The sequence below is a fragment of the Camelus dromedarius genome, chromosome 33, assembly GCF_036321535.1.
Source record: "Camelus dromedarius isolate mCamDro1 chromosome 33, mCamDro1.pat, whole genome shotgun sequence".
Classification (NCBI taxonomy): domain Eukaryota; kingdom Metazoa; phylum Chordata; class Mammalia; order Artiodactyla; family Camelidae; genus Camelus; species Camelus dromedarius.
In genome coordinates this window covers 10,686,867-10,934,182 of record NC_087468.1, presented here as the reverse complement: position 1 = coordinate 10,934,182, position 247,316 = coordinate 10,686,867, and the positions used below count along the sequence as shown (strand labels likewise).

At 42.9% G+C, this 247,316-nt stretch overlaps 3 protein-coding genes across 6 annotated transcripts; 2 read left to right on the top strand and 1 right to left on the bottom strand.

Moving 5' to 3' along the window:
- Positions 1 to 4,963: 4,963 nt before the first annotated feature.
- Positions 4,964 to 29,130, top strand: C33H2orf92 (chromosome 33 C2orf92 homolog). The gene is made up of 5 exons (XM_064481705.1): positions 4,964 to 5,030; positions 17,723 to 17,806; positions 25,586 to 25,699; positions 27,094 to 27,244; positions 28,713 to 29,130. Exons 1-5 carry the CDS (start codon positions 4,964 to 4,966, stop codon positions 28,843 to 28,845), a joined length of 549 nt encoding a protein of 182 aa, XP_064337775.1. The 3' UTR covers positions 28,846 to 29,130.
- Positions 29,131 to 36,538: 7,408 nt separating this feature from the next.
- Positions 36,539 to 56,870, top strand: LOC105099801 (tyrosine-protein kinase ZAP-70). 2 transcript variants are annotated; one of them, XM_031441149.2, is made up of 14 exons: positions 36,544 to 36,689; positions 36,945 to 37,020; positions 45,329 to 45,778; positions 46,517 to 46,677; positions 50,722 to 50,860; positions 50,960 to 51,041; positions 51,125 to 51,171; positions 51,398 to 51,449; positions 52,091 to 52,283; positions 52,757 to 52,963; positions 54,597 to 54,789; positions 54,882 to 55,022; positions 55,119 to 55,231; positions 56,458 to 56,870. In XM_031441149.2, the coding sequence occupies exons 3-14, from the start codon at positions 45,377 to 45,379 to the stop codon at positions 56,579 to 56,581; spliced, it is 1,854 nt and encodes a 617-aa protein (XP_031297009.1). In that variant the 5' UTR covers positions 36,544 to 36,689; positions 36,945 to 37,020; positions 45,329 to 45,376; the 3' UTR covers positions 56,582 to 56,870. The 2 variants fall into 2 exon arrangements, with proteins under 2 accessions (XP_031297008.1, XP_031297009.1); XM_031441148.2 differs by lacking the exon at positions 36,945 to 37,020 and having other exon boundaries at positions 36,539 to 36,689.
- Positions 56,871 to 67,318: 10,448 nt separating this feature from the next.
- Positions 67,319 to 205,722, bottom strand: TMEM131 (transmembrane protein 131). 3 transcript variants are annotated; one of them, XM_064481886.1, is made up of 41 exons: positions 205,056 to 205,722; positions 167,540 to 167,601; positions 154,292 to 154,332; positions 151,034 to 151,102; positions 138,296 to 138,419; positions 131,849 to 131,965; positions 129,417 to 129,539; positions 124,210 to 124,290; positions 121,656 to 121,806; positions 121,501 to 121,557; positions 120,519 to 120,580; positions 112,977 to 113,085; positions 109,977 to 110,085; positions 108,986 to 109,139; positions 108,724 to 108,894; positions 107,562 to 107,672; positions 107,338 to 107,472; positions 104,772 to 104,876; positions 103,391 to 103,477; positions 99,911 to 100,063; positions 99,735 to 99,810; positions 99,413 to 99,530; positions 97,400 to 97,538; positions 97,177 to 97,286; positions 96,665 to 96,731; positions 91,836 to 91,987; positions 91,295 to 91,437; positions 90,671 to 90,857; positions 89,365 to 89,550; positions 88,415 to 88,573; positions 87,447 to 88,027; positions 78,411 to 78,586; positions 75,456 to 75,583; positions 72,826 to 72,950; positions 72,455 to 72,604; positions 71,772 to 71,937; positions 70,575 to 70,696; positions 70,377 to 70,473; positions 69,509 to 69,606; positions 68,623 to 68,780; positions 67,319 to 67,636 (listed from the first exon to the last, which is right to left on the bottom strand). In XM_064481886.1, the coding sequence occupies exons 1-41, from the start codon at positions 205,234 to 205,236 to the stop codon at positions 67,352 to 67,354; spliced, it is 5,625 nt and encodes a 1,874-aa protein (XP_064337956.1). In that variant the 5' UTR covers positions 205,237 to 205,722; the 3' UTR covers positions 67,319 to 67,351. The 3 variants fall into 3 exon arrangements, with proteins under 3 accessions (XP_064337956.1, XP_064337957.1, XP_031297007.2); XM_064481887.1 differs by having other exon boundaries at positions 68,623 to 68,783; positions 71,772 to 71,892; XM_031441147.2 differs by having other exon boundaries at positions 68,623 to 68,783; positions 205,056 to 205,719.
- Between the last annotated feature and the right edge of the window lie 41,594 nt (positions 205,723 to 247,316).

Genomic DNA, 247,316 nt, shown 5'->3' with positions numbered 1-247,316 from the left:
ATCAGGAAATATGGCAAAGAAAGTCAGACACAGTATCCATAATGTTATATGTATGAATGTTTCTGAAGAGTGTATGAGGCACCTTTAAGACTCTTTAATATGGGAAAGGGACCACTGGTAAATGTGGAGGAATGAAAGGAGAATTCTTTTTACAATATAAACTTTTTGATTTAATAGTTTTTAACTTGTTCATGTATATGCTCCTTTTTTCTTTTTTTTTTATTGTGGTTAAATCCATATAATATACAATTTACCATTTTAACCCATTTTAAGTGTACAGATCAATGGTATTAAATACATTCATAATGTTGTACAGCTATTACCAACTATTACCAGAACTTTTTTCATATTAAAAAACTGAAACTCTGTACACATTAAACAGTAACTCCCCATTCCCCATATGACAAGATTTCCTTCCTTTTTAAGGCTGAATTATATCCCATTGTATGTATAGACCACACTTTGCTTACCCATTCATCTATTGATGGGTTCTTGTGTTGCTTCCACATTTTAATCTATCGTGAATAATACTGCTATGAACATTGTTGTATAAATACCTCTTTGAGATTCTGCTTTCAATTCTCTGGGCTGTGTAACCAGATAAGGGGCTGCTGGACCATATTCTAATTCTATTTTTAATTATTTGAAGAACAGCCATACTGTTTTCCATGGTGAATGCATCATTTTTCATTCCCAGCAACAGTGCACAATTTCTCCACAGCCTCATCACACTTACTATTTTCTGTTTTTGTTTTGGATAGTACTCATCCTAACGTGTATGAGGTGATATCTCATTAGAGTTTTGATTTGCATTTCTCTTAACGATTCGTGATGTTATCTTTTCATTTCCTTATTGGCCATTTGTATATCTTCTTTCAGTGAATGTCTACTCACTCAAGTTCTTCACACATTTTCGAACTGAGTTTTTTGTAGTTGAGTTTTAAGAATTTTCTATATTCTCAATATTAATCCCTTATTAGATACGTGATTTGCAAATATTTCTATGGGTTGCCTTTTTACTCTGTTAATAGTGTCTTTTGATGCATAAAACTTAAATTTTCATGAAGTCTAATTTGTCTATTTTTTCTTTTGTTGCAGGTGCCATTGGTATCATGTCTGAGTTATCATCACCAAATTCAATGTCCTGTGAACAAAAAAATACTGCAAACCAAATCAGTAAACAAAGAATGCTGAAGCCATCAAGTCATCAGCTGCTGTTGCCAACCCCAAGTAAAGACAAGCCTGCAACCTGGCCTCTGCAGCTACTCACAATGGTGCACTCCAAGGGGACGCAGAATAAGAAAGGACAGGATACTGGCCCCTGATAGCTAGATGCTTGTCAAAGGAATGATTTCAATGAGTCCAAATGTTTACTCCCTCCCATACATAGAAAAGCGCTGAATTCTGTAACTCGAGATATCTGGTTTTCTTTAGTTAGCAAGTAATCTTTTAATGTTCCAACTACCTGGTCTTTGTTGTAAAACTCCTATATATCCTGGTTCCTCCCTTACCTCTTCGGAGCAGTCCCTCAGAGCGATCTGAGAAGCTGTCATCCCAGGCTCACTTCCTCAGAATTGTCCACTGAATAAAACATAAGTCTCAACTTTTATGTTGTGCATTTATTTCAGTCGACAGTCCTGAAGCTTTGCCCTGTGTTTTACTCTCAGGGTTTTTAGTTTTAGCTTTTATATTTAGGTTTTTGACCTGTTTTGAGTTAAATTTTGTATATGGTGTTAGGTAAGAGTCTGATTTCATTCTTTTGCATGTGGATATCCAGTATTCCCAGCACTACCTGTTGAAAAGACTGACCTTTCCCCATGGAATGGTTTCGGCATTCTTGTCGAAAATCACTTGACCATTGATGTGAGGGCTTATTTCTGGGCTCTCTATTCTATTCCATTGGTCTATATGTCTGTCTTTATGATATATTACTTTTTAAATAAAATATAAAACTGAAATGAAAAGATACCTGCCTGACAAACACCTGGAGCATTTTAAAAAGAAGTGCCAGGGTCCTGTTTGTGAAGAAACTCCATGAACACTGGGCGGCAGGCAACAGTGTCGGGGGAGGCAGGTCGTGGCTTAGAAAGGGCACCCAAAGTCCATTTTGTTGAAGGCCATTTGACACCTTTGTTAGTTGTCAGTCGACCTCATGTATGTGACTGTATTTCTGTTCCATTGATTTATATGCCAATACCACATGGTCTTGTTCATTGTAGTTTCAGATGTCTTAAAAATCAGGTCATGTAAGTCCTCTCTTCTTTTTTTTTAAGTAGTTTTGGATACCTTAGGTCCTTTGACTTCCATACAGTTTTGGGATAGGCTCTTCCATTTCTGCAAGGAAGCCTTCTGGGATTTTGATTGGTTTTGTATTGAATCTATAGATCGATTTGAGAAGAATTAACATGTTAACAACATAGTGTCTTCTGATTCACAAGCATGCCTTTGCCTGTGTTAGGTCTTTAAAAACTTACTATTTTTAAAAGTTTTTGGTGTATAGGTCTTAGAGTCTCCCATAAGGTTTATCCCTAAATATTTCATATTTTTGATGCTATTATCAATAGTATTGCTCTTTAAGTAACTTTTTGCTTTGATTGTTATGTCTTTGGTGGGGTAAATAATTAGGCTTATTTATTTATTTAAGTGAAGGTACTGGGAATTGAACCCAGGATCTCATGCATGCTAAGCATGCACTCTACCACTGAGTTATACCCCCCCCCAATAGTATTGTTTTTATAATTTCAGTTTCTAATTGTTCAATATCAGTAGATAGAAATACAATTAATTTTTTTAAAAATTAATAGATTTTCTTTTTAGAGCAGTTTCAGGTTTACAGAAAAATTGTGCAGAAAGTGCAAAGTTCCCATATACCTCCACATTGCCCACCCTCCCTTGCCAGGATTTCCTCTATTATTAACATCTTGCATTAGTGTATACATTTGTTACAACTGATCAACCAATATCAATACATTATTATTAACTAAGGGCTATAGGTTACATATGGGTTTTGACAAAGAAATAATGTCTTGTATCCACCATTATAGTATCATGCAGAATAGTTTCATGGCCTTAAAAATAATTCCCCTTCTCCTGCCATATATCCAGAGGGAACTCTAATTTAAAACGAGATGTGCATCCCAATGTTCACAGCAGCACTATTTACAATAGCAAAGCCATGGAAACAACCTAAGTGACCATCGACAGATGAATGGATAAAGAAGTTGTGGTATATATGTATATACACACATACACACAATGGAATACTACTCAGCTATAAAAAAAAGAATAAAATAATGCCATTTGTAGCAACATGGATGGACCTGGAGATCGTCATTCTCAGTGAAGTAAGCCAGAAGGAGAAAGAAAAATACCATATGATATCACTTCTATGCAGAATCCAAAAAAAAAAAAGACAAAAAAAAGACAAAAAAGAACTTATTTACAAAACAGAAACAGACTCACAGACATCGAACTTATGGTTACCAGGGGGAAAGGGGGTGGGAAAGGATAAATTGGGAGTTCGAGATTTGCAGATACTAACTACTACATATAAAATAGATAAACAACAAGTTTATACTGTACAGCACAGGGAACTATAGCCAATATTTTGTAGTAACCTATGATGAAAAAGAATTTGAAAAGGAATATATGTCTGTATATGTATGATTGAAACATTATGTTGTACACCAGAAATTGACACATTGTACACTGAGTATACTTCAATTTTAAAAAGTCCCCTGTGTTTCCTCTATTCATTCCTGAACCTCTGTCAACTACTGATCTTTTTACTGTCTCTATGGCTTCGCCTTCTACAGAATGCCATACAGTTGGAATCACACAGTATGTAGCCTTTTCAGATTGGCTTCTCTCACTTAGTATTATGCATTTAAGTTTCCTCCATGTCTTTTTGTGACTTGATAGCTCATTTCTTCTTGTTGATTAATCATATTCTATTGTCTGGATGTACCACACTTTGTTTATCCATTCACCTAATGAAGGACATCTCAATTGTTTTTAATTTTTGGCAATTATGAATAAAGCTTCTGTAAACAACTATGTGCAGTTTTTTGTGTGGGCATCCAATTTCAACTCATTTGGGTAACTTGGAGTATGATTGCTGGATGGTAAACCTATATTTAGCTTTGTAAAAAAACTGCTAAACTTTGCTTCACAGTGGCCGTGCCATGTTGCATTCCCACCAGCAATAAATGAGAGTTCCAGTTGCTTCACATCCTCAACATTTGTTGTCGAGACGGGGGAAAGTGGCAGGAGTGGGCAGTGGGGATTCAAAGATGGATGGTTGTACATCTTGAGTTTGAAGCTAACTTATCTGTCATTGCTTTGGTTTTATTAACCCTCAGCTTTGTGTGAAATCTCCTTGGTAACGGGCACCCCAAGGACTCTATTTCCACCCCATGCCCAGCCCATGTTCTGCCCCTTCCAGGGTCTTGATTGAAGCCTCCCCAATCTCTTGTCCAGATCTTTTCCACCTCTGGGTATTTGTTCTGCTCTCCCAGGACACATTTGTAACATTTGTACCTTAGGGTGAGTTTTCTCTTTTTACAGGAGATTTTAGGCCACTTTGGGCCATTGTGTTTCCTCTCTGCCAGGGCAAGTGGCAGAAGCAGGTGAGTCAGTGACTGGGGTGAGGGCTGATTTTTATATTTACTAGTAATTTGAAGACATTTTCTGTCTACTGGCCATGCTGAAGCAGTGAGTTCCGTGTTATTTTATATGTTTTCTTTGTTCTGCTTTTGTTTGTTTGAAGATATTTTAGAGAAATAAAATTTTCACTGCTGTGATTATCTAATGTTATGGGTTGAACTGTGTACCCTTCCAAATTTATATGTTGATATCCTAACCCCCAGTACCTCAGATTGTGGGTTTTTTTTTTTTTTTTTGAGTGTCTTTATAGAGGTAATCAAGTTAAAATGAGGTCCATTAGGGTAGGCTGTAATACAGTATGACTGATGTCCTTATAAGAAGAGGAAGTTTCGACACAGATGCCTATGGAGTGAAGATGTGTGAAGGTACAGGGAGAAGACAGCCACCTACAAGCTGGGGAGAGAGACCTCAGAAAGAACCAACTCCCATCTCGGAATTCTAGTTTTCAGAACTGTAAGATAATAGATTTCTGTTGTTTAAGCCAACCATTTTGTGGTGCTTTGTTATGGCAACCCCAGCAATCCAGTACCTCTGAGCTACTTAGAATTCCACTACATAAATTTTTCCCCCCCGCAGATCTCTTCCATCCCACCACCGCATATGAAGCAGGGCTGGCTACATAACTTGTGGGACTCAATGCATAATGAAAATGCAGCAGTAAAAAGTATAGTTAAAGGTGCTAAAATATAAAGAACTTTTTTCTTTGAAAATAGTTTAATACTTATTAAATGTAACAGTGTAACCACGGAGGACCCTGTGGGACCTCCCAGGGTCAGACCTCTCCCCTATATCCTCTGCTGTAGTTCCTCTCTGAAGTACACACATAATAGTATCTCATGTTTATTTCCTGAGTTTTTCAGATGCCAAAAACCACCACCAAAGGGAAGAAATTAACTGCTTGATGATTGAGAGCCCATAGCCCCCAGACCTTCTGGCACCTAGGGGTTGATGGTGTTGACCGCCCTGTTCCCTCAAACAATTAGAGAACTGTGCATGAACAGATCACGTACCCTGTGACCCCCCACCCCCACCCCCTTACCTGGCCCTTAAGTAAGCTTTGCTGAAATCCTTTGAGGAGTTCAGGGTTTTCTTGGGCACAAGCTACCCCATCTTCCTTGCTCCGCCCTGCAATAAACCTTCCTCTGCTGCAAACTCCGACATTTCAGTTTGGCCTCACCATGCAGCGGGCACACGGACTTGCATTCCTTAACAATAGGGAAATTCTGATACATGAATGACAACATCAACTTATATTTTTCTTTACAACACTTTTGGTGTTATAATTTTATGTTACACAATAAATAACAATATCTTCGTAAGGGGATATCTTGATTTGCCATAAAATTTTTCTGGCTACTCTAGCTACTTGCAATTCATTTAAGCTGATTTAGTTGAGTTTCTGGGACTCAAAACTTGAGAGTTCTGACTGATATCCTACCGCCTTCCGTGCGCAGGGCATGCGGGGTGGAGGAAGGCGCTGCAGAGCCGGAAGAAGTGCGCAGACAGGCTGTTACCTCAGGGTCGCCAGCCGCCCCGCCCCTCCCTGTCCACAGGCCCCGCCCCCCGGGACGCCTCGCTTCCGCTTCCGGTGTGACGTCACAGACTGGCGATTCCGAAGTGTCCAGGAGTTCAAGGCTGTCACGTCTGAAGGAATTTAGGAGCTTTGCTTCTCTCTCGTGGTACACAGACTATATGGCAAAGAAGAGAGGAGCGGAGACCCTCTTCTTTGTTCTCTTCCTGGATTATTGGCAAAGTGCAGGGCTCCACCCTTTCCACCTGATCCAAGGTACCGTCACAGGTGTATTGTGGCCGCTAGCGACGTGGGAGGCTTGCCATGAACCTGAATCAGGCCGGAGCCGGTGTTCTCCTCCTCATACAGACTGGGAGGAAACCAGCGTTGCCACTGGCTTTGAGTTAAATGTTCAGATTCTTGAAGACACTTCATGAATGCTCTGTGGCACTCAGAATAGATGGGAGCTGTGGCCTAAAACTCCTTCATTAGTGGGTTTGTCCACTCCTCACTGGCCAGAGAAAAGGGCTGGCCCTGACCTTGAATCAGGAAAATGTGTCTGATCATAGTATCATGACATCAAAAAAGAAAAGCACAATAATATAGCTCAAAATCCTCACAGGTTGCTAGTCTTTTAGCACAATTAATTCACATCCTTGATGTGGCCAGGTGAGGGTCAGCAGCAGAAGTCTTAATGTCCATCCACAACATCCTAGGGGAGATTGCTGATGTGGTCCATCTCTGTTTGCATCTTCATTTTCTCATTCCTCAGTGACAACATCAGGAACTCCATGTGCTTATCCAAGAGGTCAAGTCAGGGTGACCTCAGGCCCCTGAGCCCCTCCCAAATATAGATCCATAGTATGGATTAGGGCAGAGATGCAGTAGTAGTGTTCCCTGTCCTCCAACACAAGAGAGCATCACGTTTCCAGAATGGTTGGTCACTGCTCGTTGGCCTCATTGCCTGTGGAGGAGAGAGTGTTTGTTGAAAGGACCCTGAGTTGTGTGTTCATCTGTCTCTGTTCCTCCCACAGCTGAGCTCTGAGCATGACCTTGCTTGGAACCGGCACCGTTACTGCCGTTCATCACAGACAGTAGCACTGAGCCCGGAAGAGGGGAGAGTGCTTTCAGTCTGCAGGTTGCATCATTGAACTTAACCGTTCTCCTCACAGATCTCCAGTGGTTGGGCATCTTTCCCTCCAGCCTTAGATGAGAAAACCAAGCCCCACAGAGCGTTACTGCCCAGGATCACGCAGTGTTCAAATGTACCAGAACCCAAGCCCAGCGCTCTCCCCTGGAGCAAACCAACTGTGTGATGGTCCTCTCAAAATACTACACCTGAGTGTGTGGATTTAAAGAGGATTACTTGCAGATCCAGTGAAAGACAGACTCACAGCTAAGGTTTCTTTTCCCTACAGGTTCAAATACTGAATTTTCATCAAGTTCAAACAATTTGGACAAAGGTTTGGCTAAATTATTTGGTAAGTACCCTTCTCATGTGAAACAGTCAGGCAGTATTTGAAGAGTCTTGTGCTTGTCCGTGGAGGTCTCCCATGTAACCTGTTCCTGCTGCTCTGATGGGAAGGAAAGTGCTTTACCTTGATGCTAGAATGAGTTCTCTAAGTGTCTGTTTCAGGGAATTAAGCAAAATTAGAAGCTAAACTGTTTCTGCTCCTTCAAGTGGGGTCCAGGTAGACCAGTAGTGCTTCCACCTGGGAGCCACTGGAACTGCAATGTCAGACCCCACCCTGGACCAGCTGCATCACATCTGCCTTGATGAGGTTCCCAGGTGATTTCTGCACAGGGTAGAGATGAGTGAGGGCCCGAGGCTGAGACAGACCCTCTCCCAGGTCCTAACTGAACATGAGAATCCTATGGGGAGATTGTGTAAAGTCCAGACCCATCCTCAGTGATCAGATTCTTTGGTGTGGGGTACACAAGTAGTTTCCAAAGCCCTCTAGGGGAGTCTATGCTGGGACTCATGCATCTACTCCAAGATTTGAGAAATATTGAGAAAAACTAAGGCCCAGGGAATTCCTCTTTAGCAGAGAGCTAAGACTGATGGAAAACTTTTGAAAACATTTCAGCTGTCTGCTGAAGGAAGCCATTCAGATTGTAGAGAGATCTTTTTCTCTCTGGTGTCTGTGTGGTCAGGAGTGGACACTGAGGGCCATCTCTGGTCTGGGAAAGAGCTCCCAGCTGTAAGTGCTAATGGTTCCCTGTAGATTGGGAGCTGATAGATGTTCTGATCACAGAGTGATGCGTGCCATTCCTGCTTGGAAGGGGGACGTCTGTCTACACGGGAAGTGGATTGTTTGGCTGTCTCAGGTCAGGAATTCTGGGTTTGCCCTTCTTCTATGTGTGCTGTTAAAGAGGCTTCAGTAAACCTACACTACGTGTCTTGCTGACTGAGTGATGGGAGGTTACCGTGACGAAACGAACGATGGATGCAGACAGCAACTGTAGTTCTATCCATGCTTGCAGGAAGTCCTATCAAGGAAGGAGAAGACTTTTCTCTTGGCAGGTGCTGAGTGTCTCTGAATCCAGCCCCACATGTGTGAAAGGGGAGTGAGTGCATGTGAAGATGGGTGTCTGGTGCAGGGTTTGGAAGGATCCCATCCCCCCAAAGCCCTATTGACCAGCCCAGTGCCAGGCCAGTGTTGGCCTTGCCATTGGTGGACCACTGATAAACTAGCCAGGTTTTCTTTGAGCAACAGTTCAGGAACTTGTAGGTCAATGCATTTAACAAGGAAGGAGTTGTGAGAACTCATCACTTTACTAGCAATTCTGACAGTTACTTTTTTGGTGTCACTGTCATAAACACCTATTCCATCAAGTGAGTAGACCACCCTGCAAAGTACAACAGCCTTTGAAAAAGAACTCAGAGCAAATACCAAATCATTTGAACTTGTGATGGTCATTTCCTGTGGCTTAGCAAGTGAACCTGCAAAGGGAAAACAAAACTGTTCCCCCCCAGGGACAGATAGAAACCAGAATGTTTTGAAAGGGAAGGAGATCCCCTACTCCTAATTTATTCCTCCCTCAAACCTTCCCCTTTGGTAACCGTAAGTTTGTTTTCTGTGTCTGTGAGTCTGTTTATGTTTTGTAAATAAATTCACTTGTATTAATTTTTAGATTCCATATATAAGTGATATCATATATTTGTCTTTCTCTGACTTACTTCACTTAGTATAATATTCTCTATAGGTCCATCCATGTTGCCGCAAATGGCCATATTTCATTCTTTTTTATGGCTAAGTAATATTCCATTATATATATATATATTTATGGTATACATATATATGTATATACACATATGTATATACATCATATATATATATATATATACACACACACACACACCATAAATTAGGAGTATGGAATTTAGATACACACTATTATAAATAAAATAGATAAACAACAAGGATTTACTGTATAGCAGAGGAAACTATATTCAATATCTTGTGATAATCTATAATGGAAAAGAATCTGAAAAATGTATATATAACTGAATCACTTTGCTATACACCTAAAACTAATACAATATTGTAAATCAACTATTCTTCAATTAAAAAATTAATTAAAAAGGGAAGGCAAAATTAACATATTTCAAGAAATGTAACTATGAAAAATTACTACCAATTTTATAAAGTTTTCTGAGCTTATAAAATTTGTTATTCTTCTCCACCCCCCACCCCAGCCTCCACCAGTTTTCACATATAACATTCATAAGTGAATTCTGAACACCATTTGTTGAAATGACCGTCTTTTCCTCATTGAATATTCTTGGCTCCCTTGTCAAATATGAGTTGATTATATAATATGCTAGGGTTTATTTTTGGCTCTTGATTCTGTTCCATTGGTCTATAGGTCAGTTTTTATGCTAGTAACATGTTGTTTTGATGCTGTAGCTTTATAGTATAGTTTGAAATCAGGAAGTGTGATGCCTCTAGCTTTGTTCTTGTTTCTCAGGATTGTTTTGGGTATTTGAGATTTGTGGTTCCAAATGAATTTTAAGATTTTTTTTTCTATTTCTGTGAAAAATGCCATTTGGAATTTTGATAGGGATTGCATTGACTCTATAAATGGTTTAGGGTTGTATGGACATTTTAACAATGTTAATTCTTACCCATGAACATGGGATATATTTCAATTTGTTTCTGTCTTTGTCAGTTTATTTCGTCAAAGTCTTATAGTTTTCACTGTATAGATCTTTCACCTCTTTGGCTAATTTATTCCTAAACATTTTATTGTTTTTGGTGCTATTGTGAATGAGATTGTTTTCTTTCTTTCTCAGATGTTTCATTATTAGTGTATAGAATTGCAACAAAATGTTGATTTTGTATCCTGCAGTTTTACTGAATTCATTGATTAGTTCTAACGTTTTTGTTGGTTTGTTTGTTTTTCAATGGAGTCTTTAGAATTTTCTCTATGTAAGATCATGTCAACTGCAAAGACAATTTTACTTTTTCTTTTTTGATTTGGATGCCTTTTCTTTCTTTTTCTTGCCTGATTGTTCTGGTTAGATTTCCAGTACTGTATTGAATAGGAGTGATGAGAGTGAGCACCCTTATCTTGTTCTTGATCTTAGAGGAAAAACTTTCAACTTTTCACAGTTGAGTATGGTGTTAGCTATGGGTTTGTCATACACGGCTTTTACTGAGGTATGTTCCTTTCATACCCAATTTGTTGATTATTTTTATTGTGAAAGGATGTTTGTTGTATTTTGTCAAATGCTATTCCTGCATCTATTGAGATGATCATATGATTTTTATCTTTCATTCTGTTAATGAAGTGTATCACATTTATTGATTTGCATATGTTGAACCATCTTTGCATTTCAGGGGTAAATCCCACTTAATCAAGGTGAACAATTCTTTTAGTGTGCTGTTGAATTCAGTTTGTTGAGAATTTTACATTTGTATTCATCAAGGATACTGGTCTATAGTTTTCTTTTCTTGTAGTATTATCTGGCTTTGGTATCAGGGTAATGTTGGTCTCCTAAAATGATTTTGGGAAGGTTCCTGCCTCTTAAATTTTCTGGAATAGTTTGAGAAATATTGACATTAATTCTTACTTAAGTGTTCGGTAGAATTCAACAGTGAAGTCACCTGGTCCGGGGCTTTTCTTTGTTGGAAAGTTTTTGATTACTGATTCAATCTCCTTATTCATCATTTACACTGTTCAGATTTTCCGTTTTTTCATAATTCAATTTGGTAAGTTATATGTTTCTAGGAATTTATCCATATTTACTATATGGCATATAATTGGTGTACAATTCTTCATAGCTGTTTCTTACGATCTTTTGTATTTTCTGTGGTATTAATTGTAATGTCTCCTCTCTCATTCATGATTTTGAGTCTTCTCTCTGTTTTTCTTAGTTGGCTTAGCTAAAGTTTTGTCAGTTTTGTTTATCTTTTCAATAAACCAACTTTTAGTTTTGTTAGTCTTTTCTATTATTTTTTCTGGTGTCTATTTCACTTGTTTCTGCTCTAAACTTTATTTCCTTCCTGCTACTAACTTTGGGCTTAGTGTGTATTTCTTTTTCTAGTTCCTTGAGGTATAAAGTTAGATTGTTTATTTTGTTTTATTTCCACTTTTATGGATATAAGTGACATACAGCACTGCAGAAATTTAAAGTATGCAGTATAATTATTTGATTTACATACATCATGAAGTGATTATCACAGTAAGTTTAGTGTTATTCCTTTATCTCATATGAATACAAAAGTAAAGAAATAGAAGCAATTTTTTCTCTTGTGATGAGAACTCAGGATTTGCTCTCATAACTCTCATATATAACATATAGAAGTGTTAATTATATTTATCATGTTGTACATTATGTTCCTAGTAATTTATTTTCTATCTTATTTATCTTATAACTAGTATCTTATAACTAGCTCTTATTTATCTTATAACTACTTATTTATCTTATAACTAGTTTATATCTTTTGACTGCCTAGATCCAATTCCACCTTCCTCCACTCTCAACCTCTGGTAACCACAAATCTGATGTCTTTTTCTATAAGTTTGTTTGTTTTGATGTATAATTGTCCTACAACACCGTGTTAGTTCCTGTTACACAACATAGTGACTCAATATTTCTATACATTTGAGACTGATGACCATGGTAAGTCTAGTTATGATATGTCGCCATACAAAGATATTACATGGTTATTGACTATATTCCCCACACTGTACATTTCATACTGGGACTCATTTATTTTGCAACAGGAAGTTTGTACCTCTTAATTTCTCTCATTTATTTTTTTCCCACACTTCTTCCCCTCTTGCACCCCATTGTTTGTTTTCTGTATCTTTAACTCTGTTTCTATTTTATTATGATTATTCATTTGTTTTTTATTATTCGTTTCCACATACAAGTGAAATTATACAGTGTTTGTCTTTCTCTTTCTCTGACTTATTTCAGTTAGCATAATACACTCTAGGTCCATAATCCATGTTGTTGTAAATGGCAATATTTCACTCTTTGTCATGGATGAGTAATATTCCATTGGGATATATACCACATCTTTTTTATCCATTCATCTATTGATGAGCACTTAGGTTGCTTCCACATCTTGACTATTGTAGATAATGCTGCAATGAACATGGGGAGGGGGAATATATCTTTTCTAATTAGTGTCATTAGTTTCTTCAGATAAATACCCAAGAGTGGAGTTGCTGGATCATATGGTAGTTCTATTTTTAATTTTTTGAGGAATCTCCATACTGTTTTCCATAGTGGCTGTACCAATTCACATTTCCACCAACAGTGCACGAGGGGCCTTTTCTCCACATCATTGTCAATACTTGTTATTTGTTGTCTTTTGATAATAGCTATTCTGTGAAGTGATATCTCATTATAGTTTTGATTTATTTTTGCCTGGTGATTAGTGATGTTGAGATCTTTTCATGCATCTGTTGGCTGTCTATGTGTGTCCTTGGAAAAATGTCTATTCAGATCCTCTGCCTATTTTTAAACCTTTTTTTTTTTTGATGTTGAGTTGTATGAGTTATTTGTATAATTTGGTTATTAACACCTTATTGGATATCATTTGCAAATATCTTCTCCCATTCAGTAGGTGGCCTTTTCATTTTGTTGATAAGTTTCCTTCACTGTGCAAAAGCTTTTTAGTTTGATCATTTATTTATTTTTCCTTTTGCTTCCCTTGTCTGAGGAGACATATTGCTAAGAGTGATGTCACAGAACATACTGCCTATGTTTTCTTCTAGGATTTTTATGATTTCAGATCTTATATTTAAGTCTTTAATTCATTTTGAGAGTATTTTTGTATATGGTTTGAGAAAGTAGTCCAGTTGGATTCTTTTGCATGTAGCTGTCCAGTTTTCTCAACACCATTTATTGTATATTCTTACCTCCTTTGTCATAGATTAATTGCTAGTATAAGTATGAGTTCATTTCTGCACTCTCTATTCAAGTGAGCAAGATCATCTCAGTGAGGGATGTCCAGGTGTTGCCTTAGTCATTATGCCAGTTAATAAAGCACGTGGCTGCAGTTACCAGAAGACTTTAGTTAGTGGCATAAACACGGATTAGTTTATTTTCCTTCTGTTTCAAGCAGTATGAGGGAGACAGCTGTAGCTCTGGTGCAGTGCTCAGTGACTTAGGTCAGGGCCTATTTCTCTGAGATCATCAGAGCCTTTCCTTATGTCTTATGTGCTTTTATCTTATGTACTTATGTCTCATGGTCATAAGATGGTTTCTGCAGCTCCAGACATCACATCTGCTCTCAAGGCAGGAGGTAAAGGGGTGTGGAAGTGCAGCCCCAGCACTACTTTCTCTTCCATCTGGAGGGGCAAGAGTCTTCCAGGGTCCCAGGAGTCTTTGGAGGAGATTTGCAAGTCCCTCAGCCCTCCCACCTACCAGGGAGGGTGGAAAGGAAGTGTTTTTCTGAGGGCTGGTCCCTGAGGCTCTAATCACAGTTAGGTACAGAAGGGGGCAAAGATGGCTGGTGATGGAATGCCATAGCTTCTGTGGCAGAAATCTCTTTTTTCTGTTACATATTAATGACATCTTTGTTTCCTTTGTGTTTTATGTCTTTTTTCCTTACTTACCCACATATCATTCCACCTGTGCAGGGTTCCAACGAGCAGAAAACAAGCAGTAATTACTAGCTTATCTAGGGGTTATTATAAATAAGATGGTGACTAGCAGTTTCCAAACACTTAGCCTTTGCATGATCCTCAGGGTGGCACTGTGTTAAGTGCTTTTACATACATTGTTTTATTCAATTTTCACAGAATTTCTATGAGTTAAATGCTCGTATCCCCAGCCTACCAGTGAAGGAACTGAAGCTCACAGAGGTGGAGTTATTTGCCCAAGATCACATTGGCTAAACAATAAAATCAGGATTTGCGTCTAGGTGTGTCTGCCACAAAAGCAGAATCTCACTGTGAGAAGCTTCCTAGGAGAGGCAGTAAGTCTTCATGGCAGAAAATGATGTGCATCGTGTAGAAACAGGAAGGAGGTTTGCTCATACAGAGGGACAGGTTGGGGACACTCTCAGAACTGGGGAGAAAGACAGCAGGAGCAAGAAGAAAAATTATGACATTAGATATCCTGAGATTTGGGGCAGATTATCTAGCTGCAGATCTATAGAGGGCAGTGTTTCCTGTCTGGGACAGCGAGTGAAATCAAAATTATTCAGAAATGATTTAGAGAGACCAACTTCCCCTTTTTAAGACAAGGCATTTTACAGCATAACATTATCTAGCCATTGCCTTTGTATCATTTATTCACTGTATTTGTAGGCTACTTTCGGTACTAAGAGCAGAATATGTTAATCCTGGATTGCTGATATTAACATGCCTTTCTTTGCTTCACTTGAGATGAAATTCTGCTGCAAGTGTTTTCCAAAGTTCCATCTGATGAAACAAGAAGAACAGCAGATAAATCAGTTACAAAGAGAGACGTGAAAGAAAGCAAGTATATGTCTTTAAAACTCTTAAGTGCACATTTTGGAAGGTCTTTGCGCAGTCAGACCTCGTTTACTGCTCTCCGCTTTATTGCTCGTTGTGGACATTGTGCTTTTTACTGAAGGTTTGTGAGAACCCTACACTGAGCACGTCTTTTGGCACCATTTTCCCAATGGCATTGCTCACTTCTTGTCTCTGTGTCACATTCTGGTAATTCTCACACTATTTCAAACATTTCCATTACAATTATATTTGTTACGGTGACCTGTGAGCAGTGACCTTTGATATTATTACTATGACTCACCAAAGGCTCAGATGGTGGTTAGCATTTTTTAACAATAAAGTATTTTAATAAAGGTATTTTTTTTAAGACCTAATGCTGTTACACACTTAACAGACTACAGTATAGTGGAGACATAACTTTTGTATGCACTGGGAAACCAAAATTTCATGTGACTCACTTTTGTGCTATTCACTTTATTGTGGTAAGCTACAACTCGCCCTGCAATATCGAGGTGTGCCTGTATTGTATTGTTTGTACTGCCCTGTCATTTTAGCATTCTTTAAACCAGATAGGTGTGGGGCAAAACCAAACTGAGATGTGGAAGAAAGAATTGCCCAAAATATTCTCTATAACCTTCTAGAGATTATGGAAGTCTATAGTCCAGAGGTTGAATATCCCAGTATTTTGGGGGTGATCTCTGAAATTCAAGGGTCAGGCAGGTTCTCTCACCTTGAAGGGTGTTCAGAGGACAGGAACCAGGTTTGTAAGTGGTGTTCACTGTTCCTGGTAACACTTGATGTGAGTAGTGTAGTAACTGTATTCAGCACACTTCGTAGTTCAATGTACATGTGTCCTAGTCACTGACTTGGGAGAGTGGAGCCTCCTACACTCCTCCCCATCACCTCCCCCTCCCCCAGCCTCTGGAAAGTATTTGCAGTGAGTAGCAGAGCTGATTTCTCCCTTTGTACTGATGCTCAAATGAGAAAGCTAAGGGGAAGGAGCTGACCCCCTATGCCAAAAACATGTACATCAGCCCAAATCACACAAGTGACAGAGAAATCCTTTAAGGTGGACACAGTGTGCATTAGGAAAATCTTACAACTGGGTAATTATTTGCCAGAATAAACCAGGCATGTGTGCCATGTTGAAATTATAAAACTACTAGCAAACCAATTTTATAACTAACAGACTCCTAATGGAGTTTATGAACCATGTGATTAAAACTGAATATTTTACTGCGTAATCATGATGGTGTGTCCTGCACAGTGTTTCTTTATGCTCCACTGGCTGATGCAATATGATGAACACATTTTTAGCAAAGTGCTTGCGTGATTGTCTATTCCTAACAATTCACCAATGTCTCACTAACAGAGAAACATACATTTGTTATTTATTGGATCAGAGTAGTCATACTTGAAATCATTCGGCATGCACCAGGTAGGCCTTCCTACCAATTTTTTTGTTGTTATAGAATTGAAAGCTGCCATGTGCACAGATTACTCAATGGCTATGCAGACTGTCTACGAGAAAACCGTGTGATAATTGGTATTGTCACTGGTTCTTAGTTAAAAGTTCAGATTCTTGCAGACACTTCATGAATGTGCTGTGCCTCTCAGAATAGGCAGGTGCTGTGGCCTGAAACTCCTTCATTAGGGGACAAGTTTCTCCTCCTGGGATGGGGTTGCCCACCCCTCAGGGGCCAGAGAAAAGGGCTGACCTTGACCTTGAATCAGGAAAGTGTGTGTGGACACAGACATCATAACCTCAAAAAAGAAAAGCCTGAAAATACAGCTCAAAATCTTCACAGGTTGCTAGTCTTTTAGCACAATTAATTCACATCCTTGATGTGGCCAGGTGAGGGTCAGCAGAAGTCTTAATGTCCAACCACAACATCCTAGGGGAGATTGCTGATGTGGTCCATCTCTGTTTGCATCTTCATTTTCTCATTCCTCAGTGACAACATCAGGAATTCCTTGTGCTTATCCAAGAGGTCAAGTCAGGGTGACCTCAGGCCCCTGAGCCCCTCCCAAATACAGACCCATAGTGTGGATTAGTGCAGAGTATACAGTAGCACTGTTCCCTGTCCTCCAACACAAGAGAGCATCACGTTTCCAGAATGGTTGGTCACTGCTCGTTGGCCTCATTGCCTGTGGAGGGGAGAGTGTTTGTTGAAAGGACCCTGAGATGTGTGTTCATCTGTCTCTGTGCCTCCCACAGCTGAGCTCTGAGCATGACCTTGCTTGGAACTGGCACCGTTACTGCCGTTCATCACAGACAGTAGCGCGGAGCCCGGAAGAGGGGAGAGCGCTTTCAGTCTGCAGGTCGCGTCAGTGAATTTTATCCCCTCTCCTCACAGATCTCCAGTGGTTGGACATCTTTCCCTCCAGCCTCAGATGAGAAAACCAAACTCCATGAGCTTTACTGCCTAAGATCATGCAGTGTTCAAATGTTGTACCGGAGCCCAAGCCCAGGGCTCTCCCCTGGAGCAGGCCAACTGCATGGTGGTTCTCTCAAAATACTACACCTGAGTGTGTGGATTTAAAGAGAATTACATGCAGAGCCAATGAAAGACTGTCTCACAGCTGAGGTTTATTTTCCCATAGATTATCCTCAACAAAAGAGCTTGAGAGATGCCGAGTTTGCATCAGGTTCAAATAAGCGAGAAGAACATTTGGCTCGACTGTTTGGTAAGTAATCTGCTCACGTGAAACTGTCAGGCTGTATTTGAAGAGTCTTGTGCTTGTCCGTGGTGGTGTCTCAGGTAACCTGCTCCTGCTGCTCTGATGAGAAGAAAGGTGCGTTGCCTTGAGGCTAGAAGCAGTTTTCTAAATGTTAGAGTCTCAAGAAATTAAGCAAAATTAGAAGATAAAGAGTTGGAAAGAGTTCTGTTCTTCAAAGAGGGATCCAGGTAGCAGCGGCAGGGCCACCATCTAGGAGTCATTGGAACCACAGTGTCAGACCCCACCCTGGACCAGCTGCATCACTTCTGGATGAGATGCCCAGGTGATTTCTGCACCTGTTGGAGATGGATGAGGCCCCAAGACTGAGATAGACCTTCTCCCACATCCTTAGCCCTGAGGATGAGAATCCCCTGAGAGATTGTTAAAAAGAGACACATGATCAGATTTCCTGGCATGGCATGAGAACTTTGAATCAGTAGTTTTTAAAGCTCTCCAGTTGATTCTAGGCTGGGACTCACTGATCTCTTCCAAGCTTCCCATGTAACATTTGAGAAAAACCAAGGCCTAGATGGAAGATGGTGATGGAGGAAACTTCAGGAGTACATCTCTTCACCAAAGCTATAACTCAGCTGGCGAGTACTATCTTAAGCAACTATTTTGGAACATTGGATTTCATTTGAATACTTGCATCATCCTGGAAAGAGCTTGATGAAGAGTCTGGTAAATGTTAGTGAATTTCAGTATTTCATGTAGATCCTGCCATTCTCCATCCCCCAGGCCCATGGCAGGAAACCAAGTGGTTGGCAGCCCACATTCTCAGTGTGACTTGCTGGTGTCAGAATGGGCAATAGGGACCATGTCCTTCAAAAATTTGGGTGTGTATTGATCACTGCCTTTAATCACCAAGGGCCGGCACTAAGGGTGGCCATTATCTTCAGACTCTCATGGTCTGAAGAGTCTTCCAAGAAACCTTGTTAAGGACATTAAAGAAACAGTATTTTTTGTTTTTCTCTTTTTGAAATATAGACACTTAAAGAAACCTTTGTCAGGCCACTGAGTGACCACAGAGATAACAAACTGGAAATTCAGCACCCATACACAACAAGGCATACACATTTTGCCAAAATAGTTTGAAAAAGTCACAAATGCATGGTTCTAGGCCTCAACAAGCAGAAATTGGTCATCTATGAGGAATGGGAGAATTAGATTTCCAAAGTTATCAAAATATAAAACTTGGAATGTTTAGCTCTCAACAAAAAAAATTACAAAACATACAAAGAAACAAGATAGTATGGCCTATTAATAGGAAAATAAAAAAGAATTGGACAGAACCCATTCCTGAGGAAACCTAGAAATTGGAATTATTCATCAAAGGTATTAAATCAACTGTCTTCAGTATGTTCAATGAGTAGAGGAAATGACAGACAAAGAACTTAAGGAAATCAGGAAAACAGTGTTTGAACAAAATGAGAATCTCAATAGATAAATAGAAATTATAAAAAGGAGCCAAAGAGAAATTCTAAAGTTGAAAAATACAGTAACTGAAATGAAAAATTCACTAGAGGGATTTGGCAGCAGATTTGAACAGGCAGAATTAAGGATCCTTAACTTTGACTTTGGACAATTGAAAGTATCCAATCTGAGGAAGAGAAAAGAAAAACTGAAAAAAAATAAACAGCACGAGGGACTGTGAGACACCATCAAGAGTAGCAACATACATAGTTTAAAAGTCCCAGAATGAGAAGAAGGAAAGGGATGGAGAAAATATTTGAGGGAATCATGCTCCAAAACATCCCAAATCTGATGATTATACACATCCAAGAAGCTCTACAAACTCCAGGCAGGATAAATAGAAGAGATCCACACTAAAGACATTGTAGTCAAATTGTTGAAACCAGAAGACAGAGAATCTTGTAAACATCCAAAGAGAAGAGACTCACTATGTACAAGGGATCCTCAATAAGATTAATGGCTGATCGCAACACAAAAATCATTGAGGCCACAAGCAGTGAAATGACGTATTTGAAGTCTTGAATGAAAAGTACTGTCAACCAAGAATTCTATACCTGACAAAACTATTCTTTGATCAGGGAGGAGAAATGAAGACATTTCCAGATAAATGTAACCTAAGAGATCTGCCCTGTAGAAATACTAAAGAGAGTACTTCAGACTGAAATGAAAGAATACTAGATAGAAATTCAAAGCCAAAAGAAAAAAAATTAAATAATGGTGGTAAAGGTGACTACATGGGTGAATATAAAAGCCAATGTTATTGTCATTTTGGTTTGGTTTGTAACTTATCTCTTTTTCTAATATGATTTAGAAGGCATGTACATAAAACAATCATTGTAAATCTATGTTAATGGGCATACAGTGTACAAAGATGTAATCTAAGACAATAACAACATAAAAGGGGAGGGATGGAGATATATATGAGCAGAGTATTTGCATGCTATTAAAACTAAATTGATACTATTCAAACTAGGTTGTTATAAGTTTAAAATGTTAATGAAAAAATAACAAAATTTGTTAAGACATGAAACCAAATAGCTAAATGGCATTAGTAAATTCTTCCTGATCAGTAATCACATTAAATGTAAATGAGTTAAATGCTTATTAAAGGACACAGATTAGCAAATGGGTAGAAAAAACCAGATCTATCTACTTGTCTATGATAGACTTGGTAAAACGACATAAAAAGGTAATAAAATGATGGGAAAAGGCATGCAAATAGCAACGAGAAGAGAGCTGGAGTGGCTGTATTATTTTCCAACAAAATAGATTTCAAATAAAAAAAAATTTACAAGAGACAAAGAAGGACATTATATATTGATAAGAATTTCAATATACATAATTATAAACATATGCACATAGCAGCAGAACCCCTATATGAACCAATAATGGACAGAACTGAATGGAGAAATAGTTCTACAATAATAACCGGAGACTCCAGTACCCCACTTTCAGTAGTAGACAGGACTAGATGAACAATCAACAGGGAAATAGAAGACGTGACCAACACTATAAACCAATTAGACCTAATAAACTTACACAGAACATGCCACCCAACAACCGCAGAAAACACATTCTTTCCAGATGCATATAGAACATTCTCCAGGATAGACCATCTGTGGGCCACAAAACAACTCTGAGTAAACTGAAAAAGATTAAAGTCATGTAAAGTATTTTTTCCTTCACAATGAAATGAGATGGGAAATCTACAGCAGTGGAAACACTGGAAAATTCACAAATATGTGGAAATAAAGCAACACACTCTTAAATAACCAATAAGAAATTAGAAATTGCCTTGAGATGAATGAAAGTCAAACACAACATACCAAAATCCCTGCAGCAAAAACAATGCTAAGAAGGAAATTTATAACTATAAATGCATACATTAAAACAGAAGAAATGTCTCAAATAAATAACCTATCTGTATACTTTGATAAACTATAAGAAGAATAGCCAACTATATTCAAAACTAGTAGAAGGAAGGAAGTAATAAAGAATCGAGTGGAAATAAATGAAATAGAGAATAGAAAAACAATAGAAAAAAATATATGAAACCAAAACTTGGTTCCTTGAAAAGGTAAAACTGACAAATTTTTAGCTAGATTGAATGAGGAAAAAGAGGGAAGACTCAATTAGTAGTTAAGAAATGTGAGGTTACTACTAATTGCAGAAATAAAAATGATTAAAAGAGAATACTATGAACAATTGTATGCTGACAAATTAGATAACTTAGAAAAAATGAACACAGTCCTAGAAACAAACTACCAAAACTGACTCAGAAGAAACAAAATTGGAATAGACTTGTAATGAATAAGAAGACTGAATCAGTAATCAAACCCTCCCAACAAGGAAAAGCCCAGGCTCAGGTTGCTTCACATTCACATCCAGGTGAATACTACCAAGCCTGTAAATAAGAGCTGACACTAATGCTTCTCTAAGTCTTCCGAAAAATTGAAGGGGAAGAAACACTTCTTAACTCATTCTAAGAGGCCAGTATTACCCTGATACCAAAGCCAGACAAAGACAGTATAAGAAAACTATGGAGAAATATCACTTATAAATATAAATGCAAAGTCCCTCAACAAAATACTAGAAAACTGAATTAAGCATCATATTAAAAGGATTATATACCAGACCAAGTGGGATTTATTCCTGGAATGCAAGCATGATTCAACACAGGAAAATCAGTTATTGTAATAGACCACATTAACAGTGAAGTACAAAACCACATGATTATCTCAGTTGAAGCAGAAAAGGCATTTCAGGAATTCTGGGTTTGCCCTTCTTCCATGTGTGCTGTTAAAGAAGCTTCAATAAATCTGTACTACCTGGCCGAGTGATTTTGGTAGGTTGCCATGACTGAATGAATGCATGGCTGCACATAGTTTTTGCAGTCCCACTCTCCACGCTTCCAGGAGTTCCTACATAGGAATGGGAAGGCTTTTCTCTTCTTGGCAGGTGCCCTGTGTCTCTGAATCCAGCTCCACATGTGTGGAAGGGGAGTAAGTGCATCTGAAGATGAGTGTCAAATTCAGGGTTTGGAAGGATCAGTGCCATGCCAGTGTTGGCCTTGGCATTGGTGGTCCACTGGTAAACTTGCCAGGTTCCTTCTGAACAACAGTTCAGGAACTTGTAGGTCAATGCATTCATCAAGAAAGAGGATGGTGAGAACTCATCATTTTAAATGAGTCCCTGTGATGGTTAACCTTTTCGTGTCCTTATTGTAAGCGTTTATTCCATCGGGTGAGTAGACCACCCACCAATGTACTAATAGCCCTTGAAAAAGGACTCAGGATATATACAAAATGAATGGAATTTGTGGTGATTATTTTCTGTGGCTTTGCAAAGTAAACCTAGAAGGAAAAAATAAAACTGCTGGCCCGAGGAAAAAAAGTAGAATACTGAAAACTTTAAAAGGGAAGGAGAAATAAATATATTTCAGAAAAATCATAACCATGAAAAATTAGGAACAGCTTGTAAATTAAGAGCTTTCTGACTTTTAAAAATCTTTTCTGCTTTATTTTTACCCCATTTTTATGGGCCCTCTTGGGGAAAGTCTCAGAGGTGAGTCAGAATGACAGCAGGAATAAGAAGGAAAATTATGACACTACATACCATGAGATCTGGGACAAAGTTTCTAGCCACGTATCTTTAGAGGTCAGTGTTTACTGCCCAGGACATGTAGTGGAATCACAATTTTTCAGAAATGATCTATGTGATTAGAATCTCCCTTCCTAAGAGAAGGTATTTTCGAGTATAATTTCACCTATCCATTGAGTTTGTAGCATTTATTCACTGTATTTATTTATTTTTATTTTTATTTATTTTTTGACTTAAAAACAACAGAAATTTATTCTCTCTCAGTTTTGGAGGCCACAAGTTCAAGATCAAGGTGTTGGCAGGACCACGCTCCCTCTGCAGGCTCTAGGGGAGAGTCCTTCATGCCTCTCCCAGCTCCTGGAGGCTCCTAGAGCTCCTTGGCTTAGGGCTGCCTCATTCCAGTCTCTGCCTCTGCCTTCAGATGACCTTCTCATCTCCCAGAACTTACTGTATTTGTAGACTGCTTTGGGTACTTACAGAGAATATATGTCAGCCTTCCACTGCTGGTATTAACATGCCTTTATTTACTTCACTTGAGATGAAATTCTACTGCAAGGGTTTTCCAAAGTTCCGTATGATGCACCGTTTGATGAAACAAAGACAGCAGACGAATCAATTACAGAGAGAGACGTGAAAGAAAGCAAGTATTGTCTTTCAATCTCTAAGGGCACGTTTTCCTATAGGCTGACGGGCTGTATTATATGTGACATGCTATCACTTTACCATTCTTTAAAACAGCTACTTGTGCAGCAAAGACAGATTGAGATGTGAAGGAAAGAATTGTCTGAAATCCTATCACTTCCAAGATAAAAGTGTGACTATCCCTCTACTTTGGGGAGATCCCTCAAGTTCATGTGTCAGGCAGGTCCTTACCTTCTGAAGGCTATTCAGAGGATGGGAACTAGAATTCCAAGCGGTGTTCACCGTTCTTGACACCAGGAGCCCTGACTGGTGTAATAACTCCCGCTGGACACTCTTACACTTCCACGTGTATGACCTGGTTTGAGGCTAATCTCAGCTCTGGGTGAGAGCCGGTGCAGTCATTAGTACCTCATTCCATGGATAAGAACAAGACCCCCCCCCCCCCAAAAAAAACCCACTTGTCCTGGGCACACCTGTTGAAATAACAAAAGTGCTGAATATACTTTTCCTTTTAAAGCAGCTTCATATTATTTTTTTTTTAAGTAACACTTTGAGGATAAAGACAGGTATTTGATCCAAGGTCATAAGGATAGAATTGTGTATCAGAAATTTCCAGCAGTGCACGGAAGTGCCCTGTGTTGGAAATTTGCATACAAATGTGAATTTCCATTCCTTTCCCACAGCCTCTGCCTGGGCTCCAGCCTCTGTAATCAGCCATCAGCTGGTGCCACTCTCTACAATGACATACAAACTTTCAAATACACATTTCCAAGTACAAGCTGAATTCTATATTAGCATTTAACCACTTTAAAAAATAGACCCAAGGTGCTTGTGTGTACTGATAAAAACTTTTTCGTTATTTTTATGTGTTTCATCATCAAAGAAGCTGATTTTGATGGAAATTCTCCTGAATCAGAATTTTCCCTTGGCAGCGTGGACAGAATTTCCAACAATGGTAAATGCAAATGGATAAAATTGGAGTTGAGGGTCAACATGTAATACCTCTTCTTCCTCTTGCCTGAGTTCTGGACCAAATGGGAGTCTAAGCTAAGGGTCCAGCAGGTGGGGCTCAGACAGTCTTCTCCAGGAATACTGGGCTGGCTAATGTGGGTGCTCAACGAATGAGGAAGAGTGCTCTAGACGCTGGAAAGGTTTAGGATACCCATGACTTCTCCAAACCCCCACCGTGAGAGAGCTTGCTTTTGTAAAATTTCACAGCATAAAGAAGCAGATCAGGATGCTTGTTCTCTGCAGAGAGACAGAGAGATGGAGGGAGGGAGAGACCTCTACAGTTGTGATTATCCTGCTGTTTGTGGGTTCCATTGACTGGGGTGTGGGCCTTGACTATACACCATCTTGCTGTGGTTCCTTCTTTATATCTTTAGTTGTGGGACGTCTTTTCTACAAGTCTTCAGGTCATTGTCACAGATAGCCGTTCCGTAGAGTTGTGGCTTTGGTGTGCCCATGGGAAGAAGTGAGCTCAGGGTCTTCCTGCTCTGCCATCTTGGCCACACACTTCAAGAAACATTTTTTTGGTAATACTTTGTGGTTTATAAGTTGTTTTCATGGACATTATGCTGTGAGATAGGTCTTATTACTCTGTTTTATACTAGTGGAGCCTGGGGTCATAGAGGCTCAGTGGCTGGTTGAAAGTTTCTTGCTAAGTCCTGTAAGTGTGGTCCCTGACCGGCAGCCAGCCTCATTCGGGGTCTCTGAGAAATGCACATTCTCAGGTCCCCCACCCTACTGATTCAGAAACCCTGGGGTGGGGCCCAGAGATCTGCGTTTTAACAAGGCCTCCTGGTGATTCTGATGCACACTCAAGCGTGAGAACCACGGCCTTGGTCTACCCAGTAACCTGTTAGATTTAAAAAATCAACAAACTTAACACTGATGTAGTTTGGACTCTTCTCCAAAATCCTAGCTCCTCCCTTTGACTCTAGAGGTAATTACTTGCATCATGAAAACAGAACTAATCACAAGCTGATGGTTGTTTTTTGATGAACACATTTTGTTTTTTGTCTTTTGTAGGTCACAGTGCAGAGGAGAAGAGGGATAAAGAATCTTCTCTGTTCAACAGGGATGCAAGTGACAAGCAGTTAACCACCGTAGGTCAAGGAACACTTCAAGAAGCAATCAGTCCAGGTAATAATCCACACAGCATACGCTAAATAAGAACCTAAGTATGGATGACTTCAGAATGCATCTGTTTGCCTTTCATGGTATTTTAATGGACTAGATGTCAGCACACCTTTAATTTACCCACAAAAGCAATGACCTGCAGTTAAAATTACGAATTAAACTAACTCCAGGAATTTGCCCACCCCCACCTCCTCCACCTTTCAAAAAGATGCTTCTTTGCTGTTGCATCTACACAGCATGGGTCCTTCATCTCATGGGTGTCCTCATAGTCCCTACAGCACTGCACACGGATGCATTCCCACAATCCGGAGGGTTATATCCCAAAGGTTAACCTAGTCCCTGATCTTCACCCTCGGACTACCTGAGCCTGGGCCCATCCATGGTGGGTGGAAACTTGTCCATCATGGCCACATGCTGGTACCAAGCCCAGTACAATCCTTCCATGTAGCCACTCGCTATCACAATTATACCTGGTTGTCACCTCCTCTCTTTAAGAAATTAAATGCTGAATTATTCCAGTAGAGCCCTTAGAGTTGCTTGATGTGGTTGCCCCTTGACACAGGATTGATGAAGGTGGGTTGTCAGACATGCCCTGTTTTCTCCGCATTACCCCAGAAGGCACCTGGCCAGCATTCTCCTGCCTGCATCTCTGGTCTCCCTCAGCAGCTTCTCCACATCTGCTTCCTGTCATTGGACCTCTGTGCCCCATTTCCCTTTTCTTTTTTGGTCACATTACAAATGGGGTGACAGAAGCTCTGAGTCCCCATTGTCACCTGGGGTCTCCTTCCTTTGAAATTTAGTGAAGATTGCCTTGTACTCCCAAGCCCACATGCAGTGGCATTCCAGATCTACCCTCAAAATTTCCACATGAGCTCAGAATCATCTTGGCATCATGTTGCCTCATTTCCTGAAATTCCCCCAAGCCTGCACACACGAGGCAGGTTTCGTGTAGGGCAGAATTTCCTGAAGCTAGGGGTGGGGTGAGGGATGGAGGGATGGGGGCAGCAGAGGGGAGATCATGTCACTGCCCTGTGAAAAGCTTCAGACCAAATACCTGAGTCCATTTTTCCTAAAAGCCACCACAGCAGGGCTTTCCCACCTCCTGTGGTGGCCCTGCCTCTTCCGTCCATCCTCTCTTCCTCTCCTCACCTCCTGCAAACTCCGGTTGCTTTGCTGCTCGCCGGCTGATACCCTCAGCACCTCACCTCCACTACCAAACAGGTTATGAATGTATTTTCCTAAACATAGCCAGTTTCTTCCCCAAGAGGACTTCCAGAGCCAGCTGCTAAGATGCTAAGGTTTTCAATTCAGCTGTAAGCAGAACTAACAGGCTGTCCCTGCAGATCTGTATGGGGTCATCCCTCTCTGTTTACTTGGCCACGTGTCTTCTCACTTAGCTGTTCCAAATAGGAGTGTGCCCTGCGTGCAGCTTCTGCATTTCCTCCAGCGGAACATCATCATTGCCGCGGTCTCGGTGGCGGGAATCCTCGTGGCCACAGTGTTGCTGCTGTTGGTGTTGATCACATACATCAGGAGGAAGCAGCCATTGTGAGTGGCTCTCAGCACCACCTCCCTTCCCAGAGCTCACAGGGGTTTGTACTAGCATTGTCCCAGAGCTTCCTACTGACTGGGGATTTAGGAGGAGGGCAGGGACCGCCAAGCCTGCTGGTGCAGCAGCATCACCTGCGTGCTTTGTGGTGCAGATAACCCAGCTGGCTGGTTTTGAGCACTGCCTTGTGGTCTTAATGCACAGCTGGGTTTTGGGTTTCCTGGCTTGGGCCGTGCTTGCCTCTGGAAAACCCTGCAGATCAGGTCACACCTCTTCCCACACTGAGGGCTACTGAGAGAGGAGATGGTACACCTTCTGGCTGAAAGATTGGAAAATAGGAACATGGACATAGAACAGAAAGAAAAAGTACAGCTCCAGGAGTGTGGGGAGGGGTGAGGCTCTGGAGGAGGTGAGAAGGGGCTGGTGTTCAGCTCATTCACGCCGGTACTGCAGCACTGGTTGTTGGAATATTGAGAGATGCCTGTATTTGTTGGTAAATGGCTCCTTCCCAGAGCCTCCCCAGACTTCCCTGTCTTCCCCATGATCCAGCAAATGAAGGGTTAATGCCTGGAGCAGCGGTGGCCATTTTGATTAGTCACTGCCTGTCTGCACCAGTTGTTAAATATTTCAGTTATCCCCTGGATGAGAGACTGAAGCACAAAGGCTGTAACCAGGAGCAGGCACAAGAAAGCAGAGTTTAGAAGATTATGCATTTGTAGTAATTGCACCTTGAAATGATGTGCTTTGATCTGCATCCCTTGAGACAAACCCTCCTGAGCGGAAGAGCAGCTCCCCAAAGCCCCTCAGGTCCTGCGCAACCCTGTGCTGAGTACGCAGCTTGTCCACAGAGAAACGGGCTGTGGTGGTGTTGAGAGGGGGAGGTGTCCACCCCCCACCCCACCCACCCCACTCTGAGACTGCAGTATTGAAATCTCCCCACGAGAGTGCATTGCTTTCCCTAAAGGTGTCCTTGAAAATGCCAAGGCTCCCAGGACTGGCAACCCATTCAGGCCAGTCACCACCACCTCACATCAGCTTTCTCCCTTGAAACCGCAGTGGGTCCCCTGAAGTGAAAGGAGAGCCTTAAAGGTGGCAGACATGAGAGAAGACTAGAGTTCCTGGAAATAACCAGACCCACCTCACAGCTCTGGTGGGGCTTGTCCCTCAGACTCACCATCTCCCCTCCGTGTCTCTTAGAGGCAAAGACTGGCTCCACCCAACAGAGACTAAGCAAAACCGTGGGGAGCCTGCCTTCGTGATGAGAAAGTAGGGGGAAAGGACTTTCCCAGAGGCTCTGCGGTGCCCAGAGGCAAAAGGAATTTCGCAGACGACAAACCCTCCTGGTGGGAAGTCCGTAGACTCCTGCCCCCCCAAGAAGGTGCAGCCTCTGCTGCCTCCCGAGGAGCAGACAGGAGGAACCCCTCCGCGTGTAGCTGCGCGGTACAGTTCCTGTGTGTTTCCTTTCAGATACCCTCCGGCAAACACGACCTATAATATTTTTATAATGAATGGAAAGACTTGGTGGCAGACGTCTCAAGAAAAGAACGCCAGAAAACATTCCAGAAAACAGAAACCGCTGAAGGATAATTCCAGTGTCTAGGCCAGGTGGTGGGGCCAGCCAGCCAGCACCACAAGCTGTGATGTGAGGCGATTCTCCATCCAAATGCTGTGCAGAGGCAACTGGATTTCTAGCTGTGAGGTGCACCCTACAAAACGCGTACCTTTTCCTCTCAATTTTGAATGGACCAAGGAAACAGTGTTTGACCACAGCATGCTCATGGTGGTCATGGCATTAAGGACTAGTGCAGGAGACTTAGCACATTTCCTCAGAGACTGACCTGACTAACCGTGGATTTATTTATTTATTAAAGCATTGATTCGTTTTTTTACAGCCATTCAATGAAAAGGTATTAATTGAACACTTACTATATCAAAATACAGGAGGCAACCAAAGATACTGGAATCAGGCATGATCCTGGCACATTTCTGAGGACATGGGAGACAGCTGGCTGAAGCTCTTTGGTAGAGGGCTTATGACTCTATGTCCCCATTACTAAAGGGGCCAAGGGGCCGAGGCTTGGGGCCTACAGGGGAAAAGAGGGGAGGCGGGAACTCATGTCAGTGCTGCGGAGCCAGCCAGCGAGCAGCAGCTGTTATAGTTCAGGGAATTCTTGTCCCTGCTTTGAAAGGTGGGGTCCAGAGAGGGGGGTCCTGGTCCTGTCTCCAGGGATGGGGAGATCCTGAGGTCTGTTTTGGGGCTGTCTCAGTAGTGGCTGGAGGAAGACATGCCACCACCGCGTGTCCACAGTGGCCCCTCTGGTCCATGAGCTCGGGTCCAATCCATGCCTTCTGGCCCATGACCCGAAGGGGAGACACACCCTTCTGTGGCCCCAGCCAGGGGAAGCAGAAGGAGCAGCGGTGGAGTCCAGCCACGTGCATCCTCGCGGGGGTCTCAGCAGCTCTTCGAAGGATGAGGATAGGAGCAAGATCTGAGGCAGAGGTCAGAGGTTCAAGGAAAGTGTGTGGCTTAAGCAAAGGGTTCTAATCAAGGGGTGGGGGCTGGGGGACTTGGCTCAGGACACCTGTGAGGGGCATGCCCTGAGGGCCCAAGTGCAGGGGCTAGGGTATGTTAGCTAGGGAAGGAACAGGCATTAATGACTAGTGCAGGAGACTTAGCATTAGGAACTGGCTATTAGAGACTCTAGGGAGCGGTGGCCTCAGGAGGGGCAGGGCCACACCAGGGCAAACCTGCGGACAAAAGGCAGACTGGGGCAGAGGGAAAACCAGGGGAGGGGCACGTCAGGGTGGGCGTGGTCCAAGGACCAGAGGCGTGGCTGAGATAAGGGCGTGGCCAGTGTTCACCCCTCCTGGGTGTAGAACGCCCTCCGTGCAGGGATGCCCTTGCTCCTGGTCTTGTTATAGGAAACATCTGCAGTTTCCCCAGGTGCAGATCTCCTACAGGCTGAGGCCCCCTGCCCAGGCTCATCCTCCCTCTGGCTGGAGAGGACCCAGGCCTCCTGCCAGCCTCCACACTCCTTTCCTGAGTCTCGAGAAGTCTCTCTCTCTCGTGTCACCCGTAGGTTTTAGCTTGGGACCCATCCACCACCGTAATAAGCTACACTTACTGAGAATCCATTGTGTGTGTAAACTCTTTTAACTTGACAATACTCAACTTATTTGGAGAAAAGGAAGGCTCAGACATGTAAGGTCATTAGCTAGAGGTCACATAGCTAAGTGGGCAGCCTGGCCTCTAATCCAGATCCAGGGTCTGTGCTGTACCTGTTGCGTAGCCCAGCCCCTGCCACCTGAGTCTCCAGGACTCTCGGGCCTGCTGAGTAATGAGTAGGAAGATTCTGGTCTCCCTTTTTGGGAGGTAGAGTGAGTGAAGCAGCCCCAGGGGAATAGAGGTGCTTCTGACCGATCGGGCCTGATGGATGGCTCAGATCAGGAGTTCCATCGCTAGCTTCCCCAGCTCTGGGGTCTTCCTTGTGTACCCTCCCAAACTGGGGAAGCCCCCAGAGCTTTAGCTGTGAGGAACTGGAGGAGGGGTCAGGGCCAGGGTGGGTCTGAGTAGGACATTTCTCGGCTCCTCTCTCCCCACAATTAAAAATCAGCCCACTTACTTCTTGTCTGAATCTTACTGCAGCTGTCTGGGCCCTGGCCTGGAGGGTGGACCAGCCCGAGAGAGTCATGATGGCCCTTTAGGTCCAGGTTAATACCCCTGAATGAGCTCCACTGGCTTTAGCTCTGGGAGGACTCCTTGGACTCTCTGGCCTACATCCCACTCCAGTTCCAAGGGACTTCCCTTTGGAAAGTGGGGTCCTCTGTCTTCTCAGAAAAAGATAAAAAAACGAAAACAAAAAGGAAGTGTGCAGGCGTGGGTAGGGGTGGGGCAGACCCTGTGGCTGTGGCTAGCAGGTCTGCAGTGTCCTGGGGACAGCTGGTGGGGGTGGGGGGCTCTGGAACCCCTGCAGCCCTGTCCTTGCTGGCCTGGGCAGCATCACTCACCCGTCCCCCAACAGTGTCACCACTGGGGAGGGAGGGACCCCAGAGGAGGGGAAGTCACTTCCTGTGAGCACGAGCCTGCCAGGGTTATGTAAAACCCCTGCCAGCTGGGGCTAGTGCCCAGGGGGTGGGGTGGGGTGAGAGAATAAGGTGAGGGAAGGGGAGGATGGAGGAGTGAGGAAGGGCTGGGCTAAGTGCTGGGGAGGGTGAGGGAAGAATAGTGCGGGAGGGTAGGGAAGAGGAGGAAAAACCAGAGGGAGGATGGGGTGGGGGAGGAGGGAGGAGGAATGGGGCACAGATGGGAGAGGAGAGAAATGGCACGGTGGAGGGGGAGGATCTGAATGGAGGAGGGGTTGGAGCAAGTAAGGTAGGAGGGGACAGGGAAGAAGAACTGGGGGGGCTGGGTGAGTGCAGCAGGGGGCAAGGGGAGGGGCTCTCCCTCAGCAGCGTCAGCAGCAGCATTATTTACTGAGCTCTAGTCCTCACTCAGGCACGTGTTTAGCCAGCACTGCCCTGTGCCAGACATGGTGCCCAGGCGGCCATCCTGGCTCACCTGCCCTCCCAGAGCTCTCACTGGGAGATGCCGTGGGCCTGGCCTTGGCCTCTGTGATCGAACCCCTTCATCAGAGGGTGGGCGTGATCGTTCCCATTTCACAGACAAGGATGCTGAGGCCAGAGAGGTGAAGAGTGAACATTTCATGAGAGTGGGACTCCAGTTACTCCAGGTAGGTGGCTGCCCTCCAGGTCTCTGGATGCCTGGCCAGCCAGTTCCACCCGAGATCTAGCTGCCCCAGACCTCACAGCTCCGGCATTTCCCAGGCATGCTCCTCTGGGAGCTGGGTGCAACTGAACCGCAATACTGGTCATGCTTTGATCTTCTCTGAGCCTCAGTTTAAACAGGGGTAGGAATTTATCTTCTTTACAGGGCCATTGGGAGGTTCATTCTGCAGCAAACATTTATTGAGCTCCTGCTGTGTGTAGGCACTGAGCTGGGCTGGGTGCGGGGGACACTATGGAGAGCAGGTGGGTCTGCCTTCCTGAAGTAGGCTGCTGGTGTCCTCCTGAGCTTGGAAGGAGATGTGGCTGTCAGGGCTCAGGTATACAGCAGGCACACCATAAATACTAGCTCCTTTCTTGAGCTCCTGGCAGGTTGCACCCTGACCCGCATCCCATCCTCATCCTGACTTCTCAGGACCTCTGACATGGGAGGCAGCCCACCCTCCCACTGGCCTCCTACCCCTACCTCAGGCTTCTGTCTGAGGGACAAGCTGGGGTCAGCCGCCTCTAGGTTCTGCCGGCAGCGGCCTCCCCATCCCTGTGGGCCCACTGGGAGCCTGCCCTGAGTGGTCCCTCATTTCCTTCTTTCTCTGTCAGAGGTGGCTCCCTTGGTGTTCTCGGTGTGCTCTTGTGCTAAGGACTTCCGCCTCCAGCTCAGTGGTTGGTGCAGCCAGCCTGTGCCTGGCTTGGTGAGGGGTGGCCAGCAGACAGCACAGGGAATTTCAGGGTTGAGTCTTGTGGAGACTCTGGGCTCCCTTTGAGCCAGGAGATCTCAGGCTCTGCCACTTTCCAGCTGTAAAAGCTCAAGCCTCAGTTTCCTTTTGGCCTCAGTTTCTATATCTATAAAATGGGGCTAAGCTATTTCATGGGGCTATTGTGAGCATTAAATTCACCTTAGCTGGGGCCAGCACTCAGTAGTGCTTAATATAAATGAATAAATAAATCTTAACTGTTATGATTATTCTGTAAAACCTTGACTCATTGCCTGTCCAGCATCCTTCTACCATAGCCTGGTTTCAGGGACTGGTCAGGAGATGGACAGGTGATCCACTCAGCCAAGGAGTTGGGGCCTTTGCTGGGAATACTGGGAAATAGATTTTTCTCTTGAGTGGGATTTGAAGGTGAATTGCTGTCTTGGGCCACAGGGTGAAAAGTTGTCTGAGAATAAAGCTAACAGGTGGAGAAGGTAACAACCCTGACGCCATCATTTGAGCAACTTGTTCTTGAAGCTCTTACCTGGGCTTTTCATCTATCCATGCTATGTTTGTTAAACTCTATTATGTGCCAGCTGCCACTCTAGTTGCTAGAGATGCATCCAGGAACAAGCTCCAGTCCTGCCCCAGGGCCTTTGTACTTGTTCCCTGTACCTGGAATGCTCTTCCCTCAATATCACCATGGCTCCCTGCTGTACCTCCTTCAAGTCTGGACTCACAGGTTATCCCCTCAGTGAGACCTGCCCTGACCCCTCTGTTCAAAATCACACACACCTCTTCTACCCTTTCCCGATGTATTTTACTCCTCAGCACTTGGAACCACCTGAGAGATTCTATAGAATATTTGATGATTTTTTAACTTCTCTAGCTCCTCCACTAGAATGTTAACTCCACAAGGGAAGGGATTTTTCATCTGTGTTTTTCACAGCTGCTCCATAGGGCAGAGAGCAGAGAATGTAGAGCAGGTACTCAGTGTTGAATAAAAAGGGAGCCCCCAAAGGACTCTGAAGAGATGACGTTGTCATTGCGGTTTGGACATTTAAGAAGCAGCCGTCCACTGGATGACCCTCAGAGGAGGGCACAGTGTACGGCTGCTGGTAGGAAGTCAGTTCTCCTCTCACTTAAGCCAGATTGGATTAATTTTTTTTGTGGGGATTGGGGGATGTCACTTTCAACCCTTAGAATCCTGAGTTGCTCTTGGAAGGATGCTGTACTCAAGAGCTGCCCCTGGGGGGCGCGAGGAAATTCCATTCCTGCCCTTGGACATGCAATCACTAGCACACTGGAGAAATTGGGGAAATTGAGAGATGATGGTGATGATGATGATGGCAGTAATGGAGTATCTGCTTTAATGAGGTAGGTATCAGTATCATCCCCATTTCCTAAATAAGGAAATTAAAGCACAGAGAGGTCAAGTAGCTTGCTCAAGGTTCCTCAGCTATAAGTGGAAGAAAGGAGATGAAAGTCACGTTGTCTGACCACCCAGAGGAGAGGCAGATGCTGTAGGGCTGAAGACACCCAGGTGGGAGGGAATTTAGGAGGGGCCCTGGGGGGGGTCATTGCGCTGGAGGTGTGAGCCCTCTCAGCAGGCTGGAGCCCCCAACCTGCAGCCCACCCACAGGATGTTTCCCCAGCAGTGGCCTGAAGTGCTTTTAACTGTGGAATCGAATCTGGCTGGCACCAGGGCAGGTGAAATCAGCACCACTCTGCGCAGTCTGAGGACCGGAAGGCTTCCTGGAGGAAGCTGCATTTAATCAGAGACCTGGAAGAGAAGGAGGAGTCAGCTGGTTGAAGAGAAGGGGAAGAGCATTCAGGCTGGGGCACAGCTGGGCAAAGGCTGGGGGTGTGTGAAAGTGAGTGATCGATTTCTTCCGAGGTTCTTTGCGTGTCTAGACTGAATATTTACCCAAACCCACACTGGCAATTTCACCGCAACTTTCCCAGCCCATGTTTCCATCCGTTTCCTCTTTCCTCTGCTTGGTCAGAAGATAAGCTGCATCTACCTCCCTCTACTTCGGCAGAACACACGGCCTTATCTGCAGGCCCATCTCAGAACTGAGTCTGAGCGCCCGGCTGGCCTGCACCTCTCAGGACGCGGTCTCTGGGACGGAAAGGGGTTAGAGGGTTGCTAAGCCAGTGCCTTGCAGAGGCTAGGAGCCTTTCTCAGGTCTGAAGACCTCGGAGACAAGAAGCCCCCAGTGCTGCTGCCCCTCGGGCGCCCCACAGGCAGCCTGTGCACCTCCTAGTCTCCAGGAGGCTGGCCCCACAGGGAGCTACTTTGGAACCAAGCTTTCCTCCTCCTCTGTCCACCATCACCTGGACTATGCTCCTACCACACTGCTCTTGCTCCTACTGCACCTGGCCACTTGGTTAAATCTGTTATTTAACCTGTCTGGCCTTTACTTACCTTATCTGGAAAATGGATTCAGTGGGTTAAATTGTAAACCACTTACGTTGTGTGGCACCTCGTAAGTATGTGATTGTGATTTCCCCTCTCTTCAGTCTGCTGGGCCATCCTTCTCTCATTCCCCCAGGGAAGGAGTATCCAGTATGGAAATGATTTTTTTTTTGCATCCTGAATTTCACCATGTCTGGGGAAAGGAAAGATGTCTAACAAAAAACAGTTTTTGGGGAAATTGATGTAGGAGAAAAGAATCCCAGCCTGGAGCTTAGAAAAAAGATTTCCTGAGTAGGGAAGCGGGTTCAGGGAACTGGGAGGCAGTAGAGAGCAGGGGAGAGGGTTCCAGGAAAGGGGATCTGGGGTAAAGCATGGAGGAAACAGCGGGCCGGCTGGGGAGCTGAGCCCACTTCCCCCAGGGCAGAGACCCCAGAGGAGAGGTTCTTGTGGTCTCAAGAGTAGGCCAAGGACAGCCCCACGCAGGTCCCTGGGGCTCCTTAGGTGGCAAGCCACTGAAGAGGTGCCCACGTGTCTAAGAGAGCAAGGAAATGGGGGTGAGAGAGCCCCTGAGGCCTGGGGGGAGATGGGGCGGGGTGGACGCCAGGACAGGGGCCGGCCTGCAACAGCTCTGTGGGGCGCTGAGGGAGCAGATGTGAGGTGTGGTCGATGGTCAGAGGGTGGGCGAGTGTGAGGAGGAAAAAAGGATGAGGAAGAGGCCGTGAGCAGCACAGGAGGTGGTGAGCAGCCAGATGCAGGGTGGGAGGCCGGGCTGGGCTGGGTGCTGGGGGACACACTGTCTCCATGTCTTGATGATATGACCGACCCCCTTTAGAGTCCTCCCGACACCCCCAGGCTCCTCTGTGTAGATGGTGTCCAGGCTGCGGCCCTCCCAGCCCTGGTCTTCCTGGTGGCTCAGCTGCTCCCTCATCTAGCCTGTGAACCATTCGAGGGCAGGGACAGGGCTGTCGCTGTTGTCCTGATGTCTGGCACACAGTAGGTGCTCTGAACCCTTGCGGTGTGGACCTGCATGTAGGTTTCTTCTCTTGCCAGCTTTCACCTGCCTGTGGAATAAATAAGTCACTCATATGAGCAGTTTAGCCAGGGACAGGCCCGGGGTCCATCCCTCCTTGGAGGGGGAAAGAGGGGCATTCCAGTTTCCAGTGAGTCCGGGGGATCCCCCTCCCACCGCCACTTCCCCACCCCGATTCCGGCACACAGCTCTCCCTTCTCCCCAGGTTTGGGGGAAGCTGTTGGAATCATCATTCTTGCACCACCCCTGCGGGCAGCTAGCCTCAGTTCCCCCCACTGCTGGGGCAGGCTCTGCTTGGCCCCGGAAACGCCCTCTGCCCTCCCCAGAGCACGTGGCCTGCGATTTTCCTTGAACACAGCACTTTGTGACTTTGACGTCAACTTCAAACACAGCCCCCTTTCCTGTCTTCGCATCAAGGAAATAGACTGAGTTTCAGAGAAACCCGCCGTGAAGAACACATCAGGCCTTCGGGGCCAGGTCCCTGCCCAGCTAGGACCCCCGTGCTCTGCTGGTGTGTTCAGGTGAGTGGCCGTCCTCCAGCCTTCTGCCTCTGTCTGGCCAGCACGGCCACCGCAGGGGCTTCCGGGGCAGCTGGCAGAGGGTGAATCAAATTCCCCTCCCCACCCCAACTCTGAGTGAGAAACCTGGTGGAGTGTGACCTCCTTACACCTTGCTGGGGTGTATGAGGGGGTGGTTAGCCAGTGGGGGCCTCAGGCTGGGGGCTCAGGCTGCAGAGAAACCCACGTTGGTTTCTTGGGCTCCAATTCTTCATCTAGAACCAGCTGTCTTTTGGCTTTGGGACCAGAGACCTTGCAGGTGGCTCGTGCCTCAAAACCCATCAGCACGTCCCAGGTAAGTCCTGCCTGAGGGAGCAGTTCTGGGCTGCTGTCTGCAGGGGTGGCCTGGGTCTGGTGGAGGAGGACAGAGTCAGGAGGACACTGAGGGGACCAGAAGGGCTGTAGGGCTGTGGTGGGTGGTGTCCAGCTGGAGGAGGAAACAGACATGGCTTGTGGCCACCCTGAAGGAAGCAGGTCTCCCTTTAGAGGGTCAGCCGAGTGGTAGTGGACACAAATATCCAGGGGCCAAAGAGATGACTGCTCAGTCCCTGGCCTCCCGCTGGGCCCCATCAGGGCAGCAACCTTGGCTCCAGGAAGCAGAGAAACCTTCAGAGAAAGCAATGTGTGCTCTGGCCCCCAGGCCTGTGAGTATGAGGGTGGTTCAACAGGGCCGTGAACTTGAACATCAAAATGCGGTTGATTGCCATCAGGGTACCCAGGGCAGGCTCTAGCCACTTGTAGAGGAGCTCAGGTTAAAGAGGAAGCCGGAGAGGTGGAGGAGCAAACAGCTCGAATCCTGCTCAATTGCTGTGTATCCTTGGCAAGTTTCTTGGCCTCTCTGAACCTCAATTTGCGGATCTGTTAAAAGCAGATGCAAATACTGGCACCTAGTAGGTCCTTGTCTCCTAACTGTTGGGTGAAATGTTGGGAGATATCCTAGGCAGTAAATGGTCTCAGCAGGAAGGAACAGGCGTTCATGTGGTGAACGGCTCAAGACCAACTTCTCTCCACTTGACCCAGCCAGGGCAGCAAGCACACAGTAGGTGCTTATAAAGCTCTGACTCTTTGAATAAAGATTAGAGTCAGGGACTCCTTGAGCGGAAAGTCCATGGGCATCACCTGTGAGGGCCCTTCTCCTGCCAATACAGAGCTGCTTTTCCCTGTTTTCGCCAGTCCTTCAGCCTCACCACTCAGCCCTGGCGGGGACGTGGGGCAGGCAGGCAGCCTGGGTGGTGCTTCAGTGTACACTCTGGAGCTAGGAAGCCGAATCGAGTCCTGGCTCGGCTACCTCCTGGTTGTGCTTTGTGACTTTGGGCAAGTCCCTCCTGCTCTTTGTCCTCATGTCCCAAATCCACAAATCTGCCACTCACAGGGTTGTCTGGTGGGGATTAGGCGGGTGAATTGATCTAGAGTGCCTGGCACCACACGGTGGGTGCAGTACAAGCATAGCGCTGCAGTCCTAATGAGCATCACTAGCTCTGGGTGGTCTCCTAGCTCCCCAAGACTCTCTGGGGGGGGGGGGCTATAGCAACCAGACCTCTCCACGCTGGCCACTCCCTGCCTCACCTCAAAGCCTAGGGTTAAGGAAGTACTTCTCAGCCGGAGTCAGTTTTGCCTTCCCTGCTCCACTGAGGACATTTGATAATGTCTGGAGACATTTCTGGTCACGATTCAGGGAGCGTTACTGACATCTAGTGAAATGGAGACCAGGGATGCCGCTGAACACCCTGCAATGTGCGGATAGCACCATGCTGTCCCCACTGTCGGGCTCTGTCTTCCCCACTCATCCCACCTTTTCCGTCCCCTAAGCCATTTCCCATCTCCCTTTTACAGTCACAGAGCCTGACACCCAGAGAGGGATAGCTCCTTGCTGAGGTCACACAGCCCTAGAACCCCAGCAGCAGAGGTTGGGGTTGGGGGTGGGGACTGGTCTTGTGGCATTGTTTGGCCAACAGAGTCTGCTGGATCTGAGGACCAGCCTCTTACCTGCCAACAGCCCAGCACTCTGTGCCCTGACAGTTGAGGGCAGCTCAAAGTGCGGTGACACCTGGGCCAGGCTAGGGTGGGAGCCCTGGGGACCCAGCACAGAGCCGTGGATTCTGCTCTCCTAATGGACATTTACTAGAGTGATTAGTGCTGGCTTCTGGGCCAGAGAGACCTGGGTTCACATCCTGACTGCCACTTGCAGGCCACATGATTCTGAACTTAATGTCAACCTTTCTGAGCCTCAGTTTCTTTAGCTGAGGAATGGGGATAGCAGTTCCCATTCAGTGGAGTTGATGTGAGGGTTAATGCTCGGCAGAGGTGTAGAAAAGCCTCTGGCACAGAGGCTATTGTTGCTGTTGTCTGTTTGGCAAATACTTGTTTGGGGGAAGCAGGGGCTGCAGTGAAAACAAGACAGGCAAGGCTCTGCCCTGGGGAGCTCAGCCTGGTCAGAGACAGAAGAGCAAACAGTGCCCATACTTGGCCATCGGGGCTGTGATGTGGGAGGATGGTCTCTGGGAGAACTGAGGAGGTGCCTGACCCAGCTGTGCAGGGAGGGGTGGAAATTACAGAACACTTCTGGGTGGAGGGGACAGCTAAGGGGACCTAAAGCATGTGGCCAGAAGGGTGTAGGTGCTGTTCCAGGCAGAGGGAACAGACTGTGCAAAGTCTCCTCCCCTCTGCCACCACTGGTTAGTGGAGGAAGCCTCTAGGTCACCATTCACTCTTCTTTCCCAAGGAAGCCCCCACAGTCCCTCAACCCTCATCAGGCGGCCAAATTCCAAGGCCCCGCAGAGGTGCCTCCACCCATCACAGCAGCTACATACCTTCTCAGGTACCCAGTACTGCTAGCCTCTGGCACACCTTGTATGTTTACTGGGCACCTACTATGTGCCTGGCTGGTATAGGCAGGTGAACAAGACAATCTCCACTCTCACCGAGCTTACATTTTAGCAGAGGACACAGGTCCTATGTCAACAAGTATCATCACATTTTCGGTGGTGAAGAATAACACTGGGTCAGGGATCTAGAGAGGAGGGGAGGCAATTTTAGAGAGGGAGGTCAGGGAAGGCCTCGTGGAGGAGGTGACATTTACACAGAGACTCGAATGAAGTGAGGGATGTTGGGGGAAGAGTGTTTAGGCAGAGGGAACAGCCAGTGCAAAGGCCCTGAGGTTGGACTGGGCCTGATTTGTTCCAGTGCCCTGAACAAGAAACATAAGGAGGCCCGAGGGGCTGGTGGGGAGTGAGTCAGGGCAAGGAGGTGAGGGAGCAGGTTGTGCAAGGCCTTGGGGGCCGCTGTGGGACCTGGGCTTTAACCCTGAGTGAGGTGGGAGTCCCAGAGGACTGTGAGCAAAGGAGGACATGACAGGACAAGGGCAGGCCAGACCCCATGCTAAGCGCTTGGTGAGACTTATCTCACGGAACCCCTGCAACCCCCCAGTGTTGGGCACCTTCGGTGGCCCCACTTTCCAGGTGTGGTCTGGTGAGCTCAGTTCCCTGCTCAGGACCACGCTGCTGCCGCCCAGTAGATCCATGATCAAATCTGGTGCCCTGGTGTCCGGAGAAAGATAAGAAGGCGCCTGTCGCCATCCATGGCACAGTGCTAACTGCTGTCACCGTGACTCGGACTGTAACCAAGGTGGCATTTTGTTGGCTGACAAATGTCTGTGCTGCCTCTGTTGTTGGCTGGTGGGCTGAAGAGCAGGAAATGTGGCTTTTGCAGCGAACTGGGGGGTCTCAGGCAGAGGACTGGGGGTCAGTGAGAGGAGGGGCGGTAAGGGCCTGTGGCCCTATTCCAGCAGTGCCTTGGGTGGGGGCGCTTTGGGGGTCTGGCTGAGGGTGGCACACGGGACCTCCAGGCCTGGCTGCTGCCACTCCCGCCTCCCACCTCACCACCACCGCATCTAGTTGGATCAGCTCATTCTCTTGGTAGCTGGACTGCCTCAGTCTCCCCTCTGGTCTCTCACGGTAGATATTTAACTGGGGCTTTTGATGCTCAGAGTATATTCTGTGGAACAGGAGAGCTTCAAGGCCCTGCTACACAGGTATGGGGATTAAACAAGTGTGGGATTAAACAAGTGTGGGATTAAACAAAGCCAGAAAGGGTCCTTCCGTGCACACCTTCTCAGAGCCTTAAATATGCTAATATGCTTTCCACAGCTTTAGAAAACATACTTGATCACTTGGCTCTGTTTTTCTTTGAAGTATGTTTGGGGCACTATGTGTGTCTAGACCAGATATAACTCAACCCTGCCTTTCCCCCAAAAGGACGCTTGAAACGTGGAATTTCAGGCCGAGCTGTCTGGCCAAGGATCAAAGTTTTCTTCCCTCCTCCCAAGGCCTGGGCTGTGAGAATGAGGCCAGGCCCGTGGTCTCCCGGGGAGCTGTGAGCTCTGGGGAGGCCGGGTGAGGATCTCTGAACTCATGAGGAGCTTGCAAGCTCAGGGCGAGCGGAGGGGGTCAGTCCAGGGGTCGGATGTCTCGTGGTGAACACTTCTGGGAAAGCCATACAGTCTGCGGGTACACGGCTCAGGATAGACATCTGACCCTCCCGGAGGCTGTGGGCGGCCAGGGTCCTCTGAAAGCCGTTGTTACTGTTGTCAGCAGTGAGACAGGGAGGTGGGGCTAAAGCTACGAAAGCTCCTGCCTCTGGGACACCTTGGTCTCAGGTCCAAGGTCGCCAGTCTTGGCTTCTGGCTCTGGACTGGATCCCAAAGGCCAGCCTCTCCCCATTCCTGCTTCTGCACTAACCTGCCTCTGGCCACCCAGGCTGCACCTGCGGCCACCGGGGCGGAGCTTCTCAAACTGTGTTGTCGGTAGTTTCCTGCCACAGTTTCCTGCCCCAGAGACCGGTTTCACTACCCCCACCCTCCCCGTGGCCCCTGGACAGACATGCACTTTGCTGCCTTATCTGTGTCCTGATGCTCTGCGGGGAGCGGAGCTGTGAGTCTGTGAGGCAGGGCTGGCTGGATTGGAGAGGCGGAGAGGAGTGAGGAGGGCATAGCATGGATACAAGTATGGAAGCAGACTTGAAGGAAGGCAGCGTGGCTGGAGCAGAGGGAGGGCTGAGGAATTTAGTTAGATTCAATGATGTAGGCAGGAGGGAGCCACAGTAGTTTCTTGAGTAAGGGAGGCCTTGGGGAAGAATTGCCTAAAAGCAACTTGCAGACCCCAGAGCTCAGCTCAAGCGGGAAGTAGACTGTGGGGTTCAGCCGACCACAGGCATCATGTGAGTTAGATATGGATCTCCGGTTTTATTAATAGAAACAGCTGATGGAGATCAAAGGAGGTGATGGCAGCACAAACTGCCCTCAGGAGAGAGATCTGGACTACATGAGTGGGAGTGGCAGCATGAGTAGCCACAGACAGGATGGCCCAAGCTGGGGACAGGGGCTGAGGAAGGAGAGAGAGCAGGAACCACAGGAGAGGGAGGCGGCAAGTCAGGGCGTTCATGAAGGACCTGAGAGCCATGATGTTCAAGCGGGGGGAGGGGGTCACGGTGTCCATCACTCAGGTGACCCAGCCTCGCTAAGTGCTTGCCTGGTGCCCATCTGGTGGTGACATCAGTGCTGCCCACAGCTGGAGAGCAGCCTGGTGGGGGTGAGGGGAACAGATTGTGAGGCTGGATGAGACAGAGGGAATGGAGGAAGAGAGGCAGGCGTGTAGACAAGCCCTCTCTCCTTTTTCAGTTATTATTTTTAGTGCTTGGTGTGTCTATACCTTCCAGCTCCCTTTTCCCCCTTTAATTAAAAAAAATTAAGGTGTCATTTACATACAGTAAAATTCACCCTTTTTAGTGAAAAATATTGTGAGGTTTGATAAATGTCTACAGCCGGGGAACTACCATCTTAATCAAGATATAGACGAGTCCCCTGTATTCCTTCATGCCCCTTTGTAGTCAGTCCACACCCCCGCCCCTCCCTCCCCACCAGGCCTGCGGGCCTCCGGCAGCCACTCTGTGTTCGACAGTTTTGAATGGGATCAGATGGTTTGTAGCCTTTTGAGCCTGGCTCCTTTCACTAAGCATGAAACCTCTGAGATTCACTCATGTTGTGTTTATCAGCACTTCCTTCCATTTGACGGCTGAATCGTGTCCCACTGGAGGGACCATTCATCTGTTGAGAAACATTTGATCTGTTCCCAAATTTTGGCAATTGTGAATAGAGCTGCCATAAACATTCCTGTGCAGGTTTTTGTATGAACATGTTTCTCTAGGATGAATACCTAGGAGCCCTCATGACTGTTTAAACACTCTTATGAAATAGTGACCTGCATCTCCAGGTGGGGCACAGAGGCAGTCCCTGCTTAACTACCTGCCTGTAACTACTGGGACATCCAGGACCCCCCGCCCCAACGCTGGCCCTCCCAACCCTGGTGTCTGGTTAGAATGCAGATTCTATCCCCTCCTTCAGCTGCCCTGGTTCAGACCTCACCTGATTCCCACTCTAGTATCTTCTGCTCAGCAGCAGTGCCCATCCTTGCATGTCCCTGAACACCCAGGGAGAGGCAGCCTTTCTCTATCCACAAAAGCTTTCTTTGCATCCCCTGCTTACAATTGTTTAACTAAGAAGGGTACTCCAGGACCCTTTCTTGAACACACGTCTATGCCTGGGTGGCCTTGCTGAGCCCATTTTAGTAGAGAAAGGACCAGAAACTGTTATGGGGAGATCATTTTTTTCAACATTATATACAAACTTACACATATACAGAAAATGGGAAAAATTAGTTGTACAAATTATCCACCCCTTAGATTCTACAATTGACATTTTGCTATATTTGCATTATCACGTACAGCTGATATGCATTATTATCAGGATTCCGTATCTGCCAATTGCCTACTTGCTAAAATTTATTTGTAACTCTAAAACTAATGCTCACTGCACATTCACAGTCATTTGAGGGTGTGTGCAGAGTGGTGAGAAATTTGAGTCAACAGACCTGCTGGTTCCTGCTGAGGTTGAACAAGGCGATGCTCTGCCTTCTGGTTTCAGCTCACACTGTAAACAAGTATCTTGCTCACAGTCTATTCAGTGTCACATTTTTGTGCTTTTTGTTGGTGATTTTACTGTTTAAATGACCCCCCAGGGGCAGTGCTGAGGTGTTGTCTAGTGTCCTAAGTGCAAGAAGGCTGTGCTGTGCCTCACAGAAAAAGTACGTGTTGGATAAGCTTAAAGTTAGGGTGTTAACCAAGAGTTCAGTGTTAATGAATCAACAATATAATTGAACAAGGTGTCTCTAAACAGAAGTACACATAAAATAAGGTCATGTGCCAATCTGTTGATGAAAATGTTGTGACCAGAGGCTTGAAGGAACCTAACTCCAGATTTCTTCTAGAAGCAATCACACAGTACTTACTAATTCAGTGTTTACAGGAATTTTATAGAAATATTGTGAGTAACAAGACTCAGTTGTACCAATCTACTTACCCATCCATCCATCCATGTCATTTTTTGGATGCCTTTCAAAGTAAATTACAGTCATCAGTACCCATCACACCTAAATATTTCTGCATGCAGATCACTGACTAGGGTTCAATATTTTATGCTTCTTTTTAAATTGAGGGGCCCAAATACAATGAAATGAACAAACCTTAAGTTGGTACATTCTCTGAATTTTGAGCAATTCAGACACCTGTGTAGCCCAATGCTTATCGAGACATGGGACATCACCATCACCCCAGAAAGTTGCCTCACCAGATACCTATTTATCTAAAGGTCCTTAATTCCTTTGCCCCACATAGGGTCATACTTTCCCATCACACACTTCATTTTGTTTAGTGGCTGTATCAAAGTTCACATTGGAGTAAAATCCTAATATGTTCAACCAGTCCTCCACTAATGGATATTCAGATTAGTTTATGCTTTCTAGAAACTGGGTCATGAAGGCAGAGGGAGCAGGGAAAGGGGAAATTTCTAAGGCTGTGGGGAAAGGGTCAGTGGGAAAAGAGAGGGGAAGGCTAACAGAGTCAATTCCTTTGATTAGCAAAGGTTGTTCCAGCTTCAGGGATCTTCGAACTTGCTGTTCCCTCCGCCTGACGTGCTCTTCCATGCTCTTTGAGAAGTGGGTCGGATCTCAGGTCAAATGCTACCTCCGCAAAGAATGTGACCATCCCAGCTACAGTAGTCTCTTCCCAATCAGTCTCACACGACTTATTTCCTTTAAAATACCTCAGTCTGTAATGATTATTTTGGCTCTTTCCTTTTATGTTTACTGCATCCCCCCCACCCCCCACCCCGCTCTCAGACTGCTACCTGAAGGAGGGTAGGGACCGTGTCTGTCTTATTCACGCATATCTCCAGTACTAGCCTGAAACACAGAATTCAACATGCGTTTGGTAGATGAATGAATGGTTCCAGGTGCTGGTGTGCTGGGGCCAGTGCGGGTGTCCGGGCGCTCCACACTAGGTCTGAAAAGTCAAAGGGTGGTTTGCGACCCCCCATTCTGAGTCCAGCAGGGCGGGGCTCCTCTCTAAATTGACTTTGGCACAAATTCCGCTCTGAACGCTAAGCAGGCCAAGCTCTGCCGCACGGGTGCCCTTCAACGCGTGGGCCTAATGGTCGGGTTCAGGAAGGGAAACCGAGGCCGTGATGTATCCCCAACCCCGCTCTTAACCCACAGGGTCTGGAGAGGCGCAGGAGCGCGCCACCGCGCAGGGCGGCGGCGGCGATGCCGGACCCCGCAGCGCACCTGCCCTTCTTCTACGGCAGTATCTCGCGCGCCGAGGCCGAGGATCACCTGAAGCTGGCGGGCATGGCCGACGGGCTCTTCCTGCTGCGCCAGTGTCTGCGCTCGCTGGGCGGCTATGTGCTCTCGCTCGTGCACGACGTGCGCTTCCACCACTTCCCCATCGAGCGCCAGCTCAATGGCACCTACGCCATTGCGGGCGGAAAGGCGCACTGCGGCCCCGCCGAGCTCTGCGAATTCTACTCGCGCGACCCCGACGGGCTGCCCTGCAACCTGCGCAAGCCGTGCAACCGGCCGTCGGGGCTCGAGCCGCAGCCCGGGGTCTTCGATAGCCTGCGGGATGCCATGGTGCGCGACTACGTGCGTCAGACTTGGAAGCTGGAGGTAAGAGCGCGCTGACCCAGGGGCGAGCCTTGGGAGGGCGTGGCCGGAGGGGGCGGCTCTTTGGAGGGCGGGGCTGGAGGGAGGGTCTTGGGACGGCGGGGTCGAGGAGGGCGGGCCCTGGTGGCCGGCAGAGCAATGGGAAAGCGGTCGTCCTCGCCAGTTTGCGTTTTGCGGTGCTGCGCCCGATTTGGATGCTGGAGGGGTGGGGCCTGGTTGCGGGCGGGACTTGGGAGGAGGCCTCGAAGCAGGGGCTTGAGCGATGCTCTGGTGCTTGTCCAAGCCAGATGTGAAGATCTAGGTCGAGGAAGGTGGAGGTCGCGCTGAGTCCGGAGGGGGCGAGGCTTGGGCTGGAAGCGGGGCCTGAGAGGATGGTGGGGGTGGTGCCCTGGGGTAGGTCGGTGGAAGGGCGGTGGGTTGTGGTCTTTGGCACTCTGTACTACACCACTGTGGGGGATTACCAGTGTTAGATTTTCAAGCAGGAGATGAATTTAGGGCCGGCTAGAAGGCAGGGCCTGGGCCGCGGCCCTGGATGGGCCGGGCCTGGACGGATTGGTGCAGGACCGTGGAGATGGGCAGGGGCTGTCTATCCTCAACCACCTAAACGACTCACCTAGGTGCTCCAGGGTGAGTGGAGTGTCTCATGGGGACGAGGCAATTGGGAGGGTACAGGAGATGGAAGAGGGTTCCTGTGGCTGCGCACCTGGCGACACTTACAAGTCTTCACCCTTCCTTCCCTAGGGCGATGCCCTGGAGCAGGCCATCATCAACCAGGCCCCCCAGGTGGAAAAGCTCATTGCCACCACGGCTCACGAGCGGATGCCCTGGTACCATAGCAGCCTGACGCGCGAGGAGGCTGAGCGCAAACTCTATTCAGGCTCGCAGACCGACGGCAAGTTCCTGTATGTGAGGCTTGGGGCCTGGAGCTTTGGGGAATTGGGACTGGGGCTTGTTGCCCGTAACCCTGGAGGCTGGGGCAGATCTCAGTGTGCCGGTGGGCGGTGAGGGGTGTGTCTGTGCTCACAAGTGCGTGTGGGTAGTGCTTTTCTGAGTGTGCAAAGGGACATGGCTGGGGAAAGAGGAGCAGTGGTGAGTACTCCAGGGCTGGATGGCCGGGATCGGAATCCAGCCTCTACTGCTTACCAGCTGGGGACGCTGGGCAAGTTTCCAATATCCCTGCTTGGTTTTCCTCTCGCGCAGTCAGCAGATATTTACTGAATAGCTGCTGTGTGCCAGGCAGTGTTTCAGGCTCTGAGGACGTGGCAGTGAACAAAACAGACACAAATTCCTGTCTTTTTGGAGCTGGTAGACCAAAAAACGATGGTGAATCGATAAAATATAGAGTATGTCAGATGGCGGTGAATGCCGAGTAGGGAGGGGGTTGGTTGTAAGGTGCGCTTAGGTGACCAGAAAAGGCCTCTCTGATCAGGTGGCTTTTCATTAAAGAATGGGACAGGGGGAGGAGTGAGCTGTGAGCGCTCTGGGAGAAGCTGTTCCTGACAAGTACATAGACCAGGAGGCAGGTCCTTGGCGTGTTCGAGAAGCAACAAGGAGGCCAGTGTGCTTGGAGTCGAGTAAGTGAAGGCTGGGGTGGGAGGAGGTGAGGGCAGGGAGGTGACTTTGGCTTTGACCCTGAGTGAGGTAGGAGCCCGGGGAGAGTGAGAAGCATCTCCCTCTACCCACCCTGTGGATAATGGTAGCACCTGTCTTGGGGTCTGTCACAGGATTACACGAATTAAAATGTGTAAAGCAATAGTATAGTGTACTGAAAATGCACTAAATGTTAGCTCCGATTATACGTGGGTGAATGTATGTATTTCTGCCTGAGCCGCAGCTGAAGCATATGGCCGTCTGTGAGTTTGTTATTATGGAATAATCTCTGTAAAGCTGCTTTAAAAACCCTGCTTGGTTCTGGCTGGGGCTGCTGCTTTCTGGTCTGGACATGGGTTCCTTTGCATAACAGATGTCAGCTGTGGCCACTCAGGCCCTGACATATAGAGAAGTGTGGTGCCTGCCTCTTTCCTGTGACCTCAGGAAGTCCAGCATCTTCCCCAAGAGGCTGTGAATGATGGAGGGCCTCCCTTCTCATGGCCTGAGAACTTGCCTGGCCGAATCTTTGCTCTCACTCACCTTCCCCAGAGCTGTTTCCTTTCCTGGGGCCAGCCCACTTGGAGGAACTGACCCTTTCCCTTGATTCCCTGACCCACGTGAGGCCTGAGATTCTGCTTCCTCATCTGCAAAGTGTGGATAATGATGGTACCTACCTCCTGGGGAGGGCTGTGAAGAGTAATTGACAAATCTGAAGAATTTAGCACTCGTTTCATAATTAATAGTAGCTCTTATTTTTATCACCATCGTCAGGTTCTATATGTTATTTCAAAAGTAGAGACACAACTTGATTTCTTAGCTGGTGAGGCTATAGCTTAAGTCCAAGTTTGAATTGTAGGGACAAAGGGCTGCCACGATCTGGTGGTTTTCTGGTAAATAAAGTGGAATTTGTGGCATTGAAATATATATGGTGACCACACCAATGTCTTTGCCTGTGTGGTTCTTACTTGGGAATTGGCGGTTGCTCTTTTATGAACTCACATGTCTTTTTCCAAAGACAGTGTATCAGCCTCTGTTGTGTAACGAACCACCCTAAACTGTTGTGGCTTAAAACAACAGTCATCTATCCACGCTTGATTCAGTGGGTTGGCAATTTGGGCTTAGATCGGTGGGATGGTTCTTCAGCTGGTTTCTTTGCAGCTCACTCGTGCGGCTGCAGTCAGCTGGAGGGTTGACTGGGGCTGGATGCTCTAGGATGGCCTCCTTCACATGACTGGCAGTTGGCAGGCAAGGGTTCCGTGGTTCTCCTTTGTGTGGCTTCTCCAACAGGCTAGTGTGGGCTCATTCCCAAGGTGGTTGCTGGGTTGCCAGGAAAAGCAAGCAAGGGCAGGCAAGCCCCACTGCTCAACTGCTTTCCAAGCTCTCCCTGTGTCCTATTTGCTAATGTCATTGGCCAAAGCAAGTCCTACTGTCCAGCCCTGATTCAAGAGATACAGAACTAGACTCCATCCACTGAGGGGGAGAAATGCCTCATGTTGTGGCTGTTATTTTCCAGTATTCCATACAAGTTTGCTGGTGAGCAGCTGAGCATTTAATTTTTGTTGTTAGTTGAAAACTTAAGGTTTTGACTTTAAGAGGTATTTTTTACTTCCCAGAAGACGAGAACTAGTAATTGGAGATGATAACCTCCAGGCCAGCCTGCTGGTCTGGTTATGGAAGTACTTCCTTTCGTGGGACATTGGCGTTTCTTAGTTTGTTGTGGCATTCTCTTCTTTGCCTTTGGCTCTCCCCCGCCGCCCCCCGCCCCACACCCTATCTGGAGAGATGTTTCCTGTCTCTCCAGGTGTCCCTGACTGCTGGGGCTAGGCTGGGAACTGTGTCAGCCCTCGCTGCATTGTTCTTCGGGGAACTTGCTGTCTGGGATGGGATGGGACATTCACAGCCGCCCCTCCATCCTTCACTCAGGTGTTGCCATGGAGATTGAAGGGATATTTCTGTCCCTTTGGCCTAAGGAAGGGCTGCAAGGTGGGCACACATCTGTCTTGTTCGCCACTATGTCCCTGTGCTTAGAACAGTGCCTGGCACATGGTCAGCATTTGGTGTTTGTCCAGTGAATGATTCCTCATGGGCAGGGCCCAGGGCCTGAGAGTTGATGCTCTGAGGGGGCCCAGCTGTGGGTCATCCATGGCTACTTCCTGCTGTGCACTGCCAGCCAGCTCTTCCATAACTCAGCTCAATCTCTTAGATTATTGGTCAGCTGCCTGCAACTTCCATGGGGCCTGAGATCCCCAGGACCAGCTGCCCCCATCTTCTGTTGGAAATTTATCCTTAACCCTGGAATAGAACCTTGTGCCAGGAACTCAAGACAAAACGTTTTGCGGGAGATGCTGACTGCTCTCACCATGGGATGGGAGGATGCAGGCGTCTGGCTCTAACTGGCCCGCATGTGCATGTGTGTACTTGGGGCTGGTGGGGGTATGTGGTCGGGTTGGTTTGTGTGCAGACAGCTGTGTGTGGCTGGGCAGGTTCTTACTGCACGAAGGCACCACCTTTATTATTGTTGTTGTTATTGGGGGAAGTATTTTTATTTAGTTATTTATGTTTAATGGAGGGACTGGGGAATTGAACTCAGGACCTCCTGCATGCTGAGCATGTGCTCTACCTGTGAGCTCTACCCTCCCCCCCCGCTATGAAGGCACCATCTTTGAGGAGCTCCATTCCCAGTCATGGACATGGGAGATTTGTTTGTTTATTTTGGCAAAGTTACAGAAGAGGACAATCAAGGGGCTCGTTCTGTTAAAGGTCATCTGGTCCCATAACTGGTGGGTCTGTTGTGATGACGAGGTGTCCTGTGAGCGAGCCGCGGACTTGTGCTCCCCTTCACTGCTCTATGTGTAGAATCAGCTTTGTCTACCCAAGAGAATGGTCTTAAGTCTGAAGGCTGTGTGTCTCCCATGAGTGGCTCTGTGTCCATCATAGATAGAAAAATATCCTTCCATGAATGGCCAGGTGTCTCCCTGCCCTAAAACACACTTATGGCCAAGTATCCAGCCAAGGGGGACTAGATGTCCCCCAAGGGATGGCCAAGTGTCCAGCTGTGGGTGGCTGAGCGTCTACCGTGGGTGGCCCAGTATTCCCCTGTGGATGGCCACATGCCTGTCCTTGGACCACTGGCAACACTGCCATTCTCCTCTCTGCTCCTCACCCCCTCCCACCCCAGCCCCACGCACGGCCTGTTACCAGTAGGTCTGGAGGTTGAGTGGGGCCTGACCTTGGCTGCCGCAGTCCCTGCCGCTTTTCTGTGAGGCTGAGGGGTGGAGAGCTCATAGGGTATGTGTGTGTGTGGGACCTGGGGCCCAGGTGGTTGTCGGGGTGACATCCCCTCCTTGCCCCGCCAGGCTGAGACCCCGGAAGGAGAAGGGCACGTACGCGCTGTCGCTGATCTACGGGAAGACCGTGTACCACTACCTCATCAGCCAGGACAAGGCGGGCAAGTACTGCATTCCCGAGGGGACCAAGTTTGACACACTCTGGCAGGTAAGCCCCCGCCCACCCTGTTGTGGGGGAGACGTTGTGGCCGGGAGCTCGGCCCCTGGGGAGGAGGGGACCCCCGGCCCTGACCTGCCCTCTGCACAGCTAGTGGAGTACCTGAAGCTGAAGGCGGATGGGCTCATCTACTGCCTGAAGGAGGCCTGTCCCAACGACAGTGCCAGCTCAGGTGAGTGGCACAGCAGGGGGCGGAGGGGCGGGGGAGCGGGAGGCCCCAGCCCCACACCCTCACTGCCCCTTCTGCTCCCCCAGAGGCCGCTGCTCCCACACTGCCAGCCCACCCGTCCACGTTCACCCACGTGAGTCAGCAGCATCGCAGAGTTGGGGCCTCAGGGGTGGAGCTTGGTGGGCAGTGGGTCCTGTTCCCAGGGTGGGGCTGGGAGCGGGGAGGGCAGGGCTGCCGTGGAAGAGAACAGGGTCCCCCAGCACTGTCCCTGGGAGTCCCCAGAGGAAGTGGGTCTTCTGAGGGGGGCTGTGTGCCCCGAGCTCAGGGCTTGCTGTCCTTTGCTGACCCATGACCTTTAGCCTCAGAGACGGATCGACACTCTCAACTCAGATGGATACACCCCCGAACCAGGTGAGGCGGCAGAGGTGGAGGTGTGAGGGGTCCATGTCAGGCCCAGAGCAGTGTCCTGGCCAGGCCCTGGGTGTGCTGGGGGAGGGGAAGGATGTGGGCCAGGCCTGACCTGCAGCGGTGGGCCTGGTTGCTCTGTGCAAACAGTGAGCCTGCAGACGTCCACATGGGCACACGCATCACGCCCACCTCTGTGTATGTGCATAGGGGTGTGCTGACAAGCACGGTAGTATACCCGGCCATGCCTGGCCACCCTGGGTACAGACACGCATCTGTTAAGCACCTACTATGTGCCGGTTATGCTCCAAGCTCATCACGTGTCTGAACTTGCCGAGATGCATATGGCGTGACCACGCAGGGGCACACATGCTTACATGTGCACACAGAGGCACATGCCTTTAGAGTCCTCTTGGACGTGGCTTCCCAGTTCACTCGCAAATGGACCAGGGGAACACACGAATGTGCACACCCACAGGAACACACACGTGTACCATCCATGTGCCGAGCACGCTCTGGATGGTGCACCCCTGCACCTTGTGGTGCTCATGCCTTGTGGCTGCCGAGGATGCCCCGCCCTCCTTGGCCCCCTGTCCCCCTCCCTGCTCCTGACTTGGGAGCTCACGCCCGTATGTGTGTGTGCCCAGCACGCCTAGCGTCCTCGGAGAAGCCGCGAACGATGCCCATGGACACAAGTGTGTATGAGAGCCCCTACAGCGACCCCGAGGAGCTCAAGAATAAGAAGCTGTTCCTGAAGCGTGAGAACCTCCTCATGGCCGACATCGAGCTCGGCTGCGGCAACTTTGGCTCAGTGCGCCAGGGCGTCTACCGCATGCGCAAGTGCGTGCTCGGGCAGCCGCCGTGTGGGGGCAGAGCAGGGAGTGGCCTCTCCAGGCCACTCACCGTGACTTCAGTTTGCCTGGGAAACAGACGCTGGGACAGGAGATTGCATGCTGGGAGATTCCCTTGGGGAGCTCAGGGGAGCAGGTCGGGGGTGGGGAGAGGTTGGGCTGAGCTGCAGAGGGTCCCCCGTTGTCCCCTGTGTTGACTGGTCATTGGATACAGGCTGCCCCCGCAGAGGGTGGCACTTTGAGCCTGTTCTTTCCAGTGAGGGGCAGTTCCAGATGAGGGACTTGGCTGTGAGCTGTTCCTAGCCCGCACTCCTGGCGGCTCAGGGCCTACAGCGAGGTCTGGGAGGCAAACCACAGCATCCACCTCACAAGTCCAGGGAGAAGAGAGGCAGGTTAGGGGGAATGAGGGGGTCGGGCGGGCCCCATGATGGCTCATGTGTGCCCCTCTGTGCATTGTGGCAGGAAGCAGATCGACGTGGCCATCAAAGTGCTCAAACACAGCACGGAGAAGACAGACAAGGATGAGATGATGCGGGAGGCGCAGATCATGCACCAGCTGGACAACCCCTACATTGTGCGGCTCATCGGCGTCTGCCAGGCCGAGGCCCTCATGCTGGTCATGGAGATGGCGGGCGGGGGACCCCTGCACAAGTTCCTGTTGGGGAAGAAGTGAGCCCCTGGGGCAGCAGCCGGGTGTTTGGGGCTGGGGGCCGGGAGGCTGATCCTGTCCACCCACAGGTATGGTCCACACTATTTCCCCGTGTTCAGAGACACACTCACACCCGCCCCCTGCACCCCCTGCCATCCACACTTACACCTATGAGAGTCTGACCCTAGGTTTGACTCTCAGCTCTGCCACGGACTAGTGTGACCCCAGGTGAGTCTCTTAATTCTCCTGTGCCCCAGTTTCCTCATTTGTACCACCCTGGTGTCCCAGTATTTACCTCCGGGGGCTCTTGTGAGGATCAAATGAATTGATGTTTATTAAGTGCTCACAACAGTGCCTGGCACTGCTTGTAAGAGCTTTGTAAGTATTAGCTCTGTCGCTGTTGCTACCCCAGCTCCCTGGGCCAATTCACAGCCTACATGAAATTGCCAATGGTTGATTGACTTTGACTTAAAGCAAAGCCAGGAACGTCAGCCAGGCTGGTTTTGTATTGCCTGGTTTTGCATTTTTAAAGGTAAAAACCTGAAACAAAGACGACTATGCGGCAGAGACCATATGTGGCCTGTAAAGGCTAAATTACTTATTCTCTGGCCCTTTATAGAAAAAAATTGGCTGACCTCTAATCCAAAGAAATTACAGTTTCATTTGTCTTCCCTCTCGCCTCAAACCCTACCCTCATGACACTCATGGGGGCTCGTGACCGTGAACCTGTGCTCTCGCTGGAACACATGCCTTCCCAGCCCCTGCTCGTATACTCAGTCATTTCTCAGTGTTTTTTGGGCAATTTCTCTGGGCCAAGAACCATCATGGGCACTTGGGATTCATCAGCAAAGAGAGACAAAGCTTTCTGCCCTGAATTCTGCTTGGGGAAGAGGCTTTACATAATAATAATTAGAAGACAATGAAGTATAGAATGTGTTGGAAGATAAGTACTATGGAAAAGGGGGTTGGGAGTATCAAGGTGGGAGGTGAGAAATGAGAAGGTAAGGTTTCTGTAGACTGGGGAAGGCAGCCAGGTGCAGCTCTAGGGAAGAGCAGTCCAGGCAGAGGGCACAGCCAGTGCAAAGGCCCTGAGGTGCCTGGTGTGGTAGAAGAATCGTGAGTAGGGCCCCTTGGCTAAAGCAGAGGGAACGCAGTGGGGAGGGGGTGCTGAGGTGGGCAGGGAGGTGATGGGGCAGATGGTGCCAGGCCTTTTGGGCCATGGGGAGGACTTGGACATTTACTCTGAGTGAGATGAGAGCCCTTGGGGGTCGTAAGCAGAGAAGGGGCAGGACCTGACTCCAGTGTGGGAAGGACAGACCATGGTGGGGGTGCGGGTGAAGGCAGAGATGGCTGTTCTGGTCCAGGCTAGTGATGATGGGGGCTGGTCCAGGATGGCGGAAGCAGACGTGGAGAGGCATGAGTAAGTCTGGGAATCATAACGTATGGGGGAAATGTAAAGCGTTCTGACTGGATGAGGGCAGAGGTGTGTGCCTTTTGTTCACACTGTGTCCCCAGCCCCAGGCCTGGTACACAGCAGCTGCTCAATAAGCATCTGTTGAACACAGGCTCAGCTGGTCAGAGAAGTGGGCTCTGCCTCCCTGGGGACTTGGGCTGTCCCCTCCCAGCTGTCCCCGCCTTCCCCTGCACCCCCAGGGAGGAGATCCCTGTCAGCAACGTGGCGGAGCTGCTGCACCAGGTGTCCATGGGGATGAAGTACCTGGAGGAGAAGAACTTCGTGCACCGCGACCTGGCGGCCCGCAACGTCCTGCTGGTCAACCGGCACTACGCCAAGATCAGCGACTTTGGTCTCTCCAAGGCGCTCGGTGCTGACGACAGCTACTACACCGTGAGCCCCCTGGCCCTGGGGTGCCCTGGTGGATGAGGTCAGTGGGTGGAGGGTCCGCAAGCCCTGTCCCAGCAGCATCTCCCACCCCCCAGGCCCGCTCGGCGGGGAAGTGGCCCCTCAAGTGGTATGCGCCCGAGTGCATCAACTTCCGCAAGTTCTCCAGCCGCAGTGACGTCTGGAGCTACGGGGTCACCATGTGGGAGGCCTTCTCCTATGGCCAGAAGCCCTACAAGGCAGGCGTGGGCAGAGGCGGGCAGATGGCTGGGGGCAGGGGTGTGGGGGAGGGGGCCCTGGTGACTCACACGTTCACTTGGCTCTGGCTTGAGCAGAAGATGAAGGGCCCTGAGGTCATGGCCTACATCGAGCAGGGGAAGCGGATGGAGTGCCCGCCAGAGTGTCCACCCGAAATGTACACACTCATGAGCGACTGCTGGACCTACAAGTGAGTGCCGGTGGGTGGGAGGGTCCCTGGTCTGGGGCAGGAGGTCATGGTACCCAATAGTCGTACATAAAAGACTCTCAGTTCATGGCCTTTCCATCACCCGATACCTTTAGTCCCCCTGTATCTATGCTCAGCTCTCTGACACACTGACCGTACAGTGCCCCAGTGGCCCAGCACCCCAGCACCCTATTTGTGGAGGCCCAGTGCTCCAGCATCCTAAACCTCAACCCTCCACCAGCCAACACTGAACCCGATGATCCTGCAATTCTCAAAGAAGTTATTCCTCTTACCCAAAATATGATACCAATACTCAGGGGATGGCATAATACTCCACTGTATAATTCCTGTTTCCCACCAGCCAACATTCGACACTTAATTACCCAGACAGGCCAACACCGAAGCACCAGAATACTCAGTACCCCTGACCTCTGTCTGCTTGAACACCCCAAATCCTACACCATCAATATCTCCACTTCCCATCAGACAACAGGCAACATACACCCAAACAAGCTGTTTCTCTACACTGATCATGCCTTGCCTGGGCATTCCAATTATTTGATACCTTTCCTGCCCTAATATCCATTATTCCACTGGCCAACATCTTTCACACTGATACCCAAACACCCAAGCAGTCCAATAAATAGACATCCTATTTATGATAAATGGATTATAAATGATCAGCCCCTCACGACTCCAGTGTGTATTAAGCCAGCCTCCATCAGGAAACACGCAATACACCACTACCCCAGGGGGCTAGCATCTAACACCCCAATGCAACACGCGGCCATCCCACACACAGTACTATTAATGCCCCAACTCTCCACTAGCTGCAGCCATCCTCAGTACCCAGGTACGGGCAGCATACTTACACCTGTGTGAGCCCGCACCTAGCACCCAAATACCCTGGCCAAAGAAACATGCTCGGCACTTTGAAATTCACTGTTCCAGCTCCCCGTGGTCAACAGTTGTTACCCCAACATTGAGTGAGTTCCCTTCCCTAAGTCTTCACCAGTTAACACTCAGTATGTGGTCCCCCACATCCTGATATCAGCCCTTCTATTAGAAAGTACTCTCACCCCACAGAGGCGGCTCCAGTACCCAATACCCCACCACCCCGACAGCCCCACAGACTTCGACTTCCCGAGCCCCATGCCTGTCCACCCACCAGCTGACGTTGGGTTCTGGGGGTGTGGTCAGCGGCCTTGATCTCCCCCACGCCCCCGCAGGTGGGAGGACCGTCCAGACTTCCAGACCGTGGAGCAGCGCATGCGCACCTACTACTACAGCTTGGCAAGCAAGGTGGAGGAGCCCGGGGGATCTGGGAAGGGGGCGGAGGCTGCCAGTGCCTGAGCCCCAGCCTGCCTAGGACCTGCAGTCTGGCTGGGCCCAGCTCACTTCCTCACCTCCTCTCCCCCACCAACTGGGCTCCGCCAAGGGGGCAGCTGAGGTCCTAGGCCCACACTGTCACCCGTCCCCTCTGGCTGGGGCAGGAGGGAAGACCCGGGCAGGGTGGGCCTGAGCTGAGACGTGTTACTTACAACAAGGACCCTCCTTCCTCTGGGCCCTGAAGGGCAGACTCTAGGAGTCCTCCGGTGGCAAGAAGACCTCAGCCATTGTAATAAACTCAGCTTCTCTCTTGTTTGAGAGTCCCTCATCTTTCTGGGCTGAGGGTGGGATTAGGGAAGGGGCTGGGTTCTCACAAAGGATCCTTGAGAAGTGCCTGGAAGCAGCTTTTCTAGTGTGGGTCTGGGGCCTGGTTTTTCCATTTCTCTCCCTGGAACTTCTTCATGTGAGGGAGGGGCTGTGGCCGGTGAGCCTGCGGGCCGAGCTGAGGGGCTGCGTGCACTGCTGGCCTCAGCTTCCCGACCCTTGTGGACCGGGTGAGACACGTGCGGTCCGGGCCCACGGCATGTTAGCATCACCTGAGGAGATTCGAACACGCGCCGCCCCGCCCCCACCCACGCCCCAGCCCTGGTGCCTTTCCAAGTCTCCTCAGGTGATTCTATCATTCAGGCCCCACCCTCCTCAGCAAGATTTTCATCACCGGGTGCTCTTAGGGAAGAGGTCAGTCCTGCTCAGGAGAAGACCTGCCCGCATGCTCTTGCTGCCTCAGTGTCTCCACATGGAAGTGGGGTGTGGGAGCACAGAACCCAACAGGTCGGGGGAAACGGAGCCAGGTCCCTGAATTTCTTTTCTCGACTTGCTCCCCCCTCCTCACCCGCAGTTGGCCCCTCTTCCCTGGTACCTAGCAGGGCCTCCTCCTCCTGGCCAGGCCCTGGGGAGTCACTGGCTCTAGGGCGGCCATGCATCCCACCCGGAGCCTGGGAGAGGCGCGGAGATTTTCTGCAGCTTCTGGGAGGGCAAATTTTCTTTTCTTCTTTAAAATTCGTGGAGGTCTAGGATGCCTGGGGCTGTTTTGTGGGACTGTAGGGGATTGGGGCTTTCTCTGCTGCATGGAGCCGGGAGTCCGAGGCCTACCCACCCGAGGTGGGTGATGCTCAAGAGGAGACCCAGGAACCTCGGTGAAACGTAAGTACATCGTCAAAACCAGGCCCTTGACATTGGGATTATCAACTTCCGTACAGACCTTAACTCTGATTTTACCATTTACTGAATTTGAATAGTTTCCATGTAAGTTTCATGTTCGTAGTGTCAATGAACTTTGTGTTCTGCCTGAAAGTTAATTCGGAGACCCCCGTTATAAAGTCAACTCCAGACACACGAAGACCTAGGCTATGTGTTTGTTTGGAGAGTAAATCTGTAATGGTTTGGGGTTGTTCCAGGCTCTCCAAGCCCTGCCAGACCGTATCTTCCTGCTTTTAGATTCAAAACAGGCAAGGGGAGCCTTTGAAAAGCAATTGAAAAGATAAAGCTGCAAACTCAAATTACTTCCATTTTGTCATTCTGTGTCACCATATGGAGATTTTATTTGTGTTTGAATTTTAAAATAGTGAAGCCTTGAAAGCCATGTGATACAATATTTTTAGTTGGTAAGAGCACATTTTAGTTCATAAGCTAACTGTATTACTGAATTTGAATAACACCATTAAACGCAAGCATTGTTTTTTAATTTATGGCTTTAAAACTAATGAATGGATCAAGAAAAAGATATTACATCAATGGTACAATTTTTTGGCTTCCAGAATTGTACTGCTTGCCGACATTTCAGTTTCATTAAAATTCACTTGTTAGTTACTGGAAAATTATTTACATTGTTAATATGGAGTATTCTATCAGAAGGGAAATACATTTTCACAGCATTTATTTTATGGTCATCATTATTATTTCATGTTATGATTATTGCTGGAAATAATTTATTAAAAGGGATCTCTTCTGGGTGTCATACTGGGAACCCTTGGGCGCGAATAGGTGACTATTAACTGATCACTGAAAGAGGGTGCAGTTCTGTATATGTACCACCAGATGGCGTTGTTCCCCAAGCCAAGATCGCTCAGTTCCCCAACTCTGGCTTTTGCCTCCTGCCCTGTTTCATGGACGTTCTCTGCATGGAGCAGACCGCAGCCTCCTTCCGGGTCTCCCAGGCCCCTAGTCCTGTCCCTTGAATCCGTTCACTCCAGAACCACTTGAAAGATCTTTCCTACCAGCAGCTCTGACTGATTTCCTGCATTATCTTCAGGGTTCCCCAAGCATATCTTATGTTGCAAACCTCTGGGCTTTTGCATTTACTGTTCCCTCTGCCTGGAATTATTTCCATCCCCATTTTACTAATGTCCACGAGGAAAACTTAAACTTTACTTAAAGTATGAGTAAGTTACTCGGGGAAAGTGACTTAATCTCTCTGTGCTTCAGTTTCTTTGGATGGGTTGGCCAGAAAGAGAGGGTAAATCCAGGATAGGGAATTAGAAAACCTGGAAGGCAATGAGGAGCCATAGAGGACGTTTGAGCAGGGGAGTGTCGTCGGCGGAGAGAGAAAGGCCTCCCCTTCCTCCTGCCCCAACCCCCCCCCCCGCCGCCGTGGGTCGCTCTGGTTTTGGTCAACCCAAGCCTCCTTGATGGGTCCCCAGTGGCTGGACCAGAGGGTCTTCCCGCTCTCTGTACCCTCCCAGGGGGTCTGGTTGCACTCTGGGGACCTCCCCTGAGCCTGAGCCAGTCCCTGGGACCTGGTCCCTGGGAAGACACCCGTGTGTGTGTGTGTCTGTGTGTGTGTTGGGGGTGGGGTCAGACCTCGTGGGGAAGCTATGAGCTGCAGGTGGGGCCAGGGCGTCACCTTTATGGAAGTGCTGGCGACTCCCTCCGACACTGAGGCTGACGAGGCTCATGCGCAGGACTCACTGGGACACAGCGGGAGGGACGCCCTGTGTGCAGTGGGACCTGGCTGAGCCCGCTGGCATTCAGGGGGCTGTGGGGGTCCTTGGGGTGGTGTCCAGTATTGTCACCCCTACCCATTTCAGCCTCGCATCCCAAATCTGTCTCCCCGTGTCTCTGTCCTCCCCACTGTGCCTTCCCCTCTCTGCTCCAACTCTGTTTCTCTGTGATCTTAAGTCCCTTACTTACAGCTTCTCCCTCATTTCTTCCTTTCTCTCTCTCTCTCCTGTCTCTGCCCACATCTCTATCCGCTGTTGTCTCTGTTGCCCCTTTTGGCCCCCACCCTCGGGCTTCCCAACCCTGAGGTCCCTCCCCCCTCCTCCTCTCTGGGCTTCTATGTCCTCTGATACCAGTGCCCTGAGAGGGAGAAGGAGGGTCTGCCCAGGGAAGGGGAGGGGACAGGGCCCCCATGAAGCATCAGACCCCAGTGCTCCATTGTGGAAGGGCCTTCCCAGGCCCACCTGCTCCCCGTGGGTCCCCTCTTCCCTCTTCTTTCCCTTTCTCGTCACCAGCCTCTGACCTCTTTCCTGTTTCCTTGCTGCTTCTCTGGGTGTCGCTCCACACCCCCCCACCGCCCACGGCTCCGTCACCTACGTGGTGCAGCTGCTGATGCTGCGTGTCGCCTGCCCACCGTGGCCTTGACACTAACTGAACGCCAACCCAGGCTCCTGCTCCCCTGGAAAGGCTCTGTTATCACTGGTCCTTATACAACCATTGCTGGGGGTGGGAGGTGTGGTGTGGCTGGGCCGGGGCTGCGCTCCGGGACTCGGAAGACAGTGCTTTGGAGGCCAGGGAGGGTGCGGGCGTTGTGTGGCGCTGGGGGTAGTTCTTGGGCTGGGCTGTCGGGGAGGGTGGGGGCTGGTTACGGAGGGGTCCAGCTTTGCTGTGGGGAAGCGGCTGTCGTAAAGATCCGGGGTAGCTGTGCTGGTACGAGGCTCTGGCTGCTGGGCCCCTGTGGGGTGGTTCCCGGCGCTGGTGCCATGTGTTCTGGGCTGGGGAGTCCTAGTGTTTCAGTTTGTCCTTAGCTCTGGGGAGGTCAGTGGTTGTCCTTGGCTGTTGAGGTCATGGTGTCCTTGGCTTTGGGAGGTCACTGGTTGTCCTTGGCTGTTGAGGTCAGTGGTGTCCTTGGCTTTGGGAGGTCACTGTTTGTCCTTGGCTTGGGAGTCTGGTTGCTGTGGGTCTTTGTTCCCCACAGTGGACGACTGGGGCCTGGGGATGGCAACTGGGGAGTTCCAGCTGCGAGTTAGTGGAGTGTGTGTGTGTTGCAGGTGGTTAGTGCTTACAGACCTCGGCTGTTATCTGCTGGAGTCTGGGTGTTGTGTGTGGGGTGTAATTAGTGGAGAAGTTCTGCCCATCTTTCCTTCTTCCTGTGTTTCTTGCTCTCTCTGTCCACATTTCTCTGTTCATCTGCACTTCTCACTTTCGTTCAAACATATGTTGAGCACTTACTGTATGTGTTTATCAGCTGTAGCAGGTGCCTGGGGCTCTGGGCCTGGCTCATAGAGGAAGAGATGGGATTCCTTCCCCTGAAGATTGGCCCTGGGGCTGGAATCATCGGTTCATGTGGGCAGAAGGGCTGGATGCTGTATGTCAGAGGCCCCTTGATCAGGCTCCTTCCCTTAAACTTTAATGCCAAGTCGAGGGGGCTCGGACAGGCCTGGGTATGGGGGTCAGGGAGGTCTCAGCCACAGACTGGGCAGGTACAGGGACTCTCCCCTGGGGACAGAGAGGGTTGTGGGCATCAGGAAAGGAATCAGCCATGCTGATATCTCAGGGGAGGGGGTTTTAGGCAGAGGGAAAAGCCCGTGCAAAGGCCCTGAGGTGGGGTCGTGCCCGGTGTCCAAGGTGCAACAAGGAGGCCAGTGTGGCTAAGCAGAGAGAGTGAGCGAGGGTGGGAGAGGAGGGGAGAGGCAGGGCAGAGCGGGATTTGGCTTCACTCCAAGTGAACCACCAGGGGGGGGAACACACAAGGCTCTGTGCACAGACCAGCCCTGCCGCACACATGGCCCAGTGTGACGCCTGCTGTCATGGTGGATGTGGCCCTGGCTGAGCCCAGGTGAGACCCTTTCTAAGGCATTCATGTGCCAGGAGCCTTCTCAGAGTGACAGTCAGGGCCCCGAGGCCTCCTGAGGAATGAGCTGGGCTGCCCACTGCTGTGGGAACAGCCCCTGTTGTCCCCCTCTCCCTGTCCCCCTGGGTAGTCTTCTGAGCAAGAGGAGGGAACATGAGGCACATGGAGCAGCTTGGGGTAGATAGCGCCAGACTGAGGCCTAGTGGGAGGGCTGGCCTTGGCCTGGGCTCCCTGAGTGTGAGGAGAGCAGCTGACGGAAGCAGTTTCTTACATCTCCTTGCATAACTTCCTGTGATGAGCAGCTCATTACCTACCAAGGCAACCCAGGCTGGTTTGTGAGCTAAAATTCTTAGAACGTTTTTTCAAATGCTGACCTCAACCTGGACCTCCAGCTTCTCTCCATGGTCCCAAGACCACACAGAACTCACCTCTTCCTCCAAGCATCTCCCTCCTCCTCTGTTTCTCATGTGCTTATTCTGGAGATGCGTGTCATGGGGAACACAGACTCAGAGTAATCTCTCCTGTGATGGTGGAAGCCCACGGGGCCCTGGCAGTCCAGAAGGGGCTCCTGACCTAGCTTAGAGGGGGTCAATCTGGTGGGCTTCCTGTAGGAAGTAACATCTAAGCTGAGTCCTCCACAGGATGAGTAAGATTTGGCCATGGAAGAGGTGAGGAAGGAACATTCCATGCAGAAGGAACAGCATGTGGACGTGAGAGAACATCCTTTTGGAAATCAAAAGAAGTTTTGAGGGGCTGGAACATTGTGTTTGTGGGGGGCTCCTGAAGCCAGCGAAGGGATAATGGGAATCCTGGAGTGGTGGCCCTTGTGTGGGACAAGTGGACTTTTCTTCTGTATTTCCTGGTTGCTCTGCTAGGAAGCAACTCACTGGCCCCCCACCCCTCCCATGGCTGCATCCTTCCTAGCATGGGTTTTATAATTTTTAATTTTTTTTAATTAAAGTGTAGTTGACATACATTATATAAGTTATAGGTGTACAATATAGTGGTTCACAATTTTTAAAGTTAATATTTTATATTTGTAAAATACTCCCCAAGGGGCAGCTGCAGCTACGGTCCCTGTAATTCCCGCTAGTACCTGACCAAAGGCCCTTTTTGCCTCACGTGGGTCACACTGAGGATGGTTATTTGGGCTGGAGCCACAGTTCCCCGGGTGCGGCCCCCGGAGTGACATGTGCTGTCTAGATGTGAGAGGGCAATGGCTTTGGTCATTGCGAGGTAGTTATCTGGGGCCCCACAGAGCCATGATAATCCAGGTGGTGCTGGTTAAACTGTGTGGTTGGCTTGGTTATACAGCTGGAAGAAAGTTTTGGGAGGTGGGAGATGGTTGCGGAGAGGTCCCATCTGAATTTTGGGTTTGGTTTCTGGTTTGGAGTATCCAGGAGGGGTCTGTCGTCAGGCAGGGTCACAGCAAGCGGGTATCTGATATGATATCTGGCGCAGGAAGTTCTGCTGGCATTAGTTAGTGAATTGTCATAGCACACGTGTGTGTTCTTAGGGGTGCAGGCTGATGTGTAAAGAAGCTGGCCCACTTTATCCCTCCAATTTATAGGTGCAGATACCCAGGGGCAGCCTTAGGTTTCTGTTAGAACCTCGAGGACTGGAAAGCGGTCTGTATTCCCCTTGTGGGCATCACTGTAACGGGGGTGCAGCCTAGAGTCTGATTGCAGATAGGGGAGGTTTTGGTGACATTTATAGCCTTTAAGTAGGGAGGTGTGATGTGGTAACAGAGCAGAGGGGGCCTCTCCCATGTTACAATTAAAGAAAAATCTTGTCTAGAGTAATTAACAGATTGGTTAAAATCCAAGTCGAGTGTCCCGGTTGGTGCCTGGGTGGCCTGGAGGGCGGGGCTTACGTCTCCTGGGGTGGTGGGTTGGGGATGGCCAGTCCAGCAGAGAGAGGTTTTCTCCTTTAGCAATATTTCAAGAATTAGTGACTGTTATGTTCTCTTTCCATGTTAAGTCTTGAGACCAAAGAGATTGGATAAATAAGACAAGAATAAGTAAGGGTGGAGGTAGGGTCCGTAGCATCCTTTGGGAGGAGAGGGAAAAAAAAAGAGAGAATAGAGGCTGGGTGTATCTTTTAGATTTTGAGCGGGTCCTGTTAAACCCAGCACGGACAGAGGGGTTCCCTTTCCAGTGTGGGTGCAGGGTTAAAGCAGCACTCAGAAAAGATCGTGAGAGCGAGCAGGATGGCAAGGAGGACAGCGAGTACCCAGATCCACCAGAGCGTGTTAGGGGGTGTGGGTGGACGAGGGTAACGGCAGGCGCAAGGGGAGATAGTGGCTGTTGGCACTCAGCCTGGGATCTGCGAGGTGCCTTTGTCCTTCTTGAATAAGAGATTCAGATCTTGAAGAGGCTTGCTCGACCACCAGGGCTCCTCTGGCTGTCCAAGGTCCTCTGTCTCCCGTGAAGACTCAGGGGGAGGGGGAGGTTTAATTCTAGAAAGAGCCACCCATTTAGTGATCCCCTGTAACTTTGCTGCAGTAGGAGGGCTGAGAAGGACCTGGTAAGACCCCTTTCACTTGGGCAATTGTCGGTCAGAGGGAGACCCTTCTCTCCATGTTTTTAGGACGGTGAAGTCTCCCAGTTGAACTTGAATGGAACCTGTTTCCTGACCATGGCTTGGTAAAACCTGACTTCCCTATTCTGTAATCGCCTTTTGAATTTGTCCCAGATTAGATATTTAACAAGTTCAGTGGTTTCAGAGTCCACCAATATATCAGAGAATAAAAAGGGTCTACCCATAAGTCGTTTCAAGGGGGCTGAGCCTTAGCCCCGTTTTAGGTGCCACCCTGATTCTCAGGAGGGCTGTGGGTACAAGCTTTGTCCAGGGTTCTGATGTTTCTTGACAAAGCTTAGCCAGGATTCTTTTTAAGGTTTGATTTGCCCTTTCTACTTCCCCTGATGATTGAGGCCTCCAGGCAGCGTGGAGATGGGAACAGATACCTAGGGCAGTAGAAATGTGTTGAATAATCCTAGCCACAAAAGAGTGTAAATTTCCTGTCTAATCTAGAGGTTCCGTGTCTGGTCCCTTCAAGGCTTCATACAGTGGTTTTGCCAAGACCAAATCCAGGGACCCAAATCCTACAAAACCCAGCCAGTCCTAAGAAGGTTCTAAGCTGTTTTATTTTTCCTTTTTTAAAATCTTCATTCTTTTTTATTTTATATATATATAAATTGAAGTACCATCAGTTATAATGTGTCAGTTTCTGGCATTCAGCACAATGTCCCAGTCATGCATGTGCATAACATATTCATTTTCATATTTTTTCATTAAAGGTTATTACAAGATACTGAATATAGTATAGTGTCTAACATTTGTAAATCTCAAACTTCCAAATTTACCCCTTCCCACCCCCTTTCCCTGGCAACCACGATTGTTTACTATGTCTTTGAGTGTTTGTTTTGTAGATGAGTTCATAGTGTCCTTTTTTCTTTTAGATTCCACATATGAGTGGTATCATATGGTATTTTTCTCTTTCTGGCTTGCTTCACTTAGAATAATGATCTCTAGGTCCATCCATGTTGCTGCAAATGGCATTATTTTATTCTTTTTTATGGCTCAGTAGTATTCCATTGTATAAATATACCACCACTTCTTTATCCAGTCATCTGTCGATGGACATTTGGGTTGTTTCCATGTCTTGGCTGTTGTACATAGTGCTGCTGTGAACACTGGGGTGCATGTATCTTTTCGAATTGGAGCTCCCGCCAGATATAGGCCCAGGAGTGAGATTCCTGAATCATATGGCTAAGTATTTTTTATATAACTTTTGAATTCAACCTTGGCCTAGTATAAAGCAAACTATTCTGCTAACCAGTGTTTCACTGTGAAGTGTTCGGTTGAAGCCCATCAAGGCTTGGGTTTGGTTGGTGAGGATGTTGCTTCCGAAATACCCACCCTAAGAATCATCTGGAAAACCCAGGTGACAGCAGAAGCCCATTTGTATTTTTCCCTCTTTTCAAGTGTATGGTGTTTCTCAAGCCCGTGTATGAGGGTCCCATGGAGTGAAAGTAGGAAGGCGTTTGGGAATTTCAGGTGATTCTTATGAAGGAGCAAGTGTAGGATCCCTGAGACACCCTTACTGGGGTAGAGTTTGCCAAGAAAACCTCTTCTTTTGTTAACGAGGGTAGGTATGAACCTCAGCTGTTCAATAGCTTTGTAACACCTTAGTAATTACTTTGGTGTAGAAAGCGAATCCCAAGCCTTAAATACGTCTCAGTTTTGCAGCTGCACCCAGGAGACCCAGCTAATGAGACCACACGCGGTCCGGGTCTGCCATGAGGCCAGAGCACCAGAGCTCTGACTGGACAGGAAGCTGGGGTCCCACGTGTCAGAGCATCACTGGGACAGCGATGGGGCCAGTTCTGCTGAGCTTGGTACAAAGCAAACAGGTCAGACTCAAAATCACTCCGTGTGATGCTTAACTAAACCACTCTGACCTTTGTGGATATGGCTTCGTGATGTAACTGGCCCCAAACAGAACATTTATGTTTAGTGTCTCTGGTTACCCAGCAAAGGCTGGCTTTAAAATAGGCTGGAAAAAGGTGGATGAGAAAAGCAAGCTGGGGCAGGCAGTACTTTCTGAAAGATTCCGCAGTGAAGCATCCGGGCCCATGGAACTCGCCTGGTATCTCTGCGGCTCTACAGGCACCATTTGCCGGAGTTGTGGGGGTTTTAAAACTGGAAAAGGGTCAACACACATCTTTTTAAAAGGAAAAATAAATTTCAGATGTGTGAACTTTTTTTAAGGGCCCTTAGTGACTACTATGGAAACACCCAGAATTTAATGAGACTGCAGGGGTTCCAGCCACAAGTCAAACTCCACAGAGTCAGGCAACGATAGAGTGGCTCACTTTGGTGTGGGAGACTCCTCACGTGCATTTTGTATGTAAAAGAGAAAAAAAAGACACGTAACAATTCAAGGCTTTTGAAAAAAGCATCATTTATTTCAAAGTACAACACAAAGTTGTATTTTTAAGAAATACACATTCAATCTTGTATCTCAAGACTTGGTTATGTGCATTTCAGTTTATCTTTAAAATAAATTCAGGTATACAAATGATACATACCTCAAATACAAACAGCACAGAAAATGCATGTGGTCTCAACCGAATGTTTGCACATTCATTCACTGGTCTTAAAGTTGACTTACATTTCTGTAATCTGCTTTTAAACCAAGACAGCCTTATTTTAAAAAAATACTCTGTATTTTTCAGCACAAAGTCCTCATACTTCTTTAAAATTAGATCTTGGCGCTTAATATTGCGAAATTATTAAAACCCAAACTTGGTAATTTAATAAAATTGTCACATGCCAGGACTTCTGAATCAACTCAAGTTACTTCCTTAGCTGTAATGTCAAATTTGTGTTCATACAGATAAATAAAGAATGGAAGAAGACAGGTGGTGGAAACTTGGTAACAGTTAAGGTTTTCAGATGTACAGGTCTTACTGGAGTTTGTGGCTGAGTCCAGACTTTTCTCTAAAAGCACAACAGCAAATCTCATATTATCATAATTGCAAGAAAGATCTGAAAGAAGCGAGTGGTACAAGCCTGCCCTGCTTGAGCCTGTTCTGCAAAGATGGGGGGGGGGGAGTGGGCGTCTACGGCGGCAAGAGCCTTAAAAAGATGATGTCTCAGAAACTGGCGTATCATGATCTGGACAAGGGGCCCCCACTTTTTTTTTTTTTGGCCTAATTTCAATTCTCATGAGGGAAGTGCGAATTTGACCAAGGGTCGGAGCTTCTCCTTCCGATGGTGGGGCCCCAGATCCGCCACGGGTTGTAGGTCTGCCCCAGGTCGGCAGTGGCACTGGGGACGGCGGCTGTGTGCGGGGCAGAGGGGCTCTCGGGGCCCGGGAGGCCGATGCTGGTCAGCGAGGTGGTCGGGCTGGGGAAGGAAAGGGTGCTGTTCAGGTTGCTGGACCAGATGGAGCTGCTGAAGGGTGTGGTGGACCACAGGCCGCTGGTGTTGCCAAGGATGGACTGACGGAACAGAAAACACACAACGTGGGGCGTCACGGGTGAGAGGCAGGCAGATGGTAAGTGGGGAAGGTTACATTAGAAACGGGCTGGACCATAGACTTCTTTCACTTTATTTAATTTAAAAAATATTTCATTCACATAGCCCCCTCGGTCTGAGCAGATGGGTCTGACATTCTAAATCCAGCCCTGCTTCTGTAAGTCCAGGTTTGCTGTTACCAGAGCTGTTACTCTGCTCCCCGCACACCACACGGCGCAGCTGAACAGGCTGCCCCGGAAATAAACGGCCCGCAAAGCCTAAGGCAGTCACTGACCGCTGTTTTAAAGAATGGTTAGGACGCTTGTCAGACTGAAGCCAGAATGAAGACAAGTGAAAGCAAACTTTGGAATCTATTATGTTAAAATATCTGTCATGACACCTTGGATGTCTAATCTGGTTTTCCTGAGAATGAAGACGTAATCACAGTGGGATCATATTTTTCTGTCATAATTCTGTAAAAGCTGAAAACAGTAATCATTTTCTGCAATAAGAATACGTTTTTTGGAGCAGATCTTTGCAGAAAAATTCAGCTGAGAAGGAAACAAGTGCACACCAGGAAAGCTCCAGCTGAGACCCGGGGGCTTCTCAGAAACCAGGAAAACGTTGCCCTCAGTCACTGTCTGACCCGGGAGGTGGAGGGACCGGACATTGGCCCCCAGCCACTTCGTGGTCTAATTTATAGGTCGGGAGGCCAAGTAAGCGAGAATTCAGAGGCCAACCTCCTGCTGCTGTTATTCCTCCTACAATTTCTTGACCGTCCTGTCCCATCGCAGCTCTGGAGAGGACTGATGGTCATTTTGGCAGAGTATGAAGATGCGGCAATGGAGACGCGGGCTGCACTACCCCACCCCCTCCATGTGGAGGTCTGTCCTTTACAACCGTCAGCACCACCCCAGGGACAGCGACAGCAGTGACAGTGAGCAGGCGGGGCCCAAGCCAGAGCACTCACTGTGGCCGTGTGGGTCGGGGAACCGGAACTGGTTGGCCAGGAAGGGCTGGGGTCTGTGGCTGGAGAGTCCCAAAGGTACGAGGGCCCACTGCTAAGCTCGTTCCAGCTCCTCTGGGAGGCCTGATTGCAGGATCGAGACAACCCGAGCTTGCTGAAAACTTCTGGAAGTGAAGAAGCGAAGGCAAGTCTGTGCTGGGGGTGGGCGTGTGCCCCAGGGCAGGCATCCCACCCTCACGCCCCCTCCGTCAGCTCCCACCACACTTGGGGACAATGGGGATGCAGGGGCACGTCCCCCAGACCGCCAGCACAGGATCTGAACACCTCACCCACACCTATCACTGGACGATTGAGTGTAAGATCCCCCAATTCTAACGCCATGATCATTACTGACGTAAAACTCACATCGTTGTCCCTAACTCTGGATAGCAAGAGAAAATAGGGAGCCCCAGGAGAGCCAGGAGTCACACCTCAGACACAGAATCCTTGCTCAAAGCTCTTTCATTACCGCAGCGGAACACAAACCAGCTGGGATGCACGCAGCACTGAGTGGGGCCTGGTGCGCCTTCGGGCTGGGGCGCGAGGGTAAGGAACCCTTGTCCGGGAGGCTGTGCCAGGCCCCGTGCACAGACACCGTTGAGGGCTGAGTGGGCCGGAGCTCCCCGGGAGGGCACCATCAGACCCACTTCCCTACAGTCAGCCCGTTTGTCTGACGTCTGTCAGCGCCTGACTGCACTGATGCAGAGAAACGCATCTTCTAAAAATGTCCATGAAATGACCCTCGTCCTTCCCTGTTTCCGTGTGCTTCTCCACACGTGAAACGAGACCTCCCCCGCCCCCCTAGTCCCGTCCCACAGGCTCCTCTCACAGGTGACTGCTAGACACTCACCACCAGTTAGGTTAAAAGAATTTCCAAAGGCCGAGAATGAATTGAGGGGCGTGAAGTCAGGGCTGCTGGGGTTGCTGACGGGACTCCAGAAGCCTGGGCTGGACGTGACAAGAGGAAACACACAAACGCAGGACGGTTAGTGGAACCGGGCGCGTCACCCGCAGGGCCACGGTAGGGGCCCTGCCTCGCGGGGCGCTTGGCGACTGCGCACAAAGGGGCCTGGAAACAGCTCCTTCACCACAAGGGATGCCGCCCAGAGAGCCTTGGAGCTCACACCACCCTGTCCTGAGCTGAGGGCCTGCTTCCCAGCCAGTGTTTTACAGAGAAAAGAGGTGTTTTTCCCTTAGGTTCACCTTTTGGAAAGGGAAGACTTATTAAAAACCTGTTTCAAATCTGTGATGAATCTAGGATTCATATGCCTTCAGTGTCAAGCAGGGAAAGCTGGGACTCTCCGTACTGACAGTCTTTATGACTTTACTGTCGTGGTTATTTATTGGGACAATGGCCCGAGGCAGTCACGGCCAGGCCACCGTGCTTGCTTTGGGTCAAAAAAGTGGCATGTCCAATAACTGACCATGAATTGCCTAGTATTTGTTCCAGTTTCCTTCCTCTCAAATACACCTCTGTTCCTCTCTTTCTAGTGATCAGATCACAGCCCTTTCACAACGACCATAACGGAGAAGGATGAGAAGAGACTCGGAACGCGAGCACACGTCTCCCTCTGCCTTCCCTCTGGCAGCGTTGCCGCTGGCCCCACACGTGGGCGTCTGCTCCCACCGGACAAGCGCCTCCAAGCGCAGCCTGGACAGAAGGGGGCTAACCTGGCCTGAGAAGCCCGCCGTCCACAGAAAAGACCAGCCAGCCATACCTGTCTGAGCCATCGCTGTCAACAGGAGTGTGTGAAATGCCAAGGCTGCTGGAAAAATCTGTTTTGCTTGAAGAAACTTTAGCAAAGCCATTCCCACCTGTAACGATGGGCCCTGAGTCAGTCGTGGGCGCGCGGGCCGCAGGCACCCACCGTGCCGAGGCCCAGCTGGGACGCGGCTCCTGACGCCAAGCCACTCACCCGGGCTCTTGTCGTAGCCAGCCGTGACCGCAGCAAAGGTGGGGTTGCCGTTCTTGCCGGGGAGCGAGGCTGCCTTTGTCAGTTTGTGTTTGCTTCCACTTGGCTGCTTCATTTTAGGGTCACTTAAAGGAAGAAGCAAGGAGAGAACAGCTCAGTCCCCTCGGAGGCACGTGTCCCCAGGACTGAGCCCTGCAGGGCCTGGGCTATGGCCCAACCCAGGGTTCAAGACGGGTCCAGGAACAACTCAGGGCAGCCCACAGGGCACGACCTTGCCCACGTCAACACTCTGGGGACTGAGACTGTGTAGTCAGGTGGAAAATAAGGGATCTAGGGTAAGGGAAAAAAATTCTAGGTTGCCGGGGAAGGAGATAATTCTATTTTAGAGAGAACACTTAAAAGGGAGCCCCTAGGCTGACAAACAAGGAGCATAATGTGAGACAGGGGATGACCACGACTGTGCCTGCAAAGTCACCTTCGCCATTAGCAGGTCAGGAGCTCCCTGCACGAGGCCCCCAAGCAGGGCCGCCCACACCAGGCCTCAGTGCTTCCGGCCTCTTTGGGCAGCAGTGAACCTCAGGGCAGGCTCGCTGGAGGTTCAGCTGGGCACCTCCTCGTGTGGAAGGCAGGGGTGGTGAGGGGACCTGACTCGGCTGGCTAGGGGACGCAACATGGTGACAGCTGCCCAGTGTGGGAACGGTGCAGGTGCTCAAGGCGAGCTCGGTCCCTGACTATCACCACTGAGGGCACTGTTACACTAATGAGTAGAGGACAACATGTGCTCCACGCCTCCCGTAGGGTGTCCCGTGTGCCTGGTGGGGGGTGGCCTCCCATGCCTGCTCCGGGTCCTGCCCTTCCCTTTAGCTGCTAAGCTAACCCTCTATGAGGTCAAGTAAGTGACCCACAAACCCATTTCCTCAACTCAGGATCTCCGGTAGGTCTCCGCTTAGTGGCTCCTGAACTAGAACATGATTCTGGTAAGCCACCTGGTGCACTTCTCGGTCCTCAGGGATGGGTGGGACGGGGCACCACTGGGGCAGTGGGAAGAGGGGCTAAGCCCAGGCAAGGGGTGAGTCAGCCGCAAACAGCAGATGTGGGAGGCGAGCCAGGACCTCCGTCTGTGGCCACTGAGTTTTTCCACTTGTGGGGCGGGCCGCGGGGTTGGGGAGAGCTGAGCACGAGGCCCAGGCTGAGGCCCACCTGCCGGGGCTGCTATTGACGACGCTGCTGTAGCTGCCCCGGGATGCGAACGGGCAGGGCGCGGCAGGGGGAGACGGGGAGGCGGGTGGCGGCGAGGTCTGGCGCTGTTTCAGGAAGATGTCTGCGTTGAGCGTTTGCAGAGAAAGTTTATAAAGACTATCGGTAGCTGGAAATTAAAAACAAAGTCTCAATGTGACATTTTGAGTTATGCTCTCCAAAATCAGTTACTTTCACTGTTCTGCCTGATTCTACGCAGAACCCTGAAAGAAAAACCTACAGCTTTGGTATGTGTTCTGTTTAATGTCTGCATTCTGGGCCCTTCCCGGAATCACCAGCCCCCGGCCGCGTTCTGCAGGCCCTCCTGGATGGTGTGGGCACCCCCCTTCTCCAACCTCAGGCTGGGACGAGGCCTTTCTACGCCCTTCAGGGGCGGGCAGGTGAAGTCACTGCTTGGGAGACTTAGTATAAACACTCCCACCTCGGCCGACTAAGCTACAGCAGTTTAGCAACAGGTAGACTATTTAACAGTGGCTTTCGCTGGCTGCTCCAAGCCAGCTCCAGCACACCAGACGCTGGGGCTCCTGCAGCAAAAGCCCCCACCCCCGCAGAGTTTACAGGCCCAGAGCGGGGTGGGCTGGGGGCGACGGGGCACGAGATTCCTCCGCCACTGTCACTGTACTTACAGCTGCCGGGCTTGTGAACGGGCACGGAGTCCCACTCTGGTGGTGGAGAGTCTTTTTCACCTTCTGAGCTACTGGTGTTGCCTAGTTCTTGACTATTTGGGAGGAATTTTGTTAGGGCAGGTGGCCTGTTATCCACTAATTTATTTGTACCTGCATAAAATTCAGAAAAAGAAAGTTATTATGGAGGATAATTCCTTTCTTCCAGGTCTGTTTCAAAGACCTTCTCATGAGGATGAGAACACAGCTGTAGCCTTTCTACGACTGACAACTGCCAAGTGATTCCTGGGAATCACAACTAACACTACTCATATAACGAAGCATTCAAGCCTCTGTGACCAAATCGTTCATCTGTGTGACCAAAATGAAAGTACCTTTTGTTTTCTGGGAGTTTCGTGGTTTGGATCCACTTGTCAGTGTCGTTGGAAGAGGAATCTTGGTTGGGAGAGTTCTACGTTGTTTACTTTCCAAGGGGGCTGTACATGGTAGCTCTAAGGAACTGAAAGACAGTCACGAATGGAAAGACGGTCAAATACATCCCTTTGCTTCAGAGCGGAGAGAAGTCGCTGATCCGTCTACAGTTTTAACTGTTCGCGTCCTCATGCGCCTTCCTGAGGTATTATTATCTACCCACGGTCCTCACCGGCTGCTCTCCAAGCACCCTGAATATTGTGCAGGAGACACCTGCACCTGCAGATTTATCCTCTGCTCTCCTGAGTGCGGACGAGGAACCGAGGGCCATTACTTAATACCATGTAATGGGGGGCGGGGGGCACCTGCCTCAGATACCGTGAAGAAGCCGCTGGCACAACAAGCTGCCAAGTGCAGTCATTCCGCTCGAGTGAGTCTCACCCAGCATCCAGACTGCCTGTGGGGTTCCTGAATGTAGAGGTTCTGAGAGCTCTGGGACTTAGAAATATCAAAGGTTCTGCTATTCAAAGCTTTAAAAGTGTTCTCAGAGACACTGTGAAATGAGCTGGGGCTACGTTCCTGGGCTACCTACGAGCTCCCCAGAGCCCAGGGCAGAGCAGTGGGACTAGGCCACGCGGGTGAGATGAACTTTCTTCTTTAATCTTGAACTCAGGGCTAATCCTAGGCAAAAACTTAAATATTATTTTTATCATTTATTTAGAGTATATTCCCTCTAAACTATTCAGAGGGAAGCTTAACACATTAAACACATATAAACAGGACAGTTAATTGGCTCTGAACGTCCTGTGAGCCAAGGCAAATGGGAAGCGAGCTGGGCTATTTTAAGATTCCACAGCCCATGGAAGAGAACACTCACACTTGCCGAGAGAGAAGCAATTTGCAGGAGAAGTGAACTGGGCGGATGGCTCATACAAAGTAGCCCAGTGAACAATGTGAATCTATGGACCAGAAAATCATTCTCTACAGAGCCGCCTCTGTACTGCCCCAAAGATCAAGTCACAGGCTGGGGTGGGGGTGGGGCTCTAACAGGAGCTAAGCTGTCGTGGTCCAAAAATGATGTTTTCCAGTGAAGGCTGACTTGGCTGAGAGAACCCGGTGGCCCTTTCCGAGAACTGATCCAGAATTCACCAGTGGTCTCCACCGTGCTCCTGGTCATGGCTCAGTTCAGGGCCGAGCTGACAGCTTGCTTTTCATTAAAAAAAAAAAATCTTACAAAGTTTACCAGTTGACACAGATGTTCTTAAAATGGATACGTCTCTGGCATTTCTCACTTCAGTGTACTTTCTGTCCCCAGCCCATGGGCTGTGATCCCCACACATCCCCGCCCCCCATGCCCTCCGGGCACCACACCCTCCTCCTTCCCCTGCCACCCAAGCTCTGGGACAGGGACAGTCCACCGTGCTATTCACACCAGACTGCAAAAGGCAGAATGGTTCCCACTTTCCAGGTCCAGTGGCACCACAGCACCCCCCACCCAAAGGTAAGCAGATGACAGAACACTATATAAAGTGTGATTTCATAAATAATATATTTTAACAGAGGCTATTTACAAACATTTTATAAGGTCTGTAAGGTCAAAAAGGTCATTTTATTTTCATTTTTTTTGTTTATATTTCACAAATTTTCTCTAATGAATTGTTGTGACATTTGGAATTAGTATCAGTAACCAAAAATCCAAAGGGCATAGTTAAGCCAAGTAAGGAGAACTTCAGGTGGGATGACAGGCTGACATGCAAAACCCCACTGTTTCTGGGCTACTTCCGTAAATCTCCTGTCCTTCTACTTCCGACTGACAGGGTTATTGAAAAACTCCACCTTTTAGAAAACAAAGGCTCTCCCGACAGGGCCACGCAGACCTCTGGTGGTGGAGGTGGAGGTGGAGGTGGAGGTGGGTGTGAACTGTTTTTAAGTAAGTCGTTAGTAAATGTGGGGGTGGGGACGGTCTACACAAAGCTCAGCTCTGTGCCTCTGTAGAGTTAGTTGGTTTTTAGGAAAAAGGGTGCCAGACAACTATTTTAATTCTGCTGACTCATCCCTTCCTAAATTAAACCAGATGATCTGTATCAAGAAGCTCTGAGTAAAATGTGTAAGTGCCAATTTAATTTAAGTGAGTCTTGCTTAAAGGGAAAAACAGAAAGGTGGTTCAGGTGCCAGGCTTTGTTTCTGCCCGTGTAATACTCTGCATGTGCCCCTGTCCGGGGGAGGAAGAGGCAGAGAGCTGAGGGCAAGGCGCGTTATGCTCACACTCGTGGCTGGACCATCAAGCCCATCTCTGTGCAGAGGGGGAAAGGCTCTCTGCCTGGGAACAAATCACCAACCTACGTTTTCCTCCTCCATTTTTACGGATTCTTAGCTCTGCCTTTTGTATGTCTGATGTCAGAAGCATGTGACCGTCCCTCATCAAGACAGTGACCACTGAGGCATTAGAAAAAACCCAAGAGGGATGTAATGAGATACGTGGCTTTTGTTGCAAACCCCCCCTAAAAAACCTACCAAGCAAACAAAAACATTAGCTAGTTTTCACCAGTAACTTCTTTTGCATACCTCATGTCTCTGAACTCATTTTTCTTACCTGGGTTTCACATCTGTTGGGATTTCTTTCTTAACATTTAGGACTTTTTTGCTTTTTTGTTTCACTTGAGACATTTCATTTTCATGTTTTTCAGGCATGGCTTGTTTTCCCTTTTGCTTTTCTGTATCCTGTAAAAAAAAAAAGTACACTTAATTGCTGAGAAGGATTAATAAAAATGACTGACACAGTCGTGTTTGAAGGCAAAGACACAGAACCAAAGATGTAGTGCACACACACATCACATGTATAAAAACGATAAACTCCTTTTTTCAACTCTCTCTCTAACCACTGTGGCTCTGTCAATTTTTGAGCCTTTGATTTATTATGTTTTGGTGAGTGTGAGCTATAAGGAACGTCACTTTAATTCACACTCACACCCTAACTGCAGGTGACAATGGTACCAACAAATTGGTAGCTTGTTTTTAAGCATGGGTGAGCAAAACCTCACTTTTTTCACAAGAAAAGTGAGGACTACAGTATAAGGAAGTTCTGCACTCGTGGCAATGTTCCTAATCCTGTGCACAAGGAAGATGTGGGTAAGGAGGCAGCGCGGGCAGCACTGAGTGTCTGCGCTGGTTCACTAAGTGCTCACGAGTGACGCGGGTGCGTCAACGGTGCTGGGGCAGGTGGGACCCTACCTACTCACCCTCCCCAGGAGGGGCTGAGCTATGCATTCACTCATTCGGCAAACTTTCACTGGTCACCCACTTGGTGCCAGACAATGGGGTTACAAGAGGGTCCAGTCCCTTCCCAGGGATGGTAAAGTCTAGCAGGAGGGCAACACACATGATGGTTAGAGACCAACTTATGTCGTCATGTGGAAATGTCCACTGGCCATGACTGGAGCCCTGAAGAGCTGTCCTGCGGGCTCGGACTGAGAAGGCCACACCCAAGCTGCATCTTAGAGCTGCGTGACCCGGCTGGCCCAGCCACGCTGCTTCTGTGTCCGCGACCAGCAGGGCACAGAGCCCGCACCATGCGCTCTAGAGTCAGCTCGTGGTGATGCATCCACGCATGAGCTCGGCGGGCTAGTCTCCGGGACAGGCAGGTACCATTCGGGTGCCGGTGACCTCACAGGGCAGCTGCATGTGGAGTGGGTGTGCACCGTGCGTGTGCACAAGGACCACATATAGGACAGACTGGAAATAAGAACTCAAAACCTGGTTCTTCATCAGAGAGTCTGAGCCGCGCTGGGTGCACCGAGGCTAACCAGGGGAAGACACACTTGCAGAAGGGAAGCGCGGAGGTGTGCGGAGAGCTACAGGGTCCATCCGGCCTCACAGCTTGCAGTTGGAAAGGCATCCTGGCTTTTAATAGTCACACAGGCCTATCTATTTAACCGCAGAGGAAGGGTAACACCCTCCTGCCCAGACACCTTCTGAGACTACTCTGAGTTACTCAGTAAGTATTTCTGGAGCACCTGACTCGTCAAGAACTTTGCAGACTGCGGGCCCCTTGAGGACAGGAGCCTGGTCTTTTCATCCACTGCTGTTTCTCAAGCGCCCAGCACTCAGGTACCTGACACACATCTGAATGAATGGGGAACAGGGTTGGAAAAGACACGTACAAGAGAAGATGAGCTGCCGCATTTGCAATCTGGTTGGGAAGAGAATGCACGCAACTGACGAATAGATCAGTCAGAAAAAGAAAAGCACATGAACTCCACAAAAGAGCTGGTCAGCAGGGGAGAAGGACTGGCTCAGAGGCTGGGGTTCCGAGCTGAGTCTAAGGAAGTGAGTGACGGGGAAGGAGATGGGAAAACATGAGGAGACGAATGGCAGAGAGGTGAGATTACGCCAGTGGGTACAGCCGATGGGGTCAGTGGAGAGGGGCCGCTGAGGAGAGGGGAGGAAAAAGCTGGAAAGGCAGAAGGGAAGCGGGCGGCAGAGCTGTGGAGAAAGTCTGTGCTGAAAATGCTTTCCAAGTGCCTGTTCCCATCAGAGAGCACCGGGACCCCGCGCCGGGATCAGCTGCACGCATTCTGCTCCTCGGTGGGAGAAATGCGCCACTGAGGTGACACAGCACAGAAGCCGGGTCCGAGCTGCGGACTGGACTGAGGGGCCACAGCGCACCCGTCCAAAGTGAGGGATGCAAAGGGGAGGGCAGCTGACAAGGAAGTGTCACGTCCAGATTTTACTTTAAAAATTAATAAACGCGGATGACACTGGTGGGGATCTTTAAGAAATGATTCCTTCAGCCACTAGATTAAGACTGAGGAAGAAATTCTGCTTTCCAATATTAAAGGCTATATTTGGCTCATTTTAAATATAGTTAGTTAAAAATAAAAATGCCAAGAAGAATTACGCCCCCACTTCTCTGCAGACCATTTATAGCTCATACTCTCAGACACGTTCACCGCAGGGACAGAGCCCTCAGCTGAGCCGACGGCCACGGGGCCAGGCACCTGCACTGCTACCCCTGACGCCTGTGACCACTCGGGAGCTGAGGACCAGGAGCGAGGCACCTTCTTGATGTGCTGAGGTGCGCTGGGTGGCTGCCCCGTGCCGGGTGACCACGGACGCCTGGGTCACGGTCACTGTGTGGGGAGTGGCTGCTCCTGGAGCCCCTGCACCAGCGGTGATGCGACAGGACCGGTCCAACAGAATCAGTCAGAGTGCTGTAATTCCTCCTCATCCTCTTGTGACATTCAGAATTTGAAACAATTTTCAGGAGTCAGAGTAGTTACTATTCCAGGGGGTCTAACTTTCAAGCCGTGTTTTGCATTTCTATCTATTTTACCGGATTAACAGGCTTCCAAGTTTGCTCCCTGGGAAGAGCAGACCATCCCCTGCAGAGCCTCAGCGGCCACCGCAGGAGGGAGACCGTCTGGGCATCTCTGTGCTCTGAGCACTGACCCTCAGAACACGCGCTCATGGCACTCGGAACACGTTCACTCTGGGCTGGAGCCCGACCTAGGAGATGCGGGTCACAGGCGTGCGGGCCGAGCGGCCGTACCTCCTTGAGGAGCGGCTCCGTGTCGGGGTTGGAGGTCTCCGTGGTGGTGGAGGAGCTGTCGTCGTCAGCCAAGGAGTCCTTCAGCTCGTCTTCCTGGGCTTTGCCTTTTCCCTTCTTCTCCTTCTCCTCCTGCTTCTTAGGAGCTTTAACCTTGCGCTGAAGAGGCTTTCCTTTCCCTGGGGATAAAAATCCAAGTGAAATACACTTGATTTCTAAATAGCTTAGAAAACAGCCATTAATTCTTTTTTTTTTTTTTTTTTAAGATGCTGGACTCTTTCTGGTTAGTAAAGGTCTCTTCCTCTTTCTTCTCTAATTAAAGCTTTTCAAATCATGTTTGACCTTTTCATTACAATATTTAAAAAAAATCAACTTTTTTGAGGCATAATTTAGGTACAATTAAGACATGCCCACTTAAGTGTGCAGTTCAATGCGTTCTAGCGAACTCACCAATTCTGACAACTCTGTGTGTCTCTCAGGATACAGCAGCCCCGTGAACAACGGAGGCTAATCTGTGTGTGACTCACACTCAGCCCCCCACACCTGCGGTTCCTGCCACCCACGGGCCGTGCAGCACTGTGGTCTTTACCACTGGAGAAAAACCCACGCTAAGTGGACCATGCCGTTCAAACCCTCGCTGTTCAAGGGTCACCTGTACTTTTTTATATCTCAGAAGGTGACAGAGCTTTGAAAAGTCACAGAAGTGACAACCAGAGATCCTTTCAAATCTGTTTAGAGCCTGATGTGACCAGGATGAGAGGCCACGTGTGTCACTTAGGGGGTTCTAAGAACTCCGGGGGGCGGGGTCCAAATCCCGGCTCTCCCTTAACCAGCCACGTGACCTTGGCCTCTCGTCTGCAGGCTGCGGGAGACGACCTCACAGTGCTGTGATGTGGAACTAAACGGCGTCCTCGGAACAGGGCCCGGCACATAAATACCACATAAGTCATATATGGACAGAGACTGAAACAGCGCTACAAAAAGCCTATTATTGTAAAAGATGTGGGTGCTCCAAAGACAAGCATCTGAGTGCCGGCTATTTCCCAGGCAGAGCTCCATGTCCCGGGGACACAGCAGTGACCACCAATAACACAATTCCTGCCCCCGAGAAGCTTACGTCCCAGCCAGACAGGAGAGCAGCGGCGATGTCCCCGGATGCCAGCCCCCTGCCCCGATGCACCAGTGAGATCGCCCAGGTAGGTAGACTGGTAAAGCTGCAGGAGCCACGTATGCCACCATTGAACCCATTCTGTCTACGCCATTAACAAAACGTATTTATTTATTTATGTATTTATTTATTTATGTGGGGGAGTGGAATTAGATTTACTTATTTATTTTTATTTAATTTTTAATGGAGGTGCTGGGGATTGAACCCAGGGCCTCATGCATGCTAAGCACGTGCTCTACCATTGAGCTATACCCTCCCCTCCATGTCTTTTTAAATATACCTTTTTGATAACGGTGACTTGACACAACTCATTTAAAACCCTAATGTTTTATGCTCACTGTTACTGGGCACCAGAGACTCATCCTTTGGCATCTACAACAGGAGGTGGCAAACTGTGGCCCACGGGCCAGACCTGACCTGTGGCCTGTTTTTACGGCTTGTGGGCTGAGAATGATTTTTCTCATTTTTAAGTGACTGAAAAAAGAAACAAAGACGAACAGGTGATGGAAACAGTCTGTGGCACACTGACCCTCAAATATTCACTCTCTGGCCCTTCACAGAAAGTTTGCCGAGCCTGGTCCAGAAAAAGAGTAAGCACAGCTCTGACTGGTTTTTAGGGATGCCATCTCATCATTTACTTTCACACCAATTCCAGGAGGTGTGAGATTTGAAACCATAGCTCAAAGAGTAAGCCTTGAAAATTGAGACGCCTTTGTTTTAGCCGGAGATTGGCCGTTGGTTTTACAGCAGCCCTGACCCACCCCGAACGCCCAGAGCTCCACTCCACCAGGGCAGACGGACAGGAACCCGTCCTGCTCGGGGCCCACAAGCCCTCGGGTTCCAGGGGTTCAACAGTTCGTGCTGAGTGCACTTCAGATATTCCTGCATGGCCAACACGAATCCCCTGTGCAGGACATTTCTCACCTGAAATTACACATTTTCATCATGCTCAGGTTCACTGGGTGAGAGGCATTACCTGTATAAATGATCTGTATTTACAATAACCCGAGGCCTCCTTAATAAATAGGAAATGGCTGGAAGTGATTAAAAAAAACAAAAACAAAAAAACTAGACTCAAAATTTGAAGCCACAGATGTACAAATAAAAGAGAAAAAACACGTAACAAACCAGGAGTTAAGCTGAAAGCTTGGCTAAAAAAAAGCTTATTTCATAAAAGAATGGTTTATACTTTTACCTCCAAATCCTCATCTTTTATTAACTTCTTAATATGCTGTACTGGACACATCTGTCTCCAGCACCTTAAAGAATGTGATTTTGACAACAACCCCTTTAACTGTCAATGCTGGTGACCCAAGCACTCCTCATTCTACAAGCCCTCTCAGTTCCACTGGACACCGTGCAACACTCCTCTCCCCGCCCCGCTGGACCCCGGCATCATCACCCTCTTCTGGGACTGTGATTCTTCTGAAAACTGGCTTCACCTTTGCTGTTTTTCCCTAGAGGTCTGCCCTTGGAACATCTCTTTCCCTTTATAGTCTCCCTGGGGGCTCAACTTTAATTAATTTGACATAAGCAATTCAAACCTAAAATGTCCCAATCTGAGTTAAATATCCTAGCAACATCTTTTGGGTTCTCCGTCTGTAATAACGGTTCTTGCACTTTAGAATAACCTAGGAAGCTTTTAACAAAAGCTGCTGTGGGCTCCACCCTGAGAGATTCCAGTGAAGTGGCTCTCGGTGGGACCCAGGTGTGGGTATCTTTTTAACAAGCTCCTCTGGCGGTTTGACTGTGCGGCCAGGCTGAGAATCACTGCTCTACAGTATCGACATCAACCCACTCACCCAGGCTCTGAGCAACCTCACTGTCACATGCTGTTTCTTCTGCTGCTTCTGTTCCTAAGTTCAAAAGTCGGCGGGAGAGGAGAGTGCACTTTCCCCTGAGAAAGGGCTACTCATCTGGCGAGAACAGACTGCGGAAGACAGGGCCCGTGCCCCCTGGGAGGCTGCACACTCTGCGGTGGCCCCTGCCTCCCTCTTGGCACTGGGAGGGGGGCTGATGTAAGAAAGTGACTTCTCAGGCAAGCTTGTTCCCAAGGGTCTCTTCTCTTCCTCATAAGCTGGTTTCCAGTAGGAAGACTGGGCTTTTGGGAAACAAGAGACCCTTTAAATTTTTTTGTTAGATCAGCAGTTCTCAAAGTGTTCTCCCAGACCAGCAGGGACCTCATTAGAAATGCAAATTCTAAGGCCCCACTCTAGACGTACTAAACCAGAACTTGGGGGGGAGGGGGGCAGCAATTGGTCTCAACAAGCCCTCTGGGTGGCTGTAACGTATGCAAACCCTTGGCTTAGGCTGGAAATCCCACATAGATTTATGAGAGCGTTATGTTGGGCGCCACAGGTACAAGATCTGCTGACAGTGACGCCGCTTCGTTTCCCATCTCTCACGGCCTCTGTGCATGCACATCCTGTGGGAGTCTCAGGAGGAAAAGGTACCTGAAATATAGAATCGAACTGGGGCAGTTCTGAGTCACCTGGATGAAATGATCTGTTTCACCATCAATCAATCAAATGGATTCTATCTCTGAAATCTCTAATACCTTTCTGACCTCAGCCCCACTGCCACGTCTCCACCCAGACTGCACCTGCTGCCAGGCCCACTGTACCGGCCCCTCTTCCTAAACCCTCCACACTGCCAACGGCACTGCTTTCTTTTTGAAACACTTTTTAAAAATAAGAATTTGATCCTATCTGTTTCCTACAGGATAAGGTTCAAACTCCTTTACCGTCCATCTGTCTTTCCAGGTCTGCTTGTCTGACCACGTCCTTATGCCCGACCCTGACCCCTTGGGGAACACTCAGTTTGCACAGCACCAGTTCCCACCTCCACGCTGTTGCCAGGACACAGAAGAAAGAGTGGGACCCCGAGGAGTAGGAATCAGAATTCAGAGGGAGACAGCCCTCTCAGAGATAAACTAACTCATTGGAGGAGACCGAAGTTCTCCTAGCTGGATGGGAACCATGACTTAACTAGTGCATAATCAGTAATAAAAACAAACCTATCCAAATAAGGACAGTACAACTGCAGGGAGAAGCTTAGTAAAACTCAGAGTTATGTGTCCAGCCGTGATCAAAGGCGGAGTACACCCAGCATGGGTGACAGGTTCCTCAGGCATCACACCACTGCCTGATGGACTGTCCTCAAGGCCACTCGCCTCTGTCTGCCCACGCCCACTACCATCCAGCAGACTCCCGGCTGAGGATGCGAGCTGACTGTGGTCACCACGTGCCCCCTTGGCTCCACCCCTCATACAGTCTTAGCAGCCAAAGGGTGGAGATCAGGCCTCGCTGAGCTCTCCAGCCTCAGTGCCTGCCGTGCCCAGCACAGGCCAGAGCTCAGCCAGTGTCTGCTGAGCTCCAGAAGTGAGTTTTGTGCCTTTGTGAAGAGTGAAATACACCAACAACGTGACCTGCTCTGAGATTTGCTGCCCCAAGTCCAGAAACGGGCTGGACCATAGACTTCTTTCACTTTATTTAAAAAATATTTCATTCACATAGCCCCCTCGGTCTGAGCAGATGGGTCTGACATTCTAAATCCAGTCCTGTTTCTGTGAGTCCAGGTTTGCCGGGACGCAGCCCCCTGCTCTGTTACTCTGCTCCCTGCACACCACACGGCGCAGCTGAACAGGCTACCCCGGAAATAAACGGCCCGCAAAGCCTAAGGCAGTCACTGACCGCTGTTTTAAAGAATGGTTAGGACGCTTGTCAGACTGAAGCCGGAATGAAGACAAGTGAAAGCAAACTTTGGAATCTATTATGTTAAAATATCTATCATGACACCTTGGTCGTATAATCTGGTTTTCCTGAGAATGAAGACGTAATCACAGTGGGATCATATTTTTCTGTCATAATTTTGTAAAACCTAAAACATAACAGAAAATGTACATGAAGAAAACTCTTCAGGAGTTCAAGCTGAAGTAAATATTGCTTTCAAAAATGCATAGCAAGCATTATGTTGTGTTATTAATACTGTGCTTATTAGATCGTGAAGATACAGTCTGCTAGAAGGTAGAAAAGAATTTATTTAAACTTAAATGAAAAAAGCTTCACATTTATCCCAGGAAGGTGTTAATAATGAATCTCTGAGCAGACCCGCGCTCTCCTTTGTCCTAGTTTTTCCTGGTATCCCTGGATGGCTGTATGTACCATTTGTAGCACCAAGCAGAACCAGCAAGGTACACAGGACTAAGAAAAAAGGCTGCACGGCTGAAACTCTACATAGCGTACAGAGTGCAATCATTTAGGGTTTTCATAAAAGTATCACATTCAATCAGATTTTGGATTTGTTTATTCTAGAAATAAAATATCATGGGTATTCAAAAGCAAACCTACTGCAACTCAGCAGACGCCCTGGAGGGAAGAGCGTTTAGGGTGGACTTTTAATTCCAGCTCTGCATCTAGTCTGTCTGTTCCCCTGGCAGGCGGCCCAGAAGGCAGGAGGGGTGACTGATCAGATCTAGGCCCCTGGGACCCTCGACACACACACCGCAGGCCCACGTGCTCTGCCCGACCTCAGCAGCGCAGCCTGCAGAGTCCCAGTCTTCCTGGGGGGGGCCCAGCACCAACTCACGGACGCCCTTGAACTCTCAACCTCCCATCACCCGGGCCCAGGCCTGGTGCAGGTCAGGTGGACAATCTCTTACCAATCACTCTGAAATCCAAAAAGCTTTCAAGCTTTTTTCTCCCTGACTCGTCTGGAAACAAAACTTGACGAGGAAACTTCAGGTGGCACACCTGAAACTGACCACATGCGAGATGCTGACAAATCACAGGGCATACGCCTCTCTACCTCCCTGAACACCTGCAGTCTAACACCCGCAGTTCCCGAGGGTTCTATGAGAGGCCGTGAGCTCCCAGGTCTCTCTGCTTATCCCATTTCTCACTCCCAGACCAAGCTCCAAGCAGGCCTCTCTGCCGGGACGTTCCACAGCCACCTTCAACTCAGTTGGCTAACGACAGCAAGCACCATTTCCTGCCCAAAAAATCACAGTAGTGCCCACACCCTACCAAGTGAGAAACAGCTATTCTCTCCCCTTTAAAGATAACAAACAAAGGCTCAGAGAAGTAAGTGTCTCCAGATCACACAGTTAGAAAGTGGTAGAGCCAGGATCTGACCTGGGTCTGCCCGAAGATAGAGCCCGGCCTTGTGACCCCCTCCCCTAGAGACAGCTGCGCCTCCGACTGCCAAGGGCAGAGACAGGGCGGGCGGCAGAGTCCACGTTTCTGCAGTTAATGCAGACACTGAGAACGGCGGCACCATGCTCAAAGCTTTCCGGGTTTTAACCCTCAGCCCAGCCATCACCTCTGTCCAGTCCCCAGGGCTCACGTGTGATGGGAGGAGAAACCACAAAACTAGAGAATCTAATGACTGTCCAGCTGCAAAGGCCCTGCTCAGGCCAGCCACGACCAGAGGGCACTTCTGGGTGCCATCTTCCGTGAGGAACAGTGACCGGAGGGATGACTAGCCATGTGAGCGGACCGCCTGCAGAGCGCAAGGCCTACGGAGAGCACATTCATTTGAAGAGAGGTCCTTCTGAATAGTCTCCAAAAGCTAGACATTACTGAAGCTCATCACAAAGGAAGACTTCTTTACATGTGAAATACTGGGGGTGGGGGAGAGAACAGGGTGCTTCTGCAAAGGTTTATATTCAGTGTAACCATGACTATTTCAGCAGGGGTGTGGGGGGAAGCTTTAGAGAGATCATAAAAGCTCTCCCCAGCTAAAAGCCTAAGCTTTTATGATATACCAGTATTTTGTAACCCCAAGATTAATGCCCATCTTTTAAAGTTCATTTAAAAGACTGGTTTTCTTTATATATGTTATACTTCAATAAAAACACTTTTTGAAGAAAAAATAAAAAGATCTGGCTTCTTCCTTGTTTCCAAACAGCAGCGGTGGGAAGGGTAACAAGTGGGGTGGCTGCTCATGTGACACTTGTGATCACTGTCTCCTCGTGGGCTCAAGAATCACTGATAACGTGGTACCCAAGCTCCATCATTAAACATCTTTTGGTAGGTCGACTCTAGGACTACTGTGAAAATTAAAATACATTTAAAAAGTTTTAAATTTATGTTGCAGATGAATGACCTTGAAAATAAAAACGGCCCCATTGCACTGATGTTGGAAGACTATCTTAGATGCAAACAACGAGGTTTTCACCTTGACTGCCAAGGCGTCTCCTTGCGGTAAGAAAGGATAATAATGCTTATTTTACTCATGCTCTCAGTAAGGGAAAAACACACTATATAACCTGATCTAATTAAAAAAGGAACTTTAAGCATTCATTTAAATTATTATAAAAATTACTCTAAAACATGTAACCTCTATTAATAATGAGATAACAACAACAAAAAAGATTTCTGTGGAAGAAGTTAAATAACATTCAAGACATTTTACTGTTCTACAAATCCAGAAGCACGTAATTCTAAGAGGGCTCTACAAGACGAGTCTTCACATCACTGGGACTAAGAAATTCTCTGAGAACTCGGACTTTGGAACGTCAGGCTTCTTCTGGCCTCTCGGGGCTGCCGCGTTCCCTGTTCCCTGTGTAAACCAAAGACAAAAGCTCCTTTGTCCGTCAGTGAGGGAGGCACCTGAATAGGCTCAGGTGATGTGCATTAGCGCAGCTGCCACCGGAGAGGAAGGAAGATGCAAAGAAGCTCAGGCTGTACAGGAATGAAAATGCAATACAGCCAGAGGCCATTTACTGTCTTTCATATCTTGACTTTGGAAGTTAAAGGAGCCTGCCTACGCACATACGGTGCGCAGACTTCTAAGACGCCTCGCACAGGTCCCCACCGTACGCTCGCATGGGATTCTCTCTCCTGGAGTGTGGCTGGACCACACTTCTAATGAGAACACTGCAAAAGTGATGGGAGGTCACTTCCAAGAGTAGGTCACAGAAGACTGTGACTTCCGTCCTGTCAGCCTGTTCTCTCTCCTGTCTTCTTGCTTGCTGGCTCTGGTAAAGCCAACCGCTTTGAGCTGCCCCGTGCAGAGGACCCAGCAGACTGCTGGCCACAGTCGGCAAGGAACTGAGAGCCTCAGTGGGACAGGCTGTGCGGAACTGAATCCTGACATCAACTGCCTGAGTGAGCCTGGAGCAGATCCACCTTCAGCTGAACCTGAAGGAGACTTCAGCCCGGCCAGCGCCCTGACTGCAGGCTTGTGGGAGCCTGAGAGCCTGGCTAAGCTGCACCCAGACGCTGACCCCTGAAACTCTGGGGTAAGTGGTGGGGTCTGAAGCCACTAGGTTTCAGGGTAATCTTTTTTTGGAGAAACAGATAACTAACATAGTATGAAGAGCTCTGAAGTGGGGGTCAGCAAACTCTCTGTAAAGGGCTAGGCGGTAAATATTTTCAGGTTTGTGGACCTTAGGGTCCCTGCTGCCGCTGCTCAAAAGCAGCCAGAAGCAACGTGGAAGTGAACGAGCACGGCTGGGGCACCAGACGTGACCTGGCCCACCCGCTGCAGCTTGCCAACGCCTGCTGTAAAGCACAGGTGTGCAGGAATCCTAGTTTTGAGTTAAAAGGCAGATGATCTCCATTTTTACCACTACGTCAAAAATCTTAACAATTAAAAAAAAAGCTCAACCTGCCACCACACAATAATCACAGGCAGCTGACAAGGACAATGGGACAAGTCCAATCAATTTCTGAATCTGGTAAGCAACCTAAGGAACAAAAATACCTTTTATGACAGACGGGTACCTCTATTTGTGTCTTCAGACAGACAAGCTGAAGTCTAACAGCAGAGACATATTTGAGCCAGAAGAACGTACATTAATTGTTTATCACAATGACAATCACGAAAGCCCCTTAATTACGTACTGGCTTTCGGGAATGGGTGATTACCTTTGCTTTTTGACAGTGGCGATGGCGGCTGCTCTGTAAACACTTCGAGGGGCGGGGAGTCGTGGTGGTCGAAGTCTTTGTCCATGGCTTCTATGAGACTGGTGATGTCCGAGTCCTCGGAGCTGTGCCTCGTGCTGCTGGCGTGTTCTGGATGGGGAGGGTGCGCGAGGGGTGCGGGCGACAGTCTCTCGGGCTGGGGGTCCTGGTGCGGAGGCCCTGGTGGTGGCGGTGGTGGGGACTGCTGCTCCAGCGCGCTGTGGCCATGGTGCTGGCCGCTGTGCTGGCTCTGCCTGGCCCCTCTGGACTTCCTGCCGGCCACGTGCCCCTGGGCCACTGCATTTGAATCTAAGACTAGGGGGCTGGCTTTGCTGGCTGACTGGGCGTTAGTCCTGCTAGAGGTACTTGTGCTGTTTTTGGCTCTGACGTTTTCCACGTCAGCTGAGTTTCTATTGCTGTGGCCGCTGTGTGGGTGGACGGACGGGCCACACTGCTTGTGACTCCCTGCACCAGGTCGGGACGCCGTGCCTCCTGCCCCACAGAAACCCCTGCCGTGACCAGGGTCACAGCTGAGTGTGTTCAAGCTGAAAAAAGGACCAACTGCACATCAGTAATAGCAACTTACAACATCTAAGGTTAAAAAAAATTATTTCACTAGTATAGCCACCACCAATGTGAACTTCCCTGAGGAAACAACAGCGAGTAACAGAATACGTTTCACAATTCTTTTGGGTCTGCTCTATCTGAAAACTGAGGAATTGAGTCATTGATCTAACTAAGAATACTTTAACCATCATCACTATAATAAAAACATGGTATTTGCTGTGAGTCCTTAGTAACTGAGAACTACACACAGGGTCTTATTAAGATCCCCCATTCCAGCACAGATGAAAAGAAAAAACTTATTTCTTTTAATTACACTGGCCAAATCTATGCATATTAGGGAATTTATTTCCAGCAGGTGAACATACTTTCCTTCAGATGAAATACCAACGATTCTCCTGAGATCAAACGGTCTTCCCACATCAAAGGGCGGGTTCGAGGCCTCGAAGGATAATCGCCTTCGAAATGGCTCCCAAATTCCTTGAGCTTCTAAATAGGCTGTTCCAATTACCAAAAGAAACAGTGCACTGCAGGGGTACACAAGGTGGAGAATCGGGGTTCACTTGTTAGTGCAAGAGTAACAAAATATGATGTTAAAGGCAGAGTTTCTTGGCAAAGTACAATATGATACAAAAAACAAGATGCCTGTGACAAGACAAGGAAGCATTACAAATGGAAGTTTGCACACTGACTTTTGTCAAATGCCAACTCACACGGAGGCTAATGGAGGAAGTAATTACGTGTATCACAACAGACACCGGAGGATACTTTTCCTTTTACCAAGAAGCAGCTCTTATCTTTTTTAGTTCTAACTCTCTAGGTCAACTCTTTTCCCTTAAAGGTTGTACAGGGTAACCTATGTCAAGTAATTCAGAGGTGAGTTTATCTCATTCTCAAAGCACATACATAAATATACTGAAAAAAGATGAGGATGCTGAAGGTTTTTAAGATATTTTCACATTTTCAGTTTCATGTTGCTTAGGTATAATTCAAGAAGAACAAAGCATTATGTTGAGTAAATTATATATGCCCAGATCAAATTATGGCCTGGTAAACTATGAGTGCTTTTTTAAAGAAATTGACCTGTACTTAATTTGTATAACAAATTTCAAAGGCAGAAAAGACTTTGGTTTATTGTATTTGCCACCCATGAAGTTCAGTTCTGACTGCTCCCACGGCTGTGTGTAAGCTTGACTAAGGCAGAGAGGTCTGTCTGTGCTGCGCGTTGGTGGAACCCAGCTCTCAGAACACTGCCTGGCGAGCGATGAACAGTGTCAAGTGATGCCTAAGTGCCGGCCTGGGAAGAAGACACAAGTACCTCATTATCCCTGAGATGATGATGTAGAGAGCCAGCTCCCAGTTGGGCCTGGGTAGGGCCTCCGCACAGGCGGCCAGCATGTGGTACGGAAGGGACGCGTTCAGCACAAACACAAACTCAGAGCCACTGGTTGTGATAAACTTCAGTTCACGGATAACTCTAGAAGCTGTGAAGTCAGGAGTAAACCTGAAACAGAACGACTGGCAGTAAGACTACGTTTTAAAAATAGACCGCAGGCAGTTTAAACATAATGGCTTTGAAACATAACACAGAATTTCAGAGTTGCATACTTTTTATTCGACTTTCTCATTTTAAGATGGACAAGATCTTGTGCTATGTGGTTAATAATAAAAGCAACTATATCCTAATTGGCTAGTTGGAGAAATTACATAAAAAAGAAGAATAATCAACTTCCCACAATTATTATTTCAGAAAGTAGTCTCCGAGCTTCTTTCCCTCTACCCCCTTTATATAATCCACACTCTCCCCCCATGATACATCCCTAACAATGCCTTTTTTCCCTTTTTTTAAGAAAACCATCCCAGCCCTGCTGACATTCATCTCCTGCAGTACTGCTTCCTGCCCGTTGTTTTATGTTGACTTCTGCTTTGTGAACTGTAAGCCCTACACCGCGGGATCTGCGCCTTGAGGAAAGGTGCCTTACGCCTCACTGTGCCTCCAGGTGCCAAGCATTACTTCCTACATGGAGTAACGTGGTCACTGATTAAGCAAATGTCCACTGAAGATCACAAAATTACCGTTCAGTTAAGGGGACAGAGGTTACATTTTATTACATAAACTTTATAACAAGTTGTCAGCTGTTACAACAGGCTGCAACTATTGCCGATGCAGGTAATAAAGCTGTCTTCTGACCAAAGTTTGGAGAAAGGTCTTTATCCACAGATGTTTTCATTTGATTTTTTTTCACTTTATCTTTGGTTATTTCTTCATATCTTTGTTTTCAAAATTGTGAAACTCTATCTCCAGAGTGAATCAGATAGTCTTCAAAACCAGTTTCAGTTATTTTCAGGGTTGTGACTGACCGTGGGCTCAGTCACAGTGGCAGGGCAGACCCTGAGTCACACACGTGCTGTTTCTCCATGGTGTGCAGTTTCTCTAAACTTTGGTCAGAAGACAGTTTTATTGCCTACGTCAGCAATAGGTGCAGCCTGTTTTAACAGTATGAAACCTATCTTAGCACAGAGTTTGACAGCTGTAGTATAAAAAGTTAATGAGAAGTTATCTTACGAGAAAATGATCTCATTATCTTCTGAGATAGCTCATTATCTTAAGAGAAAATACTTACAGTATGATGATGTCTTTAGAAGCATTGGCGCTTAGTGTAAACTCTTGACAATTAACAACTTTGAAGCCATAGCCCTCGCACGAGTACCCACTGACTTCAATGGTTTCTATGTGAATTTGAAGTTGTCCTGTGTTCTCTACTTTAAATGTTCTTTTCAATGTGAAATTTGGTTCTCTTAGTTTCAAACCTGAAGGAAAAAAGTGAGTTAAGTGTAAACTCTTGCCGTCCTGTGCGTCAGGTCCAAGCGATTATAATACACTCTTCAGGAATGCATGCCAGAGATTATGAACTGGCTCCTTAGGCCACAGAGATCAGCCATGACCCAGATTTCATCAGGAAGCACTCCACGTTGTTAAGTCATCTTTGATGGCACATGTTTAATTATGCCTTATTTTTCACAGAGTAAATTATCTACAGTGTGCAATGAATATTAACACTTCAAATCTTTTAAGATCCAAACCAAACAACTCTGAAAGCAAGTCAGGGTGTTCCCTTAAAAGATTAAGGAACCATCACTAACATACCCATGTGTACACACAGAGATACTGCTCTTTTTTTTGGAATTATTTACTGTTGGAAACAAATGCTGAAATTTGTGCCCTTGGATCCATTAGGAATACTCACTATCTGTACAGTCTTTTAATAATGCTTCTGTGATTTTAAAGCGTAAGGAACTTCCTGGACCCGGAAGCTTGCCTGCCACCCTCAAGTTCTCGGTTGTTCCTTGTCCCTGGACCATCACAGCATCCATCACAGTCAGGTTATTTCTACGTAAGAACAAGAATCGCAGATTTTCCTTCCATTAAATATGCACAATATTTTAGCCTGTAGTTTTTACTGTTACTTCATAAACCACATAGAAATTAATACACTAAATTTAAAAGTAAAACATTTACATGTCAAACATTTAAAAATACTTATAGAGAAGAGCAAGAATTTTTCACTTTTAAGAGTCACACATGGTACAATAAGACGCTATTCAGGTCTCAGCTAAGAACATAATCACAATGGTATGCTTCATCAGGTGTGGTGTATGCACATGTATTTTGGACAAAATGAATACCCTATTTCATAAATTAGACATGCAAACTAACATTGAAACAAATCAAGTAAGGACTCTATATAAGTATTAAAAATCAACCCACACTTAAATCACAGAACATACCTGATTATGATTAGGGAAGAAACAGTTCTGTTGTGAACTGGAGTAAACTTTACTTTGACGGACTTCTTTTCTCCGGGTTTTAAAATTAGGTTTAAAATTAAATTTCGGGAGAGGCCCTCTGTAAATCCCGTGGAACTCTGCAGTGGATGAGCCTTGAATCATTGGGGAAACAAACAGGGGTCATTAGTATACTCTCTGGAAGAATGTTTTCCCTTTCACTCCATTCATAGCCCAGGATTAGTTCCTCAAATTGATTAACCAGATGCAGAATTCTCCCCCTCATGGCCGAGACACTGGAGAGCTGGCAAGCAGAGCTGGACCACCGGGGACGACATTTCATGTTCTGCATTAAGTCCCCAGAGGGGCTTTGTTCTCCAGGTCACCAAAGTCTTCGTGCTTGTACTAAGCACTTGTTTTCCCATATAGATCTTCTTATTTTTAACTTTCAAAATTTTGCAAAACACACACACAGAAAGGGACACAGACCTAACAGACGAGTGGCTCAGCACAAAGCAAACAGCTGTGGAAGTGACACCCAGCTCCCCACGGTCCTCGCGATGCCAGCCCACCCAGTCACCGCCCTCCTGCTCTACCCCTCGGAAGGGCAGCAGCTGGCGGGTCTTAAGGTTGCAGCGTACTTTTTTACTCGCAAAAATATCTCCAATTCATATCAATCTATCTTTGAATTTCATTTTGAAAGCTAAGCCCATAATTATTGTTTCATAAATACTTCATCATTTAAGTTCAAAAATAGCTTAGTTGAATGACCAAAATATGACTTTCTGACAGTCATAGATAAGATTAAAAATTTGTTTTCTTATTTTAAAAAAATCATAGTTCATATATAAGATTATATCGTTTGATTTCAAGCAACATTAAGGTTAAACTTTTTAAAGGAAGAGTCAGTAACATTTGGGTCTAAATGTCCATGGCTCTGCAGGGCTCTGCTAACAAGTGGAAGGAGAGTGAGTTTTGCATGATTTTCTACTCCACGTGGCAGAGTTAGGGTTAATATATTCAGATCTATTTACTTGCATTAGCATGACTCTACAAACGTAACTTCAAAGTCAACAGACTTAGTGAAGCACACTACTTTTTAACTCTCCCTTCTAAAGGCAAATTTTTTTTTCTTACATCGAAAATTCTTCTCTGTCAATGTCTACATGTTCGATTGCTCCCAAACGGTTGGTAAACAAGTTTCTTTTTAAATAAACAGTTCTGAGTAATTGATAGACACTTTATATGCTATACATATATTCCCTCCAAATAACTAATTTAAGCTCTGATGACTCGGAAAACACTTTAGGATGTTCTAATGCCCCAGGGGTATCACTAAGGCCCTCAATAATTCTATGTCGTTTTTGTAATGGTGGTTCTTAAAGGGTGATTCATGGACCCCTGGGAATCTCAGAGGTCTTTTCAGGTGTCAAAACTATGTTTCTAACACTGGCAGATGCTCTTTGCACCTTTTTCGCTGTGCTGACATCAGCACTGATGGTCAGCAAAAGCAATGGCGGGTTAAAGTGCTAACCCTTTCACTAGAAGTAAGGCAGTGGGTGTCAAACTGTCTTTGCCACTGTCTTTGCCACTCCTAGCCACTGTCTTTGCCACTGCCATGCACCTGCAGTTAAAAAAAAATTGTTACTGATTAAGCAGTAATAAATATTAATCTTACTAAATCTCAACCCCTGAGCACACGCCTTTTTAATACTGCGTGGCAGAATGGAGGTACATCTTGAAGAGCTAGCATCTGAGATGCCAACCAAACCAGCTCCTTTCTCATGGACACCACTTGTATTTGAAATGATGACTGACAGTCAATATATGGTTATTCACATTGGGTACTGAGTAGACATTTTCACGAAGATTTATTGCATCTGTCCCTTTAAAGAAAACAATTGCAGTATTTGTTTTCACTAGTAAAATCTGAGTGTTTGAGCAAAATTTAGAATTTTGGCCCTGTGAGCTGGAAAGCGTCACAATATTCAGAGAACACCCTGATGAGACTGGCGGTTACAGGGATGAATAAGATTGTCTGTATGATGCAGACTGAGCTGTGTCCACACTTGGAAGCTCTGCATGTCTCAGTGAACCGATTACCTTCCAAACGAGTGATGCACGGTGTTATAATTAACTAAAAAGGCAATTAAGATACTTGTTTCTGCAACTGCATAAATGTGTCAGGTCACGTATTTATCATACATTTCAACTAAGACCATACGTCACAGGGGACTGAATGCGGAAGCAGGCATGAGACTCCATTTGTATATGAAGTCAGAAGGCCATTATGAAGAGCTCTGTAAAAATGTAAAACAATCTATCTTGAAATGTTTTTTTTTTAACATACACCTATTTTTCATTATGTTATCTATCTCAAGTGGAAAGGGTTTATTATTATTTTAAATAAATTAAATCTGCATTTTAAAGATCTCTCAGTTTTAATTTCTAACATGGTAAATACTAATAGAAGTAATCCACACAAACAAGAAACCTCTTTGGAGTCCTTAACAGTTTTTTTATACTGAGATAAAGTAGAAATCCTTAATCATTTTTCAGACTGTATAGGAAATCTGAGACCAAGTATTCTGAGATCCAGTTTTATAGAACTGTAGAGAACTGGTAGAATTTATCCTAAGCTCACCCTAAGACCTCCTCCAGAATTTCTTATTTAGAATAAATTTCTAAGGTCTAGACGACTCTTATTTATCTTTCTAACTCTTACAGTGCCTCCTTCACTGTTTGACATCTTGTAAGTACCACTAAGGACACCGTATTTGGCAAGACAGAAAAGGCAAATACTAGGTCATTTACTTCTTACGAATATTTCCTCCCTCAGAAAAGCACAGTGAAAGGAATTTCTAGTCTCTGAGCTTTCTAGATATCTGGAGTCCAGATAACCTTGAACTTATTATGTTGGCATTTTATAGATGGAAAAAGCAAAGTACAAAAAGATTCCAAGAGAAGGGCATGGACTAGAATATGAGACTCTCTAAATATCAGTCTAGCATCCTACCTGTTACTCAACAGAAAACAAATACAACATTGAAAACTTTCTTACACAAGATTGACTTAAAAATAGACTTATAAACTATTCTATATAGATCTGGTTAACATATGTCTTATAGATTAAAACACAAAGCTATGGGAAAGAACAGAGATATTTCAAGAACTATGAAACATCTGGTTTGGACAGGCTAACCAGTGATTCCTAACCAGCGGTGCCCACGTGTCACGATGGTATGGGCAAGGGCTCTGGACTCTGGGAGAACTGGACTTGAATATGGCCCTGCCATTTATCACAGGTACGAACTCGGGCAAGTTACCTCCTCTCCCTGAGCTTCGTTTTCCCACCACCAACAGAACAAGAGAAATGCGCATCTCTTAGGGTGGTTAGTAATAGCTCAGCCTGCCTGCTGCAATGATTGCATGAAATTGTAAATTTGAATGCTCCTGGCATGATGTTGACACACACCAGGTGCTCGTGAAATATTGAGAAGGGGTCTTCACAATACCCTGAAATGCTGAAAGCTCTCCAGTTGCCTTTCTTTCCTGGCCTGGTTAACCACAGACAGACTCATCCGGTCAACACTCACTGAGGGCTTCCTATGTACCAAGGAACCCATCTAGAGGCTTCCATGTTGTTTGTTTAATCTGTTCAAAAACTTTGTTAAACACAAATTATTAACTTCACGTTACAAGAGAGGAAGCTTAAGTTAGGAAAGGTTTGTTTACTTGGTTGAGGTGACAAAGCTGGTAGGAGCCAACCTCTCTTGATCCAAGTGGGGAGCAGCAAAGCCAATGAGGCAGGAAGGCATCCTGGGGCCACCTGACACTGGGACCCATGCTCCACAAAGGAGCCCACAGCAAGGAGAGGAAGGAGGCGGTCGTGTACTGTCTCCACCCGAAGTAATTCAGATGACGGAGGATTAACCAGATTCCTACCCTCGGTCATTCAACACTTTTCATATTGTTAATGTGAGAGGAAAACACTATAAACAGAAGACAAGCCCTCAAGTTGCTTATACCCAGATTTGGGAAACCAGGTATCACACATTAAAAAGAAAACAAAACACTAAGTTAACGTGGGTGTAAACGAAGAGTCAGGGAGGATGAGACAGCAAATCAGCGCAGGCTTCACAGCCAGCAGGGTGGGGTGAAGAGGATGCTTAAGGACGGATGAGATGTGGCCGGGCAGGAGGAAGGCCATCAGGGCCAAAAGACTCGGGCCAGTTTGCAGGCGGTTTTAGTTCCAAGTGCTGATTTCCTGTCTGATACATATTCTACATACTCAGTTCTTACATAATCATGAGTGGTTAGTGGCTGCTTAGCCTGGCCCACAGGATACAGAATATCTGGTCTTAGAACAAACCAGTTTATGTATACATTTATTAGTTCAAATGCCAAGTATGGATACAGCCAGATGTGGGTCTGGCATTCATGGAGCTTATAATTTTATTAGAAAGTATCCAAAGTAAAAATTTAAGTGACCAAGCTCAATATTTTGAGGCTTAATAAAAATTAATTATGACCAGTATATGCCTCATCTGCATATCCTCAGAGGTTCTGGCAGCCATTAGTGTAAACCCTCATGGGCTTACAGCTTGACGTCCACAAACAGGACCTTCTACACAGCGTGCCGCATGGCGATCTAAGTCCCACCCCTTCCTCCCAGGTTTTGTGCCTCTAAAATAATTACTGGACTGCTCTGACTTCTTCAGGAACTTGCCCTTCAGCCAATTTGAGGGCAGTCCACACGCTTCTGTCACATCTGCACTGGTCGTATCACACAGAACTATTTCTTTGGAACAGAATGAGGTTTGAATACTTACACCGTTTCTGAAGACTTGGAATTCTAGTGTTCTTAAATCTATCTTTGCCACTTTACTCAAGTTAAACCTGAAATTAAAAAAATGTACGTATGTTTCTTTGGAGACAGCATCACAGCAAGGGGTCATAGAGTGATTATCAAGGCTGTGCTTATCTTTTGCAGATTCTGAGATCAATATTATCAGATTGACAGCTTTCAAAAAATAGCTACAACTTATAGTTAATATTCTGGTCACTTTTTAAAACTAAAATATTTGAAAGGTTCTGCTTCTCTTTAAAATATTTTAGGAAGGAGTTCTCCATTACTTTTTCTTGTCTTAAACGGAAAGCTTTTCTAGACGCTTAATACAGTATCAATCTCTCTTCCCAGAACCTTCTCTAAACTTTAGTTACACATCCGTAATTTCTCTAAGCCAAATCTATTACTGTAAGGGCTGCAATACAGTTTTCAATGTGTAACATAATAATTCCCTGTTCATATGGAAACAGTGTGATAATCTGAAGCAATGCTTACCTTGATATTAACTTATCAACAAAGACAGAAGGGTTGGAATACAAAGCCAGAGGAATAAACTGAACGTAGACGGGGACGTCGGCAGGATTTTCTAAAGTAATCTCTTCTTCCTTAAGCAAAGTAAAGACACAGCAAGTGAAAGATCTCCACAGTTAAACATAAGAGCAGCTACTTCATAGCCCTTGATGGGTTTCCCCAAACCAACATCACTTGGGATACTTACTGAGGAGCAGTTGGTGTTGGTGAGCGGGAACCTCACGTGCCGTGGGGAGCTGAGGACGGACGGCCAGGAGAGCTCGGCGGTGATTTTGGAGAGTATGTTTTTTTGAAGGTCTGTGTTTACTTCAAATAGAGCGCTCAGTCTAGAGAAAACAATTTGTAAGTCACTGTATCAAGATGAAATACTTGACTTTTCTGAAGGTAGGAAATTCTATTAGGCTTGTGTGCTTGAGAAATTTTATTCTGGCCTTGGATAAACACAGGTTTATTATTTGCTCCAATATTTTACTACGCTTTCCACAGAGACATGGAGGAAAATGTCTCTATTTTGGCACAAACTGCTGCCACATCTAAGACTGATCACCTTGGGCTGCCCTCGTACTGAATACACCTGGGCAAAGGCAGATGGATACAGACATGACGTTACAGGGTCCTGCAGGGTCTTGCATGGTTAGTGGGAAGACCCAGGCACCAGGAGCAGGCAGACAGTTTCAGGAGAACTCCTGAGAAGTCAGTGCACTGCTTGGCATATGGCTTTTTTCCCACTTGAGGTAAGAGACAACACAAAATCCTGATTCACAATGAAGACATCAGTTGAAGAGGTAATACAGGTGAGGGTTTTGTGCAGATTATATGTAAAGGAAAGAGCAATATTCAGGTCCTCGTTTGAATATTTCCCTACTTATGAGTTTGTAAGCCAGCTGTTTGGAACTCAGAACACATTCCCTAAGGAAACAATATTATAAATGGGGCTAAGGTCCCTGGACCCAAACACTGAGGCCTATTTTATCCCACAACACTCCTGAATATGACACCCTAATACTGCCTAGTGTACCGGTTTTATAAGACTAGTAACAAATTCTCTGTGACATGCACATCAACAAGGTAACACAAAGGCAGGGAGAATGCCACATTCACTGCGCAACTGGGACATGGTGGCAGAGGGCAGGTAGGGAGGCTGGGTCTTTAGTGGTGGAATGCTGGCCTCACGGAGAGGAAGGCTTGAGGGGGGGGTGGTTTCGGAGGGTGGGAGGTGGAGAAGTTCCCTGGCAGGTGAGCCTAGGGCAGCACTACAAGTTATTTATCCATAATTGGATGTCAGAGTTTGGAGACTACCTGTAAATTGTAATGTCCGTTATGGAAACGTAGGGGCCCAAGTTGTGTTTTAATTAGTGTTCTCTTAGTGAGTTCTAATGAAGTCTCTGCACTAATTTTAACCATTTTAAAGTTAAATTTTAATTCTCTTTTGCCTTAAGAAAACTTCTCGCAGACAACACTTCAGATAAACAGAAGCCTGCAGATTTAATTGTTAACGGCTTGAAAAAGTCCCAGTACTATAAACTGGAGTATCTCGATCACAGTGACAAATACATTTCAAATCAGCCGATGGAGAGCAGTTTTCAGCAGCTGTCACAGCTTCATCAGTCAAATGCTCTTCCGAATACAGAGAAAGTGCTGCCGCGTAAGTGTGTCTTTGCTTGTGACCCAGGTGCAGTACTGATTTGTCATCAGGACATTTTCTACCTGCCAGAGACACATGGCTGGGCCCGTGTGACCTGGGCCCCACGCACCCTAGCTGCTCAGCGCTGGGAAAGGGAGGAGGCAGTTCTCACAAGGAGCAGAGACGCTTCTCCTACTGTGAGGTTAAACCTAGAAGGCGGTTTCCTTGCCTTTAACAGAGCTCAGTGGTAGGCAGAAACTTTCTTTCTTATGCAAATGGCTGTATCTAAGGTGAACACTGAAGTCATCCTACTTAAGGACAACTTCATATAGTTTCTTTGACCTTACAGAAGCATCTAAACACCGGGAAAAAAGACAAAAATGGTAGTGTGCATCCTTCTGAGAAATACACAATTACAATGGCAATTCAAGATGCCTCATTATAATTTGCTGAAGACTAGGCATATTTTCTTAGCTCTACAAAAGTAAAATCACCTAACATAAGGATAACTTTAGAAAGTCATGTTTCAAACTGGTAAAGATGGCCAAAACACTTACACAGAGCAGAACCACTTACCTGTGACCTGAATTTTCCTTTATTCCCGCCCATCCTTTGAACAGGCTTTGATGCAGATCCCAGTCAGCATCCCACATGTCTTCCTGCATGGCTACCCCAGGCTGCACTTTGGGTTCAGCTAAAACAAGGAGACATGTGGTACAACATACTCAGCCCCTCCAATGATTTCTACAGCATCAGGAGACAGGGATGGACTTTAAAAGTGGCAGCCTTTCATTAAAGAGTATTTTGAGAGGTTTGGCAAAAAAAAAAAAAAAAAAAAAAAAGGGTATTTTGGGGAGGAAGTGGAGGGCTTGAGAGAGAGAAGGGCAAGATAACTTACATTTGGACAGAAAAGGCAAGCCAACATAGCAGTGATCCCCACACTGCAGTCCAGGATCAAAATAAATGTTTGCAATCTATAAAGAGTGACAGGAGAACCGTGAATCCCAAATCCACAGACGGTCACGAGCACAAAATAGTAACGGATGGGAATTCTCAACTATAACATTTTCAAACCTTTGATTTTTTTCCTGGTTCCAAGTCTTCCTTATTGCCTCGTAATCGTTTGTAGTAAAATCGTACATCTTCTGACAAAGATCGTATTTGTTGTATCTTTACCTTCTGTGAGAAGGAATTCATAATATTTAAACTTTGATGAACTATCTTCCCCTGAAGGAAGAAACAAAACAAAATATTTGTAATGGTTGAATTTTCTTAAGAACACACATTTTACAGCTGACAGACATACTTCTACGAAATCAAAGTTCAAACATATTTAGAATCTTCAAAAGTTGATACTACATTTGTACTCAGCCTTCCCATATGTATATATTTTGTTGTTGTTGTTGTTGTTGTTGGTTTTATGGCCTGTTACAGAGAAATTAGCAGGACAAATCTCTGTAATTTTATAAAAATGAATTAAATTAAAAGTCTTCACATGCTAACAAAGGTACAGAGAGTTTTGGACAAAGGAAATGGTCACTGTCAGTTAAGCAGGTTTGTTTATACCAAAGCCAGGTTGCCTTAAAAGTGTTCAAATTCAGGATGAAATAATTGAACTCTAAAATCCAAAGCTAAACAAGACCAAAAAAATCAGATTTATTCTCCTTAGAGAAAAGTATTTTCTTTATAAAAGAAAAATACCATTTGTTCCAAAGAGAAATTAGACATCTTTTAAAAATATAGGTTATCAAGTACCATATTAAAACAGCATACAGATGAAGTCATTATATCACCAATGATTGCTTTTATCAGCTACATGCCTCTCCCTATGACGGTACCAAATTTTAAGTCAATCATATTTATTTAAAATTGTATGCATTAACAAGAATTATATTATAATCTTTTACTTTCTTTCGTTTGAATACAGAATTTCATCTTCTTATAACCTGACTCCTAGCCATCTGAAGAAGTCTCTAAAATGATTAGACCGACTGGTCTAATATTTGGTATTAAAAGACACAGACATTAAGAGAACGCACAGTAATAAGAGTTGAGTGGTGCAGACTATCACTCATCACTGTCAGTCTAACCAGAGTAAAACACAGCAGAAAGTCGTCGCGGGGTGATGGGACGAACATGGGAGCAGAAAGCAGAGGCCCACCTGGCCTCTAACCAGCTGCGTCCTCCTGGCAGTGACCTGGCCCTCATGCTCCTGTCATAACTACTTCTCTGGTGTCCATGTCTTGTCTCTCAGGGGTGTGGGGGGGATCAACAGAGGTAACAGATACAAAAGTTCATTTTATAGTGGTATTCAAATATGAAGTATTAAACTGTGACTTATATGAAACGTTTATTCTGAAGTATTGTTTTCACTCCTTAGCTCTAGTATTCTCTACCTGATAACAGATTTTACAGAATTTGGTAAATGTTATGGGCTGAATGCTTGAGTGCTCCCCAAAACACCTATGTTGAAATCCTAACCCTCAAAGTGATGGTATTAGGAGGCAGGGCCTATGGGAGATGAGCAGGTCATGAGAGAGGAGCCCTCATGAATGGGATTAGTGCCCTTAAAAGAAGAGAACTACGAGCTTGCTGGCCCTCTCTGCTCCTTGGCTGTGTGAGGATGTGAGAAGATGCCCCTCTGCAAACTGAGGACGTGGGCCCCCACCATGCACCACACCTACCAGTGCCTTGGCTGTGGAGTTCCCAGCTCACAGGGAAATAAATGTCTGCTGTGTAAGCCACCCAATCTATGGCAATTTGTTACAGCAGCCCAACTAAGACAGTAACATCAAGTCAATCTGTAGTTTCCAAGCAAACATCTGGTCCTGTAAGCCACCTGAAGATACCTGAAAGCTTAATCTGAAGTACTTCAAAACCAACACCTTGTTTTTATAGCTGCTTTATCATTTACTCTATCCACCAGCTTTTCACTATGTCAACTACTGAATTATTCCCTTCCAGGACTTATGCAGTGATGAAGGAAATCATGGATTGAAAAGGCAACTGAAGTAAGAAGGTTCTTTTGGACAAATGGAGTCAAGAGTTCTGTATAGTCATTGTGAAGCAGAATGACATGAAGACAAAGATTTAATTAAGATCCAAACTTAAGTGTGCTGAACCTGTTCATTCAAATTTGTATTTGTAAGGAGTTAAATTTTGAATTTATGTTTTACTCTATGTAGCATTAAGATCTTGCAATGCACTGTTTCTCTTAACCCACCAGGCCTCCCGACACAGGCTCAGAGACACTTTTACATCTGCCCTGACGTGCCCTGAACTGAACTGCATCATCTTTCTGCAAAACGCCACTTCCCGGTTTCCCCGTTTCTCTCCCTGTTCTCCAGGCTCAAACTCTAAGTCATATTTTTGAGTCCTCTACCTGCTACCCACGCCTGCTTCGGTTAGTACGAGCTCCTCAGGATACTCGGGGCCGCTGCAAATGACTCGTCTGAAATGTCTCATCTGTGTTCGCTTTTTCATCAATCTGCCCCTTTATCCACTCATTATCTATGAAATATCTGCTAGTAGGGGTAAAAGATCCCTCATCCCTTTCCCACTGGATCTCAGGGTCTCGCTGGGGAGACCAATACTTAGGGCAATACTTACAGCACAATGTGAGGCTTGCTGCAAGAGAGGTCATTTCAAATCGTTCCAGGATCACACAGGAAATAACTAGTACTGCCTAGGGGAGTCAAGGAATCTCCGGAGGAGATGACAGTGGAATCGGATCTTGAAAGAGGTGTAGGAGTTCTTGGAGGCAGGAGCGGAGGAAGGGCAGACTAACAGCAAAGGTGTGGAGGTATGAAAGGGACTCATGCCTCTGCCAATGCCCTAAGCTCAAACCTGCCTCCACACTCCTCAGGTGGCCTCTGGCCAGTCTCCAGGTGGCCTCTGGCCAGTCTCCGGGTGGCCTCCGGGCACTCGCATAAGCGTCCTGTATTTCCTTCTGCCAGAGTGTCAGTCTTTAAAGCTCAGCTCTGATGATGTCAAGCCTCTTCTCAAAAACTTTAGATTTTCATGGACTTAAATGCATTTAATGTTTATCACGCTATCACTCCAAGGTACCTTTCCATTTTCTTTCTTGAAACGCCCCTGCATTCTGGCAAAACCAGACAATTCACTACCCCCTAAAGCCATCTCAGACTTACAGCCTGTGTCTTTATTCATGTTGATCGGTCCCTGGGCCCTGAATGTGAGTTCTCGCCACCCCATATCTATCCCCACCAGAGGTTCCAAGCCAAGTCACCTGGCACCTCTGCCAATTAGAAATGTATTTTCTTCACTTTATTTTTACACCTCTTAGGGCAATGTCCACACCCTGCTTTACACCTACGAATCACAGGTGATTTCTCATTCTAGATTGAAAACTTTTTGAGAGAAGGGACTATTCTTCAATCCTTTTTGTATTTCCAAAGGATCTGGCACAGTGTCTTTCCTTAAAAGAAGCAATTAATAAAGAATAACTGACTTGATTGTTGAAGTCTAGGGACACAGAGGTAAAGGCAAGGGAAAAAAAAAACTAGCAAGAAGACTACAAATTAATCGTCTTACTGGAAAGGAAGGTGGAAGAACCATATGCTTTGGGAAGCAAGTCAGAGAGCCCACTGCGATCACAGCCTTCACGGGAATCGTTAGGATCTGTGGAGTGAAGAAGCAAACCATGAAGAAATGAGTGTTTAAGTCTGAGATCGACCTTGATAGTTATTGCATTATTTGGGGGGATTAAAACAAGCAATCTTGGAACTTACATTACCATTAATCAACTCATAAGAAAAATTAAAATCATCTGTGGATACTGTCTAAAATCTATCCATGTACCACTCAAAATGCAAAAATACAGTAAATTTCCAAGCACGTCTCATGATTCACTGAAAACATAGTAAACAAGACCTAACAATGGGGAAGGAACGAAGAACAGATTCTTCATTATATACGTTACTTTGAAGATTATTCATTTAAAAAGGAAATTCAAATTGTACTCCTAAAACAACGTATGGAAAGTCCAGCAAGTTCTAAAGTTACAAAGCTCTCTTTTTTGGTACATAGCAATAAATTAACATCAACCTAATTTAAAAAAATGAGTTGAACAGTCTAGCTTTTCAATCTTACCTCACATTGTTTGCAACTCAAAGACACTTCTCTAAGATAGGAAACGAACTTATTTCTATCAAGAGTGATAAACATGGGTTCCTCACTTTTGGAGGTAATTCATTTGACATACTCCCAGCAAATCATTTATTATTAAATGACCAATTCTGTTTATTCTGAATTAGTTTCTTTCATGTCGGGGTTGTATATGCTGAAAACAGGCAGGAAAATAAGGGTAGCAACTTGCTGACTTCAGCAGTGCTCAACTTCCTAAAGAGCTTGGAAATATTAGATCAAAATATTTAGGTTTGGCAGAAATGAATCCCTTTAAAATCTCATTGAACACAACATGTCAAATCCCACAAAGAGTCTTTAAGAAGCTCCAACATTTTCTCTTTTCTCCTTGACTCAGAACGACACATGTAAATACAATCATGAGAACTCAAATTAAGATGTGACTTCCTGACTGTATCTTCCTTTTTGGAAATGTTACACAGGATATTTATGACTGCAGAAAGAAAGACAGCTATCCCAGGAATTTCAGACAGGGTCTGTGCAATGCTCTAACCATCTGTAAAGCAGGTTTCTAACAGCAATTCTAAATGTGCCAAACACAGTTTTCTGAAGTTGTTTTTAGTCAAAAGATTTAGGTTTTTATCAGAAAACTAATGAGCTAATGAACATCAATATTCTGAAAACTATTCTCAAAAGCTCAGTTTTTAAGGCATCAAAGCGGTAAACTGTAACTTAGTGAGTAAACGTAGTTCTCTGTTTTTATAAAAACAGAAAAGGCCTGAATTACATAGAAAAACTCCATGGACACAAATCCCCATGAAGTCCTTACCTCGTAGTCTGTTGTGATCTGTATGGCTCCGTCATGAATCCCTTCTAGTTTTTTTGCAGTAAGTTTGACTCTGAACACTGCAAAATAGCCTGAAGCTAATATTACCTGTATGTAGCAGAAATGACATCGTTCATTAGCCTGGCTAGTTGAAGTTTTCTATTAAAAAGAAAAGGCAGCTACAGTGATAAACTGACTTCAAAATCCTGACCTATACCAGTGTGACGCTGAAGTATCATGTCATCATGCACAAATACCTCAACATAATGCCCATCCTGGATGTGTATCCACATACTCATTCCACGGGCCACTGAGAAAACTGGTTCCCTGGGGAACAGTCGGATTCCCAGCTGCTAAGCTGGAGAAGGGTGTGGTCCTCACACCCCAACCAGGTACCGTGTGGTCAAAGAGGGTACGGGCTGGAGCAGAGGGACACAGCCTCCTATTGACCCCTCAGTCACATTAGGGCAGACGTATGTACAAATTCGGTTCTGCTTCAAGTTCCAAATTTAACTCTGTTAAGTTAGTAGTCACGTCTTCAGACCCGCTGAGACTGGGTCATATGAAAACATCAGAAATCATGGAAAGAAGGAAGAGTTAAGCAGTAAAAATTTGAAATTAAGACGAACATGGACCTTACTTGTTTTCTCCAGCATTTGCTGATGTTTCTGGCATTGACTCTTTTCAGTCGTGAAATTTCCAAAAAAACCATGAAATTCATTTTGTAAGGTTGTGCTTCAGTTATTAGTAGTTATAATTTACCCAGAATTCACATCTACCTCAAAATAACAAATGCCGATATACCAACATACTCACTTTCCCCTTTCCAGAAGCATTTCTATGTTGGTTTTGTGCAATTCTAATTGTCTCCATCAAGACTCTAAGCACCCAAGTCAGAACATGGGGATGTAGAGCACAGAGAGTTGTTGGTATTGTATGTTTCATAAGGAACAGGATGCTAATTTAGCTCATAGATTTGTCTTTTCGGAAAACAGTTGAAAGTTTAGGCATTACAAACTTAAAGAAAAACACATTTTTGGAGTTGCTATTTTGAAGTTGGCAACTCACTAAAACTTCCTATTTTTAGTAAGAGTTCTAACAATGATCTCATCTTTCGGTCCCTTATTTTTATATTCATATAGTTTTATATAAAAGCTAATTCTAAAAACCTAAATTGTCAAGCAGGCTTTATGTTATTGAGTGGATCTATCAAATTTAAATAATAAGTATTTAATACGAGGAAATGATCCAGATGCCTCAAATTATCAATTTATAACATCTTATTAAAAAACAGTACACTTCAACCATCTGGGATTATACATGCATATGATTTTACTCTAACTTCACTGCTGAAAGGAACACATTAATGGCTGGTCTATTAACCTCTTTCAGCATTCGATTTGTATTAAAAATAAAATCTCAGATGGAGTGACCAATACTACTTTTCACGGGCATACCTCTTTTTGTTGTAAAAGGAGGCTTTATTTATGAATCAAATTTATAACATTATAAATTATTAAAATGTAAACACCATATACCCAACACCTGACGACGTAGCTTGAACACCACACAACTGCAACAGACTATACATTCCTTAGTGCCGTTTCCCACTTTTTCATACATCCTTTTCCAAATTTCCACACACAATCATACTTACAATTTTTTATTTGCTTCAATAGTCAATCATAAAATCATGATTTATGTGTTTGCGGCTGTTTCCAGTTACGTGGAATTGTTAATAACGCTACGACTATCATCTGCATTCTCACAGCTGTCGGCTCTTTAAATTGCTTCCATGGGAAGAATTTCCAGGAGTGGCAGACACCGCCAAACTGAGCCTCAGAAAAACCGTTTTAGGGGGCCCTTCCAGTACAAACTGTTAAACCGATTTTTATAACCTATGGGGCTCCTTGAAAGCATCTGTGTCAAAGATCTCTGTGAATAAGGACATTTGTTTTTCCTTTTGTAAAACTGCCTCAAGAAGGTCTGTCCTAACCTATAGGTGAGACACATCATGCTCCTGTGAAGTCACACAAAGTGACTCTTGTTAGCTCTGTTCCGAGGAGGTACCTAACTCGCTAGTGGGGAAGGCTTAGACCGATGGATTCACCTTCTCCTGTTTCATGCTCTTACGTGACCGACTGTACATAGTTATATAAGACAGAGTAAAAGCACCCGGGGAGACCCACAGAGGGTCAAAGAGAAGGTGTGGGGCTCACTGAGATTCTCTCCTAGTCAGTACGGAGACCTGGCCGGAAATACCACTGTGTAAGTGAGAACGCTTTCTACCAACGTGCGGGGCTCTCTCTTTTGCCAAGTGAATTCAGTGAACACAGGGCTGGTTTAGTACCTATGGGAACGTCTCCTGTGATGACACCTGTGTTACTCAACTCCTTTGGGCTTCAAGGGCCCTCATCGTAAAAGGAGGGGTTGAAGAAGATCACCTAGAAGGTCCTTTCAACATAAAACAGCCAGTGCTATTACGAATCTCATAAAAATATTACGAGGAATATCCTTGAGGTTTACACATACATCTAAGTTTAAGCAAACAATCAAAGAGTTTACTTACTGAGGACTGGTCTGATAAAGAGGACTTTTCTAACTCTGGAAGGCTGGAGATTATTGTAGTTCTGTTGCCTCTTTCAGTAGCTACGAGTTCTATTGATAAACCATCTCCTATGATGTGCCAACTTTTTATAGCCAACTTCAAAAACAGAAAGAGACGAAAGTGATTATTGCAGTGCTAGCATAAATTCCTTCAATGTGACAAAATAAAAACAGATTTTTTTTTACCTCTATTGGATTGCTGTTTATAATTGCAAATAAAATATTACTTGCTTCTGTAGCACTCAGAATGCCGAAATCTATGAAACGTTCTTCTATTTTGGGGGGTAATACAAAGTACTGGAAAGATAAAAAAGGGACTAGATTAAATGTAAAGTCACACTTATATGAAAGAATTATCAAGAAAAAGCAACTATGTTAAGATGTACTAAGGTTTGCATATTTTATGTATATACACACATATATAATAGATGACTAAGAACTTCGCACAGTGGAAATGTTTCGAGTAGTCAGGAATGAGGACACGCCTGGCCTCTACTGAGCAGCTAGCTCTCTGCTGACGGCACATGAAAGCAGCAGGAAGCTAGAGTACTAGGAGAGGTTCAGGGGGGACCTAGGGAATTAGGCAGAAAGTCCCTGGTCTCAGCAAATAACATGCATTCATGAAAGCAGCTACAAATCAGCGATCATTTAAGCAAAAGAAATGAAGAAGGAATGGTATAATATTGAAGGTCCCTCTGGCTCTAAAACTCTCATTGATGCTCGTTTTCTGAAAAACTACATTTCTACATGTTTTCTCTTTCTTTTTGTCTTTCCTATCAGTTTTATTTCTTACCTAAACTTCTTTCATTGATTACTCTAAGGACAGCTTAGCTAGGATTTTATTTTGGGGGGGGGGCTTATTTTCTGCAGTAGAAAGATCTTTATTTCCTTTTGTGCCGTATTTAGATTACCGTTCCAACTGTGTCTTTCCCACCTACCTTCCTCTTTATTATCTGGTTCTTTCTTCATCCTGAAATTTCCTGGGATGGTCATCTCCCTGCATAGTTTCCTTTTTACCCCCTTGTCTTTTTTTCCTGCTTATTATTTTTCTTCCATTTCGTTCATTTTTAGCTTCCCCATGACTATAACAGTTTAAAAGCAAAACCAAGAGAAAGTACCACACGGGAAAGAGCTAAACGGACACTGTAACTAGGGGGATTCAACTGTATCATGAGGAGGGGTGAAAATCAGTTATCTTGTCACTACTGACTAGGGAGGAATTAGAATCACCTGTAAAGCACAGAAAACAGCAAAATTTAAGAGTGTGCGACAAGACTGCCTAATAATAGCTGAAAACACAAGAGATGGGCAGGGAGTTTAAATGTGGAAAGGTAGATAACATACTTACATCTAAAAAGCCTGTATATACCCGCACAGGTAAATGAAACTTAGAAGCATTGGTAATAAGTAAGATATTATTATCTATGTGCATGGATGACGTGGATGGCATAAAAAACAGAGTAAAAATATATCCTGATTCATTTGGAAGAATTAAGACTGGTTTGCTGAAGTTGTGAACCTGGAAATGACGGGAGAGAAAAACACAGGACGTCAGCATCGTCTGGTTGGTAGATCAGTAAAATGAAAAGTATGGGGGTTCCCGGACATACTTTAAACATTGTTTTGGCTTCTTCTGGTAGTAACACATCATGAATGAGGATCGCAAAACTGAAAGTGTTAGTAAGGGAGATTGGCCTTTCCACAGGATCAGCAGGACTGTCTCGGATGTGAAATAATGTTGCAGCATGATCAAATCCCAAATAACTATTTGAAAAAAACAAAAACAAAATAAATCATTTTTTATTTCCATGTGTTAATTTAAAATCCAAGTTCTTTTGCTGTGAGTAATAATTTACGTTTAGCATTAAGGATTGTCATTAGAGAATTGAAAGTATAAATATTTTAGTGACTGACCACATGATTTAAAGCAAAATTTAGCTTGCAAAATACTAAAGTGTAATATAAAGAACTATTCACCACTGCATCACATATAATCAAAGAATTAGAATCAGGGATGTATTAACAAAAAAAAAGTTTTAAGCTACTTAAAAAAAATCATGTTTATCATTCAACTGCAACCAGCTTTGTTAAAATCAGTCTCTACCAAGTTGGATATTAAACTATTAAACTATTGCTGGTTAAAGTATAATCAGAAAACAAACTATATATTACTGCCCATCTATAAAAAGCTGTAACTCTAGAACAGCGTTTAACAACATAAAGGAATATAAATGATTTTGTTTCAAGTGATATATATGTCAATACTGAGCCATAGCCACTCTCATGTTACAAAAGGAATTATAGAAAGGAAATGATTCATTTTTCTACTGTATTATGGAATCATTAAGACTTAAATAATATGTAAGCCCTAATCATATCATCCCATTTATCTTTTTCTTCTAAAAAAAAAGTTAAAAAAACCCCACAAACCCCTAATACAGGAGATTTTTCTCTTTTATAGTTGAAGTTGTTTTTCTCAACACTAATTCCATGGAGTTTATGTGAATTTGGCTACTACTTTTGCTAAGGTCAATTAGTAGGAAAACAGAATTTACTGATTAGTAAAAAGTTATACAAAGTTTATTTTAAAGAGAAACTCACCCATCTAAAACCTCTGCTTGATATGGTATTTCAAGTTTAGAATAACTCTTTTCTTTTGCTTTAACAGTTATCTTCCCAGAAAACTGAGATGGTTTTTTCGCTTTTGATGCTGAAAGGAAGCATAAAAAATAATCTGTCACCTTTTGCTACCAAAATGTTTACACAGAGTATTAGAGTGACTATGTGAGGATTGACAAAATCTTAAACAGAAAGCTGGGCTTTCAAACTGGCAAACAGAATACTTCTACAACATTTTAAGTCAAATACCACAGTTTTCAGAGAAAAAATGAAAGATATTTTAATTTTCCTGCGATGAGATAAACAGGTAAGGAATTAGCAAATGGACACAACTTAGGAGGGAAAAACACTGTGTCTGAGCTACACCTCTGGAGCCATGGGCTTTGGCTTCACTTGCAGCAGGGTTTCTCAAGCTTGGCACCATGAAAGTCTCAGGCCAGGTAAATTCTCTGCTGGGGGTGGGAGGGCTGTCCTGTGCAGCCAGGATGTTTAGCAGCATCCGGGGCTTCTGCTTGCTAGGTATCAGCCATGACAACCAAAAGTGTCTGGAGACATTTCCAAATGTCCCCTGAGAGGCAAAACTGCGCCCCTCCCCCCACATCCCCATCCCCCACATTAAGAACTGCTGGTTTACAGCTGTATTAAGAAATAACATTCCTTGTGTGGCCAGAGTCTTGCTATAAATAGCAGTAAAGCAGCATGGTGCAAGAAATGTTAAGAGTTACGAGCTCTGACTTATTATTATTAGCCAACCCTAACTCATAGTGTCAGAGGAGCCACACACCCTCACCCTCCCTTGCCATCATACTGTCCTCACAGACGAAGTAAAACCTTTACATTTTGTAGCACTTGTGAACAATTCCATCTGGATTTACAGAAATAGATTCAGTAGGATCCAATCTGGGTACCCATTAGATGCTCCTTTCACAGCAAATAAAGAAGCTGTTTATCTTTACCCTCTTTAAAGTACTTCAGGAACACTTCCACTTATGAGAAGAATTTATATGTAAGTTCTGCAAATGTGTGTTATACAACTGTAGCACAAAAAAGAACAACAAAAAAATGGTATGACATCTAGTTTGTGGCTATGTACAGACGGTGTGAATTCAGATTTTTAAAACTCCCATTAAGCCTCATTCCTTCCTACTTACTGTATGTATAGCCATTTCTGGATGCTTTTATTTTTTCGCTATTTATTCTGACATAAGGCTGATCATAAGGAACATAATTTAGAAGCTGCACAGTATCTTGTCATGTTATATTTTAACAAATAAAGTGGTCAAAGACCTCAAGAAAATTCAGTTAAAAAACAAAGATTAGTGCCCTGACTGATGAGACAGATGCTTGCTTGGTAAGTGAATATCATGGAGTTAATTAATATATATGGTGCACTCTGAAAAACGTAAAAGTTAAGTAAAACATACATTTCCTGACTGATTTTCACAGCAATCTCAGTGGCATTTTGAATTGGAATCTGGGGTGAGGGTGGGGAGGTGGGAGCTGGTGGGATTTTCCCATGACACTAAAAACCACTTGTAAGAAATGTAGCACTTGCTTTAAAAGACACTTTCCCTTTGTCTTAAATTTTACATAATTTCTTTAAGAAATACTTCTAGAGTCTATGATCTCGGAAGAACCACCATTACTGACATGAATTTACCACAGGAGAAAGTCACCAGTCTGTCAGCACAGGAGCTGGAGGAGAAGAGTGTGGGAGAACCACCCAGCACAGCTGCCCAGGGTGTACCCCCCACTCCCTGGTTTATCAGCAGGATGGGTCCTATATGTTCTTGGGGTTAGAAATGATGACTGGTCACTCTCTTTCTTGGTGAGGGAACAGAATGGACCTGCTCACACTGATACTGACGCTGGTGGTCACGACTGTTACCTTAGCAACATGGAAGACAATAAATCGGAATGTGGAAATAACTGTGGCATCAAACTGTCTACAATACTGATTATTTCTTGACAGCTGGATCATGAAAACATGCCATCTATTTAGTCTTGACTTGATTGGGAGTCTTCTCTGAGCTCATGGGAGGAACAGTGTGCTGGCAGCCAGCCTGTGCAGTGGCTCCAGATTTTCCCCAGAACTCGCATGTGTGTGCAGTAAGTAAACACAGATGCTCTCACAAACCCCGTGTGACACCCAGTGGGTCACTCAGTGACCAGATATTCTCTTCTGATGAGAAGCTTAGCTGTAAGATAGTCCACATGAGCAAAGATGGCTTTACCATGAAGTCAAAGTCTAAGCTTAAGGGCTCCTCACTTGAATGTGCCCTTATGAGAAACGCCCCATTTGGAGGTTCAGTTTTCATTAAACTTAATTACATGTACAACGCAGTTAGACGGTCCTAAAAACACTATTTAAAAAGTTTTATGCCCACAAATTCAGTAAATGTTCTAGCAAAGTAGACAAAACTGAATAAATACATGGAATTAACATATGTTAAAGTCTGGGTCAATATTTCAAGAGTCAAAATACACAATATACATGTTTGAAATAACAGTCATCTAATTTGAGAATTCTATCACAAAGGCTGTTATTTTAGTTTAGGTAGGACGGCCTGTCTTGTTTATAAAACCCAATACATACCAATGTTACACAAAGTACTTTATTTCTGCTCTTAAATTCAAACACTTCTGAAATTCAATTATCACTCAATTATAAAAATTAATAACTAATGACTTCATAATTAAGGCAAAGCATAATGTATACGTGTGAAAGAGCCCAGATTACAACAATTTAATTCCAATCCTGATGTATTTGTTAACTGTAATTCAGGTTTATGAAGTTATATTTTCTTTATGAAACAATCAAATAAGAGTTCATGATGGTTTACAAGAAAGCCCAACCTAACCAGTAACATAGAATCTGACTGTAAAATGATCTGTGTTTCTATATAAAGATGTCAATGTAGATGCCTTCTAATTTATCAAAATAAGACCATTCTATTAGAGAGAAAAAAGTTGAATACTTACCATCAAAACTAATACTTGCAACCTTGGTGTATTTACTTTCTGAAGCTTTTAAAGTAATTGGTTTAAAGTGTACTGTTATAGCATCATTTTGTGGTGTAGGTCGAACACTCTGCAAAGAGAAAAATTTACGCAGCATTATTTTAGTCTAATTGTTCAGTTTACACTGAAAAGTGTACTGGGAAAGTCAAGCAGAATCAAAATTTGAAAAGTTTAACTTTATGTAGTCTCTTTAATTGAAGCAGGCCAAACTGGTAAAACCTCAAATTAATTTCATTAGACTATCTTTATGAAATAAAATGATGACCAGCAGAAAAATGTATGATAGACAAGTGAACTCAAAAAAATCTCAAGACAAACTAGTACCGTGGATATGATTACATAAAACAGGAAAAAAAGGTTATTTTTTAAATGAATGCCTAATCCGTATATAAGAAGAGACATGAAGATGTACGGTGGGGTCCCTTTTAAAGAAACCGACAACACTAAATATAATGTTGACTCCATGAAGACAAAGGGTGCACATATATGGGAGCTGGTGCCCCTTTGCCAAAGCAGTTTTGCAGACCCCATTTCTAATGGTGTTTGCTCTGCTGGGTGAGGCTGTGCGAGCGATGCCTGCTGCTGGGAAGGGGTGAACAGTGAGGCGGACCGCAGGGTCATGCAATCTGGAAGAGGTCAGATCGCTTTCCACTCAAAAAATCTCTCTGTATTCAAATAATGAAAAAATAATTAAAACCTTGTACTTTTTGAGCAAACTTAAAAGACAAATAATACTTAAGTGCAGTTAGTTTTTAATGATTATCCTCACTGACACAAAGCATTATTCATTGGAAGGGATGTTAAGAACACCAACTTCCCTCCCTGTTTTCCATGTGAAGGGCACCTTGCAATACAGAGTGATGTTTCAATAGCTAGGCATCAAGAGGTAGACATGGAAGCCAGGTGTCCTGACTTGGTCCAGGGCTCGTCACCTGGCATCCTATTTGCCCAAATATTTATTAATGAAAATGATGGTTTCGTACACAAATCCTGATCAGGAGTATCCCTTTAGAATTCAATTTGGATCTTACTTTGGTTTCAAAATGCTTCTGGGGTTTTTGCTGATTTTCAGAGGTTTTATAAACTTGTTGTCAAAGCCTGGGGTTTCCCATAGAAGGGAACACTCATCAGGCAAGCCCGCTAACAGGGGCGCAGAGCCCCACAAGTCACCAGATTCTCCTCTCAGCTCCACACACACCTTTTCTGCTCATTTGTAAAGGTGGAATCTGACTAAACAGAACAAAGGACAGTCCTCTGAAGGCACAAGAAGCATCCTAGAAGAGTATGCTGGAAAACTGTCTCTGGCACCGAGTTTGCAATCACAGAGGACAGAGCTGGTTGTGTACACAGTGATGGCAGACACTGCTTCTGAGCCCATCAGCAAGCACCGCCCTTCCCACTGCTGGTGGCCGCGGCTGCTGGCCTGCCTTTACTGGATCAGGGGATGACGGCCCTCAGGACGGCCCTGCTTCTCTGCTGGGAACCTTCCCTGCCTTAGCTCTTGGCCTCAGACCCTCTCAGCGTTTTAACTCTTTTATTTTTCTCCCTTTTTCTTTGAGACTCCTCAGTTGCTTTGGAATCTCTAACCAGGGCTGAGATTCAATGTATTTATCATCAATAAGCCTGTTAACTAATAGCAATCATTTAAAGTAAGAATGTCTTCACTCCTTGAAGGGTATATATGTACATATGTATGCACGCATGCATGCATGTATGTATATGTGTGTCTAACAATAAAACAAAACTGTTTGACTGTAAGATAAACTATAAACTAGAGAAAGTTTCATTTGGTTTCATTATTCGATACCAGTATACTAGGTATTTTTCTGAAGGAAACTATTTAACCCGAAGTGTGATTTTGAGTAAGCTGCTCATTTACTCTGGGCCTTATTTTTCCCACCTGTAAAACCCTAGGGGATTAGATTCTATCTTAAAAAATTGTGATTCTACTAATTTTGCTATTTTTTCAAGTTAGCCACTTTTACACTGAGGTCAAGACTTGTTAGAGAGATGATGGTAAAAGCTTTGCAGTTTTCAGAGGACACACACGGCTCTGAAATCTTTGACTTGCTCTACTGGTTATCCCACAGCAGCAATGGAACCTTGACCATTTTCAAACACGCTTCAAGACTAAGTGGCGGTTCCTCAGCAATTAGCACAACACTCCTGGGTGTGTTAGCACACTGCGCCAACACCACGTCACATACAGCTAAGCAATGGTATTTACTGAAAGACAGTCACTGAAAGTAGTAAGAATAAATAGTTAATGAAAAAAACGTTTGTCTCACATGAAACATACCACTTTGGAAGATTTTCCTTACCAGAGGACAATTTGATATTCAGTATTCTTACCTTAAAACACGTCACACTAACAGTAAAAAAAAAAAATTTCAATTGACTCATGTTTTATATAAATGGTCTATACTGTTCACTTATTATCAATTAAAAAGAAAACCTCAGTCAGTTAAAACCTGTTTTCCAAGGAAACAAAAACAAAGTGAAACAAACAAAACACTTAAATAGTTGGCTCATTCTGGTGGCTTTAAATGAAAAATAATAAATAATCATTAACTTGTAGTAAGCATATTTATACTAACAATCTGTTTTAGTATCAGTCACTACTGCTTACTTAAAGATGATCAAGAGTGGAGAAAATATGGCAAGATTCCCAGGAAAGGCAGCTTGCACACGCTCTAAATATAGTCCCAGCCTTTCTCACGACATTCATATGCAACTAATGCTCAGTGACTCTCAAGTGAGACTCAAGGCCCAAGGCATTCTGAAACTATTTATACTAACGTTTGAGTAAAGCAAGAAAAATAACCTTTCAGCATATAACAATTGTATTTTTAACACCAGGTGCACAGATTTGATAAGGCTCAGATCAAGCTGATGCTGGTAAAATTCAGTACAGTACATTTGTGATTCTTACTCATCAATTAGCACAGGAACTTCACACAAACGCGTCTCTTAAGACATTTTAAGCAAACTTATTCCATCATTTATATGGCATTAATTCTTTGTAAATGTTGAGGAAAACCCTACTGTCAAAGTTGCATTACAATCAATGTCAGGAAGGCCTGAGCCTGGGCACCTTGTCCACGGACAGGTGGGGAACTTATATTTGGAACTGCTTGCTTTAGTAGTCTGACGTCTTGAAAGGTGAAGAGACTCTGAATTCCCTAAAGGGAATTTAAAAACACCCTCCAGCTTCTAGTGCTGTTGAGTCAATTTAAAATTCTATGTTGGTGAAATGGAGGAAGGTAAAGACCCTTCTAAAAATGCACCAGTCTCTAAGTTTGGCATTCTATGCAGAAAAATATAGTTAAAAACCTTAGCAAGCTCTCCTAAAACTGAGCTTTCATGGTAGGTGGGCTCATCCCCTGGCTGCTAAGGCAAGAATTCTAAGCTATCATCATCTCTCAGTGGACCACTGCAGTAGATTTTACCATTCTGCAGTTCATTCTCCAAAAAGCAGCTACAGTGACTTTTTACAACACATAAATCAAAGGACATCACTCCCTTGCTTAAAATTCTATAATTTCCCATTGCTGTTATAATAAAATCCAAGCCCCTCCCAGGGCCCCAGGAAGCCCTACTTGACTCCCCAGACCTCAACTTTTACATTCATCCCCCTCGTGTCACCTTCGACATCCAAAGCTGTTCCTCAGTCTTTACCTGCTGATCCCTCTGATGGGAATGTTTGTCCAGCAGCTTATCTTCTCACTCTTCAGTTAATACCTCAATGTCAGCTCCTCAGAGACAGTTCTATTTAAGCCAACTCCCTCCCTGACTTAGATGCCACTCTGTTTATTTCTTTCATAGAACTTGATTCGGTTTACAATTATGTTGCAGACTTGTTTGTCTATCAGATTCAAAATAAGTTTTATAGGGGCAAGGACCTTGGTGTCTGATCCACTGCTGTATTCTCAGTACTTAGCACAGAAGCTGGCATACAGGTGATGCTTCTTAAATATTTACTGAACGAGTGAATGAAGGAATGAATGAATGAGGAAATAAGAGAAAACTACCAAAACACTTGGCAGAGTATAGGCTTTGGACGTTACAAAAACATACATACATAGGTAGATACAGATACAGACATGTAAACATATACATAAATCAATAGATTCTTAATAGAAACAGTGAAGATAAAATTAAAATAATTATATTCACAAGACTTGGTAGTAAGTGTCATCATATACCTAATATATTCTCATGTAATTTTTGAGTTTTATAGTTGAAGTAAGTCACTTAAAAATCATAAGGTCTGGCTTATTTTTCCTCCTTGGAAAACTAGGGCCTGTGTGTCTTACAGGTGTCCTGTATCAGATGCGGTTATCGTGTGAAGAGCCTAGCAGAATGCCTAACATGCGGTAAGAGCGAAAACGTTCACTTACCCTGTACCCTAAAACTCCCTAATGAAAGAGACAAGGAGGAACGTGGGCCTATTTATATTTAACCCTCTGTCATAAATAAATTAAACACTATGTTTTATTTGTTCACATTCTTAAGGATTGCTAATTCTGTTTTTCTAGAAAATGGTCATTGAAGAAGACACTTGTTTCTGTCCATTTATTGAATGTAAGAAGTTAGACCAATCTGCTTGGGCTAAGTAAAGGCACTGTCCCGTCAACTCTCAGCCCCTACTTTGAAGAAGTGACTTCAGGCCTGAGGTCTACCCACAACGCATGGAAGTTCCTGCTCTGTGCATTGACATTTTGCAGACCGAAGGAACCTGAAACAGACAAATAGCATGCAGAACACACAAAAATAAAAAAATTTTCTGACATCTCACACTGAGGCAATGGCAGGTGATCCACCAACAGCCAGTGTCTGCCCTGCAGGCAAACGCACTGCTCAGCCTACAGGGCAGTCCCAGAACGTGCTGTGGGAGGCTTCCCTCAGGAGGGCAGGGACCCGAGCTTGCGAGCAGGAAAGGGCTGGGAGGGGAGGCGTGCGCACATCGCTGCGTATGTGGTGACTCTGCTCCACGTTGCCAACTGGGCTAAAGAAGAAATCCAGTACCAAGAAGTTCCAAGAGCATAAGCAGGGTGTGGCCAAAGCAACCTGGACACATCTAACAGAAGGAATCACACTCCAATACAGAGCAAACTCTTAATAGACTCAACTAGAAAATTTTGAACACGAAGAATCACAATTTGGGGTATAAAGTGAGATTTTAAAATGTTGTAATAGAACAGTGATTCTTAGGCCTCTGCACTTCACTGGTGAAATCTGAATGTGTGTGTGTGTGTGTGTGTGTGTGTGTGTGAACATACCTGTACGCTTATGCTTATAGAGGGAAGTCTAACAGGTTTTCTAACCTTTTATTTTGCAAATGTGAGGATGTTGGTGGCAGGGGAAGGAGGAGAAATTCCTACTATTTACTACCTTTATTCATAAAACAATGGATATTTTAACATCAAACCAAATAAAAAATAAGAGGAAATCAACAAAACCAAAATTTGGTCCTTTGAGAGGGTCCAACAAAATTAACAAACCTTTAGCAGACTGACCAAAAAAAATTTTTTTAAATATAGAGAAGACTCCAATTGCTAAAATCAAGAATTAAAGATCTGGGGGGAGAGGGTAGAGCTCAGGGGTAGAGGGTGCCTAGCATCCACCAGGTCCTGGGTTCAATCCCCAGCATCTCCATTAAATACATAAATAAATATAATTACCTCCCCCTACACCAAAAAAAAAAAAAAAAAGTGTTAAAAACAATGAATGAAGATGGGACATTACTCTCTACCCTACAGGGAAAAAAGTATTATAAGGGAATATTATAAACAACGGTATGTTAACAAGTTAGGTAACTTAGACGAAATGGAAAAATTCCTAGAAAGACATAAGCAACTGAAACTGGTTCAAGAAGAAGCAGAAAATCTAAATAGTCCTACAGCAAGTAAAGAGACTGAATTAATAATTTTAAAATTCCCCACAAAGGAAAGCCCAGGCCCAGATGACTTCACTGGTGAATTCCACCAAAGATTTAAAGAATTAACATCAATCCTTCAAAAGCTCTCCCTGAAAACAGAGGAGAAAAGGACACTTCCAGTATTCATTCTATTAAAAACAAAACAGAAAAGGTGTTTATAACTTTGTTAATTGTTTACACACACATATTTTTATAAATATTTATATTGCTCTTGTTCTTCTCATTTTTCTATAGACTCATGAAAAATTTCAATATAGATTAAAGAGCTCCAAACTATCACCAACCCCTTAACATAGTAGTAAGAGTCAGTGTTATGTTTTTTTAAAGAAAAATATAATATCAGGGTGGCCTAGTCCAAGGAACTGTTCTCTGTCATCTGTGGGAGGGTCCTGGGCCCGTGAAGACCCCCCAAGGAGCAGGGGTGTGATTCCCAGCAGACTGAGGCAAGTGCAGAACAGGCCTCTCTCTCAGCCCACCTCATCCTGGAGTAGCAGGAATTCCAGGCAGGCAGTTTCAATTCTGCTGTATATTAGGGGAAGCTCTTTGCCAGACTCCATTCCCCTAACCCACCGCCCACCTAGGAGGAGGAAATACAAGGTCCCATGTCAGGACATTGCTGAGACTGTGACGCACTAGGGAGCAAGGTCACTGGTCATTAAAATGCGGCTCCTGGGTGCTCGCCCCTCCCACCCCCTGGGGTTGTGTGCTCTCTTTTCTTTGGTGTCTGCTCCACCAGCTGGTGGTAAACTCTGGGTCTGGGCGGGGACTGACAACGGTCTCTTAAGTCTCAAAGCCCACCTGATCTACCTCATTTTACCAGAGATCTCTGAATTTAGGTTTCTGACATCTGCTCAGGTTATAATAGAAATACTCTGCTTTCCTTTCTCATTACTCCCTTTGTAACCTGGGGACCTTACCAGGTGAGACTGTGGGCTAAAGCAAAACCTGGATAACCTGTCTCTCCCTACCCACCAAAACCATCTAACGACACTCCAATCCCACTAAGGCATCAAAGTCACTTGTCCTGTGTGCGTGCGTGAGGGGGAGAGTGGTGCACAGCGTGCTGTCCGGGGTAACCGTGGTGGCCGCCAGTCAGCTGGGGGGTGGGTACCAGCAGCCTACCACCACCCGCTGCATTTCTGTGCCTCATTACTTCTCAGCCCAGTCACATGACTCTTCCCTTCTCTCTTCTTACTTAACCACACCTTAAGTCCAACAACCGGACTTGACAGAATTCTTACAACCTGTTTTTCTTTGCACATGGCACACAGATCCCAGGGTTTATCAGAATCCACAGGCCTCTGACAGAATTCTGCCTAAATAGGAACCTCATGAACTTTGGTTCAAATTCAGCTTGGAGAAGACTGTCTACGTGCCCTTTTCATTTTAAAATCTGTTGGGCAGAGGCATAACAGGTTTCTTGTATCACACTTTGAACCAAAGTGTCACCAGGTCACCATCAAACAAAATTCCTTTAGAGCAAGACTTGAATTATTTTAAAGTCTGTCATAAGTTTAAAACAAAGAATATGTAAAGTAGGAAAAAAGTAAGTAAAAACTTACTGTTATTGGTACATCTTTTGTTCCTGAATTTAATAAATGAAGATTTAAAACTTTTGGTAGATCTGTTAAAATTGAGGAAAAGAAATATTTTTAAAATGTAAGCTTTATAGCATATTAGAATCTTTCTCTTATTAGAGATCAGGTTAAATATATTTTAGAATGTGAAATAGAGTAACAATCACATTAATAAAAAGAAACGCTAGATAGGAATTGCCTTATTCTCAAGGACAGTGAGTATTGTAACTGCCCCCTTCCAAAGACCCAGACCAAAAACCAAACAGAACAAAAATTTTCAGTGCAACTGACATTATCATTGATCTTCCAGTTTTCCAGCAAAGCATAATGAAGCAAGTTAATAAAGTACAATATGAAATTATCATATTAAAACCAAATTAATTTTCAAAAATGGGTCTTCAATCCTACACCAGCACATCTTAATTACATATGGTCCACAGAAATCCCAAATTACATACTCTTACTTTTTTCTTAATAAATGCTTTTTGGTTATTTTCAATTTTAGAATTTGAATTCTTTCTCTGACTATCTGGGACCAATTTCTAACATTATGTCATAATAATGCAATTGAATAATTCGTATCTAAACAAAAATCCAGAGTAAATCTTTTTATTTCCTTTATTTCAGCATTAAAAGAAAAGATTTGGCATGACTAAATAGGTGAGAAGCTGGATGAAGAAACTAAGAAATTACTTTCTCCCTCAGTCTTCCACTTAGAAGACTTAAGTTATCCATGACAAGGTTTTCCCATCTGGAAAGCAAGTATCCCTCAGAGAAATGGGGTATAAAATCCCTAAAGGCTCTGAGTTCCCAAAGGCAGATTTCTACCAGATCAAGTAACCCACTGAGAGACAACTTTCAAAGCTGAATTAATTACAAAGGAGTTAACGTATAGCCATTCAGCACCGAACACGGGGATTTAAAAAAAGAAAAAAAAGACCTATAAAGACACTGTCTCTTTTTTTACCTTGTGTTCGCAGCGTACCAAAATCTAACATTTCAGTTGAGGAATAAATTCCAGGAGCTTGGAAAAAAGAAAAGTAAACAATTATATTTCGCGTTGCCGGAGTAAGATGTGTTGAAAACAAAACGAACTTGCAGCGTGGTTAGTTTTTCACTGACCTGTTGTAACTTCCACCTCAACGGGAAGAATGATGAACTCCGTGCTGTCTGAAGCATTAGTCTTTATTCTTATGAAGGCAGTGTGATTATCTGCTTCTCTGGATGAAAAACTGGCTCTCATCACTCCCTTGGTTTCATAAGGTGGAATTTCCTGACAAGTTAACAGACCATAATGTAGCAAAACCACCACAGTTTACTGAATAAGATGACATCCCCAGAAAGATGCACTGTTATTTTATATACCTAATAGGAAAAAATACACTGCCAATTAAACATCTTCATCCCACTGATTATAATGCACACTCCAATTTTGGAGGACATTAAACGTTAAAAACACGTATATCTTTAAAATGATGAAGTACAGTATGTACAATTGAGCAAAATGAAAGAAATAAAACTATATGAAAACTGTCAGTTGCAAAATCATCAGTGAAAGGTACAGTTAATCTATAAAAATCAATTATTTTTTAACGTATTGGTGGTGCTCAGGTATATAATTTTGTCCTAAAATTCTCTAAACAGAAACGTCTCCATCAGAGGGAAACTGCTTTTCCAGAAGTTTACAGCATTCTCTTTAAATAATAACCGAGAGAGATGAGACTGCTTTGCTTTCATTGAAAACCTAACAAAGCTTCCCAAGCAAATCCACAGTTCACCAACTGCCTTCAGTAGGGCTCTTAGCATGTACGATGGCATAAATTTTAAGGCCTGTAATGAGAAAACACTTACACATACACTGAAAGGAAGGCTCACTGGAAAAAAAAATTTTTTTTGAGGTTTAATTCTTTTCCTCGTTTTTGAACGATGTCGCTTCCTTGGGACCATCAGAATTTCTCTGCACACCTTTTGGCCTATTTTAGGAAATTCCTGTGTTTTAGAATCTACTGGTCTTCACTTACCTCTACTCTCTTAAAGTTTTAGTCACAAAGTAGGAAAGAGTTGACTGGAACCCTCTTAGGGCCACCAGAGAGGGACCATCTACTCCCCCATCTCTAGGTCACTGGGGTTTCTCACGTACACTGAAGTGGGCTGGGGGCAAGGTCAAGGCCAACTGACTTCTTTCTCACTCTAGATTTGTAGGAATGTAAGAATCACTGTATCTTTCCTTGTAGCCACTAGAAGTTGTACAACAATTTGCCCTGTCTGCTACCATTCATTACAACTCTTCACTAATTAGAAATCTGAGTTATATTTATTAGATACTAATATTTCATAATACTATATTTCTTCATCAATTCTTAGTTCTTCTACCTATAATTACAATACAAATAGCTTACAGTTGATTCTATGAAGCAGTGTTTTATACAGTATTTCTCCCAAAGGCTCTCCAAACAATAACATAATTTCAAAGTAAACCATTTTTGTGAAAGGATATAAAAAGACCGTCCATTACATACTTCTACTTGCGAGAGTGTTTCTACATCTTAGCAGTTAACCTAGTCACTGACAGATTGTTTCCTAAACATTCAACACCCTAAAAACGTCCCGGGGGAGGGTGTAGCTCAGTGGTAGAGCGTGTGCCTAGCATGCACAAGGTCCTGGGTTCAGTTTCCAGTACCTCCATTAAAATAAACAAGTAAGTAAATCTAATGACAGCCCCAACCCCTGCAAAAATAAAAAAGAAAAGTAAAATAAAGTGGGGAAAAAAAAAGAATTCAGGCTAAAAATGTCCTTTCCACCCTTCCTGGTTGAGACTGGTCAGACGGCAGAACCAGGAGGCTCTGTGTGTTTAACAGAGCCATCAGCAAAGAAACTTTGATCTTCAGAACTTAGTCACAGTGGTCAAGTTTGTGCATCTTCAATTGCAAGTGAGCAGTGATTTTAGTGACCCTGATACGCCCTTTCTATGCCTCTCCCCTCTGATTAAAGCCGGGCAGACAGCATTAAAAAAATAAAAACAACTCTTCTGTGGCAAGACCCTTTGCAAATAAGGCATTTGCTATATAGTTATCACTCTGGTTAGTGCTGGCTAGTATTCTCCAAGAAAAAGTGGTTCTTTAACCACTGACACAAACTACACTGTAAAATATTCAACAGCATTCAGCGTGATGCAGAGCACCTAAGAATTCACAGTTTTGTAAGTCATCACGAGGGCTTGACTACGTTCGCTCTGCAAATGGCGTCTCTTCTGTCGATGGTGGGTCTGAACATTCACTTCTCTACCTTCAAAAATATAATGGCTCCTTCCCACGGGTTCTTTTTTTTTTTCTCCAATCTTAGTGTAAAGCATGTCATAAATGACTAGATTCAGAGACAACTTTACCCGTATTATTCTGAGAAAGAAAAGTTAAAAAGCTCTTCCTTTCCACACAGTGGGTTATAGCCTCCACCAACTTTATTCACTGCTCTTTCCCCAAATTACTACTCTACTTTTCTCATTGTCTCATCTCATTTTCAAATATATATGTGATATAAATTTAATTTTAAGACAGTAATTAACGAAAAGACACCCATATTTCTTCAGGTGATGGGGAGTTAACTATTTTCTGGTGTATTTAAGAAAATACGTGGTTTGGTGTGACCTCACACAAGAGAAAACCACGTCAGCACTCACCCACAGCTTCCTGGTGCCTCCCTGCTGACCCGTGGGAAGTTCCAGGTGCAGATCTCCTCCACTGGAGTACATCTCCACAACCTGCGGCAGAAGAGCATGTGATGCTTAAGTCAAAGTCACATTCTCAATGCAAGTGATTTCTTGTTATATAGAAATATTTGACACCCTAATTGTTTATCAGAAGAAAATCAAAAAACGTTTACAGATACAAACGTAGGGTAAGTGTTGCGCTGTATCACCAGGGGCATAAGTACCGTAAGTGCAAGCAACGTGGTATATTTAAATAAATCAAAGTCAGTTTGAAATACTGAACTCAGAAATAATGTAGTTGTTTCAGACACTGGGTTTTAGAAAATCCATACACAGGGCATTTATTTTTATTCTTTTCCAAAGGAAATAATTTATGGAAATGATAAAATTTTAGAAATATAAATTTTATATTTCTTTTGGTAACACAAGTGCTTCTTTATCACACATTTATAGCAAGATCTAGCTGCAGATCTAATAACTACTATAATTGTGAAATACTGGAGAGCATGTCATTCTTAGGTATATGCAATAATATCAATGAGGTATGAAAAACACTTGATGTCTTCTTGTAGTAAAATCGTAAGTACTGTTAATATCTCTGACTTTTACCTACACCCATGATTTTCTTTTAAATTTTATTTATTTTTATTTATCTTTTGATTTACAATGTTGTATTAGTTTCTGGTGTACAGCATAGGGATTCAGTTATACATACATACATATGATTTTCATATTCTTTTTTACTACAGGTTACTACAAACCACTGAATATAGTTCCTTGTGCTATATAGTAGGACTTGTTTATCTATTCTGTACATAGTAGTTAGTATTTGCTAATCCCAAACTCCCAATTTATCCTTCCCTCTCCCCTTTTCCCCGGTAAGCATAAGTTTGTTTTCTATGTTTGTGAGTCTCTCTGTTTTGTAAATAAATTTGTTTGTGTCATTTTCTTAGATTTCACATATAAGTGATATCATATGATGTTTGACTTCCTCTGACTGACTGACTTCACTTGGTACGGTAATCTCTAGGTCCATCCATGTTGCTGCAAATGACATTATTTCATTCCTTTTTATGACTGAGTAGTATTCCATTGTATACATATACCACATTTTCTTTACCTAGTCATCTGTTGATGGACATTTAGGTTGCTTCCGTGTCTTGGCTATTGTAAAAAGTGCTGCTATGAACACTGAAGTGCATGTGTCTTTTCAAATTAGAGTTTTCTCCAGATATACGCCTGGGCGTGGGATTGCTGGATCATATGATAACTCTATTCTTAGGTTTATAAGGAACCTCCATACTGTCCTCCATAGTGGCTGCACCAATTTGCATTTCCACCAACAGTGAAAGAGGGTCTCTTTTCTCCACACACTCTCCAGCATTTATTATTTGTAGACTTTTTGATGATGGCCATTCTGACTGGTGTGAGGTGATACCTCACTGATGTTTTGATTTGCATTTCTTGAATAATCAGTGATGCTGAGCATCTTTTCATGTGCTTATTGGCTGTCTGTATGTCATCTCTGGTGACACCCACGGTTTTTAAAAAGTTTTACTGAGGTATAATTCATGTACAATAAACTATACATATTTAAAGTGTACAACGTGATGAATTCTGACATACGTATACAGGTGTGAAGCTACCACTGCAATGCAATTAAGATATTAAATACACCTTTTACCTCCCAAAGTTTCCTCACGCCCTTTGCAATCCACTGTCCCTCTCTGCCCCCTCCGTCCCCAGGCAACCACTGAGCTGCTCTCAGCCATTCTGGATTAGTCTGTATTTTCTAGAGCTTTATATAAACAGAATCACACAGTATGTACTCTTGTGTCTGGCTGCTTTTATTCAGTGTCATTACCTGAGATCCATCATGTTGTTTTACGTACTAACACTTCATTTCTTTTTGATTTTATAGATATGCCGGTTTTTGATCCATTCACTTACTGATGGACATCTGGGTTGTCTATAGTTTTTGGTCATTACAGATAAAGCTGCTGTGAACACTGTGTTGTGAAAGTCTGTGTGGACATCGGCTTTCCTTTCTCTCAGGGGAATGCTTAGGGATGGGAGGGTTAGATGGCAGGAGACTTTCCTTTAGAGGTAGGTAACTATCTCTTAAAAAGAAAGAATATATTTAGTTAAATGCAAATTTGGGGTGAAGAGAATGGGTAGAAAACCGTTACTTGTTTTATCACTAAGTCCTCCAGGAGTGCAGAAAAAAGGACAAAGCAGGGAAAACAGCAATACTTAAGTACAGGCTTAGAGGTTTTTGTTCTTTGTTTTTGGCGTGCTGTTACAGGGAAGCCCTGAGCAAAGCCTGATGAGTCAGGAGTTTCTCTGAGCATTAGCTGCCTTCCAGGTTAGCAGCGCTCCCCCACAGCATGACTGTGTAATAGTAACAGCACCTTAACTGATGCAGTGACTGAAAACTTTTCCTGAAAAACCAGAAAACACCATGTATCATTTCATTTAATCTTCCAAGGCATTAAGGAAACAAGCCTAACAACGTTTGGAAACCGAAGATTAAAAGGTAGACTGCTGACAGCAGGGAAAGCAATAAGGAAGTGGGGCTAGATAAAGACTAAATTATAATAAAGTCAAAGGAAGGACTACGTGAAAACTAGGAACAACACACTCTGGATTTTTAGTCCACTGCTAGTCATCCTAACTTAATAAAGTTTAGGGAAAAAAGGAAGCCAGTAATATATACAAAATATAATTTATGTAAAAACATTCCAGCAAAGAATGTTAATTTTTGTGTGCCCACATATACGCAGGTAAGCGTACAAAAAAGGGCCTGACATGAGACACCAAGGTCAGACAAGGAGGACCTGTGAGGAAGGGCTTGGGGCTGGAGCTGCGCTAATCCAGTAGTTACCAGCTACATGCGGTTGTTTAAATTTAAATGAAGTGAAATAAAATTAAATGTTCAGTTCCTCAGCCACCCTAGCCATAAATTCAAGTTGTAACAGCCACATGTAGCTGGTGGCTACTGTGCTGGACAGAGCAGACACAGAATTTCTCCATCACTGCAGAAAGTTCTGCTGGACAGCGCTGGACGGAAAGCAGAAAGCTCAAGGGCACTTTCGCCTCACACTAGTTTGAATTGTTAACATTTTTTTTTTCAGTGAGAACATACTTGTATGTTTGTGTTGTAAAATGAAAAATTCAGATACAATCTCTTGCTTTACAATACTTTCTTAATGACAAGACTCATGACAGTATAACATATTACAGGACTATTAGGTTAAGAGTACTTTCCATACGATCTTCCAGTAATAAAATCAATTAAGTCATGGGAATGTGATGAACAGGATAGTGACTATAGTTAATAACATTGTATTACATATTTGAAAGTTGCTAAAAGAGTAGATTTTAAAAGTTCTCATTGTAAGAAAAAAACTGTTTTACTATATGTGGTAATTAATGGTTGCTAACTAGACTTACTGTGGTGATCACTTTGTAATATGGAAATATTGAATCACTATGTTGTACACCTGAAAATAACCCAACGTTTTATGCCAATTGTACCTCAATTAAAAAAAAGCCCATCACGTAGGGACTTGGGTTTTCCTTTAAAACAAAACAAAACCAAAAGAAGTGCCTTCCAGATAAATAATCTACTGGTTGTTAACAGGGCAACTTTGGTTTTCCATTCACTCTCCTGTGTACTGATGAAAAGTCCATTGTGGTAAATCTTGAATTGAAATGTTATAACTGGAAAAAGACTAGAGGAACAAAAGAAAAAAATCAATACTGAATTCAGAGATAATTGTTCTAGATGGTAGTCTGATGACTCCAGAGGAGTCGTGGGACAAAGGCATGGATTGTAAGGCTACTTAAGTAACTGTAGATTGGCCAACATTTGCTGAATCTCCACCCTTCCAAGCTGGAAGCAAAACCTTCAGCCTATGATCTGGCATCCCTGGGTGCTCTGTAACTATGCTGACGCCACAGCAGTGTGCGGCAAGCCAGGCCGCAGGGTCTGAGAGGGTAAGAGGGCAGTTTTTATTTCTTTGACTGAAAGCAGTCAAGAAAAGAAAAATAGCAAAAAGATACAAACAACAGACTGACGATGGAGAGGAAATACTTTCCACTTGTAAGAGCAGGACACAATAGCATTTTCCTCTTTTCTGATGAAGATATCCAGCTACAAATAATCAAAATTTGGGCAGAGTATTTTTATTAGCAGCTATCCTCACCCCATGTCAGCAAAGTTTTGGGGTGAACCTTTCTTGCTGCTTTAGCATATAATTCCTAAGCATTCCACAATTCCAGCTCTGAAGATCTTGTCCTGTTCTCCCATTTTCCCCTTCACTGTTTACAAGCATTTCTACCAGAGGGTCCAAGGATGACCAAAACCATTTTGGTTGCCAGAGCTCAGTGGCTTCCCACAATACATGGTATATTTCCCTCCACCTGTCATTTTCAAGCTACTGGTAAGTTCTGCAGTATTGGTCCTAAAGAACTCAAGAGGCCCTGGGTGTAGATATTATGGACTATTCTGGAAAGCATCTGCATTCTTCTTCCAACACAGACAACACAACTAGAAGCTGCGTGGCAGCCAATGACACAGCTGAAAGTCACTGATCGGGATGTGGGGTGGGGATTTTAGGAAATATTTGAAGGAGTGACACCAGCCACTCCTACTGTCATAGAGACAAGGAACGAGCGAGGAGGGATTTCATATTTGAAAAGAATTACTACCAAAAGATTGGGTAAGACGAGGAGCTGGATTTTTTTTTTTTCAATTGCTTTTAGTCATGACTCTGTATTACCCCTTCCTTGGATTTCAATTTCCAGGCTGCCATCACCAAAAATGTACTATTACCAGAAATAAATATGAATCGTGATTTTAAAAGCTTACATTGGGTCAGAAGGAGCTTAAGGCAAGAAAAGTAGTGGCCTTGCAGAGTTGAAAACGCTTCTTAAATTAAATATACAGCTGCCTAAAACTAACACCAGAGAAACCAGTCATTTTAAAAATGGTTCCAAAAATGCAATATCTGGACTGCTATAACCCCAAATTCAGACTACGGGCTGCATTAAAAGAATACCCCTCTTCAGTACTATATACAACCCCATCCTGAAAACTGTAACAGACAGATTTCATGCTAAGTATTAATTTCCACCAAAGTGGAAAACATTCAAAATCACCGCGATAAACTCACCTGTAAAGGCTCACTGTGAGGGTTGTGTATATTTATTATAGGTGAAAAACTGCTATTCACAGGGACTCTGGCCCCAAGGAATGGCCTCAGTCGGTATGGATTTGGAACTCCAACACCAAATACCTGTTTCAAAGAAGGGAAAAAAGTGCAATTTGAGTTGCTCTTATAGTTTTATAAAATTTTAATGGTTTTAATTGATTACTTTTAATGATTTAAAAGTAATTTTAATGATTTAATTAAATTAAATCCATTAATTTATGGAAAAATCTTCACAAATCCTTTTAAAAGGAACACGCATGTACTTCCTGTACTTGTTTGGCTACCCATTTGATTTGATATATTTACATATTTATGTGCATTTGGAATGATTTCTATAATATATTAGAAATTAAAATAATAGCAGTCCTTTACAAGGTCATGGGATAGACAAGAGAAGAAAAGAGGGGACCAAAAGATTTCCCCATTCCAACTTTCAGCAGATGGATTTAGGGCTTGGACAACCTCTTAAATACCAAGCCGAGTGCCCAGTCATTCTTACATGGGAATGTGGGTTGACTAAAACAGGGCGAGCCTGTCATTCAAATGACAAATATTTATTAAGTGCTTGTGATGTGTTAGGCACAGACATACACAGTTGTGAATAATTCAACAGTGAACAAGACAGATAATGTGCCTGCTCTTATGAAAGTTACATTTGAGTATGAGGGACACTCACTAAGTAACAATAAAAAGATTCTTAAAAAATGGGTAATGTGATACGGGGTAACTGGTGGAGTGAGGATGGGGATATTCTTCTAAGAGAGGGTGGTCGGGGAGGTGATGTGTGAGCTGGTGTCACTTGAAAGATGAGAACAAGCCAACAGTGAGAGTGTATTCGGGAAGGGGGAGGGGTACAGGCAAAGGGCACGAGCCCAGAAGGGCTGGCTTGTTTGAAGACAAGGACTAACATGAGAAGTGTGGTCAAATGGGGTGAGGTGGGAGAGCGAGAGCTCCAGGTGAGTCAGATCCTCAGAGATTTGCTGGCCTTGGTCAGAAGCTTCCATTTTGCTCCAAAAGGAATGGGAAAACGTAAGGATTTACATGAGGAGCTGAGTGATTCTGCTGTATGTTTAAAGAAGGTCACTCTGGCTACAGTATGAATAATGGGCCTTGGTAGGGACTGCAGAGGAGAGAAGGCCAGTTAGGAGGCTCCTATAGAATCCAGAGAGAGAGGTAGGGATGGCCTGGGAGGGAACAGTGGCCCTGAAGAAGAGCGAGGCAGACAGACTTGAGATACATTTAAGAGGAAAACTTGGGGAGAGACCAGATGTGGAGAGGTAAGGAGCTGGCCACTGAGGCTCACCTTGAGAACAACCTGATCACGACCCTCAGGTCGCCCACTGGCCACAACCACATAGGTCAGCTGGGGGTGCCATAGTAGGGCAAAGGTCTTCACATTCTTGTGGTGGCCTTTTCATTTACTCAACAAGTAGACCCTAAGTGAGGGTCACAGGTACAGCACTGCAAAGTCACGCAATATACTGGCATTCGAAGGTTTACTGACTGCCTACTGAACAACCATGAAAGACTTGTTCAAACACAGGATGTGATTCCTCACTAAACTGGGATGTTTACTGACACTAATTTCTAAAACACATGAAGTGTTCTGGGCAGTGGTGAAGGAACATTCAAAAACAAAAGCATAAAAACTCTAAGGTAAGACATGAGCTAAGCATTTAAACAACCGAGTTCCAGGGGCAGTGTACAGTACAGTGGTTAAAAGGATGGTTTTTGTAGTTTCAAAGGCATGGGTTTGAATCCCTGTTCCAACAACTCACTAGGAGCATAATTTGGGCAATTTATTTAACCTTTCTAAACTTCATCTTCTTTATCTAAAAATTGAGAACAGGACCCATACGTAACGCAGACAGAAGTACAGGGGAACCGTGTGGCAGAGGGCCAAACAAGTAATTGTTCTTAGTAATCTTGATAACCTCGAAAGACAAAACTCTTGAGTCACAAAACATTAACTTTCTTTAATAACCCAATGATTCTACACAAAAAGTAAGTCTAGCAAAAAATGTAAGTAATGTAATTACCAAAGAAAAGCAGGCCCCTATGTTTTAATCCTGAAACTATTATTGTTTCATCACTACGCAAAAAGTAAAAATAAAAATTTAGAGTCAATGTGAAAATATTTTTAATTGTTCTTCTGCCAAGCAATCTTCCATTTACACTTTAACTGGAGCTTTAAGATCATTTGTTCAGTCCGATCTGAATAGGGATATTCACAAACACAGCTCTTAAAGTATAAAAATGCTCTAGATCTAAACTCTTATGTTTTCCCTTATCCTCTGAGTTTTTGAAAAGAGTTCTTAAAAGGTGGTCACATGATAGGACATAGGATAGGTTTCGTTTACAAAATAAATCAAAGTTTTAATTCTGGTTCTTACCTGGTAGGTGAATACCCCATGATTAGATGTGTTAATAAATAAAGTATTTTCTACATTTCCCACTACTCTTGCGAGAAAAACGACATCAAATGATGTATTTCCTCCTGGAAGAATTTTCTGAAAAAGAAGAGCAATAAATAAAGTTAAATTAGAAACCAAAAAAAAAAAATCGGATCATGGTGACCATAATTCGACAGCTGAAGTTCTCTGAAACATCTCAGAATCATTTCCATAAATTAGCTTTCCACCACAAACGTTTAAGCTTTAAATTAGCCAAACTATTTTGCAATGGAAAATAAAATTTAAAAAGATGTCTTTACATTGGCTGTCACATTATCTTTGTCAATCACAAGTCTAAAACCCTGTACAACAGATGGTTTCCTTGAATTCTGTTCGTTTGACAGTCACTAGGCTGGAATGAAGTGCCTACTGACAGGCTCTTCTTCATCACCAGACAATGAAGGAGGAGCTGAGCTGAAGCGGGGCTCTTACACAGATGCTCACTCTACGACTCAGCAGCCGCTTGAACTATCCCAATAAATCAATCAATCGGCCCAGCCTCTACCCTTTGACTCCTGTCACCCATTCACACAAGGCACAAAATGTGCCGGCAACTTAAAAAAGAAGGGAGAGGTGACAGCATGTACAGGAACTCCCTCCTGTTACCTTGTGCAGACTGAGAATGTCACTGTGGTTAGCAAATTACAGTTCTATTACAACAAACAGGGCTGCTCCATGAAGTTCGAGAGACTGAATGCAGTTCTGTCTGCAATGAAGCCTTAAAATGCATTTTAATATGTAAAGTCCTTAACCTCTCTCATTCTGCCTCTGCAACCAGAACTCTGAAATGCTCCCAATTACAGCTTGAAGTACATGGCACTGAGACTTCTGCCTTTATTTTAGGACGTGGAATGCTGGAAAGAGCATTTCTCCTGCGATATTGACAAGAAAAAGAATAATCTGCAAAATCCTAACTTTTCTTGAACCCATCACGGAGTCTGTGTATCAACTAGCAAAAAATTTAAGGAAAGCCAAGCACCTTCAAGAAGAGACAGAATGTGAGTCCTGGCTCGCCCAGAGCAGACAACAGGAAAGAGACGAGGCTACCATACAAGACAGTAAAATGAATTCAGCTAAAATTTTTACACAATGCTGAACGCCGACTGTGGGCTACAGAACACAAGTGCGTGAATCGCCGGAAGCTGCAGAGGCTGATGGAAGTCACACGTAAGCCAAAAATCCGTAATGGAAAGATACCTGGTAAACCCCTAAGTAGTCTGATATTAAACAACACACTTCTAAATAACCCCCTGGTCAAAGAAGCAGTCACAAAGGAAACTACAAAATATTCTGAATCAACTGGGAATGAAAACACAACATGTCATGGACTCTGTAGGAAAAAGAACAATGCTGAATTACAGTTTTGACTTACTGAGTTCGAATCATACAATAAGCTAGATTAAGTTTTAAATCAATTAATCAAAAAATCCATTTAAATCAATAATAATCAATTTTACCAAAGTTACAGTGGTAATATTACTAACATAGGTAGTTGGTTGCAATAAAAATTCAGACAAATTTCATGGAAAGCCATTTTGCAAAGCCTTTCAAAAACTACGTGAAGAGAGAAGAGTTTCATTTTTAGAAATGTAACCTGAGGAATAATCTAAAGAAATCTTTAAACATGCCAAATAATGACATCATGGTGTCACCTTTGAGAAGAAACGGATTGAGCAGCTGGCTTGCAATTCATTTACGAGCAGGTTATTCCCGGGAAAGAAAGAAGACAGGTGACCCGGGTATAATCTCTTGGTATTATCTTAATGTGAAATAAATCACAGATTTATAAAGTAACTTCCAAAATATCACCAAGATTTGAATCAGAGGAAAAATGCACATTATTCTTGGATAGAAAAACTAACGTAAAATATCGATTCTTTCTAGGACGATGTGTAAATCTCATGTAAACTTTAAATTTCTTCTTGGCTTTTTTTGATATAATTCTTTAATGCTTTCTTTTTAATTTCTATATCCTCCTTTTATCACATTGTTTAATATTCTTATAGTTTCTTCAGTATTGTAATATTCCTTTAAGTAGTTTCCTCTGATTTTTTAGTTTCAGGGATGGTATTTCTAAAATGTAAATATTGTCATGTATACACCCCTCCCCCCCACATCTTCTTTATCCATACATCTGCCAAAAGACATTTAGGTTGCTTCGACATCTTGGCTATTGTAAATAGTACTGCTATAAACACTGGGTATATGTCTCTTTTCGAATTAGAGCTGTTTCTGGATATATGCCCAGGAGTAGGATTGCTGGATCATATGGTAACTCTAGTCTTTAGAACCTGTTCATAATGGCTGCACCAATTTTCATTCCCACCAACAGTGTAGGATGGTTCCCTTTGCTCCACACCCTCTCCAGCATTCATGGATCAGAAGAATTAATATTTTTAAACTGTCCAAGGGGGAGGGTATAACACAGTGGTAGAGCATGTGCCTAGCATGCACGAGGTCCTGGGTTCAACCCTCCACCATCCTCATCCTTCTCAGGTTCTCCTGTTAACCCGGTGTTTCTATCTGTACCTTACTCTGGCTCTTATTAATATTTCCAAATACATAAAGATTTTCTACTTTTTATACAAATGGCATCATATTCTATTCTAAAATGTGCTTTCCTTAGATATTAACATATATATATAATTCCATATCAACAGATATAGATCTAACCCATATATAATAATATTCCATATTACTGCTACATCACATTTTGTTCAATTCCCAATAATGTGCATGGACATCAGAATTTAACCTGAAATAGAATAAATAATGTCCAGGTCTCTACCTATAATTAAAAATAATCATTAATATTCATTAATGACCTTCAATCCATGAGAAGAGATTGTATTAAGCATACTAAAATAAGTGGGCTAAAACATTTTAATTTTAGACAAAGATTGAAACAGAGTTTATGCTAGTTAATCTTTAGCTTCTCTGAAAAGTTAATCAAATAAAAGGTTCTACACAATCAAGGAAAAAATTTTTGTTTGCTTACTAATGTCTATAAGGCACTCATTTCCACAACTCTTATGGTAATCAAAATATGACTATTATAGAATATTAAAAAATCTGTATTCCTTGACACAAACTGTATATTACTTATTTTACGGCCAATACGCAATATTGCCATGAAGATGAATAGGCCTAAACTGCAGTCTTAATATTATGTAATTTTAAATTATAATTAATTAGAAAATTATAATTAATCAGACAATTAAAAAGAAATAATTATTATAAGTTATATATAGAAAAATAAATTGTCACACAACCACATTCCTTACTACCCTTACTCTTCTAGATTTTCAGGTAGTCTTAAAATCACAACCTTGGTAAGGATGATTACGTGTGTGTGTGTGTGTGTGTGTGTGTGTGTGTGTGTGTGTGTGTGTGTGTGTGTGTGTGTGTGTGTGTGTGTGTGTGTGTGTGTGTGTGTGTGTTAAAGCACAGTTATGTAAATCCTGGCTTTTTAAACAATAATTATTCTTTTTTGTATTTTCTACTGGTTAGTTAATGTAGAGGTGATATTGGTTAAATCAAAAACGTAAGTGAGTTACAGAAAATGTTTTATTCTCAAAGAACTATGATGTGACCAGAAATTGTAAAGATGACAAGGAAATGAGAGTTAGGATAAACATACAGAAAGGTTTTGCTCTCCTTTAAAACATGAGAAACTCTTTTCATTTTTCCCCAAAGGCTCTTATCATAGGCATAAAATCAAGTGGCGGGGAAATACGGTTATTTCTCCTCCCAAGAGTTAATTCTATCTCTCCTCTCCACTTCTTGAGCTTCTGGAGTCAGTATCTCACTGTAGAGAATAAAGATGAAAAGCAAGAAGAAGAACAAAATCCTAAGAGAAGATAGCGTACATTGTGGCTATCTCCTTTTAAAGCGCAATCTAGATTATCGAAATGTAGATTTTGATACGTAGAGATTATTTCTATCGCTTAATTCTATCTCCTGATAATGGAAAACACAGATTGGCTTTTAACTTGTTCTTTGACTACATACACACTGAGTTTAGCTTCTGAAGAATTTTCATAAAGACGACTCTCTTTGCGTAAGATTCATGTATAGAAATAAGTCCCCTGGAGAGTCTGACTCAGAAATGTCAAACTGGTGGCCTTCAGCTTGTTTTGTTTAGTCCACACTGTCTGTCTTTCTAAAGACAAATTCATTTTTAATTTGTAAAAATTGGGAGATTATCATATAAAAATTCCCATTTCTGACTCTTCTTGGAAAATCCAAAGAACTGTGCGTGAGCTTACATTCCCATGTGGCCACCACTGGCTGGGGCTGAATGGGGACCGGTCCCTTCAGATGGGCCATGTGCTCTGGGTCACCCCTCGTTCCACTTGGCTTGCTTCTCTCGTTTGCACCATCTACCTGGCCCCCTTAAGCATCTACTTGTAATTCTCGGTCTACGTTATATTGTGATAGGCACATGAAAAAAGTAAAAACCCTGGCCCTTCAACAAGGGTGAACCTTGATGTTTAGAAACACTACATTGCTTGAATTAGCAAAGTTAACAAGTTAAAAATAAAATCTGTAGTGTAGTCGTGAACTACTTTTAAACTGTTTCCATTTTCACTTCACTATTTTGCCTTTTAACCCAATATGTCTCTACACATTGGCAGTACCTGAAAGCCGGGTGATTCCACTTATACAGAAGTCTGCCTCTGTACACGGACTGTAATGTATATGCCCCACACCATAGCTTAATATGATACAAATCCCTGGCCAAGCCAATAGGACACCTAGATCCTCACCTTGGCTCTTGTCACTAATTGCATGACCACGAACAAATCTCTCTGGGGTTCAGCTTTGTATTCATATAATGAGGGTACTGGACTAGATGAATACACACAGGTCTCTCCTAGCATCGAGATTCTATTTTTTGAGACAATCAGTACATTTATACAATTTGTGAAAGTATCTTTTAGGTAAAACAAAGAGTAACTCAAGGGAAACTTGTTTTCAGAAATATTTTAGAAAAGGGATGTCTTCCAAGAGTACATCAAAGGAATTAAAATTTTATTATCAAAATATACTGACTCATCCATTCCTTATAATGGTATATAAAAATACTTCTATATTTTAAAATGGCCAAAATTATATGCCTTTTTTTTAATACTAGAAGTTGTTAAAGATATATGATGAAACAGGATTTTAGAAAGGAGAAATGTAAAAATCTAAGTAGTTGATATTAATTTATATGCTTAAAAAAGTTCCTTTTTAATTATTTAGTCATATCTCTTCAAAGGGGTCAGTGAAAATCCTGGAAAGATGAAATTAGGTTCCATTAATTTACTTCCCTCTGATATTTGCTATTCAGCTAATTATTTTGGAAGCCTATATATTAAAGCTTAATGCATTCTCTCAAATTCAAAATTTATTTAGATCAATTTTTGGTCAGATAAAATTTTTTTATAATAACAAGTTTGCACACTAGCTACAAAATGATCATAAGTAAAACTTTAGAGGATACTTGTGGTAGGCAGAACCCTAAATAGGCCCCCAAATTTCCTGCCCTAATTTCTGAGACTGTGAATATGAGGAGATATCACACCTGTGATTATTTACATTACATAATTTTTTTGCAGATGTGCTTGAGATTATTAGTCTGCTGACCCTGAGTTAATCAAAAAGGAGACTTTCAGATCAGCCTGACCCATGACATAATTAAGGCAGAATTTTCTTCACTGGCGGTGGAAGAGGAAGCCACAGATTTCTGAAGCATGAAGGATATGACACACCATTGTGGGCTTGAAGAGGGTGACAAGGAGTGTTGGTGCCTCAAGGAATTGAGAGAAGGCTCTGGCCAACAGCCAACCGTGAAACGGGAACCTCAGTTCTACAACCACAAGGAACTGAATCCTGCCAACAACTGTAACGAGTCTGGGAGTGCACTTCCTTTGAGTCTCTAAGTCAAGGACTCAGCCCAGCTGACATCTTAATTGCAGCCTTAGGAGACCCTGAGCAAAGAACCTGATGGACTTAGTACTTACAGAACCAGGTGCTAGTAAGTGGGTGTTGTTTTAAGCCATTGTGTTTGTGGTGATTTACTCTGCAACAACAGAAAACTAACGCAGTGCTGAGGAGTAACCCACTACTAGAGAGGAAAAGGAAAACCAACTGACTATATGAACGCTACATTTTTCAGAGGACTTATGTTTCAGAAGTGATTTGTTAAGTTGTTTCATGTTGGAAAAAAAACCAATGTGTGTCTAAGACTAGAGGTGATAATTCTAGGAAATGGGGCAAACTGAAGTCCAGGACGAATATGAAACATTCAAACCTGATTTTAATATCGGCAAAATAAAATTATACATTAAAAAATCTAGACACTGCAATTCAAAAGAAATCAAATATAGCACAGAAACTTACCCTATTTTGAAAAAATGATGCATGAAAATGTGATGTTGTAGCAGATATTGATACTAAAGTAATAGTTTCTTCAGAACTAGGATTATGTAAGTAAACTTTTTCCATTTTTGGCATTCCAACTGGTCTGTAAAAACAAAAAAAAATTATCACAAATACTTCAAAGATAATTTCTAGTTGTTGAGTTAATTGCTAGTTGTTAAAAAAACTAAACACCAAAATTATTAGACGAATACATATCCAAACGTATGAAACTTTTTATCAAGTTGGTTTATATTTAAAATTACATATAAAAATGCATTTAGCCATTCAACAAGTAGTCACTGAGTGCCAATTTTATGTCACACACTGAACCAGGTGCTGGGATGTCAGGAGACAAGTCTCCGCCCAGATGACGTTTATAATCTGGTGAGGAAGCAGGAGGGAAAATGGTCAGAGCACTCTACGTCTTTTTGAACCACCACCTGCCTCTCTGCTAATTCTGAATCATGTCCACCTCTCCCCAGATTCCACTGATACATGCTCTTCAATTCAGGAAGAGAATTTTAGTGGCAAAGTTATGTGAGCAGATCTGCCATATGAATCAGGGGCCATTATCCTCACTTCACAGATGAAGACACTGAGGTGCAGAAAGGTTAATTAACTTGCCTAAAGTCATCCTTGGAACCTAACTGAATCCAGGCCATCTGGATCTCGTCCCTGCTCTCGCCCACTGTACTACACTGACTCCTCTCAAAGGAAACATACAAGGCACACGCTCAAGGTCTGATATTCACAGATTCATTTTAATGTTCCCCTTGGCATCCACATTAGAATTTATAGCCTTAAAAGTGCACCTCCTCAGTGTGCAGTCCGTTAAGTTCCTCTGTAGCTCATCTTATTTGTCCAGGCTTCTTAACTCCTACAGCTTAAGAGAATTCTGCACATAAATTACAGTTTTTCATAGTGCTCTGCAGTTATTTAATTGGCACCTGTCTTATTTCCTCAACAAGATTATCAGCATGTTGAGGACAAAGGTTGCGTTACTGTCTGCACCACGTACTCCTGTCAACCGGTACAGCACCAGGCACGTGGTCAGAGCGTGTGCGAGTGAGCTTCCCCTCCCCGCCCCCACCTGTGACCGCAGTGGTTACTTAAGGTCCTCCCTAATGTGGCATCTAGTCTACGCAAGTGACTCCGTGTTTCCACCTGAGCCAGGCTGGTTCTGTGCACATGACTCACAGGCCTTTACCAATGTTTTCCTCCCCAGCCTCTATGTGAATCCAAACTTTCATGTTCTAATTCAAGTACCAGTTCTTTCACAAGGTCCTCTCTCCCTGCAAATATTTTGGCCTACGTTTTCTGAAATTTTATTTCATCTGTATAAACCTCAAATTCTGAGCAGCTGAAGACGCAGAGCCAGAAGTGTGTTTTACATGTGGTTCAACTGTTCCCCATGCTTTCATGCTTCAGCAAGTTTTGCTCCTGCCTTTTCCTCAGTTCTCTTTATACCTCTGACTTATGACTTGGGAAAATTGGTAAAACAGTGAACAGTTGATAACTTTCATTTGTTAAAAAACAAAACAAAACAAATCAGGGGCTTTGGGTTCCTTTAAAGATGGTGAATTAGTCCATGTTACTGGTTCTCTCTGACATCCCCCGCCCCCCTGCAAACTCCGGGTACACAACAACAATGCTAGAAAAATTTAGAGCTTAGAGGGAGGTACTGATTCCACCCTTGGGAGAACAGAAGGCTGCCTGAACTGGCAGGTAGGGTAAAGTGAGGGACAGAGAGCAGCCTAAGCTGACAACTAGAGGCCAGGAAAAACCTCTTCTTCTCCACTGTCCTCCCTGTTTGCCTGGGTACAATCACAGCCTGCCCCTCTTGCCCAGAGCAGCAGAAAGGCTCACTAGGGTAGGAAGCTGCTCATCAGCTGTCCTCGAGCACATCCACCTTTAACTCCTCTCTCTGGTCCTGCAAAGTCCTGGGGCTGTTAGATCACAATTTAGAAAGACACCTCTTCCAGATGCTTCTGCCTAAGTATTGTCAGATAGTGTGGTGGGAACCCAGGACAATCAGTAGTTTTGATGTGTGTGTGTGTAACTGGGCCTCTCTACCCCAGGGATCGAGACCAAGGCTTGGACTTCCGCTCTTCCTCAATATGCATTACAAGACAGCAACTCAGAAGTTCACACATCAAATAACACGCTCGGTGAGTGGTACAATCAAAGTGGAAAACATACGCAATGCTGTGATAGACTGCAGTGCTGTCCCCAGTTTGCTGACTGAACCTGTGAGAGGCTGACATTTCTGAATGAAAATGAAGAAATCATTAAAAACTTGTGGAATATAGTTCAAGTTGTGCTTAAAGGAAAATTCATAAATTTGAAGAGAAGAAAGACTGAAAATGAATGAGCTAAGCCTCCATGTCATTAGAAAAAGAACAGCAAATTAAACATAAGAAAGTACAAGGAAAGAAATAATAGAAGAGTGGAAATCAATGAAGAAAAACACATGAAATAGAGATGATTTATGAAGTCAAAAGCTCCCAGTTTGGGAGTAGGTCGGGGGAACTACCTGGTAAGACTAATAAAGAAAAAAAAAGGAGGTACAAAAAAGCAGTATCAGCAGTGACACAGAACACATCACTAGAGATGCTACAAACAGTAAAACAATCATAAAATGATATTAACAACTTTATGAGAGTAAATTTGAAAATCCTCAAATTGCCAAACTCCTAGAAAGCTATAGCTTACCAAAACTGACAAATTGAAGGAAAAAAAAAAAAAAAAAGCAAGCACTACAGAAAATATAACTACTAAAGAAATTAAATTCACAATTTAAAACCTTCCCACAAAGAAAACTCTAGTCCAGGAGGACTTTACTGACAAAGTCTATCAAATATTTAAAGGGAATATTCTACCAAACATTTTCAGGGAAAAAGAGATGCTGATACAAAATGGGAAAAGGTGAGAAAGAACTCTGTGAGGCTGGATCTGAACTGGGAAAATATGAATTGGAATGACCAGCATGGGCTATGATTTATGCATGTATACCTATATACATACACAATGCACATATGTATGATACATGTATATATTCCTCCATAGATCTGTCCAAGTGAGCCTAGAAGCAAAGACATACAGGGCAATGGGCACATTTAGTGCCCAGGTCTTGGTTTCTTAATGTCCTTCCCCGTTAAAGAAACCAGGACTTCTTTAGTTTTGGCTAATTCCAGGTCTTGGACAAGGAAAACAGAAGGTCTAAAACACTATCAGAAAGCAAAGAGGTACTCAAAGATTAATGAGACACACCAAAAAAGGATACTGGAATCAGCTTAAAGAGGTTCTCACTGGCAAAATTTGTAAAATTTGGGACAGACAGAATAGTGAAAGGGTTATAACACGCTGGTTAAAAAGGAGAACCCATGAGGCTATAGCAGCGACCAACCACCTTTTTCTGTAATGAGCCAGACAGTAAGTATTTTAGGCTTTGCAGTCATGCAATGACTGTCACAACTACCCAGCCTGCCACTGTTGTTCAAAAGCAACCACAGACAAAAAGTAAATGGTTATGTTCCAATAAAACTTTATATACAAAAACAGGTGACAAGGGCCACAATTTGCCAATCCTTGGTCTACAGTGATGATCAAAGAAAAAAGAGGGGAATACTTCTTTCCTCGGCTCCTAGATGAAAAAACACAAAACAAAACAATGACAGAGTTTGAAGGAGGGGGAAAGGGAATCACCATTTTCCAACTATCAGTGTAATAACTGATTCAGGTAAGAGTCTATGGGTACTGAGTAGGTAGATAAACTATTAGATGAAAGATTGTTGGAGAACAGGATAACAACCCTACAGGTTATTTATTAATTACAAAGAGGAAAAGGTACCTTTTCAACTTACAGAATCGGGCAGATAGAACACAAATGAATGCTCGAACTTAGCACTGACAATCGTTGGAAATATGGACATCATCCTGATGTAATGGGAAATATACAACATTATTCAAATAATGTTCTTGACAAAAATGTTTAGCCTGAATCCAATCATTAGGATATAATCAGGCAATTCCAGTTTGTGGGCTACTGCGTAAGTCAACTGACCTGGATTACAAAAATTTCAATCTTATGAATTAAAAAAACAAAAGGCAGGAAACTGTTCTAGATTAAAGACACCTACCAACCAAATGCAATATGTCATCCTTGATTTGATCCTCGGTGGGGGATGGTAGACTATACTGTCTTAGGGAAATCTGAATATAAACTATGTATTAGATAACGTTATTGTATCAATACTAGATTTCGGGTGTGATAATGGAATTGTGATTATGTAGAAGCAGGCCCTTAGGATCTTCACACTGAAGAATTTAGGGATACACTGATATAAACACTTACTTTCAGGGAAAAAAAAGTGGTGCTTGTGTGCGTGTGTAGGAAGAAAGAGAGAGAGAGAAAGCAAATGTGTTAAAAGGTTAACTCTTGGTGAATCTAGATAAAGTTTACGTAGGTGTTCACCATATTATTCTTCCAACATTTCTGTACTTTTAAGTTTTTCAAAAGTTGGGGAAAATTTTAAGACTTTCTGTTCAACAAAGTATAGGATGGGAAAAGTTAACAGACAAATGACAAGCTGGGAAAAGACATCTGCATTGTCTGAGATATCTTTTTTAGACGTTAAGGTTATTTCTAGACTATAAAAGGAATTTCTAACTAGTAAGAACCCCAAAAGAAAACAGGTCAAAGGATATGAACAGGCAATTTATAGAAGAGGAAACTCAAAAAGCCAATAAGCATATGCAGATGGATATTTGAACTTACTCAAGATCAGAGAAGTGCAAAATTAACGAGGTATCTATCATGTTATCCCTATTTAACTAGCAAAATTAGAAAGGTAACTAATGTCAACTGTCAGTGGGAACACAGAGGATGTAGAAATACAGGAGAGCTCCTGTGCTGCCCGTAGGAGCACAGGGTGGCCCCGCCATTCACAGGAGCCATCAGCAGCACCTAGAAACGTGAGGCACAGTCACATTCTGTGACCTAAGCATTCTGCTCCTGCACTTCCATTCCAAAGAAATTCTCATGACAGTCTCTAAGTGACCCCATAAGAGGATTTCACTACAGGGCTGTGTCTGGTGGCAAGGTAGTAGAGGCAGTATGTGTGGCCACCAAAGGAAGAGTTAATGGGTAAAATAGTGGATACTCTGTGGTGGTTAGAAATAAGAGGACAGATGAACATCTAACAAAAATGGACCTTTAAAAAATCAAATAGAATGCACTATGCAGTCACTATGGAAAACAGTAAGGAGGTTCCTCAAAAAATGAAAAACTGAACTACTGTATGATCCAGCAACCTCTCTTTTTCCCTTATCCAAAGGAAAACAGGTTATCAAAGAGAGACATGTACTCCCACATTTATAGCATTATTCACAATGGTCAAGGTATGGACATATATCAACAAATGAATGCATAAAGATGTGGTATGTGTGTGTATGTATGTATATATATGTGTATATACACAAACATACATACACATACACAATGGAATATTATTCAGCCACAAGAAAAAAGGAAATTCTGTCACTGTGACAACACAGATGGACTTGAGGGCATTATGCTAAGTGAAGTAAATGAGACAGAGGAAGACAAATCTGTATGATATAATTTACATGTGGACTCTAAAAAAGCCAAACTCATAGAAACAGAGACCAGAATGGTGTTTACCAGGGTCTGGAGGATGGGGGTAAAGGAGAGCTGCTGGTCAAAGAGAACAAACTTCCAGTTAGGAGATGAGTAAGTCCTGGGATCGAATGTACAACATAATGATTACAGTTAATAACACTGTACTAGATACTTGAAAGTTGCTAAGATCTTAAATGTTCTCACCACAAAAAAGAAATAATTACATGAGGTGATGAAGGTGTTAGCTAATACTAGGTTGTAATCATTCTGCAATACATAAGTGTATTAAATCAACATGTTTTATAATTTAAATTTATACAGTGTTATGTCAATTATATCTCAAAGCTGAGAAAAAAAACAGAATGAGCTATATCATAATATTATTTACATATTAAAATATAATTACATAAATTAAAGATACACAAGAATCGTTTCTAACTGGGTGGCAGATATAAAACTACATGTCCTATTCATTTTGTATGTGTATTATATTTCATTAAAAAAGAAAAAAGGTAAAAATAATGTTGTGGTAAAGCAATGAAAATACTCTGGAGAGTAATACTACTCTGCAATTGTTAAGCACCATCATATAAAAGTAGAATAAAGCATTCAGAGTCTTTTATTTTTTCTTTTGCTTTACAGTGACCACATAAATCAAGATGGCTTTGCTATGTGAGTTGTTTACTTGAGGTCAACGAATCAAAAGGTATTTACCAAGGACCTACGTTTGAGCCAGAATTGTAACAACGCCACCTTATTTTCAGAGTTGATTCTCATATAACCATCGATGCAGAATCCTGTTTAGTCAGCTAGTAAGCCCCATGTATTGTATATGATCTCTCAATAATTCAATGTGAAAAGTATTTTGACAAATTTTATCTAAACAGAGTATGAGAGAACTCAGGGTGGAAGTATTATAATTAAACAGTAAGACCGATAAACTCAAAACTCATTTTATTGTCCAAGTAGAAGTTTTAGTCTGTTTCCTTAAGGGTTTGTCTGACTTCCTTATTAGGACTTCTCTGTTTTGGGCTAAACCCCTCAAAGTCTAAAGTTGGTCAGAATTACATGTGCTCAACCTAAATTTTAACACAGTCACATGATTTCACCTGATTTTCAAATTCTGTAACATCTAAATCAACATCAAAATGTAACTCACCACTACTTTACTCATTTCTTTTGGAGCTTCATTTATGGAGTCTTGGGTTATTTTGTCTTTTCTAGAATGGGACAACAATATATTCTTTCCATATTACCAAAAAAAAAAAAAAAGGTCAGGTTCATATGCAGAAGGTCCACAAATGATAGAAATATGAACTCTTCATCGTCTTTTATAAACACTTCACACATTTTTAAGGTTTTGATAATGGTTGGTGCTGTTTTTTATTTTACACACCATTTGAGAATTTCTTTATAATGCTGACATGAAGCTTTACTGCTGTAGAGGTTAAATGCCTTCTGGTGCCCCAAAGGCTTAAATCAAGGTGTACTCCCCTTCTGAGAGCTCATCACTGCAGAGGCTACCAGCTCTTGCCAAAAGTGGGAAGGATGCAAGGAAGACGAACTCCTGTAAAGTTGCTCAGCTGAGAGCAGCTGATGCTGCCGCATTAGTGGCAGTAGGAGGCTGTGTCCCTTGACTGCCCTTGAGAGCGGGATCCCACAGAAGAATCTCCCTGCTTTGCAGGGAAGCAAAAACCTGGTTCCAAAATTGTTCCATGGCTTACACCCCAGCCATCACGAGGTCCAAGATCTGTGGCTTAAAGTTCAGCAATGACGAAAAACCCAAAGGTGAACGAAGGCGTGGGTCCTGGAAGGGACCGAGGGGCATTTGGAGTAGGTCGGTAACGAAGCACCCAGGGTTAGGAAGCAGGAAGCTGAGTGCCCTCAGAAGTTTCTCAACCCAGGAACCCCCAATGCAAGGAATTCCTCTTGCCTCACGTAGAGACTTTCTCAGGGGTAGACCTCTTAACAATGGCTCATCAACCCCAGGTGGGATCACAGGACCACGAAATCATTAGGGAAGTAGGTACAGATCCAGCTGGGACTTCAAACTACGGCCATGATGCTACAGGGAGAAGCTTTACAAAGACAATAAGGAAGACAAAACTCTTCTTAAGCTTTATATACGCGTATAAGTAGAACAACAATACGCAGAAATAAAAATGTCCTCCTTACATCCTCCAAGTTCACTGATTATGTGCTTTTTTCACAATTCAAATGTCCTGTAGGCTACCAGGCAACCAGTCTTTCTCCTCCCCATGAATTTGTTCTTACTGTTTTTCCTCCTGTGACCTCAGTGCAATCAATCTCAGGATAAAGAAGACTGAGCATAAGATGGAAAATGTGGGGGACCTTGAAGAAGATGGGTCTGAAGATGGCCTGCTACAGGACTCCATGAAGAAACAAGCCTGGAGGGTCTAGGAGCCTGGAGGCAGGGCTGGGTCTGAATGGGTTTGCAGCCCTGTTGCTGAGGGCTGGCCTTGCCCTTTCTTCTAGGGATCAGAGAGGAAAGGCCCTGAGCCACACCCTCCAGAAATGAACCCTTGCTCAGAGAAGCGTCACCCACTCACGCAGTTCAAAGCAGTCTGGAGTAGCAAGCACAGGGGGAAGGCATCCGGAAGGACGTCAGCAGGCTATTCTGGACATGCGTGCTCACCCAGAGCTGCTCCCTGCAGTTCTGGGGCGTCCACACCACAGGAAGTGGAGGGAGCACTCCTTGGACGGGCCTGCTTCCAGACCTCAGATAAACAGCTCTCCTGCCTCTCCCTCGATAAAGTGGGAGACTAAAGAGAGAAGACACAACTAAACCATGGAAAACTACGGTCAAGTAGAAATACAAGTTTTCCTGTAAATAAATGACTAGTGCATCAGTCTTCTATGCTGCATAACACAGCACCACAAACCTAGAGGGTTAAAGTGATGCCCATTTTGAGACGGGGGGGAAGGGAGCAGGGCACAACTATTAAAAGCATGACACACCAATTGAGGACAGGGCAGAACCTGGTCAGAACCAGCTAAGCCCAAGATGGCGGAAGACTTGACTCCCAGTAGACCCTGAGCCTCAGGTGCTCATGGCACCACAGCAGCTACTAAATGGCACTCCCGCAGGCTCCAAGACAGGGCCGAGGCTGGCCAGAAAAGGCCCCAAAGTGGGCAGGGGCCCACTTCCTGGACACCTCCATCCCTTCCTCATAATAGCTGGAATAATCCTCCCACTTGCTGGCATATGAAATTACTGAGTCCATTAAAAACCAGCCACCCCGAGGCGCTCGCCTTCTGAGCTGGCCCACGCTGGGCCTATGGAACGTGCGCCTCCGAGGCCGCACTCACTCTCCTGGAGGACCCCATGCTCTGGGGCTGCCGCTCCTGCCCGCACCCTGTCTAGGAGTGTGTATCTCCCTGAGTAAATCTACTTTTACTTTACTATGCCTCACTCCTCTTGAATTCTTTCCTACATGAGACAAATTTATTCTCTGGCAACAATTTATTTTAAGTTATGTAAGGCAGAAGTCGAGGCACAGGATAAGTGGTGTACCTGCCAAGGGTCTCACCCGTCAAAGCTCGAAGTCCTCTTCTGAGCTCATGCAGGTTGTTGGCAAAATTTAGGCTGCTCTCAGTCTCTTGTCATATTGCCCCCTCCACTTCCAAAACCAGCACAAATAAACCCTTGCGTCAAACACCTCTCATGCTTCAAACCTCTGACGTTTCTGTCTCAGACTGCTACGGCCAGATTTAGAGGGCTCATGAGAGTAGGTCAGGTTACCTCCCTATCTTAAAGGTCAGCTGGTTTGGGACTTTAATTACATTTTCAAAATTCTTTACAGCCAACATCTAGATTAGAGTGTGAGTGACTCTACCGGGGGGAAGGTGTATGTGTGCCTTAGAGGCCAGGAATTTGGGGGCCATCTTACAATTCTGACTGTCACAAGCACCACGTGTGACTGCCTGGCTAAACAGGTAAGATTTAAAAATAAAGATTTTCAAATGCCTACTAGTGTTGATCCTGTTTGTTTCCATGACCAGCTGCCCCAAAGACAGAAGGAGGGCCAAGGGGGTGAGTGTAAATTATTTATAGATAAACCAAGCTGAACTATACAGCTGTTCTCTGTGCTGTTAGAGCAGAGTTACCAACAAGCTGTCCATGTGTTACAGAGTCTGAGGCTCAAAAGAAAATGAGGAAGCACTCAAGACTTAGAGACTAGCTTGGCAAGTCAGCTGCAGTTCTGCGGTCAATGGCAATTTTTCTAGCCACAGAAGGATGACAATGCAGTGCCATGAAACGGCTGCGGAAATGGCTGAGCAGCGGCCCTCAGACAAGCTTTATGAATGACGGTGACATAGCGCTCAATCAAACACAACTTTTGCCAGGAAGTGGGGCCAAATCAATAGGCAGTGCTTTGCAGCACTCAATTACCACAAAATCTGACCATCTCCTCAAACACATTTGAGATTGAGGGCTGAGCTGGGGTGATAGTTGAACAGTTAGAAATTGAAAAGCTAAAAAGCGCCAAACATCCCTTTAGAAAACAGGGCCTACCTGAGTTTCTTGGAGTACCAGAAAGTAATTAGGGAGAAACGCTTCTTATGAATTGAATTTAACTTGACAACAAAGACCTCCATTTTCAGCAAGTCTATTCTATTTCCATTTTTTTAAAAAAGGCTTTAAGTCTCCATTTCAAACTTTAGATTTGAAATCAATGTTTTCTGTCCTTAATAATTATATAAATCAAAGAACTTGATAAAACCAGTTCCCACCCAAAGCATCTTTTACAGTCTGCAATAAATGTTTAAAAAAATGAGTTGTTATGAAAACAGAAAAATATTTAACAGCACTGGAGTGAGCGCTGGGGGGCGGGGGTGGGGGGCTGTCTGTGTCATGCTTCTGACCCAGGCAACAATTGTTATGGAGCTGGGGGAGAGGGGAGCAGGGAAGAGGAAAGAGAGGGGAAGGGAAGGGAGAGGAAGGTAGGGGAAAAAAGGTAGAGTTAAACAATAAATTTAAACAAAATGGATGAAAACAAAACCTACTTTTTTTCAGAAAGTTAATTTGATCAATTTCCTGTCAAAGAAGTTGGAGGGCAGTAGTGACCACGAGGGCGGTGCGAGTGTTCTGTTAAGGATACTTCTCAAGTCCTAAAATTACTGCTAAACATATGAAGCTAATGAAACAGTTACAGCATGGGCATTAATTAAATTGGTACATTGCTGGATCAAGAAGAAAAGGTGTAAGAGAAGTTCAATGAAGTCCAGCAAAAACACCTGAAAATGTAAAACTAATTTAATTGTAGCAGAAGAAATCAGCAGGCAGTCTTGTTGGACTCAAAGATAATGTGTGGCAAATGTTAAGTATGATATACGTGCCAGACACACAAAGATAGTGTGTATCTATCTTCACAGCCTGGTCTAGTAGGGGTGCAGACATCCAAACAACTAGAGCAATAACCAGCGCACGGACAGAAGTTAGGAGAAGACATTATGTGTGATGAAGAATCCAACTTCAGTTCTGATGCCTGATTAAGACAATTTTCAAGCCCCACAACGTCCCTTCACCTTAAGTCCCACATCTGGGCAAGCCCACAGGAAACCCTGCACACTCTCTTGGAGAAGAGAAGTGAGAAGTTCCAGCTGTGCAAGCCCATCCAGCCTCAGCCCGTGACCACTGGAGTTCATCAGCCCTATTCTGATTCACTCAACAATGAGACAACCCATCCAAGAATTTTACCGGAGAGATAAAACTCATAATTAAAAACAAAAACAAAAACAAAAACAAAACAACAACAACAATAAAAAAAAAAACAAACAAAAAACCCAACTCTTCTGCTAAGATCACAATGTATGCCATGTTTCATTAAAAATCTTCCATTTGATAGAAGGAGACTACGGATGATATATTATTATAATTGGATTAAGAACTCTACGTTTTTGCAGTTTCAACACTGTACCTAAACCTTTAATTGGACAGAAATAATAGAGGTGTATTTCTATCAGAACATTATAGTCTTTAAACCTAACAACCACAAGTCAATTTTACTATTTATATAATGACTACTCCCAAATACTGATTCCATCTATAGGTACAGAAAGCAGCACACAAAATTCTCTGCATGCCCACCCCCAAAACCCATGATCCCTGTGAGAATATAAACACTTGAAACAATGGAGCTGCTCTCAGGCATCTCCTCTCATGCTAACTTCTCTTCTGTGGTTTTGTACAAGCATAAATGATGTATTTGATTATTCTAGGCTTGAGATTGTAAATATTTATATTTAATGTCTTTACTAGCAAAAAAAAAAATGGTTAACTACAATCTTGACAACATTAAAAATTTTTTTAATTTTCATTTATTGAACCAGAATAGGTCTACACACAGCTCATCCCCAATGTCCTTTCCAAATTCCTTTCTTCTGCTAACCTACCAGAGTGGCGTTGCTCTAGCAGTTGTATCATTGAAGATGCTCTCTTAATAATCTTAAGATGCTCTCCTGATAAACTGGGTTAGAACCAAATACGAGTGAAGACCTGTCTTCTTCTTAGCGTATCTGAGATGAGCAAAATCTGAGACCCAGATGTGGAAGATGAGCCAGAACTGTGGTTTGAGGATGTTTTGCTGTGGCTGAAACATGTCTTTCTGTAAGATTTGCTTTTGTTTGCCCTTCTGGGTTGGTGATAATGTTATTTATTTGGTGATGTATAAAAGTTTGTACTTTAAAAGCATATGCATTAAATAATGTATTATTCTATATCCACAAGGAAAAATGTTAATACAAATGGAAATGAAGTGCTAATCAGAAAGGTGACCCGTAAGTTTAACGCTGCTTCTCAAGAGAAGTCCTCTGAACGAGAGACTCCAGTATTGGGTATCTTTCACACTTCAAAAGTTAATACTAGATGTTAGACTCGTAATAGATACGTACTTCGTATTTTCAAACTGCACTCAGTATCATTTACTTTCCTGATGACTTAAACATGTAACTTTCCCATACAAGATAACACAAGCAAAAGGCAAGACAAATGCAAGCATAAGATACATACAATAGTTTAATGGAAAACTATGGTCTGAAAATTTTACACTTACTGTTCATGGAAATCCAGCATTGGTGGCTCAAATCGTATAGGTCTGCAATTACCCCGGTACAGAGATATACTGTGCGTAAAAAGAAAACAGCAGTAAGAAGCAATCCTTCAAAATATGTATTTCCCCAAACTGAAGTCATATACTTGAGCCTTGTCATGATAAATTACCTCTAAGAAACGTGGAACCTAGAGCCGGGGTAACGGGATGATACAGTTGGTAACAGAATACCTTAATATGTTATTTGGATTTTTAGACACATGTACAATGAACAATAAATAGTTAATACAACCACCCATACTTGGAAGGCAATATATAGAGACAAAAAAACCAAAAAAACCCCCCAAAAAACCATGATCCCCATGTAACTAGAGTGGCAAAGAACTAAACGAAAATTAACTTGGGGATAGAAATTTGTAGGAACTGATATATCTTTTTAATCTGAGAGTTTGGAACTTGCTGATTTATGATGTCTTGGCCTAAATATTTGAGTACCGTTTCTAACTATTCCACTTGATACCAGAACTTCTCACTAAAACAGATTTCTGAGTAGCGAACCTCCTAGACATCACCACGACCTAACATTGATGCAAACTATAAATGATAATTTATATACTGAGAAAGTGAGAAAGTCAGTCAGCTACTAAAGTTTCTAAATAGTAGAGTTTATCTTCCTGTTGTATTTTAATAATAATAAAATGGTATTATTTTGACATAAGATATGATGATATGTAATAAGCTAGAATGATGTAAGAGAAAAGCCCACTTGATGAGACTGCTTTATTTCCATCACCACCATAATTCACAAGAGCACAAGCTTCAGATGATACAGTAATTTCATTTAGGAAATAAATTAGAAATAGACAAGGACATACAGAATACGTAGAAAATCTAGCTTTAACTCACTTCAATAGACTAGTCTGAGTGGTGGAATAGCTGAGCTTAAATTAACAGTCTGCAGCTGTTTCCAGCCCTACCAATTTCAGAGGATCACCCTGAGCTGCTTGATAATCCTTCCACCTACGCTGAACTGAAAAGATGACAAACACAAGGAGGAAAAGACCAAATGTAAGATTATAATTCACTAATGCACAAAACTAAAGACACTGAAACAGAGAAAGCACAATTCCTCACAAGCCAGCTGCCACACAGAGAAGACGTACAGTCTACTGCCTCCCGATTTCTGCCCTTCTTGGACATACTGTCATAAGGATACTCTCTGGCTCCTTTAAAACAATAGATACTGATCAGTTCATCAATTTCAACGGTGTGCAACTCAAACTTACATGAGGTCTCCATCCAATCAAGAAAAAAAGTATTATGCATAAAGTCATTAATCCATATATATGTATGTATATAAAAAGAGACTGTGTCAGATGCTAGAGATACAAGGGAGATTAAGATAAAATTTTTCTCTCTCACAGAACTGAAAGTCTAATCCCCAAGTTGCAAGTGGAAATGTCTAAAGTGGCCAGGCAAGGAAAAATGCACACACCCCATCCACTCAACGCAAATACACTGCACGTCCGGGGCTGTCGAGGCTGGGGCTGTGGGAACAAAGCAAAGAGCCTGTTCTCATGGCACTGACATCCCAGCAGGGACACAAAAGTAGAACATGTCACGTGATGATGCATCAAACACAGCAGGGGCACAGGAGGTCTCTCTGAGGAGGGACACTGGAGCCGAGACCTAAACGGTAGAGATCTGGAGGAAGAAAAGTAGGGATGTACCTGGCATGCTGAGGGACAGGAGGCTGAAGCGGCTGCAGTGCAGGGAGGAGGGGAGGAGGCGGAGCTGAGATCAGAGAGGTACAAAGGCCAGGTCTCCTTGCAGGAGTCTGGATTTTATTCTAAGGGTAACAAAAAGCCTGCACAGTGTTTTGAGCAAGGAAGTAACATGATCTAACACATTTCAAAAGGTTGATTCTGGTTCTTGTGTGAAGAAGAGACTGCAGAAGCCCAAGAAGGGGAGTAAGGAAGTCCTGTAGTCCAGGAAGAGGGGATGGTAACTGTGGTCCAGGGGGACTACAAGGGAGGGTGGTGAGAAGTGGCTCTTTTCCAAATATTTTTGGAAGCTAGAGACAACAGGTCATGCTGATGGATTGACTTTGGAGTATGAGAGAAAGTAGAGAGGCCTCAAGATGACTTAACTCTAAGATTTGGACAGAGAAACTGGATACACAGCCACACATGGGAAAGTGGGCTGCAAGTGTGACAGGGAAGTTGGGTGGAGATTCAGGGGTATGTTTTAGACTTTAAATTTGAGATGTCATATCTAGATGGAGATGTCAAGTAGGCAGACAGATATGCAGGTTACTGCTTTACATTAAAAAGTTACTGATTTGTGGGGACTGATATTGGTGAGTTAATTCTAATAGTTTGTCTGAGATTCTCCCCTGCCCTTAGATGTGCTGCCAAGATGACCACTATGGTGGATTATCTCTGTAGACAAATCACCTGCAAGTACCAACGACTATATTTCTTCTTTTCAAGGCCTTAGACCTGTTTTCCTTTTTTATGCCTTTCCCTCCCATGTGAGCTCGATCACGACAACTTTCCTTCTTGTGCCTCCACTGGCTTCCCCACTCCTCCCTCACAGCATCCCCTCCTCTAACTCTTAACTAACTCTCTATATTCCTCTTCTGGGAACACTGGCTACGAGAAAATACAGTAAAAATTGAAAGATTCCATATTTGATACAAGAATATTAAAGAGAATGCAGCACAGGGCTGGGAATCAGAAGATAATAAATTCTAACTAAAACTCTGCCACTCTAACCTTGGGCACATCCCTTGGTTCTGAGAGTCTCCTCATGTGTCAAACGAGGTGGCTCAATCAGACAATCAATCAGCATCTCCTGTCGTTAAAATCATATCTCCTTACGCGATAACCGCCACTCTGGGGCCTGTAGGTAGACCCCTGGTGGTAACCAAGGAGTCACTAGGGAGCTATACAGCTGACTCTCTTACAAAGCAAGAATTGTTTCAGCTGTGAGTAAATCCCCTTTGTATATGATGGAGGAGGAATGCTACACAATGCATGACATGCAAATTCAGATTTAAACCTGGTATTCCATACACAATACTTGAAATACAGGATATAATGTGATTGATAATTTCTTTTCCCTCTTCACCAAAAAAGTATGGGAAAAAAGAAGGAGCACAGGAACCCCTCAGAAAGAGCTAAAAGTATGTCAAGTAACTTACTGAATATATAAAATTTTCTATATTAAAAAAAATATATATATATATAGTTTCCTTACCTTTTCTGTTGATATGAACTGAGTCCAAGTGTTGTCTCAGTCTGTGAAGGAAGAAAATGATGGTAAAAACAAGGAAACCAAATCTTTACACTACAGACATATGGAATATCCAACATATTTTATTATAGTTTGAACTTTGACCTTATAGTCACCTTCAGGTTAAACTTGATCCTTAAATCATATTAAATGATTTGTCACACCATGTAATTCAAACGAGAGAATAATTTGGGTTACATTTTAAATACACCTGGAAATAATGCAAGGTAATATAACTGATTTTTAAAAGTTTGCCAAACCAGTACATCCTGTAAGAGTACTCTTTCCAATCACTTCGGGAGGCTATAATGTGTTTCTCACTGTTCGCTGCTCACCAACTATGCACAAGGGGCTGATGGACTATGGTTTTTGCCATCATGGAGCTTGAGGTATGGGGGAGCAGTCATTCTAAAACTAAATAAATATGTGTTTATACACTGAATAAAGGCTTTTGAAAATACTGCAAAGGTGCTGTGAAAGAGAACAAATAGGTGACATGCTTAAGTAATAAGTAATAGGTTATGAGAGGAGGCCTGTCTGAAAAGACAACATTTATACTGAAACTTTCGGTTTAAAAAACTTTGGGATGAAAAAAAGAGCTATGTTTGGAAGTAGGACTGTGTGGCCCTGGAGAAAACAGCATGTGCAAAGGCCCTCACACAGGAAAGAGCCTGGATGGTCAAGAAACACATGGCAGGTCTATTTGGCTGGAGCTTAGAGAGAAGGGGCAGAGAAGCAGAAATGAGGCTGGAGGTGATGTGGCGCCCTGTTTATGTTGTGCCAATAAGGGGTCTGAGGTTGTAGGAGAGAAGCAGAGACAGATACGGTCTGATTTATGTTCTAAAGACATTATTCTGGCTGTAGTGTAGGGTATAGATTAGAAGATCCCGCAACCACACTCCTGGGTGTTTCCCCAAAGAACTGGAAGCAGAGAGCAGGGACTCAATAGTTACTTGCACATCCATGTTGGAAGCAGCACTGTTCACAACCACCAACGTGGGGAAGCAACCCAAGTGACAGACAAATGAACAAACAGCATGTGGCTTATGTGTACAAGAGAATATTTATTTAGCCTTAAAAAGGAAGGAAACTAACATATGCTACAACATGGATGAACCTTGAAGACTAAGTCTACACTCAAGCTAATGAAATAAGCCAGTCATAAAAGGACAGATAACCAGATGATCCCACCTATACGAGGTACTGAGAGCAGTCAGATTCGCAGAGACAGAGTAGAATACTGCTTTCCAGGGCCTGAAGGAGGAGGGAAGGGAATTACTGTTTAATGGGTACAGAGTTTCACTCGGGGCTGGAAAAAAAAAGTTCTGGAGCTGGATGGTGGTGATGCAAAAACAAATGTGACTGTACTTAGTGCCACTAAAATGTACACTTAAAAATGGTTAAAATTGTAACTTTATGTTATGTATATTTACTACAATAAAAAAAGCTGTAATAATCAAGACAGTGTGACACTGAGATAAAGGCAGACAAATAGGTCAACGGAACTGGAGAAAGTTCAGAAACGAACTCACACATTTATAGTCAACTTTATTTTCAACAAAGACATCACTGTAATTCAATAGAAAACGACTTATCTTTTCAACAAATGATGCTAGAACAAGTGGACAAAGCTAGATGGGGGAGAATGAAACTATCCTTTCATTACACCATGAACTCAAATTAATTACAGATAAGTCATGTTCTAAGCATAAAAACTAAAATTATAAAGCTTCAACAAGAAAACCATCTAATTTAAAAAATGGGCAATTCTACAAATGTCAGTTCAGCACACCAGAGGATGCACAGTACCAGTTATCAAGGAAAAGCAAATCTAAACCACAGTGATTATATACTGCAACCTATTATAACATCCAAAATGGAAAAGACTGATCCTACCAAGGGTTGGCGAGGATGTGGAGCAACTGGAACTTTCATACACTGCTGGTGGGAACATAAAACAGCATCACAATTTTTAGAAGTTTGGCAATTTCTTATAAGTTAAACTTACACCCACCATACGACCTTGCCACTCCCTTTCTAGATATCTGTCCAAGAAAAACAAAAGCATATATCCATACAAAGACTTGTACATGAGTGTTTACAGCAGCTTTATTGGTAATAGGTCAATACTGTAACCACCCAAATTTCCATCAACAGACGAACTGACACATGAACTGGGGTATGGAGTGGAACAATGGCATACTACTCAGCAATTAAAGGAGTAAACTCAAAGACTGGGAACCTTTCTTTCCATCAAGTACTTCCTTATTATTTTAGAAAAAATATTTTTAAAAGAATAGAATAACACTTGAATGGGAAAAAAGTATAAACTATTGATACATGCAACAGCACGGATGACTCTTAAAATAATTCTGCTGAGTCAAATCCCCCAAAACTACATTCTATATGATTCCATTTATATAAAATGATTTAAAATATAAACTAACTGATGGGGTCAGGAAGCAAATCAGTGGGTGCCTAGAGAGGGTGGAGGGATTACTGAGGGTCGTACGTAAACTTTTGGGGGGTCATGAATACATGTTTATTATCTTAACTGTAGTGATGCTTTCATAGGTGTATAATGTCAAGTTTTTCAAACTACACTTTTTAAAAACATGTACAGTTTATTGTATGTCACTTTTACTTCAATAAAAAGTGTGACCTAAGAATTCTAGAATTGCCCAACTGTGGTCCCCATCTGAAGCTGGCAGAAAGGAGACTCAGGAAGTGTATCACCCATGTATACTTTCTTGAAGGGAAAAAAGCATCGTCATGAAGACAATCTGGCCAAGAAGATTACTCACGAAGAATTGCACATGAGGAAGCTGTCTTGTGAAAGATGAGCGGATACTCACAGTAAAGGAACTGTGGAAATAAGGTTAGGAAAGCAGAAAGTAAATGTTGTTTTTGAAGTATAAGCCAGAAAACAGAAAAGCCATTCAACTATAATAAACAAGAATAAAAATCTCAGCACATGTCAACAATACACCCTAAGTATTGAGAGAAAGGGAAAGATTACAAAAGACACTAGTTTATTTCTGTTTCTTTTAATTTGAGAAATAAAGGTTTAAATATATCTTAAATGCATAACTGAAAACTAAGGCTCTAAATCAAGACACAGAAAACAACAAAAAGGAAAGCATAAAAGATGGCAATAAATTTAAACACATATATGGTATGATTAAATGAGATAAACTTGTCTATTAAGAAAGACAAAAGGATTGTGTCAAAAAAAAAAAAAAAACAGAGCCCAATTATAAACTGTAAATACCTAATAAAAATGATGCAAAAATGTTGAAAGCCAAGAAGAATGAGCAAAAATAAACAGGGTTTAAGTGTCACTCCCCCCAAAAAAGAGAGAAATCAAAACAAATAAGGGTGACATTAGTAACAATGAAAAGACTTGATATCTTATGTAAACATTTTTATAATTGAACAGCAAAAAGGAAGAAAAATAAAGAAAATGGGGGAAAGAATACTCCGAATGAAATACAAGCAAAGAGCAAGAGGCAATTCACTTAAAGAAAAATAAGTAGTCAATGATCATACGAAGAAGATGGTCGGCTCACTAGCTAGTGAAACATTCCCTAGAAGATACTGAGATTCCCCATTTCACCATCTGATTAGCAGAAACCTTTGAACTTCTTGCTCAAAGATAAGAGTCTGCCAGGAGTACTCAGGACCCTAGAAAATGCCTGTGCCATGTATTTTTGGATCTTCTATCAAATATAAGACATACTTAGAATATTTTCAAAGTAAACTTCACTGAATCACAGAACGCTTGACATGGTGCACAGGATCTTTCCCCTGGGACTATCCACAAAGCTAAGCACAGACTCCTTCCCACCCACAGCTGAGACTCCATTCTTCTGCTGCATTTAAGAGCTCCAGTCCCAGCCTAGCCCACTGCTGGGCTCCACAATGCAGACCAGTCTGAGCACAGTCTCTCCTAGAGAGCACCACACAGGGTTATATATATAGGAGGAAAATGAACTATTTTTCCAATCAGATGGAAAAGACTCTGCAAAAACATATACGTGGTATGTTCTCAAATATTGTTAAATTCTCTTTATCACAAAAATAATATATATGATAAGTTTAGCCCTGTAACCTAGTGGTTCTCAACTGGGGGCAATTTTGTCCTCCAGGGACAAGTGGCAATGTCTACAGGCACTTTTGACGGTCACAACTGAGGGGGCTACTGGCATCTAGACAGTAGAGGCCAGAGACGCTGCTAAATGCCCTACAACGCACAGAACAGTCTTCTCTCCCCATCTCCCAGCAAAAATTATCTGGTCCAAATGTAAATATTGCCAAGACTGAAAACCCTATTGCAACCTGAATTTTATAAAGACATATCAATAATTTAGTTTTCATCTGTAATAACATTTCCTTGCATTATAATTCGAAGTGTACTGTTGCCACAACTGTGTCTCTATCTGCTAGTGGTCCTTGCAGCTCTTAACACACTGGAAACACTCAAGTACAGGATTATATTTACTGGTCCAGGAGCAAATAGTATGTGTCAGAATTCAAACTCTGTGTTCTTATCTACTGTTACACACTTCCTATGATACATCCTTGATTAAGACTGTATATGCCTAAAACTGACTTCTTTTAGCTTACATAAGCTGAAGTTGGCCACTCATTTCCTTTCATGTATGTTTTAAGCTATCTTCTTAGTGGTTACCCTGGAGATTATAATTTACATCATAAATTTACAACAAACTTGTTTGAATTAATATCAACTCAGCTCCAATCGTATACTTACTTCTGTCATTTTGCTGTCTGTTTTCTATATACCTTGTATCTTTTTTGTCCCTGATTTCCTGTAGTCCTGTCATATATTGGTTCAGTTGATATTTTGCTAGTAAAATGTCTAAATTCCTTTTGTGTATTTTCTATATTATTTTCGTTGTGGTTGCCATGGGGATTAATCTAACATCCTAAAGTTGTAACACTCTAATTTGAATTTATATCAGATATAACTTTAATCACATTCAATGTGTACTTGTTTACAGCTCCATCCCCACCTCTTTTGGTTGCCATTGTCACAAAACTTCTTCTTTAATACTGTGTATCCAAAAACAAACTAATAATTCTTTTAATAAGTACATTAGTCTTTACATTACGTAGAAAACAAAATGTGAAGTTACAAAGCAAAGTGACAATTATCCTTGCTTTTAGACTATTACTTAAAAAAAAAACTGTATTAGTCTCTTAAATCACGCAGAAAACAAAAACTAGAGTTTCAAACCACTGTTACAATAATACCAGCTTTTGTAATTGCCCACGTATTTAGCTCTGTCGTAATCTCTATTGCTCCATGCGGCTTTACTTTGTTGTGACCTGCAGGACTCCCTTCAGCATTCCTTGCAAGGCAGGTCTAATGGTAATGAACTTCCCCAGCTTTTATTTATCTGGGAATGTCTTACTTTCTCCTTTAACTTTTGAGGAACAAGTTTTCGAGGTATAGGATTCTTGGTGGATAGTTTTTTTGGTTCCAGTACAGGCCCACTGCCTTCTGGACTCCAAAGTTTGTGGTGAGAAATCTGTCCATAGTTTACTGAGGGTACTTTGTATGTGATGAGTAGCTTCACTCTGGCTGCTTTCAAGATTTTGTCTTTTAAAGATTTGATTTAATGTGTTCCAGTGTGAGTGTCGTTGAGTTCATCTTACTTGGAGTTCACTGAGCTATATCCTCCCCCTCATGTTCTTGAAAATGGGCAATTTCTTTCTTTCTTAAGGGTGTGTGTATGTGTGCGCACGTGCACTCTCTTAGTTACCATTTGCATGAAATGATTTCTCCCTAGTCTTTTAGTCTATGTGTCCTTAAATCTATAGTGATTCTCTCAAAGGCAGCATAAGGTTGAATTTCAATTTTTTAAAAATACATTCAGCCATCTTGTCTTTTTTGATTGGGGAACTTAAATCCACTTACAGTAATTATTTAAAGTAATTATTAATAAGTGAGAATCTATTAATGGCATTTTGTTCATTATTTTCTAACTGTTTTGTATTTTATAGTTCCTTTATTCCTTTTTTTCCCCTTGGATTCTTCGTGATTTGATCATTTTTCTTTTGTAGTGGTATGATTTGATTCCTTTCTCTGTGGGAGAAAGTAATGGGCCGAGGTGATATTCTTAGCATTAAGCTAAGCCAGTCTGGTGGACGAACTAATACGGGTAAAGTGAAATTACTTTTCTTACCAGCAAAATCTGACTGCTCTCACTTTGTGCTCCTCTGGGGTACGTCTGCTTCTTAGACGGATTCTGAACTTCTCTTCAAAGTATTTTGGCACCAATATTCAGTGCCTGTGTACAAGGACGAGAGCTACGGCTTCCCACTCTACCTTCCTGATGATGTCACCCTCTTTCGATTTCTTTTCAGATTTTCTATCTTTTAATTGATATTTCCATTTTGTTCATACATAATTTTCCTGACTTTCTCCACATCTTCCTTTAGCTCTTTGCGCATCCTTCAGATGACTGTTTTAAAGTAGGTCTACTTTACATTTGTCTGGTAGATCTGCCAGCAGGTCCTTTTTAAGACAGTTTCTGTTGATTAATTTTTCCGTTTGAATGGGCTATATCATGTTTCTTTTTGTACACTGTCACTTTTTGGTTTAAAACTGGACACTTGAATCTAATAATGTAGTAACTCTGGATATCAGATTCTCCTCCTTTTCCGGGGCTGGCTATTGGTCTGTTTTTGTTTACTGTTTTTGGTTTTATGATTGCTGCAGACTGTCTCTGTGCCAAAGATACATCTGAGGTATAAACTTTAGGTCTCCTCAAGTCTTTTATGAGCCTGGGTCATTCCCTGAACATCCAAAGTGATCTTCTAATTTTTCCCATATATGAAATGGTTTTTGAAGATCGTTGGCCCTTTACATCTCCTGGGTCACTTCAGACTGAGGAACTTTTAACAATGGGGGAGCTGAAACAACAACGGCCACCTGCCTCTCTGACTAAACCCCTGAGGTCAGAAGTAGCAATCAGGGCAGGGATCCCCAACATCTGGAGGACAGAATCCTTTTTGGCCCACCCAGGCTCCTACCTGCTGTGTGCAGCCAGTTCAATGAACACATGCTCAGGTGCCTGCCGCAGGGCGAGGGGTGAGGGTGGGTAACTGCTTCTGTGCTCACAGCTGAAATGGACCATATTTTACTTCGCTTTACCTCCAAGTTTTACCCTGGAAGCTATAAGCCTTCAACAGACTCCAGAGTTCCAAAATAGTTACACTGTTTTTGTTACTGGTGTGAGGTCAAGGCTTGATTTCTCCCATATGGATATTCACTTGTCCCAGCACCCTTTACTGACTGTTCCACAATATTTTCTTTCCCCAATGTTCTTCAGTGACATTTTATTCATAAATCAAGTAGCCATATATATGTGAGTCTGCCTAGACTCTGTTGCCTTTTCTGATCCATAAAAGTGGCATAATTCATATAGCTCAACATAGAATGTAGAAATGCAGTTGTTTTTCATGTATCGACTGCTATCCTGCAAACTTGCTAAATTGTTTACTGAATCTAATAACTTACCCCTGGGTGATTTGGATAACATCTGTAAACTATCATAATCTGAGGTGAAGAACATTTTACTTATTCCTTTATAATCCTTTTAGTTTTTAAATTTTTCTTGCCTAACTTTATTGGTTACAACTAGCATGATACTGAAAATAAATGGTACTTTGTAGGCATCTCTGACTCATTCCTGTCTCAGAGATAAGACCTTCAGCATTGCACTGCTAAGTATGTTGTTTACTGTAGTTTTTTTCCCACACTCTCTCCTCCTTAATAGGCATCTTTTATCATATATGTCATCAGGGGTTCTCAACAAGATCCTGAGGCAGATTAGGAGTGCAGGAGATTTACTGGAAGGCTACTGCCTGTGAAAAATAAGAGGAAGGAAACAGGACTGGGCAGGTATGCCCTTAGACAGTGATGCAGATCTTGGCCAACCCAGTGGGGAGCTCGGGAGCAAAGGTTGCCTATTAGAAGCATTCTACATTGAGCAGCTATAATTGTACATTGTAGCTATAATTGTGCAAGGCAAAGCAATAAACGTCTATTAGATTTTGGAAGATAATACAGAAGAAGGTTATCTTCATAACCTTGGATAGAGATTTCTTTAACAGGATACAAAAAGTATAAACTATAATGGAAAAGACTGATAGACTGAACTACATTAAAACTCAAATTACATTAAAATTAAGAACTTCGTTTATCAGAGGTAACAATTATGTGTGGAAAGGGTAATCCACCAAGTAGAAGATATTTATTTCTAGTAAGCACAACCAGAACTGTATCCAGAATTTATAAAGAACTCTTATAAAACAAGAGGAAAAGGGACTTGCAACTCAACAGTCAAACAGGGCAAAAGATTTAACAGACTTTACAAAAGAGGATATCCAAATATGGTCAAGTAATACAAAAAGTTACTCCACTTAATTAGGATTCAGGGAAATGCAAATTAAAACTACAATAAGATACCATTATCACTCTTCAGTATGCTTAAAACAAAAACGAAAACAAAACAGGTTAAGTATCTCAGAGGAATCCCTGATGATGAGACTGTAAACTGGAACCACCACTCTGGAAAACTACATGGCATTATCTATTAAAACTGAAGATTCACATACCCTAAGACCCAGCAATTGCATTCTACTCCACCAGAAATGCATACAAGTTCACCAAGAGGCAGCATTATTCATAATAGTCAAAAATTTGAAACAAGTGAAATGTGCATCAATTGCAGAAATGATATATAAATTAAGGCATATTCAATTCAATTCAGCAACAAAAATGAATAACTACAGTTACACTCAACAACACAGAAAATCTTAGAAACATATATTGAGAAAAAGAAACTGGAAAAAAAATAATGCAAACTGTATGCACGTCAGAAAAACACGTGAAGCTAAACTAAAGACACGCTCAGATGGTCAAACTAGAGGGAAAGGAAATTACCATAACACGACAATGGCTAACTCTTGGGAACAGTGACTGGGAGAAAGCTTCAAGGGGAACTTACAGGAGTGCTGGCATGTTATTTTTAGTTTTTAACTTGGGAGGTGGTTCTAAACAGGCATTTGCTTTGCAAAAAAAAAAAATCCCACATTTTATTTATTTATGTATACATTATATCTGACAATAAACACTTTAAAGAAAAAAAAAGAATCAAATTCTTAAACCTCTTCAACATTCTTTGGAAGAAGACTCAATATAGGGTCCCTGATTAACTGGTTAGAATCCACTTACACTATTAGCCAGCCTACCTCTAGAATGACTGATTCATCATCTAAAAGTCAGGGCTTCCAACGGCTCCTACTCAACTCCTTTTGGTTATTTCAACTAAGAAAAGTTGTTTAAGGGTTAAAGTTATCCCCAATACTTTCTTTAACTTCTGTTAAGTTTTACTACAGCTATCTTTAAATGTCTCTACTACAGCATCTTTCAAATGTAAGCTCATTCTAGAACAAGAGGACTACTAGGTGACCAAACCATACTCACTCATTCAATCGAGTGTTTTGGTCTGTTGCAAAGAAATGTCCACCATTAAGGAAGGCCTCCAAAGTCCTCTCTAGGCCAACCTAACACCGAATAGGAGGTAAACTTTCCAAAATCTTCTCCCTAACTTTCCTCTGATAAGAATGGGAAAAGCATTATTTCTAAAATATGAACAAACAATCCTTTAGCTGACTAATCACAGTGCTGCAGCTGACACATGGGGAGTGCATGAGGAGTGAGACCTGTTATCAACTGTGTGTCAATAAAAAGACCTCTTAGACCTGCGCTACCTTCTAAGCACACCAATTAGGAATTGACCTCTTTCCTCTAAGGCAACCCCTATTACTTAACCCTCAGGCAGCAGAGCAATGGAAAGTAAAGCATAACAGTTCTGGAATCAAAGTTGCTTCTTATTTCTCCTGCTGCCCTTATTAGTACTAAAATTTGGGGCCATTTGATGAACTAGTGGAGACTCCAGCAAGTGCTCCAAAATGCTAGCTCTAGCTATCCCTGCCTTCCAGTCAGGGTTTCCTATCCTGGGCACCTGAAAGCCAGCTAGTGAGTAGAGGCAAGAGGTGCCTATAATGTTGTTAGAACAACCAATGAGCACACAGGAAAAGAATACTTATTACCAATGTTTCTTGAACAAAGTAAGAAGACAAAAGTATGGCTTCTTATTACTTATGAGCTTTAAAAGGCAAAACTCTGCACATGCTCTCATGAACACTGCGGAATTTGCCTTCTAATATCTTAAAATTCTGTTTATTATTCTGGCAGAAGAGTGAAAAAAAATACAGAGCTAGCCTTTTACTTGGGCTTTTTCTTTATTTGCTTATAAAAAAGTTAGATTAGGAAATGTGATTAATGCTTACAAATGAAAGACTATCTTTTGTTATTTAATCTGATAATCTATCAAGGGAATAGGGTAGGAGGAGCCAACTATTCTCATCAGTTAGGATTAGAATGATGGTTTGAGCTACTTGACCAGGACCTCCTATGCGAATGAGTCTTAATGCATATTTCTTCTGATGATCTGTAGAATCTTCAGTGCCTGTGCTCATCTTAAGAATGGATTCAACCTCCTATATTCTATATACCAAATCTTAGTTTGCCAAACAGGAATGACAGTGGCCAAAGCACCAACTACAGAAAACGTGGGCTAAGAGGATTGCTTCTATTTCTAGTCGTATCCTAGCGTTACTAGTGGTAACACATGGAATGCACTGGAAAGAGCTGCACATGCATCCTACTGTGGAAAGAGCTCTGGAACCAGGAAGCTGAGTACTTACTGGATGCTGGATTCCTGCTCTAGCAACTGAATGAATATTGAGCAAATTATTTAACTTCTGTGAACCTCAGTGGTAGAATGCATGCCTCACATGCACGAGGTCCTGGGTTCAATACCCACTACCTCCATTAAGAAAACAAATAACCTAATTACCTCCCCCCGCAAAATAGAAAAAAAAAATTAACATGAGCTAAGCCACATGAATGTAACATAAATTTCAGAAGCTGGGAAGGAATGCTCTCAGGCAAAAGTTTAATTTTAAATAACGTAAAACAAGGCTGCTGCATTGAGTTTCTCCCTGCTTTAGCTTCAACTTAATTTGGAGAAACTTAATACATATTCCGCCACAGAAATGCTACGACATGTGCATACTTCTGTTCTAATCACATCATGAGAAACCAGAAGCTGTTTAAGAAATAGCTGAACCTATTGGCAAATTAGTGCCAGAAATTACATCAAAATCAAAATTGTTGTTCCTAGGAAACAACTTTCAACATTAAAATGAATGATTTTTATAAATTTCTATTCAAAAGGGTCTTACATTCTGTTACTCAAAGATATATAATCTGCTATGTATAGCATCTCAACATCAGGCATTCTGCAGGAGTCTTAGTAAGGCTTCACTATGGCTGAAGTAACCAGTTGGTACTATCTGCCTTCAAATTCCAGTCCAAAATTACCTTTGCCATAGAACTCTTTGAGGTCTCAACCAAACTCCTGCCTAAGCATTTTGGCAGAGCCAAAGAGTTTGAGCAAATCACATCCCAGTCGACCAGCTCTTCTACACCCAGGTCCTTCTAGATATGGACTGACAGCCTCCCCTGGCAAAAACACTTATCAAGCTCCAGAATTTTCAAAAGTGGATTATCAATTTGCAACCTACATGTCTAGTTCCTAAAGGACATAAATCCTTCTTTAATCAATAAAGAACAACCACACTTGGAGAATTTTCTAGAAATTCAGTCCTAATTTGCCTGCTTTCCAGATCCTGCAAATCACCAAAGGGAGATATTTAATACAGTCATTCCTATAAGTTCTCCAAGTTCTCACCTTGCAACAGACTAAAGAACTAGAAAAAAAGGACTAAGATCATTTTCTACCAAGGTGGCTTTATAAAATTTGACATCGTTATATACCTTCGGTCTTTATTCAATTTTAAAATATAAAAAGCCATACAAAGACTTTCTGCATGTACCACGCAGCCACTGCCTGCTGTGTTTCTCAACATCTCTTATGTGAAAGTAGAATGATAAGTTTACTTAAAAATTTAGAAATAGGGAAAAAGCTGTCATCCAAAACATTTACTTGCTTCATTGTCAGAGAAAAAGAATCTTAAAACCTATCAGTTTTTTTCTTGCTTGCTTTGTCTCACTTAATGTCTGAAATCTAAATTTATGCTAAAACACAAATAGAAATTTTATTCCAGGTTTCTAGCAGAATTACTTCTCTATTGCCTTGATCTAACTTTAATTTTTACTTTCCTACCTTTTTTATAAGCTACAGGAAATATTTTTTCAGAACTATTTAAGTCATGTATTTAGTTATAAATAAGTAAACAAGTAACATCACGGGCAGCATCATGTAATAGACAAACTAACCATCACACTCAGAGTGAAAAGACCAGGGTTCTAACACCAGCTCCACTAGTGCCAAGTCATGGGATCTTGGGCAATTTTCTTAATCTAAACCTTGGTTTCCCTGGAGTATAAAATGAATAAAAAATTATCAGTCATGATACCAAATAACATGGTACTTGAGAAAAAATGTTACTATTACAAAGGTGGTAAGGCAAGCACAGAATATGATACAAGTTTGGAAGAAAGAAGAAAGTTAGTCATAAAAGTCAGGGATGGTTGAGCTGTTTCTTTCAGCTCTGAAATGCTAGAAGTGAGTTTGAGCTGGGAAGACTGAAACAGCCTTCATGGTGTTATACGAGCTAGGTCTGAAAGGAAGGACAGGATTTTTAGCAGATTACACTTTCTAATTTTATGTATAATATATTTAAAGTCATGGCTTAGGATGGCAAGTGGAAGGATGATATAGATGTAAGTCTACAGAACTTATCCCCTCTATCTTCCAGATACAGGTTTTGAGGTCCAACATCCAAATTCAGGCTCCCAGTTACTGGCCACAGGCTCGCCGAGCTTACCGCCAATTCTCCTGCTCCTCTCTGACTCTCCCCACCTAACCTCCCACCACCACCCAGAAGTATTTCATTTGAAAGGTAATTCATACAGCTAAGGAGGTTTTTATTTTTGCAAATGACTCTACTGACCTGTCTGCATATACAGCTCATAAAATATATTTCAAAAAATACATTTTATAGCTCAAAAAATACATTTTAAATGAAAAAACAATCAGATATTATTCAAGGCTTGACACCGAGGTAATTCTACAAACTTAAAATTACCTGTAGAAGCCCTCCATCATCAAAACGCAGTACTTCTATTATGCTCTCCGACTGAATAAACGCTGTGAAGGAAACAAAACACACTGTCACTCAACAGGAATATAAATTCCATTTAATGTTTTACTTTAAAGTTAATCAGTACAATTTTATGTTTTTCAAATATACTGCTTGATGGTGATGGTTAAGGAGGAAGAAAATATGACCAATACTTCAGTATTTTACCAACTATGAAATGCTTGAAAATAAAACAACACAACCCAATTACAGTTTTAAGAACCTACAGGCTGTGTAAGCCACGTGCAAAATATTTATTCCTGCTATAATACCGGAAAGCACAAAACAGTGCAGTTCAACTAGATGCAGCAGATTATTTTCACTGATAGATTAATTGGAGATATCTTAAACACACAGGAAAGATCACTAGAGGATTATATTCCTCCCCCCCCAAAATAATAAGATGAAGTTCTGTATCATTCGCTCTTTTTCAGTCATGACAGGACCTAGGATCAATGGTCAAGACTGACTTGGTCGGGGAGTGGGCAAGGAAAATGACAAAAGGAGATTATCCTGTTCCAAGAAACTAAGTACAATGCAAAGACAAGATATTTAAAAAGCTAATGTACTTTTACCATATAATCCAGCAACTGTGCTCTTAAATATTTATCCAACTGATCTGAAAACATGCCCACACAAAAATCTGCAAGCCATTCCTTAGAGCAGCTGTTTTTCATAATCAACAAAAACTGGACATAATCAAGATTCAATAGGTAAATAAACAGGCAAATACAGGTTATCAACACAATGCAATATTACTCAGTAATAAAAAATAAAAGAAAAGGCTACACACTATATGGTTTCCAGGATATGACATTCTGGAAAAGGCAATGCTATAGAGATGGTAAAAAGATCAGTGGTTGCTAGGGGCTGAGAGAGAGAAAGGAAGAGGGGGTAAGTAAAGCACAGGGAATTTCTCAAAGCAGTGAAATTTCCATATGATACTGTGACGGTAGATACAAACCACACTGTGCATCTGTTAAAACAACTTTACAGCATCAAGAGTGAAACCATTATATGCAATTAAAAAGATCATTTAGGAGGTCAGGTACCCAGGACAGACTGTAGAATATGACAAAACAATTTAACTGTATTACAAAGGTAGGAAACATCTCACTGAAAGGTGGGGCGCTGACCTAAGTAATTTGGAACTGAGTGGAATCAGTAAGATTAAAGGCAAAAGAAATTGTACATAAGCACTAAATTCTAGTTGATAAAGTTACTTCCCACGGGGCTTTGGGATAAGCATTCTGATGCTGCTATGCATGTACACTGGAACTGAACAATTAAACATATGGATGATGGGTAGAGAGTCAGATTTGTGTTGGAATAAGAGTCTACACAAAAGCACAGGAAGGCGCCTAGAATGATCCATGTGATAATGGACTAGAGTTGGCAACTAAGTACAAACTCATGTTGAGCTTAATACAGAGACAGATTGTTACCTATAGAAATATTTATAGATGTGTATATATACAGGTTAGTATGCACACATATATTTCCTTGCTCTGTCAGTTGAGAGGGGCTAGAAGTAACTAAAACCCAGTAGCAAAAGCATTTCTAGCACCAAAATCTTGGGTCCTAATACCATTCTCCAACAAAAGGAACAGGAGGAGCCTCTTGAAGAAATGGCCGAATCTAGCACTGGGGCAGGAAATACACAAGATGAAAGGCGAGCAAGTTGTGATGCCAGAAGGAAAGCGTTAAACAAAAACAAAATCCTACATCGACAGGAGTACGTCAAAGAGATGCAAGAGTTAACGGAAAGAGTTCCCCAAATAGCCAAAGCTGGAACCACTTGAGCAACAAAATAAGTCAAGCCGACTGGATTAAAACCTGAGTATAAAATAAACATCTGTGAGTCCATATTGGTATAAATAAATGATTGAATAAATAAACAATGGGGGAGAAGGGACAAAACCTTCAGGGAGAAGAATTCTAAATAATTTCTGTAGAGACTCTTCTGTTTAGAAGGTGGAGCATACCTCCCCACTCCTGAAGCATGGGATGCACATAGTGACTTCTAGTGTGGAAAAGAGGAAAAAGAGAATCGCTTTACAATAGAGAAACCTGACAAACAGTATCAGTCAGGTGATCAAGGTCGACATCCACAGTGAATAGTCATGTTGATAGTACCTGTGATATGATATGATATAAGTGGCACTTTTTCTCTGTGGTCTTCCTCCAAAATCACATTAACACCAGTCTCATCATGAGAAAAACATCAGACAAATTCCAATTGAGGGATATTCTATAATTCACTCCTGAAAACTGTCAAGGTCATCAAAAACAAGAAAGTCTGAGAAACCGTCACAAGACCAGAGGAGCCTAGGGAGACTACTAAATGTAATGTGGTATCTTGGATGGACTCCTAGAAAAGAAAAATGAAATTAGGTAAAAACTAAGGAAACCTGAATAAAATACGGAGTTTTGTTAACAGTAATGTATCATATCAATGCAAGATGTTAATAACAGGGCAAACTTGGGTGTGAGGGGAGGATATGGGAAGTCCGTACTATTTTTGGAATTTTTATATAAATCTGAAACTGTTCTAAAATAAAGTTTATTTTAAAAAAAAAACCATGAAACAATGGTTTTCCATTTGGCTTAATGTGACACTCACTGACTCCTCTTTGTTGGTCTTTGGATATTCAGGGAAGAAAAGCTTAACCATGGAACCCCATGTACCTGGCTTTTCTAGTCGGACCAAAGCTGAAAGTCAAGCAGCAGGCGAGATGCCAGCTAATGAGATGGCTTCACCTACTTGGACGGTGTCTTTCCTGCCTGTGGAGCATCGATTTCCCCTTATTCTAGTAATCACGCCCTGATTTTATTTTGGGAAACTCCTATCCTCCATTTCTTGTGTTTCTCTTCAACCACAGTGACAAGGTGCTCATTCCCCACCAGTTCCTAGTATACAGAGAACATTCAAGAATGAAACCTCACCTTTCCACTCAGGTACAAGTACTGGTATTGGTACTCCTTGATACAAATGAACTTTCTGGTTGTTATCTCTAGTCTTAGCTTATAGCTGAACTTTAAAACTGAGATCAAAGCAAGTGGCTCCAACAGAATTACTGACACAGAGTATATCTGGAGAGCACAAAAATGTCTCCAAATAAAGTGACAAACCATTCTGAAGAAAGGACTGTGGATGTAAAAGGCTCTGCCCAGCTCACCCATCCCACTTCTCATCCCTTCCCCCATCTTTTAACATAGATGATCCAGAAAATCTTTTTGTTTTACTCCTATTCAACACAGACTTACTGATGTAAAAACACAGGGAACTAACAAGAGTTAACTGAATAGCCAGATGCTCACAATGTAATAGACAAAAAGTCTAGCTCCTAGTTAGCTTTCCATCCAGTTAGCAGAGAAAATAGGACAAAAAAGTAACACAAATATGCCATATTTATAATGATCATCACGTAAGTCCCCATCATCAAGCTAGATCAGACATTTATCTAACTGATGAGAACTAAACAAAGAAAAGCAGTAACATAATTTGGGTGTACTGTGTTTTTAATTAGCTTTTAATAGCTTAAAAAAAACCATGAATTACCTTAGCTGAAAAAAAGAGCAGCAGATGTTTTATAAAGTCTGAAAGGAAAATACTGTGTTACACAGCAATAGCTTTCCTTAAAAAACATACAAATGAACAGGATTCAAGTTTGACATGAAACAAGTTAGGGTAGTTGGCTTTAAATGATCAATCATATGCTTCAAATTACATGCTTAGAAAAACAAAACTGACACTAGATACATACTTAATCATTTAATGTGTTAACAGTTATTAAGCTATAAATTGCAAAAAAGTAACCAAAGCAAGTCAGGTTCCCACATGCCCAAATCTCTAGATCTGAAACCACAACTGACAGCTACTTCCTTTCCCAAGAATTTTTTGTCCCTAATTTATACTCTCAAGGAGTCCCAAACTGCCCCAAAGTTCCCCAGCTAAAGCAGCAACCAGATGTAACAGAGATAAGAATAACATCTAATAATTATTGATCACTGTGCTATTAAACTTCAAACTAATCCTGACAAAGACATTACGGATTCCATTTTAAGATAAGCAGGCACAGTGACGTTAGGCTCGAGATCACTCGGCAAGAAAGTGGCTAGAGAGGGGCTATCGATTTCAGCCTTGGGACCCCAGAACCTGTGCTGCTAAACCCACCACTATTTACTTTCAAAGTAACGTGACACAAATGCTCATGGCTAGTGTTACCTTCAAGCAACCTAATTAAAAAAATGAGGCATACACTTCCAATAACAAGGGAAGAAAAGAGGACATACAAGCAAGGGATTTTCTTTCTAGCTTCTATGATTCTACTGGCATTTACTCTGTGAAGCTGGGCTCAGTAAGATCTACTTTAAGCTCCACATAATCACTCACATTACCGTGAGATCTGAGAGTAACAAAGACATTTGTCTTCAGTATAAAAATCTCAGTGTGTCAGTTATTTAATCACTTACTTTCAAAACAGAAGTTCAGTAATTGAGTTTACTTCTCTATTTCACTTAGTAAAGAATGACATTTCTAAAATAAAAATACCTTCACTTTAAAGACAATCTTTCTCTACTATAATTAGGGTTGTTTTTTTTTTTCTTTCAGGTGGAGATTCTTTTTCCTGAACATTCCAACTGATGAGCAGATACATTGCCTGTTTTCATACAGCTTTTAAAATAATTCATGAAAACAATGAATGATGTAAATAACCAGTAGAAATAAATGTCATTTGATCTGGTTGTGTGTTTGGGGGGGTGGTGGTTCCAGGCATCAGGATCCTAGGCTGTCATCATCAAGTCTTTACCTTCTAGCTTTCACAGTCTCCTTATCCATGAGGGGAGAAGGATGGACTAGTTAAATCAGTGATTTAAAAATAAAAAACCAGGAAGAGAGGAAAGGGGCACGCCAGCAGGACTTAAAAGGACCCTAAATTCTGCATCAAAGAGCCGTGCTGCCTGGAATACTCTTCTTATAGGTGGTGTCTTCCCCTCCTTCAAGTCTCAGCCTAAACACACCCTCAGGGAGGCCCTCAGTGACCGCTCCAAGCAGCAACCTGTGACCCTCTGTCATGTGCCCTATTTGAACTCTTCTCACAACCTGTAAACCATCTCTGGTTGGCTGGTCATCCTGCACAAAGTCTGGAAAATGGAAGAAAAGTTATATTGGTTAAAATAATGGCATTATTATTTGAGAATTAATCACTGTTAATGACGTTAACATCTCTTTTATAGTTACATTTCCTCCGGATTTTATTTCAACAAAAGGCTCACTAACAAATAATTTTAAACATTCTGGATTAGGTTGGCATGCGTTCCTGTCTATTTGTAAAGATACTTTATGACCGAAACCTTGTTTCTTCCCTCATTAATTTTTTTTACCTAAAATATGTAATATACACCTAATTTTATCTTATTCCCACATTAAAAGTGCAAAGGAATTCATAAGTCAAATTCTAATTTTATCAAGACCCCCTCAATATTACCAACTTCCTAACAAAAGGCTATGACCACACTGTTTACTAAAACTCAAAACATAGTTGTATGCAACTCAGCTGTGTTGGATATACACCGTATGTCTAAAAAGGTGAGTCATACATATTTGACAAAGTTAGTTTTAGAGCTTATGATAGAATGCCATAATTAATTTTCATTTAATCCTAAAGTGCTTAATTTATATAAAAAGATAGGTAAACTTAAGTTACAAAATGAATGGCTGAGAACCGCCAGCTACTCTAAATAAGCAACAGAAAATCTCTAATACACGGAAGCTCACCCTACTGTGCTTGCCCACCTCACACACGCAGGGATCTATGGGAGCACCAGAGGCACCAGACAGAACAAGCAGACCAAAGTCAGACCACCAAGGCTCTGAAAATTAAGCTGGTTATTGGAACCACAGCTGACAACAGTATCTATATGAAAAACTGTTAACCAACAGATGAATGGATCAATAGAATATGGTGTATAAATGCAATGGAATATTATTCAGCCATAAAAAGGAATGGAGTTCTGATGCATGCCACAACATGGATGGACCCTGAAATAAGTCAGATACAGGATTAATATTTTGATTCCACTTACATGAAATATATAGATGAGGCAAATCTGGTGAGTTAGAAAGTAGATTTGAGGTTCAAGGCACTAGAGTAAGAGTGAGTAAGATTACTCAGACTCTTCGGGGTGATAAAGAAGTTTTGGAAACAGATCATGGTGATGGTGGCACATCACTGTGAATATAACTAATGCTACTCAACTATACCCTTAAAAATAATTAAAACGGTGAATTTTATGTTACATATGTTACTAAAATATTTTTTCCAAAAAATCACACAAGACAGTATTAAAAAAAAAAAAAAACTACAGAATATTTTTCATTAACTTGGACCCCCCCCCAAAAAAAAAACTGTGCAAAAAAATTTAACAAATTGAACCTAGTAATGTATAAAAAATTACACACCATAATCAAGTGAGATTTATTCAAGCTGGCCAAGACTGGTTCAAAATTCAAATGTCAATCAATATAATTCACAACTATCAACATGATAAAGAAGAAAAATTACTTGGTCATTTTATCAACTGAAACAGAAAAAGTGTATGAAAAAAGCCAAGACTCAGCCATGATAAAACTTCTCACAAAATAGGAGAAAAGAGGACGAAACCAAACCCAAAGCCAGTAGAAAAAGAAAGGAAATTTATAACAGCTCTTTTGAAATCCTTATTATCAACTATTATTTTGGGGTTTTTTCCTGATTATGTGTCAAAATTTCCTGCTCCTATCTAATTTTTTTAAAATTGGATACAAGACATTATATTACATTGTCAAATGCCTGAATATTGTTGTCTTCCTTTAAAGTATGTTGAATTTTATTTTGGCATACAGATTAATTTCCCTCGATCAATTTATTCATTTTAAAGATTATCTATAACCCAAGGTCTGACTGCCTGTTTTTGTAAATAAGATTTTACTGGAAACCCCTCAAACAAAAATTTTACATACTAACAACGATCATGTGGAAACTAAAATTAAAAACACAATGCTATTTACAATCAATCCAAAAGAACACAATACATAGGTGTCCACTTAAGACATGTACAGGATCTGTACGCTAAAAGTGATAAAATGTTAATTTGAAAAAAACCGAAATAAATTTATATACTGCATTCATGGATAGAGTACTTGACATAGTAAAAACATCAATTCGCCGCAAATTAATATACAGATTTAATGCAATTCCTATTGATGTCTCAGCAAGGGATTTTATAGACACAGACAAGTTTATTGTAAAATTTACATAGAACACACACTCCCTAAAATAATTTAAAGAATCTTGAGAAATAAGAATAAAGTGGAAGAAATTATCCAACATTAAGGCTTCCTACATCTTACCCAGCTAGAGCACTCCACACAACGCGTTACTGGCGGAGGGATACGTGCAACACACAGATCAGAGGGAAAGAACCCAGGAAACAGCCACACAAGTACACATAACTAATTCTGACAAAGCTGCAGAAAGCAATTCACGGGAAGAAGAGCCTTGTCAACAAAGAGCAACTGGAGACCCATAAGCAAAAAAATGCCAAAAATTTTAGTATCTTAGAACCACTTTACTCTTGCTTGTGCTAAGCAGGAATGTGAGACAGTTACACTGTCCCACCAGATAATTTGTTGAGTATATAGATGACACTTTTTTTTATTCCACTTTCTTTTAACTCATGTGGTACAGATCTCCTATACCCTGATCACCCAATTTACGGGTACAATTTAAAATTGCAAGTTTCTTGCAAGGGACTCTTACAAGTAACAGTTAACTTGTACTCAGTAAGTGGTAAAAGGAAAAAAGACACAATTTGGAAACATTTCTTGAGTAGAGAAGTAACTGGGGTGAAAACAGATAAATGATGTCAAATTAAGAATTACAGTTAGAAGTAAAGAGTTAAAGAATATTAATCTTTCTTCAGTCAGTAGTGTAAACTAGATTTTTTTTTACTATTAAACATGACTTGTAAATGCATGGTTCAATTTTTTTTTTTTTTACTATTAAAACATGACTTCTGTAACGCATCGTTCAATTATTCAATTATGAGTCTGTAATAGTTTATTGAATAGCTTATTTCTCACCTCTGATTTAAATTTTAAGTTTAAAAAACTATCCAAAAGCATTAATTTTAAAATGACATTGAATGTTTGAATAAATATAAGACCTTTTCAAAAAGTAAAATTAAAAGACACCAAATTTGGCAGGTTCCCCCCACCCCCAAATCCTATTGTACTGAAGCATTATTTAACTTAAAAATAAATTTTAGCATTACTATGGATTTTGATTACTAATTTTTGTATTTTGATTACTTTTTTTGTATTTATTCATGTATGTTTTTACTTTTGATTACATGAATATAAAAATGTCATTACACATTTTTTTCCTCTCTAATAACAAGCACAAATCTTAATTTACCTCTACTCTGCCCTGGTTTGCTTCAAAGCTCTAGGGATACCATTTTCGGCCTTAACTGCTAGCTGTAAACAGAAGATACAACTAACTCATAGGATAGGGAAGGGCAAGGTTACTTTACGCTTGCATAGTGGGGTGAGTCAATTATAGACCTAAACTTTATAAAGAAACAAGTTAACTCTTCAAAATTAGGGGAAAATGTGTTGAAGTTGCTAAGACTTCTATTCCAAAAGGACATAAATTTCCTGTTTTGAAAATGTGCTGGAAAGTTTCCTGCCTGTTGGCATGGCTGCCAAGTATGTTGACAAACAGATGAGGAAGAAAATTTCAGAACTAGGTCCCCCAAACACAATTAGCTAATGCCACATTAGGTACTCTGGCAATTTATTTTTAAAAAAACAAACAAGAATACCTTTAGCAGGAAACTACCGCACACAGGGACTGTACCAGGGGCAGGGCTAGACGCTGCCTGTCCTCAAGGAGCTCACAGACTAAGAGGAGACACAGGAAACTGAGACGTGGGGGCACCAAATTCAGCCACCAGGGTTTGCATATCTGCAGATGTCTCTGAACAGTGGTTACGTGTGAAGGACAAGGGAGAGTCAGGCAGGTGAACAAGGAGGTCAAGGTCGGGCATTCCTGCTAGAGAGCAGCACAGGGCAAAGGTCTAATGAGGTCAAAGAAATTACGGTGCTCTTGGAAAATAAGTCATTTTCATGGGTCTGGAATTAGGGAGCATTGGGAGGAATCAGAGAAGAGGCTGGAAAGGGAAGCAGAGGCTGAGTCACACCCCCACGCTAAGTCCCAGAAGTTATGTGCGATTTTCTCCATTTTTTTAGTAACTGCCTAAGGTCACACAGCAGGTAAAAGACAGGGTCAAGATGAGAGCTTGGGTCTTCCTCTCCGCAAAGTTCAAGCTCAGGCTGCCTCGCAACAGTCTTCCATATTCAGAGGGGATTTCTCAGTAAGACTGCCTTCCTGAAAGGTAGAGGACTCCCATGGTGAGCTAGTGCTGTAACTAACACTTAAACCAATTATTAAAACACCAAGTCTCAAAGTGGTGTCCTTGGATCACTGTGTCAAATCATCTCAATACTCAGTAAAATCGAGATTCTGGGCCTAACTCCAAAGAATCATATCCTCTGGGATTAAGCCTGGGGTTCTGCAATTAACAGTAATACACAGAAGCTTTGGAGGATGGTGACTGAAATGTCTGTTCAACTGAAGCCAGGTGGATAACCAGTCTGGACGGGAGTATGAAGAAAGGAAAAGGCTTAGTTCAACTTCAGACACACAGGACTTGAGATAACAGTGGAGCATGCACGTGAAAATGCTGATGCACAGTCCTAAAATAGTATTTGAACCGGGGCAAAGAGGTCACCACCAGAAACACCCACAGTGAGATGAAAAGTGAAACTGTAAGATGTAAAAAGCCACCAAGGAAGAACTGGTAGCGCTGAAGTCTAGTTTAATACAGGGCAGAACGTCCCTTGGGCGGCAGAGGAGCTTCTGACGGTAGAGGTGTCCAAGTAAGAGGAACAGAAAAGCAGAGTGTGTGTCATGGAAGCCCAGAGAGAGGAAGGTTCAACTCTGTCAAAGGCTATCACGCAGAAAGCATGGGGAAAGAAGAGACAAAGACTTTAAAATAAGCCACCAGATTTGGCCAACTGGAAGCCACTGCTAAGCCTTGAGACAGGTTTCTCTGGGGCAGAGTGGAAGACAAGCCATAAAGTGGTTGCCTCAGAGGGTCAAGAAGAGAGGGGAAGGGTTAGCCTTGGAAATGCTCTCTCTTAACACTGGAGAAACGTGACGGTGAAGAGATGCATACGGAGGTTAAGAGAAGGGAGAGGTCACAGGAGGAGCTGATGCTGGAGGGTCTGTCTTCAACAAACTGAAGAGTCAAGGTCATCTTGTCTGGGGGGAAGGGTGGGGGAAGGAAGGGCAAGTCTACAGAATCAACTGCTCTGGGCACATAGTAAAGGCTCAGGTCTTGATTCTCAAACAGGAAAACACATGTTTTGCCAAAAATCTTTTACTGTAGATAACCTTAACTACAGAAAAATTAAAAGAACAATATTTTGTCAGATTTGTTTAAACACATTCTCCTTTTCTCCTTCTATCTCTGTGTATATTCACTTTTTTTTCCCCAAACCATTTAAAAATAGGCTATAGATATCACAACATTTCTTGGTAAATACTTCAGCATGTATCCTCTAAGAATAAGGACATTCTTCAACATAATTACAATTTTATCATCATGTACAAGCAGTTTCATATTGATACAATAATATTAAAAATATGTATTCTGTATCTGTTTCCTCAATTGTCCATGCAAAAATGTCCAGAATTTTTTCGGTCCAGAATCCAATCAAGGATTATGCATTATAATTGGCTGTAATGTGTCTTTAGACTCCTTTAAATCAGAACAGTCTCCTCAAATTGTTCTATCTTTCATGACATATTTCTGAAGAATAAAGACCTAGTGTTTTATGAAACATCCCACAATCTTGCTTTGCTGATTCCTTGTAATCAGATTCATATAAAACACTTTTGGCAAGAATAATGCAGAGGTGACACTATATATCCCATCATCAGGCACGTATGCCAGTTTGTCCGACATAATTGGATCACTTGGTTAATGTAGGATCCATCAGATCTTTCCATCATAAAGATGTCTTTCCCCGTTGGTAATTCATAAGTAATCCACAGGGAAGACACTGAGACAGTGTGTGTCTGCCCAACAACCTTTCACCCATGATTCCAGCATCCACTGATGATTCTGGCTTGAATCAATTATTACACTGGTGGCCGTAAAATGCTGATATGCTAATCCAATCATTCCTTGCACATTCATTTACTACATCCTTTGGAAACACCATTTTCAATTCCTTCCACCCTTTTCATTTTTGATTATCACTAAGGGTTCATGGATTTTTCTCCCAATATAATTGAATGCTGTTATTACTCTTTTTTGATGATCAAAATGTCCCAAATTTGGCCAATTAGAGTCCCTTCAAGTCAGCTCTTGTGTCCTTTGGACATGTTCCTATTAGTCCTTGAGCACTTCTTTGCTTTCTGTCACAGTAAAACGTTCTAGCAGGATCATCTTGTAGTTTTTCTGACTGAGTTCTGGACGGTTTCCTGAAACAACTTAAAAGAATTAAGACCAATTCTCAGAACTTGCCAGAGTGAGACAATGCACTGAAAATGAGGCAACAGGTCTGACTAGAAACATTCCAAAAGGAGATCAATACATAGCCTAGAACCACACGAAAAGATGCCCCATGTCATTAGCCATTAGGCAAAACGAAACTCAACCCAGAATGAAATGCTACCACACATCCACTAAAATGACTGACAGCACCAAGCAGACAGGAACAGTTGGAACTCTCACCTTTGGCTGGTGATGGTCTGGCAGTTTCTTACACATGTAATCTTACCATACACTCAGCAATCCCAGTCCTTGGTATTTACTTACCAGAAATGAAAATATTTTATTTGTAAAAATACTTTTACTTGAATGTTCACCAAAGCTTTAAATTATAATACACCAAAACCTGAAACAGGTGAATAAATGGTAGTATATCCATCTCATGGATCACCACTCAGCAATCACAACAAACAAACTGCTACAGATGCAACATGAATGAATCTCAAATCGTTACGCAAAGTGAAAACAAGTCATGCACAAAAGACTGCACACAGAATGATTCCATTGATTTTAAATTCTAGAAAACGCAAGACTATAATGACAGAAAGCAGATCAGTGGTTGCCTGGAGGCAGCACCAGGGGAGGGCACTGAATGCAAAGAGCCAAAAGAGAACTTTCTGAGGTGATGAAAATGTCCTATATTATGACCGTGGTGGTTTCATAACTGTGTATGTTTGTGAAACTATTCAAGTGTACACTTAAAACTGGTGAATTTTACTGTGTGCAAATTACACTTCAATAAAGCTGGTTAAAACATTAAAAAAAAAGGAAAGCCGGCACAAGTTCAATAAAATGCACTCACCTTACAGGGCTGTTTTAGGTACATATGACTACAGCCATATACGCTCTAAGTAGATGCCCCCGGGGCACACAGCTTCACCAAGACTTGGTCTTTTTTAATAGGAAAAGGAATTGTATTGCTTCTCAATGACTTTCCATTTTATGATCCCAGGAAGTAGTCGGCTTGAAGAAGTTCTGAGACTGCTGCAACAATTTGGTTTTCACTCTGAAAACTAAATGTCTGTGCTACATTATGTGTGAAAAAGGTTTTCTTCTATGCAAGTGTATTGTGGTAAATTTCTATTAGAAGTTCAAAATATTTGGATACAGAATTGATATTTGAAAGAATGCTGTTGTCTTTTCAAATATAAATATTTCCCTCAATCCAGTTTTCTGACCCACAGGCTTACATAGAAGTGACATCCGTGTAGTATGCTCTGCAACAGTCCATCCGACCTCCAAGACAGCGGGCAAGCGAGCGCTCACGTTCCTGACTGTTCTGCCAGCGGGATGGCCGCAACCCTGAGATGCCCATTACCCCGCACAGCTGCAGTCAAAGGTCTCCTTTTCTTTCTCAATCAAAACTCCTATGTCCCCAGACAAAAGAAAATAAAGGAGATCGCCATCTACAAGTTCAAAAATACTGCTGTTACATTTAGGAAATTGAGAGAATTGTTAGGGCACTCTGCTTTCATGCTGGGTTCATAAGGCTGATCTTTGACCTCCATTTCCTTGCAATTTGGCTATTGTCACTTCCAGTTACTGAAATCGGTATGCAAGTCACCTACCTTTCCCCCTTAGGGTAAATTCAGTCCCACTGCAAATAAACCACAGAATACAGTTAAGGGAAAAGTCCGTATTTTCCAGAATTTCCTTAAAATAGTCAAATAAATGTTGGCGAGGAAAGCAAAAATCACATATAACTAAGAATGGAGCTTGTTAAATACATACTTAAGATACAGTGTCCTTGACTAAGTCAATCCTTTTGCCATCAGATTGTTTTCTTTATACTTATATACTTTCACTTCCAGACAGAGAAACATCACAAGATAAAAATAACCAGAGTAAAATGTCTACCATCTACTGAATGCCTTGTACTTACTGAGTACCGAATTAGACAATCTGCATGCACTATTCTTACTTAATCCCAACAAATCCTGGGAAGGAAGATATTAATCTCTAAAAATAGGAAGACATTATGAAATGGTAAAATTAAATATATTAACTACCATTAGGAAAGTTTGGGGAAACAATGACTCATGGTCTTTAAACTCCAGTTTCCTCATCTATAAAATATGCATTTACATTTCTTGGTTAAATAGGCACTACTGTGTATAGTACGTGGCTCATAATAGCCACCACCTACTAAGCACCTACTATCAGGGCCATTTATAGGGCCACTCAGCTAAGCACCTAGTGGAAACCAGGAATAATGAATCTGGATGGTGTGACAAGCCCTATGACTGGGGCACCAATTCATCTGATCTCACCAACAGCACATACTGTTTAAAAATCCCCTAGTGTAATGAAAATTACTGTTTCTGGAAGTCTGAAGAAACTGTCCAATGAATTTAGATTGTAAGCTGACAACCTTCGAAAGCTAGCCTCTACCCTTCTCTAGTCTGCCCATGGGGAAATGATCTAAATATAATTCTGAAATTCACATAAGTTAGAAACAGATGGTATTAGACAAGTTTCCTGGTGTGGCTCTTGCAACTAGATTTAAAAATCTAAATGGGCAGAAAAAGAACAGTAAGTAAGGATAATGCTGTAAAGGGAGAGTGAGCAGACCCTAAAGAAAATCTTAATCAAAAGTAAAATTAGAAACTAAAGAAAAACTTTACAAGCAAGATGATCAAATTTAATTCTTAAACTGTCATCATTGACAGGGGTATATTTTTCTTCTCTTGTCATAAAAGAAAATTCTATCACAGGTATCTAATGTCAAACTGTCTGATTACTAGAGCTGACAGAATGCATACGCTGAACATGATACCTCGGAGGAAGCTGACTGGTTCTCTGCTCAGCGCAACACTAATTCAGCAGATGTTAAACCTGCGCAGTGTCTGGTATCCAACTCAGACGAAGTTCTTCTGGAGTGGTTAATAAGCTACAGAAGGGACAGTTTTACCTAAAATACTTTAAGAGAGAGAACACTTTTCTGATTTTCTTATTTCTTCCACTCTTCAAATACAATTCTTTGAGTGTCCTGATCTTCAAGACCTGGTAAAGAAGAGAGCAACCACATGTGAAAAGCCTAAATTCCGTGAGGACAGGAATCACCTCGTATTCATCTCAGAGGCCTCAATGACCAACCCTGTGTCTGACATGCTGCTTGGCCCTCAAGAAATGTCTGCTGAGCTGAATACATGGAGTACCTTCAGACCAAGGAGTCATTCTGGTTCAGCTGAACATAACTGCACTCTGGCTCTCCTGGATCTCCTGGTATTAGACCAGTCATCCAGACTGACCCGTGATATGAATATGTAACATCAATAAGAGCCACCAGCCATGGCCAAGCCCTCCCGGTGATCTAATCAGTCCTTACACCAACCTGAGAAGGTGGGTCCTCCTACTGCCCCCATTAAAACGTCAGGAAGCTGAGGCATGAGGGCTAGAAAACCCTCTCAAGGTCACAGTCAAGGCAGCATTCCCAAGTCAGCTGTATGTCTAGTCTCCACACGAGACAGGAGGCCAGGCTCCTTGTGCAAGATGACAAGACCCATCACTTATCAGGAAGACAGGAGCTTGCTGGGACCACTTTCTGCAGGAGGGTTCACAGGTCTGAATTCAGCTACACCTGCCCACCACTTGAAACAACAAGAAAGGGGCATGTGTGTTAGATGGGTGGCAGAGATGAGCTGAATGGAACTATGGAGCTGTGTTCTCACTCACTGCAAACCTGGGTTACGTCCAACCAGACCTAACAGCCTCACTGGTACTGTTCACTCCATCACATAAGCTGAACAACACAGGCTTCTTTATACAGTCCACCTAAGTCCCTCCTGGGGCACACACAACCTTGAGACACATCTTTAACCTTGCTCTGTAATTATTTTTTTATACCTGTCTCTCTAACAAGAAATTCTTGGAAGCTAATGACTGTGTCTTACTCCTGCGCATATTCCTGGAGCCCTGCAGCGTGCTCCGTAAGTGCTGGCGGTGTGAAAGAGGCACGCTGGCCGGGAACGGGGAGTGGACCTGAAAACAGGATGGTGTGTAACGAATTCGCACGTGTGACTACAAAATGGAAGGCTTGAGAGGGTTCCATGTATTTAAATTTCCTGGGTATGGACCAACTGGCAGGAAGGAAAAGGGGAAAAAAAATCAAAGTGTAAAGATCACCGGGAAATAGGAACTTAATAGGTAATTAACAAATGACCTATAATTAAAAACTGTATCCTTGATAATCCAAAGCTTACAATGGGGAATTTTTCAAGAGGGTTGATACTGGAGGATGGAAGGTGATGGTAGATAGATTTATTAAGCACCCTCAAACCTAAAGTTTAAATTCCTCAACCATTCCATAAAGTGCTTTTATTCTCATTAAACCCAAGAGGAAACAGGGTACATAATCTGACCAAAGTCACATGGCCAGTAAGTAAGTACTAGAGCCTCACTGTTATTCTTTTTTATCAAACCATGCTGTCTTCCCACACAAAACAGCCTGTTGGGATGTCTTACACCATTCTTTAGGGTGTGTGTGTGTGTTTAATGTTGGAAGGAAGGGAGGAGGAAAAAGAAATCTAAAACTCCCTCTCAGAGACACATCATTAAAGAGCTACAGGGTCAAGTCTAAGACTCCATAATGGGTTACTTATTCTAAGCAAGGTCAGTTCAAAATGGGTTGATTTATGGACCCCAAAAGCTTTGTTCAAAGCCAAACATTTTGCTTATAAGGAAGAAATGGTCCTGGTAAGAGATGTGCCAACTGGATCACACTGAATATTTTTCTTGCAGTTCACAGCAGAGATCTTCGGCCCCCCACCTCGGCCAGGACACTCCGAGAGCCCCGCCCAAGGCAATGGGCCTGGCCCAGCAAGCACTTGTAACCTGTAACAACAGGGCCCATCACAGGCCTGCTCACCACACTGCTGGCTCCTGCAGGCCCAGAGCTGCATCTTTATCTTATAGACCTAGCCTGGGATGTGACACCCCCACATAAAAATTAATGAATTAGTTTGTGAGTGTTCAGCTCAGTTTGGAGACCAAACAGGAACTGAGATGTTGCTACCAGATAAGGCGGTGTTTGTCTGTTTGTTTGTTTTAAATTAGCCAGTTTACAATGTTGTGTCAAGGGTGGTGTTTAAAACAAAACTTCATGTGGTGTTTTAATGTTTTAGGTATTAACATTTTAAGAAATCAACATTAAGTTCTGAATGGTCACGAGCCAGCCTGTGGGTGTGAGATTCAATTTCCAACTGAGTCAAGATGTACCATGCACGTGCTGTGTGCGTGCACAACGCAGATAACTCCTATCTCCCTGTAACGAGGGCTACCCCAGAAGGGAGATGTTCAGACCAAAACATAAAGCTTCACAAAGTTGGCCAAGCAGTGCTGGCGTGTGCTCACAGGGAAGCCTGCTCAAAGCAAGAGCGACTCTGACAGTCGGCACTGGCCTTTGTACGGTGAAGACAGAGAACTGACCACAATGACTCTCCGTCATCGGCGCCTCTTCACCAACTCATCACTCCAGCCGGTCTTTTCTTCCCACCAAACAAGAAGGAGATGACAACACTTATATTGGTGAAATAGATGCCTTAACTTGATAAAGTGTGATTTGTTGATGTGTTACAACTACCGAGTATGCCTAAGTAAAGCCTTTTATTTTCAATGGTACAAAGGCTCTGAAGAGCTAAGTCACCCTGCACACACTTCCTATCTTACCACCAGCCCCTGGGCGTGGGTGGGGGGAAGGGGAGGGGGTTAGACAGACAACTGTTACTTTATCTCGGGTTTCTTCCAGATCCCAAGCCAAGCTCACCTTGTTTAGGTCTTTCTGCCACCCACCCAACTCCTTCCCAGGCCCTCCCTCTGCTAGCCTGTTACTTCTTTCATCCCCTAACTCTGTCTGCTGACACCCAAATGCCCATCTCACATTTTTGAAAACACTTCCTTTCCAGAATCTAATCAATGACACTTTCCGGCCTTCTCTGATATTTTAAATGTGACCTTCTGTGTAGATATTCCAAAGTCTTGGAGCACTCATTGTGCAATGATTCAGAAACATATCTATATACCCATCTGGTGAAGATTATCCACAATTAAATGAATTAATTTGTCCCAAAGACACACACAGCTGGGAAATGATAAACTGATCTGTGAAGGAAGATCAGATCCATCTGCAAAGCCTTCATCTTGTCTATTTCCCAGGCACCAGACCCCAGGCAGACACCAGCCAAGGGGAGGAACAATGCTTGGGCAGTTGAGGTCCAGACCCCAAAACTGTGGCCGGAAGAGGAAGACAACTCTGGTCCTTTTCCTGCAGTAAGGACAAAGTGCTGAGGGCTTCGGCCAACTCCTCGCGGGTCTGCAGCGCTGGGTGCATCCAACTCACTTTCACCCAAGGGTGCGTCAGGGGCACAAAGCAGAAGAAAGCAGCAGTAGCAAACATCTGAAACAGATGTCGCTGGCTTGACTGTGCGGTCTACCACCCAACCCTGCTGACCTTCAACTGGGCCTGGTTTGTTCAGTTTCTAATGCTGGTGTGGGGGGAGTGGGCAGGGGGTGTAATAAAGAATCATTAAAATCTGCAATACCATTCTGCACTATTATTCATTTTGCACACAGATTTCTGGCTTAAATAGTATGAAAAGATACTGTATTAAACAACTATTTTAGAACTGCATGAATAATTATTTAGACATATGAGGAAGATCAAAGTCAAATACAACAGAGAGAGAGCTGTGGAAGGAAAAATGAAACAATCACTCAGAGCTGCTGTGTATAAATTACTCTGTCAAGATTAAGTACATATAACCCTTCCCAAAGAATCCCAGGTAAAGGTCAGGGAGAAAATCATGGGTCTACAACACTGACATTTGTCAAAAAGCACTGAAACTGTTGACACGTGGGAGATGACACTGCTAAAGGCACTAGGGGAAAAAACACACACAAGGAGTGACCAGCTGGTCTGCATGATAAAAAGTGACAACACAGGAAGTTAACTATGATAAGTGTGTGTGTGGAGGGGGGAGGGGGCAGGTACTAGTATTCGATTTTAAGATCAAAAAATATTGAAATATAAGGTAGGTTGATACCTGCCTAAAATTACATTTGTGACAATAAATTCGCTTCACAAACCTGAGAAGTAATCCATAAAAATTAATATATGAATTGCATCTGAAATTAAAATAAACTACCTCTAAATTGTATGCACGGTAGACAAACACATAAACACAATTTAAAAAGTCTAAGTTTACAGAGTTTCACTGTTCCTAATAATATTTTTTAACATGTGTAGGTTAGGAAGAAAATCCTTAACAGACCATTGTTCTTCACTGTGAAAAATGTCTGAGGCAGAGGAGTAGGATGCTGAAAGCCATGCATCTGTGACAGGCAGAATAATAAGGTTTCCCCTAGATGTCCATCTCCTAACCTCAGGAATCTGTGAATATGTTAGGTCACAATGCAAAAGGGAATTAAGACCGCAGATGCAATTCAGGTTGTAATCAGCTAACTTTGAGATAATAAAGTTACTATGGATTAACTGGGTAGGCCTAACATCCTTACAAATCTAAGAGGGAAGCAGAAAAGAGAACCAGAGCAATGGCAGCATAAGAAGGACTTGGCTGAAGCCAAGGCATGTGGTGGCCTCAAAAAGCTTGAAAAGTCAAGCAGACAGATTCTTCCCTAGAGCCTCTAGAAAAGACATAGCCGTACCAACACCCTGATTTAGCCCATGGGATCCATTTCAGACTTCTGATCTTCAAAACTGTAAGATAATAAATTATTGTTATTTAAGTCACTAAGCTTGCGCTTATCTGTTACAGGAAATAGGAAATAGCAATAGGAAACTAATATACCATCTGATCTGACATTAACTACCACAACTTCTTCTGTAGCAAGAGGTTTGGGAACAGCACCTGAAAATAACAATGCTGGCTACACAGGAGAAATGTAACTGACACAGATGTCTAGACTTCTACTTCTGGGCATGAAGGAGTAACAGGAAACATACATAACCTCCCACCTGAAACAATCAAACACTTAAGACAAAATACATGAAAAATGATAGTTTTCAGACCCTAAATATCAGTCAAGGAAGAACAACAATCTCTAAGAGATGGGAAATAAACAAGTGAGCCCTACGACTGCCTTGAGAGAGTTACTAGAACACAGGGAGTGGAAACTGATGGAGCCTGGTGGACTCTCTGAGCTGATGAGACAGAGCTGAGAGTCCAAGGAAACCAAGGCAGTGAGAGTTCAAAGGACAGAATACCAGAAAGGAGAGAGCTGAACAAAGAACTCTGGAGAAACAGAGAGGGTCTCCAACGAGTACTTAGCAAAGTACTGATCAAAAAAAGGTTTAGAGGCAACAGTGCCCGGCACTCACACAGAGCCCGTTACAGTGCCCGGTCCCACCAAACTGGAAAAAACAATCAATCACAGGGTTTTGAATAGAGTACTCAGGAAGGGCTTGCCTCAGCTGTGGAAGACAACCAGTCCTAGACTGAGCACTGCTCCAGGCCCACCCAACAAATCAAGACACAAAAACGATCAAACGGTTTCCAATTAACTGCCTGTGAGAACAAAGTTCAAGAGTATTTCTAGGAATACAAAAAAACAGCACCCAACAAAGCAAAACTTGAAATGTCTGACATCCAATTAAAGATTATGAAGCGCACAAAGATGCAAGAAAACATGAACCAATATGAGAATAACCAACTGAAATCAACCTAGAACTGGCACAGATGTCAGAATCAGCTAACAAGACAATAAAAACAGTACTACAAATGTGTTCCATAAGTTCAGAAAGTTAGTAGAGAAATCAAAGACATAAAAAAACTGAAATCATACTTTTAGAGATGAAAATTACAATGTATGAGATGAAGAATATACTGGATGGGATTAATAGCAGATTAGACATTGCAAAAGACAAGACTGAAGAACTTGAAGGCACAGTAAAAGGACCTATCCAAGATGAAACAGAAAAAAATGCAAAAACTAAGTAGTACAAAGAACTGTGGGAACAACTTCAAGTTGTCTATTACATGAATACCTGGAATCCACAAATTGGGTTTGAGGAGAGAAAAGGGAAAATATTTAAAGAAATAATAGCAGAAAATTTCCCAAACTTAAGAAAAATCACAAATCCATAGATCAAGAAATTCAACAAACACAAAACATGAAAAAAGCTGTACCAGGAGACATCAAACTGCTCAAAACAAGTGACAAAAAGAAAATCTTAAAGTCGTCAAAAGAAAAGAGATAAATTATATACAGAGAAACAAAAATAAAAATGACATCAAATTCCTCATGTGAAACAATGAAAGGGTAAAGTGAAGATAACTCTGAAGTACTGAAAAATAAACATGTCAATCTGTAATTCTATACACAGTAAAAATATCTTTTGAAAACAAAGGCAAAACAAAGACATTTTCAGATATATAAAAGATGGAAGAATTCATTATTGGCAGATACACACTGCAAGAAATGATAGAGGAAATATTTCAAGCAGAAGGAAATGATATAGGTGGAAATATACAAAAGAATGAAAATTACTGGAAATGGTAACTGCATGTTAATTATATACATTATAAAGAAATAAATGTAAAATTATGTATACACACAAATATGTAACTCTCTTGGAAATCTTTTTTTTAAATCACTGACGATTTAAAGAAAAATCATAACAAAGTACTGTTATAACTCAGTAACAAAAAGATCCCTGGTAAATCCCCAAACGTCTCAAAATCAAAGATCTCAGTTTCCACCTTAAAAAAACTGAAAAATGAAGAGCAAATTAAGCCCAAAGTAAGTAGAAGAAAGGAGATAATAAAAATCTTAGTAGAAATCAATAAAGAGACTGAGACAGAGAGAGATTAATAGGGAGGAAAAAGAACTGAAAGCTATTTTTGAGAAGAATATTAAAATTGATAAACCTTCAGCCAGACTGAGAAAGAAAAATCAGAAAAGACACAAATTACAAAGAGCAGAGATGAGAGAGATGTCACCACTACAGATTCTATAAATATTCAAGAGCTAATAGGAGAACACTATGTACAACTTTTTCAATAAATCTGATGACTTAAATGAAGTGGGCTAATTTTTTGAAAAATTTTAATTACACAGCTTCACTTAGAAAAAGATGGATAATCTGAACAGCCCTGTATCTTAAAAATTGAGATTATAGTTTGAAAAAAAAACCAAAAAACTACACAGAAATTCCAGGCCCAGACGGCTTCAATGGTCAATTTTACCACACATTATGGGGGAAATAACACCAATTCCATGCTGACTCTCTCAAAACACTAAAAAGGAAAAAATACCTCTCAACTATTTCCATGAATCCAGTACTACCCTAACACCAAAAGCAAAGACATTACAAGAAAACAGAATACCATCCCTCATGACTACAGACATAAAAATTCTAAACAAAACTTCAGCCAAAAACTTCCAGAAATACATGACAAAGATAATACATCATGATCAAATAAGAGACTCAAGGTTGGTGATTCACCATATTAACCTAAAAAAAAAAAAAAAAGCATCTCAATAGCCACATAAAAAGCAATTGACAAATTCAAGATCTATTCCTGTTAAAAAAATCCTCATCAAACCAGATGTAAGAAATGTCTACTCTTACTACTTCTATTCAACACTGTACTGGAGGTTCTCATTGTACAATCAGGCAAGAAAGATCACAGGTATCCAGATTGGAAAAGAGGAAGTAATACTATATTTGCAGACATAATCATCTATGTACAAAGTACAACAGAATCTACAGAAAACTTATTAGAACTAGGAAGTCAGTTTGGGAAGATCAGAGAATACAAGATCAATATAGGAAAATCTATTCATATGCTAGCAATGAACAACCAGAAACTGAAATTTTTAAAAAAGAATACCATTTACAGTGGTATTAAAAAATATGAAATGCTTAGAGATAAATCTGACAAAAGATAAAAGACTTTTTACACTGCAAACTATAAATTTTTGCTAAGAGAATTTAAAGAAGATCTAAAAAAAAAAAAAAAAAAAAAAAAGGAGAAAATACCCCATGTTCACAGGACTAAATACTGAGATGTCAATTCTCTCCCAATTGACCTACACATTTAACACAACCCCAATCAGTATTTCAGCAGTCTGTATGGAAGAAATTGATAATCTGACTCTAAAATTCATAACTGAATGTGAAGGACCTAGAATAGGCAAAACAACTCTGAAAAAGAACAAAGTTGGAGGACTAACACTGTTTCAGTTGTATCTGTATTATAAAGCCACAGTAGTCAAGACAGTGTAGTAATGGCATCCAGATAAGACAATGGATCAATGGAACAGGAGATACCAAATATAAGCCCACACATGCACAGGCAATTGACTTTCAACAAGTGCAATGACAATGCAGGAGGAAGAGAGTAGGCTTTTCAACAAATGGCACTGGAACAACTGGATATTCACATGCAAAAGAATTAAACTTGGATCCACACTGTGTGCCACATGTAAAAATTAACTCAAAATGGACCATAGATCTAAATGGGAGACCTAAAATTATAAAATTTCTAGAAGAGAACATAGAAAATCTTTGATACCTTGAGTCAGGCAAAGATTTAGATACAATACCAAAAACATGATCTATAAAAGAACAACTTGATAAATTGGACTCATTTAAAAACTTCTGCCCTTCAAAAGACATTGTTAAGAGAATAAAAATACAAGCCACAGACTTGGAGGAAATCTTTGCAAACATATCTCCAGAGGACTTAAAGCCAGAATATATAAAGAACTCTCAAATCTCAATAAGAAAGTGAATAATGCAATAAAACATGGGCAAAAGATTTGAAAAGCCTCTTCATCAAAGATATATGGATGGTCAATAAGCACATGAAAAGATGTTCAACATCATTATTCACTGGGGGAATATGAATTAAAATTGTAAGTTTTAATATGAATTAAAATTATAAGTACACTTGTTAAAAATAGTTGAAATTTAAAAGGCTGACCACACCAGAGTGTTGACAAGGAAGTGGAGGGACTGGAACTCTCATACACTGCTGGTGGAGATATAAAAAGGTACAACCACTTTGGAAAACAGATTACACAAATCTGTACATGGATTAAAATTCACAGAACTATACTCCTCAAAAAAAAAAAAAAAGTCAGTTAAAAATTTTAAGACAGCATGCTCTACACATACACACACACACTCCCTCCCTGACTCTTTTGTACTTGCTGCTTTCATTTTGCAGTGCATTCAGGTAATCACTGAATATCAGATTCTAGAGATCTCCCTCATTCTTTTTTTTAACAAATGCATAATAATAATCCTTTACGTGGATGTAATCTGATTTATTCAACTACATATGGATATTTAGGCAGTTTCCAGTATTTTTTTGATCACAAATAATCATGCTATGAGTAACCTTGTGCATGTATATTTGTATGTCAGAAAGGTGTCTTAAGGGTCAATTCCTAGGACTGGGACTCCTAGGGCAAAATTATAAACATGTACAGAGTTGTTTCAGATATTGTGCCAAATTTCTTTCCATTAAAGGAAGTACCTTCTTTGCATTCCCAGCAGCAAGGTGTGAAAATGCGTGCTTTCCCCCAGCCTCACCAGAGATGCTACCAAGCTTTTAAACTTCTGCTAATCAGATAAATGAGAAATGGTACCTTAGTTATTTTCTTTCTTAAACAAGAAGGATGTTTTTCAATTTTTAAGTAAACTTTAAAAACACAGCTTTACTGATATAATTCACATATCATACAATTTGCCCATTTAAAATACACAATGCAGAGCGTATAGTATATTCAAAGAGCTGTGCACTCACCACCACTATCTGCTTCCAGGTCATTTTCATCACCCCCCAAAAGAAACACCGTACCTATTAGCAGTCACTCCCCATTCCTCCATCTCTGGGCCCTAGGCAATCACTGATCTACTTTCTGTCTCTACGGATCTGCCTACTCTGGACATTGCACTTAAATGTTTTCTGTAGTCATACATGGCCTGCAGGGATTGGCTTTGTTCACTTAGCATAATGTTTTCAAGATTTATCTGTCTGTAGCATGCATCAGTGCTTTACCCCCTCTTCTGGCTGAATAACATTCCATTTTACTTATCCATTCATTAGTTGATGGGACATTACAGTTGTTTCCACTTTTTGGCTAGTAAGGAAAATACTTCTATGAACATTCCTGTGCAAATTTCTGTGTGCACATATGTTTTCATTTCTTTCCGGTGTATACCCAGCAGAACGGCTGGATCACACGGTTAAGCCTACAGTTAGCATTCTGAGGAAATGCCAGACTGTTTTCCGAAGCAGTTGTACCATCTTATATTCCCAATAGCAACACATGACATTTCAATTTCCCCACATCCTCACCAACACTTATTATGTCTTTCTTATTATGAATACACTAGTGAGTGTGAAGTGGAATCTCATTTTGGTTTTAATTTGTACTCCTCTGATGGCTAATGATACTGAGCACCTTTTCATGTCCTTACTGTTTATCTTTGGAGAAATGCTTATTCAGATCCCCCGTCCATTTTTTTTTATTGGATTGTCTTTTTATACTGAGTTCTTTATATATTCTAGATACATATCCCTTACCAGATACTTGATTTGCAAAAATTTTCTCCCATTCTGTGGGTGGTCTTTTCAATTTTCTGATAGGGCCCTTTGAAGCACTAAACTTCTTCATTTTGACAATGTCCAATTTATCTATGTTTTCTTTTGTTGTTTGTGCTTTCGATGTCTTGTCTACCAGGGACGCTCAGGCAGACTCAATGTCAGCAGCAGGCAGGCTGAAATAATGGCTCCCCAGGATGTCCACACCCCAATCCCTGGAATCTGTGAATGTGACCTTACATGGTCAAAAGGATTTTACAGATGTGATTAAATTAAGTATTCTGAGACTGGGGGTGGGGATTATCCTAGACTATCTGGATGGGTCCAGTGTAATCACAGTGGCCTTTGTAAGAGGGATGCAGGAGACTCAAGACAGCAGAGTGATGGGAGGAAGGGGGTCCCAAGCCACAGAACACAGGAGGCCTCTAGAAGGCCGTGAAACAGATTCTCCCCAAAGCATCGAGAAGGAATAACACCTTGATTGTAGAATTCCACCCTTAAGAACTCTAAGAGAATAAGTCTGCATTGTTTTAAGCCACTGGAGTTGTGGTCATATGCTACAGTAGCAACAGGTAACTAACACAGGGTCCAAGGTTTTAACTGGGGGCTAGTCACATACCCTCTGCCTAGCACATTCCAGACTCCCAGAAGGAAAGCAAGTGTTAAGCATAAATCACATGTCCTCAGGTCTATTTATGGGATTTCTGTTCTATTTCACTTGTGTGTCTATATAGCAATGGCTTACTTCTTCCAATTATATAATGGCTTAAGAGTGTGTTTTAATAACTGCTTGTACCAGTGACACCTCATAACATCTCTTTTTCAGCATTTTCCCAGCATTCCTACAGGTTTTACAACTTTTCTAACTGTAAAAAGTTCTGTTGGTATTTTTTAAATCACATTTGTGTTAAATTAACGTTAACTTAGGGAGAACTGACATCTTTATGATGTTGAAGTCTCCTGTCCAAGCACAAGGAATGTCTTTCTACTATTCATATCTACTTTTCTGTTTTTAAGAATGTTCTAAAGCTTTCCTCAGATTTTGCATATTTCTTGTTAAGCTTATTCTTAAAACTATTTGTTTGTTGTTGTTATTACTTTTGATAGCTTTTTGCAATGTCTGAAATATTTCAAAAAACTTTAAAAAAAGTTTTGGTGAAAACAAAACAAAACATGCACAATATATAAAAATACATCAACTAGAGGGAGCGAATGAGCGAAGTGTGAGAGTGCAGGCTGTGGGCTGCCAGCAGCCCACTTCCAGGGGGCATCGATGGAAAGGTCTTCCAGGGGGACTAGAGACAAGGGTTAGTTCACCAAGTTGAGTTAAGACCGTTGCTGTGATTCAAACAGCCAAAAATCAACAGCTTAAAGCAAAAACGCAGAAGATAATTTCATCCGATAAAGCATAACATCTATGCCTGGTAACTCTTAAAACTGAAACTCTTAAAAAATACAAGAAATTTCCTAATTATTATGAAGAACATCTAATTTCAACCAACTATACCCCAATCATACTTCACAATGGAGAAAAGATAAGGATGCCTGCTTTTTTACCACTCTTATTTAATGTTACTCTACAGCTTTAGCCAATGCAATAATATATACAAACATACATATTTATTATTAGATTGTTATTCAGTCATTTTGGATCTACAAAATGGCAATTTCATATAGTGTAACTTCACGCGTGTGTTTGTATGTGTATATACACGAAAGGAAAATAAGCCGAAAACATTATAAAGGCGTCAACAAGTCCCACATTTGCCTAACATTTTGATATTAATCAAAAGCCAAATGGGAATTTTTTTCAAAAATGATTTTAGGATCCATAAGGAATAAAAACAAGATAGACAAGAAAATATTTTTGGAAGAATAATTTAGGGGGAGGGGAATGACTTACCAAACCAGTTAATAAAATGGACAAATAAATACGTAGTACTTGAAATAAATTTGAAACAGAAATACGCAAATTCATCTGTGAGGGGAAAAAACCCCCAGAAAATTAAACAGATTCAAGTATGTAATAGAATTTGCATGAAAAGGAAATAATGCGTGTTAATTCAAGAGGTGGTGTTAAGGCAACTAACCATTTGAGAAAAATAGATTCCCTAACTGATATCAATAGACTCTGAAGAACTAGATTTGCATTTAAAAGTAGAAGCATGAACATAAAGTATTGGTGAATATATAAACTTTATGCACAGGGCTTTTTTAGGCATAACAATAAAGGCAGAAATCAAAAAGGGTAAGAGTGACAGATTTGGCCAATAAATTTTAAAATAATAATAATAAATAGAAGATTAAAACACAAAAACTCAAATGCAAACGAAAACTTGGAAAAATATGAAATCCTTAATTATGTGTCCATTTAAGTCAAAAAGAAAAATTCAAACACCAATGGAAATATTGACAAAGACACAAAAGAAATACAAATGGCCCACAAATGTGTAAAAGTGTCCAATCTTACCAGTAATTTTTTTTTTAATGTGCTGTGCACTGTGCTAAGGGCTGGACACCCACTACCTTGGTAAATCTATGCAAACACTCCACGAGAGAGGTGCTATTACCATCCCTACTCTATGTATGGATAGGGAACCCGAGACAGACAGTGGTTAACCCTACTAACCTACAGTCAAATAGCTGGAAAGCAGAGCCCAGAGCCACAGCCTGAATCACCACTGCCACCTCTCACCTTACCACCTCTTATGGACTTCTCTCGTTAACTGAGATATCATATAGTGAGTTTGGTATGTTCTTCCCACCCCATCGCCTTGCCAGACACAGAGGAATGATGGTGCCCAGAATTCTCTCCTCGCTGATGCATATTTTGACTTCTTAGATCCGTGGGTAGAAGGTTGCCGAGGGTCAGGAGGATCCTCTCGAGATTATGTGAGCTCAGCACTGGCGCGAGCTCTCTCTATTCCTCCCCTCTCTCTGGACTTGAGATACACGTCACCACCCAACTGTTCCACTCAACGTGGTATAAAGCCATGGTTAAGAAACACTAGCTATTTTTAAAAATCAACTGAACAATGGGAAATCTTTTCTTGCCAGATGGGCAAGGACTTAAAAGAAGGGTAAAAGCCAATGTGGGAAAGCGGGCACCCTCACACAGTATTGTTGAAATATGAATTGATAGTTTTAGTCAAAGGCAGCTCGGTAATATCAATTTTTTAAATGGAGAGCAGGGGAGGAAAAAGGTGGGAGAAGGAAGAGAGACAAGGAGGGAACAGGAAGATAACAAGGGCTCCAATGTGAACAGATTACATTTTTCACCATTTATTCGTCCATATTTTATAATATTCCACTTTACAATCGACCTGAATCTTTCGTGAAATTAAAAAGTTCTCCCAAACTGACCTCTAAGTTGTACACACAAGAGGAATTATTATATATTACACTGTCTCATTTTACTGAGATTAAAACCGTGTATTATACTATCACAAACAAGCACCCCCCAGCAGCTCTGCCAGCCACACAGGAACTCTTGCCAACAACAAAGAGACTTGTGGGATGAAAGAGGAAGGCTGTGGCCCCACACAGGGTTAACATGAGTATTAAATGAAGTCAAGCCCAGGAACACAGCCCTTGATACAAAGAAAGTGCTTGATAAACAGTAGCAATCATCATCAAGTAATTATAGGCATAACCAATTATAGGCAATGACTGCTTCCATAATATGTTCCTGAAATGGTGAAAAACCAAACTCGTGTAAATATTATCATTTCAGAAATACTTTTTCTTCCTTCTGGTTCATCTGTAATTGGTTATGGTTTACTGCTTCTCCTACCAAGACAGCACTCAATGTGTTGAACTCCTTAAAATGCTAGGACCAGGAAGAACATGACCTAGTCCTTAACCTCGAGAACCTCACGGTCCTACACAAGTATACACACACCCAGATACAGTCGGGAAGAAGCTGACAATATTCAGAAATTGCTTTCTGTTTACAAGAATCTCCAGGATTCCAATACAATTAGATCTAGTGTCCAGCCTGTTCCCTTCTAACTTCTTTCTCTTGTCAGCGCTGTTCTCAGTAACCTATTTTCAAGTCCAGCCATAACCCAAGAGAAGCCCCCAGTACAATGAGGCAAATGTCTAAATATGAAATAACTCCCTTACCTGTGAAACATAACTAACGCTGCACTAGCTCCAAAAAGAGAAATTACCTTCCACAGTGCTAACCACCACTTCATTCTTTCCGTTTGCAAATCATGAAGCAACACTTCACATGAGCCCATGTCGCCAATTCACAGAAGCATTTTTTTTAAAGTTATCCAGTTAGAAAAGCACAATGCCCTCTTAGACACTGCTTAAATACCAAGGAAACTTTAGAATGTCAAACTTGAACCATTTGCAAAGCTCTTTACAGTCTTAGAAAGTTTTAGAAAGCACCTTTGTACCAGAAACAATTTCCTAGAAAATCCTCTGCTTCCAATTTAATCACTCCCCTCAAAGAAAATCTAAGCGGGGCCCTCGACATACCATGAATGCAAACTGTTAATTAATTAGTATTAGTAGAGCTGGCTTAGACTATTTCTTAAATTTACTGCTGAGATGGCTTTTTACTAGTGCGTGCTTTGATTCAAGTGTATACTGTAATCTACAGGAAAAGCTTTGTTCTTAAGAACCAAAGTTAGACAGTCATATCATTTTATAATCATACCTGATGTAGAAAATAGTCACAAATTGTTAGAATTTAAGAGGTCTTAAAATATATTTCACTTCATTAGGCAAGTAATCTAAGGAAATACTTTAAGCATGTAGAATTTTTTGTTTCAAAAGCAGAGTAAGTTTCTTTTATCAAAAACTATGTGTTCACAACTCTTAGTCATACAATGACTGAAATCATTCGTTCAAAAATGCAGGTTTGATTTAAAACAGCATCAAAAAGAATAAAATATCTCAGAATAAATCTAATAACCAAGGAGGCAAAAGACTTGTACACTGAAAACCACGAACCACTGAAAGAAACTGAACAGGACACAAATAAGAGGAAAGACATCCTGTGTTCATGGAAGGAAGATGTAATATTGTTGAGATGTCAATATTACCCAAAGCAATCTATGGGTTCAACCCAATCCCTATCAAAGTCACAACAGTATTTCTTGCATAAACAGAAAAATCCATCCTAAAACCCATATGGAATCTCAAGAGACTCCAAATAACCAAAATAATCTAGAAAGAAAAGAACAAAGATTGAGGTCTCAAATGTCCTAATTTCAAAACACATAACAAAGCTACAATAATCAAGACAGCATGGTACTGGCATAAAGAGACACAAATAGACCAATGGAATAGAAGAGAGAGCCCAGAAATAAACTCTCACGTGTATGTCACATAATCTTCATACAACAGGGATAGGACAGTCTCTTCAACATATGCTGTTGGGAAAACTGGATCTCTACATGCAAAAGAATGAACTGGGACCCTTACCTTAAATCATATACAAAAATTAACTCATAATGAATTAAAGAACAAAATGTAAGACCCCAAACTATAAAACTCCTAGAAGAAAACACTTCAGGGAAAAGCTTCATGACTTTGGATTTGGCAATGTTTTCTTGGATATGACATTAAAAGCACAGGCAACAAAAGCAAAAATAGACAAATGAGATTACATCAGACCTAAAAACTTTTGTGCATCAAAGGATACAATCCTAAAAAGGCAGCCTACAAAATGGGAGAAAATATTTGCAAATCATCTCTCTGATTAGGGGTTAATATTCAGAATATATAAAGAACTCTAACAACAACAAAAATAATCCAACTAAAAAATGGGCAAAGGACTTGAATAAATATTTCTCCAATAAAAAAGATATACAAACGGCCAACAAGCATATGAAGAAATGCTCAATATCACTAATTATTACAGAAATGTGAATCAAAACCATAATCAGGTATCATCTCAAATACATTAGGATTTTTAAAAAAGGAAATAACAAGTGTTGGCAAGGATGTAAAGAAACTAAATCTTTGTGCACTGTTGGTGGAACTGTAAAATGGTGCAGCTGCTATGGAAAGCAGTATGGCAGTTGTTCAAAAAATTAAAAACAGAAATACCATATGATCCAGCAATCCCACTTTGGGGCATATACCCAAAAGAATCAAAAGCAGGATCTCAAAGAGACATTTGCCCATCCATGTTCACAGCAGTATGATTCATAATAGCCAAGAAGTGGAAGTAACTCAAATGTCTTTTGATGGATAAATGGATAAACAAAATGAAAAAATGGTATATATGTACAATAGATTATTCAGCCTTAAAAAGGAAAGAAATCCTGTCACATGCTACAACATGATGAACCTTGAGGACATTATGTTAAGTGACCTAAGCCAGTCACAAAAAGACAAACACCATATGATTCCACTTATATGAGACATCTAAAGCAGTAAAATTCATAAAAAAAAAAAACCAAAGTAGAATGGTGGCTTCCAGGGGCTGGGGGAGAGAGAGAAATGAGAAGTTGCTGCTTTAATGGGAGAGTTTCAATTCTGCAAGATGAAAAAGTTTTGGCGACCCACTGCCCAACAATGTGAATGTACTTAACACTACTGAACTGAACCCTTAAAAATGGTTAAGATGGTAAATTTTACATGCTTTTTAAAAACACAATTATATAGAAATAAATACAGTGGGTTTGACGCTCTATCAAAACAGACCATGTCAAGGATTGCTTAGACCTCTGGCATTTTCAGACCTTTGTCCTAAGCGCTACATTCAACAAAAGGAATCAAGCCAAGTGTTCATGGTTATCTAAAAATCCTTCTAAAGCAAATGACACATGAAGGAAAAACTGGATATACTACAGATGAAACTAATGACCGCCTAACCCAAAAACACCTTCATAAGGATGAACAAAGCAGCAGAAATGAATTTCTTCTGGAGCTCCAGGACTTCTAAGGGAAGTCTGAAAGAGATTTCACCACTGTCAAAAGCGGATGTCACTACAAGCCTTTGGATTATCTCCATTTCCTCTGAATCCAAGGCCAGTTTCTGAGACTGTTCCACATGTCTAGACTACCTTGTCACACCAGAACTAAGGAGTATTCACAGAAGGCAATATAGCTTAATTTTAACCTAAGCAGTGTATCAGGTACCTGAAACATCGAGAGCAAAGAGTCATATCAGTGGCTTCTAATACCAAATACCTGTTCCATTGATTATCCACCCATGAGTCTCCTTGATTTCCTTTTAAGAGCATGGATGATTTAGAATGGCCTCTGATCATTTTAATATTAAAAAGTTGACAAAAAGTGGTTTGGATGTTCATGGCTATTAGAAAAAAAAAAGTGCACTTCACCTGAATACTTAATACATCGGTTTTGCATCAACTGGCAGGTGTGTTCTTTCTCCACTTGGTATACAACAAAATCTACTACCTTAAATCCTCATTCAGGATTACACAGCTCAGCTCTAGGGACAGATGGCTTGTGAGGGAATCTTGGCTCAACTACCTACCAGCTCTGTTACTCTGGGAATATTACTTCATTTCTCTGTGCCTGTTTCATAATCTATAAATTGGGTTTTTATAAGGATTTGAAATCTTAAAATCCAAAAGTTACAAAAGTGATGGTTTAGATAAATGTATACTACTCATTTTAGTTACAAGGGAAAGCAACATGTGGGGAAGAAAAATGTGGTGTCACCCCATGTCCTACTGGAGCAGACTTGCTAATGATACCTGAGTCCAAGTTCAGAGTTTTACCTGCACTCTGGACTCTCAAACCAGGTCCCGCATATGAGAAGGGGAGGATGCAGTCATTTTAGGTAAATCTTCACTGAAAACTGAAATGTCTGTTATGCGCATATGCAGACATTGACAGAGCTTCTGTCCCACAGAAATTCCAGTCTGGGTGAAGAATGACACCCATAAAATAATTTAAGTAGCTAAACGAGAGAGTACATGGTTAAATGTCAAAATGAATGACGGATGAGTAACAAAAACAACACAAATTCAGAGAGGGGATTGCAGGACTGAACAGAAGTGGAGAAAATTGGGAAGTGAGAGCCTACGGCAGCGCCCCAGGCTGGAGGCCATGGGACAGCTGCCCAAGAAAGTTAGCAGACAGTGATGCCACTTGGTAAACGGTCAAAAACGACACCCATGTAGCAGAGAGAATAATCATGGCATTAACAGAAACTGGAAACCGGAGGTGGCACAAGATAATTCTGCTCTGGGCACGTGCAGCATGTGCCGATGGCCAGACACGCGTGTGGCGGAAGACATCCAATGGGCAGCTGGAGAGCAGTGACTGACCCTGGGGCAGGATGATAACCAAGAAGAACAAAGTCATAGAAATGAAAGGAGAAAAGTTTCAAGAAGCAGCTATCAACAGCACCTGATGCGGCATAGAACAGACAGGGAAAAATTCAGCCAGAGGAAAAAGGCTTCCTAGACTGAGGCGGCCAATCACAAAGCTCAAGCCACACGTAGACGAAGGAGAATTTCTAAAATATCAAGCACCCAGCAATGACTTAACCTTTCCCCAAGAGTGGTTTGGCTCATTACTACTCTGGATGATAACAAATTAGATGATTTTACATCTCCTCCCCAAAGCTGATTTTTTTGGCAAGTGTCTATGAGGATGGCTGCAAGGATTATAAAGACGAGGAAAACAGTCATTAGCAAGAGAAAGAGAAGACATGCTTTTTCCAACTGCAGGATTCCAACGCTCCTGGCAGTAACTGATGGCTTTTAGTAAAAGCAAGCAACTAAAGTTCATTAGTGAAGCAATATGAATGAAGTAATATCCCACTCACTAGGCCCTGAATTAAAAAAGGAGTCACTCTACCCCCATGCGAAGGGTTAGAACATTTCAGTTTTAAGAAAACCACTTTTAAAATCATTTTTCCATTATAAAGTAAAATTGGACTAGAAAAATGTAAATACCACTCCTGATCAATTCTACCATCCTAAGACAAATAACCTAATCAAATTAGGTTTTTATCTCTTTTCTTCTGACCTTTATTCCTAAGCACTTTGGAGACAGGACACTTTTGTACCTGCCTTCTGCACTGGCAAACAAATTCAAACATCCTAAGAAAGTGTCAAACTCTGCCTTGCCAAAAATCACCAATTAGTGATTATACATGTGACACTGAACTATAAACTGTCAACAACTAAAACAACCACATTTTTGAAAATTTCACCCAGTTTATATTTACCAGCTTTTTTTTAATAATAAACTAAAAGACAATCATGACCTCCAAAAACACATTTACAGTGCAACTATATTGTGTATGATACATGACGCCTTCTTAAAAAGCTCTTATTTATTGTTAAAAATGGGCTGATTAATAAATAAAAATAGTACTGAAAGCTATATGTTTACATACATACATAAATTTTCACTATTTTTAATATATTTTCACTACGCACCCCCGCCCCCATTTTCACTCTTCTCAATATCTAGATCTTAACTTCAAGAAAAAGCTTGACACCAATCCAGAATAAGCAAGTTATCCGTAGTAATTACGGTAACTTCTACCTCTGGCAACTCTTTCAAAGTCCTTACAAACTGAAGCGTACAGTCAAAACCATCCTCAAAGGTCCCTTTTCTCTGTACTAGTGAAATATATCCCCGTAGATCAGTGAAGATATATGTTAAGATCTAGGAATGTTAACACATACAGGAAGTTAAGACAAAGAACAGCTCATGCTTCTGACATAAGAAAATTAACATCTAGTCCAAACATGAAAAACGGCATTAGGTAATCTAGCTATTTCTGCTATTTTTCTTCAGAAGACAATGAATTTTATTTTGTTTTGAAGATTTTTCTAGTGAAATTCTACAGCAACAGAAATGTACAAACATACAAAATACCCAGAGAACCATCATTTAAATTGCAGGTAAAGTCTTAACTTTGAAAAATCAGGCTGGTTCATACTACCAAAATAAACACAAAAAATCCTGAGGATGTAAATGGACAAAGTGAACTCAGCTACCTTCAGAAATCTGACCAGATTTTGTTGAGGGGAGGGGCGGGGGGTATTATCAACATCATCCTTTCGGGGCAAATGGTGCCAAACTTGTGGAATCACATTCATGTAAGAAAATCAATCTCATTTCTCCTACTTACTCAGACAAACACTACTAGAATTTGATCAGCAAGGAGGTTGAAAGCATAGGCCATTTTTGGAGCTACCCTCACGGAATATTTGATTAGAACCAGATCCATTCACGATGGACAGAGTCCTATGTCCTATCTTAGTATAATTACCATCAATATTTTGAATCGCTAATTTCTCCATTCAAATTGTTCATACAGACACAACATGGGCCACAAGACATGTCTGATTCTGCCAGGACCACGGGCTGATTCAACCACACTTTTCATCCTTGTACACCCTGGAAGGCATTCTTCTCCCCTGACCCGTATATTTATGCGTATTACAGAGATGTACTAAAACTTAGAAACTATCCAAACAGGAAATTAGTAAATATAACTTAGGCTGACATTTCTCAAAGGATTTGTTTGCTTAACTATATACAGAGAATTAGCGTATAAAATGGCTGTTGGAAAAATAAGCAGCAGAATGATAATTCAAACTTAATGTTTTACTAGACTCAATCATTATTTTATTTCCCTGTGCTAATGGCCCATGAAGATAATCACTCACTCAAACAAACGTTAAATGCCTACCATGTGCCTGGCGTGGTTCAAGGTAAGCAAAGGAAGAGGAAAACAAGGATGCAATACCTGCCAAGGACTACTTTAAACTCGAGGAGACATGCCCATTAACGTACTGTACTAGTTCAGATTTATTGGACACCAACTACCCGCCAGGCTGTACTGAGCACCATGGACACACATAAGAACAATCATCTAACTGCAGATCTGTAATCAACGATGAAGTATGACAACCCCAAGCCTGACCACTCCTAACGCAGCAATATTTCATTCAGGAAATAATCCTGCCTCTGTCAATTAACCCTGTCTATGGACGGCAATTCTCTGAAAAGCTTCCACCTGTGTTAACCCAGACTAAGGATGATTAGAGACTTAAATGAGTTAAATGAGAGAATGTAACGTTTTGAACCACCACCAAAAAAACCCCAATAAACAAGCACATTTACGCTTTAACATTAATTTGGTTTGCATTTGCTGTTGCCTTCAGTAACAATAAAAAGCAAGTGACTTTAAAATAGAACAACAACCCTAAAGTTACTGTGGCAAGAAATTACTTTCTTTGCAGTGGCAGTTTAGTGTGAAACGGAAGCTAAACTAACAAGTTTTGCTTAGCTTTTTAAAAACCATTCACTTTTAGTGATTTCTCCATGAAGGCTCTGAGGCCACTCAGTTCTCTAGGCTCAAAAAACAGGTAGTGCCAACAAAATTACAGACCTGGTCTTCTAGGTTACAAAATAGTTTTTAACCCTGTAGAAGCCCCGGTTTTACAATCATACAACACTAATAAGCGTTTTAAAAATAGGGGTCAGCCCTTAATTGTAAATTATAGATAAAGGTTTGGAAACTAAAAACTTGACATTTGTTTTTAAAGTCTTTCACAGGAAAGACAATGACTCCCAATTACGTATTTTGAAATATGTAAAAAATATAAACAGGCTTTCCATAGCTTTATAGAGCTAAATAGAATTGTACGAGAGAGAGAGATGTTAGCTAAACAATCAACACTGCAAAGCGATACCGGAGAGGGAAACCGAAGAAATAAGATTCCTTCCCCAAGAAATGCTTGAACAAATTCAAAGTAAAATTTTGTAAGTTGTTTTGAAGACTTTCCATCAGTCTGGCTATTTTTACTACATTTTACAGTGAGCTCTGTTCGCACGCCGTTATTAAAACCGCAACCAAGAAAAAAAGTGTCCTAAATTTGCTTATTAATAGCAATCAGGTCTAAAAATACGCCCCTCCTACAGCGTGGGCCAAGTAGCAAGAATATACGAGAACTCAGGAAGTTTTGAAATGGCAGTGACAGGAGACGAGAGGGAAGACAAGGGGAAGGAATCACGGAGAACAAGAGCAACTCAGTGCGGCCAACGCCGCAAGTTGGCATCCGAACTGCAAGTTCCCGGCTCGGGACGGGACTCGACCGAGCAACTTCACGCCGGACGGAGGCCCGCGCTCGGCCGCCCTCCCAGTCCCGAGCCGCAGCCCTTCCTCCCCGGTCTCAGCCCGGCAGCGGCCTCCGCTAGGGCGCGGTGACAGCCGCGGGGCCGGGCCTGGGAGATGCCGGCCGGCTGACACCCACCTTCCTTCTCGGCCCGCGCCGCGGCCACGACGAGGGTCATCACCAGGTGCAGCGCTCCCAGGAGGCCGGCGGCCGCGCTCCGCGGGCCCCCACCGCGGCCGGCCGCGGGCTCCAGACCGGCGCCGGCGGACGTGGAGGCGGCGGCGGCTCCTGCTGCTCCTCCTCCCGCCCGCTTCCCCATCCCTGCCGGCCGCGGGCCGCCGCGCTCGAGGTCCGGCGCGGTCCTTCTCGGCGAGGCGGCGGCGGCGGCGCGGGAGCCGTGGCTCGGGCTCTGGCCGCGGCGCCGGGGGCGAGAGGGGTTCCGGGCCCAGGGCTCGGGCTCGGGCTCCGGGCGTGGGTCTGGGTCCGTGCGTGCGTGTGAGCGAGAGTGTCAGTCACGGCCTCGGCCTCGGCATCGCATACGAGGAGTCGAAGCGGAGAGGCCGCGGGTCAAGCACGGCGGACGGCCATACTGGAAACGGGCAGGGGCCGCGGTTTCTGGGCGCTGGTCTGCGAGGGGCGGGGCGCGGCCCTGGGCACCGCCCCCGCCGTGCAGTCACCTGGGCGGCCCGCCGCTCAGCCTGTCCGTCCCGGAGTCCGTGGGTCCGAACGCCTCGTCCCGCTCTCGGAGGCCCACGGCTTCAGGGGCCAGGCAGGACGGGGGCAGCACAACCGCAACCCGTCACTGCTACCCTGTCGGGGAGGAAGAGGTGGGAGGAAGGCCGGGGCCCAGCCGCCAGGACTTGTGATGGCGGCTCACGCTTCGCGGAGGCAGTGACGGCAATCACGTGGAGGTCTGGAGGCTAGGCCGCGCAGCCGCCCTGGTGCGGGGGCGGGGCCGGGGCGGGGCTGCAGGGCGCTGGGGGAGGCTCGGCAGCCGCTCCGAGTCAGGACAAACCACCGTATCTCCGGTACTGCAATGCGAGAGCCTTCCAGAGGGACTGAGTGCGCATCCGGACCTTGAGGCCCAGCGCGGAAAATCCATTCTAGTGACTCCTCCCGGCCTCTCAGCCGGTCCGGGAATACCCCGGGCTTGATTCAGTTCCTGGTGGCGCTGCCTTGAGGACGGGGACCTGCTCTATTCATGCTTGTATCCTTCAAGACACAGAACCCAAGAACGCGTCATGGAATCCTCCTGCCCTTGGACTGTGCCCACTTTGCTGCGGGAAGACCCTTTGCTGTGTGCGTGTGTGTGTGCATGTGTGTATATGTAAAGCAGCAGTGACTCTGGAGTGGGAGGGCAGATTGTGCTCCAGAAAAGTGTCCAGTGTCTATGCCGGCTTCCTCGGTCTTGGAATGATTCTTAAGACGTTTTATTAACATAATTCCTTCAAGGCCCAGTTCAAACGCCGCCTCTTTTATTTAGTCTCCTTCAGGAAGCCACCTCATGTCTCTTGGATGCCTTTTCCATCTTAAGTCGACGTTTTGATGCACAAACTCCCTCTTAAATCAATCAGTAACTTCTCCTAACTCCTAATTTAGTAACTTACCTTAACTTCAGAGCCATTTACTTAGGCTTAGGAGGATTTGTTGACTGAATCGTATTTTAAAGGCCACGTCTACCTCTAATACGTCTCGGAACAAACTACATGGGAAAATAAAATCTAAGAAGACTTACAAAAGGAACTCAAAGTGCTACTGTATGCAGTAGTCTTTGTCAAGGAAGCAGTTAAATTTACTTTATTAATGAATTAATAGAGTTTAATCGCCTTACCCTGAGTTCGAAAAGCAATTTTATTTTTCTGTATATGAGTGTCAAAATTGAGTAATCAAATTTTGTTCTTGATGTAATCAAACGGATAATTAGTGTTATCGCTAAGTCCTCTTTTCCATGTTTGTATACGCCTAAGGTAAGAGATTTCTGGAAGGCTTTTAACTCACTGAAGCAATCAAGCCCAAGGATAAGTAACTGAGTGCCTTAGCTGGGTCAAATTAACTTCAACCATGAGAGGCTCAAGTTCTCTTACGCAGGAATCAACCCAGCCCTATGATTAGCCTGAGGCCCAAGAGCCCTCTGGGAACTAAACATATGTCTACGATTGGAGTGCAGACACATACAGACACGTTTGATTAGAGGCTTATTTCCCATGAAGCCAACGAAGATGTAGGGCACCTCTCTTGCACAAGTTTCTTCCAAGGCCTTGGGTCTGATTGTGTATTTATAAGCTTGTATTCTTGTTCTTTAAGTCCCCTCGCTCCCAACAGCTGTGTAAGTTTTAGGGCCTAGCATACCTGAACCTCCCCTGTGCCTGATGGACACTGAGGGCCAGAGAGGTGGAGATGGATGTCTGTCCCCTGGAAAGGACAGTGAGACTGCTGGAGACTAATAATAAATGAAGAACTTACTGGACAGCTTGGTAAACTGGGGGAGAGCAGCTAGAGTTGAACCACCATCACTCCATCATCTCCTCTGCCCTGACAGCCATGTGCCTTGGGAAGAAGAGGGGCTATCACCAAGGACCCTTGTGAAACTCGATTAGCGTCAGCCCTCCCTAATCCCCTTTCTGGGAATTGGAGAGACCCGGGCATTTAGCAGGTGGAGGCGGGCTATTTAGCTGGCAGAATCAGGGAAAACCAGCTAAACCAGTGGTACTCAAAGTGTCATCCCCAGACCAGCAGCATCAGCATCACCTGGGAACTTGTTAGACATGTAAATTGGCACGCCATGGTCCATACCTGTGGAATCAGGAACTCTGGGTTGAGGTCCTGCAGTCTATGTTTCAACAAACCATTGGGTGATTCTGATATGCGCTGAAGTTTAAAGACTTGCACTGAGTCGATACACGCCAGGAACTACAAACTGTTGGGACCTCTCACCTGCTTCTACTTTGTTCTCTACCCAGATTAGTAAACTACTATTGGAAGCAGAATTAAAAGGGACTCAGATGAATCTGGGCTTAAATCCCAGCCCTGTCTTTATTAGCTGTATGATGCTAGACTAATTACTCAACTATTTGGGCCTTAGTTTCCTCATCCTTAAAATGATATCTAGTAAACTTGGGGAAATTAAAATACATATTAGGCACAGTGGAATTTTCAAAGATCATTCATTGCCACTTCATTCCATGAAATATATGAGGAGGCTTACAAGAATACTTTCATTGTAATAAAAATATGTATGAATTAAAATTTGGGACCAGGAGGGGAAAATACTTTTGGAGTTCGCGGGGCTCCGTCTCACTGGCTCCCTGGTATTTGACACTGTCTATACTCTTTTTTTAAGCCCCAACTTTATGTCACCAGCCAGACTTCACTGTCTCTATTGCTGCTCCCATTCAGGCATCTATAAGATGTCTTCAACTCCCATGAACCCCTAATCTTCTCCCCAAACCTCCACCCACAGCTTCTCCTGTCTCTCAGGGAACTCCAACCATCCACTTGCTATTTCTCACCACCTATATGGTACACTCTGGGATGAGCCCCATTATCTTCTGCCTGGTTTTCTGCAAGAACTTTCTAACAGGTTCCCCCGATCCCAGCTGTAAAAGGAAAAAATTCCACTTACAGCCCTTGCCTAGGAGATATCAAAATGGAATGCTATGTTATACCTCAACTGGTTCAAACCCACCTAAGTTGACAAAGGACTTTGAAGGACCCCTAGGCCAGACCTTTATTAGACCTAACCAAAGACTTGTTCCTGTCCAGTGAATGAGGTGCCTTGTTTTATCCAGCACTGTTCTTTCCTGTCCAGGGTGCTGGTTTTCAGTCCTTAATTAGCATAACAACTATGAACCCCCTTTCCTCTTTCTGTCACTTAAAAAACCCTTACTTTTCCCAATTCATGAATTCCTCAGTAAACTCTTTCACTGGTGTGTTTCCTTGCCTGACAAGTATATAAACTCAGCTTAGCTTTTTTTTTTTTTAATTTCTGGTAGTGTTTGCTTTCTTTTTTGACATAAATTTGCATGTTTATAGTCTATTGTCAATACAGCAGCAGAATGACCATTTGAAACATAAAACGTCTTGTGTCCCGCGTGCAGTGGCTCCCATCTCAGGGAGAAAGCCAAAGCTCTTCTGATGGTCCACACGGTTCTACACAGTCTGGCGCTCCACGATCTTTAACTTCCATTTCTGCTGCACTCCTCGGGGCTCAGTTAATTTCAGCTGAACTGAACACCACTTTGTTCCTCAAATACATCAGGGATGCTCCTGCTCCAGGGCCTGTGCCCCAGCCCTTCCCGCTGTCTGAAGTGCTTTCTCCACCCCAGTACCCTGCTTGCCTCACTTTCTCACCTCCTTTCAGTCTTCATGCAGTTGTCGCCTTCTCAGTGACGCATACTCAGGTCACCATTGTTAACACTGCAGTTTAACATACCCACCCTCAAGTTCCAATCCTCCTTACCCTGTGCTTATTGGTCTTTTTTCTCCATAAAATGTATCACTTTCTATAACACTATATAATTTACTTATTCATTATGTATTGTTTTTATCTGTCTCTCACCCCCATCTTTTTTGTTCACTGATATATCCCAAGCTTCTAGAATATATGAGGCTCTCAGTAACACTTGTGGAATTAATGAATGGATGGATGAATAGATGGATGGATGGATAAATGATACCAAAAGACAGAGATAAGTAAGATATAATTCTTTCCCTCAAGGGAACTTAAAGTCTAGTGGGTCAGACAGACATGTACAAGATGTAACAGGAAGGAGTGAACCAGAGGAGAGAAGAGAAGGGGTATTAAATGAAGGCAACTCTAGGTTCTCCCAGTGTCTGTTTATCCAGCCTTTTCAACCTGTCTCACTGATGCTTCTCTATTTTCATTTTTCCCTTACCTAGTTCGGAGTACGAGTAAAGCCCACAGCAGTAAGTGAACTAGAAGAAGTGTAGCATGCTAACAATTTCCTTCAACATACAGAGTAATCTGCTCGTTTTGTCGGCTGTGTGCCTCATTCCTTGATAGGGTTCCCTTGGCGTTATTCTTAAAAAGAGAAAAAAATCAACTCACAAAGCCCCAGGTTTAAGTCTGTTCAATTACTAGGTAAACTGCTGTAGCCTAGGGTAGGGCAAAAAAACCTCAGACAGGTTCGTGCTGCAGGCAGAGGACAGCAGCTTGTGAGATGATGGGCTGAGTCCACTGTTTATGTGGATTTCATTCTATCTGAAGCTCTTTACTCAGATGTTCCTCAAGAAAAGTAGCTGCCTTTGCACTTTCCGAATTCGTTTGAACTAAGTCCTCATTAAAGAATATAATTGCTACCACATTCACACCTCTACTAGTAAGTATATTGCATTTGGATGCTAGAATGAACTGTGGTTTTCTTCAATATTTTCCTTCTAAGCTGACTGACATATTTTGTACGCTATGTATCTTTCTAGCCTTCTTAAGAAATAGTTCCATGGCAAACATCCTGGTATGAAATAAAAATTTCAGCCTGCCATTTCAAATTCTCCAGGACAGACTCCAGTACCTGTCAAACTTTTTCTCTCCCAGAAGACTTATTATTAATCTTATGACTTTTTGAGATGTTTCGTGTGGTTTGGTGGTCTTTTCATTAAAAGGAGGGAAATAATGTTCTTGAGGGGAGAGGATACCACCAGTATTTTCCCTGTTCCTCCCACCTCCTCTATCATTGTCCTCCCTCATACTCAACGAGAACTTTGATACTGAATTTTAGGCTGCCCTGAGTTTCTGAACTTTCCTAAATACCATTATTAAAGAAGCCTACTTCAACCATCCTTCACCAGTATTTCAGATGTCATAGTTGGGTGTGAATTAGCAGCCCTGGAAAGCCACTTGGGGGGAAAATAACATTGAACGAAGTATCGACAGACTTCGGTGTTCCTACCTCTCCCTATTATTTAACTGTAACTGTCAAAATTTTGGAAATACTCAGGAAAGGTAAGGACCAATATATTTAAGATGCTCAGATGAAGACAAGAAATGATTAAAAGATTAAAATTAAAAGATTAACGTACGACAGTAAAATAATGACATTTGCTGAGCTGAAGATGCAGCAGGAGAGACAGAAGTCTCTGTGCTGAGTCTAGCGTGAGTTCCCTAAATGAGGAATTGGCCATTGTGTGTGTGTGTGTGTGTGTAGCCAGTAATGGTGGTTGGAGAGCAGGTATCACAGCTATGACACATACACACACGCACGCACGCACACCCATGCATGCGCCTAAGCAGTGTTTCCGTAAGGTGAATTCTACCTTCTCTAAACGTCATTACTCTAATTTTTGATATTTTAAACGCAAGTTAAATTTGGTATTTTAAGTCTGGTATTTTAAAGCCACACAACGTGGCTGGCAAAATGTCTCTATGACCGTGAGTTAACAAGTCTTTGAATTATACTTAAAAATGTCAGCAAAGAAATCATCTGTGCAAGTTCTCAAGGGGAATATTTATGTTTCAGAGTTAGAATGCAGAATGGTTGGCATCTGTTTTCTATCATAAAGGTCTGATGCTTTGAATCTCTTTGATAGTACACAGGCCAGGGAATATTAATAGCAAAGTCCTTGGTCTTCATAAAATATGTGTTCTGTCACACAATGGAAAATGTGATTGCAAATAAAAACAATTCTTTTTGTTGGGGAAAATATTTTCCTTTGGACAATATGGTTTTACTCTTTGTGAATAACCTCACACCAAAAAATCCACAGGATTTTAGAACAAGAAGTGGACCTTAAACATTTAGTTGAAGCTGGCTTTGGAAGTATCCCCTCCTCTTCCAGCTATAGTTTGACAATTACGCAGCCTCTCTGTTTCCTGTTTCATTTCATGTTAATGGTAAAAATAACTACCAAAAGCCAGTTGTAAGGACTGAATAAACTAAGCTCCATGGAACTATCTGGCACACGGGAGATGCTCAATAGTGGCACTGTTGTAATAATGATTATCATTACAGAAAAGGAAACTGAGGCCCAGAAATGAAGGGAGCTGTCCAAAGTGATGGCCGGGCAGAGACATGACTCCATTTCAGGCCAGGATTTCATCTTTTGTTTCATCTTCAGGTCCATTTAATATTTTATGTATCTCCAGTGTTTTAACTGGAAGAGTGCTCTTTGAATTATGGCATTCACCTTATAATAATGTCAAAGTCTGAAGAATTAAAATTCCCCTGCTCTGTCTAAACCATGGCACAGATCAATTCAGTAACATCATAAGAGGTGTGTCCAATGATTCCTCAAGAGGGCTCTCACTAAGCCAGAAAGAGAAAGAAAAATGCCATATGAAATCACTATATGAGGAATTAAAAAAAAAAAAAAAGGCACAAATGAACTTTTTTACAAAGCAGAAACAGACTCGGAGACATAGAGTTCAAACTTACAGTTACCAGAAGGTAGAGGGGATGGGAAGGGATACATTGGGAGTTGAAATTTGCACCTGTTGGGGAGTGATGGAAATGTTAGGTATCTTGGTTGTGGTGGTGGTTTCATAGGTGTATTTATCTATCAAAATTCATCAAATTGTACATCTGAATTATGTGTAGTTTACTGTACAGAAATTATACCACAATAAAGTTGTTTAAAAACTTAAAAAAAAAAAAAGTAAAGTGCAATAAAATGAAAAAAAAAAAGGAGGGGGCTATCACGTTACGAGGCATAGCTTGACCTACCCTGAAATCACCTGCTCCAGCCTAAGCACTTTACATAAGTCAGGGTGGGCCAGGTTATGCTGTGATAACATACAACCTCAAAATCTTAATGCCTCCACACGACAGATGTCTCTTTTCCACTACCTATTTATCCAGGCCCCTGGCTGATGGAATAACCTGGGTCACTATAGCAGAGTGAAGAGCATGCTCCAGAGGGGCTCATAATGACATTAAATTATCTGATGAGAAGTGACGTTTCATCACTTCTGCTCACAACTCATTGGTTAAGAACAAGTCACGTGGCCACATCTCACTTCAAGGGACTGAGGAAATGTAACCTTTCCTGCAACTGAGAGGGGAGTGGGCAGGGTGATTTAATAGCCCTAATGACTACCTCAGGCTTTGACTTTTTTTCTTTATTTCTTGGAAAATAAGAAACAGCAACCTGAGAAAAGATGATGGAAACTGATTTCAGCTTCTCATGAATTATCCAGCTGTAAAGAACAACTTCAACTTTTTATCATTTATACTTTTTTTGGTTTGGTGGTCTAATATATTTTTATTGTCAATATTGCTGCCAGTGAAATATGAATGCTTTTAAAAGCAGTTAGGGGAATTTTAATTCTAATTGTTAGAGTTTGTACATTAAAAAGGCAAGAACAGGGACTATTTGAATGCTGCCTGAATTTTTTGATGAGGAATTTTTAGTTATCTTAGGTGTAACAATGGTTATTGATTTTTTTAGAAAGAGACTTTATTTTTTAGAAAAACATCCTGAAATACTTATGAATGAAATTATATGGTGGAATTTCCTTCACAATAATCTACAGGGTAAGTGGGGACAGTGGGTAGGGTTATAGAGAAAAAAGATTAGTTGTGAATTGATCAGTTGAGGCTGGGAAATTGATGCATAGGTTTCATTATGCCAGTCTCTCTACTTTTAGTTATGTTTGAAATTTTCCATATTAAAAAAAGCAATAATAGGTTTTCAGCTGCTTCAGCCCCAGGTCTAGCTTCTCTAGGTATGGCTAAGAGGGGGTCCTAGACCATCGCTGGTGCCAGTAGGGCCTGGCCAGGGAGATCAAGCCATCCATCCCTGGGAAATACTTCATCCAAAGAGTTTTTGGATGTGCCAAACATTTGAAACAACCAAACTTAGCCCAGGGTGGCAGCAGATAATGCCCATGCTTTGCAGCGTCTCATGGGACCTCAGAGCCATCTACTCTTGCCCTTTAAGGAGGCCGCATGCTCAGAGCCTTCTGGCACCACGGTTGCTGGTACAGCCTAACACGTCAGACTTGAGTCCAATTCTGAGCTAAACTCCTCTTCTCAGGTTACTCTGTGACCCTGGCAGGACACGAAAGTTCCTTTGGTCATTAACACAGTGCACAGAGACTTTCGATCTCTTTGAGGCATGCAGAAATGTGTGGGGCATGAGCCTGGGCCACAAACAGACCCCAGGAAGACACAAAGGCTACAGTGAACGCTCCTCCCTGCCCCCTGAGGCCCCTGGTCTTCATCCCAGATCTTCTCCCCAGAGCCAGGCCACTCTTAGCTTTAGCCAGTGCCAACCCATTCTGACAGAAGTGCTCGTTGTGAGCGTCGCCAGGGTGACATCTGGCATATTACCTGTCCTCTCTCTGTGAGCACTGCTCCCTTGCCCACAGGGGTGGCCCTCTGGTCATAGGCTTATTCTCCATGACCTTGCTTTCCCTGCCATAGCTGACTGGCTATGAACTCCTATCCCAGGCTGGTCCAATCAGATTCTCTCGAAATTTTTTACTAAGAAATATGGACATCGAGGATGACTTCTGAGTGATGTAAATGGCAGAGCTTACACATGACCATCTACAAACTTCTGCTGCAGAGTCTCCAGAGCTGCCTTGAGCCCCACTCTCCTGAAGACTGGTTGCTCAGCATTTCCAAGGATGCCATGAAACAATCCTGTATCACCAAATATATATTTGCATACATGTATAGATATTGAGCCTTCTTTCTGAGTTGAGTGCCTTGAAGGGTATGTAGGATGCCTCTAAGATGACCTCCAATTATCTCCATGTCTTTTATTCACATCTTTCTGTATCTTCCCCACCCTGACCTTGAGTATGCGCTGACTCTAATAACACTTCTAATGAATAGAACATGGGGGTGGGGTGGGTATAGCTCAGTGGTAGAGCACATGCTTAGCGTGTATGAGGTCCTGGGTTCAATTCCCCAGTACCTCCATTAAAAACAAAAAACAAAACAGTGAATAGAATATGGCAAAAGTGATATGACTTTATTTCAAGACTAGGTTACAAAAATCTCTGTCCCCACAGTTGGAAGAAAGCTGCCATGTTGTAAGTACCCCTGTAGATAGGCCCCCTGGTCAGGGCTCTAGCCCATAGCTAGCAAAGACCTGAGGCTGCCAGTAGCCACATGAGTGAGCTGGGAAGCTAACTAGGAGCCTTGAGATGACCTTGACTACAGGCCAGGTTTCGATTACAGATTTGTGAGAAACCCTGAGCCAGAAGCACCCATCTAAGCCATGTCCAGATTCCTGATAACTGTGTGTTGTTTTGAGCTGGTAAGTTTGGGGGTAATTTGTTACACAGCAATAGGTACCTCATACAAGGGGTTGTGAATATTCAAAATAAAAAGGAAATCTTAAAAACTGATGAAAATGAAGGGAGAACTAGACTAACCCAAAGTTATGATGCTAATTTTAGTACTCTGCTATCAGTATTTAATAGAAAAAGTAGACAGAAATCATAAGAACAGAGATTTACACACAGAAGAACTTGCCCTAACTGATGTTAATGGGACATTCCAACTAAGAAGAGCAGAACACAGAGTCTTTTCAAGTGCTTATGAGTTCAAGAGACACCATCTGCTGGGCCATAAAACAATCCTTTTTACGTCTATCAGGACTGAAATCATACAGTGTATGTTCTTTGACCACAAAAGAATTAAAATAAAAATCAACAACAGAAAGATATCAGGAAAATGAAAACCTTAACATGTTTGGAAATTAAACCCTTTAATGCATGTGTCAAAGAAGAAATCACAAGAGAAATTAGAGTATATTTCTAACCGAAGGACAGTGAAAACCTGGCATATCAAAATCTGTAGGATGACATTTCAGTATTGCTTATAGGGAGAAGGATAACTTTAAATGCTTACGCTGGAAAAGAAGGAAATTTTCAAATCAATGATGTAAGCTTCTGCCTTAAGCAGCTATAAAAGCAGAAAATTAAACTCATAAAAATAGAACGAAATAATTTATGAAATTAATGAAAAAGAAAACAGGCAAATGACATAGAAAAATCAGTTAATCTCAAAATCGGTTGTTTGGAAAGATCATTCTCCTGGCTTCCTGCATTACTCGCTTTCACCTTGGATCTCATCTTGACTATAAGACGTGATATTCAGCTCTGTCCATGTGACTAAGACTTCAGCCTCTATATCCTGTATCCGCTCTAGCTACAGGTATTAGAAAAATCACAGTGTCCTTAGAAGAACTAAAGGGCCATACTGGGCTGAGCTTTTAGGGACATTGTCCACAACCTGTTCACAGAACCAAGCTGGAAGGAAGATCCTCCCCAGAACCACACTGCCTCTCCCCTAGCACACAGGCAAGGCCATTGCTCTGGGTCCTGCCCGTTTCCTCTGGGAGTTGGCTTCCAAATGGTGTCTCAGACTGATTTTGTATGATTGTGGAACCCAAGTCAAATATCTATGCCCCAGTGGAAATGGAGGCTGAGAAAGTTAGGATCTGGCTTCTACAGTTGAAGGTAAGTTCACAGTCTGGGAAATCATCAAAATACAGAGAGGATGTTTAGAGGATTTTGGATGGACTCCCAACTGCCCACATATACGGCTTCCCCCCTGAGTATATTCTCTTGGATGACTATCTCCACATTCCTTGTCATTACATCACAAGAGAAATTAGAATATATTTCTAACTGAAGGACAATGAAAACTGGTCATTCCATCACTACAAGGATCCCTCATGCTACAGTCACCTCCCTCGTTTGCAGCTGAGAGGAATCCCACTTTCCATCGGCTGTACTGTCTGTTTCCCTATGGAAGCCTGGGAAATGGTGGGACCATGAACTTCTAAACCTTCTCTTAACATTTCCAAATCAATACGTTGATTTGGGAAAATACTATTCGGAAAGGCCAGCTGTATAGTTTTAGGTAGTTAGATTTTGTCATAATCTTATTCTTTGGTTGAGTAATTTTACACATGTTTTAAGGAACATTGTTTTGAATGGAAGCCCATGTCTGCTGTGGCAGTTTTTATTTTTCGGTCAGTTTCTCTGTTTTTCAGTGAAGATATGCATCCAGGTGGCGTTTACCTGTCTTTTAGAAGTCATTTGATTTAGCCTTAGATTGTGGCAGGGCCCTGGGTGCACTGCCAAGGGAACAGTCCCCCTGCTGTGCCAGTTGGCTGATTATCTGTGGTTATCATGTGTATAAAGCATCTTTATAAGTTCACATAGCTCTCTGCTCAAATGTCAGCTCAACAGACAGGCCTCCCTGACCACCTCTAAAACAGCATCTGTCCCTCTCATTCCTCTACCCTGCTATATTTATCTTTGGAGCACTTGTCGCCACCTGACACAGTATATATTTATTTGTTTACTGTCTGTCCTTACCTTCAGAATACAGTCTTCAGGCGAGAAGGAACTTGTCTCTTCCCTGCTATATTTCTGTTGCCTCAAGTGGTCTCTAACACACAGTATCTTTAGACTGAATGAATGAAATGGAGAGAATGAATGAATTCTCCTGCTGTTAATGGAGGGAGGGATGTGGGGGCAGTTTATACCTGGAGAAATGGAAGGAGGGATGGTAACGTGAGCAGGAATGACAGCAGGGATGGCAGTAACACAGGTATTGACAGCAGCTGCTCTGCAGCAGGGATGGACCGCAGGCCACAAACTCCAGTGTGCGAGCAAAACAGCTTTATTTTCTATGATCAGCCCAATTCCCATTTCGAGACTTAATTTTGGCAGGATGGGGCACTTAGCAGCAGTAGATGTACTGTCCTGTCCAGCCTTGCGCAGAGGTGAGAGCTGGGGGTCCTGTGTATCTTCCCTGCGGTGATGTGGAGGGTTGACTTCACTCACAGATGCCCGAGAGAGTGCTGCTGCCTCTCTGCTAGGACTGGAGAGACAGGGGCCCTTCAGTGTTCTCAGTCTGTCCCACCAGGATTTCTCATTCATCAGCTCTTTCTGACTCACCCACAGGGTTCTGCTACAGGGTGATTTCCCTACAGTTATGTTCTGCTTTTTAACCATGCCTGTAATTTCTGTTCTCAATTCCACAGTAAGTTTCAGTTCTTTATTCTCATCCCCAATATAAGAACTTTCCTCTGATTCTCAGCCTTAAAGGTTTGGTAATAAAATGAGGTAGTTTTGCTTGGAGACGCTTACACTGCCCTTTTTCATCATGAACGTTATAGAGCATCTCCTAATTAAGATATCTCATTTATTGCAGTAGATTCTTCCCAAATCAAGCACTTAGTTCATTTAAATGACGGGTATGTATTAGAGCCACATAGATTAATAAGGCATTACTACTTGGGTTTCTTTTATCATAAACGAATTACTCATCTGAATAAAATGTCTCCTGGAGAAAAATAAAGGATCCCAGTTTAAATGCAATCATAGCCAAAATTTCATGAGAGAAATTTTAGCACACTTATTAGACAGGTTTTACTTTAAGCACACTGGGGATGTTAATATAAAAATGTTAGGAATTAAAAGAATGCAAGGCAACAATCAGCAGCACACATTGGAATCATCATGTAAAGCCTTCCTAAAGTATGTAGGCCTGGGTCCTACCCTCAAACACCCTGATTTGATGGGTTGACCATGTGGCTTGAACATGTGAGTATCCTTTACTGCAAGCTAAGGGTTGAATCCAGCCCCTTTATTTATTTTACTGATGAAAAAGAATTGAAGCTCAGAAAAACGAAGTGATTTGTCCAACCTCACACGTGTGAAAGAAGTGGTTTCAAGGCCGTGACTCCATGACCAGGGGTAAAGCTTTCCCGGGTAATGATATTGAAAACTCATTACAAAACTCCACTTTCGTCATCACCTTGTAATTCTGTAAGTAAAAATGAAGAAATTCTTAGTTCCTATTGGAGTCAACCCTCAAATATTCAAGTTAGTGGTTCTCAAAGGTCATACTTGTGTATGTAAGAGTAAGTTGTCTGAAAAGAAAATGACTGGCAGCCCCATCAGAGAAGAGGCTGAGTTTACAACAGGGATGCAGGACGGGCAGTGGACACTATCATGGTTCCAAGAGGATGGAGAGAGAAGGGAACCAGCAACTATCACAGACGGTTGAACCTAAAGGGACTCAACTCAGAAAGACACTTGTCATATCCTAATGGCACAATGGCTGAGTTCCTTCAGGACAGGAGATCTGCCAACACAGGACTCATCTGCATCATTGATGTTACTCTCCTGAGAGTTTAAAACAAGAAACTTTGACCCTGCTGCCTCTTTCCAGGCAGTTAACTTCTTATATCCCTTTTACTATCAATTTTATCACAAGAATAGTGCAAATTTGCCATCTTAATCTCCTCAACCCCTACAAGTCATCTAGTTGGGCCTCACCCCACTATCTCTTCTGCAAAATAACATTGTTCCTTCATTCATCAAATTAATATTTATAAAGTGCTGAATTTGTGCCCGGCACTGACCTAGGCTCCAAGTGAGTATAAAAGACAGTCCTTATCTCATAGACCTTCCTTTCTGGTGGGGAGCACAGATCATCACATAGCTACCTTCTCTGATGGTGCCATCATGGAAAAGTACAGAGCATCAGGAGACAGTACCATGGGGACCTAAAGGAAGGTCTCTTTAAGCAAGTGGATGGTAAGCTAACACCTCACAAGTAGTAGCAACCGGCTTGCAAAAAGGGAGGAAAAGGTGTTCAAGGTAGAGGAACAAGAGTCAAGGGCCCAAGCCAGGAAAGAGCATGGGCAGGCAATTCATAAAACTGAAGGAAGGTGGGCCAGTGTAGCCAGAGCTGGGTAATGCGTAAGTGGTGCCAAGTGGGCCTAGGGAGACAGGGCGGGGTGAAGTCACGGAGACCCTCAAGGGCCAGCTGAGCTCTTTGATCCAAATGCACAGGAAAGTCATTGAAAGGATTTGAGCAGGGAAGAGATATGCTCAAATTATATTTTAAGAGTATTGCTGTCTGTTGGCTGGAGACTGGATTAGAATGAAACAGGAAGATCATTAGAAGTCCACTGCAGTGCTCTAGGTGAGAGACGATGGTGACTTCGAGTAGGTGGTGGACTCGGGGATGGAGGGAAGTAGAAAGACTCAGGATGTATTTTACAGGTTGACAGACGCTGATGCACTGGATGTCTGGGAAGTATGACCTGTAGATTTCCGGCTCTTGCAATTGCATGGTTTAGTGGTGCCATTTACTGAGGTTTAAAAAATTGGAAGAGTAAAAGGTTTGGAGAAAGGACAAGAGTTCCTCGTTTAAGGTGTCTGTGAAACATCAAAGGGGAGAGGTTAGGAAGGCAGTTTGATCTGTGGGTGTCAAGCTCAGAAGCGAGGTCTGGGCTGAACGTAAATGCGGCAGTCTTTGGTGTATGGTTGGTATTGAAAGCCTCAGGAATGTGGAAGATCGTCTGGAGCAAGAGAGAAAGTGACAAGACAGACCTCGAAGAAACTTCACAATATAGATCTCAGACAAAGAAGGAAGATCCAGAAATGAAAACAAACAGACTAGAGGAGGTAGAGGAAAATAAGGGGGTATGATGTCATGGTAGCTAAAGAAAGAGACAACTTCAGAAGGAGGCCATGGTCAACTCTGTGTAGTACCACTGAGGGCTCAGCTACGCTGAGGACTGCAGAGGGACTACTGGACGAGGAGGTCACTGGTGACCTTCACCAAGAACAGTTTTGATGAAGTCATAAAACAGAAGTCAGACTGGAGTGACCTGAAGAGTGATGGGAGGTTTGGTCAATCATAATGAGCATTTAAGAAAAAAGAGAAATAAAGAAGGATGAAAAAGATCAGAAAATCAGACTACATCCCTTATGTTAAGCATGAGAAATGTTTTCTGAAACTTCTGTTTCCAGGATGTGAGACTGTCCCGCTGTGGATCATGATCAAAGAACCTGAGAAACAATGGGAGATTGATTTGGAGACAGTTTTCATTGTCACAACTGTGGGTGGGGTTCCTTCTGACGTCTATTAGGTAGAGGCCACAGATGCTGCTAAACACCCTGAAATACAAAGAACAACCCCCACAGCAAAGAATTATCTGACCCAAAATGTCCATAGTGCAGAAGCTGAGAAACCCTGTTCTAAGATCATGGAGTTCAACTACGGTACATTAGAATCAGCTGGGAAGCTTTTCAAGCATGCACATGTTGGGCCCAGCTGGGCATTAGTATATTTAATATTCTCCCCAGGTGATTATTGTGTGCAGCCAGGGCTGCAAAACCCTGCTCTAGGGTTTATACACATGAACTAAAAAGGAGGAGATGGACTGCAGATGATTTAAGATTCCTGACGTCTCCCCACCGCCACCCTTGCCCCTGCCGTGAAAGTCCACGCCTGTATTATCATCAGATCTCAACAAAGAAGCCTTGCAAAGTGGTTTTAATTAAACTAACATCTTCTTTTGGACCCGATCTTTCTCTCAAATCTCTCCCCCATTCACTTGGAGAATAACTGTCTATTTCTCAGGTCTTGCTCCTTTCTCTGGCTAGAAGCTGAAGATCACCAGACAAGACAGGATGTGGCTTCTCAGTAAGCTACTTTAGTTCCCTTTCTTAAGAAAATCTTAATGTCTTAATGATGCTCCTTGGTTTCTCTGACGTGACTACAGGTAGATTTGTCTTCACTTATCCTGCCCATAATCCAGTGTGCTTTTTTCAGTCTGAGCCTTCATCCTTCTCCAATTCTGAGAAATTCTCTGCCATTATCTCTTCAACGTGTTGACTCTCCTTCTCTCTCTTCTCTCCTTTGGAACTGCTAGATTCATACTGGAGTTCATCCTTCTATTCTTCACATTACACTGATTTAACTTTCACAGTTTCTGTTCTCTTTCTCTGTCCTTCAGTGTGATTTTCTCAGACCCATCTTCCAAACCACTAGTTCTCTCTAGAGTCTAGACTGGTTAATTCATCTATTCAGTTTGCAAAATTTATGACTATATATTCCATTTCCAAAATTTCTACTTGCTTCCTTATTCTCCCTAATGGTCTCTTCCTGCCTTGGGGTTCTGTTCTGCCTTTCGAACATTTAAAATCTCTCAGACTATTTGATCGTCACTTGTTCTTGGAGTGTTGAGTCTCTTCCTTACGATCTCATGTAGACGTGTGTAGTAACCTAACACGCCTGCAGTGATGTCATCCCAATGTTGCAGCATAATATTCCGTCTTCCTACACTTACCATTCACTACACTTCCTACACTCAGTTGAGAGTATTGTTCCCACTGGTGTCTAGATCTCCATTTTGTATGTGATAGCTCATGTTGTTTGAAAGCTCTGATCTGAGGAGAGCACTGTGGACTGCTTTGTTTATAATGAAGCCTGGAATGGAGAAAAGGAGGCAAAAGAACCTTTCCAAATCACTTGGTTAACAGTGATTTGACAAAAGGTAATTTGATAAAGAGCCTCTTACTAAGCTGTTGTAGCTATGTCACCATCAAGGCTAGGTTTTAAAGGTCAGGAAAAACTCTAACCATCTCTAGTAAAGGACATCATAGTCAAATGTCAAATGTTTTCTCAATTGAATATCTTCAACTTTTCCAGCTGTTCATCTTCTGGTGCCCTCACTTCCCTCCTTTGCATGTGTTTGGGAATGCCACGATCCATCAGTGTGCAAGGATAAAATACAACCCGTCACACTAGCTGGGAGGGCACAGAAATCTTGCCCTTGTCCTAGACCCTGTCCTCTGTTCATGTAACTCAAGACCATCAAACCTTTTTAGATAACACATTACACCACTGACTTACAATGTTCAGTTATCTAAAACCTTGAGTATCTCACACACAAACCTACTGTCTCTGTTCTTTAGGCAGCTGAGAGTATGTAACCTCTGCTGTACAACCACTGTGACCCCAAAAGGCATCTACAGAGGTGGTCTGTTGCCCTACTGTACTCCAGATAACCTGCAACAGCCCTTCCCTGGGTCTTGAGTCTAGGAGGCCATCACAGAAGGAAACAGAATGAGCTTAGGCCCCTTCCCAGAAGGACTGTACTCTTTCTTGAGGAAAGGGTACTTACATATATGAAATAATGGAAGTACACAGTCAAGTGTCAAATCATGTGAACCATTCAAGAAGAGAAGAGAAAAATTAAGAGGTGGTAAAGCTCTATGGGCAGACTCAGATCTAATCTGGCCTTGAGGGATGGACTGGGCTATGCATAAAGCATCCTAGGTAAATGCATGCCAGCAGATGACGACTGCTCATGCTGCCCTTTAGGTATGAGCTGGCACACAGGCTTTGGCAAGGGGTGGTAGTAACAGGTAGAGGGTTGGGTGGGTAAAGAAGCTGGAGGGGAGAATGCTGATAATGGACTGATGCTTAGGAGGGGAGGCGGTGGCAAGAAGGTGACAAGCAAGAAAAGGCAATAATATAAACAGCCACTGCTCACTGGGTCCTCTCTATGTGTGGGGCTTTGTGCTACCTATGTTACATGAACCTCTCATTTAATCCTTACACAGCCAGTGAGGTAGAGTGTGCTAGTATTCCCATTTTCCAGATGAGAAGTCTCAGGCTAAGGAACTTAATTAAGTTGCCCAAGGTTACACAGGTAGCAAGTGTTATAGATTTAAACCCTGGCAGTCTGGCTCCAGAGTTTGTGGTCCAAATCACCAGGAAATACTATGTCTCAGAGGACTGGAGTGACTTCCCTGAATGCTACTAAAAACTGGAGTATGTATCATCTTGGTCATTGCTTTCCATTGGTTGTCATCTTCTGTAGTAAGATATTGCTCACCCAACAAATACTTACAATGCTGCCACTCCCTCGCCTTGCATTGTAGGCTGAGGACATGAAGATGAGTCAGATTGATCACTTACTTCAAGGAGGTGACAGTCGCCATAAGGAGGTCACAAGAAAGAGAGTCATGCAAACACATAATTATAATGCAATATGGCAACTGATGATTCAGTGGATGTTTCTGCTGAGTTCTAAGGAATGTCAGAAGATGGAGCAGCTAATTCTATTAGAGGGAGTTTGGGAAGGCTTCAGAAGGAAGAGGATATTTAAATTAAGTTTTAAGGGGCAAATAATTAGAAGGATGTGGATGTGTGAAAAGTTTCAAAGTAGAGGAATAGTGTTCCAGGGCACAAAGCTATAAGAGTGCATGGAAGTCATGGAATGAGGACAGGTAGGAAAGATGGGTGTATAAAGTCCAAGGGTAATCTTGAAATACGTTCTGCAGACCACAATTCCTGGGTGATGCGAGTTCTACAGTCAAGTATGTATGGAAACCATTATATTTTGTTTATTCATATGTGTATAAGCATATTAAAGACTTTAAGAAGTATTGCAGTAAGCCAATCTATTAAATTCTTCTAAAATAAGATTCCTAATTTAATTGTTTACTTAATCTTTTTTTTAAAACCTCAAAATGTTAATTTTACTTTTCACTTCAAGATTTTCCATTTTTCATAGTTTGCATTTTTCTGTTGAGATTCCCTATCTGTTCACTCACCAAGATCATATTTTCCTCTAATTCTTTGAACAGAAGTTTAACAGCTACTTTAAAGTATTTTTTGATAATTCTTGCACATCTTAGATTTTGTTTAAATTAAGTGCTTTCCTAAAAATGTTGCTATGGATCATAGCATCCTGTTTATATGCCTAACAATTTTTGATTGTTTATTAGCCATTGTGATAGTACATTTTAGAGACTCTACTTTTATTATTTTTTTCTGAAGAGTGTTTGTTGATTCCTGTTTTAACAGGTTCATTAATTAATGAATGATCACTGTGAACTTATATGGGTTTAGTTTTACATTTGGTTAGCACTGATGGAACGTGCAAGATGTTTCCCAAGCCATTCTAACTTGGCAGGACTCAGCCTCTAAACTCTCTTTATTCTATGTGAACTTTGTTGGGACTTGGCTTTATATTTTGTTGGGGGTGAATTTCAAGCAGATGTTACTCTACGGCTTGGTCCTTACTCCTGAAGTGCAGGCTTTCCAGTGTTTCAGCTGGTTGCCAAGGATGTTACTGAGGTGTAAACAAGATCTCTTCACTTCATCAGGGCTGAACTCCAGTGTCCTCAAGTACTGTTCAGTTGCCACTCTCTCTGTTGCACTCTCAAAATCATAGCAGTTACTGTCTGGTAAGTTTCCAGAAGTCTTTCCCTGCACATGGACGGCCCAGCCCTCATCAATGGATGCATGAGGGCTCCCCATATGGACTTCTAGGGTCCCCTCCTTTCATAGGTCCCTCCTTTGCTATGTCCCACCCCACAGATTCAGCCTGCTTCAGCTTCCCCTGACCATTATCTCTACCTTCGCAGTTCAGATAGTCCACAGTGTTCTGCTTAGACTCCAGCTCTCTGCTGTCAGTTGGAAAACTTTCTCAAGGCAGATTTGGGCAATCAAGAGGCTCACTTTGTAAGCTTCCTTTTTCTCTGGGATCACAGTCTTGTGCTATTTGTTGTCCATTGCCTACAAACAGTTGCCTATCTAGTTTGTCCAGTTTTATAGTTGTTGCTGGAGGGAGGGTTATCCTGGTATCATTTACCCTATCACGGTCAGAAATGCAAATCCAATATAATATTAAATAGCACATGAAACTAGCAGTATGTGAAATATACTTTGAGAAATACTGAGATAAGTTTATGTTTAATTTTAGCTCCATTCTTAGTAATAAGGACTTCTATATTCCAGCAGCTTCCTTTAAACTGCATTTGGATCTCCAATAGACCTCTTAAACTTACCACAACCAAAACAAGTCTTCGTTTCCAAAGACTTTTTTTCCAAAGCTGCTCTTTCCCTAATATTCTCCCCACTTCAGCAAATGGCAACTTCACTTGTTTAGTTTCTCAGCCCCAAATGCTTGTTTCCCTTGACTGTCTTTCTCTCATACTCCACATTCAATACATTAGCAAACCCTATTGCTCTATCTTCAGAATACATGCAGAATCTGACCACTTCTCACCACCTCCACATACCACCTGAGATCAAATGACTATCATGTCTCCCGCACTATTGCAATAGCTCACAAACTGGTCTTTATTTCTTTCTTGGTCTCTTTAGTCCATGACCCTCTTAAAATGTAAGTCACTCATGTCATGACCTTGCTCAAATTCCTCTACAGGCTTCTCATCACATTATGAATAAAATTCAAAGTCCTTCTCATGGCCTAAAGAGCTTTAATTGTTTTGAGCCCTGGATATCTCTACTTCCCCTCCTCCTTCTCTCTCCCTCTGTCATGGTCCTTTGGCCTTACTAGCCTTCTTGATGATGTCTACTGAATATCCAGGCACACTCCCATTAAAGGGCCGTTGTATCTGCTGGCTCCTCTTTCTGGTATGCTCTTCCTCCTAATATCCACATGGCTCACTCCCTCACTCCTCATTTACATCTTCAGAGAAGCCTTCTGAGACCACCCTTTGTAAGATCCTATCCCTTGTCATTCTCTACTGCCTCATTCTGCTTCATTTTCTTCATAGCATTTATCACTGCCTGACATATATCTTCATTTATTTATTTTCCCCTACAGTGCCTGGCATTTAGTAAGCTCTCAATAAACCAAGTCAAATAATAATATGAATGATAATAAATGTATTTAAGTTTAATTTTTGTGAGGCAGTTCAGAGTGATAAGGAAAAACTGAAAAAAGGTATCCCAAATTGCAAATATATTGGAAAAATCTGCATATTTTATTGATTCTTGTGAACAAAGGCCATCAATGCAAAAGTACTTGTAGGCTGTTGTACATCACGGTGGGGAAATTATCCTGTTTATCTTTATCTAGGTGAAGTTTCCTAGGCTCAGTCATCTTCTCCCAACAGGTCAATTTCAATAAAAGTCCAAACAGAGGAATATATAAAAATTTTTTTTAAATGTAGCACCTTGGGACAATGCTATCACACCATCCATATCTTCCAGAAGAATCTATCTTTCCTCCTTAAACAGAAACAATGGCATTCAGAGCCAAAAATAGCATCTATTGCATGAAAAATTTGTTATGCACAGGTTTGATCTGGAGTACGAAAAAATGTGTCTGGAGAGGAAAGCCTCTTGTGTTTGTGTCCACATAAAACAACCAAACAACTATAGATCCTTACAGGAAGAGATTATCTGATGGAAATCCGCCAAGGTATTTCAATCCTCCTACGTACTGGAGCTCTTATAAGGCTAAAGGGCATCTCTTGAGGCAGAGATAGGGCCAAAGAAGCAAATGCATTTTAATCACTGCCTTCTTTGATGTGGATTCTCACTTAGGGCTGTTCCATTTGCTCAGTATTCCAGGAGGACATACTGTGGTAATGGTGAACATATTATTCCACATAATGGTGGACATGTGATCCACAGTTCCAAGAATATTGGTTTCAATTCCCATAGCTTCTTAAAGATCAAGAAAGGCCCTTAGGTACTTCCATTTTTTGAGTTTCCTGATACATTAAAAAAGGATGAAGTTCCAAAACAGGGTTACAAAAGCTATGATATAGTTTAAATGCTTCCACTTAACAAAGTAATACTTCTAAAATAAGAACATAGAATGTGGTTTATTATGCCATTTGGGTTATATCTGTGACTGTATAGAGAACCTTAACTGGAGATAATATCAAAGATCTAAGCTTGAGTTCCTTCAGGAATGTAAATCCAGTCTAACTCTCCTGTGATGGATCCTGACCACCTCCTGGGTGTTGCTAAGGTCTTTCACTGGTCAGCTAATAGTTCTGAGTTTTAGAAGCTGTCTCTTTAATTCTCACTCACTTCATATCCGCTTGATGGATAAATAGATGCCTCAATGTAATGAGGACTGCCTTTTTTCTTATCCAGAAACATTAATTATTTAACCAAATTAGTCAGTCTCAGGAAAACGACCAACTGATTTATTAACAAATCTATTCCTAAAATTTCACTACCTACTATATATATCGTAAAAGTGGACAAAAGATTAAAAGCAGGACTTATAAAAATAATATTTCCCAGGGTGTTTAGGATGTGTAAGGTAAACCTCAGTGAGACCATAGCTGTGTACACACAGAGGCTTGTGGAAAATGTTAAGGCTTGGAGTAAGAGAGTGATCAAATAAGGGAGGGGGGGGAATCAGGTGGTGCAGCACTGACTGAGGAGGTTAAATAATTAATTCATCCATCTGTCTAACAAATGTTAATTCCATTCATCACTCATCCACTTCAATATTTATTTACAGGGTGCCTGTTCTGTGCAAGGCACTATGCTAAGTGTCGAGAATACAGAGAAGAAGGGGACAGGAGCTCAAAGAACTTAGTCAGGTTGAAAGTAGAAACACAAGCCACAGTGGCAGCCCAGGTTGTGAATGCCCTATCCCATGTGAGTAGGCTGCTCTGGTGCACAGGGGACAGACAGCTAGCTTAGCCTGGGGAATGAACAAGAGCTATAACTCAATTCCTGCTTTGCTTCCATTTTTGCCTTTCAAGAAGAACGTTCTTGGAATTCTTCTTCAACAGAATATTGGTAAGAAGAAACTGAAGGCTAAGATTTAAGAGGAAATGAAGGAGAGGCTCATATTTACCTACACTAAACAAATTTAGATTTCTTTGAATGGTTTATGGAGTCTTGGGGGAAAGATGTTGTATTTATTCTGTGTATTTCCAGGCGGCAAAACTAGGACCAATAGGAAAAAGTAAGAGGAATGGAGACTATAGCTCAGTATATAAAAGGGCCTTTAGGTAAACATGCCTTTGTGTTGTAGAAATTATGTATATATCTTGTAGAAAAATTGGAGTACATAAGTAAAGTATTAACATAAAGATAACTAAAATTAAGCCTAATCTCACAATTTAGTCATAAGCATTGTTGACAGTATGGTTTTTTTTCCATCCTGTTTTGAGATGCATTACATGGTCAAGATTATGTAATATAAGCAAATTATATTTTTCTTTTTTACTTGACATCAAGTATTTCCCACAACATTACAGATCTTCACAGAAAGTATTTTCAGAGCTCTGGTTCCAGCCAAGATGGAACAGTTGCATTCCTCCCAGGATTTCCCTCTTACAACTAAAAAAGTCCCTGCATATAATACAACAAACAAGCATAGAAGACTCTGAAAGGAAGGAAGAAGGCAGACTTCCTAAGGATGACAGGACTTGAGGAACAATATGGAAGTGAGTTCTCCAGGTTTTCTTCTTTCTCCCACATGTTCTGAACAGAGTGCTGGAGAAGCCTGCAATATGGAACCACCAACAAGCACACTGAAGGAAAAAACCAAAAAGCTCCAAGAAAAGCCTATTCCCCCTGAACAAAGGACCAAGAAAAGAGATGCATAAGACAACAGAAAACCTTTCTGATAACTCCCATACTTCAGCCAAACATTAGTGGACAAGTATCTCCACCCAAGCTTTCTGCCAGGTCCAATAGGGAGCAAGTCTTCCATTTCCCCATGACAGCCTTAAGAAAATGGGAGTGAAGTTCTGATTTATCCACCTGGTGGTGTAGGCAGGAAGCTAATATTCCATCTGCACCCAGCAGAAGCAGGTAGAGCTGTGATTTTCCTGCGCTGGAACTGTCAGTGGGGCCCAAGGGGTAATTGAACATCTACTTCCACTTGGCATCAATGAAACTGAAGGAGGCAGTTTGTGGTGGAGCCAGTCAGCCCTTCACAGCCCCTCACCCTGTGTCGGCTAGGCATAGCAGGTAGCTGAGCTAGTACCAGGCTTGGAGACAATGAGGTAGAGTGAGTCAGTGTTAATAGGGTTACTGAACTTTCACCCCACTCATTTGCAGTCATAGGCAGTACGAGTCACTGCTCATCCTTTGTCAGAATGCTGTCAGCAGAGCCCAGCAGGGAGCTGAAAACCCACCCACACCTAGACCTGTGGGCTATACCTATATGCTAAAATGGGTGACTGTCTGCTTAAAAAGATTAAATGAGATTCAGTGTCTCACAGTAGTCAGAATGTCCAGAATACAACTGAAAATTTCTCATCATACCAACAACCAAGAAAATCAAATTTTGAGAGAGACCATCAACAGATGCTAACACTGAGATGACTCAGATGTTGAAATTATCTGACAAGGACTTCAAAGCAGCCATCACTAAAAAAAAAATGCTTCAACAAGCAATTACAAACATGTTTGAAACACATGAAAAAATTGAAAATCTCAGTAAAGAAATAGAAGCTATTAAAAAAGGAACCAAAGGGAAATCAAATTATAGAACTAAAAATACAATAGCCCAATTAAAAAAAACCCTGACTGAATGGACTCAGTGCCAGAAAAAAAATATATGAGAGAGGAATGAATCAATGAGATTGAGGATAGGACAACAGAAATTACTCAATCTGAACAGCACGGAGAAAATACACTGCAAAGAAAAAGAGTCTCAGGGACCTAAGGGACTAAAATGAAAAATACCAACATTCATATTATTAGAGTCCTTGAAGGAGCAGAGAAAGAAAATGGAGATGAAAAAATATTTGAAGCAATAATGACTGAAAATTTCCCAGTTTAAGCAAAGAACTTAAAATAACACATTCAAAAATCTGAGTGAACCCCAAACAGGATAAACCCAAAGAAATCCACACCCAGACACATCATAGTTGAACCAAAGGACAAATTTAAAAATCTTGAAGTATCCAGAAAGAAATGGCACTTCATCTATATGGGAAAAACAATTTGAATGACAGCAGATTTCTCATGAGGAACAAAGAAGGCCAGAAGGAAATGGCATAACATTTTTTAAGCTAAAAAAAGAACTGTCAATCATGAATTCTACACAGGGCAAAACTTCTAGGTTGAAGAGGAAATCAAGACATTCTCAGACAAAAAAACTATAAGAACTTTTTGTTAGCAGATCTATCAAAGGAAATTTTTCAAGGAATAGGTAGCAGAAGAAGGCTTGGAACTATAGAAAGGAAACAACAACGACAAAATGGATTTTTTTAAAAAACCGATAAAGGTGAGAGGGTGATAAATAGATTATCTTACTCCTCATGAGTTTTTAAAATAATATTTAATGGTTGAAGCAAAAATCATAACATATCCGATGTGGCCCTCCATGCATTTAAAGGAAATACCAAATAATTATATTTTTTAAGTGGACAAATAGGAGAAAGTTTTCTATATTTCACTTAAAGTGAAAAAACAAAGAAGACAGGCAAATTGTCCCAAAGTGATGACCAACATCACTAATCATTACGGAAATGGAAATCAAAACCACAATAAGATGTCCCCTCACACCTGTCAGGATGACAATTATCAAAAAATAATACTGGTTTCTGAACTTATTTACAAAACAGAAACAGACTCACAGACGTAGAAAACACACTTGTGCTTACCGAGGGGAAGGGGTTGGGAAGGGTTAAATTAGGAGTTCCAGATTTGCAGATACTGACTAATATATATAAAATAGATAAACAACATGCTCATACTGTATAGCACAGGGAACTATATTCAATATCTTGTAGTAACTTATGGTGAAAAACAATATGAAAATGAATATATGTATGTTCATGTGTGACTGAAGCATTATGCTGTACACCAGAAATTGACACAACATGGTAAAAAACAAAAATAGTGTTTTCACTATTAAAAAAAGGTACTGACAAAGATGTGAAGAAATTGGAACCCCAGGATACTGCTGGTGGGAACATAAAACGATGCAGCCACTATAGAAAATAGTATGGAGATTCCTCAAAAAATTCAAAATAGAACTATTATATGATGCAGAAACTCCATTTCTAGGTATTTATTCAAAAAAATTGAAATCAAGATCTTGAAGAGATATTAGCACCCTCATGTTCACTGCAGCACTATTCAAAATAATCAGGATGTGGAAACAGCCTAAATGTTCACTAATGTATGAATGGAAAAAGAAAACGTGGTATATACATACACTGGAATATTATTCAGCTTTTAAAAAGAAGGTGTTGGGCTGCACCCTGCAGGCCTGCAAGCCTTGTCGTTGCCCAGCCCTGAGAAGGAAGAAAAAGCCTGGATATGGGGACAGAGACATCAACGGTTTATTGAGTAGGGAATCATACCAGTCTGAAGCAAGAAGTCCTGGACCGACACCCCACCAAGTATGACAGATGGCAGGCAGGACGCGGCAGCTGTCCCCACTACTCAGGAGAGAAGGAGGCTACCATTCATAGGAGGAACTGATGTCAGAGTGGCTCCTCAGTTACCAGGGAAACCAATGGCTGGGGCAGGGGGCAAGTATGTAGGCAGTTACTGACTAAGCCCTATAATTAAGAGAACCAGATAATCATGTGAGTGATGCAGGGACTGGTCAAGCAGGGGACATACAGAGAGCAAGAGAACAGCCATCTTGAATGGCCTGACCACACAAAGGGAAATCTTGCAACACGTGACAACATGAATGGACTTTGAGGACTTTATGATAAGTGAAACAAGCCAGTTACAGAAGGACAAATCCTGCATGATTCCACTTCTGTGGGGCATCTAAAATAGTCTAACGCTTGGGGCAAAGAACAGACTTGGGGGTTGGATGTTGAGTTGCTAATCAATGGGTATAAAATTTCCATCATGCAAGGTAAGTCCTAGAGAGCTGCTCTACAACATGCTTGTAGATAGCAATACAGTTCTGCACATTTAAAAATCTGTTAAGAAAGTAGTTGTCATGTTAAGTGTTCTTACTATAACAAAAAGTTAATTAATTAAAAATAAAAACAAAAAAGCAATTAAACATCACTAACAATAGACTGTGATAAGTTATGTATATCTATAGTAGACAAATATTACAAACAAATCCACGAATATACCTGGGCTGCCAACACTTCACTCTCAGCAAACGATAGAGCTACTAGAAAATCAGCAAAGATACAGATGATCTGAACACCACCCACCAACAAGATCTAATTAACATTTATAGGACGCTTTACCCAACAATAGCAAAATATACATTCTTTTTTAAGTGCCCATGAAATATTCACAAAGAAAGACAGACCATACATACCCTGGGCCATAAAACAAACCTCAGCACATTTAAAAGATTTGAAATTATACAAAGTAATTTCTTTGAAGATAATGGAAACAAGGTAGGAATCGATAACAGAAAGTCAACAGGAAAATCTCCAAACACTTAGATGTAAAACAACAGAATTCTAAATTATCCATGGGTTAAAGAGGAAGTCTCAAAGGAAAAAAGTCCATGTAACTGAATGAAAATAAAATATAACATATCGATATTTGCAGGATGCATCTAAAGCAGTGCTGAGAAAAAAAGTAATACAAATAAGCCAGAAATCAATGAAATTAAGAAATGTCTGCAAAAATGGCAGAGTAAGGATAGGAAAAACTCCATAAAAGCAAAGAGAAAAATGTCAGACTTTTCAGAATCAATGTTTTTCAGAACTTTGGAAATTAACCAAAGGCTTTTAGCAATCTTGAAGTGTTGATTTCTTTTTTTTTAAGAGGCTGAATTAGCGTAAGAACAATGATTTTTCTGGCATTTTAACTTGCCCTATTTCCATTCATCCACCTCCCCCCACTACCTCCCAGCTCTGTGGCAGCCTTGAAAACCAAGTGCCCAGAATCATGGTGATAATGATTTTAAATCAGCTATTTTAAGTATGTTCAAAGAACTGAAGGAAACCACGTTAAAGAACAAAAGGAAAGTATGACAATCAGGTCTCCCCAGATAAAGGCTATCGATAGAGAGAAAAATTATTGGAAAAAAATAGAAAAGTGCAATAATGGAAATGAAAATTCACCAGAAGGGCTCAACACATCTAAGTAGGCAGAAGAAAGAATCAGTGAACTTGAAAATGGGTCAAATGAAATGATCTATTCTGAAGAGGAGAAGGAAAAAAGAATGAGGAAAAATGAACAGAGACTCCTAGAATCTTTTGGAGTTCCAGGAGAATAGGAGAAAGAGAAAGGGGCAGAAATAATATGTTAAGAAGTCATGGCTCAAACCTTCTCAAAGGTGATCAAAAATAATCTACACATCCAAGAAACTCAACGTACTTCAAGTAGGATAAACCTAGAAACATCGCAATCAAACTTGTCAGCTAGACAATAAGTGAATCTGGGAAGCCGCAAGCAAGAAGCAACACATCACGATCATGAGATTGTCAGTAAGATCTGTTGATTTCTCATCAGAATCCACAGAGCCAGAAGGCAGCAGGATGAAATATTCAAAGTCCTGAAAGAAAAAGACTGTCGACCAGAAATTCTGTATCCAGCAAACTGTCCTTCTAAAGATAGTTTTGAAAAATGAAGGTGAAATCAAAACATTCCTAGATACACAAAAACTGAGACAATTCATCACTAGCAAATCTGTCTACAGGAAATACCAAAGGAAGTCCTTCAGACAGAAGTAAAATTTAACGGTGAACGTTTCTAGAGTTAGTCACTGTTGCCAAAGCACGCATCTCTCACTCAGGCACTCTCTGATATACAGTCTCCCTGGGACCTTAGCCCCACTTTGTAGGCCCAGCATCGCACACATTCCCAAGCTAATTAGGACTCAGAGTCTTCCCCGCAGCATGTTTTGAGTTGGGGTCTGTATTAGTTTCTCAGGGCTGCCATCACAATGCATCACAAACTGGGTGGCTTAGAACAACAAAAATGTATTTTCTCATAGTTCTTGAGACTGGAAGTCCAAAATCAAGGTGTTGGCAGGGCTGTGCTCCCTCTGTAACCTCGAGGGGAAGGATCCTCCCTAAACTCTTGCTAGCTTCTGGTGGCCTGCTGGCGATCTTTGGCGTTCCTGGACTCGCAGGTGCATCACTCCAATCCCCCATCTTCACATGACCCTCTTTCCTCTCTGTGTTTGTCTCTGTGTCCAAATTTCCCTTTTTCATAAGGACACCAGTGATATTGGAACCCTTCTGATCTCCTTTTAACTTGATTGCATCTGCAAATATCCCATTTTCCAATAAGGGGCTGGGGGTTAGGACTTGAATTGAGTTTTTAGGGGACACAGTTCAATCCATGACAGGGTGCTAGGACACAGATTTCAGTTATATATTCTCGCTTCCGGCACTTATGGAACGGGGAAGGCTCCGTGGTGCTGCCTTCCTCAGAATCACCTCCATCTTTGGGCAACTGCTTGGTCAGGCGCTTCCTGGGGAAGCCTGCCCAGGACCCTGCTGCTGTGACATCGTGTGCCTTGGACCCCAGATGTCAGCACGGGCAGGGATTCCTCCATGTGAGTAACGCAGCTGACAGCTCACCAAGGATGGAGACAACCCAGAAGCCCTCTGGGTTCATCTTACTAGTTGTCCTTAATTTCCCTTCACTCTGAGGGCTTTCTATTTTTATTCTATTGTGCTCTATATTTGTTCTTACAATCCTCCTTAACTCTTTTGGGGATGAAATAAAGTATAAAAATAAATTAAATGAATAGCAATTCCCTACCATGGTTTGGTGGCTTAATTAAACAGTGGGCACAAAGGGTAGGCTGTGATTTCCAGGGCCTCAGTGTCTCCATGGCAACCACGGGGTGTAGCCTCCTCCACTTGGCCCTTCCCCAGCCTCCCTTACTAACTCCAGCTCATCCTCACGCCTCAGCCCAGCCCCCACCCTTCCGAGAAGCCATCTCTGAGCAACAGACAGGACCACAGGACTCTCCACGTGCTCTCACAGAATCCTGGGTTCCTTCTCTTGCTGCACTCACCTCATGGCATTCCGGGTGCCTATTCAGTTCTGTTTCTCTCTCTCTTGAGGACAGGGATCATGCCCCCTTCATCATTTATTCCCAGCAGCGTCTAATTCGGACCCTTGCCTTCAGGCAGTTGCCATAGCAGTGGCTGGAAGACCCCTGACGGCCTGTCTCTGGAGCTGCCATCATATGTCACCAGATGTACCTATTTAAATTTAAATTTAAAATTTAATTTAAATTAAAAATTCAGTTCCTCAGTCCCACTAGCCACATTTCAAGTGTTTAATGGGCCACATATGACTAAGCTGGACAGCAGACCTGAGAACATTTCCATCCATCATCACAGAAAGCTCTACTGGACAGGGCTGGCTTAAGAAGATCCTGTAACCAGTGCCCCCGGGGGTACTTTTGGTGTTTGACCCCTGCACTCCTCGCCCAGCACAGCCATGCCAACTAGTCTGAGCCCTGGGAACAAAGGAGAAAATGTAAGCAGCATATCTTTGTTAGGATCATGAGCTAATGCCCTTTCAATAAAGAGAGGAACACATGGCATGACACAGCCCTCGTCAATTCCTACACAAGCCGGGACTTTCTGCCTCTGTGCTTCTGCGCTTGCTGCTCCTCTGCCTGGGATGTCCACCGTAACAAGAACTCCTGACGTCGTGTGCATTCTTCAGGTGTAAGTGCACGTGCCTTCACATACATCAATCCTCTCTCCCACCCCTCCCCCTCAGTTGTGCGTGCGTGCGTGCGTGCATGCGTGTATAAAATCTTTCTTCTCACACTATATTCTATGTATTATTATGCAGTGGCATCAGAATCTATGAGCAGATTATGTTCTGCAGTTAGTACAGAAGGCAAAATCAAGTAGAACCAAAACCGCCCACAAAATTCTCTGAAATCTGCCGTACAGCACAAATACTGGGTTTCGTTTACATAACCCTACACAGAAATCTTCAGGGACACCGAAGTGTAAGTACTACTGAGTTAGACTAAGAAGTAAGAAGTGGAAAGAAGGCCCAGGAGCAGATATGGAGGCATCTAAAGCAGCTGCCCGTAGAGACAAGCTCAAAACCCCGGGCAGGGAAGGGGCATTCAAGATGGACCCTGATGGCCGGCAGCATTTTCTCCAGTGGTTCTCAAAGGATGCTCCCTGGGGCCAGCAGGATCAGGATCAGCATCACCTGGGAACTTGTTAGAAATGCAAATTCTCAGGCCCCACCCCAGACCAGTGTAATCGGAAACTCTGAGGACAATCCAAGTTCTAACAAACTCCCCACATGACTCTGTTGTGTGTTTAATTTGAGAACCACTGGTTTACTCCTTCTGTAGCTTATATACTACAGATCTGCGAATGGGTTTGCTGTGTGAGGATGAAACAAGACAATAACTGTGAAAGCAGCCAAGTCAGGACCTGGCACGTAGTGGGCCCTCAACACATTTGTGCTGGACTGTAATCTGCACACTCTGACCGTTGCACTCTTGGACCAGAACCCTCTCAGGAGCTGGAAGAGAGCTTGGCCGCCTGCCTGTGTCTTTCCTGGGTGGTGTTTCCAGTGAACAGTGTCGTGCCTGCCTCTTTGGACATCAGTCTCATCTCAGAGGAATGAGGGGAAAGAATTAGGTTTTAAAGTCTTCTCAGAATTGAAGGGCATTTTGGCTGTACCACACATTCCAAGGCTTTCCCACTCATCCTCGCCACGGAAGGCTCTGTGTGAGGAAGATGAGGTCATTACTGCCGGCAAGAGGGGCAGGAGTGCTGACTGTTGCCAGCACTCTTTGCTCCAAGGGCTTTCCATGTACCCAGCAGCCCTCACAACCATCAGCAGGGCACAGATATCATTCCCACCTCACGCAGGAAGAAATGGAAGCACAGGGGAAGGTTCTAGAGCTTGGGCTTGGTTATCAGCTGGTTTGAGGTAGAGTCGCTATTTGAACCCAGTCTGGCTCCAGATTCTGGACTCTAAACACCAGTCTCTGCTACCTCTCATAAAGACAGGGTCAGGTGAACTTTAAAGAGATGTTCAATGGACAATAAGGAGCATACTAATGTCCGGTCATGGGGAGAAGTTTAAGTAAACTCTGCGGGATTCAGAAAATGACATACTACGTGGCCATTAAGGGTGCTGCTATGGGGTTTACTTGATCACATAGGAAGATGCTTTATCTAAAAACAGTGTATACACATACATGCATGTATTAAAGAAAAGTGTGTATGTATAGAAAAAAGACCAGAGGGTCACTATAATAGTTTCCTAGATTTGCTAGAACAAATTACCTCAAACTTGATGGTTTATAACATTGGAAGCCTATTCTTTGACAGTTCTGGAGGCCAGAAGTCTGAAATCAAGGTGACATCAGGGCCACGTCTGAAGGCTCTAAGGGAGGCTCCTTCCTTGTCCCTCCTGGCTTCTGTTGGTTGCTAGCCATCCTTGGTGTTCCTTGGCTCGTAGATGCATCAGACCAGTCTCTGTCTTCACGCTGTCTTCTCCCCTGTGTGTATGTCTCTGTGTCTAAGTCTTCTCCTCTTATAAGGACACAAGTCATTGGCTTAGGGCCCACTCTGATCCAGTATGACTTCATCTGAATTTAAGTAATTACATCTGCAAAGACTACTTCCGAATAAGGTCACATTCTGAAGTTCCAGATGAATATGAATTTCAGAGAGACACTATTCCGCCTCGTACAGCCTGCCGCCTGGCATCTGAAAGGTTCAAATCTGTTCCACATGCAAAATACATTCACCCCATCCTAACATCCCCAAAGTCTTGACCTGTTCCAGTATCAACTTTTAAGTCTCAAATATCATCAAAAAGTTCCAAATCTCATCTTCTAAAACATCAAAATCAAATATGAGTTAAGACTCTGGGTACGGTCCAGCCTGGGGCAAAACTCCTCTATCTGTAGACCTGTGAAAGCTAGAAAACAAGTTATCTTATCTTCTTCCTAAATATACTGATGGAACCAGCACAGGAAAGGTAAGGAGCATGCCCACTAGAGCACTGGCCCAAACGCCACAGCTGCTGCCATCTGACACTCGCTGTGTAAGGTGACAAGGACCAGACAGGAACGCCTCCACCAGCTGTCCCAGAGGACCTAGATGCCTCTACTGCTGCTTTCCAGTTGATGCCAATCCCTGTGCCTGGCTGATCATCCCCTGCTGCTGACTCGTGTTCCAGTTCTTCTATTGATGTCTGATGAAAGGAACTTTAGTCCCATGCGTTCTAGCTGTTCTGTACTAGAAGTTGACCAAGGTTGTGCTGAGTCAATATGAAGCATTGATTGCATTTTATTATTGGAGGCACAGATATTCACAACACTTCATTAGTTGCACAATTTTGCTATCATGAAGCGCTTTTCTTTAGCTTATAAATGCTTTCTGACCTAAATTTTCATTATATCTATGATAAAGATCATGATCCTGGGGGGAGGGTATAGCTCAGTGGTAGAGTGCATGTCTAGCATGCGCAAGGTCCTGGGTTCAATTCCCAGTACCTCTGTTTAAAAAAAGTAAACAAATAAATAAACCTAAAATTACCACCACCACCCCCAATAAAAAAAAAAAAAAAAGATTGTGATCCTGCTTTCTTTTTCTTTCCCTTTGCACTAATTTTAGGCTTTAAATTTTTTTCTTGCATTTTTATTATGACATTGATTTTGCTCTTTATTAGGTTCTTCATTCTGTTCCTTCTGGTTTTATATTTATGATCTTTTTCTAGTTTTCTTGAATTTGTTAATAGATAAACTGAGATGATTTAAAAATTTTAAGCATTTATCTGAGTAAAAACTGATTCGAGGAGGGCCCCACCAAACCTGAGGGGGTTAGGAGCATTCCACAACAGGAGCTAGGAGAAAGGCTTACAGAAGAGACGCAGAAGTAAAGCCAGGACATTTTTTTGATTGGCGGTGCCTGAGCATTTGCCTAGTTGGCTGTTTGTGATTCACTGTCCTTAGGTTTTGATTTCGTAAGTATTTCACGCTTAGGTTTGGTTGCTTACATCATAGGTAAGGTATTAGGCTGATAAGGTATTAGAACCACAGTCTAATGGCCTCCTTGTTTGATTAACATAACAAAATGAATGCTTACATAATTAACTTTCAAGTGTTTTTTTTCTCTCATCTATGCATTTAAAGCTATAAATGTCCCCCAAGCGTAGCTTTAGTTGAACGTCACATTCTTTATTTTCATTGTCATTTACTTTTAAGTATTTCATATTTTCCACTGTGATTTCTGCTTTGATATCTGAGTTATTTAGAACAATTTCATTTTCCTGTAAACTGATCTTTTTATTACTGTGTAATGTTCTTCTTTATCCCTAACAATAGTTCTTGTCTTAAAATCTACTTTGTCTGATACTGGTGTAGCTACTACAGCTTACTTTTGGTTATTTTTGATACCATATATTTTCCTATGCCTTTATTTTCAACCTTTCTGATTCTCTATACTTAAAATGTCTCATTTAAGCAGTATAGAACTCGATTTGTTTTAACCATGCCTGACAGTATTTTTGTTTTTTAATTACTTAATTTCTTTACATTTAGAGTAATTACTGGTGTATTTGGGTTTAAATCAACTAATTTACTATTCCTTTTTCTGTCTTATATTTTCTTTGTTTCTTTATATTTCTCCTTTCTTAACTTCCTTTAGATTAATAAAAATTTCTTGGTTGTGTTTTGTTATTTTATTCCACGCTGCTTCCTTTATTGTTGGCTAAACATTCCTTAATTATTCATTCATATTAGGAATTGCAACATGCTTCTTTGACATTTTTGAGTCACCTTTAAATTTTCACCATTTCTCAGACAGTGCTAGGACCTGAGAATACTTTAATTCCATTACTTTCTTCCTGACTTTGTACTATTGTTGTCATATATTTTAATTGAACATATATTTAAAACTCATCAAGAAAAAATACTATTTTCAATTCAATATTTATTCAAGTTTACCCTCACTTTTATTTTCCAGTTTTCTGCATGCCTTCCTGCGTCTCCAACTGAGATCAATATCCATCTAACTTAAAAAACAAAAAACAAAAACCCTCCTTTCAGTTCTCAGGTAGTCTGCTGGTAATATAGTCTTTCAGGTCTTGTTGGATATTTTTGTTTTTGTTTTGAAAATGACTACGTATTTCTCTTTCATTCTTGAATGCTATTTTCCCTGGGTAGAGAATTCCAGGTTGGCAATTATAATCTTTCGGTACTTGAACGATGGCAGTGCATTTCTTTGGGTTTTCATAATTTTTGTGGAAAGTCAGCTAGAGGCTTTGAATGTAAGGTGCTTGTATTATCTTTTTCTATTTAAAAATGCTTTTAACATTTGCCCTTAACTTTGGCCTTCAGCCTTTTAATGATGAGCCCAGGTGTGGTTTTCTTTGTACTTATTCTACTAGGAGTCTTGAATTTATGACTTGATACCTTTTATCACTTTTGGAAAATTTAATAACCAGAATTCTGCAACCACATTCCATCTCTTCTCTTTCTGGGACTTGAATTCCATGTATGTCAGAATTTTTTTTTTCCATGTCCCATATGTCTCTTATGCTCATTTCTCCTATTCTTTTATTTTTCCTTTCAGAATTTCAATTTGAGTATTTCCAACTGACCTATTTTACAATTTCCTAATTCCCCCTTCCGCGTGTAAACTGCTGTTCTCCTGGGGGAAAGGTTTATCTGATATAAACTACTCCCTCATGGCTGGTGATATCTCCAAATCATTTAAAATTCTTTGGTTATTTTCATTTCACTTGCTCACTTTTCTCAGTTCTCTCTTCCTTTTCCCTTACTGTGTTTTCCAGCTAAGTCTCCTCTCTGTGTGCTGCATGTGTTTTAGTCTTTGTCTCTGCAGTTGTTTTGCTTTTTATTTCACTGCTTGCCTATGCTCTGCTAACTCATATTCTGTCTTCCTTATCTTTCCTGGGCTCTTCAATCTGTGTTTTGTGCTCTTCTTTTTCATGAGCAAATACTTCGCTCATTTCTTTCTAAAATTCCTGGAACTACGTTTCATCAACTTTTCATCTGTTCTCTGGCAACAGCCTTTTTGGTAATTGTTCTTTACCAGCCACATCCCCACTGTTCCTTTCATCTTTTCCTTCATTGTGCTATCTTTGTGGCGACTCGGTGACTTTGTAAAAGAAAATTAATACTTTTTAATAAAGAGATGGATTCTGCCTGGAGGTTTAGATTGCAGAAGGGCTCATGCCATTTCCCAGGCTAAAGATGGTCGGTGTGTGTGTTGTTTTATCCTTTTTTTCTTCCTCCCCACTGCTCACACCATCCTGCTTCGCTATCAGAATGCTAAACGTGGCCTGTCTGTGTCCTTCCTTGTTCAGTTCCACCTTTCTTATTTGTCAAGACTTTGGATTTACCCACTTTACAGAATCTCCAGCCACAACCTGTACACTGGTTCCATTGTTCCAAAAAGAGGTTGTTGGTTTTGTCCTTAGGGTGTGTCATTTACTTTGAGGAACTAGGCTTTCCTGGATCTGATTGATGTTTCCAAGTTTGGACATCCTCTCTTATTATCTTCCCACATACCTACTTGACCTTTACTGCACTGCATCTATTTTGGTTCAGGGTTACAGATGTCTCTTCATTTCTTTCAAGATAGACTTTTGTTCCTGTTTCTTATTCTCCTTCTTGCTTTTGGGTGATTTCTCAGAGAAGAGGGAAATTGCCCTCTTTAGGTCACATTTTAAAACCAGAAGTCTCACCCTCAGGGAGTCTTTTGCATGTGACACTATTTTTAGTTTCAGTTCTGCATCGCATATAATCTTTCAAGAGTCATATTAAGTGGTGCTTAGGGAACTGAGTTCAAGTTTAAATTCAATCTTGCCTAGTGCTACCAATGCAAATAACTCAACTGAAGAGACAATCAAATCATCGGAAACTGTCCTACATGGCTAAACTGGCATACGTGCAGGCAGTGACAACCTCATCACAGTATACTCCTCTGTCTGTAAGCTCATTTTAAAAAAATCTAGAAAAATGGTATATGACATTTAAGCTGGGCCTGAAGAATGGTTAGAATCCAACTGGCTGGTAAGAAAGGTGAGTTTCCTCCATGGAGAAGCATCAACTTTCGCAAAGGCTGAAATTTTAGCTTGTGTTCAGGAATCAAATAGTAAATAGTCCAAGCGGGAAGGAAAACAGAGTTCTAGAGTATGTGGCATTTCTTTTATGTGACGTTGAATAGAATGCCAATTCTCTCTCTCTTTTTTTTTTTTTTCACGTGCACCTTTAATAAACAGCTGTTGGATCGTGCTCCACACCATCTGCAAAGCTATCTCTAGATGGGTGAGGCCAGGGGGTGGTCAGCATGGGGACTTCACAGGCCTTCCATCCCGGCCACTTCTGCCCCAGGTCCACATGCCGCCTGCAGAGCCTCGCTCCCCATAACCACAAGGACATGAGGGGATGCCTGAGGGCAGAGCCCCAGTGCCATCAGGGGGTGCAGGGTGAGTGCTCAGGACAGGCATTGGGGGATGCGACCAGGCAGGAGGATCGTGGAGTGTCTCTACTTGACCCTGGGGGGCTCCAGAGGATAGACAGTGCCCCAAAGACAGGGGGACCCACCTGGAGACAGACCAGGCAGGGAGAGGTGAAGCACCCCACACCAAGGGCCAGCTGTTAGCCATGGAAGAGGCAGCGTGGCGTCCATTGCTGTAACTGCAGCCACTTTGTGAACATCTGTGTGCCCAAGGTCAAGTTTCCAGTTTTGGGGGTCTCTCAGGCACCCTTTCCTAGGGGAAAGAGCAACACCTTCTGGGCTGCCTGGGGTCTCCCTGCTTGAAGGCTCTGCCCTGGTGGGTCCCAGTGCTGCAGGGAGCTTCCAGGGAACCCTGGAAAGGACTGGCTCATGGAAGCACCATTCGGGCAGCCAGACACAGGAGGATTTCACCTGAGGGACTCAGGGACATCTCCCGCAGACCCGTTGTTTCTCTGGTCTTCACAGGATTTCTTTTTGGTGGAGGGGATGAAAGTCCTTTTCAAGATCCTCTCCTGCTCCACAGACCACCTGCCCACAGGCAAAAAGTGCAAGAACAGGAGGGCAGTGGGGGTGGGGGGTATCCGGGAGAGCTACAGACCATCACATCCTCATGGTGCCTGCCCTGTGGGAGAGCTTGCATCTTAGATGGGGTGCTGGGGCCCTAAGAGGTACCCACCCTCCTCCCCGTCTTAGGTCTGGGTGCTACGGGGCCATCACTCCTCACTCAAACAGGGCCACCATGGGCGGGGGGAGGAGACTGAACTCCCCTATCCTCTTCTGGAAACTCTGGGGGCCCCCAGTTCACACGGAGACAGCAGAACCAGAGGGGTGGGTTCCCTCAGCTCAGCCTAATGGGTGATCAGTGAAGCAGGGCCCCAGGTGAAGGGAAGGGAGGATGGGTGGACTGGCCCTTGGCTGCTGAGCATCTCAGGAAGCCCAGTCTGGGCTCCACAGCGATCCGGCCCCAGGAAAGAAGCTCTAGGGTGAGGGGCATGCGCACAACCCAGATCTGACCCTCAGGCAGGGGCCCTGCCCGCTGAGGCAGGCGGTCCCTGTCACAGCCACACACCATGGGCAGGCTGCGTCCCCTGGGGTCTCTGGGTGCTAGGGTGCGCCTAGGCCAGGGAAAAGAGAGCCGGGAACCTGCTTCTGGGACCCAGGGACCATGTCTGAGGTGTGCCGGTCAGGCGTCCCCTGGAGGACCCAAAGGTTTAGAAAGCCTGGAGCTGGGGGGTGGCGGGGAGCGGTGTGCGGGAAGGGGGCACGCCCAGCCGAGCCTGCAGGCCAGGTCAGTTGGAGTAGGCGGCTGCAGGGCGCAGCAGGGACACCTTCCCCACCTGGTGGATGTCCCGCTCCAGCTCCAGGCCGGCTCACTGCCGCTCCTCACACTTCTGCTTCAGCCAGGCGCCCACCTGACGCAGCCTCTGGTTCGTGCCACGCGGACCCGGCTCTGCGGGTCGAGCTGCTGCCCCTGGGCCCCGGCGTCCTCGGCCCTCCCAGAGGGGCCTCGGAGGGTCTTCCCGGGTCCTTGGCGGGCACCGCCGGCACATCCTCCAGGTTCTGCTCCACCGTGGGGGGCGCCGGGTGGTTGGGCAGCACCGCGTGCTTCTCAGCCTCAGAGAGCATCCCTGGGCGCGGCCAGACCGGCCACCCGCCCAGCAACCACTTCCGCTTCCGGCCCGACCACTGACTCGCCCTTCAGCTGGAAGGCCGGTTCTTTACCTTAGACGTGAGGTATACCCGCAGCTTTCCAACAAACTCGTCTTCTCACTGTCCACAGAGCAAGGCTGAAATGCTACAAGCTGGCACTCAAAGCCCTCTGCCTCATGAAGACAAAACTAAACTGAAGGAATTGGGTTAAATGACCAATGACCAGTGCACCCTTAGGGGACTCAGGATGGAGAAAAGGAGGATACTTGCCCTAGATAGGTAAGGTGCAATCAAAAAAATGATTTCAGTGAGCAGAGACTCTTGCATCTTCCCACATATAGAAAAGCGCTAAATGCAGTAACTTAAGAAGTCTGGGTTTTGTTAGTTAGCAGTAGTCTTTGGATGTTTTGACTACCTAGGTTTTGTTGCAAAAACTCCCATATACCCTGACTCCTCCCTTTACCTCTCTGGAGCAGTCCCTCAAAACTATCTGAGAGGCTGTCTTCCAGGCTTAAGTCCTCAGTTTTGTCTGCCGAATAAAACGTAATTCTCAACTTTTAGATTTTGTTTTATTTTTTCAGATGACAATTTTATGATTTGACAGCATTCTCCTCCCTCCTCTCTTGCTGTATCTGACGGTGTGTGCATCAAGCGTGCCTCACACCTTCCCATATCTGTTCATCACTCATTCTGATACCTCCACTTGGAATTCTTCTCTGCCGATAAAAGTCCTGCTTATCCTTCAAAGCCCCACAGGCCTTTCCTGATTCTCCAACCAGATATGAAATTGCTTTCTACGTCTTGGACTGGACTTTTCACAATCTTTTCAGACCAGGTACCACTCCCCAGGGAGGCAAGGACTATTACTATGACACCTCAGCTCATCCCTCTGCCCTTGGGAAAGTGTCTCTAAAATCAGCCTTCAAACGTTTGCTCATGTTTCCCTCTTTTGTGACCTAGCCTTGGAAGTGAAATACCATCATTTCTGACATAATCTCTTGGCTCCACAGACCAATCCTGATTCAATATAGTGTTGCAGCAAGGTGTGTTGCAGCTCAGTTGTGACAGCAACCTGGAACCAGGAGAGAGACCAAGCAGCACTCAGAGAGTTGGAGAACTCAGGCTTATTATGCTAGCGGGCCCAGAGGAGTTAACACTCCAAACTCTGGACCCCATCTGTAGGTTTACACAGCCTTTTATAGGCTACCAGTCTAGACTTTGCAACATTTTGTAACATCATATGCAAATAAGGTGTAACAAAGGTGACTAATTAGGATCAAGCTTGGTAGAAATGGACCAATCGGGAGTGAGGGAAATGGGCCAATCAGGAGTGATTGAAATGGACCAATCAGGAATGAGCTCCCTGCAAATGAAGCACTACAAATGAACCAATCAGGAGTTAGCTCAGGGAACCAATAGAATCTTAGGGGTAAGTTCCGCTTTCCTAGAAGTAAGCCATTTCAGAGTTTAAAAAGTGAATAAGGCCAGGGAACTGAACGGTGCTGGCAGGAGGATAGTGGCGCGGCCTGGGGGTCCTGCCGTCTTTTTCAAGGGGCTTCCCACCTCAATAGGAGGCTGGAACCACACAAGGGCATGGATTCCAGGAAGTAGGGCTTACTGGAGGCCATCCTAGAGGCTGCCACACCTACTTACCTGGGGTGTGTCTTTGTGAACCTTTCTAGGCCTCTGTTCCCCTCATTTATACATAATAATACTTACCTCACAGGGATTTGTGAGGATTGGGTCCTCACTTTCCACTCAGTGTACTCCTATGTCAGTCAATGCCCACAATTTGTTCCATTTGGTTTAGCTATTTTAAAAAGTCACTCTGCACCTTCAAAGTGACTGTTCACTATCTTGTGAGCAAAACTTGCCCATGGCTGAAGGCAGATTTCACACTGGCTGCCATACAGCAATTTAGGCAAGTTTGGAGAGACTTTGTTCCTGTGAGTATTATAAATATTTTCAAATTCATTCAATCTTTCAACAATCCTTGAGTCTCTACTGCATGCTGTAAGATGAAACATTCCACCTGACTGAGGACTTACTCACCTGGCTTGAAAACTTGAAATATTTGATATCTTCAGGGAGATATTTTAGCTCAAAATACTTTTGTCTCTGTGTATTTCTTTCCTTCTAGCTTGACTCTTTTTCATTTTTTAAACAATTAAGCATAGATAATGTAAAAATTCATTCTAAATTAGAAGTGAAATTTCCTCTTCCAAACTCATTACTAAGAAAAATATTATCAGCTAGGAGCCTCAGACTAATGAAGGAAAACTCGTCTTTGTCATAGAGATGCCATCTCACTTTAAAGAAACCACCAACACAAGTTTATTTTATTTGATTTTTAAAGAGGGGCATAGGATGATTCTCAAAAACAGTATGTCAAGCAAAAGAAGCCAGGCACAAAAGAGTACCTTTATATGAAATTCCAGAAGACTCAAAACTAATCTACAGTGACAAAAAGCAGATCAGTGGTGGCCTGAGGCTGGAATAAGGTGTAGAATTGACTGCAAAGAGTCTAGAAGGAAATTTGGGGGAGAACAGAAATGTTCTATATCATGATTGTGACAGTAATTACACAGGTACATACATTTGTCAAAACTCATCAAGCTATACATTTATTTATATGTAAACATACCCCAATAAAATTGATTTTTATAAACAGAAGGACATAAAGGCAATCTGGAGCTGGGAGAGGATCTGAATGGATCTGAATGGGAATTAATTCTTAAGGGAGTGAGAATACATATGCTTCTCTTTTTTTGTTTTTTCTTTAAAGAGCTTTATCAAGGCATAAATTATGTACCATAAAAGTCACC

Excerpts from the sequence above, each read along its gene's own strand:
- C33H2orf92 (XM_064481705.1), top strand. The coding sequence starts at position 4,964 with ATGACTGATGTCCTTATAAGAAGAGGAAGTTTCGACACAGATGCCTAT. Across the intron at positions 25,700-27,093 it reads TCAAGAAGCAATCAGTCCAG|CTGTTCCAAATAGGAGTGTG; the intron begins GTAATAATCCAC and ends CTTCTCACTTAG. Across the intron at positions 27,245-28,712 it reads ATCAGGAGGAAGCAGCCATT|ATACCCTCCGGCAAACACGA; the intron begins GTGAGTGGCTCT and ends GTTTCCTTTCAG.
- LOC105099801 (XM_031441148.2), top strand. The coding sequence starts at position 45,377 with ATGCCGGACCCCGCAGCGCACCTGCCCTTCTTCTACGGCAGTATCTCG. Across the intron at positions 51,172-51,397 it reads ACCCGTCCACGTTCACCCAC|CCTCAGAGACGGATCGACAC; the intron begins GTGAGTCAGCAG and ends CATGACCTTTAG. Across the intron at positions 52,964-54,596 it reads AAGTTCCTGTTGGGGAAGAA|GGAGGAGATCCCTGTCAGCA; the intron begins GTGAGCCCCTGG and ends CTGCACCCCCAG.
- TMEM131 (XM_031441147.2), bottom strand. The coding sequence starts at position 205,236 with ATGGGGAAGCGGGCGGGAGGAGGAGCAGCAGGAGCCGCCGCCGCCTCC. Across the intron at positions 113,086-120,518 it reads CAAAAGATGTACCAATAACA|AGTGTTCGACCTACACCACA; the intron begins GTAAGTTTTTAC and ends TTCTCTTTGCAG. Across the intron at positions 104,877-107,337 it reads CTTTATCAGACCAGTCCTCA|GTAATATTAGCTTCAGGCTA; the intron begins GTAAGTAAACTC and ends TGCTACATACAG.